Here is a 288,358-nt window from a genome sequence, read left to right on the forward strand (position 1 = left end):
TGCTTATTAATGGACAGCTTGAGGTCTAGGGAAGTATGAGTGATAGGCTTATCCAACAAGGTATTCCACTCGAGGATCGCATGGTCACTCAGGGCATTTTGTACAATTTTCATAGCCATGCAAGAATTCCACAACGATTGGTCCACCGGCACATAATCTAAACAGGAATGAGAAAGATTATTTGACCATGTAACCTGTCCAGTCTTCCCACCAAGTTCTTTGATATTTAAACATGTCAAGTCATATGTTTGTATCAAACCACCCCATTTCATACATCTGGGAGGATAAGTTGCTGCATGTTTGTTTTCCTTCGTATCTGCATCACACCTGTCTTTAATCACAGGGGGACTATATAATATAGGTGTGTTAAAGTCCCCTGCAATAATCAGAAGTCCTTTGGGACACAACTCCTCCCAATCACAAATCAGTTGTTCCCTAATATAAAAAATGGCAGCTATTTCCTGGTCTTGGGCCACAGTGAGTATATACACGTCTATGGCCAGGATAGGTTTCAGTATGTGGTCTGGGAATGTAATTACTGCCGGTAAGATGTAAGAGTTCTTAGGATCACGTGGGAAGGGCTGTCTATCGATGCATGGTCTGGCTCCCAGAGCTAATCCACACTCCGGACTGCCTCTGCCCATCTTAATGGCCTTTCGATTCAGGATCCCGGAACCATCGAAGTGGGGGGGATTTAGTGAGACAAGTCTCTTATAGGTCGAAAATATCACAGTTGTGTAGATGAGAAATCCCCTATTCATACATAATGAAAAAACGTTGTCCCCTGCTATTCCAGCATAGCCAATTGGCTACCTTTTGCTCAACAGAATTTCACTTGTTGGTCACCTTTAGCGTTTCGGGTAACCACTGTACTCTACCTGGTTCTATGCTGGAGCCTCAATTCACGTGTCTTAGTGACACTCTCAGGCTGGCTCTTTCTGTCCCTGCAGCCCTACCAGGATATCCACTATAGTTTTCAGTTGGTATATAATGGTGCTGATAATCAATTGATACATGTTTCCTAGACACAGTTATTTCAAAGCCCAGTTCGTAAAATTCATGAATGCTTGAGCACAGCAGGGACACCACCGCTGATGATATAAATTTGATCAGTGCCCAGTTATAGCCATCTCCCGCTAAAATTCAATACGTGTCATGTCATCAGTGCTCAAGTTTGAGAGTTTATGAATAAGAAGCCATAGAACCAATAGGTTCAATCGATTCAAGAATGGGCTATTAAGTGCTGGGTTCAGTTCTGAAATTTTTACCCATCTCCATACTGGCAAGCGGTCATATACTTCAGCATTGGATATCTCTTGGGCCGATTAGTTCTCGAGTTTCCTACTTTCAGATAGCCTTTCACCTGCCCCGATCATTCTTTTTTATCTTTCAATATCACTCTGCTGCTTCTCGGCCCTAGGACTACTCACCCCAGACAGATCAAAATCATCCTTCATTGGCGCATGCTCCGAGGTGTTCGTTGAGGGGTATTTGTTCACCCCTTTTCTCAAACCATTGGGAGCTAGGCAGCCATCTATAGAGCCATGCAATAGTACCTCCCTAGTGCAGCCACCTGCTTGCATTTTATTTATTCTGACCCCTTTATTACAGGTTGCACCACGTGACTTCACCAGTTTCTCATTGGCCCAATGGGGGAGAGGGGCTGTCTAAGTGTATTGTCGGATATAGGCTTCAGCCCTGACTGGTCTTCAAAATGCGTCAATGCCTTTTCCCTGCCATGTCTACGACTCAGTTTCCCCACAGTTGGTTCCTCCTTCTGATCGAAGTTCGGCACCTTGTTTCTTCTTTCCTCCAAGGAGCATGTTATGTCAATGGGCAGTGCTGATATTTGATCACATGCAGCCTCCATGTGATTAAGAATCGAAATAGTTGGCTCTAATGTTTGCGTTGATACAAATTTCACCCCCGCTGGCCGCAATTTTTGCTGGGCAAGTTCTAAATAGAGAGTCTTTTTGGGGATGTGTGTGGGTACAACCTCTTCTGTTGGCGACCTTAGATTAATTTAAAAAACCTTTCAGCCGTGTCGCATTCGTGTGGCAATTGTTGGAGGAACCAATCCCCTACCTCCTTGGTTTGAAAATAGATCAAAGTGGCCTGCCACCCAATGATTGCGCCACACATATGTTTCCAAAACCAACTTCCTTTATATTTCGCACATGTGGTCATATACAGCAAATCTTTGTGCAGTTTTTAGAGTTTTCCATTTGAAATCACAAAGCCCTCTATTCCTAGTTAACACGTGTTTCGGCTGATCAAGAGCCTTTTTCAAAACAAATAGGGCAATAACACAAAGCAATCATATTCTGTGTGCATAATTGATAAACAGATTCATATGTTTCACCACAAAAGGAAAAAGAAAATGGATGGAGGGTTGGGTTTCCAAATTGTTGCACACATTTAAAAATAAACAAAAAATATATAAATTATATAAATTCAAATCAGAGAAATCGTACCCACACAGTAAAGGAAAAATAATGTCATTCAGTAAAAGTAAATATACATAGAACATGGACACGAGAAAAAATTAAAAATAAAAAACAGAAAACAAAAAGAATTGTTTTAGCATAATTTGTCATATGTTAATGTGTAAGTCAATTCCATATACTGATAAATTACATTTAAAGGCCATTATATTATTAATAAAGGTTTAAAGCATCTCACATTTGGCACTCCCTCCAAGAATACAATACTGAAATATAATGAATTCCTCTTACCCATCTTTTTTCACAATAATCACGGGTTAATCCCTATAATCAATGAAATATGGGCTAATTTTTAGTCTAATCGCACTTTCATCACAGTAACATTTTAGTGTTTTGAATATATATGTCCACCTTGTTCATGCACTTTTAGTGATTCTCTCCTTTTAATATTAGCCAACATAGCACGGATAACAACGGGTCCTGTTTTGTGTGAAAACATGCTTAGTTGTAGATAAAAGTTAAGTAACATGCCCGTGCCTCATATATAATTCTTCACTCAATTATTCAAATATGTGTTCGCGATGCGTACTATGATGCGTGCGCCACATTATCTATCGGACTGAAGACAATCCGTACATCCCTCCGTGTTACCATTCGTACCGCGATGTGGGCATAGAAAAACGTCTCCTAATCCCTGGTTCACGGCCCACATTGTCCGCTTACCTTCAGCACTTCTAATCCTGATTCCTCGCGTCGGCCTTGCTCTGAAATGAGCCACTGCGCAGGTCTTCTTCGTAATCTATAGTGTTGTCATAGTTACTTGCACAGTCCCTTCTTGGTTTCTACTCGCTTTTACAAGGTGGCCATATTGGAATGGTGAGATTTCCGGGATCTTACATTAGAACAACATTGGTAATGCCTGAATTTAGCAATGTGTAGATATTCCATCTCTTATATATAGCAGTATATTACAATTTAACATTATCAATAACACTTTAAATGTACATTGCTTTTCGTATTATTTTCTGGTGCAACCGTATTATTTTCATACTTTAAAAAATGATTTACATTCTTTCATACTTACATCCTCACCAATAACATTTATAGTGTGTGTTGGTGCCAGATGTATTAAGCTCAAACCTACATTAAATTAAAGTTGGAACATGGGCATGTTTCCCCAAAATTACAGTGTCACTGATAAAGATTCGGCAATCAGATAACCATACACTCTTTTTCGTCCCCTTTTTCTCTCTCTCTCTCTCTCTCTCTCTTCTACACATGTTAATTCAACCACCTGGTCATTTTATTCGTAGGAGTTCATCACTATACAGTCGGCCCTTCCCATTTTCCACCAGAATAACATAAATACAGTGTTAACAATTGGTCTTTCATTCATAGGTTCATAAAAAATTACCCATTTCATTGTCCTGATTCAAACGAAATTCTATTGTCCTAAATTTACAAATCAGTCTTGCTTCCATCTGCCTGAGTTTTTCCTCCAGCTTTCCCCCTCTTCTTCCTAGTTGTACCTTCTGAAGTCCAATACATTTCTTAGCCTTTTTGTCGTCCATCTGATGTTTATGCTGCCAATGTTGCCAATGTTGGGCCAAGGGCAGCAATACGTCCTGACTTCCAATTGTTGAAAAATGCTCCCTTATACGTATCCTTGTTTCCCTGATAGTGCTTCCAATATAGATAATTTTACAGGGACATATTATCGCATAGACAATATATTTCAAGCGAAAGTTAATGTTCTCTCTGATTTTCATACTTGTTCCTCTTGAGTCTACAAATTCATTGGTCGCCTCATGTGCAAATTGACACATGGTGCATGTACCACATTTACGAAAACCTGACACCCTTGTGTCCAACCATGTTCTAGTCGGTTCAGGATTCACATCTGGGAGAAATGAAGGGCTCAGAGTCATTTTCAATGTTTTTGCTTTACGATATGTCATTTTCGGTTTATCGCCGATGCATCCCATTAGGGGAGGATCTAGTTAGATGCCAATTTTTATTTAAAGTTTTCCTCAGTGCTGAAGTATTAGAACTAAATGTCGTAATGAAGTTTATTTCATTGGATTTGATCTTGTCCATTTTGTCTTTAGGCACCAAAGTCTGCTCCCATGTCACATTGTTAACCTTCTGTTTAAATGCTTGAATGCACTGTCTCGAATAACCCCTTTGTTTAAAACGGTCCTGCAGTAGTTCACATTCTGCCTTGAAGTCATTATTAATCTTACAGTTTCTCCTTGCTCTGGTGAATTCACCTTTGGGAACATTCCATTTTACAGGTCTATGATGGCAACTCTGTGCATGAAGTGTTGAGTTTACCTCAGTTTCTTTACGAAATGTACGCGTTGACAATTTATTGTTCTGTACAAAAATAGTCAAATCCAGAAAATGTATAGATTTGTTTTCATCATTACCCACAAATTCAAAACGGAGATCATTCTGGCTCATTCTCATTCTGAATTCATTTAAATCCAGACTAGTTCCATCCCAAATTAGCAAGACATCATCAATGAAACGGACCCACAAAATTACATGTTCTTCAAATGCTTCGTCCATATATACAGTTTTCTCTTCAAACATTCCCATAAAGAGGTTTGCCAATGCCGGTGCGTACTTTGTGCCCATAGCAATTCCTTTTTTCTGCTGATAATGCTTATTGTTAAAAATGAAAATGTTATTTTCTAATGTTATTGCCAACATGTCCTTAAGCATCTGTATGTCATGGTAATGTGATGCTGAATCTTGTTTGAATTCATACCCAATAGTTTGTATGGCTGCCTGGTGTTCAATAATGGTATACAGCGCGCGGAAATCCCAGGTTGCTAGCCGATATGATGGTTTCCAAATTATTTTGTCAACTGCCTTGATTGTGTCGGTAGTGTCTTTGATAAAAGCCTTCAATTTTGGTACGTGAGGTCTCAGTATTTGGTCAATGTATTCTGAAATTCTCTCCGTTGGCCAACCAATACCACCTAGTATTGGGCGACCTTCTGGAATTTTTTCAAATTTTATGTGTATTTTTGGTAGAAAATACATGGTCGGAAGTACTGGATGTTTATTCATTAATGCAACTTTTTCATTATCTGTAATCAGACCCTTTCTATGCCATCCATTTATTTGTTCTTCTACTCGAAGTATGATTTCATTTTTGGGGGTTCCCGTTAGCTCCAAATAGCAATGGGGCATTGTCAAATGATTGTGTGCCATCTTAATGTAGTCTTTTCTGTCCATCAGAACAATATTTCCGCCCTTGTCGGCTTCCTTTATAACAATTGTTTTGTCCTTCTCCAAGTTTTTCAAAGCCCTTCTTTCGCCCTTAGTTAAGTTCTGTTTATCCAATTCAGGTCTTATTTCATCATACATGTTATATATATCCCTGGTTGTTGCTTTATAAAATACCTCAATCATATTCTCATTGGAGAGGGTGGTGTCAATTTTGATTTGGGTTTTAGTTCCTTATCCACAAGGCAAATGGGTCTGATTTCTAAGTCATGTAGTGTACTGTGTAGTCCACTTTCGTCTTGTTCACCTAATATTTTTAGAAGGTGAATATTCAAAATGTCTTCCATAGTCAATGTAGTTTTGGTAGATCATTGCTCTTTTCGTACAATTCCACTTTTGTGAGCTGTTGCGAAAAACTTTTTTAGCCTAAGTTTACGCACAAATTTAAACAGGTCTATCTGTTTATTAATGAGATCCAATTTGTTCGTCGGGGCAAATGATAGACCCTTGTGATGTACAGATATCTCGTCCTTAGTTAGAATGCGATTTGATAAATTCATTACCAGATTAGTTATTGCTTCTTCCTGGCTGCTTCCCGGGCGGCCGCCCGCGTTAGATGTCGAAAGTCCTCCAGTGCATCTGGGCTGCCTGTGTCTACAACCCCCCCTCCTTCCTCTCCTCCTTGGGTAGGAGTATTCTTGGTCTGTGCATTTGGTAATTGAAAACGGACTTGTTTCTGGTTTCCCAATCTCGTTCCTTAATTGTACCTCCTTATTTGATTTAGAAATCCAGCACTTTTTTGATTGTTATCTTTGGATTTATCATTTTGTAGTTCCTCTCCTTCTGCTCCTTCTTTCTCTGATTCCGAGGCTACCTCTGAGCTGCCAGAGGATGTATTTTATGTGCTGGCTTTTGATGATGGTTTCATGACTTTGTCAAATTTCTCCTGGAACGTATAAACAGGGTCATCCTGGTAGTCCCTTTCATCCCTAAAGAATTTACGAAGTTTCCTCAATTTTATGTCATCCTGATAAATCTTAAGTATTTCATACATTTTCTTATCATTTTTTTCCTTCGTTGATTCTAAAGCTTGAGTTTCTGCAATTTCTTGTGTAATTCTTTCAATTAACTCCGTTGCACGTTTGTGTTCCCTCTCAGCATGTTGAATTAAAATTCTTATATTATCAGAGCTGGCGTTTAGATTCTGTTCCCATTCATTTGCCAAGTCCTGGTCTTCATCCTTTTATCTACAACCAAGCATGATTTCACATAAAACAGGACCTGTAATTATCCGTGCTATGTTGGCTAATATTAAAAGGAGAGATACACTAATAGTGCACGAACAAGGTGGACATATATATTTAAAACACAAAAATGTTACTGTGGTGTAAGTGCGATTAGACAAAAAATTATCCCATATTTCATTGATTATAGGGATTAACCCGCGATTATTGTGAAAAAAGATGGGTAAGAGGAATTCATTATTTTTCAGTATTGTATTGTTGGAGGGAGTGCCAAATGTGAGATGCTTTAAACCTTTATTAATAATATAATGCCCTTTAAATGTAATTTATCAGTATATGGAATTGACTTACACATTAACATATGACAAATTATGCTGAAACAATTCTTTTTGTTTTCTCTGTTTTTTATTTTTTTATTTTTTCTTGTGTCCATATTCTATGTATATTTACTTTTACTGAATGACATTATTTTTCCTTTACTGTGTGGGTACGATTTCTCTGATTTGAATTCATATAATTTTTATATTTTTTGTTTATTTTTTAAATGTGTGCAACAATTTGGAAACCCAACCCTCCATCCATTTTCTTTTTCCTTTTGTGGTGAAACATATGAATCTGTTTATCAATTATGCACACAGAATATGATTGCTTTGTGTTATTGCCCTATTTGTTTTGAAAAAGGCTCTTGAGCAGCCGAAACACGTGTTAACTAGGAATAGAGGGCTTTGTGATTTCAAATGGAAAACTCTAAAAACTGCACAAAGATTTGCTGTATATGACCAAATTTGCGTAATATAAAGGAAGTTGGTTTTGGAAACATATGTGTGGTGCAATGATTGGGTGGCAGGCCACTTTGATGAAGTTGTAAATAGCTCTCAATTGTGCATGGTGCTTTTCCATTTCTTTACCAAAGGAAATTGCCTCGGATAGAGCAATACTTTCATCCTCACTAGAACAGTATGAAGAGTCTGTCGTTGAAACCAGCCTTCTTAAGTCTGGGCTGGCAGACAGATTAGACCCAATAATGTTTCCCTGGTCCTGTTCGGCTTCATTGTAGGGTTTAACTGCTCCTACAGAATCCTGCCAAAGTCCTCAGCATAGATTCAGGAGAGAACCATTATTACCGATTGAGACTGATCCGGGGCTTAGAGCCACTTGAGTATCCGTATTTGCTTCTATAAGCAGATCAGTAGTGCTGGGTTGCGGGAGATTTAGATTAGAGGCAGCTTGTAGAAACCCTGATATTTTGGGCTGTGATGTCACCTGCCTGGTGGATTTATCTTTGTTAGCTTTCAGAGATAAAAAAATTGCCCGTAATATTAGGGCTGTGTGCTCTTTTACTTGGTGTTTTCCCTGTACTCCGCATAGTGCATTTCCTCTGTCTGCTAATTTTATCCTCTCGTTGATGGAAGAAAAAAAAACAATTTCGTCAGTAAGATATGAGTTGGGGTTCTCTAGTTTACTTACTTCAGTTTCCGCTCTACCAGGGGTTCAGAGAGCCTTCCTTAAAGAGCCCGCAGCCAAAACTGTGCATGGAGACCAGCAGCAGTGTCCAAGCACCTCCTTCCTCTCTGCCGCCATTCGGGAAGTGGGCACCAAAACACCCAAAATACTTCTCCTCACTTCGCTAGTCCCTATCTCCCGCAGTTGCCACCATGCTTGAGCTTTGGGTACAGAATGCGCTCACCGTGCGCAACGCTATAGCACTCGGAGGTATAGGGTGCCTCCCCGTGCACAACGGTAGCAAACGTACTCCTATTGCTCTGCAATTTACCGCAGCAGGGTATCAGGGACAGTAGTCTTAAACCTCGGCAGCCTCGTGACTCGGGCAAGAAAGGCAAAAAACAGAATGAGGGATGGCTAAGAGAGCAGCCAAGAGCAGCCGATACTCCAATCTCAGGTCTCCAACAGCATCCCCGGCGAGCCCTCTTCCGAGTAAGGGACCTAGCGAGCGCAATGTGAGGCAAGAACGTCAAGCCGCACTGCACTCACTCTCGCTCACTCTCATTCTAATGTGCCGCCGCTTCCGACGTATCAGCGAGTTAATGATTTGCCTAAGGCCGATTTCCCTCCAGGCTTAGTGTGGACAACTTTACAGAATGGTGTCACAGGACACTTTAGGTGCGATAGCGCATCAGAAGCAGCCTGCAGTGCACGCAGTTCTGTGCGCTGTCATTCGCATCCATCTTGCCCCCTCCCATCAGCTTTTTGGTATCATTAGTGGCAGATGGCATTTTAACACATTTACAGCCCACAAAATATAACAGACCATTATGCATGCAGGTCACTGACCTGTTAGAGATCTTTCCAGGCCCTGTGGGGTAAAAGACATGCAAGCCTCCTGATTTGCATATACGTGGACACCAACCTAAGTGACTTCACAGAAAAGGCCATCACAAGGAGCATCATCAGTCTTGGGCACTTAGAGACATACTGGGAAGTTGCATTACACAATGTTGTCACGAGTAAACTGAGACTAATACCTTTGTGGTGTGAAATACATGAATGCCACTATTATTATAATTTTTTTTATTTTTTTTATTTTTATTGCATCAATTAGTTTCCACGAAAACTTTAAATGCACAATGCAAAAAACACATAAAAAATAAAAAGAAATCAGAATTCTTTCTTTTTACATCAACTCTATAGGGAGGAAGTACAAGCCATAGAAATCAAAAGGGAAAATGTTTAAAAGGAAAGGCACTGTGTCTCAATGCATGAAATTGTTTTCCTGAAACCCAAAGGGAACTAATTGTCCAAAATTAGAAACATTTCTCTCACAAAGTTCAACGGTGCCAAGGTCAGAGATACTTGCCCTCCCCATCTTTAGATGTACCACATCTCAAGAGAAGTTTTGAGTTCAAAATTCTCGAAGTATTTTCCTAGCCATTTGTCTCTAAGAGCTATTAATGTAACACAACTCATTATCAAATGATATAAAGTTTCAGTCTCCTGGCCACAGCAGCGACATGACAGGATCTGATCTTCCTTGTTATTGATCCTTCTTCCTATAACTTCTCTTGTAGGATAGAGATTTAAACGGAATCTCAAGAATTGGTGCCTTTCTTGGTGAGAAGGAAGTATGGAAGCACTGTACCTCGACTGTAGTATTCGTCCCTGCCCCAGGTAAACGTCTTGTATGAGCTGAGCTTGTCCTGGGTCACGATCCGGTCCCAGTCGAGGAGTTTTTTCTTCACCTTGGTCGGATATTCCACTAACAGGTTTTCTGTTAGAGCAATATTGTCCAATATACACCTACACGTGTTCTGCCATGTATTAAGAACTGTTACCTGTTTGCTATACAATGCTTCATTAATAGACAAAAATCCACTTCTTTACGTAGGAGCGAGACATTTGCTGTAGAGGGTCAGAGACTTCCATACCATAGCAATATAGAGGGAGGTTAGCCCCAGTTCTTTCCTCATACATTCGATAAGGAGAGATGGTGGAAGCCTCAATACCCTTTTCCAGAATAAACCTTCCAGCAAGCGCCAGACCTCTGGAGCCAAAAAGAAGTTTGCCTCAGCGGCGAAGGTCAAAATTGGTGATACTTTTAGTTTGTAGAAGTCGATGAGCGGTCGACATGAAAACGAACAGTAGCGTCGATTGATTAGAAGTGCTTGTGATGCCAGGTTCTTGACTTTACTTCTTAGCCTCGCACCTCCTGGTCCGTCATTAATGCTATCGTTTAGTGTAATTCCAAGATAGACCATAGACGAGACCACAGGTACAGCTTCCCCAGATTGGAACCACCTACATTTCTTGACATTATTAGCAGTTCCTAAAGCCAGAATTTTTGATTTTTTAGGGTTGATTCTGAGACCATTTTCGTGGACGTAGGATTATTATAATTTTAAAAGTGTCTCTTATAGTCAAGGAAACCATGAATGGGCCCTTTGATAGCATACAATACTATCATAACATAAGCTTTGAACTGATTCACTAAAAGGACTCCATATAAGACACTATAAGATTAAATGATTTGCCCAGGATCACCCACTTTAGTTAAGTAGCGAAACCAGGGCGTGGGCAATTTAAGCACTGTGAGATTCTAGGAGGGACAAACACAGACACAGTGGTAAGCTTCACAATGCTTTGATTTAAACTCAAATGGGGGAAAGGAAAAAGGCCTCACTGCCCCCAATTCTATGAGGGGTTCGCGGCCTCAACACAACTAAATAATTGACCAGTCTTTGTCAGGATGTCTAAAGTAAAGATGTCAACATCCTGCGCCCAGAAACCTTCTCTGACCGTCACACTTAATATACTACAAAACTCTCACCTGGGTTAACAAATAATAATTGGCTGTCCTTCTGCAGCCGTTTGATGGCTCCTAATCCTACTGTTTTCTTGAAAAAGAGGTTATTCACCAGGGGGACACACTCATAACTGGTCTTTTCCACCGTGACGGGGCTTTAGAGCCCACAATACCAGGGGACACTCCCCTTCCCTGGTCTTTTCCACCGTGACAGGGCTTTAGAGACCCTAGTGCCAGGGGACACTCCCCTTCCCTGGTCTTTTCCACCGTGACAGGGCTTTAGAGACCATAGTGCCAGGTGACACTCCCCTTCCCTAGTCTTTTCCACCGTGACAGGGCTTTAGAGACCTTAGTGCCAGGGGACACTCCCCTTCCCTGGGCTTTTCCACCGTGACGGGGCTTTAGAGACCATAGTGCCAGGGGACACTCCCCTTCCCTGGTATTTTCCACCTTGACGGGGCTTTAGAGACCATAGTGCCAGGGGACACTCCCCTTCCCTGGTATTTTCCACCTTGACGGGGCTTTAGAGACCATAGTGCCAGGGGACTCTCCCCTTCCCTGGTCTTTTCCACCGTGACAGGGCTTTAGAGACCATAGTGCCAGGTGACACTCGCCTTCCCTGGTCTACATTCACCTTCCCTGGTCTTTTCCACCGTGACAGGGCTTTAGAGACCATAGTGCCAGGTGACACTCCCCTTCCCTGGTCCTGGTCTTTTCCACCGTGACAGGGCTTTAGAGACCATAGTGCCAGGTGACACTCCCCTTCCCTGGTCTACATTCACCTTCCCTGGTCTTTTCCACCGTGACGGGGCTTTAGAGACCATAGTGCCAGTTGACACTCCCCTTCCCTGGTCTTTTCCACCGTGACGGGGCTTTAGAGACCATAGTGCCAGGTGACACTCCCCTTCCCTGGTCTTTTCCACTGGTCTTTTCCACCGTGACAGGGCTTTAGAGACCATAGTGCCAGGTGACACTCCCCTTCCCTGGTCATTTCCACCGTGACAGGGCTTTAGAGACCATAGTGCCAGGGGACACTCCCCTTCCCTGGTCTTTTCCACCGTGACAGGGCTTTAGAGACCATAGTGCCAGGGGACACTCCCCTTCCCTGGTCTTTTCCACCGGTCTTTTCCAGCCCCTTCCCTGGTCTTTTCCACCGTGACAGGGCTTTAGAGACCATAGTGCCAGGGGACACGCCCCTTCCCTGGTCTTTTCCACCGTGACGGGGGTTTAGAGACCATAGTGCCAGGGGACACGCCCCTTCCCTGGTCTTTTCCACCGTGATGGGGCTTTAGAGACAATAGTGCCAGGGAACACGCCCCTTCCCTGGTCTTTTCCACCGTGATGGGGCTTTAGAGACCATAGTGCCAGGGAACACGCCCCTTCCCTGGTCTTTTCCACCATGACGAGGCTTTAGAGACCATAGTGCCAGGGGACACTCCCCTTCCCTGGTCTTTTCCACCGTGACAGGGCTTTAGAGACCATAGTGCCAGGGGACACTCCCCTTCCCTGGTCTACACTCCCCTTCCCTGGTCTTTTCCACCGTGACAGGGCTTTAGAGACCATAGGGCCAGGTGACACTCCCCTTCCCTGGTCTTTTCCACCGTGACAGGGCTTTAGAGACCATAGTGCCAGGTGACACTCCCCTTCCCTGGTCTTTTCCACCGTGACAGGGCTTTAGAGACCATAGTGCCAGGGGACATGCCCCTTCCCTGGTCTTTTCCACCGTGACAGGGCTTTAGAGACCATAGGGCCAGGTGACACTCCCCTTCCCTGGTCTTTTCCACCGTGACAGGGCTTTAGAGACCATAGTGCCAGGTGACACTCCCCTTCCCTGGTCTTTTCCACCGTGACAGGGCTTTAGAGACCATAGTGCCAGGGGACACGCCCCTTCCCTGGTCTTTTCCACCGTGACAGGGCTTTAGAGACCATAGTGCCAGGGGACACTCCCCTTCCCTGGTCTACACTCCCCTTCCCTGGTCTTTTCCACCGTGACAGGGCTTTAGAGACCATAGTGCCAGGTGACACTCCCCTTCCCTGGTCTTTTCCACCGTGACAGGGCTTTAGAGACCATAGTGCCAGGGGACACTCCCCTTCCCTGGTCTACACTCCCCTTCCCTGGTCTTTTCCACCGTGACAGGGCTTTAGAGACCATAGGGCCAGGTGACACTGCCCTTCCCTGGTCTTTTCCACCGTGACAGGGCTTTAGAGACCATAGTGCCAGGGGACATGCCCCTTCCCTGGTCTTTTCCACCGTGACAGGGCTTTAGAGATCATAGGGCCAGGTGACACTCCCCTTCCCTGGTCTTTTCCACCGTGACAGGGCTTTAGAGACCATAGTGCCAGGTGACACTCCCCTTCCCTGGTCTTTTCCACCGTGACAGGGCTTTAGAGACCATAGTGCCAGTGGACACGCCCCTTCCCTGGTCTTTTCCACCGTGACAGGGCTTTAGAGACCATAGTGCCAGGGGACACTCCCCTTCCCTGGTCTACACTCCCCTTCCCTGGTCTTTTCCACCGTGACAGGGCTTTAGAGACCATAGTGCCAGGTGACACTCCCCTTCCCTGGTCTTTTCCACCGTGACAGGGCTTTAGAGACCATAGTGCCAGAGGACACTCCCCTTCCCTGGTCTACACTCCCCTTCCCTGGTCTTTTCCACCGTGACAGGGCTTTAGAGACCATAGGGCCAGGTGACACTCCCCTTCCCTGGTCTTTTCCACCGTGACAGGGCTTTAGAGCCCATAGTGCCAGGGGACACGCCCCTTCCCTGGCCTTTTCCACCGTGACAGGGCTTTAGAGACCATGGTCTTTTCAGATATTTTGCATGTCAGGTACTTGGCAGATATCCCGCCCACATGTACAAAGCGATTGTCATTGGACAGGCCTTTCCTCAGCTAGGATCTACTATCAGCATAGATTGCCCAGGGTGGCTTGGCTGAGCTACAGTGTTGTTCTACATAAATAATTGTGTGTCACTTTGTCACATATATAGATATAGAGAGAGAGATGTTTCACCTCTTCAAACAGTTATTTGCCATGTCGGGTCATGTTGTTATTATTCAGGGCCCCTTTTGAACAGTACATTAGGGTGTTTAGCCCAAGCCCCCGTTACCCTGCCGTACCTTGTACTCCTAGGCTGCTGGGCTTCTTCAAGCTAGCGGCTCCCGGTGCAGGCACGTTGCTGCTAGTCTCCAGCAGTCTGTCACGCTTCGCACCACACTCCCAAGCCTGTTTGCGGCGTTCCCTGCTTGCTGCTGTTCCTTATTTTGGGAACTGGAGCCTTCTCCAATCTTGCAAGGACGTAATTTCACCAAAATGCCAAGGGTAGCCGAAGTAACATCACACGACCCTTGACCTCTGATGACATCACAGGAAGTGATGTCATTTGACCCCATTCCAAAGTGACATCACTGGAAATGATGGAACATGACCTTTCACCCCTTGACAAAACAGGAAGTGTCATCGCATAGCATTGTTCCTAAGTACACTATGAAAAAAATCATTATGATATCACTATAATGTGAAATACATTTGATACAAGAATGTATTACCATATGTATCTTTAATATCATTGTGTACAGGCCCATAATACCAAATTACTGTGAATACCAGCAGACGTCCAACGCCAAATGGTAATGATGTGCTATTATATAGCACGTACGCTTAAGTGCTTTATAGAGAACAAATATACCTACAATATCACCCAACCCGTGTTGGTACTCATTTATCGACCTCAGAAGGATGAAAGGGTGAGTTGAGGTGTTTAAGAACAGACTAAATCAGTGACTCACCCCTAAAGTGTGCCTGAAATAAACCTTTAATGAGTCTTGCAATTATTGGATAGAATTCCAGAAAGACAAATGATTTGTTATTCCTATTCTTTCTTATTTAGGGTCACTGCTGAAAGTGTACACTTGCAGAACCCCCCGTTTTTTTTAAAAGGCCTGAGCAAGAAAGCCAGCCACTCCCGAAACAAAGAGCCACATTACACTTGCCACATATATAAAAAAAAGTATTATTCATTTTTTTTGTAGGGGTAGCAAGGGAGACCTCAACACCAAATGACGTCCCTGCAATCTTGTGGCTCCTTTTCTGGCTGTGTTTTTGCCGCACCCCACGAGGGCTGATTTCTCCTTTCAGTCAGCAGAGCTTCACTCGGCTGAAGAATGTCAGCCACCCTTGGTCGTCCAAGCTTCCCCTGCCACAGGGATTACAGGGTCTTTTGGGTGGTGTTGGTTCCCCACTAAACATGCCCTTCTTCTCTTTGGTGGGGGACGCTCACACGCTGTTCCTGCGGGGGTGTCCTACTTCCCCTCTTCTCCCAATCACCCCGCCAATCTTTCACAACTTCTGCTTCAAATTACGGGCCACTCCGATACGGCCTTCTCCTTTCACACCTCACCTTAGTCCTTCATTTCGTTTGTTGTCAGTCTTAGTGAACAACATAAAAGACTGTCCAAAAATAGTCCATAGGCGCCACTCTGCAAGAACAAACATGGCCCATTTACCTGTTCTTTATCCACTGTAGAGTTCGCAGCCACACTGTAGCTCACTGTACCTTTCACAGATGGGAACTATCCATTTGCATATCAGTCTTTGACCCGTCCACATGGGCAGTCCAGCACCGAAATGCTATGGCAATTCCCTTCTGAACAAGAGTACCAACAGCAACCCCAGACACGTGTTTCAGCCTTGTTGGGCCTCATCAGTGAGGTGGAGCTGTGCCTCTCTGAGCACAGTGATCAAGGGGTCCACGTCTGGATGACACTAGAAAGCTAAGGGTGACTAAACCTAAGTCCCTTAAAAATTCAAAGATAGTCCATAGGCGCCCCTCTGCGAGAACGAACACGGCTAAATGACCCGTTCTTTGGGAAGGTACCCACTCGAGAGTCCACAGCCACACTTTAGCTCACTGTACCCTTTCACAGATGGGAAATAACCATTTGCATATCAGTCTTTGTCCCGCCCACATGGGCAGTCCAGCACCGAAATGCTATGGCAATTCCATTCTGAACAAGAGTACCAACAGCAACCCCATACATGTGTTCCAGCTTTGCTAAAGTGTGGCTGCGGACTCTGGAGTGGGTACTGTCCCAAAGAACAGGTCATTTAGCCGTGTTCGTTCTCGCAGAGAGGCGCCATGACTACATTTTGAACATAAAAGACGGACTGGGATTCTCCCGGATAGTTCTTATTCTGTCTGCCCCCACCGATGCAGCCTCCTCGTCTCAGTAGTTTTAGATGAGGTTTTTATTTTGTAATAATACATATACCTATATAGTATATCTGAATCTGATTGGTAAATTCTGGTGGGATTGTGTTTCAATTTTCTGGGCCTAGGTGTGGGAATTCCGCTCCTGCGTACTGATTGTGGAGCAAAGTCTCCGGATTCGTCACACCACATATCATTGCAGGCTTAATTAATATATATATATATATATATATGTAAAGTTGCTTTGTACCACGGTATAAAGCTATTGGAGTGCACTCCAGAAAACAGACCTGCGTAGAAGTTCCACACTAGACCCAGAGTTCAAAAAAGACCCACGAAGCTCCAAGCATCCAAAAATATTCTTTAATCAATAAATGTCATGGACAAGAGAAAAAGTGGACGAAAACGACGCATTTCGCGGCAAAACTGGCCGCTTGATCATGTTTAGGGTGCAGAAACAGAAGAAAGACATTTAAACCTGCGTGCTCTCTATGGTATGTATGGATAGAGTAACGTGCATAGTTGTAAGCATGCATTTACACAGAATCCGCCATGTTTAAACATGTTGTATACCCTTGTGGGTCGTGTGAAATACACTAAAATGCATGAAAACACATTTGTTTAAAACATCGAATAAACTGTCAATGTTTCTATTTTCTCAGTATTTGTAAAACGTGCACAATAAGCATTATTATATACGCAACTTGCACATGCTGCACACTTTCGTTAATTTCATGCTAAAATTTCCTCGTGTTGAACCTGCTCTTCATATAGAGCTAGTTATTAACCTCGTTTATCAATACGGACATTTTGAACTATGTCCGTGTAGATTTGTGAATCCAACACCTATGGAGACTGCTTGGTAAATTCATGAACGAATGGCCAGTTAACTTTGAAATAAATGTTAAAATAAGTGTTTATCGTAAACCATGTTATTTAGCAAGATAACTAATAATATTCCTAGAATTCACATTTCGAATTACTGATGGCAATGTCAGGACGTGATATGTGTGGTTTATTGGAGTATTTGTCGAGATGATTAATATAATAATGGGCATTTGCCACTTTAGAATGGAAATGCCTCTGTGGACTACCTTTGCAATTAAGCCGAGGCCAGTCTACTATTAATATAATGCTTAGTGCATAAAAAGCAGCTTTTTGAGTTTCCCACATGTAAGAATACGTAAAGTGCAAGTGCCTATGTGCAAGAATGCATGTGCAAAAATGCAATAGCCTACCCAAGTGGGTAAAGTGCAAATAGCAATATAGCAGCTAATGATGTATCCTACATGGAGGTATATAAAGTGCTTAGTGCATGCAATCCCTGAGTATTTAATCAAAGAAAACCACACCCCCATATGAATAATAGTACAATTAAAATACATGGCTACGACAGTAGATAAAAACGTAATGGTAAAAACACGCAAAATGATATGCTGGCCATATGTGCATTGGAGAAAAGACATATTAAGTACATGATAGTTAAAATACGGCTGCAGGTTTAACTGATGTTCCTAGATGACACAGCAAAAGAATTGCTCACCCTAAGAAAGAAAAAGGAGAGATTTAAAATTAGATGGGTAGAGGTAGAGAGAATCTAAAATTCATTCACTTGCTGTCAATAAAATATTGAATTGATAGACTCAGTATCCTGCGAGCTAATGTGAAAAACTGTGGTTGTGTCAACAAAATATAACATAAAAACCTTTATGTAATATAAGTAGGTAACATAATATGATCCCCTCTCTGTGAGACTAACTGGTAGAAATGCAGTTTGTATTGAAAATATAGCGGACAGTTATGGAAAGTAGAAGAAAGGGAGTTTCAGAAAAACACATAAGACTAAATGCAGTATATCTACATTGCAAAGTATGGTGTGGATACAGACTATTTGTTCAAGTGCCCAGGAAGGTATAGAGTTCCTCATCAAGGTTATGGCCCTTTGGTTTCTTGGTTTCTAAGTCCAAAATATATTTTGTCTCGGATTGTCTTAAGAGCAGCTCTCGATTACCTCCTCTCGGTGCCTTCAGAATTGTGTGTATCCCAAAATAGGCGAAGCCTTGCAGATTACCTCCATGTTTTTCCTGAAAATGTAGAGCCATCGGATACGTGGGATCAATATTCTTGATGGCTGTTATGTGTTGGAGTATCCTGAGTTTCAATTTGCCAATAGTACTACCAACATACCATTTTTCACATGGACAAGTGAGAACATACACAACATACTCGGTGTGTAATATGGGATTGAGTTAGTTTTTGGTGTTTTTGGCAAATTTGCATGCCTTACATTTCATGCATTTCTGAAAACCTTTTGGTGTGACACCGAGCCAACTTTGGCCTGCTGAGACAATCCTAGGACTCATGTAACTGAATACAAGATTATCCCGGAGTGAGGTAGAGCGTCTAAAAGTAATGTTGATGTTGTTACCCAGAATGCTTCCTAAATGTTCATCTTGTTTTAATATATGCCAATGTTTGTGCATTATGTAACATATATTATTTGAAGCCTTGCTGTACATTAGAATTAATCTGGTGTCTCCTGTTTCTGAGCTGGTCCCAGTTGAGACTTTGGACATCAACAAGATAGAACGGTCTTTTTCTCGTGCCTTACTATACGCTCTTTCCAACACTTTCTTGGGATAGCCTCTTTGTAAGAACTTTAAAGCCATACTTCCGCACTCTTTATCAAAGGTTTCAAGTTGGGAACAGTTGCGTTTTATGCGAATGAATTCGCCATAAGGTATGCTCCACTTCAGGGCTGTGGGGTGTTTACTTTTTGCATGTAGGGGTATGTTGGAACTGGTTGGTTTACGATAAAGTTCTGTCACTAGTTCACCTTGTGCCACAGTAACAAGAATATCTAAATAGACGATAGCAGTCTGGCTGTGGCACTCAGTGAACTGTAGATCGAATTCATTAATGTTTAATAATTTGACAAACTCCAACCATTCAGTAATGGACCCAACCCAGATGATAAAAAGGTCATCTATATAACGTAACCAAGGTACAACCTTTTCTGTGTTGTGAGTATTGGTAGATGTCCAGACTTTGAACTTCTCCCACCAGCCCATAGTGAGATTAGCGTATGATGGAGCAAAAGTCGTTCCCATAGCTGTACCTTGCAACTGAGTAAAAAAGTTCTTATTGAACAGAAAACTGTTATTTGTCAAACATAAGTTTATCATCTCCAGAATCATCTTGCCATGTTCTAAATAGTTGAGTGATCTGGTTTGTAGAAAGTACTCACATGATTTCAGGCCATCCACGTGCTTGATATAGAGATATATATAGATATATATTACGGCTTTGGCTTGTATTCCATGTGCCTAAATAATACTTGGTGCATTGCTGTGGCTTGAAAAGAATACACATCACCAGATTAACTAGCCTTTCGTAATAAACTAACCTTACACGATATAACCGAGATCCTGATCACCGCATCCAGCCATATGCTAAAGAAACTGGCCCCAGAGTATGCCAACTTTTCCATTGCCAATAAAACTATACCCGTTGCGATGAGCGTCAAAACGTTGATATGATATGATAGGTTATTTATAAAGCGCTTAATACCCAGAGGTTTATAAGCGCGGACCCGGGGATCGAACCTGTGTTGCTCTGTGTCGTCTTGTTTCCAAGGCGAGCGCGTTGCCGGTGAGCTATCCTGCCGAGACAATGTTGATGTTGAACTTGCGCATCATGCAGGCTCATTAACAAACTCCTCAGCCTCATTGGCCCCTTTCTGTCTCAGAAAAAAATGTCTCTGCTGGTCTCATCCCTAGTCAATTCGCGGCTTCACTACTGTAACAGTCTCCTGGCCGGCACTGCCAAGTCGAATTTCTCTGCTCTTCAAGTGACCCAAAATGAGGCAGCAAGAGCAGTTCTAGGTATTCCTAGACGGCATCATATCTCCGAGGCAAGAAGAGCGGTGCACTGGTTACCCGTGAGGCAACGTGTGTCTCATAAGATCTTGAATCTAGCACACAAGTGCCTGACCCATGAGGCGCCTGTCTACCTCACAGAGCATCTAAAGCTATGCCTACCCCCACGCTCTCTTACATCACAGGACCAGGCCAAACTAGTTCAGCCTAGATTCCAACTGGCTGAGTACGGGACGACGGGGGTGACAGGCTTTGATGTCTTGGCCCCAGTTATCTGGAACGCCAATCCCGGCTCCAGCAGGGGGGACAGGGAGGCCAGGCCCCAAGAGCCAGCCTCTGCCCCCCCCTATAAAGAAGGGCATGTCAGTGGTGTTATACACCACTGGTAACCAAGGGAGTGGGGGTGGAAGTTACTCTAATAATTCAGCAGTAACCTCAGAGACATCATTCTAAGAGGCTGAATTGCAGGAAGTCCAGCCATGATTTGCTTTCCTGCCCTAGACAATAATGTATGACCCACAGCCATAAAAGTACAACTGACCAGGGAGATGGAGGGCCAGTCACACCTCTAAGTGAGGTAGCATACTTATTCAAGCAGGATGTCTACAACTATGTTCTCAAACCTAAAATCACAATGTTGGTTTCTGTAATTTAAAGTATGTTTATTTTTTGTGGGAATATAGTGTTTTTTCAGATCATGCTTAATAAAATGGTTATATCAAACAATAAATGACAGGTAAAGTTGCTGCAACAGATTTCTGCAGAAGGTGCGTCAACTGACTGGGGGCCCTTACAAATTCTATTCAAAATATATATTCTGCTGCATTAACTACTTGAGTACAAGTGAAACGATAGGGTTGGTAGCAACAAAAATGTAATTCTGTAGGGGAGAGTGTAGTAGAATCAAAAAGTTATAGATGCAAGGCTTTGAATTAAACATTTCCACTACCGTTGCTCTTTGCAACATTCCATGCCATAATTCTGTAGTATGTCTGTGCGAATAGAGAAAGGGACAAGCCATCAGCAAATGACTTTTGGTGCTGCCACCAAAAGGTGCAGTTCAATCACAGTTGCTAGGCCGTGTTCCATCTGCACTGGAACACAAGCAACCACATGCATTTTTAGGCCCTGTGGTCTAGCAGTTTGGGAAGGGCTTCTGACATTATTGACAGGTCTAAGGCTGATATGCAAACAATGGAGACTTTTTACCTATTAGGTACAACCAGAACGCATGCTGTTGAACACAGATAGGATGGCAATAAAATGTGAGGAGAAACACACATCCTATGGGTGTGTCTGGTCATTTACCCACCTAACGACTAGCCATGGCTATGTCAATGCCTCACCACCAAAACCTAACCTTTCTAGAACTCTTTCAGCAAGCTCTATCACAAAGTAACACCAAACGTGTTGCTGTATAGGGCCTGCCAGTGTTATATCTCAGCAGTTTTGCCTTGCGTATAGGTATTAGCAGACACTTGCCAGGCAATGCCATCATATGCCCAGTTACTGGCACCATTTTCCAGCTGTTCCCATCTTATGGCCAGGTGGTACCCTTATGGCAGTGCTTGGCAAATGACTATCCATGCCTAATCAGAAGCCCAAGCTGTGGGCTTTGCCAATGCATGTTGGCTTCCGTTTGTCTCCCTAAGTGAATGTGTGTATGCCCAGGTGTGGGTGTCTTGCTTGCTACACCTAGGGAATTAAGCAGCACCTCACTGAGCTTGTGCAACAAGGCCCTACCTTATAATAATGCTATGTTGGCAAGCATTGACCAGTTTCAGATCTTCTCATGCATACTTACCAGTGGGGCTCCCACCTAAATAGAATGCATCTTTGTTTGGAAGCCTCGTCTACTCTGACAGAATGTTTCATGATTCAAACTGATAAGTACTGACTTGATAATCACATTCTGTTTGAGTAACTTTACAGAGTTTGCATGCAAACAGAATATGTCATGTGTGTTGTGAGATTTGTTTGGAAAGTGTGATGTAAATCCTGGATGTAAATCATGGGTGCTGCCGTAATAAAGCATGAACACCCGTAAAATAACAAAAAATAAGAGCGTTTTCTATAATGTTGCGGGTAAAATATAAAATGTGTACATCTTTTATAACTAAAAAGCAGTATTTAAATATTTTTTAAAGAGTGCAATCAGAGGTGGATTTAACATTTGGACAAGGGACAAATGACAATGTCCCCCCTGCTCTACTCTCTCCACTCAAATACAAACAGCCAGGGCTGATCAGGCCCACTCAGTGAGATCTTATCTTTCTAACGTGTCTCAGAGACGTATTATCTACAACAGGAAGTGTTTAGAGATGAGAAAAAGTAAAAAGGCAGTGACCATTGCTGTGGCACTTTTAAAAAAACAATTATATAGGTTTTTAAGAAGCTATTTAAGTGTGATTGTTGGGTGATTAGTAAGTAAGGGGATACAGAACAAGCTCTGTCAAACAATAACCTTGTCATGCATTTCATTTCACTTTGTGTCAGTATAAGATTTTTTGTAAGTTTTCATTCATTGCCATGCTGGAGCTTGTAGGCTTCCATTCAGGATGGGGGAAATAAAGTTTCAGTCATAGGGGATCATTTTCCAGGTCAAGCGGAGGGGAAGAAGTGGCGCTAAATGCATGTAGCTCCATTCTTTATGAGCTGTGGGATTTTGTATGATTTTTCAGGTGAAGTTGGAGAGCAAGCAGATCAGACTTAAAAAAGGTCCCCCTACCAAATCAGATTGGTATTCCACCAGCATGTATTTTTACGTTGGCAGAAAACCAATGGATTCCTATGGGACCTGCCTGACATTTACACCTGGAATAAAAGCGGGCAGAGTCCAGAGGAATCCATTGTGGATGGGTCCCGCAATCCTTAATTGTGGAAGTGATTTACACTTTTCGAGACACGTAGTGGTAAAGAGCAAAGGTGATTTTTACCTGTGTTTTACTCTTTACTCGTCCAGCACTTGGTGGAAACAAATAAAATCAATGAATGGCTCCTTTTGCGAAAATAATGCAAACAGGAGAATTCTGATCTGTGCAATTTAGGATTCAAAACAAAATGCCCCTTCTAATCTTTTCATCAACATGTTTCTACAATGATGTATACATTGTCAGGTTGGTCTATCATGTGACTTCTGCATTTTTAAAGTAATCTGTATAAAATGTAGTATTATTTTAGGTATTCAAGGACAAACTTCAACACATATGTGTACCAACTTGAGTTTGGAAGATGTGTGGTCAAGTAGCTACATTTACAGCTAGGCTCAAATTATGGCTTTACCACTTGACCAAAGTGTGTGATCCTGGGCATATTTTTTAACGTCACTATGCCTTATCTGTTAAAATTAGGTGCCCCTAGAAGTGATTCAGTTTGCATTATAAGCTATTCCAAAAAGCCTCACTCATGGTTTAATAGATGGGCAGCACAGGGATTAGGACACACACACACATCTAACTTTGAAAATAGCCGAGCCACATATATTGAACACATTTGTGTCATTCAATAGGAAATCAAAGTAAACACATCAAACAAAGAGTCATCATAGACATTTGCACATTATATAACCAGTATGTAAACAGTATGTACCAAACAAGTATGTACAGGGGCACGCCCCACCAGGAGCGATACCAGGAGGGCACACACCCCTCAACCAGCACTGTCTGCCTCCTGATGCAGCCCTTACAGTCCTAGCACTCCCTTGCACTCTCGACTCAATTGAAATGTGCTGCAAAAATGCAACAAAACAGAACATTTTGTGTTTAAAATGTAATTTTGGACATGAACAATTGATGGGAGACATTCAGAGTGGGACTACTTTAGGGGTTCAGCTGGAAAGGAGGGGGGGGTTTGTGGAATGGGTGAGTGAAGGGAGGATTGTATACATGTGTATGTTATTGGAGGATATGTTGTTGTTCTCGAAATATTGTTAAGATCAACAAGAGTAGCTGTATTGATTGGACATGGTATGTTCTGTACTTGAAATTTAAAGAAGTTTGAAAAAAAATATTTGTAGGAAACAAAATCTCCTATTTCTTGCTTCAGTATTCTGGGTGGGGGGTCACAACAAGATGGAGGGAGCACAAGCATCTCCTCCGGGGCCTGCTGGGAGTAGCCACAGTGCTCAGGGAGATATTGTTGGACGGACACCATCTGAGATGATACAAAGACTGGGGACCTCACTGCTCAGCCCTCTCAGAGGAGGGGGAAGAGGAGGAGGAGGCAGCAGCGGCATCACCCTCAATTCTCCCAAGCCAGTCCATGAATGGCATGCTGGGTGCTGGTGTCAATGGGTGTGAGGGGAGGTACATGGGAATGGTGGTTAGGGCAGCTGAAGGAAGGTGACTGGACGGTGAAAGGTGAAGGAGGATCAGATATAACAGAAAGGGGAGAGCAGATGGGAAGGGAAGATCGGTAGATTGATGTTGCAACACTATTTTCCTTCCTTCTCTTTTGCTATGTACTGTTTATCTGGGAAGACATTTTTTGCTGGATCACGGATCTGGGAAATCTGGATCAACGGCAGCACTTTGTTGAGGGTACTCCTAGACCCACACCAAATCGAATGTGATCCCCCCTGATCACAACCCTGGCCCACCCAGATGAAAATTCCTAGAGCCGGGCCTGTGGAATGCCATCTCTCCCGAACTCAAAAAAATTCAAACCATGACTGAGTTCATAAAAGGCTGAAAAGCTTCCTTTTCAATGCACCTTCAATCTAACATCACTCTCACCTCCCACTGACACTGAGTGCGTGTTGTCCTGTCTTGTTCTTTTTGTGTGTTCCCTGAGGCCCTCGGGCTAACTGGCACATTATCAAAAATTAAAATAAATAAATTAGCAAAAATAGCCTGGGTGGCTTCAGCTGTATTTTCCCCTTTGCTATGGAAAGTCACAGCGGCACCACAGAGAGTGAAGTGAGCCAAAACAAGTCTCCCTTGGGGCCTAAAGCCAGAGTTTTTATGGCACACGGCTTGCAGTGTTCTGCACCTTTCACATTTCTCCTCACCCACATCCCCATTTCCTAAGGGACACACATCCATGCTAATAGTCCATCGCCTTCCCACAATACACAAATCGCTCCCATTACAATGCTCTGTTGACAGAGAGCAGTGTGTTAAGATCAGGGGTGTTGCTAGGTCTGGAAAAGATCAGGGGCTAAGCTAATGTCGGGGCTGGTGGGATTCAGGGATAGCTATAGCCTTTTGGTTGTAGTCCATGAGTTTTTATCTGGGGCTATAGCCCCCTCCGTCCCCCCCCAACCCTCTGCCTAGCAGTGCCGTTGGTTAAGATGCTTCACAGACCCCTGAGAGAGCCATTCCCCTGCCTTGTGCTCCGACTTTCAAACGAGGGAGAGCTGGTTAGGCTTTGATCAGCCCCGAAGCAAAGTCAGGACTTTTCACCATGATATGATATGATATGATATGATAGTTTATTTATATAGCGCCTATACACAGTGTGTTTCAAAGCGCTTCAAGGCAAGGGAGGGAACAAGGGAAAATACAATGACATTCTTACAGGCCATGAACAGTAAGGATGTGAAATTAACTATCGTACTCGGCCTGACAACATTTCAGATAGTGCAAGAGCTAAGACATAGATAAGGAAAGGAGGGGGAGAGTAGAGAGGAAATGGAAACAGACAGGCGACTACCGTACTAGGCCTGATGACATTTCTCGTACAGCCGGAGAAAAAGAAAATGTGAGGCAGAGGGGTGCAGAAGGGTAGGGGAGGAACAAAACAAGCGACTATCGTACTAGCCTGACAACCTTTCAGATAGTGCTGGAGGTAGGGTGGGGGGGCGGAAACAGTAAGGGGATGGGGGAGCGACAGACGAGGTTGCTATCATACTAGGTCCAGGGACAATTCTGATAGAGTAAATGCGTAGAGGAAAGTAAGGGGAGGAGGGGAGGAGATATGAAAAGGGAGCGGGAGGAGAGAACAGAGAGTAAGCAGTCAAAAAGAGTGGAGAAGCAAGAGGGGAGAGCAAATACAACTGCAGAAGTCAGTAGTAACACACAATGTTGCAAGCCAGGATACAAGATGAAGATGGGAACAGCATGATTCAGGGTCATCATGAGTACAAGATGCAAAGGAAGTCCAGCATGAGAGTTCAGAAAGGGTGACGCATCGTGAATCAAGGAAGTCCATGAAAGTAAAATCCAGCATTGGCCACAAGACGGTGATCGTGAAACCAGAATGTAGCAGGACAGACTCTTGTGTGCGGGAAGGGCGTTGGGTGGGTCTGTGTGCAGGACAATCCCACTAAATACGGGGTGATGGCTCACCCTGTCCCGGCCATCTTTTTAAAGAAGGTAGGGGGAGTGAGGCCTGTGGGACAGTGGGAACAGGTGGCTTCTCTTCCAGCCTTCTGCCATCAGATGCCCGGTGCACAGCTAGTTGAGTGCCACCTTAGAACAGTCTTTTCCGCTGACAAAAAACCATTGTTTTTTTATTGTCCAGACTATATATAAGGCCCATCATCCTGCTTTTTGAATGTGCCTTGTTTGCTCAGGTGTGTCCAGGCTTTTTTTACCACCTTCTTTCAGTAGCCCGCATGTGGCTAAAGGTTGGACTGCTGCAGCAAGTCCAGGTGTACCCGGACAGTCTGCTGGCGCGTTAGTCCACTCAGAGGACATGGTTGGTGGTACAGGCTCTCATCGTGTGGGTTTCATGGTCTCATATTGCTTGTGTGAAGGAGGGAGGTTGTCTGCGAGTGGTCAATTCAGTAGGAAAGTGAAAACCCTTGAATAGACTGGTTTTCTGTACTCCTTGGGATTTAGCGAAGGAGTTTTCGCTGTAGGCTGGTGTCAGGAACTTGGGGATTAGAGCAGAGGCAAATTTAGCAGTTGGACAAGGGAAAAATGCCCACTGGGGGCCCCTGCTCTTCCTTTCTCGCATCGAAGGCAAAGAGCCTGGGCTGCACAGGGCCTCCTACTGAAATCGTATCTTAACAGCCTCAGCAGCAGACCATTTACAATGGGATAAGATTAGTGATGTTAACAGGTAAAGGGCAGTGACCATTACTGTGGCACTTTTTCCCCTTAAAATTCTACAAGGGTTTAACACAGCTTTCATGCCCCTGCTGGGGGGCAGACATGGGATTAGCGTCCCACCAGGCCGAGCTTTGGTAGGCCCGAGAGAAGTGAGAGCATCAGCTCGTGCTGCGGCCTCATGTCCGACCTCAGCTGGGGCATGAAAGCTATTGTACCCTGGGATTTACTGGTGTGCGGATAGTTGTTTTTTTCCCATCCTATGGGGGATGAGCTCAGTGCGAGCCATCTCCCGTTGGAGGAAAACATTTAATCCAAAACAAATGGCCACCGCCATTGAAATGGAAAAGGGACAAAGTGTTTTTTTGGATGACTGCGGCCATTGAAAACATGTTCCAAAATGACCACCATCATCCGAAGAGGGAATGGGTCCCTTTTCTATTTCGATGGCGGCCAGACAGGAGGAGCATCGGGGACCAGAGCACAAGGCTGCGTCCCGCAGGTAAGATGGGGTGGGGTAAAGGGGAATTTGGGTTTTCTAACGTGGGGCTGAAACGGGGAGAGCTTCCCTGTTGCCTCCTCATTTTTAAAAAATAAAAAAGGGGGGCGGGGAAAGCACCACCCGAGGAAGGGCCTCGGGTGGCTGGAACAGCAGACGGGGATTGTGTATTCTCGCCCGCTGTCCAGCCACCTGATTGGCCGCGCGACCTTCCCCGGTTGCGAAGAAGCTATAATTTTTGGGTGATTAGACAGTATGGGCGTACAGAGGGAACTTAAAATACATGGGACAATTGTCCCTAAAGGTCATCATGTCACCCTTGGGACAGCTGTTAACTCCTTCCATCCTAAACTCTACCTACCCGGGGCCCTCTGCCTCAAATCTGCCACTGGATTAGACCCCACGTCAGAGTGGTATGGAGTAAAGGGAGATTGCGGCTCTGATGTGGGACTCCATTTTCCAGAAGTCCCAGGAGCAGGGATGTCATTTAGAGGTTGCCTGGGGTCGCTATTGCGGCCCCTGAAGTCTCCCTTGCTACTCTTGTGATCTCCTTTGCTATCCCTGTGGTCTCCCTTGCCACCCCTAACAGATTTATTTTTTTTCAATTATTTTGTATTTCTTTTTTTTTCTTCTAATTGCGGCTCCTCAGCTGTGGCCAGCAGCATGTGGCTCTTTGTTTCTGGAGTAGCTGGTTTTCTGGTCACTATAGCCGGAAAGATAGTTCAGTGGGTAGAGCGCTTGCTACTGCAACGTGTGTGTGATCTGCAGGTTGCAGGTTTGACTCCCGGCAAGGTCAACTCAGCTTTTCTTCCTGCTGAGGTTGATAAATGAGTACCAACACAAGTTGGGTGATATTGTATGTATATTTGTTCTATATAACGCACTTAGACGTAAGTGCTATATAATAACACATCATTATCGTTCGGCCTTGGACGTCTGGTTGCATTCACAGAAATTTGGTAATATGGGCCTATAGACACTAATATTCATGATACATGTGGTGATCCATTCTTGTATGAAATGTATGTCACGTTACAGTGATATTGTAACCAAAATGTTCAAAGTGTTCTTAGAAACAATGTTATGTGATGCCACTTCCTGTTTTGTCAAGAGGTGAAAGGTTGTGTTCCATCGCTTCCCATGATGTCACTTTGGGGTGGGTCGATGACATCACTTCCTGTGACGTCATCAGAGGTCAAGGGTCGTGTGGTGTCACTTTCGCTACCCCAGGCATTTTGGTGAAATGATGTCCCTGCCCAGGAAGAGGGGAAGCATGCACGTGGGAGGTTAAAGGGAAGGCAGCTTGCAATGCACACTCAAGTGCTCGAGATATACACATTACTCGCGTGTGAGTTCCCTTTTTTCGATTGTAGCTTCCGGGGACGCGGTGGTGAACTCGGGAGCCTTCCTTTTTGGTGGAGCATGTTTGGGTGAGCAGTGTCCTGGCAAGGATTACGGCAGGCCGAGGGAATACGGATTTCCCAGCAGTGGGGAGTGCTGGGGACCGGCGAAACGGAGGAGACGCCATTGAACAACATCCCTTGAGCTTGCACGAGGGCTCAGGGGCATCCGATAAGTGCCACCTACTTTCAGGGTTGTGTTTGTTGTGTCATCAGAAGCACAGGGGCTGACAGCCTCTTGTTTCTGTTTTGTAGTGTTTCCGTGTGTCAAATGATTACAGCATGGACTGCTAAAGACTTTCTCATATCCCCAGACGTGTGAGGAGTGTGGGACCAATTCAGTGCTCGTACATGGAATGAGTAGACCACATACATGTTTGAGTCATGAACAGGAGCACGCCATGTACTAATGTTATGTATGCTGAGTGTCAGGGAACTAGTATGAATTCGACCCATGGGGAACTGATAAGCAACTGTGTTATGTCTGTTAACAGTTAAAATGGAGGTTCAAGGCTGCAGCAGAGTGTTTGGCATAAGTAGGGTATGTGACGTGGTGACAGGACAGGAGTGCTGACTCACAGTCTGCATGGCAATACAAGAGCAGGAGGAATATAGTGAATGTTTCCCTTTGTACCCCTTCCTATCCATTCATTCCCGTGTCTCAAGTACCCCATATCTATCCATAACCTCTCCCTAGCCCTCTCCCCCCACTGGATGCCTCGAGGTGGCCTGTGTGTATCAAGTAGGCATCTCGTGCCAACTAAGGTGGGAGGGTCGTCCCCATATTCGGTAGAATTTGGATTTGGGGTTGCCTGCGTGGCCCCTGCTTCCATTAAACGGAAGACAGGGTGACAAAGTACCCAAGAAAAAGGAAAAAAGGACCCTGCAGCACCAGTTCCGACCCACGTTGGGAATAGGGAACTGACGTCGCAGGGGGAGGGAGGAGTCCCGTCAAGGGAATGAAGTCTGCTGTGGAAGGAAGTAAGGTAAGTAGGTATAGAGGGGTAGCGCCGGGGTAAGGGGAATGTGTGTAAAAGTGATCGATGTGATCACTGCGCTGCGCCATTTTCAGATTCAACATTTTTGCCATTGAAATTTGGGGCCATGCATTGATCACGTAGATCCAGGGATTATTAGATTATTACCACACAGACACAAGAGGATGCACTTGCAGCTCCTCAAGCATCAGGGTGCCCTTCCCCAAGACTTCAACTTCATCATCACAATGTCTTTGGGTTTTCAACATTTAGGGCTCACGGGTCTAGATGCAGTTGTCAGAGTAAACGGCCCACCCCTCACAGGTCACGCAACCAGGATCCCCGACTCTTGGATTTGATGCGTAGATTTACAATCTTCTGGCTTTTCCTTATCAGCCTCTTGCCTCTGCCATCACATCTTACACATCCTTTCCTTGCCACACAGCATTCCCTCATAAAAGTTCAGTTTAAGGATGTTTTGCTCACACCCATCTTCTTATGACTATTTGTTACAATTGTGTCCTTTTCTGTAATTCGTTTTCACCTGGGCACTTGAGTTATTCACTTTATTTCCATTTAATTCAGTATTCAATAAGCATTCGTTTTCGCTTAATTTTAAAATTCCTTTCACTTTTGTATTCAATATGCATTCGTAGGAGCGCCCTGGTATGCAAGTGTCCACCCCGACACACTCCGGTTTGTGGCGTCTCCTACCAGCGGTTCCCACGGCTGCCCCTTCACTGCTGAAGCCGAGAAACTCTCCCTCTGGAGCTCCCGTAGCCTGCCGCGTGTCTCTCTCTCGGCACGCCTGCAAGCAGAATGCTTCTTTCTGGATGCCGACGGTGTCCTTTCCTCTTGGTGCTCTCTCGCAGCTTCTGCTGCTGATCCTCTGTAACGGAAGCTCCCAGACTGGCAATACTTACGCGGCCCACTGGTTACAAGCTGGGCAAGTCTTCTGGGAAGTTTGCCGGAGTCCTGGCTCCTCGTCCCGTCCATCACGGCTGCCTACTCAGAAGCAAGGTCCCCTTCTGGTCTCTCCCCTACACAGGCTTCCCTGTTTCTCTCTGCTGTGCTCCACTGGACTCTCTTTATACACCTGCAACCGCTTGACAGACTGCAGGTGTGGATCGCAGAGACTTGCCTGACCATAATTAAAGGGACATGCCTGACCTTCATGGCTCCTTGTAGGCATCTTCCTCAACCCAGTATGAGAGTGGTGAAAGGGGGGTAAGTGTTCATTACTCTTAGTGTCTTCGTCCTAGTACTAAAGAGTTGGAATGGTATAGTGTTCATTACTCTCAGTCACCTCTTCTTCGGCTCAGTAATGTCACGTGTCATATGTGGGGAAAAAAGGGGAACAGCTTTATAATAAGCCATAAAGGCCGGGAAGGGTTTAGTTGATCCTCAACAGGATAAGGGGGATACCATGTCTCTTCTTAGGGTACCTCACTCCCAGGTCCCAAGGACCCTCCACCCAGGTGATCCTCCCTCGCTTCTCCACCCCAGGGTCCGGATCCAAGAGCGATGGCCTTTTTCTGGCCGCCTGAGAAGAGGATCTAGGCGTCCTAGAAGTGAGAAGACCCTCAGGTTTCTCACGACAGATCACTTCAGTTTTACTGAAATATTTACTCTTAAGCGAGGTCTACATGCCCCAGTAGCTTTTCTGAGCTGATAGTAGATTAGGTAGTAGGGTCCTTTAAACGAAAAATGCATTTAACAGATGGTGAAAGGATACAAAATGTGCTTTAGGGATGAAAGGTCTGTTGTATTACACCAGTTTATTTATTCATTTAAAATAGTATAATATAGCCCGTGAAGGGTTTTTTTGTATGATCTCATGAAAATTAAACCAGTTTTACACAATTCCATACTAAAATCAATAATTGATTCAATCTTCATCCCCATTTTAAGAAAATATTAAATTACACCGGTTTATAGCCCACCCCTGCATACAAAGTCATGGAGGAGATGCTTTAAATCTGGTACTGAAAACCGTAAAGTTGGGCTTTATATATATATATATTTTTTTTTTTTACTTTATTGTGTTTAGTTAAAAAATTGAACTTTTCACAAAACCGATATAGAAAATCGAACGTTGCTTTTTCCATACATATAAAACAGTGCATATAAATAAAACAATACATATAACACCATGTCACTCGACACAATGAAATGTACGTTTTTGTTCGGGTAGGTATTATACTCAATTCTCTTTCAGTCAGTTTCTCCTTGACCCAAAAATTCCTAAATATCCCATCAAATCGAGTTTAATAGAGAGTTGCGGACCGTTCAGCAACAATTGCCATAATATATCTACAGATCTTCTTCGAAACTTTCTACTACACGTGCCCAAGTACCCATCTCTTAAAGTTTTAAAATGAATACATTCAAGAGCTAAATGTTGCAAAGTTTCAACTAGTGCAGATTTAGAAAACCGACATGATCTGTTATTCCTAAGGGTTTTTTTCTCTCAAACCTCTCAATTCATTGGTTTATATCACATTAAACCTTATTTTCATAAAATACCTCCCCCATCTGAAATCTGGAAATGTACACAAATAAAAGGCAGCTCAGATAGGGGCTTACCATCTAAAACTAGGTTATGAGGGTAAGAATAGGATTTTGGCATTTCAAGCATCCATATCCAGTCAGATGACCATAATTGTGTTTTCACTTCTAATGAGTTAGAAATCAGGTGATCTAATGACCTGTCAAGTTTTTCCAAAGTCATCATACAAGTTCTCTCTTACATAGCAAGTGCTGTACCTTTCCATCCCTAAACGCTTGCTGAAGGGGAAAATAGAATGATTGATCTTTTGCAATTATAATCTTCTTTAAGCAAGACAAGTTCTTCCAAATAGCCATTGATTGCAGCGATAAAAGGCTAAGCTCATACCAAATCAAACTGATTGGAGTAGCATTTGGGAGGCCCAAGATTTGCTTCCAATAGTAACATTCCAGGAGCTCCCAATTTCGCTTTTCCCAATATAAAGGTATGTCAGAGCCATACGTTAGTATTGGGAAAGCTTTCGCCCTATAGAACTTTAATACTGGATTAATTGAAAACCTCTTAAATCGAATATCAATTGATCTGGTCTGAGTAGCCAGTATCTTCACTTTCTTTTTTTAGTGTGGCCATTTGTAAAGCAAGACAACTAAATTCAGTCACTCGGAATCCCAGGTATGGAAACTTAGCAATAATTTCCAAAGGTTTGTTATTAAGAAGCCATCTAAAGGCAAGGACGTGTTTGGTCTTGCAAGCTTTCATAATCATGGCTTGTTTTTTAATATTAACAAACAGGTCATTAGTATAATCATTAAGTAACGAGATCTGGTGTTGTAAACCTATAGGCATACTGTCAAACAACACCAGATCGTCAGCATATAGCAGATGGTTTATGCAATGAATTTCCAGCTTCTGTATAAAAGGAGCAAACAACTTCCAAGTATTTAGAAATGTCATTGATATAGATGTTAAAATAGAATTAGAGCCAACATGCAACCTTGTTTTAGCCCACGAGATGTGGCAATGGGCGGCAGATAAGAAGCCCTCATAATTATATCGTATTCTGATCGAGGTATCTTTATACAATTTTTTAATATTGTGACCAGGTACAAAGGGGAGCCCCTCTTCACAAGTTTATCCCACAAGGGATGCCTGACGTGTTCAAATGCCATGGCGAAGTCCACAAAACTTAAGTACAAAATCGATGCCTTTCTAAATGATTCTGCTTTGATATGATATGGCATTTATAACGCGCCTATACATAAGTGTTTCAAGGGGCGAAAGAGGGTAATGACTAGACCATTCACGGAAGTGCCCATTCCCCTGAGTAATCCAGTTGGAAAAGGATACAAGATACCAGCATCACCAGCCCACTTTCTAAGTTCACCCTCAACTAGGGAAGAGGCAATCTTCCCGGGAACATCTAAAAGCGCAATAGGTCTATAATTAGCCATATTGGTTATTTCACCCTTTTCAAAAAGTGGCACAATTATAGACAGTTTCCAAGATTGAAGAATATATTTACAGGACAATATACCCTCAAAAATCACAGTTAAAATAGATGCCAAGAGGTCTACGTTGACTTTAAGGGTAATGTTATACAACTCATTGGGGCCGAGCACTCTAGAGTTCTTACTGTTATTTACTATCATCAGAACTTCTTCTTCCGTGAACGGTAAATTGCAGTCAACGTCAACTACAGCAGATCCCTCAAAGTTAAAAATACCACACTTACGGTATAGTTCAGAATAAAAAGAAATCCATTTGTCTTCTGCCACAGGATTAGTTTGTAGCGAAATTTAAGGATTCAAATAATTATTCAAGATTTTCCAGAAGTGCCCCACATTACGATCTTTTAACGCCACTATTAATTCAGCGTCACGCTGCACCTGTATATATTTATGTTGCCTTAACCAGTTTTTGTAACATGATCTAATTTTTGATCTAGCTGCAGCTCTGCGATAAATAGATAGATTATGTAATTTCCTTAACTCTCGCTTCATTTTCCTTTTCTGATCGGCTATATCTTTATCGTACAAGTGGGGGTGCATCTTTTATACTTTGTTGACGGAAAAGAATCTTACACATACTTTCAACTACCCCATCATAGGCACACGTTGCAAAAAATTGGGATATACTCTTATTCTCTCGAGTGGGTGCCAAAAGAGAATTAAAAATGTGCACAGTATTGGGATTCCAAGATACACAGTACTTCGCATTATTCCTAATCACTGTTATCTGAAAATATTCTTTGCACTGATTATCTAACATAATTCATCTGATCCATAAACAAAAATGAACACTTAAGGAGAACAATCAAGAAGAGACGCATTGTTCAAAAATGGTATCCGAAACAAAAATATGACCTAAAATTGATGAACTAAGACCATTAGTCCACATATAAATAGCTGGAATATGCCCAGACAGATTTCCATTTATCAGCGATAAACCTCAATCATTTAAAGTAGAATGGCAGAGTTTACCATGGGCAATAGCCATCTTCATATGAGGTGCAGAAAAGGGCGAGAAATCATGGGTCTTTATGCAATAGCTATTAAAATGACCATCCATCAATAACTCGATAGAATCATCCAATTGTTTATTCTCTACAATAATGGCTTCAATCAGCGCTTTGGAGTAAGGTGCTTTATAAATCAATAAAATACAAATACAAATACAAATCCAAATACAAATCACTGCTGTCCTAGATTCTATGCTAGTAGCTGTCACGTTCCACTAGACAGTTATCACTAACATAGGAGGTTAGTTTTGTTGGGAAATATTCTCCCAAGTTATAGCTCTTCCTTGTTCAGAGCCAACCGTACATGGAATTTTCAATGGCTCCTCCTGAACATAAGACCCTGTCAACTCCTTCCCCCTTTTTCGATATCATAATGTACATTTGGCTGCTCAGCATTGTATTCAAATAGATCACAACCGTGACGGAGCAGCCATTGTTCAGCTGCTTTTAAAAGCATGTTATGAACCACTTTTGATTTGATATGTGAAAGGACCGAATGTAACACCAATTCGAACCAATCTGTTGTTCGACACAATGGGCCTCATTACAAGTTTGGCGGTGCCGGAAAATGTTTTGGTAATTCTGTTAATGTCACTTTTCCCCACACTGCCAAACTACACGTTTGCTGGTGGGGTGCCCAATTTACCTCCAGCCGAATTTGTTTTTTTTATTATTTAATTTATTTTCTGCACTTATCAGACACACCCTGTGCTTTCAATTTAGCACTTGCCTCTTGTTGGCTGCACTTCCACTGTTTGCTGCTTTTTATTATCTATTTATTCTCATTGTATTTATTCCTTTTTATGTCCTTTTGTCCAGCACTTTCCTCCTCTCCCCCCTTCCCTTGCACTTTCCCTTTTTCCGTCTCCCATGCACATTTGCGCGTTCTCAATTTTGCTGGCAGTGGCGTTGCTAGGGGGAGGTCTGGGGGGGGCAGGGCCCCCCCTGTGAACCCTGTGCCCCCCCAAGTTCCCCCCCTACCTAAGAAGAGCAGTGACTATGTTCTCCCCTTACTTTTGTCTGTGCCCCCCTACTTTTGTCTTTGGCCCCCTCTGTGACCCTCCTAAATTCAATTCCTGGCGACGCCACTGGTTGCTGGGCCTAGTAAGATCGTTGTTTTTGTTCTCCCTTGTTCCCCTCCCTTGCCTCGTCGCGCTCTGAATCACTTGTGTACGAGCGCGATACAAAAAATATATCAATTCAATATCAATTCACCCCACCAGCAAAATTCAGCCAGTATTACCGGCACTGCTATTGCCAGAGCCGGTAATACCAGCTAACCGCCATGGAGTCCTATGGACTCCAAGGAATGGGGATTAACATACCACCGCCGGAACCCATAATCTGCCAGTAATTCTGGCAGATCAGGTGTCAGTAACAGTATTACCATTTGGTGGTCTCCTGCCGGATTTACTGGCCGGAAACCACAAAACTTTTAATGAGAGGCAATGGGCCTCATTACAAATCAGGCGGTCCGGAAATAACGGTGGCGGTAAACCCGCCGCCACCGTTGTTTCCGGACCGCCTGATCCCGACTCCTGCAGGCGGGAGGTGATGTTCCCACCAGGTTTGACCTGGCTGGTTTAACAACGCCCGCCTGCTGGCGGACGAGGAAACACCGGCAGCATTACGAGATGCTGCCGGTGTTTCCATGATCCCCATTCCCATTGAGTCCTATAGGACTCAATGGGAATGGGGATTAACACCATTCCGCCTCCGTGATTCCCGGGAAACCGGGTTTGTAATGCCCCGGTAATTCTGGGAATCACAGAGGCGGAATGGTAATACGAGTCCGGCGGTAACCAGGCAGTTTTACTGCCTCTGTTACCGCCGGACTCGTAATGAGGCCCCATATATTTTCAGGATTGATACTGCCCAAAGTAATGACAAATGGCTTGCTCCATTCGGAGTGATCTGCTCCTTAACAATTGGCCACCTTTCTAAAACTAGACCGTTGTTGGCCACAGATCGACCCGGCATCACCATTTCATTCTGTAGACTGAGCTCGTATGTTTTCCACCAATGCAAGGCATCTCTGTTCAAAAGTCAAAAACAGAGCAGCGTCCCCAGTAGGCTCTGCCACTTCCCGAACCTTCTCAGCATTTAAATCCGTGGTAATTGTAATCAGTCTAGAATCAACCTTTAGACGGGGACATTTAGATGCCGGTTCATCTCATTTAGTTCTACCGGATACACTGAAATATTTAGCAAGCGGTAATCAATTGCTGAACACTCGTGAAACTCCCCTGGCAAAGCTTCCAGCTGGTAAACCGTTAAAGCATTCCCATTACCACCTTTTGCGGCATGATTATCGTTTACGTTGGACTTTTTTCTAGGCTTCTTTTTCTTGGCAATCTTGGGCACAGGACTAACTGGAGAACTGTCCCCTTACCTTATGTCTAAATTCTGCAAAACATTCAGAGTGTTCATGTTGTTGAGGGATCCCCCTTTTTAATGTCTAGATTTTATTTTTAAGGCGCGCTCGCAGTGGTTTAAGGTGGCGCTTTTTCTTCTCTGGGCGGAAGATCGGGTAAGAATTCACAGGTGCTTCGGCGGTGCCAGACAGTCCAGAGATGGAAACAATGTCTGATTCCTTCAAAGATCTGTCAACCGACAGCAGATCAGGATTGACCTCCTTGACAGAATTATCCATAGGCAGAGTAATAACAATTGAGGCTTCGTGTTCCAATACAATACGAGATGATTGGCACTCGTTATAAGACCCCCATTTGGTATTTAAACCCATCCTCCCTTCCACATAGAGACTTTCTGTGCCAATTATGAAGCCTTCCAGAAAGGATATTCTTGACATCATAAGATTTCTTTGGTCCATGATGTTATCATTTCTATTTGAATAAAGTTTGACCAAGTAGTTCAACACCAAGCCCAGCGCAACCATAGGCGACACACCAGATGTTAAGGGACTCCGACCCGTTTTGGCCCAGGGCGCTGCTTGGTTGGAAGCGATAGATGCATTTAGAGTATGGTTCAGATTTCCTGCATCAAAGGGCCTAGCTCATGCCAGAGGCTTAGGGTAATGGGTAGCTGAGACGGTAAGCCCCTCTCTAGGCTCCGGAGCAGTCTTAATTGGGACAACGCTCCCACATAGAACCCAAGCTCCCCATTACTGGCAGCGTTTAATAGTTGGCTGACCTGCTGCCATCATTTTATCCTGATTGCTTCCAGCTAGTTGGATTTCGAGCATAGCCGTGTCCCAAACCTCCATATTGAACAGCTAATTACCCACACTTCTAACCAGTTCAAACTGGGGAGGCAAACAGCAAACCAGAGGGAACGAACGAGAGGAACGGAAAGTCTTACTCTTAAAGAGCCACTGTGGTTTGGTGGCTTTATGCATGGGAACCCCTTCCAAAGGGCACAGCGTCGAAGTTAGGCCATCACTAATAATTTGACTCCAACCACTCATTTGTTGTCGGCTGCATAGATGTGGCGAAGATGGAGTACTTATTGGAAGTGCCAAAGAAGTTGCTAAGCCTAAGATGTTCTCATCGAGGCCTATCGTGCTTATTGGGAGCGCCAAAGAAGTTGCTAAGCCTTAGATGTTCTCATCCAGGCCTATCATGCTTACTGGGAGCGCCAAAGAAGTTGCTAAGCCTTAGATGTTCTCATCAAGGCCTATCATGCTTACTGGGAGCGCCAAAGAAGTTGGTAATCCTTATAGATGTTCTCATCCAGGCCTATCATACTTATTGGGAGCGCCAAAGAACTTGGAAAGCCTTAGATGTTCTCACCCAGGCCTATCATACTTAATGGAAGCGCCGAAGAAGTTGGTAATCCTTAGATGTTCTCATCCAGGCCTATCGTGCTTATTGGGAGCGCCAAAGAACTTGGAAAGCCTTAGATGTTCTCATCCAGGCCTATCGTGATTATTGGGAGCGCCAAAGAAGTTGGTAAGCCTTAGATGTTCTTATCCAGGCCTATCATACTTATTGGGAGCACCAAAGTAGACCTATCATACTTATTGGGAGCGCCAAAGAAGTTGGTAAGCCTTAGATGTTTTCACCCAGGCCTATCGTACTTATTGGGAGCGTCAAAGAAGTTGGTAATCCTTAGATGTTCTCATCCAGGCCTATCGTACTTATTGGGAGTGCCAAAGAAGTTGGAAAGCCTAAGAAGTTCTCATCCAGGCCTATCGTGCTTATTGGGAGCGCCAAAGAAGTTGGAAAGCCTAAGAAGTTCTCATCCAGGCCTATCGTGCTTATTGGGAGCGTCAAAGAAGTTGGTAAGCCTTAGATGTTCTCACCCAGGCCTATCGTACTTATTGGGAGCGCCAAAGAAGTTGGAAAGCCTTAGATGTTCTCATCCAGGCCTATCGTACTTATGGGGAGCACCGAAGAAGTTGATAAGCCTAAGATGTTCTTATCCAGGCCTATGGTAATAACATTTGGATCCACACTACTGATAAACTCCTCAGCTGGCTGAATTGGCTGTGTTACTTTCCCAGTAAACACACCTCTCTGCACCTTCAGGCCAGGGAGCTCCTTAGTTACTTTTTTTACACTGTTGCGATGGTCTCAAATCCAAAGTTTGGGCACAATTCATTGCCATTTGCTCACCAAGGCCTAACTCCTCATTCGCCGGCAACAGGCCCCACAGCAAAATACACCTGGCTCTCAGCAGGCTCACTGCAACAGCCGGCAAACAGCCGATTGCCACTTGTTGGGCACTTTGCGCATGCTTCGCGCAGAGGTAGTGAGCACTTCAAACCCTGGGGGGCGGGCCTTCCCACGCACCCCACTCCACCAGAAAGTCAAAGACACAGGTAGGTCTCACAGCAATACTTTGCACTCTGACTGTCACTTGTCAACCACTTTGTTGGGTTTTGTAAATGTGTCTCCAGCCACACTCCTCTCGAGCCATTGGTTGTCGATAAAGCCGTCCTTCAAGGTAAGGGAAAAAATGGTGGGCTAATATTGAGTATTGGAAAAAATGTCTAACAGAAATGTATATATCTTCTGGAGCCCTATTGACACAACAAGCACCCCAAAATCATTACTTACAAAGAGGCGCTGAGTGTATAGACTGCGGATTGTACAGGGTGGGGCAGAACGGTGAAGGCTATTGTTACGTATACACATGCCTAAGCTTCCTCCCCTCCACAAACATCCTACTTTTGATGCGTTTGTTGAAATAAACCTGGAAATATCCAAAATGCTAACAGTCCGTTTGCTGTAGGGCCGTCCTTTCAAGCATGGAGTAAAACGGAATGGAATGCACACCTTTCTGTGAATTTGTTCATAGAAGCCCCAATGCAAATAATGCCTTTCAGCGATTCTGCTCCTAGGTGTCCCAGTGCATGCCTATGATTCTGCTCCTAGGTGTCCCAGTGCATGCCCTACTGTGATTCAGCTCCTAGGTGTCCCAGTGCATGCCCTACTGTGATTCAGCTCCTATGTGTCCCAGTGCATGCCCTACTGTGATTCAGCTCCTAGGTGTCCCAGTGAATGCCCTACTGTGATTCAGCTCCTAGGTGTCCCAGTGCATGCCCTACTGTGATTCAGCTCCTAGGTGTCCCAGTGCATGCCCTACTGTGATTCAGCTCCTACATGTCCCAGTGCAGGCCCTACTGTGATTCAGCCCCTACGTGTCCCAGTGCATGCCCTACTGTGATTCAGCTCCTACATGTCCCAGTGCAGGCCCTACTGTGATTCAGCCCCTACGTGTCCCAGTGCAGGTCCTACTGTGATTCAGCTCCTACGTGTCCCAGTACATGCCCTACTGTGATTCAGCTCCTATGAATCTGCTCTTAGGTGTCCCAGTGCATGCCCGACTATGGTTCTGCTCTTAGTTGTCCCAGTGCATGCCTGACTATGATTCTGCTCTTAGGTGTCCCAGTGCATGCTCAACTAGGATTCTGCTCCTAGGTGTCCCAGTGCATGCATCCGAAATGCTGTGCTCGCAGGTGCCTTTCATTCCACCAAGTCAGATCTGGCGGAATGAAAGGCACCCGCGAGCAAAACTCGAAGTTTGCCGGTTCGTATGCAACGGTACTGGTAAGCTTACCGGTACCGTTGTATCTGGACTGGCAAACTCATAATGAGGCCCTATGTTTTGGCTCCTAGGTGTCCCAGTCTATGATTCTGCTCCTAGGTGTCCCAGTGCAAGCCCTATTGTGATTCTTCTCCAAGGTGCCACAGTGAATGCCCTACTGTGATTATGCTCCTAGGTATCCCAATGAAATGTGTGCATGTCTGTGATTCTGATTCTAGGTGCCCCAGTGAATTCTCTACTATGTTCTACTCCTACGTGCCCCAATGCATGCATTACTGTGATTCTACTGATATCTGTTCCAGTGAACGACCTACTGTCATTCTGCTCCTAGGTGTCTTAGTTAATGTCCACCTGTGATTCTGCTCCTAGGTGTCTTAGTGCATGCCCCATTGTGATTTTGCTCCAAGGTGTCCCAGTGCACGACCTACTGTGATTCTTTTCTTAGGTGCCTGTTTTGCTTTTCAGAAAGTGCACAGATATATTTCTGTTTTCTGCGCAGCACACTGAATGAAAGCTTTGAACACTGGGAGGCAATTAGTCACACACATACACACTCAGGCTGTAAAATGGCTCTTATATGGCATCTTTAGTCACCAAAAACATACATGAATGAATAAATGCAGCATCAATAATAAATGAGTAAATTAAAAGAAATCTAACTAAAATACATAATTGTTGACACAGCTGCAAAATACACCATCATTCCGCTATCAGTCTCTGAAAATCTCCCAAACCGTCAGGCAGAGAGATCTTGGCATCAACAGGCCTGAAGCGATGCGTCCATCCTCTAGTGAAGCTTTCTGCCTGACTGTTCTGGTGCCCTTCATTGTAAGCCATCTGCAAATGTGTGATGGCATTTTCCAGAACTCTCTGGCTTTCCATGTCTCTACCAGTTGACAGTTCTCATGGGCCCCTGGCTGGAGTGACTCGTGGTAACCACATGAGGCAAAACTGTTCCCTTTCTCAAGAAAGCAGCAAGAACAACTACATAACTTCTCGTTGGGTTTGGCAAATTCCATAACTACGTTATCAGGTACCAGCCCGCTCCGGCTCAGCCTATGCGTGCATCTTCTCTCCAACGTGTCCTTGAAGGAATTCAGAATAACATAAGCAATAGTCAGCGCTGAAAACATGTTTACCAGCGGAATAATACGAGAAGAGTTTGCATCAAGTGCAGCTTCCACTGAGGCCTGGAGAAAATGTGCAGATTTCACTGAGTCCTGGAGAAAATGTGTATTATGGCACTAGGAGTACCCAAAATCCGCTGCACACGGGTGCCATGTTTTAGTCAAAAGCATTACAGGGCCCCAGGACAGGCCCTTCTGTGATTCTGCTCCTAGGTGCCCTAGTGAATGCCTTACTGTGATTCTGCTCCTAGGTATCCCAGAGTATGGCCAATTGTGATTCTGCCTCCTATGTGCCCCAGTGCATGACCTACTGCGATTCTGTACCCAGGTGTCCCAGCGCATGACATTCAGTGATTTATGCTCCTTGGTATCCCAGTTAATGACCTACTGTAATTCTTCGCCTAGGTGCACCAGTGCATGCCCTGGTGCGATTCTGCTCCTACATGTCCCAGTGCACGCCCTACTGTGATTCAGATCCTAGGTGTCCCAAAGCATGACCTTCTGCTCCTAGGTGCCCCATTGCATGTCCTACTGTGATACTACTCCTAGGCATCCCAGTGCATGCCCCACTGTGATGCTGCACCCAGGTGCCCGAGTGCATGCCCAACTGTGATTCTGCTCCTTCTCATAGGTGTCCCAGTGCATGCCCTCCTATGAGTCTGCTCCCATGTGTCCCAGTGCATGTCCCACTGTGATTCTGCTCCCAGGTGCCACAGTGCATGCCATACTAAGAATCTGCTCCTAGGTGTCCCAGTGCTTGACCTGATATGATATGATATGATATGGTATTTGTAACGCGCCTATACACAAGTGTTTCAATCAAGTGCTGTAATTATGTTCCAGTGTGACCCAGTGCACACCTACTGAGATTCTACACCCAGGTGCGCCAGTGTATGCCTTACTGTGATTCTGCTGCTAGGTGCCACTATGTATGCCCGACTGTGATTCTGCTCCTAGGTGTCCCAGTCCATGACCAGCCACGATTCTGCTCCTAGGTGTCCCAGTGCAATGCTGTGTGATTCTGCTCCCGGGTGGCCCACTGCATGCCCATCTGTGATTCTGCTCCTAGGTGCCCCAGTGAATGACCTACAGTGCTTCTGCTCAATGTGTACAGAGGATGCCAGACTGATTCTGCTCCTGGGTGTCCCAGTGTGTGACCTACTCTGGGTCTGCACCCAGGTGTCCCTGAGCATGCCCTACTGTGGTTCTTCTCATAGGTGCCCCAGTGCATTCCCTACTGTGATTTTACTCCTGGGTGCCCCAGTGCATGCCCATCTGCTCTGCGATTCTGCTCCCAGGTGCCCCAGTGCATGCATGACAGTGATTCTGCTCCAAGGTGACACAGTGCATGCACTACTGTGATTCTGCTCCCAGGTGCCTCAGTGCATGCCCTACTGAAATTCTGCGCCCAGGTGTCCTAGTGCATTACTTTGTGAATATGCTCCTTGGTATCCCAGTGAATGACCTGCTGTAATTCTGCTCCTATGCATCTTAGTGCAATGCTGTGTGGTTCTCCCAGGTGTCCCAGTGCATGCCCTAGTGTGGTTCTTCTCATATGTGCCCCAGTGCATTCCATACTGTGATTCTACTCCTGGGTGCCCTAGTGCATGCCCATCTGCGATTCTGCTCCTAGGCGCCCCACTGCATGACCTACTGTGATTCTGATCCTAGGTGCCCCACTGCATGCCCTACTGGGAGTGTGCTCCTAGGGGTCCCAGTGCATGCCCTACTGCGAGTCTGCTCCCAGGTGCCCCAGTGCATGCATGACTGTGATTCTGCTCCAAGGTGACACAGTGCATACACTACGGTGATTCTGCTCCCAGGTGCCCCAGTGCATGCCCTACTGAGATTCTGCACCCAGGTGTCCCAGTGCATTACTTTGTGAATATGCTCCTTGGTATCCCAGTGAATGACCTGCTGTGATTCTGCTCCCAGGCGGCTTAGTGTAATGCTGTGTGATTCTGCTCCCGGGTGGGCCGCTGCATGCCCATCTGTGATTCTATTCCTAGGCGCCCCAGCAAATGACATACAGTGCTTCTGCCCTAGGCGTCTCAGTGCATGCCGTATTGTAATTCTGCTACAAGTTATCCCAGTGTGTGCCCTACTGTGATTATGCTCCTAGGTGTCCCAAAGAATGCCCTACTGTGATTCTGCTCCTAGGTGTCCAAGTGAATTCCCTACTGTTATTCTACTCCTAGGTGTCTTAGTGCAATGCCGGGTTATTCTGCTCCCAGGTGTCCTAGTGCATTCCCTACTGTGATACTGCTCCTAGGTGCCCTGGTACATGTTAGGCAGAATCACATGCAGTAACCTTTGGGAACACTACATAAAATTAAGACTACAAGTATAAGTACAATTTCACCTTTGGTACAAGCCTGTACTACACAGTAAAGTTGTAGTGATGGCTGAGCAGCCAGACTTATCTCAAGAGTTGAAGTGAGCAGCAGAACAAGTTAAACAAAGGACCAACAAATACAGTGGTTCAAACAAACATTTACTCAAGGTTTCTTGGTAAAAGAATATACATTTATTTACTCAGTCAGTTTGAAAACATTACACTAGCAAGAGCAGCTCAATATCACACACTAATAAACCACAAATATACAACCGGTAAGTAAATGAACAAGTTCAGCTCCCTGAAGTGGGAGCAAAATGGCACTTCAGTTACTTTCAAAAGGAGTAAAAAGACAAGGTTTTAAGAATAGACAGCCCAAATACTTTCATAGGCAGGGCAAAGGGTTTCAGTAAACTACAACCAGCAATTCAGGTCATAGGCCTGGGCCAAAGTCAGTGGTTCAGAGTCTTTGCATAGGATAGCACAGTTCTGGTAGTAAACGGTTAAGTCTTTGCCACGGTTTTTAGAAGAATTTGGCTAGCGAAAAGTTTGACAGATGTTTAGGGAAGGACAAGCCTTCGAAGTTGGGAAAGTTTCACGCACTTTCTCCATGGCCGAAAAGATTTCCAGACCGCGTTTGCACAGTATCTTTATAGTGAAGAAGAGCTGTAGCTGAGGCAGTTGTTCCTGGCAGTTCGAGCAGATCTCGCTGTTCCTGAACTTCAGTCGTGGGGACAAGAAGGAGGACGTCGGGAGGTTCCTGCACTGCCCAGTGATGAGGCCACAAGCTTGGCAAAATGTCGTTTTAAGGTGCGAGTGCCTTAAAGTCCACAAGCTGGTTACCTTCCCTCTGGCTATCGGGTTTTCAACAGCACTCAGATGAAAATTCGACCAGATGGGGACGGTGTCCAGGTGGTTTGCGAGTTGGTTGTTCCAACCAAACCCAAGGGAAGAAGTTAACCTTGAAGGGCTTCTCTGTGGATGAAGTTTCATGCAAATGCTGACCTGCAGCAGGGCTTCACCGGTCGTCCAGGAGTTGCAGCAGGCCTCTTCCTTCAGCTCGTCTTCGGTTCTTTCATTCCAATGGTCGACTCTGCTTTCCAAGTCCCAGAGACCTGCTTTTAAAAAGATTTCCCCCATTCATTTCAGCCTGGCTGTCACTCACACAGCAGGGTGGCTATCCCTGCTGGACAGCCAGCCGGCCAATAACGCCAGAGTGCATTCAAGTCTCCTATGAGACTAAGCACAGGGAGTTTCGGGCTCCTCCCTCACATCCTGTCCACCCCAGACACTCTGGCGCCAGAGGAGGGCTTCAGCACTGAAACCTGCCAAAGGCCAACAAACAAAGGGACCAAACCTAGTTTGCCACACAGAGACAAACACAAGAAGGACTTTTCCTAAAAGAAATGGCAAAACAAAGTCAACCAGAGTCTGTTTTTACAGATAGGTCTTGGGCGCCATATTGGAAAAAATGGCTGACCCTATTTTTAGCTACCGTTGCTAGCGGTCGGGAAAAATCATAGTAGTTTGATCTAAACCACTGCCACCAGACATTTAAAGTAGGAAAAGGTAACATTGGACTGTTACATGAGTGTTTTGACTCAGGGGAAGATAGGCAACCCCTCCAGCACTCTATAGGAAGATAGAGTGTGCTGGGTCAGTAAATTTAAAGAGACTAGTAAAGTCAATTTAACTTTACATGCTCTGGGAGATGATAGTCCGTCCCAGAGAAGGCATTTAAACCTTGGGAAGTCTGAAAGACATCCCTGTGCCACTGCACTGAAGGTGGTGTGTGACACACAGAAAAGAGTGATGCCCATGGAGTGGTTTTAAAACGCAATAACCAAATAACACAAAAGTAAAACACACAACAAAATACATGGAAGAGTGGGAAAAAAGGCTAGCACTCTTCCCAGGTAAAACTAATCAAATCCTAGAAATACAGCAATGTTGCTGGGGGTCTCAAAAACTAAGGTATATTTGCACATTTTGAGAATTCTCCCTAACAGTACATGCCCTACTGTGACTATGCTCCCGGCTGGCTCACTGTTTGCGCATCTGTCATTCTGCTTCTCGGTGCCCCAGTGAATGACCTACTATGATTCTGCTTCTAGGTGCCCCAGTGCATGCCCTACTGTGGTCCGGCACCCAGGTGCCCCAAAGCATGCCCTAATGTGATTCTGCTCCTAGGTGCTCCAGTGCATGCCCTACTATGTTTCCACTCCTAGGTGTCCCAGTGAATTCCCTGCTGTGATTCTGCTCCCGGTGGCCCAGTGAATGACATATAGTGCTTCTGCTCCAAGGTATCTCAGTGCATGCCGTATTGTGATTCTGCTCAAAGGTGCCCCAAAGGATTCCCATCTGCGATTCTGCTCCTCCTAGATGCTCCAGTAATTCACATACAGTGTTTTTGCTCCTAGGTGGCTCAGTGCATGCAGTATTGTGATTCTGTGCCAAGGTGCCCCAGTGTGTGCAGTATTGTGATTCTGCCCCTAGGTGTCCCAGAGAATGCCAGACTGTGATTCTGCTCCTAGGTGTCCCAGTGTGTGCTTTATTGCGATTCTGCTCCTAGGTGTCCCAGAGAATGCCAGACTGTGATTCTGCTCCTAGGTGTCCCAGTGAATGCCCTATTGTGGTTCTGCACCCAGGTGTTCCACAGCATGCCCTACTGTGATTCTTCTCCTGGGTGGCTGAGTGCATGCCCATGTACGATTCTACTCCTGGGTGGACCAGTGCATGCCCATCTGCGATTCTGCTCCTAGGTGTCCCAGTGTGTGCCGTATTGCGATTCTGCTCATAGGTGTCCCAGTGCATTCGCTACTATGATTCTGCTCCCCGGTGGCCCACTGCATTCCCATCTGCGATTCTGTTCCTAGGTGCCCCATTGAATGACATACAGTGCTTCTTCTCATGTGTCCCAGTGCATGCCCAACTGTGATCCTGCTCCCAGGTGGCCCACTGCATGCCCATCTGTGATTCTGCCCCTAGGAGTCCCATTGCATGCACTACTGTGATTCTGCTCCTAGGTGGCCCACTGCATGCCCATCTGTGATTCTGCTCCTAGGTATCCCAGTGCATTCCCTACTGTGATTCTGCTCCCAGGTGGTCCATTGCAAGCCATCTGTGATTCTGCTCCTAGGTGCCCCAGTGCATTCCCTACTGTGATTCTGCTCCCAGGTGGTCCATTGCATGCACAATTGTGATTCTGCCCTGACTTGTCGCTATTAATGACCTACTTTGATTCTGCTCATAGGAGTCCCATTGCATGCCCTACTGTGATCCTGCTCCCAGGTGGCCCACTGCATGCCCATCTGTGATTCTGCTCCTAGGAGTCCCATTGCATGCACTACTGCGATTCTGCTCCTAGGTGGCCCACTGCATGCCCATCTGTGATTCTGCTCCTAGGTGTCCCAGTGCATTCCCTACTGTGATTCTGCTCCCAGGTGGTCCATTGCATGCCCATCTGTGATTCTGCTCCTAGGTGCCCCAGTGAATGCCAGACTGTGATTCTGCCCTTAGGTGTCCCAGTGAATTCCCTATTGTGATTCTGCTCCCGGGTGGCCCACTGCATACTCATCTGTGATTCTGCTCCTAGGTGACCCAGTGAATGACATACAGTGCTTTCGCTCCTATGTGTTCCAGTGCATGCCCTACTGTGATTCTGCTCCAAGGTGCCCCACTGCATTCCCTACTGTGATTCTGCTCCAAGGTGCCCCACTGCATTCCCGACTGTGATTCTTCTCCTAGGTGTCCCAGTGCATGCACTACTGTGATTCTTCTTCTAGATGTCCCAGTGCATGCACTACTGTGATTGTGCTCCAATGTGTCCCAGTGCCAGCTGGACTGTGATTCTGCTCCTAGGTGTCCCAGTGCCTGCCCAACAGTGATTGTGCTCCAATGTGTCCCAGTGCATGCTGCACTGGGATTCTGCTCATAGGTTTCAGAGCGCATACCTTCCTGAAATTCTGCTCTTTGTTGCCCCAGTGCATACCATACTGTGGTTGTGCTCCTAGGTGCCTGTTAGATGCCCGGATGTGATTCTGCTCCTAGGTATCCCAGTACATGTCCTCATGGGATTCTGCTCCTAGGGTGCCATGTGATAATATCCCCACAAAAATGTCACTATGCAAGAATGGCGCCTTTTTGTTGCGGCAACATTATCATTAGGAACATGCGGGGGACAACCCCGACATTTTTTGTATTTAAAGGGAGTGTTGGACACCCCCAAAACACCTGCTCCCATTTACTCCATATATTGTCCCCATATATAATGTCGCCTATGCTGTTTCCCGGTGACTATATGTATGGCGAAATTACATACACGGACAATATTACTCGATACCGCTCCTAGGTGTCGCCGTGCATGCCCTACTGTGATTCTACCCCGAGGTGTCCCTGTGCATAACTTTCTGTGCTTCTGCACCCAGGTGTCCCGGTGCAAGACATCCTGCAATTCTGCTCCTCGTTGCCCCAGCACATGCCCTACTATGTTTCTGCTCCCAGGTGCCCCCAGTGCATGGCTTTCTGTAATTCTGCTCCCAGGTGTCCCGGTGCATGCCCTACTGTGATTCTGCTCCTAGACTGGGCTGGGCTGAATAAATAGGGAAGCCCAGACGCTCGCCATCTGTTAGCTGGCATAGTTTACCTAGGGGTTAATGCCCGTATTCTGAATGACTATTACGCAGGTCTGTATGGCGTGCCCAGTTTTTAATTGCTAGAACACATCCTGGACAGACAGCCAGCACCCTCGTCATCCACCTAATTAAAAGAAAACGTTTCCAGATGATATCAGCCAAGGTACAGAACTACTCCACAGGAACGGACAGGATAGAATCGGAATCCCCAATCTATGTAGTGCAGGTCTATTCCAGTAACTACAGGGGTCTGCACATGTTATGTTAAAGGTACTTATATAGCGCACCGTCACCAAAGAAATTGGTCCCCAGGTGCTCTGGCGGATCTGTAAAGAGGAAGGACGGGTAGGGTTAGTCGGGAGGAAGGGAGCAGGAGAGTGGGAGAAGTGATGTGCTGTTGGCAGCTTCAGCTCGGTACACACCGGAGTGCTGGACTTTGATGCTGGTATCGGATCGGGCGAGACCTTGAGTGCTGTAGGTGATGTTTATGTGTTGTTGACGATGTGTGGTAAAGTGCGTGCGGATTGCTGGGAGCGAGATGGTTGTGTGGCTTTGTGTGATTTAAGTATGCAGAAGATTGAGGGTTGGGTTAGTGGGGTCTGTGTCCTGATCCAGGTACTTATGGTTCTGTTAGAGTTGTATCCCTGTGGGGTGGTTTGATGCTGGTTCGTCATGGGCCGACTCACTATGTTGGTGCTGCGCTGACCCCGCTGTTTCATAGTGAGTATTGTTTCGATTGATAGGTGTGTCTGAACCTTTCTTCGGTTGTGGGACTGGGTTGGTAATATCCCTATTCTCTTGTTATCTGGTGTGACACTGGTCAGTTGAGGTTTTGAATGGTTCAGGGTCGGAGGGCGTTCTAGTGCTTCCGTCTTGGTGATCCTGTGTATTCAGTCGTTCGTTTCCTCCTGTCATGACTGTCTTTCCGTTGGTTCATTGGTTTTTGTGGGGTGAACATCCTTGGGGATGTTGTTAGTTGTAGTTTTTGTGTGGTGGGGCATTGTGCTTCCCGCTGTGTCGTAGCTGGACAGTGTGTAATGATGAAACATTCTGTTTCTCACCCACTAGACTAGGGCTCGTGGTGTGGTGCTTCCTTTCCCTCTCTGTTGTCTTTAGGTCTGTTGGGAATGGCTATGGTTTAAGGTCATGGTCCTCTTGATGATTCGTCCTAGTGTTTCTGTCTTTGTCTTGCTATGTATCCAGTCTTTGGTCATATTGAGGCTGTCTCCCGGTTAGCCATTTAGTATGTTGTGGGATATTTTCCTGAGGGTTTTTCCCCATTGATGGCTTGGTGTGGATCCGGGTCTCTCTCTACGTTCATCGATGTTTTAGTTGTGTGTGTGTGCCCCTGTGGCTTTTCTTTCTAGTTATGACGTGAAGAGCCAGGTTTTGAGTAGTTTCCTGCGCATATATTTATTCTTTCAAGCATGGGTAGCTTCAAGCTTGGTCGAGTGGGACTGTCTAGTAACTGGCCTGGAAGGGGGCTCATAAATTCTTGGCGAGGGAGGGAGGGAGTGCTTGTGCTGCCTCCTTGTCCCTCTTCTTTCTCCACAGTCCTCAGAGAGGAGCCTCGCTCTCAAGCCCCACCCCTCTGTGGGCGGGGCATAGTCTTCAGAGCAACCACAGTACTGGGACTCCCACATTTCAAGTGATGGATAGGTAATTGCTGAGCCTGGTGATACTTGCCTCCCGACTCATGAAGGGCTGCTTGACCCCATGTGACATCGCAAGGCTCTTGAGGGAGTGGTTTTAAACCGGTTCCACTCGTTTCTTTATTGTAGCTACTAAGCACCCCCAAGCCCCCCTTTTACGGTTCCATTTTTTTCTCTATAACTTTTCAACTTCCATTTAAGACCTTTAGAGGTCCTAGTATCAAGTTTTGGACTCAATATACAACAGTTTGCTGTTGAAACAATTCAGAGCCCGTGGAAATAAGGGGGTGGAGGGGAATTCCCCCGGCCTCCAGGAATACGCATCAAGCGAGCCCAGCAAGTCCAATGGCATGTTTAGATGTCCGTGTGCAGGAGGGGGGACCAGATTTTCAAGATAGAAAATGCAGCCGGCCAACAACATAAAAGAAGGACTAACCCACTTCCCCCTCTCCCCTCTCCCTTTACCCAGCGACCAGAGGCCCCAATCCCGCACAGTCCGGGTAAAACCGGGTAAAACCGGGACACTATATGCAAAGCTGAAGATTCGTTTTAGAAGAGGCTCTTGCATATTAGACTCCATGTTACCCAGAGCGCACACACCCGGTAGAGGGTGTACACACTTTCAGGCCCTTGTGGAAAGGTTGGAATAAGTGGTGGCCGATATATGGGCTTCAGGACGCCACACAGTAATAGAAACATCCATAGGCTCGGGTCAGCTCTGATGGCAAATTTAAATTCCCCAACCTAGACAAGAGTTAATGAAAAGACAGTTGCTGCCCCCTTGTGGGTTAGAACCCCGCCTGCTACAGGGCGCATTTTTAAGACATGGACTTTCCTGGTGACCACTGACCGCAATCATGGATGACACGCATGCTTCCAATGTAACATGCCTCTATGCTGTCCATCGAGGAAACATACCGTTGTAATGCCCCTTCTTGCCAAATGTATGCCCATCCATATATGTTTATGCACCTGCATTTTTGCCACCCTTTGAAAACACTTTTCTGCAATGGACGCCTTTCTCTCGATATATTTCACTGTACAGTGTACTATGGTTCTCCAGAAACCAGAAGCTGGCATACCTAGAATAGCCAAAGCACTAGCAAGCTTGACTGCTGACAGAGCTGGCATACCTAGAATGGCCAAAGCACTAGCAAGCTTGACTGCTGGCAGAGCTGGCATACATAGAATGGCCAAAGCACTAGCAAGCTTGACTGCTGGCAGAGCTGGCATACCTAGAATGGCCAAAGCACTAGCAAGCTTGACTGCTGGCAGAGCTGGCATACCTAGAATGGCCAAAAGCAATAGCAAGCTTGACTGCTAGCAGAGCTGGCATACTTGAATGGCCAAAGCACTAGCAAGCTTGACTGCTGGCAGAGCTGGCATACCTAGAATTGCCAGATCACTAGCAAGCCTGACCGCTGGCATACCTAAAATGGCCAAAGCACTAGCAAGCTTCACCGCTGGCAGAAGCTGGCATACCTAAAATGGCCAAAGCACTAGCAAGCTTGCCCACTGGCAGAAGCTGGCATGCCTAAAATGGCCAAAGCACTAGCAAACTTGACTGCTGGCATACCTAAAATGGCCAAAGCCCTAGCAAGCTTGACCGCTGGCAGAAGCTTGCATGCCTAGAATGGCCAAAGCCCTAGCAAGCTTGACCGCTGGCAGAAGCTGGCATGCCTAGAATGGCTAAAGTACTAGCAAGCTTGACCGCTGGCAGATGAGCACTCTACAAAAGATAGGTCCCACAAATAGCTGAGCAGCTAAGAGGACCTCAGAGGTGGAAGTGCCACCCCACAAGCGGTAACAAGAATACCCGGCACCCTGAACCAAGAGCTAGGCAGCAGAGCCGAGTGGGCGAGGTGGGTGCATAGATACTGCTGTGTCAGGTGAAAGTAACAAGGAAGAGCTGGGTTTGCACAGGCTCTTGCAAATGTGTGTTGGCAGGTGCCAGGCGATTTCCTGAATTCTGCAGGCTGAGGTTGCCTCTGCCCCAAGACCAAGAGACTTGTAGACAGGATGTTTCTCCTTCAGCTTGCCCACTCACGGAAGCCAAAACCAGGCTCGATTGGGAAAAGCAAGATTTTGCAAACCTGCACTCTCATGCCTGGTACAATGCCACGTTAACCTGGCACTTCCATCCAAAGACATCTGTTTCACATGTGTGACATCCGACCCATCCAATAGCATAATACAGTACTTGGGTCTCACCCACCGCAGCACCTGCAAAACTTGCTCGGTGAGCATACATGCAACATCGATTAAGAGGCCCAGCGCCACGACTCGTCACTCTGTTGAGACTGCCACTTTTGACAAAGATCTTTTTTAGCATTGAAACCTGTACTTTGTGCATCTGGCAGGCATTTTAAAAACCTACACTCTGTACCCTGCATAGTATTAAATGAGGTGCACCTCGCGAGAATGAGGTGCTCGCCATTGTTTTGTGGATGTTTTCCACAGTGGTCAAACCACAGGAGGAGTCTTGCTGGAAGGAGCCAGAAACAAGCAAAGTAGGAGTCGCTGCCAATGCCATCCCAGTGTCCACATGGAAAGCCAATAAGGGGAGCGATAAAGTATGGTGTAACCGTTACGGGTTGGCCGGACAATACCAATGACGGAGGTGTCCAGGTCAAATACAGCATATGAGATGTAACAGCAAGGTTTGTTTGGGTGTGAGGGAACAGAGCAGCAGTGTGAGATCAGTGGCTCAGGGAGAGGAAGACCAGGACGGCTAAGTCATATTGCATGCAGAGAGTAAAAGCAGAACGTGGGATTACGTGACAGCTTTAAGATGAAAAGTACTCCGTTTTTAATTTGGAAACACTTTATGGAGTTACAGCCCTCCGACGACAACCCTTATGGTTACACACCCAATCAAGTTTTTGGTTAACTGTAGGTTAATAAAAATTCAAGGATCAGTGTACCAAATTAAAGCTGTATATTTTGGAGAAGGGTGCATGTATTGTGGTTCATAGAGACCACGGTTCACTAATAGTTCAGCTTGGGTCCTCAAAGGTTTGGCTGCATGTATGCGGTGGTTACCATGAAGTCTCTGGCTTAGCAATAACGAGCGGTGTGCCAACACAAGTTGGATTCATTGATGTGTTTGAGCAAAAAGATCTTTCTTTCAAAAACCAGAGTGCCAAAAGGTTCATAAGGTGTGAACGAGTGCAGTGGCTGATCAGAAAGGACTTCAGGGGGCATTGGAGAAACTCATCCAGTGGGAGTAACCAATTCAATTTAGTCTGCAGAGCGATTATCCCCAGTGGTGATTGCTTGTAAGATGAACGGGGTTTTAAGATGGCGTGCTGATCTGAGAAAACGTTTAGGTGGATCAGCGTGAACTGGCAAATATTTTGAAAATGCTAGTTCCAGGCGAGCCAGTTGGTTCTCAGATGTTGAACTGCCACAGCATATAAACTTGCATAATGACTCCCACCATGTCACGTCTGTTAGAATGCCATTTTGGACATTTCAGATGCCTCAGGATGACTGTGTTCTTCTGCAGTATTTACTGTGCGTTATGCAAGAGTGTTTTGCTAGCATGGCAAGACTGAGCTGAATTCAGGTTATTCTGTGTGGGGGATCATTGAGTGGGGGGGAGAGAGAGAGAGAGAGAAAGTCTTTGTGAGAGAGGGAGAACATGAATGCAAGAAAGAGGAAGCATGCCAGAGAGGGAGCATGTGTGCACATGGTGAAGGAGACTTCAGGCAAAGTATTGACCCAGAATGTCAGGTGCAGGTGTACAGCATGACACATTTAGGATGCACTGTAGGTGATCATGGTTTTTGTATGAAGGGTGTTTGGTGAACGCGATACTCAATAGCACAGCGACCATAGAGACAGACCACCTACGATCACTGCTGGGTGTGGTAGAATATTACTCTATATTCTTGCCAGGATATGTAGGATAAATGGCCCACCTGTAACTCTTGATAAGAAAGGATGGTTAAGTTAGAGTGGCAAGACAAATGTCAATGGGTGTGAACAAGACAACTGCCTTCACCACGTACAACCTCACATTTAAGGCCTAGTTGACTGTGGATGCAGTGAGGCAGGCTGGGGTGCTCTTTGCCTTGCTCGGCATGGCTGTTCCGTTCCCTTTGCACGTGCTTCAAGAGTGAGAAAAGTCACTATGCACTTTTTTAATGGGCAGTGTTAGCCACCATTGGCCATCTGCTCTCTTCTATTCATTGCGGTGGGGTGTACCATACACTACTGGATCATACCATAAACCCGTCAATCATGTTCTCAAACGAGCACATCAGAACAGCCAACTGTATAGTCAATCTTATGGATTACGAATTGTAGCACGTGTCCAGGAAAGGGACGGGGTAGCAGGTTCACCATAGCTGGCAGTCAGTGAAGGTGACTCCGGCGAGAACTCATCATTTTATCCTGTTGCTGTGGCTCTAGCCGCTCACAGATCCAGATCGGTTGCAAACCCAGGAGCAAGATATGGGAGTCAACCGGTTGAGTAAGAGTTTGGTGAAGATTGGTCAAGGAAAGTACAAGGTTTTAAAACGGTTTTGGATGACTTTTAGTGGCAATGAGGTATTTTGAGGGTCAATGGTTCCTACTGCTTTGAGGCCTCAGGTAGTAAATCCACCCATAAGAAAGGCAAGGACATTGAGAGGGTGATGAAGGACCTTGTGGCATGTGGTCCGATTGATTAGATGAAGTCTATGAGGGTGCTTCGCCTACGGCCTGTGGCAATCTGGGATAAAGTTGCATTGGAAGTTGTGGGATTGTTCAAGGTTTTGGGGACACATTGTAGTTGGTTCTTCTAGATTACAGTTCCAAATGGATAGCAGTACCCTCAGTCAATGACGTCACATACTGACATTTTGTTTCTAACAGGATTAGGGCCTGAAGGTGTGGTCCGAGCAAGCGGACAGTGGTGTACAGTCAGAGTAAATGAGGAGTTCCGGTCTTTTGAGCACAGGTAAAGGATGCTGTACAATCCGCACTCCAGTGGCTGAGTGGAGAGAGTAAATAGTTTGCTCAAGGACAGCGTTCAGTTGTTAGTGGTCATTGGGATGCAATGGTTACAAGTCTAGAGCAATTCACTGAGAGCAGACCGGATGATAACACATTCCGTTATCAAGTATTCCCCTCTCAGCATGATGCATTGAAAAGGGGTGGGGGGGTAGTTGGTACCAGCGTTGGTGGGGAAGCAATGGCAGACGTTTGAGAGAAGGTGCTTAATGAAGAAAGTGGACTGGTTTGCTCCAAAAGGCCCATCTGCTTTTAGGAAGCTGTTGAAATTGGAGAGAAATTCTGTCCGGCTCGAGGGCCTTTCTAGATGGAATTTAGGAAGGATACGTCAGGTATTTTTGTGGTGTGGTGCATCAGTGCCCATATGCAAGGTAGGGGGCGAGAGAAAGAAACAAGGTACAGTTCTGGGCATTGGAGTGAAAAAGCATGTCGACTTTCTGCGTACCTACTAAACAAAGAAAGTTACGCATAAACATGGTGACATTTGCTTCTTACAAATATTCAGATTCTAAAATATTTGCTTAACACAGATGTTTCTCAAATGTGCTCCATTTTCAACAGGCCTGGATATTTTATTTGTTAGCACGTGCACGAGCAAGAACGAATAGTAACAAGAAATGCTACTATTTCCAGGATGCCCTGTGTGGTCCAGAGTGCTGTGTCCCCCAACCCTACCATGTCCCTCTAGAATGCTACCGGGGGCTGGTCCAGGCTTCCACCGCTTGCCAGTGGACAAAGGGTTCCTGGAGATCTGGTTGCAACAAGAGTGCCCCATCATTAAAGTTTGATGTATAACCCCCCACCCCCCCTCTCCCCCCTTCCAAAACCCAGGGTCTATAGCTACATGCTGCAGTGTGATTGGTTCTGTGCCGGAGACCATATCGCTCAAGCACTTACAAGACTATTTGGAAACGCATTCCCTTTTCAGTGTGAAGTGCTTGTCCCTGTATGGAAGAGATGATGATGATGATGGTTACCAGTCATTTGGTCGAAAACCAAATGGTCGAATGACCATTTGATCGAAGTAAAATGGTCGGAAAAAAAAAAAGTCGAATTTTTTATTTTTTTTATTTTATGGGGGGGGGTTCCCCCAACCCCCTTTTTCTTCAGTAAAAATATTTTTTAAGCAACCAAAACTAAAAAATATACATATAAATACATAAAAAAATTCGACCTTTTTTTCCCCGACCATTTTGATGCAATCAAATGGTCATTCGATCTTTTATTTTCGACCAAATGACCGGACACCGATGATGATGCTGTCATGTGGAATGTTTGTGTTGAATGATGGGCGAGTGTTGCAGATAAGGTCAGTTGAGTCTGGGTGATGGGACCCAGTGGGGCTGTTCAAGCTGTCTTAATGTAACTTGAAATAAAGATCTCTGGAGAAACATAACAAGACTACAGAAGGTGCTTTCTAACACTGGCGACGAGGATTACCAAGAAACTATGCGAGCAGAAGAAGAAGGCTGCTGAGGGGGGAGCAGAAGAAGAAGGCTGCTGAGGGGGGAGCAGAAGAAGCACAGGAACCACTGCCTCCCAGACACCAAGGAAGTCCGTCCCATCACCCAGGGGTGCAGAGCGCTGGCGATTCAGAAGTAAAGAGAGGAATAAAAACCCAGCGCAGGACTAGGGCACCAGTAAGGAAGAAGGGGCGACACAACGCAGAAGAAGGGGGGGTTGAGAAATAAAGAAAGCCCCAGTGTAGACCCAAGGCACATTAAGTGGGAAGAGGAAGTAGCCCCAACGTTGTAAGAGAAAGCCTGGGCATAAAAAAGGGGGAAAAAGCAGCCCCAATGTTATAAGAGAAAGCCTGGGCATAAAAAAGGGGGAAAAAGCAGCCCCAATGTTATAAGAGAAAGCCTGGGCATAAAAAAGGGGGAAAAAGCAGCCCCAATGTTATAAGAGAAAGCCTGGGCATAAAAAAGGGGGAAAAAGCAGCCCCAATGTTATAAGAGAAAGCATGGGCATAAAAAGGGGGAAAAAGCAGCCCCAATGTTATAAGAGAAAGCATGGGCATAAAAAAGGGGGAAAAAGCAGCCCCAATGTTATAAGAGAAAGCCTTGGCATAAAAAAGGGGGAAGAAGGAGCCCCAACGTTATTAGAGAAAGCCTGGGCATAAAAAAGGGGGGAAAAGCAGCCCCAATGTTATAAGAGAAAGCCTGGGCATAAAAAAGGGGGGAAAAGCAGCCCCAATGTTATAAGAGAAAGCCTGGGCATAAAAAAGGGGGAAGAAGGAGCCCCAACGATATAAGAGAAAGCCTGGGCATAAGAAAGGGGGGAGAAGCAGCCCCAACGTTATAAGAGAAAGCCCCAACTGTTATAAGACTGTTGTGTCCAAGAGCGTGAGAGCCCAGCGCAGTATATGAAAGGGAATGGTGTTAAGAAGAGCCCCTGTGCAGTTCCAGGGTACCAAGGAAGAAGTTTAGCCTGGCGCATATTCCCTGCGCAAAGATAAAACAAATGTGTAATGCCCAGTGTTGTAAATAAGGGATTTAATTTGTGAAATGAAGCATGGATTTGGGGCCAATTGTAGCTAATGACACTGAGAAACAACCGTGGTGTAGTGCATACGTACTGGATGACAGAAAGTTTAAGTACTACTGTGCGTTTGAATTCCACGAGTAAAACAGGCAGGGATGGCAGTGTTGTTACCGTGGAGACGGTTGAAACCAGGAGCTGTGCTTTGCCCCAAAGCAAATCTGTAAGTGGTGACGTCACACACAAGAAGCCAGTAATGGCGACGAATGGACCGCTGTTGAGCGGCGGGCCAGCGCGAGTGGCTGTTGATGTCATAATGGTATAAATGAATATTGCGGTACTTAAGGAAGGTAATAAACAGCACCGTGATATGAGATAATACGAAGGTCGACGTGAAAAGCATAAAGAAAGGAGCAAGCGTCGGAACGCAAGCGACATAAGGCGACCAGCAGGAGCCAGGAAGATGGAATGAAGGGAAAGTTACGAGGATGCGTAGGAAAGGGAAGATTGATGGTGCTCGCACGAAGATGTCACGCCATTTGAAGAGGAAGGTAAACAAGTGGGTGAGCGTTAACAGGGTCATTAAGGAGAGTGGTAGACTTTGTTAATTAGAAGTGGTACAGGGGGGAGACACCACAGGAACCGAAGACCCCTGAGGGCAGAAGACTTTTGGTAGATGCCGAGATATGGTAGAAAGAAGTATCAGTGCCTTAACATTTATGATAGAAATAGAATATTGGTGTTAATGTATTGCTCTTACCTGCATACTACATTATTTCAGCACAAGAAGAGCGTATGGTTTGTGCCCGTATGGTATTGCAAAGGTGTAGTGTAACCTTTCTGTAGTGTAAACCTTTGAGGATTTCAGGATAGAGCCAACTGATGGCTATGGACTCTTAGGATATTAAACGTATGCAGATAAAAGTGCATAGGTGTAATTAAATGTCTATGTTTAAAGTTTTTACAGTGTTAGGCTGCTATAGTGCGCATGGACTTATAGTGTTTAGAGGCATGCGCTTAAAACAAAAAGTAGGCTGCATGAATGCGGCATGGACTTTTAGGGCTCCATATGTTTTACAGTTATAAGAATAAGTAAATGCAAAATGTTGTATTTTGAAATGAGTCGCCATTGTTTGAAGTGTGCAAGAATTGGAGTATTAAAGTTCCAAAATAAATGAAGGTAACGCCTCCAAAGTGAAGTAACCCTGAAATTTAAGTAGGGATAGCATCCTGTGTGTAGTGGGGATAGCGTCCCGTGTGTAGTGGGGATGGCGTCCCGTGTGAAGTGGGGATGGCGTCCCGTGTGAAGTGGGGATGGCGTCCCGTGTGAAGTGGGGATGGCGTCCCGTGTGTAGTGGGGATGGCGTCGCGTGTGTAGTAGGGTTGGCGTGCTGTGTGTAGTAGGGTTGGCGTGCCGTGTGTAGTAGGGATGGCGTGCCGTGTGAAGTGGGGATGGCGTCCCAGTTGTAGTTGGGATAGCGTCGCGCGTGTAGTGGGGATGGCGTCCCGCGTGTAGTGGGGATGGCGTCCCGCGTGTAGTGGGGATGGCGTCCCGTTGGTATGGAAGTGAATAGAGATAGCATCCCATTTGAGGTACAGAGTTGGGATAGCGTCCCATGGGATAAAATGTTGGGATAAAATCCCAGTAATGTTTTTGAGCAGCATCACTCAACAAACAGATGCACGATGTGGATGTTGTCTGGCACGGAGGCTCAAAACAAATCCTGCCTCCTATGTCAGTTTTGGTTGCACCTTGCGTGTGACCAACATCCCAATTATGAATGAATGCTGTTTGTGTGATGTGGCTGTGTGTGCATTTGCGTTGTGGGTGTAAGGAAGGAGAGTGATTGAAGTGCTTCTAGGTGGTGTGTTTTGTATATGTGTGTTATCATTGTAAAGGAAGGAGATCTGTTGTGAAGTGCTTGTCCCTGTATGGAAGAGATGATGATGATGATGTCATGTGGAATGTTTGGTGTTGAATGATGTGCGAGTGTTGCAGATAAGGTCAGTTAAGCCTGGGTGATGGGACCCAGTGGGTCTGTTCAAGCTGTCTTAATGTAACTTGAAATAAAGATCTCTGGAGAAACATAAGACGACTACAGAAGGTGCTTTCTAACAGTTTAGACCAGTGTTGTCCAACATGCGGCCCGAGGGTCGCAATGCGGCCCTCCAAGCCATTTTATGTGGCCCTCGAAGCCCAAGAGCACAGACAAAGCATTAGGGTTACTTTTGTACATTTTGTATTTATTTTATACGCAGCAAGCGTTGTGGCTGCGGTTTAAGGGTATGAATTGTAGTCCACACACATTACGATTTCCATTGGCTGAGAAACAGCCAATGGAAATGCTGTTACCATGCAAGGCACGTCGTAGTAGTGGAAATAAATAAAATAAATACCTGCCTTGCATGTTAACAGTATTTCCATTGGCTGTTTCTGAGCTAAAGGAAATCATAATCAAGTAATGTGTGTGGGTGGAGTGACGGGCACACAGCGCCACATTCCCACATCTGCGTTGCCGAGCCCACGGCAGAGCCTGCGTGAGCCAGCAGCTCAGCCCAGCCCAGGTTCACAGTGCTACGTGCTGTGCACACTGAGGCCTAGTTCTCCTTGCCTCCAGCAGTGGGAAGTACTGCCTGCCATATTTTCCAACATATGTTTGCAGGTCTTTTGAGCCTCGAGATACTGCTGGCCAGATACACCGACACACAAGTATCTGGCCAGCAGTATCTCGGAGGCTCAAAAGCAGCGTGGGCTGCCTTAATGTTTGAACATTCTGCCTCGGGAGGGAGGTCACAATTTGCATCACTTTTTGAAAAAAACCTCCCCCTTGGGTACTGTTTTGCGTCACAAAAGGAATGACTTCCCACATGATTTTACCGCATGTGGGAATGAATTCCTTGCCAAAATGGCTAGGCAACACAATCACGCCATCCACACCCGGAAAAGCTGCACAGCGGCTAAAATCCCTGGGGCTCTATCCAGTTTTTGGTTTTGCAACTGACAAGTACTGACCTGGACAAGGCAAAACAGCTCTTGGAGATGTCTGTGCCCCTGTCGGAGGAACGCCAGCTGCGGGAGTGAATTTTCAGAGCGCATAACACCGTCGCCCACCAGATCCAAGACACTGTGGGCTTTACAGCAGACACCATGAGGTCAATTCCCTCCCCGGTTCCTACAACATGGCCCTCAGGTCAGCTGGAGTGATCCGAGTACCGGCACACCAGCCACCCCTGGGCGCTGGGAGAGGAGGGCACCCGGCCATGTCTAGTCCTTCATACCTTAAGATTGTGCTCACATTGCGTTTCTTCTATTAAGTTCACCTTTGGGTGATCGCGTTTCCCCATTTCATCTGTTGAATGGGATTATGCTTCCTTCATTAACACAGAAGTAATGAATGTGTATTACAGAGATAAGCTGCCATATGTATTAGGCACACTGCACGGGCAGCATCAATCATTACCACAGAAGTAATGAATGTGTATTACAGAGATACACTGCCATATGTATTAGGCACACTGCACAGGCAGCATCAATCATTAACACAGAAGTAATGAATGTGTATCACAGAGATACACTGCCATATGTATTGGGCACACTGCACAGGCAGCATCAATCATTAACACAGAAGTAATGAATGTGTATCACAGAGATAAGCTGCCACATGTATTAGGCACACTGCACAGGCAGCATCAATCATTAACACAGAAGTAATGAATATGTATTACAGAGATACGCTGCCATATGTATTAGACACACTGCACAGGCAGCATCAATCATTAACACAGAAGTAATGAATGTGTATTACAGAGATAAGCTGCCACATGTATTGGGCACACTGCACAGGCAGCATCAATCATTAACACAGAAGTAATGAATGTGTATTACAGAGGTAAGCTGGCATATGTATTGGGCACACTGCACAGGCAGCATCAATCATTACCACAGAAGTAATGAATGTGTATTACAGAGATAAGCTGCCACATGTATTAGGCACACTGCACAGGCAGCATCAATCATTAACACAGAAGTAATGAATGTGTATTACAGAGATAAGCTGCCACATGTATTAGGCACACTGCACAGGCAGCATCAATCATTAACACAGAAGTAATGAATGTGTATTACAGAGGTAAGCTGCCATATGTATTAGGCACACTGCACAGGCAGCATCAATCATTAAAACAGAAGTAATGAATGTGTATTACAGAGATACACTGCCATATGTATTGGGCACACTGCACAGGCAGCATCAATCATTACCACAGAAGTAATGAATGTGTATCACAGAGATAGGCTGCCATATGTATTGGGCACACTGCACAGGCAGCATCAATCATTACCACTGAAGTAATGAATGTGTAATAGAGAGATAAGCTGCCATAGGTATTGGGCACACTGCACAGGCAGCATCAATCATTACCACAGAAGTAATGAATGTGTATTACAGAGATATGCTGCCATATGTATTAGACACACTGCACAGGCAGCATCAATCATTAACACAGAAGTAATGAATATGTATTACAGAGATACACTGCCATATGTATTGGGCACACTGCACATGCAGCATCAATCATTACCACAGAAGTAATGAATGTGTATTACAGAGATACACTGCCATAGGTATTGGGCACACTGCAGAGGCAGCATCAATCATTACCACAGAAGTAATGAATGTGTATTAGAGAGATACACTGCCATAGGTATTGGGCACACTGCAGAGGCAGCATCAATCATTACCACAGAAGTAATGAATGTGTATTAGAGAGATACACTGCCATAGGTATTGGGCACACTGCAGAGGCAGCATCAATCATTACCACAGAAGTAATGAATGTGTATTAGAGAGATACGCCGCCGTATGTATTGGGCACACTGCACAGGCAGCATCAATCATTAACACAGAAGTAATGAATGTGTATTACAGAGGTAAGCTGGCATATGTATTGGGCACACTGCTTTGTAAAGGACAATGTTGGCCTAAATTGGGAACAGCCATGATAGACATGTTGCTACAGAGGCATATTTTGGGCACAACCAGCATGAAAATGTGTTGCATCAGTGACAGTGCTGTCTTACACGGTGGACACAGATCATCAAAATGTGTTGTGTTGTAACATGTTCTTGTCTGCTGTTGGTGACTTGGAATTTTCATGTTCCCCTTTAGAACTGATTATAAACTTATGGCTTTTTGGTCAGTTTTTCTGCTGTAAAATGTACCATTTCAACCCCATATTTGAAAAGAAATTCTTGGATGGGGAACCCCCCCAAACCCTCCCTAGATCCTTATAGCGCCCTCGCTACGCTTGGTCGCCCCCACTATTTCAGGAAAGTATTAACACATACACACTGAAAGAAATCACAAGCACCTGACCTCGGATCGTTTGATGGAGGGCCTCCCTTAGATACTCACTGCCCATGACACCAAAAGCCATCTTTGGGACTGCATAGCGCATCACTGCCGTGATGCTATTGTGTCAAAGGTCACACAATATTGCTTTTTAATATACTGCTTTGGGTGAGGTTGTTGACTTTTGGCTCGCCGGGCCACTGGGTGACAAAAAGTTAATGCTTCGGCCCCACATTCAAAAAGGTTGGACAAGCCTGGTTTAGACCAATGACCCCTTGGGCAAAGGCATACTGCATTCAATCCGCTGTAGTTCCGCCTTCTTCGTCACCGCTGTATTGTGTGCTTACATTCAAGTGACCGATCAGGAGGAAGAACCTTCTTGACAGAGGCTGCACAACTCTGGAACACCCTTCTGTAGAAAAGCACTTATTTAACAGTTTTCTACTCCACCCTTCAGATGTGTTTTGCTCCTTGGCCCTGGTCAGCACCAGGGTGTGACAAAGTCTACATAGCAGCCGTCGCTCATCGAGACTGCTAAGAGACATTGCGTGCTGAGTACGTACCACCTTGTACAGAAGTTGGCTTGTAGCTTTTGGCTATGAGCCATGTTGTGAGATAAACACAGTGGAGCGCTCTGTGATATGTTGGATGGTCCGCAGCCTTCAGATGTGGCCAACGTTGGGCTCAGAATTCCAAAAACAAGATTTCAAGCAAACCAGGCATGGTGAACAAAGGCACCTGATAATCAACTTTATTCCCACAATCTGTATATTATAATTATTTTTACACTGTACAAAATATTTACTTTTCTAAATAAATATGCAATTGCTGAAAACAAAAAAGTACAACTTTAATTTAAAATAAAAGCCTTCCCCAAAACATGTTTGCTAATGATTGCTGGTGGGCTCTTGGCCGCCTTGGGACGTTACAGCAGTTTGCTCAAGGTGCTATTGTGTGGCGAGGCTGCCATGGGCTTCCTCGTTGTGCTACAAACAACCAGGGACGGAAACTGAACAAGAGGAAGGCGAGTGCTCCACGAAGTAAGTTTCTCTGAAAAGTGATCTGTCAAGAGCAGCTAAACCTTGAACTTCCTGAAAGCAAAGTGAAGGACAGCGCAAGTTCACAGGGAGACCGAGTGTATACGGTCCAGCTTGCTTGCATATATTATATATATATATATATATATATATATATATATATATATATATATATACACACACACAGAGACACATACACAGACACACAGAGACACACAGACACACACACACACACACACGAAGAGGCCCCTGGACCACTACCAGGGAGACAGAGCAAAAGCCCAGGGCCCATCAGCAAAGAACCAGGAGCCTCAGGGAAGCCCCAGGGACACAAAGCAGACACGGTCCCGGGGCGCCCACTGTAGCCACACAGTCAAGACACAGCAGGGCTACGGAACCTCACGGGATATCCGCAGCAGACGACACCCAGGAACCCTCGAGGCACAGCATAGAGACACAGCCAACAGTCCCTGAAACCCCAGGGCTGACTGGTAGGGCAATGCCCGCCGGGCTGACACCCATCTGCTGGCAAAGCGTGCCACTTGTGTTACTCTAAACAATGATACCTGATGGATGTGCTTTAAAAAGCACAATTTGCCACAAAAATTACCAAAATAGGCCACCCTGTGTCCAGCACAAACAATTTGTCGTTAAGAAGAAGAAAAAAAAATACATAATTGTGATTCCGGAACGTGTGCCATTTTCTGTGTTTGCCGTCCTGGAATATTGTAAGTTCTAGACAAACCTTGTCCCCAAGAACTCACCCCAAAGAGCGTACACACTCATGACTCTTCGGACAAACCATGGCAATGCAGAAGACCCATTAAACCCTAGGGCAGATGGGAGCTGCAGAGAAGACTTAGGGACCCTCAAGATGCACAATGGGGCAGGCGCGTTCCCTGAGAAACGAGCATAGGGACACAGCGGCTGCAACGGAGCCCCACAGACCCTGGGGGCATGCTAGGGTTGAGGATGCGACATCAGAATCCAGGGCAGCAAAGGGGACCCATTGAACCCAAGCACGATCCAGGGAGGTGGTAAAGCAGACCCTAGGGAACACACAAGGGTAGTCAGCAAAGGAGACCCACAGAGCTGCGGTGAACAACCATTGACCCTAGGGACATACCACTTGCAGGAAAGGACACCTAGGGACCCACCAGGCAGGCAGTAAAAGAGACCTAGAGCTTGGTAGCACACCCGAGCTCAGATGAGAATCACTGAGCCTAGGGACCCACCAGGCAGGCAGTAAAGGAGACCTAGAGCTTGGTGACACACCAGAGCTCAGATGAGAACCATTGACTCTAGGGACAAGCCCCCACACCACCCCCCACACCACCCCACCCCTGGCAGGCAGTAAAAGAGACCTAGAAGGTGGCGACACACCAGAGCTCAGAGGAGGACCATTGAGCCTAGGGACCCACCAGGCAGGCAGTAAAGGAGACCTAGAGCTTGGTGACACACCAGAGCTCTGATGAGAACCATTGACTCTAGGGACAAGCCCCCACACCACCCCCCACACCACCCCACCCCTGGCAGGCAGTAAAAGAGACCTAGAAGGTGGCGACACACCAGAGCTCAGAGGAGGACCATTGAGCCTAGGGACCCACCGGGCAGGCAGTAAAGGAGACCTAGAGCTTGGTGACACACTAGAGCTCAGAGCTTGTTGACCAGCTAGAGCTCAGATGAGGACCATTGACTCTAGGGACAAGCCCCCCCCCACACCACCCCACCCCTGGCAGGCAGTAAAAGAGACCTAGAAGGTGGCGACATACCAGAGCTCAGAGGAGGACCATTGAGCCTAGGGACCCACCGGGCAGGCAGTAAAGGAGACCTAGAGCTTGGTGACACACTAGAGCTCAGAGCTTGGTGACACACTAGAGCTCAGATGAGGACCATTGACCCTAGGGACAACGCACCCCCCAACCCCACCCCACCCCAGGCAGGCAGTAAAAGAGACCTAGAAGTGTGGCGACACGCCAGAGCTCAGAGGAGGACCATTGAGCCTAGGGACCCACCGGGCAGGCAGTAAAGGAGACCTAGAGCTTGGTGACATGCGAGAGCTCAGATGAGAACCACTGAGCCTAGGGACCCACCAGGCAGGCAGTAATGGAGACCTGGAGCTTGGTGGCACGCTAGAGCTCTTGAGAACCATTGAGCCTAGGGACGCACCGGGCAGGAAGTAAAGGAGACCTAGAGCTTGGTGACACGCCAGAGCTCAGATGAGGACCATTGTTACAAATTAAAAAAGGATGTGTGTTTAGGTTGGGATTGAGGGGTGTGAAGCCTTTCATCTAAACTGAGATTACAATCCTTCATACCATTGCCCAAGGAGTGGCAGCGAAAGAGAGGGTCTAGTACAAGTATCCCAGGGCCCGCTGGACTTGCGCACAGACAGAAGGATCCAATCAATGGCTTTTACAGTCAGTCACAGCAGTAACAAACAGATCGAAAGCTTAGAGGCAGTTCCTTTTTGGAAAAAACGAATAGATGCACCCTCTCGACCAATAGATTGAGCTGCAAGAGGACAACAGCGTTACTGGCCCCTGGTCTTGCCATGTGTGGCAGTGCACCCCCACATCAAGCCAGAGTCCCACAGATACAGGCCCCAACTTTACAACTCCCAAAATACGGACTATTACCACAGGTCCCGCTGCGGAGAAAGCCAAGCAACGGTCCATGCACAGACTCACACAGATACGACATTCAAGATGGCAGTCCCACTTCTATAGCCCATGATCCAGCCACAGTCGTATTACATGCTAACATATACCCAACACCGGGGGGGGGGGGGGACAATACCATAGCCCCCAATAAGGCACCCAGCCCGGCGCAAGGCAGGAGGGGCAGAAGCGTCATCAGGAGAGGGATCAGTAGGAGGAGGGTACGAACCAGGAGAAGGCACGGAGGGCTAGCCAGGTGGTCGCTAGCAAGAACGCGAAGGAACGAGATGGCACCATGGCCGTGAGCAGGAGTGTGAAACGCTGGTTCAAACGAGGCTCAACCCACATTGGGAGGAAGAATGAGCAGTCGACATGGCATCAAGGAGGACCAGGAGTGGAGTAGTGCGGTGGGGAAGAGACTAGAATCAGACCCTCAGAGAGGAGCAGCGATTAGGATCCCTTAAGCTCCTCTACTTGATAACTAAATCCAGTTGGCTGTCAAAGTGAAAGACCAACTCCACCTCCATCTGCAACCTATGGGAGAGGCTGCATGAGGTCTCCAGAACCTGCAAGCAGATCTGAGGTGGTCATCTCCAATCAGAAACCGGGGATATGCTGGAGGACTAGGACTGTCCAAAAAAAAAAATAATAAGTTGAGCCACGGAATCGCCCTGGAAAAACTGTGACCCCAAGTAGAAACCTTTCAGAGCGTTTATTTTCTTTGGTGAAACAGAACTTGGAACTGTCAAGAGGGGTGAGACAGAACAGGGTTTGATTAGAGTCTCGTGCATTAGGGAAGGAAACACAGACTGTTCTAAAAGAGACATTGTTTTTGTGCTGGACCTTTTGAAGAAGTTGTTTAAAGGTTTTCAGAGACAGCCAGAGAACACCCTAGGAGAAGGGGCTTTAGGTTGGAGTGCTGACCAAGTCATAGAATTATTTTGATTTCTGTCCACAGGTTAATAAGATTCTGAGTGAAGTTTCTTCTGCCCTTGCATCACGCTTGGTCTTCCCAGTTGAGCAACGATTATGTTATCAGAGTTATTTATATTTCCCGGGGTAGTCGTTTGCCAGTTCATGGTAATGCTCCAAGACACTTAAATGAAACATGTACTTCCAAAATGTGCATCGATTGCTGGGCCAATAGAAGACGGATGCGTGAGCCCGCCTCATAAATAATTCATTACTATCCTGAGGACCATTCATCCCCCACTATCTCACCAATAGTTGGGCAGGGAGCCAGGCTCCCAAGACAGGTAGGTGGGTCAGTTTGTACACATCTCTCTAATGAGTCTTGCATTTCTGTGAAGCCGTTATGCTGAATGTGACTAGACTGGCCTACATTTGTGCAGCCAGTCAGGCTATATTTTCTCATTCTGCCATTGCATTTATTACTAAACATCAAGGGTAAAGCAAACCTATTACACATGGCTAGACGTGCCTAAATTGGCCCACCCATCTTGGCCATATTTTATTACTGTGGCATAGCATTGTGTACTGATAAAATTCAACAGTAGCATGTTTACATGTGGTAATACTTGCATATTTTGTTGCAACCTCCACATATATGTATGGACACAGCCAGTGCAAAATGTTTTTTATTTTTAATATTGGCATATATTGTGGGCAAAGGCCCCGGGAAAACGATTTGGGAAATGCTCCTGTGCACTGTTGATGACTTGCATCGACTGTAGTTTTTTCATATTGCAAACTGTCTTTTTGCCCAATTTTTCATACAAAGTGTGCCGCAAATGTAAGATTCTAACCACATTTTTGCTAAAGGTTGGGGGAAGAACGCCCTGTTATTCCCCTGCCCCCCCCCCCACCTAAGTTAGTTCCGGCTGGGTCACTCACCCATACGTGTGGGAAACCTTTACCAGTCATCACGGTTTTAACCATGGAATGAGTGCTCATCTCTGCCAACAGAGGTCCCCAACACAGCCCTACCCCCCTTACACAATTGGCCTAATGAGATACAAATTGTTTGTCAAAGTAGCTTCTTTTTACAGCTCTTTAAGTGGGTCACAAGCTCACCAAACTTTACTTATGATGATCCAGTCCAAAAGGACACCAGTGACCCACGATGAAGCAAGTGGAATCCATTGCCTGGTTCGCCGATGCTATCTAGCCAGGCCTGAACGTCGTCACTCTCACTCTCTCCTCAATTCCCAATCTCTTTATGGTTCGACCAGAGTAACTTCCTCTGGGCCGCCATGGTACACTTCAAACACGGCGTCCCTGGAAAACCTGAAAAGAGGAACAGTGAGCCGAGGCCGAAATGACAGGTCACCGGATGCCGCGGTCAAAAGACCACCAAAGTAGTCCAGGTATCTGTGTCGGTTTTACCACATTGTGGAAGTACAAGTGTCTCACCTGGCAAAATTGGTTCTATAAATCATTGCTACCCTACACTTTGCAGGTTTTTTTCTATACCAATTTTCCTACTTTTTTTTTTTTAACCGCAAAGTTTGGGGGAAGACCCCCACCCCTTCCACTCCCTAATCTATTTTAACCCAACTTCCCATGTGCATTTTGTGGCAAAACAAAATGCAAGAGTGGGGCCGTAAATGTACCCAAAATAAATGGCTCAAAGTGGTTTGATGAAAGTGAAGGTCAACAAAAGCCGGCGAAACCCATAACATTTCTTATAAGCCTACTTACATTTGACCTTTTACTTTCGACAACATTTTTTTCTTGGTCGAAATTCGGTCACATTTAATTAAAAAAAAAAAAAAAAAAAAATATATATATATATATATGGTAATAGGGAGGGGCTTGAGGTGGGGGCAGAGGGGGGGTATTTTCATCCAAAAAAAAATTCAGTCAGTCAAATGTGAAAAGGTCAAATATTTCCAACCAAGTAAACCTAAACCTAAAATGAGTGGTGGGGACCTGCGAAGGTCATGTCCCGTGTGCAGAGGTGAGGGTATTCCGCTGCTTGGTGATGAGGTGAGAGTCACGGAAACAGCAGTGCAAAGTGGGAGGGATGTTCTGAACGCCCACCGGTAAGTGGCTGGGCGAATCCCTTCTGAAGGCTTAAAGGAAGTACCTGTATTCAAGGCCTAATCCAGCGCCAGCACACTGTGTGGGTGGGAGTATTTTGTCGCGAAAAAACGCCAGACTTCAAAAAAGCTTTGCATTCCCAGATGGTGGCAGCCACTGGCAGGTGTTCAAGATTTTAAAGTGTGGCTAAACTCTCACCGCACTGGTCACCTCCTGCGAGAGACGCGGGGAATGGTCCAGTAAACAGCGATAACTGATGAAAAACTTTAAAAAATGGTCCGTATTACGAAGGTCGAGCGGACAGTGCTCAGGTCTACAGTCCTTGGTTTAGCCTTGAGCGCAGAATGTTTGTGCACTCAGAAAAGATTGGACGTCTTAGTCGCAGAACACCAATGGCGGGGGTCGGCGGGGGGGGGTGCAAGGGCGGAATTTGTGTTCTCTATTGTTCACATGCCAAAGAAAACAAACCAAGATGTAACAGGTGCATTTTTCGCTCGGCTACCAAAGGATCCGCTTTCATTTTAGCCTTCTTGCAGGACTTCTATGCAGCAGTAGCGCCGAGAAGTGGTTTCACCCCGCAGTTTGCGCTTACGAGTGACCAGTGAGGGTCCCATTACCAAAGAAAGCATTTGCCAAAGAGTTTTACAGCTCTCCCTCCCAGCCAATCACAACCCTGTTCCCAGGAACGACCGGATTCCTGTAGCGGGTTCGCGAGCTGCAAAGCTTCGTGGGCGTCAAGGACACTCGGCCTCATTCTGCACGAGGTGGCAATCACACGCAGAAGACCGGCAACGTTAGCACGTGCGTGCTGTGGGGGGGTCCCCGGCATGCAATTCTAAAGGCCCAGTGGGCAAGGAATGAGCCAGAGTGGCACTGACACACACACACACACACTCTCTCTCTTCCATTTTCCACTCCGCCTCATGGAAAAGTAAAGGCCCCAGGCAAAAACGCTCTGCAGGCGGCGCTCTCGGAGGGATTTCTAGATCATCCGTCCAGGTTTAACCAGGTGCAAAACCAAGGCGGATTCCATGGGCATCCGTTTTACACCTGCATGAAAAGCTTACATGTGATTTTAACGAATCACAAAAGCATCGAATTTTTAATAAACTAAAAACACAAAATAAAAATTTCCCCAACCCCATAACTAGCATTCCCAACCACATGTACATAGTTTTTTAAAAAAAACACCCCCCCCCAGACATTTTTGGTATGTTAAAAATTGAATTTGTGGTTTTGTATTCATTAAAATCATGGCATAGCCATGAAAATCTTATGCAGGTGTAAAACGAAGTGCTCCCACAAGACATAAGGGGGCGAGCATGGCAGAGACCTTCTCTCCGCGCCATGCCCCCCTCCCCCCTAACCCCCCCACACGCCCCTTGCACCTTGTGAGCTCAAAAATCGGACAGACCAGGAAATGAGGTATAATGCATTATGCCCCCCCCCCATTCACATCTTCATATCACACCGCACCCCATTTAAAAGGAGGGTGACTTTGTCCAATTTGAAGGACAGCTATGCCCAGTAAGACCAACAGCGTTTCATCCTCCTCGAGGTAGAAAATTAAGTGGGGACCAACATGTATCAGGAAAAACAACCTCTCCACTGGTTTCTGTTTTGCATATTTCCAGAGCACACCACTTTCACCAGTCACCCCCCACCTCCAAAAACGAGTATCCATTTTGAGATTTTCCCCGAGTGCTAAGCAAGCTGAGGCCTAGCAGCTTTCCTTAATAGTGGTCAGCAGGGCTGTGCTCCCTGCAATCAGAATTCAGAACATTTGTGTGCCTGCTGCGTCGTGGCTTGCTTAGCATTCGCCTGCCTGCTGCGTCGTGGCTTGCTTAGCATTCGCCTGCCTGCTGCGTCGTGGCTTGCTTAGCATTCGCCTGCCTGCTGCGTCGTGGCTTGCTTAGCATTCGCCTGCTGTATCGTGGCTTGCTTAGCATTCGCGTGCCTGCTGTGTCGTGGCTTGCTTAGCATTCGCGTGCCTGCTGTGTCGTGGCTTGCTTAGCATTCGCGTGCCTCCTGTGTCGTGGCTTGCTTAGCATTCGCGTGCCTGCTGTGTCGTGGCTTGCTTAGCAATTCTGATGGCAGACATGTTAATTGCCAGCAATAAGAAAAGCAAAGCACGAGGTCGGTCTGCTTACTAGGCCCCAGCATGCTAAGTTTTCAGAGAAGTGGCTCTGAAAATGGTTCAAAGATGCTGGTTTTAAATGCAGTCTTGAAGAAACAAATACATTCTAAAACTTGTGCAAAAACAAAAGCTTTAGGGTTGACCTGCTTTGTAAATACGACCCCTATAGCCCGCTGGTTCCAGTTACGTCCTTGTCACAGCGCAGTAAGTTGCGGAAGTGTAAAAACAATATTTGCAGTTGGCTTTGTTGGGTGGAATCTCACTCAAACATGCTCCTGCTCTGGTCCACAGATAAAACACTAATTTCGTAAAAAAATAAAATTCTCAACCTCTCATTGCCCGGCCCCTTCCGAGTGTGCACAGCAAAAGAGCAGCGAGTGGCCAGGCGTCCAGTGCCCGAGGTGCCGGGTTCCAGTGCTATGCAAAGGACGAGCTTCCAGTGGGCCAAAAAGAAATGGAGTCAAGTGCCGCGAGGTAAGAAGGATACCCGCTAGCACTGGCATGTGTGCTTCTCTACCCAGATTGCTCTACAAGGGTGGCTTTGACATGTCACTTTTTTCAAAAACCACTTTGGCGATGAAGTAGATCGAAAGAAACCCCAGCCCAGTGGCAGAAACCATGTAGGCCGTCACCGACTGCGTAAACTGTACAATGGTGCCCATCACCAAGGAGGGCACGACCTGGGATAGCAGGAAGGCACTGTCCAAGATGGCAAAGTCTAAGCAGACCCCTCGTCCAGGCGCTACTGGGTCTGGCTCCGGGAGGCCAGTCATCATCACAGAAGCTTCGCACGGGGAGCCCACACAGAGGTTGGAGGCGGAGGGCGCGGAGAACAGGATGGCTGGCCCATGGCCATTGGGGTAGGAAGTCTTTGAGTTACTTTGAAGTCCCTTCAGGAGCGGTGCTTTCTGATTTTCTTGGCCGATATCTTCATCAATTCCCTTGTACTTTGGGAAAAACACCTGTAAAAGAAACAAAAATAATAAAACATGATGAGTTCCTCCGTCTAGAAGTGTAGAACACCAATCAAGCCAACAGGGGGAGCTAAAGGGGCAATCTGGTTAGACGTTACCAAAGGCAACCGTTCTAGTGCACCCATTAGTAAAAGCCCTTGGACTAGCGCTACTGCTGGTGATTTCCCAAGAAGTGAACCATCCAGGACCCGAATATTGCCCACCAGCACACCAACCCACCAACCCACCCCAAAAGAGAACCATCTTCAGTCTGGGGCCAGAAGTAAGTGCCGAGGAGAATATAAATCCTGCAGGGGCACAGTGCGTCTAGAAGCAAGAAAGACATACAACTCGGCTCTATAGCACCAACAACAAAACCAACACTTAGCATACAGCAGACACAGAAACCAAGTAGATTTTAGAGCTAGTTAGGGGGCTGCCAAGCATGTAGAGACAAACCAGTATCGGAAGTCATTAGGGTTCTCAAGCTAACCAGGCAACCACCAGACAAAGGAAGACTTCACAAGGGGGTTAAACAGTTAAGCATTTCACTGCACTGCCCCCCCCACCCCCCCACATAAGAAAGTATTCTGAGCCACTAGAGGTGGCTAATAAGAGAATGAGGCGATGTTGGCACCAATACTACGACCATATGGCACTCTAATCCTAATGCTTATTCAATTCTTATAAAGCCTTTAAGATTTAAATAAGATCCTTCTAAGACAATCAATAGGAAGTGTGTGCCCAGGTGTTGATGTGTGAGAATGTAGAACCATCCCTAGAAGAATTTCACTTACAGAGTCCATGCGAGTGGCACAAAGATAGAGGGCGGGGGACCCCCCCCCCCCCCCTCAGACTGGCTGAATCCCTCAGGAAGGGAGTCACCCGCCACTCAGCCCAACCAGAAAACTCAAACTGGGTCAAGCAGCCGCCAGAGGTCCACACTTCCAAGGAGAGCAAGAAGAAAAAGCAGAAGACAAAAGGGAGGAAAATAAGATTTAGAAAAAACACAGGCAGCGTGGTTAGCGAAAAGTTCAGCGGAATCAGGGTAGTAGCAGGGCGCATCAATTGGTGTGGATGCCGCAAGCCCCCGTGTGGTGCTAGCAGACCATACTTCCTGGGAGCTGTTACAGGTGTGCCTCCACCCCTCAACACTTAGCATAGCGTTCTTCCTGTATCCCGCCACAGTTGACCTGCCGCCCCACTCTGTATTTAGCATAACAGGTTTCATGTGTCCTTCCACTATGGAGTTCTTCCCTTTGGTTCCCTGTGTTTATAAGCCGGTACATAGTACTAAACTATTTAGGAAGCAACAGAGCGCTATACATGTTGAGGCACAGGAGTTGGGGGCTTGGGGGTTGCAGTCCATGGCAAGGGTTGGCATATCCTATAGGAACACAATGAGCCTAGGTGGCACCTGGGTGTTTATAAAGTCCCTTCCTCAACTGCAAGAACACTGGTGCAATCCGAAACACCTCTGGGTGGAGTTCTAGAAGACAAGGGCATAGAAAGAGCAGGCTGTTTCACCTCAAGTCCAGCATTGGCCACTCTTGTAGGAGGGAGACCCACATGAATTACTTCGTTTTGCAGCTAGGTATGCAGGTGTGTGAGCAGTAGGTGCCTTCTAGGTGATGCAGGCAGTCTATAAGACTTGGTTGGGAGGCCAGTGCAGGACATTAAAAGGTGGGAGAAATGTGGTCAAATCTCCGATTTCCTGGAGGGGAGGGCCACCGAACTATATGATTTGACCACATTTAAGCGCTTTGAAACACATTGTGTATAAGCGCTATATAAATAAACTATCATATCCTATGCAGGGGCACGAGCTCACCATCCATGACACATGGACTTCTCCAAGGGGAGATGGTGGCCTGGAATGGTACTCCGCCTGCACACACCCATATCTTTTAGGCTATCCTTACAACCTCCTCAAACAGAAGTCTTGTGTCGGTCACACTGACTATTCGTGATCCCTTTATTGCCACTGCCCATGGGCAAGCTATGTTAGTGTAGAGCAAGTTTAGCATCAGCTCCCCGTCACTGTGCTGCACCCTCCCTAGCTTACCCACAGCCTCACCATGCTTCTACCCACTCTACTCATTCACGCCCACCCCCTCTCCCTTTCCCTTCCCATCCCTATCCTCCAATCTCCCTCAAAGCAGCGCCCTAGCCAGCCAGTTCCTTATACCTTACGCAGTCTAACATCATCGCCCCCTGTCGCACCTCTCAACGCCCCGCCCCCTCCTTACATCTTTCTTTCTCCCCTTCCCCCAATATACTGCACTTGGGTCCTCTAGAATATCCCAATCCACCTGCAATAAAACATATTTCTGCACAGACCATCACCCCAAACTCAATCGCGTGTCACCAACACCTGGATCGCCCCCTACCACACTGCCTCTCTGCCCCAAACATCAAAAATGTGGTGGCATTGTCCTAATGATCAGCAAACGCACTCAATCAGCCCCCCCAGCCTACATCTCTACCAAGCGCTTGCTCCCCATCTGCTGGCACCCCCACTTCTCTAAACCAGACCAAATGCTTGAAGCACTCCAGGCAGATGGACCTACCATCATGATGAGTGACGTCACCCTCTGTAACAGAAGAGCAGTACGGCCAGACTGATCGCCATCTGCTCTACTGGTATAACCTTTCTGCTCAGACCCACAGGACCTCGCCCGGATCTCCTCTTCCCTAGACCTCACTCCTCACTCTACCACTAATCACTCACTTCATCTTTGTCCGCCCCCCCCTTCCTTTCCAATTAACCTTACTCCATTAACCACCACTCTGGATCCACCCATGCCCCCTCTTCTGCAGCCACACTCCATTGCCCTCACCTTAAAGGAACTCAAGAATGCACTTAATCCCACATTTGCCTATCAGAGTCCTGCCCTCCCCCCCCCCCCCACACACATGCCCCAACCATGGATACCCCGGCCATTTAACAGCTGCGGGCAAGTATGGGCAAACATTTATGCTGCAGACACAAACCACACCCCCTCCCATGTGCTTACAGATTACGTAAAACCCACTTCCTTTCCTTGCCCCCACTACTGCTCTGCGCGGGGCGACCCTTCTGCAAAAGATCATTGAGGAATCTGAAACGATTCACTCCTCCCCGTCGGTGCATCTTCAACCTATCCAAGGGCACAGGCATCGCCCCCGCCCACGCCAACAGATCCGCGGACATCCCCATATTGAAGGAACCTCTTGGACACCAAACAATCCCTCTTTCTACAGACCGATCTCTCCCACTTCACTCAGTCGAAAACCCTCAACCGCCACTCATCTGTCCTCCATCCTCAACGGCCAGACCTCGCTGCAGCCTTCTAGATGGTGGACCACATCTCTCTCCTCCAGACCCTAGTCTTAAAAGACACTGTACTTGACTGTGTGGCCTCCTAGGTTTCTGGACACTCCTTTCCAGTGGGAGTCCCGTGCAGAATCCTTGTGTACACTCCTATTCATCCTCCCTCGGTGAACTAGAATCCATCAGCTTTCAATACCACCTCTTTGCTAATGATATTCCGATCTCGTCTTTTCCCTCCATCCACCCCACCATCTCGGAGCGCAGCACGAACTACCACACATCTATCCGGCACTAGATGGTTCAAGCTGCCTCATGCTGAGCTGCTCACATTTTGCCCCACTTCCAATGCAAACCTAACTCTCCCTCCCCCAGCCCCCTGACTGGCGCCGTAGGCTTGCAACCCTGGGGTCCTCCTTGACAGCGACCACCAGTGCCAACTGCTGTGGCTAGGATCAACCTCCACTACATATGACGGCTCTGCCGAAACCTCACCAACCACTCTGCTAAAACCAGAAGCTCTACCAACGCACGGAGCAAACTGGGCTACTGTTCAAGCGTACTCCTTAGCCGTCCCCCGTGCCCCTGCCATCTGGACAAAAATAAACTTTGCTACTCACACCTTTTGACAGTGTGCCCAGGTCCTGCCCCAGTGACCGACACTACTCTGGATGGCTTTCCATGCCAAAAACCCCCTCGATGTACAATCCTGGCCTTCAAATTGGTCAATAGGGTTGTACCCAAAGCCCTCGCTGAATGCATCCATGGATTCCCCTCCTCCCCCCTCCCCCCCATCGCTATGCGTCGTTTCTCACTCAACAACCTGTCCACCTCTCGTGGCTCTACCCACTTCCACTGCTCTCTACTTGCTCTCCCCAAACTGCCCAAGCCTGGCAATTAGCGGCCAGCGAGGCAGCACCCCCGGGTAGAATCGCCCAGGTCTGTGACTGTACCCATTATACCAGTATACTGCATGGCACTAGGCCCTGCTTGTATATTCTATTGTATTCTGTTCCCCTGTCGTGGCTCAGCAAGATATGGGCTTTGTATATCTTGCCCCCGCACCCATCATCGCCCATTGCTTCACTATCAGACTGCAACCATCCAATACTGTGAAGAGACCAACCCGGGGATCGTCGCGTCAACTGGAACCCCTTCATGTCGGAAACAACCCCCTTGCTAGTCAATGACAGATGCGCCATGTGTGGCTACCTCCAGTGGGTGGTCCCTGCCTGGCAGACCGGTGGACTTGGGGCTTCCTGGGTCTACAAGGGAAGGCCGAGCTCCAGGGAGATTATTCAAGTTCATGGATGAGAGCAGCACAGGCAGGGCCACACATCCGCCGCTAAAGTGTTTTGTGGAGACATTGTCAATCGCGAAGGGTGGGCCACATGGACCTAGGGGAAAAGACCCTGGCGCTGCCTTGAGCTTTGGCTAGAGAGATACCCAGACATTTAAACTGCTCAAGACCTCTGGGTGATCAGGAGAGTTTCCTTGGAAGTGGTTCTGGGGAATATGAAGCATGAGTGAAGAAATGGCCAAGAGAATGGTGGAAGGGTGGGCTGGTCCATGGGAGTTGGAGAGACAGCCTTGTTGGAACACAGTATGGGGTGTTACGGTAGGTTTGCTTATTGTTTACTGTGGCTTTTGGGTTGTAGTTATGGCCTGGGTCTCAACTAGTATAGGGGGAGGGGGAAGGCAAGGGGTGGCGTTACAGGTGGGAGACATGCAAGACGAAAGAAAAGTTTCTATTGCGTTGAAAAGTTTCAGGAATGATCAAAATGAAAAAGGAACAGTCAGATTCACAGGGCAGGGTAATGAAGAGGGGGCAAGCATTGGTGGAAGTGTCCATTGCTCCTGAGGTTGTTGGGTAAAGACTTAAGCATACACTCATTTTCAGACGGGTGCGGCACCCGCTTGGACATGTTGGAGAATGAGCCTGAGGATTAGGGGTTCAGATCAGGCCAAAAAAGGGAGCGAAGTGGGGTAAAGTGTTAAAGTGCGGTAGGATTTATCCAAACAAAAAGGAGTTCCTAGGTCCCTTAACACACACACACTCCCCAAACGAGAACACAAATGTTGGGTTTAATGTACAAAGATGTCAACACATGAGGTTTTGTACAGTTCTTACTGTTTATGTGCTCCAAAGAAGAAAAAATAACTTTAGTTGATCTGGCATTACAAGTAGAAATCATGCTTGGGCCAAAACGTGTTTCAAGCCAAAAGGCTCTTCCTCAGGGCTCCCAAAGCAATCAGGATTGTAATGAATTGTGTTCCAATGTTCTCTATTCTTCACACCAAAACACCCATTACAGATTCTTTGCTATGTTGAGTTAATTCATTTGGAAAACGTGCCACGCGTTGACCAAAACATGTAACTGTGGTGGCACGCCTGTTGGGAAAGGTGTATGATAATGCAGACGAGCTCGCTGCTCCTCAATAACGGAGAGGCCTCAAGTCGTCACGGGATGACAGCCCTGTCTTAGCAGCAGCTCTGGATCTTTGGCCATTTCCCAGTCACGTGGCCTGGCGAGGGCACAGAGGCGAAGTCAGGCAGGAAAGCAACAGGCAAAGCTTCGGACAATGTGTGGTTAAATAGTCGGGGGGGAGGCTGGTAGACGTTGTGGACCGCCAATATCGAGGTTGGTCGAGAAAGGCGGGCACGACATGTTGATAATGGGTGCGGGCAAGAGTGGTTTGAGCAAGTGAAGAGGTATGGGCTGAGTTTATTAAGATATAGGAAATGGGGTGGTGAACAGAGACATTGTATTGGTGTAAAAAACTGGGTTTCATTGGTCTTCAACATGAGGGCATTTGGTGAGCTATGCAGACACGTCCAGGTAGGGCCCGATCCAGCCAGAGGTTGTAGGAGTTTGATGTACAAGTCTGATCATGGAGTGTGTACAGCTAGAGGGCCAAGGATGTTGTAAATTGACTACGTCAAGACTATGCTGCAGTTTCACTATACCCCAAGCCACTCGACGCTTCTTAGCCACACCCATTGCAGAATACCCAGAAAATTGGAAGACTTAATGAATCGATAAGATACAGAAATCAGGAGAAAAGAGATGCAGCTTCTGCCAAGGACTGTAAATCCAACCCAGAAACGAAGCGTTAATCCCATCCCTCAATCTCAAATATAACATTTTGCTAACCCCTTTAGGTTTACGCGGGAGAAAGGTTAGATGCTCTACCTGCTTCTCGTGGTGATAAAGTGACGCCAGCGTGTAAGGTACAATCTGCAGTGCCGCGAAGGTGAACCCAGTGAGCGCAGCCGCGACAGTCACAACAGCAATGCTATTTGAGAAGCACATGACCAGGGCCGCCAGCGAGAAGACCGCCATGCTGGAGAGGTACACCTCCCGTGTGCCCAATCGCTTCACCAGTCGATCCATGATTGTCGAGAAGAAAATGGCCACGGCCGACTGTAGGAAGAGGCCCACGCTGCCCATGCGAACACCTGGGAGGGCGACACAAGAGGCAACGTCAAGGGTGGGGAGCTCATGCCTTCATCAGGCCCCACACCCTGGACACAAATGCAGTACATATGAATTCATTCTTTCAAAATGTCAACTTTTATAGGTGAACCCAACACAAAAAACAATGACTCTCCCAGTTAACAGGCCTGCCCCTTTTATATGAGGGGACGTGGAAATTGGAGACCCATCATGGAAGGAGAAAAGATCAGCCTCTGTAGACTAGGTTATCATCACATGAGGAGGCGCAGGAGGGGAAGGGGGGGGAACTTCCTCCAATGTAATTATGGAACAAATACAGGTTTACTGTACTTGAAAGGCTGAAAAACCAACAGGAATACAAACCACGCACAATCATACCTCAACACCACATGACAGCCACCAACCGAAAACAGCAGTTCTTGATGGCACCTGAGAAAGCTTCTACCAGTGTGTGCAATAAGGGGAAACGGAGTCATGCCAGAGATTTGGTGATGACCACTCCTTACCTTCATCATAGTGCAGCCTGCCCTCAGTGCCCGGCAACGCCATGGGCAGTCCATGGTAGAGTCCTTCCCCCACAAAGTCAGTATAGAAGAGCATGAAGGTCATGAGCGCCATCCAGCTGCAGAGCTCTGCAATGAAGAGCCGCCGCATGACCTTTGGCACCCGGCAGCAAAGCGTCCTGAGCCTGGGGACCAAAGTGCAGAAGCTACGCAGCGCCAGCGCAATGTGCCGGGCTCGGAATGGCATCAATGAAAAGTGGCAGGGGCAACAGCTGGAACGGCCAGAGCTGGCCATGGGTTTGACGAGTTCTTTGGACGCCCGTTCATCCAGGAGGCCCACTTGCACCCCCACCACTTCCTCCGAGACGAATAGGGTGGCCAGCACGCAGCCGGAGAAGATGAGGATGAGGAGGCTGAAGAGGCACTCCTCCTGGCCCCCCAGATAGGGAGCCAGGAAGCTTTGGCTCCAGTCGATGGCGGGCAAGAGGTAGCCGATGCAGCCGCCAAGGCCGATCATGAAAGCGTACATGGAGAAGGCCTGCCGGCAGTTGTCGGAGTCCTGGAAGAGGTCGGACAGCAAGGCCTCCAGGGGCGTGAAGCAGACCTGGCCGCAGAAGTCCAGGAGGCCAATGCCCAGGATGAGGAAGGTGATCTCCATGGAATTGGCAGCCCCACCAAAGAGATTGGCAAGCCGGCCGGCATGCGGGATGAGGAAGAGGCTCAGCAGGACGCCCATGCAGAGGCACCAGATGAAGGGTCTCCGCCGGCCGTAGCTGCTACTCAGGTGATCGCTAGCTGAGCCAATCAGAGGGACGAAGATCAGGCCCAAGACCGGTCCGATACCTGAAAGAAAACAAACTAAGGCATGAAGCAGTGGCTTTTGCGATGATAGCATTACTAGTGTACAGACCTGTGCACCCGGGCCAAAGTGCAGGTTTTCATTCACACAGTAGGACCACAACAGATCCTAAGCCTACAGCTCCCTCTAGCGGTGACACAACAGGTGAAGCTATGCGAACTGGGCCACTGCATATACTTAAGCAACAGCTCTCTATGTAGCGGAGAATTCTGTGCATTCGGGCAGCCTCTTCCGTGCATGACAGCTTCAGACAAACCTACATCTGGCCTTTTATTATAAAGGTAGCTTTCACCCTTGGTATTTGGGCTACAGAGGAAGACAAACACCCAGGGATTAAAAGGCACCTGTGGCCAGTAGGTGGGGATGCAAAGCTCCTCCTCATCATCATCATCATAAGGAGACAGGCTGCTGGTGGGCAGCCAACGCGACCCTTTAACCAGCCTCAGGCCATCTCTGCTTCCCCAGGTTAGAAGCTGTTCCCGCCCCCAATCGCTCTGCCAATGCAATGCAGGGACCAGCCACGAGGTGCCCTCCCCCCGGGCCTCCTAAAACCTCAGCCAATGCCAAACTGGACGGAAAACTGGGTCGTAGGCAATGCCAACGTCCTGCATTGGTGCCGCCGATTCTCCCACACGACCTCAACCTTCGCCTCAATGTGACCGACCTATGAAGGCCCCTGCTGTGTTCAGGACTCTACACTAAAGGTTATTACCCACTCTTCCTGAATGGCAATGGCAACATATTTTCTTGTTGCAGCCTTGAATATGGTTAGGTATATAAAAAGGTGGTGTAGAAGGGATGGGGGGGGGGAGGGGAGGAGGGGTCGCCCCCCCAGCTGTGTGTGGTTAAGTAAAGTGGCGAAAATCGGCCCCAAAAAATGCAAAATAAAAATCCTGCTAAAGTGTCATTCGTCCAAAAAAAGAAATGCTAATATTCATAGATCAATTTTAAGCCCTTCCACAATGCCATGCACCCACTGCTCATTAAGTTAATAATTTCTCGAATGTCAAACGCATGACTTTCCGCTAGGTGTCGCTGCTGCACCAGTGTCAGCGCCCACCATGTATAGGCTGTAAAGCCCCACCACTTCATGCGCACCCCGCCCCCTCCTCCTCCAGTCAGGCATCCATTCACAAGTTACAACAGACCGCGCCCCCTTCATAAGCAGTTCGCCTACCAAGGTTCCCTTAACATAAGTTCGTTTTCTGCAAAAGCGGCTGAGTGGGCCCAGCCTCCACACCCCAAACACTGGAAGGGAAGCACCGTTCCCTGCTACCCGCAAAGGTCCTCCACTTCCGGAGAGGCTGCCCCCCAACGAGGAGAACAGACACGCCTACAAGCTTGCACACTACGCCTTTTCAGTCTGTCACTGGCGGAGAGGCGGGGGGAAGATTGTTTGCCCCCCGCGCCCAAGGTGGCTGCCAAACATTTGGGTGGGCTCTCTTTCTTTTAGATTGCATGTCTCTCTCCTAACATGTTCAGCAAAGTTACTTCCCGATAAGGGACACCTGCTCTGTAGCATTATGCCTTGAATGGCAGATGGCAGGTGGAGGGGCGGGGCGGGATTGCCGAGAATCAAGGTGAGCGTAGGACACCAGAGCAATCACTAGGGTAGTCCCACGACACTACCTTTACTCCTTAATACACACGATGCTCTTTGGGGATGGAAGTATCATTTGAATATTAATCGAGAGCGCCTCCTTATCTCTGAACGAGCAAACGGAGAGATTGTAAACAGTGTGGCAATAAGCAGAAACTGGGGATTTTACTTGCAAACCCTTCAAGCAATTTGACTCTGCTGCAATCATCTGGAAAGCTCAGTAGAATCCCAAGGGTGTGGGGACAAGTTCTAAAAGGTAAGCAGGTCTGGGGTAATTCCCCATCTGCTGTCAGGCCTAGTATGCTCGTTTCTCTGTTTAGATCATTCGAAAAATTCAAGGCCCAAAAATGATAACTGTATTCCCTTGTTTCCTTCCTGCCTTAAAGCGCTTTGAAGCACTCCACCTGTGCATAAACACTGTATGAACAAACAATTGCAATTACTAAACCTTCTTGGTCGATTGGCTACTGTTAGCTTTCGTACAACTGCATAGTTCTACAAAGCAAGAGTGTGATGGAACAGTAGTGGACGGGAGGAGCAAAGTCGGGTAGATAGTCGGGATGAGGGCGAGGGATAGTGTTAAATAGCACAATCTTCAAACTTCTTGGGCTTATTTACACATAATTTATGTTAAGCATAGAGAAACCTCCCCCGGGTCCCATCACCCAGGCTCAACTGACCTGGTTGGAACTCTGTAGCTGGACTCCTAGCTGAACATTCCAAGAGCACTCACAGCGTTCTATGCCAGCTCATAACTATGCATCAAGTACATTACAACACATCTCCTCCCTTTCCGATGACAAACCAAACATGCATCAGGTACATTACAACAGATAGATAAAGTGCTCAGGAAGGCCCAAGAAGGAAAAGGTGGACGAGCCATGTGTACAAATGGACACAATTTATGGTAGGGCGCGACTGTATTCTAGCGGGTGCAGCGCCAAAAGGAGAGATAGCCGGAGAGGAGGTGGTCACTGCGCCAGGGGGCATGGCTGGAACCTACTCACTGCACGATGAGCTGGAGCATGTTGAAGCCATGCCCAAGAAAACACAGATGGCAAACCCTTCTACTTAGTAACTAGACCAAGAAGCGATAACGACTCTACAAGAGGATGACATATTTGCACTCTCAGGCTACTTCCGCCAACACCTGCAGCCTGGAAGGACCTTGAGGGGTAACCAACTGGTAACCCACCAGATAATTGGGAATAGAACTCCCCTCGGCCCCAGCCAGCACTGAAGGAGTGTGGGAGTTGAAGGCTTAACATCTGGAGGCTGACAGCAAATACGATTATTCATTCTGCCTTAATTACTAACCACCTCCTCTGCAGCCACTGCCCAGAGTGACCTTGCACCATCACCAAGCGAGCCCAATGCAACGAGGACAAGCGCATGCCACAAAGAAGGAAAAAAATCCTGCTTCCTTACCCAGTACCATAGTCATGAAGCGCTCCTCCACACCTGCCTCCAGCAGCAGCGGGGGCACGTAAGTGATGGCCGTGGCAAGGCACACCTCCAGGCCGCAGGTCAGGGAGTTCACCAGCAAGAGCTGTGCCTTTCGGCTCTGCAGGAACATGCTGACCCAAGCCTTCTTCTGTGCCATGGCCCCAGGGGCCCCGAAAGACTCCCTACAGACTCCGAACTGTCAATATCAGTAGAGGGCCACTGCCTCCTCTCCGGACTCGGCCAGTACAGTGAGTTCCAAAAAGCAAGGTCACCATCTTTCTGCTGGCGGCTTTAAAGCGTGGGCTCCACGGGGTTTCCAGCAGGCCTCACCGACGGGAGGAGGAGAGGCTGCTGGGGGGTTTACAGAGCCAAAGGACCAGTCACGAGTCTTCCCCCAAGGTACAAGCAGAGCGCTGTCAAGGTCCTCTGCACCAGTCTCTACAAAGAAAGAAGAACAAAGGGTTGGTCCCAGAAAGTCATACACGGAAAACAAAAACCTTCTACATGTGGGGTGCACAGTCAGGTGAATAGTGACAGCAAGGGCGCAGCTGGAGACTGAAATGATGGATCCCCAGAACCAGAGGCATTGCTTGGGGGGGGCGGGCGAGCGGGCTATAGCCCCGGGTCTTTTGGTTGTAGCCCCGTATAGAAGCTCAGGGGTTAGAACCAAAAAGGCTAGCTAGCCCCCCCCCCCGTCCCGACAGTCCAAAAATTAGCCTAGCCCCAGATCTTTTCCAGACCTAGCAACACCCCTGCACAGAACGCGCGCACCGGTACCCTCAATGGTATAGGTTTCAAGGTGGCTTCTGGAAATGTCATCGGGGGGGGGGGGGGGGGGGGACCGGGGAGGAGGAATACGAGAGGGACCGACATTATCAGAAGCCTGGATGGGGTTGCACTCCCCAAACAGATTCCCAGACCCCTTCTAGGCATGTCGAGAACCATGCAAAGCGGCGTGAATTTAAAGCTTGCACCCATGCCCACCCTGCACAGACAGCAGGTCACCAAAGAGACCATGCACGCTGTGCACACATCCTTATGTGGTCAGCGCGTCCCCCCTCCCCCCCGCTCAGCCATGCTCCGAGTAGCCGATCCTCCCAGGAAGGAACTTCAGATTATAATCCAGGCAGCGGTGCGTAAACCCTCTGTAGCGGACCCACCTGCGAACCTTAGCACAGCAAGTCTGCAAGCTTTCCCCTCTGCAGAAAAAGACACTCAACTTCAAGGCATATTTGAAAGTTTATTGATATTTTATTTCTATCGCGCTCGCACACAAGTGTTTCAGAGCGCGATAAGGGACGGAGGGAGGCGAGGGGAACAAGGTAGAACAAAACAACGATCTTACTAGGCCCAGTGACGCTGAGAACGCGCAAGTGCATGGAAGGGGGGAGAAATGCAAAGTGCGGAGCAAAGGAGAAACAGATAAATAATAAGAAAGAAATAATAAAGGCAACAAACAGTGGTAGTGCAGCCAGCAAATGGCAAGTGATAGGCTTAAGGCAGCAGACAGGGTAGGTCTGATAAATGCAGGAAGAAAAAGGGGGCGAGGGGGAACTGTATGGGTGCAGATACAGACCCCAGTGCAAGGGGTGGCCCGGAGGCAGTGCGGGAGGGTGGCAGGGTGAGCGGGTAACTGGGCCCGGAGGACAGAGGGTGGACAGGGGCACAGTGCCAAGAGAGAACAGATCAGCAGGGGAGAGGGGTAGCGGAGGCATGCCTTGTTTTCATCACATGGAACAGGGTTCACAATGAAGGGAAGCTGCGGGTAATTTAGCTCCTGCTTAGAGCCTAGAAGAGCCCGTTTAGCTTGACACCAACAGCTACGAGGAGCTACTTTTGGCTCCCCAGTTCAACGAATGCCAAATAAACCTAAGTGCATTTTGTGTGCATTGGCAGACAATCCAAACATCAGCACATATCTACACAACATTTAAAGCATGAGGGCGAAATGATATCTTTGCAGCTCATGTGGACGGTAGACTTGCAGATATCCCTGTGGTAGCTCCTAGTTCCCCAGACGAAGCTCCTTGCTAGATTGATAGGGTCTTGCGGTTGTGCTCGGCTGTGTGGCACTTTAGATATTTCAAGAGAAAAAAAAAAGAATTCTGAAAATCCTGAAGGGTGTTATAGCTCATATTGTTGTTTTCTTAATATTAGCTATAGCAGTTAACGTTAACAACTTAAAATACAAAATGTTATTCACACTTAATTATGGTACAAACTTTTCATAAGATTCAAAGTGTTTATCTTCACACATTGAAGCCCAAATGATAAAATTATCAATTTTCACTAGATTCAATTTATTTGATCTCTATCAATCAATGTGTTCCCAAATGATTTGTATTTATATCTCAAAGGAGAGCTTAAACCTTTCACAATACGATCCGCAATTGCTTTGTTCAAATACCCATTAACCTTGTTCAGTCTGTCCTCAATGACAAGTTTAACCCGGTCTCAAATAGACCCAAAATAGCTTCTTCATAGTCATTGGCCTAAGCTTGTTCGTATAGTCATTGCGTCTCGCCACAGTGGTTCAATAGGAAGTTATATCATGTATTTGACTAGTGTTTCAATTCATATTCATGGATCCTTCTCTTCTTTATGTAGACAATTAGGGTTTGCCTTCTTCATCTGGACGCAATTGTCCATAGAATCCTGCTCCGCGTCAGCTCCTGGTCGCTGGAATAGAATGTCAGGAGAAGAACACAGACTCAGAATTCCCATCTCACTATTGATATTGTATTATATGAAAGCTGGAAACTCCCATCCTTCTCTATACTAAGGTATTCCCTACCCAACAAATCTAATGACGGTGCTAGTCAGTGACAGTCCAAATCAATATCAGTCGACTGTGAGGAACTCCTGGTGACAATAAGTGAGACAGACACGAGTGATCACAGTTCAAGGGTGTTTATTGAACAATAAATGCTGTATACAGGTTCGAAAAACGCCCAATCTAAACCTAAGATGGGAAAAAGCATCGACCAACAAATGAAAAATAAGGCATTCCTAGTTGCATTGTGTCAAATAAAAGGGCCTATACTAAGAAATCTATTGCCAAACATCACAACTAATACAAAAAAAAAAAAAAAGAAGAAGAAAAAAAAAGGGGGTGTGGGAATAGTGCCCATGGAAAGATGGCTTCTCAAATATGTCGGGATGTGGTAGCCTGCAGCTCCCTTCCTCGCGTTTCGGACACAGGGTAAGATGGGAGCTTGTTGCACAGTACGGTCTCGGGCCTCTCCAGCACAAGAAGACTGTTCCGATGGATGTTCTCAGGACAGCCGATGGTCAAGTTCTGTTTCCTTAGAAAGTCTCTCACCTTCGGGGCTGGTCGTGTTCCAATAACAAAACAAAAGAATTTCCTTGAACAAATAATGTTTTTTTGCTCAAAGTTCGCTGGGTGATGCCTTCACCCCCTCTCACACCCCCCCCCCCCGTTTCTAAATGTTCACTTTCGCTATGGTATTCACTTCCCTTTCTTTCACAGTGTTTGTAGCTCAAAGTCTCGATGGTACAGATATTTTGCTTGATGCTCTGTATGAGCAATTTGATCTATTTCGCTTTCCTTCCTACGGCCTTCTGGTTTATAGTTTATCTTATATGGGGCTCGACCAGAGTCCCTCAGGTTAGCACCCACATGGTGCCGCTTTCCCTCTGCACCTGGTCTCCCTTTCCCACTTTTAACAGTTCATCAAAAGTTGCTACTTTGCGATTTTCATTCATCACAGCCCTTATCAGTTTTCCCCTCGACTCACCGGCTGTGTCGAACCGCTTGTCTGTTGGCTTAATTGGAGTCAAGGCCGATACCACGGGCGCAGGAGCCTCCCTCACTCCTGCCTATCGGCATAGGCTTGCCCAATATACTAGTGACATCTTCTGCAGGACACTTGTGCTATTGTTCACTGTCTTAGGCTCTCTTCCACGAAGATTCTGCTGGCTTTTGACGAAAAGGGCAAGGTCACTTCTCTCCTCAACAGCCTCTTGCTTTCTGCCGCCCTTCTTCTTTTGAACAGCCACATGGTAGCCAGCTCTGCTGTACTCGCCTTGCTCTTACTGTGCTCTCTGGCTCCACCTTTTTTCCCTATGGGGGAAAAAAAAAAAGGGGCGACAGGTGTGTGATTCAGGTTAATGCTGTGGTTGGGATGTGTCAAGTACACGGTTCTGGGATTAGTGCTTGGTCGGTTGTGGTGTGAAAGAATGTTCGTGTCAGAAAAGGGGAGAGGTAGAATGTCCAGATGTCTTACCGGGGCAGAAGGGAACAAGGTGTTACATGGAATAAAGACCTTCGTAGTAGGGCTTGTGGGGATCTTAGAAGGGCATGTTACATTTGACCAGGAGTTTAGACATTGATCTATAGAGGAACGGTAGTTTTGGGGTTTGTGAGGTATGCAGGAATAACGGATTGTGAAATGAAAACCGGGGATTCTGGGACCGGTAGTGTTCCGTCAGGGCAGATGGATTGTTTCTAAAAGAATAATCAAAAGGATGAGGAGAAGAATAGTTGAGTTTTTGGGTAGGAAGTGGGAAAGCAGGGTTTCTGGGAGATGTGATTGTCCAATTGAATAGGGTTTGTGCTCCTAGATTATTTACCAGATTGGGGGGAGCTTAGATTCTGGTACCAGAGACTTTATGGGAGAAAGAGGGCCAGATGGAGTACAGCCCACAAAGGTCTTTGGGTCCTCACCCTCCTCGTCTGCAACATACCGCGTGTCACCTGGGGCATTCTGTCCCCCCTCCCACTCACTCGAGCACGACCCCGGGTTCCCCTACCCAGGTGATTTCCCCCCCCACCCACTGGTGCACCCCCAGGGAAGTGGATCCAACAGCGATGGCCGTGTCCTGGCCACCTGAATAAGGGATTCTCAAGGTTTCACATGGAGAATACCCTCAGGTTTCTCACAACCATCCCAACTAACGGTCCTAACCCTACCAGTATTCAGACAACAAAAGTACAGGATAAGTACTCCCTTCTACTGCCGGCTGGTTCTTCACCATGTTCAGTTCAATAAAGTATCCTTAGGTAGTTCTTGGTAACTTTTTTATTAAATCACACAGTTCAGCTACTGGGTTTGTCAAGATCAACTGCCTTTCACTCAATTACTCTTTCGTTCCTTGTTACTCTCCTCTTATTCTAGTTCCGTTTGTCCCTTTTCTTCCATGGACCAATTTTATTCCTTTCTTTCCATTCCGGTGTAAGGGTTTTCCCTTATTTAATGTCCACACTTTATCTTGACTGGAACAAGTTTGAGCATTCAATATTCATTTGTTTGTCCTTCCATTCTTATGTCCCAGTAGAGATATAGCAAGTAGGAGCGTTCCAGTAAGGATTCTCAACTCTCTTCAGTTAGTCTTAGCACTTTATCTTGACTGGGATGAGTATAAGCGTGCCAGTAATAATCTTGGGTCCCCCTCCAGAGTCTTGCGCCTTCCCAGTACCCTGGATTGTTCAGCGATAACGTCACCAGGACTCCCAGGTTGGAAGACCTCCTGTCCTTGTCAGATTGGCTTCTCGTTTTCCCCTCTTTCGGTCCATCCGGTTTGAACTGCTTGAAAGGAAGCGGTATCAGCGTTGTTCACAGACCCAATGGTCCACCCCTTCTCTCACTCTTGATCAGGAAGCCTTGCAACCAGATCAGTTTCTCACGTCTCCTCTCCGTTGCAACACTACGCGTCAGAAGCAACACTCCAGTTTCCCTTTGGCATCGGACACAACGCATCAAGGTTTCCTTTAGCGTCTCTCTGCGAGACGATTTGAAACTCGCTGCTTCTCTCCCCCAATGTCTCCGCCTTCAACGCTGCCTTGAGAATCCCGCAGAGCAATGTCAAAGTCCTTCCACTTTGTTTGGTTCACGCTCTGTATTCTGCAACTGCCTTTCTTCTCAGTACTGTATAGGTTTTCATTTACAGGCACGAGTAATGGATTTGGATAACAAACCTTTTTGAGTGGGTTCCTCATTTGGCTTCACTTAATGTTTTTGAAGGTGGGTTAGTGATATATTTAGGGAGTTCCTCATAAGAGTGGGAGTCCTTGTCCCCAAGGGATGGGGGCGGGGTCTCCCAGTGAAGTCAGCTGCCTCTACCCGTAGGGGCGAGGGGTATTGCAAAGCGGGTTCACCTCTCTAGCCTCACAGGGAAAACCCCACCCCCCTGGAGCGACGCGACAGATTGACACAATTCATCACAATACCGAGAAGCTGCCTTCAGCTCCTGCTTATCCAACATTCATTTCGATCACAGATTGACACGATTCATCACAATACCGAGAAGCTGCCTTCAGCTCCTGCTTATCCAACATTCATTTCGATCACAGATTGACACGATTCATCACAATACCGAGAAGCTGCCTTCAGCTCCTGCTTCTCCAACATTCATTTCGATCACAGATTGACACGATTCATCACAATACCGAGAAGCTGCCTTCAGCTCCTGCTTATCCAACATTCATTTCGATCCCGGCCTATATGAATTTTAAACCATTACAGCACCTTGTATAGCAGTGCAGAATATCACTTATAAAACCTAGAAGTGGCTGGGGTGAACATGCCATCTCAGCAGTGCCTCTGACGCAGCACAACGGTTTCCAGGAACAGGAGAAAGGTTACAGGGAAAGCTCCCTGGCGTATCTTTTACTCTCTCGCCACCCGCGAGGGATCAGAAATGCGAGACGGACACAAAGGTAATGTTTTAAAGCTTCCTAGTGATAATCTCACGGGCTTGGTCACAGTGCACTCCCAGCTCGGGTTGTGCAAGGCATGCGCTTAAGGCCTCCACTTGTCTTTTTAGGCAGACAATGAGCTACGGGGGCTGGGAAACTCCACCATCTTAACAGGTTATGTGCTAAAGTTGCCATCCCTTGCAGCCATGCGTCTGCTCGTCTGCTTGCGCTGTACGTTTACTCATTTATAATTAATTCTCAATGACCATGTCCTGTGGTTTGTAAAGAAACATCTCAGTTTTCCTTCCAGATCAGCCCCCCCACCATTTAATTCTTTACATTATTAAAGCAGACACCATCAGGTCCCACCCCGGATAACTGCAGCCTTTTCTGGTACACTTTTTTCATATTTGGGGGGATCTCCATTTTCATGAATTTAATTTAGCATCATTTTATATTTAGATGCAACCTCTTTTGAAAGATACAATTTTGGGAGGACCACATTGTTCAAAAGGCTAGGTCAGTGGAGAAGGTTAATGCAAGCCCTGCTAATTCCAGCCCTCTCGTGGGGGGACAGCGTAGCCGTCCTGTCAGGTAGGACTAGGTAGAGTACAGGAAAGGTCTCTGAAGGACCTGCTTTTCAGAGCACAGCCGCACCCTTGTTTCTAGGGGGGAAGCGCCGTTTAAGTAAGCCGCATCAGGTGTGGAGAAGATGCCAGGAGCCATCAAATGCTCTAGTTGAGACCCTCAACTTGAGTACCTGGTCTGGGACTACAAACTCCTAAAAGACAACTAGGAGAAGGGGTACCCAGAGCCATGTCGATTTGGGGTCTAAATCTGCGTAAGCAAGACTGACCGAGAAAGCCTCCTCAGCAAGGGGTCGGTGTTTTGCTCAACCCCCTCCCACCGAACAGACCCGCTGCCACACTCTCCAGCCCCCCCCCCCCCACTTACCTCAGCCTGTTCCCAAACTCTGCCAGCTTTTCCCCTGGCCACACCCCCTACAGAGTGATGTACAGGGCATAACTTTCTATATGTCCGACTGCCTGTAGGGGGCGCTGTCAAGGGACCACAATTGCCCATATCCCCTCCCGAAGCTCTAATGACTAACCGCCCACAATTCTCTTGGCAAAGCTCCGCAAACCCCCTCAGGCATGCAGACTTACCTACTCCTACATGGAGTAGAGACCCCATCCGTGCGCTAGCACACATGACCCCGAAGCACACCCCACCCCTCCCCTCCCGCCCCCCCCCCACCAACCCCAAGTGGTGGCCCTCCCTGTGAGGAGTCATGCGGCATGCCATTCACCTTGCAGAATGGTGCAGGTCTTCCAACAGCAAGCCTGGACCCAAAAGAAGGCATCCCTCCAAGGGCATTCACTTCAAGGCCCCCTGAAGCGCGTCGGTCCGAAGCGTGCCAGTCCAGAAGAAGGTAGTCATCAGCACGCACACAGTGCACGAGTATAGGGGGAAACCTGGTTTGCCTCGAGAAAATGGTCATAGCTGACAAGTTTTACAGAACGGACCCATGGTTGCCAGGTGAAGGACGGAAACTCAAAAAGGCATCAGAAGTAATAACGAAAGCGTTATTACACACAAGTATTGGGGATTTTTAGACCACAGAACTAGCTAGAAAGCACGAGTTGTCTGTGTCCCTTATGAGCAGCGGTGGAAATGGAAAAAATGTGGTGGGGGATCCCACAAGGGCCAGGGTGGGGGAGGAGTCGGGGGGGGGGGGTGAGCGGTGCCCGAGGGGGCGGGGCTGGTAGAGGACCTCCGATCAAATGAATCTTTGGGCCTAATTCACAGAGCATTTCTCACAGGGGTTTTGTCTTTATAAAACGTTTCTGTGAATCGGGGCATATAACTGTTCTGATGAAGAATTGTTTAACAGCCATGGCCGGGTTGCTAACAAAATAAAAAATAATAATAAAATTGATAGCTTAGAAGCTGAATGCAAAGCAGTGTAACAGAAAATAGTCTTTGCATCTAGCAATGCTGGAATACTAAGAAAATAAGTGCCAGCGATGGAAGCATTGCCTTTTGCCGCGGCTTTGGCACTGGTGTGTAATGCAGAATGCTCGCCACAAGTTGTGCATGTAGCGAGCATTCTGCATTACACACCAGTCTCTTTCTTTCTCAAACCGTTTTAAATCTCTGGACCTACAAAACGGTTTTGCTTTGAAACCCTTCCTTCCTGCAGAGAGAGCGCCCCTTGTTTTGCACAAAAGAAAGATCCGAGCTGGACAGTGAAAGCTTAAGCAAGACTCATTTGCTCAGCCCTACAAGCAGTTAAGTTAATTGCAGAAAGAAAAGGGGGGGTGGGGGGGCGTGGTGCTTTGATCTCGTTGTGGTGTTAATTTGTAGGAGTTGTGGGGTGAGCTGTTGGGTCTTTAGGAGGTGCAGATCTGTGCGCAAACCATAGAGGCAAACTGGCAGGCCATTACTGACCCATTACTATCTCAAGGCTCCTTCCTTTGCACACGTGTTTGAAGACGGGCCAGTGTGTCAATGAAGGCGTCAGATCAGACACGTTGGGCCCATCACGGTCATCTCTCCGCACTGACAGGAACAGTAGGCGCAGGTAAGTCCCAGGAGCGCTTTAAAGTCCAGTGCCAAAGCAGGCAGTAAAAGGCAATGCTGATGTCGCGGGTGCTTTTTTTTTCCTTTAAGTATTCCAGCGCAGATGGGCTGGGGGTGGCCGACTCTGGCCGGATCGTGAGATCCGGCACCAGATGTGTAGCCGGATCTCTGCTCCAGCGAGAGTCGACCCAATGACCAGCACTGCTTATGAGCCTTACCGGGGTCAGGCCCCTCGACCAGCCTTAACCCGCACTCTACTAGCACTGCCCTGTGGGCACCCGCCCCAGACTAGCCTGCAGTCTGGTACACCCCGTTGCCCACACTAATCGCCCGCCCCCCCCTGTTGCCCCATGCACTTGCCCAGCCTCTGGTGCCCCTCCCTCACTTTTCCCTGAACCCCTCTCCCTTTCCTCGTCCCGATCAACCGCCCTCCCCCCTGCACTTCTAGTGTTTGCACTTGCACGGGTGCATTGACACATTGCCTAGGGAGGCCGTTATGGTCATTTCTCCTCTGCAATCCAACCCCCGCCCCCCCTAAGCACCCTGTCCAACCTTTGTCTTGGGCCACCACTACAAAAAAAAAGGGGGAAGAGCACAGACGAGAACAGGATTCCTTCCTTCCTTTTTTATTAAAATGTTTTGTTTGAATTTTACAAACTTTTCATTTTCTTTTGTTTTGCAGATATATTACATTAAAAAAAAGAAAATAAAAGGAGAACATTATTCAGAAAACATTATTTGCTTGCATTTCACTCGTTCAGCTTGTTTTCTTTGTTGATTTCCAGCCAGAATTTGATTATTGTCAAAATTAGACGTTTGTCTTGTCCTCTTAATAAATTGTCCCATCTTGAGTTGTCAATTGTTCATACAATATCCCAAAGTAGTCTCTGTACAAGGATATTTGATCCTTCAGTGCCGGGCAAATCATGATCAGATGAAATAGAGTTTCCGTGATGTTTATAGCTTTACAAAAGTGATAATCAGAAATTACTTTGTTCGATTTGTCCGTCATTGCTTGATATTCCCGGGTCGGTAAGATGTTAAGCCGGATACGTAAAAACAGATCACGTATGTTACGATCTGGGAAATAATTTAAGTAACCTGGCAACTCATTGAGCGCTCTTGTTTCAGTTTAACATTTTAAATATTGTTTGTTTTTACTTTGTTCAGCGATGGTTTTGATCCAGTCATTGGTCTGTATTTTACGCTTTGCATACTGTGGCCTGTTGATCAGCATTTCCTCAGAGATATCTTCAGCTTGCATTTTCCGCTTGATTTCAGAAGTCCATTTAGTCAGGGCTGTGATATTAAATGCTGAATTATTTTCTCTCAGGATATCGAACGATGGTATTTTGTCCTCAGAAATTATTTTCCTGAAGAGATCCATTTGCTTCCAAAGCAATATGGATTTGATGGATTGGATAGCTAATTCATAGCGGATTCTTGGCATTGGAAACGACCTTGGAAGAGATAGTGTTTTCCTCCAAAATAACGGTTCATACCTGGGCCAATTCATGGTTTGTTGATTGATCAGTGATTCGGTGGCATACGTCAAAATCGGGATTACTTTTTGCTTATACAAAGCAATTGTAGCTTTTGTTGAGTACGTTCCGTATTTTCTATGGAATAAAAAGCCCTGTCTGGCCAGAGATCTAGCTTTTCCCTTAATATGGATCTTCCATTCTTGTTCATTTAAGGACGGATTAATCATTACACCCAGATATTTAATTGCCTTGGTTATCACAATCTCTTCTCTTTCTAGAAAAATCTTTAAGGTATGTCGCGTTTTGTTATTTTTTTGAGAGGTAAGTTTCATTACCTTAGTTTTGTTGCCGTTTATCCAGCATGTAATTTTGAGCTTTGTCTAAAGATTTTTTTAGCCCTGATACAGTTTTGTCTAAAATAATGATGTAATCGGCGTATATTAGCGTTTGAATAGGCTCGTTGTTAATCTTTGGAGGATTAGCCGCTATGTTTTGGATTTTTTCACAAAAGTCATAAGTATACAGATTGTATAAGCAAGCTGCCAAAGGGCATCCTTGCTTCAAGCCATTACAGGTAGCAGTGGGGTTTGTCACCATCCCGTCGTTGGTTAACCGTACTCTGACAGAGGTATTTGAATAAAGTTGTTTGATCGGGTTCAGAATAGAAGGTGGACATCCCCAGGCTGCGAGTTTAGACCAAAGCTTCTGCCTGCTAAGCAAGTCAAATGCCATCTTTAAGTCTACAAAGATGGCGTATACTTGATATTTCTTACTTATCACTTCACATTTTATCAAGTTCAATAACAGGAGGTTGACATTCGTTCCTATTTTCTTGACAAAACCAGTTTGTCTTTTTTCTTGTCTTGCATTCTCCTCTGCCCAGGTGTTAAGCTTTTTTACAAGATAGCCAGCGAATAGTTTCCCTAGGGGATCCAGTAATGCTATAGGTCTGTAATTTACCAGATTTTTACGATCACCAGCTTTGTAAATTGGAATCAGCACAGCCAACGTCCAACTGTGAGGTATTTTCTTTGTGTTTTCAATAAGCCGAAGAAGGCCACCCATTCATTTGAAGCTGCTTTGAGGTCAGCATTTGATAATCCATCGGGTCCGGGGGCCCGAGATGGATTTAGGGCCATGATGGTGTTTCTTAGGTCTAATATGTCCCAGTTGAAATTCCAAGCACCATCTTCTTGTACTAAATCAATTGCAGGGACATTGGGATTTGGATTATAAAGAGTTGTAAAATGATTAATCCATTCCTGAGCTTCAACTTCTTGAATCATAAGAGATGCTTTTGGTGAGTCATTTAGCAATGACCATAGTTCTGTTTGAGCGCAGCTAGAATTGCTTCTGCATCGGATTGTTGTCTTAGAGCTTTAATTGCATTTGAATATTTTTGTTTTTCTTTTTTCATTTCGATTTCAAATTCAGGTTCTCTTTTTTTTTTTACTGCCATATTCGTTTTTGGAGACATTTTTTTTTCAGCATAATTTCTGAATTAAACTGGTGTATATGTTTGTTTTAACTTCCTTCCTTCCTTCCGAGGTCTCCCCCTTGCTTCCTTCTTCACGAGCAGGTCTTCCCTTGCTACCTTTTGTTAGCAAGGGGGAGAACTGCTAACGAAGAAGGTAGCAAGGGGGAGACCTGCTACCTTCTTCGTTAGCAGGTCTCACCCTTGCTACCTTCATTTCATTAGCAGGTCTCCCCCTTGCTTCCTTCATTTAATTAGCAGGTCTCCCCCTTGCTTCTTGAAGTGCAGAAGAGATGGGACCAGCTTGATGCGCAGTCCCAGTCTTTGGGCGTCCCTGTTTTTACAGTTTGGGTCCTAAAAGGAAAGGTTTCAGTCTAGGGTGATGCTGGCAGATGTAGCACTGGATGGGAGTGAAGGAGAGATCAAGACACATTTCGTCAGCCATTTCTGGATTTGAGCAGGTTTGCTAGAGGCCCCCGAGGAAGAGGAGTTTGGCCCTTCTACATATTTTCAGATAGGCACTCAACAATCATGACGGAGTAAGGGGGCGGGGGGAGTTCTATTTGAACATCATTGACCGGATGTGTGCTCTGGGTAGAGTTGGAGGTCATCGTTCTATCCGTGGCTCTCAATGTTCAGGCTAGCAAGGGTTCACTGGTGGTGCCACGTGGGAGGGACCTTTGTGGGACACCAAAGGCTGTACGATTCTTTTGGGATCGGGGTATGGGACCGACCCAATGCAGAACGGTGTTCCACAAGCCCCAGAACTTGGGTAAATAGATTTAGAAGGGCTTTGTGGCCCCATCAAGGGTGGTAGCATGAAGCAGAACCCACAGGCAGGGGTCAGCTGCATCCATAAGTGAGGCTCTTATAACTGGGATGATTGCGGTCTCGAGGGCCGGGCCTTGTGGGGGGGGGGGGGGATCAGTATCTTTGCCCGTGGTGGTTCTGGATGATCCATTAGTGTAACGGCAAGACGGACGCCTTTTCATTCCAATGAAGAGTGTGTGTGTGCGCGAGGAACCAGCATTTGATTAAGTCACCGAGGCCCAGTGTAGTCTTTTCTGGTAGGGGAATGATCAGGCTAGTCTTCAATGCCTTGGGCGGAGGCCATAATGATATGGAAACGCGGCCAGTGGCTTCCCAGCAGGGTTAGAACATGAGGGCTGGAAAGAGGTGGTCTTCTTAGGCTGTGGGCTTAAGGCTTTGGCGGCTTCTGGTCCAGATCTTAAGCCTTGAATACATCCTACTCACGTCACGGTCACTAAACGCAGTGTGTGCAAAAGAGCAAAGGATTCTCTTACCCCCCCCCGACCCCCACTCTTGAAAGGCTGGCTTCACCCTCCTCAGCGCAAGACCTTGCCGACCACTACCACCAGACAGCATCCGCTATTGAGAAGATTTCTCCATCAAGAGATCGGAAGATCTGGATTACCTCCAATGAACAATCAGGGTTTACACCAGAGCTACACAAACTGATCAGAGAAAAATAAATATTACACAAACCTGGGAAAGTCCTTTATCTGCTAAAGATCAGGAAGGCTATGTATTCATAACCAAACTATAGAAGACGGCTTAATTATGGCCAAGAACGAACATTATGAGTGAGCATTAACTATGCCAATTCTGATGGCAAGGAATTTAGAACCTCGGAGAACTGGAATCTCCAGATGGGAAACCTCGGAGAACTGGAATCTCCAGATGGGAAACCTCGGAGAACTGGAATCTCCAGATGGGAAACCTCGGAGAACTGGAATCTCCAGATGGGAAACCTCGGAGAACTGGAATCTCCAGATGGGAAACCTCGGAGAACTGGAATCTCCAGATGGGAAACCTCGGAGAACTGAAATCTCCAGATGGGAAACCTCGGAGAACTGAAATCTCCAGATGGGAAACCTCGGAGAACTGAAATCTCCAGATGGGAAACCTCGGAGAACTGGAATCTCCAGATGGGAAACCTCGGAGAACTGGAATCTCCAGATGGGAAACCTCGGAGAACTGGAATCTCCAGATGGGAAACCTCGGAGAACTGAAATCTCCAGATGGGAAACCTCGGAGAACTGAAATCTCCAGATGGGAAACCTCGGAGAACTGGAATCTCCAGATGGGAAACCTCGGAGAACTGGAATCTCCAGATGGGAAACCTCGGAGAACTGGAATCTCCAGATGGGAAACCTCGGAGAACTGAAATCTCCAGATGGGAAACCTCGGAGAACTGAAATCTCCAGATGGGAAACCTCGGAGAACTGGAATCTCCAGATGGGAAACCTCGGAGAACTGGAATCTCCAGATGGGAAACCTCGGAGAACTGGAATCTCCAGATGGGAAACCTCGGAGAACTGGAATCTCAGAGTCCTTACGACCAACCATCCAAAAACAAACAAAATAAGCAATTGCAAATCAGCAGGGTGTGTTCGATTTACCGCTGATGGATGCAAGTCTGCCGTGGTACTGCCAAGATTGGACACAGATCTCTGCAGTGGGTGTGCAACCCACTGAGCTATGTTCGCCGACACTCAATGTACAGGCGCGAGTTTGATGCACGAGTCCACTGGAGGTGCAACAGGCGCATCCCAGCGCACAGTGACATGTCGAGGCGGTCCTCATTTAGTGTTCATTTGGGGCAGGGCATTTTCTAGGCAACATGTGAAGTGCCCACAAGGATGGCATCCAGGGATGGACTGGCCTATAGGGAACCCCAGAGATTTCCCGGTGGGCCTCTGCACCCTGGGCCTCTTTTGTGGGGTAGTTCCAAATTGTCTCATAGGAAAAGCATTGGGCTTGCTGAAAATGTGTTATATGGGGCCACTTTGAACATTATTTCCAAGGCCTCATTTGGTTCCCAGTCCACCCCTGATGGCATCTGCACCTATAATTGAACAATGAGTGAATAGCAGCCAGTCAAGACCGTCAAGACGCCGATCTACTGTAACTCCACTCCTGCATCAACTGGAAACACAACCTAGACGTTCGCAGCAAACCACACACTTAGAAACCACAAACGTTGAGAAACGTGTTGCAACAAAGAAAAACTGTTCACAATGCATACACACACTGCAGCTTGTTCGGCGCCACTTTCCTTTCCAATCACCCAACTTGCAAACCTCTTGGGAGATATGCAACAGATAGTAGTCACTCCCGGGTGGCAACTCACTGCTGTTTCCGACGCAACCACCAACAGCTTATTTCCCCGTTAAACACACCGATTCCACTGTGTTCTTGCAATCAGACCAGGTGAGAGCCTCCACACTGCTCGAGCATACTTGAACCATCTGGACCCCGCACCCATTCACCAATTTGGGTAAGCACTTGCAGCGGGTCCAGCTATGGCCGCCTCATTAAAGTTCACTACACATTGCTTCAGCCACATGTCACACACACACACACACACACACACACCACCCCCACACCCCCCCACCCCCACACCCCCCAGCTGAATTATAAGAGGCGCACCCCCACCCCCAAAAGTCTTGCCTCTATCTTAATGTCTACCGCCTTTAGCCACTCACCCCGACTCCAAACCCTTAGTCTCCTCAGTCTCCGGAGGATAGCTCAAGGGCAATGTGCTCGCCTTGGAAGCAAGACCACAACGAGCAACATAGGTTTGATCCCCAGGTCCGCGCTTAGAAACCTCTCGGTATTAAACGAGTTATAAATTACATATCAAATCATATACCCCATAGATTAAATGATCTGGGGAGACACTGGCGGGGCCACTCTACGCACCCCCAGGGACAAAGTCAGGCACCACTAAGGTGCAGTAGGAATACATATTGGATGGACACCGGTGGAGGACCCCAGGCAGCCCTTTAATGTTGGTGGTTAAATAAATCCCGGCTGAGAAGCCACGATCACCCATCGCTCCTCTCCGGCTTTCCCCTGGCAGCTGACACCAGAGACCACCCTGAGGCAGGCAATCCGGCTACCCCCAGGGCATCCAGCTCCCGAGGGTGCCAGGCTAGCTTAGAGCCATCCGTTTGCAGTCACAGGCGCCAACCCCAACAGGTCCCACTCGTCCTTTTGTTTAAGGAAAGGGTTAGCGCCAGTACTAATTGATATGCATGTATTCTTTTGCTGGAAGCTGAGGGCTGGGCGTGTGACGAGCTGAGGACTAGGAGGGTGCCGAGCCAGCCCCCTCACATCCCACTGTGTGCTCAATGCGTGGCCAACACCACAGGTCCACACCCAGAGCAAACAGGAGCCTCGGGCTGGCGCCCAGGCTGGATCAAGGCAATGGCTGGGCCCCATCACTGCTTGCACCCCAGGGCCGTCAGGCGCATGCCGGAAGCAGGTCCTGCTTGCCATCGTGTAAGCGATACGCACGGATCTCCGGGTACACACACCTCATACCCACTTTGGTCTGCATTGGCACAGCTTAACAGTGCTGGTTTGTTTTGGCATGGGATAGACATCGTTCGGTTCTAGGTCATTTGGTCGAATATAAATGGTCGACAGGACAAATGGTCGACAGGACAAATGGTCAAATGTTTTTTTTCACTTTTTTTGGGGGGGATAACCCCCTTTTTTTTGCTAAAAAACCCTTTTTCCCCTAAACGAAAACCTAAAAAATATATATACATTTAAAAATAATTCGACCATTTGACCTGTCGACCAAATTGTGTGGACCATTTGTCTGTCGATCATGTGACTAGACACCACATCGTTCCATGTAATGTCGCCATGCAAAAAATTCGCAGAAAAAGTGCCTTTTTTTGCAGAGACATTATTACATGGAACATGCAGGAGACACCCCTGGTCCTGATATATATATGGTCACCTATATAATGTTGCCACAAACCTTTTAGCAACGGATGCAAAATGGTACGAGTACCTTGGCCAAAGACAGCAGTGCTTTGTAGATGTCTATAAAAGAGGCAACTCTACTGCCAGTGCGAGGTTGCGAACAAATTCAATACAAGGAACAAAGGAGAGGACACACACTGCTTTAAAATCAAAACGACTGAAGTTTTTAAATTCACCAGGAGCTGGCGAACACCTGCAATTAAGCCACTACCTTTCAGAAGGCTGCTGAGAAATAAGAATGGCAGCCACACAAACTTCGATAGTTGGAGGTTACCATGCAGTAGAGACCCCACTGGAAGCGGAGTGGGAGAAAGAGGAGGCAGGTAGTGGGTGGGAATAGCCATGGTTTAAAAAGGCAAACAGCACCCACAGGCTGCGTGCCCTTCCTCTCAGTGCATCTCCCTCGTAGCTGTACTCGGATGTCAATAGGCGGAGCCAAAGCACCACCTAATAGAAGCTAAAAAAGAACAAAATACATTTTTTTTTTAAACACTCATCTGGGTATGGTCTTGCACAAAACCTAGGTTATCAACATTGCGAACAGAGGCAAAAAACATCAGTCCCGTTTAAAAAAGTCTGACCGCATCTGCAACATGGGCAGCGTTGCAACGTCACCAACCTAATAGCCAGCAGCCGCCAAGGCCCTAAACATTCAAAAGTGCAAAAAGCTGTGCCTCCCCACTTGCACCCCTCGGGCATCAAGCACCCCATTTCTGGAACTTTTAGTGAACGTTAGCCAAGGTAGAATGAGAACTGTACTCCTAGCCCAAAGTCCCCCTTCCTGCTCCTCCTTTGCTGGAGGGGCATCCGAGTACCATGGAGAATAGGGCAGCAACTCTTTCACAGCTCGACTTTTCTTCAGAACCAATACACTGGCCATGTGCGCCCCAAGTGTGAGGATGCATTTGCCGAGACTTCGATTTACAAGATGGTTGGAAGGATGTAGAGAGTTTGAGGTGTATCGGAAGTAGTGTTCAACGTCCAAGCGTGGCTGGCTTATTTGGTATGTGTGTTGTGTGCAGGGAGGTCATTTCACCAAAATATCAGGGGGAGCGGAATAGACATCACACAACCGCGCCCCGAGTGACAACACAGGCAGTGGCATCATAGAGCATTATCCCTCTGTACACTAAGAAAAATATGGTTGCGATATCAATGTAATATGACATGCACTTCATACAAGAATGGGTCATCATATGTAGCAGTGTGCCAAGGCCCAGGTTATCACGGGAAGTGTACAACCCCAAATCCCGTCTTCATGTGGATCTGCCATGTTATTTCAACAGGACTGCAGCGAAAAATCACATTCTGGGCAGACAGGGGCGGATAGGCGGGCATAGGGGAAAGCCAGGATAGAAGGAGAGAGGGGGAGAATATTTCACAAGGGAACATGCATTCTTTTAGTAAATGGCCTCCACAGCCTTCAATAATTTTGGGACTTTGACGAATCAACTTCCGGGGCACCAGTGGTCCAGAAATGAATATCGGTTTCTAAACCATCAATCAACCTCACGCTTCTAATACACCAGAAGGTTTCCGAACAGATTGGAATACAAGTGAAGTATAAGACCCCCTTGTCCAATGTTGGTAAGGTGGACGGTATGGCGGCTTTACTCCGAAAGGTTGTGGGTTGTTGGTTAGTTGCAACACAGAGAAAATACAATTATTACCCAATGATAAAAGTGACTGTCTAGTCAAGGTTGTATAAAAATATCCATTTTATTATTACTACAACAGACAGTTCTAGCACACTACAATTACAACCCACACTGTAAAGGAACACAGGGGACAGACAGTTTCACGAAGGAAAGGGATGCACTCTGGATACTGACAGGAGGGTAGTCGGTAAAGTAATCAGTCTTACTGAACAAGATTATTTTGGTTCCGGCATCAAAGAGGCAAAGGGTCGTACCTGTGTCTAGGGGCCTTCAGGGACGGGGGGGGGGGGGGGGGGGGCACAGAACCAAAATGTACCTAGCGCTGAAGACGTTCTTGGTGCTCGACAGCATCAAGGCAGTTCCAGGGTGCTTTGCAGCCCGTGAGACAGTGGTGGGCGACAGCTGCGGGTACCAGGCAGCAGGCAGTTCAGCAAGCAAGGCTGGGCGGACGTCTGAAGGTTGTCCGGCATGGTGGTTTGGGGCCAATAATCTTCTCTGTGCTGGTTAGTGAATCTGGAATGCTGATTGAGACGTCTCGGACGGCTCTGGTGACTGCGGCGTGACAACAGTTTACAGTGCAGCCTGGTGCGAATCGAGGACTCTACTGTCTCGAAAGGTCCTTACAAAATGGGCACTGAATGATGCTTGTGTGGCACTCCTAGCTTCTTCTCAGGGCTTGTATCCTTTCAAGACAGACGGCCCAAAGCTCAGAAGGGTGTTAGCAGGCAATGGCCTTGTCCTTTGTCCAGAGACTCTCCAGCACTTCCCGACCTAGGAAGCTTGCTGTCAGAATCTAGCAGGGTACACTGTGTGCTGGCTGGGTACTGAAGCAGAGTCCGGTATCTCCCTCTGTTCCTTAGGCGATGTTTAGGGGAGGTATCTTGCTTCCCTCTGGAACTCCTGGCCTTCCTTCACTGCCAGAAGTTGTAAGGTAGCTACAGCTTAGCTCCAAATTAGTCCTTTTTCTTACTCCTTGCAAAGTCTTCAGATGATCTGATCAGCGAGGGGCTCAGCCCTTTTTTAAAGCCAAACGAGGTCCAGGAATTGGCGTCAGCCAAGCCTAACTTAAGTGAGACAATCCTGGGGCTCCACAAACAATCTTCAGTAATGCTTCAGGTCAGAATCAGAGCCCTTGGCAACAGACATGGGAAGGATGACAATATATACTTCCAAGTCCCACCCATTTTCCTGTCTGCTGCACATCAAAGAGTCTCCCTAATGACAATGGGCCTCCTTTGAAGTAGGGGGTTGCAGGCAGACTTTCGTCTCCTACAGTTCACATAAATCCCTACTCTACATGGAGTGGTTCCAGACAGGACATCCACTGCCCTTTCATACCAAGAAGGGGTGTTTGTACCAAGTTGACACATTGCATTACAAAGAGGTGTTGGCGTCTGGTCTCCATTGTCACTTCCTGCATGCAGGACTTCCCCGAGGCCTGCTAATTAACATTCTTCAGTGCAAGGTTTGACAATGGAGATGCAAATCTATGGGGCCTTGAAATTCTAATCAGGCTGCCCACGGCCAGAGGCTTTTTATGTACCCAGAGCTGTCAGGTGTCAGTTACACATGACAGGTGAGGGTGGCACTGGTAAGCTGTGTCCTCCCAGAGTACATGACTATTTTTCTGTTGTGCATTGAATGTGGAAAATATGTGCGGGAAGGCCCCACATTTTCGCATGTTGATCTCACATCAATCATTATTTTAAACAAACAAAACAAAAAAAAAAGCCCAGACGAGCGCACTCTTCCCGTGCGGATGGTCAAATCCCTCACAGACTTACCCCATTTTCTCAAGATTTGACAAGTTACTATCAGTGTGACCTCTCAGTAGGCTAGGGTGGGATGGACCTTGTCAAATCAATATGTTAATTTGAGAACACACTGAAGTATGTAGATGCAATAGTGCTCTTTGTCCCTTTTTCTAGCTTTCTAGAGACCTGGAACCCGACCCTAAAATAGAATTTAATACTTCAGCCAAAGTAAGGGCATGCAATTCTGGAATGTTCTTAAAACATTTCAATAGGCACTTCATCCAGCAGGTCTGGGTCTCCCATTGGCAGCCATGCCAGGTCCATTCTCACCAATAGAGATGGAATTAAATCCACCCATGAACCAAGGCCCCACAACACCCGATCAAGTCTCAGTCATTTTCTGTTAAGAATCAAAAAGGTTCCCTCCCATATTCTTACATAAAGCAAACTACATTATTTTCCCAGACGCTTAACGAGCTTGTACCTCGTGGGTGTTAGCAGTCAAGCTGCCAACAGCATGTTTGCCAATTAGCTTTCTAAACCTTTTTGTATCTTTCTCCTGCTCCACGTCTGTCTGCGAATCCTCCTTTCCTTCTCCCATAGCCTTATATGTTTCCTATAAACTCCGAATAACCCCTCGAGTTCAACCAGTAGTTCTTTTTCAGATTTTTGCAAGTAGATTTTAGCCATTCTTTTTTAAGCCTTCATATTTTAAAATGTGTGGCAACCACAAAGATTGAACACCAGCCTCAGCCAGTCTTCGAAATGCTCCCAGTCCATCAATCTCTATAGTACAGGGCAGATCTAAACATTTTAGGATTGCTTTCCTTTTCCTTGCTGGAGTCGGACTGCCAAGTCACATCCTTTCTGCACAAGACCACAAGCTACCCCTTTTACTTTATGTAGTTTATAACGTGCAACCAGGGACCCGTAGGCTTAAGGGCCCACAACAAGCAAGACGAGAGACGAACAGACAGACAGTCGATATAGCATTTGCCGGCCTCACTGCATCGTCAGCGAGGTCCACCTGGCGTCTCTAGGCTCGCAAACTCAGGGGCCAAGTCCGAGCATACATGGCCCACTCAGAGTTAAATTACAAAAAGTGACCACTGATGGATTGAAGGTTCTGAATTAATCATAACCACAGGCATTGCTCTAGGTATCCCTCCAGGCCATCTTTTTCCAGTCATTAACCTTTAGGTTTGCTGAAGGAATGTGACCTGCAAGTGAAAGCAGAACCGGAACTAGACCCTTCCTGATGACACATCATACCCCAGAACCCCATCTTGTCGCAGGTGCGCCAGGCGCCTAAAAACACGTCTAACATTACCTTTATCACTATAAACGCCCACTAATGCCACTTTTATATACACGGTTACTCTGCAACTGGGGTGGCCTTTGTGTGCATATCCTGTTCTCATGTCGTCTACTAGCATTACAACACATTCCCCCTGCCCCCCACCCCCCCATCAAATTAGGGGTACCGACACCATGACGAAAGACGCGAAAGGGGTGCACTGGATAGAAATTCTCGTCTTGCTAAGTTTGAAAACATGAAAACAGCAATTCAACGGCATTTAGTGGTTAGGGAATTCTGAAAAGTTGTATATGCAGCCGCTTGGGAAGTAGTGTATACAGTGGTCGTGTTGGGACACACTACTACTCGGTGCTCTGCACCGGGCAGATCCCTTGCGCTTTTTCAACCTAGTTGCAGGGCCTGGATTGATAGAGACACTATGAGGAAGTTCTCATGTAGCAATTAGCCAGGTCCAGTAGAACTAAAGAAGTGCCCCAAACATTGGATATTGGTCTTTAATAGTAACAGCTTCATATTAACTTGATTAAAATCATAGTGTAGAAATATCAGACCACCTGCGAATTCCACAAATGGAAGACACGTGCAGCAAGTTTTAGAGTGGGTACCTTAAATCTGTGAGGAAAGCAAAATGTAAGAGGCTGGTGGCAGTGCAGTGCCTGCGTCGAAATTTCCATTAAAAAAATAATTTAAACCACTCCTCCTCCACTTTAAAGTCAACGTGAAACAGTGAGTTAAAGTGGTGTAAAAAATAATAAATAAACAAATAAAAGGGCCAGCGCCACAGGCCGGGCCTAGGTGCTGGCCCACAGGCCCAGCCCAGGGAAACAACGTACGTACCTCAGGGTCCTGTGGAGTGGACCCATCCTGGACCAGCACAATCTCACTCGCCCCCTCTCTCGCTCCACCCGGGGTAGTCACGAACCGCCTCAACAAAGCAGGCCGAGGCAGCAGCATTACACAAGAGCTGAGTCACAAACGTGTTGTGTACCAAGACCAAACCCTGCAATGAAGTTACCTTCTCAAAATGGGTGTATACCAGGACAAAACGCAATCATTCCAAAATAGAAAACGGGCCACATCTTGCATCGACGTTCTTGACTTGACACTATTCGGCTTCAGTGGTTCGGAGGTGCAGTTTTGGGACGCGGAGGGTGGGTGGGGGTTGCGGGGTTTGTGGGGGGGGGGGGGGGGTGTACTCGAAATGTTGAATTCTGCAACACATTGGGCTAGTGGCAATAGTTGCACTACTGGTTGCCCGGAAAGTTGTTTCAGTCGCCCACACTGCCATGGCAGACAGGAATTCCCCCCTTTGCCCAATGGGCCAGTCAGAGCCTAAGAGGAGGCAAGGTACAAGCAACCCAGGTCTAAATAATGAACCACCGGAAAGGTGGTAACAAACCACTAAATGCTGCGCCCTGATACCCCCGGGTACTCTCGCGCATTAAAAATAACCAACAAACTATGTAGAGTTTAAGCAACGTTATGGCAACAGCACTTCGTCTCATTATGGAGAAAGGCATTGCTGTGGCGCCTGCCAAGAGCCTTCGACGCTGGCATGTACTCTTCACATTGGCGCGTTTACCCACCGAGCTAGAACTCGTACGCGCATTTAGTCCCATTTACGCACCATGCAAAGACTCTCGCTGCATTGGAAGCTCCAAGGCAGGTACCCTCGAGGGCGGAGGGAGCTACCATTGCCAACTCGTGCATCACTCGGCCGCTTGAATCCCTGCATGCCGGCGCTTTAAGCATTCGCCGACCTCGCAGCGCTTTACACAGAGGCCGCTCCCTCGATCACATCCATGTGGTGAGCAGCTCCTGGCCAGAGACCTCTGTGCTAGAGGGACACCTATGCTCGCTATAACCCTCCCCCCCCCATATTTGGATCAGTATGGTAGCAGCAGCATTGCAGATTCAGCGCCTATCCTCCACGTCCACAAAGAGGCGCTAAAGGGTGCAACATAGCATGAGCCCCGATACGTAAGGTAACGTCCAGGTCCCATCAGGCCTCCCAGCGCGCGCGCTCGCTCTCTCTCCCCCCCCCCCCCCCCAATTATACTCTAATGAGGCAATGGGGCGGGCTTTAATTACCCGCGCGGCCCCCAGGCGCCCATGCCGGCTTCCCCGGGGTCCGGGGCTCTCCAGTGCTCCCGAGTGGCTCCCCAGACCGCCACCTCCAGACTGCTCCACTCCTCACTGCGCACCTGAGCACATGCCAACACAGCCTCGGCGGTGTCACTGCAAAGGAATCCGGTCCGACTGCTCCGGCACCGGCCTCCCTACGACGTGAGTCCCCCCACCTACCTGCCCAAGACAATGCAGGCGCAAGGGAGGGGCCTCTGCCCTCCACCACGAGGCTCGTCCAAGCTTCCTCCAGGAAGCTGGGCCGGGCCTTCAGCTATTGCAGGACTCACAGCCTCTCGCCCGGGTCCTCACCGTGAGTCCACACCTACCTGCCCAAGGGAATGCCCCAGGCCCCGTGCCATACAGGGTATGACACGATGGAGGGCCTGGGGGGTTAGGCGCAGGGTGGGGGAGACGAACGGCGGGAAACAAAGAGGGAGGGGCAGCCAAAGCGGCGCCCCCACCCTCGGTGCTGCCAGGGGAACGCAGCAAAAGGTGTGAAGGAAGCAGCAGGGGGGGCAGGAAGAGGCCCGGCCCCCACCAACACATCAAAGGGGACAGGGAGGATAAATACCCCTGTGAAACCCAAGGAGGCACAAACAGTTCCGGAGCTCACCTCACTCGGGTAGGCTCCCCGGACCTGGGAAAGGGGAAAAGGAAACGTTTGCCTCGGCGGGCTTACCGTTTCTGTGTCTTCTCTCCCCTTCTCTAGGTGACGGTTCATCGGATTGCAGCTGAAGCCCGTCGGAACAGCGCGAAGAAGCCGGAGGAGACGTGGTGCTGCGGGAGACGAGCGGGATCGGCGAGCTGCGACGACGAAGATTTCGCAAGTCTGGCGTTCTCAGAAGCAGCTTGGGACCAGGAAGAAGGACGCCAGCTGGAGCGGGGACGCGGCGTGAGCAGCTCCAGGCACGCCCGCCCGGCGCCAACATGAGAACACGAGCCGGCAAAGGGCTCGGTACGGAGAGAAAGGGGCGGGGCTACGAATTAAAGTCGTAGCCGGAAGAGAACGGCGTGTATTTTATTACGGCTGACAAAGCCGGCAGAGGCTCAGCTGTTAAACGAGTGAGCCTGTAACGCTGGCTATGCGGCATAGTCAATAAGTGCTGGGACTTATACCTGAAAGGTTGGGGGTTCGAGTCAAACCCCCAGCTCCAACATTTTTGCTTAACAGAGTTGAGCTAAAAGCGCCAGGCCGGATTACAGCACAGGGATATAGCTCTGTGGTAGAGCATTTGACTGCAGATCAAGAGGTCCCCAGTTCAAATCCGGGTGTCCCCTCCACCTTGGGGCCAAAAAAGTCAATCCCCAGAGTCAACAACCAGGAAGGAAAAGCAGGGGGCGAAAAGGCAAGAATGGCAGAGGAAAGAGCGAGAAGAGCACAGGAATTCAGTGCATGGGCCAAAAAGGCAGAGAAGGAGTATGGAGCACAATGGGTGCTGGACGTGGTGCAGGCGGAAGAAAGGGCTAGGGCAATGTCGCCTTTGCTGCTGGAGGAGTCCGCTGGCAGCGACGAAGAAGCTGCAGTACCACAAGGCCAAAAAAGGTTAAGAGAGATCCCAAGGGAGTCACAAGAGCCAGAGATGCCTAAAATAAAACGGAGGAAAGGAACCAAGAAAGGTATCGTAAAATTGAATAACAATATTGGCAAAATGGTAAAAGTATTAAATGCATGTATCAAGGCTCAGGGTAAGTCGCCCAGAGCCGGTAAAGGGAGAATAAAAAAGCACAAGTGTGACATCTGATACAGAAAGTAGTGAAGACGAGGAGAGGGACCACCTTCAGGCCTGGGTGAAAACAAAGGGGGTAATAAGCAAGGAGAAGCAGAAAACAGATAGGGCAGGTGTAGATCAGGGGGCAGGAGGGCAAGGGCCAACAGACAGCGGGGTTCCTATCGCTCTGGGGCTTCCCCAAAATCCTGGTCCCCAGGGGTCACCTTCCAATACACCAGTAGCTATGATAGAACCCCCCTTAGTAAAAGCAACAGAACCTACCACAGTTATGACTAAATATGGCAGGCCCACGATAGGCAAGGATGCACAAGGTCGGTCCTTAAAAGCACAAGCTTGGTACATTTGTGACAAGGTGAAGGAGAAGATATGGAGAAAAGAGTTGATCGATATCTTCTCCCTGCTAGAGGTACAGAAAAGGGGTCATGATATATCAAAGGAAGACATGAGAGGATGAAAAGGGCCTATTAAAAAGAGCAACAGTGTCAAGGAATTTTGACAATTGGACAGCAGCATTCCAGATTATGTCCTCAATCATCTTGCAGAAATTTCCCGAGGACGGCCCATCACTAGTAACATATCAACAGAGAGTCTTGAGGGTGTACAAAGCATTTGGGGGTGATGCATGGAAGGAATACGACCATGAATTCAGGAAAGAAATGGATTGCTTCCCGGACATAGGGTGGGATGAAGAAAATTACAACCTATACATATTTAACGTACTAAAAGAGAAGAACAAGTTACTTTCTTACCTGGTAACGTTCTTTCGATGGGATGGTCCGACGACGTATTCCATATCTATGACAGGTAATCACCACAGCTGTGCTGCTTCGGAAACTTTTCCGCCGTCTGCGTCCTGCGTCGATGACGTCGATACGCCGACGTCTAGGACCTCCTCCGACGTCCGACGTCATCCGATGTGATAAGTAGGACGCACGACGCCTGTAGCCTCAGTTGTAGTTTTTTCCCCCAGAACGTGTGACAGAAGTCAACTGCCAGTCAGACACAAAGCCTTGCGGAACGTAAGCTGCAATCGCAAAAGAAATTCTGCAGCGGGGAAGGCAGGGCGGGAGCGATATGGAATACGTCGTCGGACCATCCCATCGAAAGAACGTTACCAGGTAAGAAAGTAACTTGTTCTTAGAGGGGATTGGGTCCTCCGACGTATTCTATATCTATGACAGACTCCCAAAGCAGTACCAGAGCAAGGAGGAGGGAAAGAATTTATAAACAAAATTAGAATAGCCAATCAAATAGCAGAGCAAAGGACCGCCTTGCCAAAGGATAGATCCTGCCCTCTGATGGAATCGAGGGAATAATGCCGTACAAATGTATGTACTGAAGCCCAGGTGGCTGCATCACAGATGTTGCGAATAGGAACACCCCTCTGCAGGGCAGTAGATGCAGCCATGCCCCTGGTAGAATGGGCCCGCAAGCCAGCCGGTGGGTCCTTACCCGCCAAGCGGTAACATTCCGAGATGGCCAAAACAATCCAGCGGGACAAAGTCTGTTTCGTCACAGCTTGCCCCAAACGCTTACCAGCGTAACCAATAAAGAGTTGATCGTCCACTCTGACCTGGGACATGCGTGAAACATAAAAGCTTAAAGCTCTCCTAGGATCAAGCCTATGGAGCCTCTCCTCTTCCTTACCAGGATGCGGAGGAGGATATAATGCCGGAAGAACAACCTTCCGGGCTAAATGAAATTCCGTCACTACCTTCGGAAGAAAAGAAGGACGAACTCGAAGGACAACCCTGTCCTTGTGAAATACAGTGAAGGGTGGCTTAACTGAAAGTGCCTGCAACTCACTCACTCTGCGAGCGGAAGTAACCGCAACCAAAAACACAGTTTTCAGAGTTAACAGCCTCAAAGGGCAAGAATGTAAAGGCTCAAACGGAGCACCCATAAGAAACCTAAGAACAAGGTTTAAATCCCAACCGGGCACCAGGAAAGGTGACGGAGGGAACACATTAGTGAGCCCTTTCAGAAACTGTGAAATTAAAGGGATCTTAAAGTAAGAACACTCATCAGACGAGCGCTTAAAGATGGACAGCGCTGCCAGGTAACCTTTAATGGTACCCACTTGCAAGCCCCTGTGGGCCAAAGAAAGCAAAAAGGACAGAACCATGGGGATGTCACATACAAAAGGATCCACATTCCGAACTCTGCACCAGTCGCAGAACTTACGCCAACGGCAACGGTACAGAGACTTAGTTGCTGGCCTTCGGGCCGAAAGCAACACCTCCATCACGTCTTCAGGGAGGTCCCAATCCCTATACCTCAACCTTTCAGAAGCCAAGCGTGAAGGTTGAGGGATCTGACCTCTGGATGGAGAACCAGACCCCCCTCCCGTGAGAGCAGATCGTCTCGGTAGGGAAGACGACGTGGAGGGCAGATGGACAAGTCGAGAAGGTCCGGGTACCACGTCCTCCGAGCCCACGCCGGAGCAATGAGGATCATCCGGGAACCGAACTTCCGCAACCTCCGCAGCACTTGCGGGATGACGGGGACTGGAGGAAACGCGTACAGCAGCGGGAACGACCAATCCACCACGAACGCGTCTCCTAAGGCCCCTTTTGGAGGAAATTCCCGCGAGCAGAACCTCCCGCACTTCCGGTTGACACTGGAGGCGAAGAGATCCACTTGAGGGGTCCCCCAAAGGGCAAAGATCTCCAGGAGAATCTCCTGAGCCAACTCCCACTCGTGAGAGATCGCGCTCTGCCTGCTCAGAGCGTCCGCCGTCACGTTTTCGACTCCGGCCAGATGAACTGCCGAGACCGAAACTTCCTGCTGGATGGCCCAGAACTCGAGCTGCATCGCCTCCCTGCACAGAGGAAGTGACCCTGCCCCCCCCTTTTTGTTGAGGTAGTGCATGGCCACCGTGTTGTCTGTCAGGATCAGGACATTCCTTCCTCGCACAGTCGGCAGAAAAGCCTTCAGGGCTAGCCTGACGTCCCTCAGCTCCAACAGATTGATATGGAGTCTGGACTCCGACGGAGACCAACGACCGCTGACTGTCAGCTCGTTGGCATGAGCTCCCCATCCCGTGAGGGATGCATCCGTCACGATCGTCACCTCCGGCCAGGGAAGCCAAAATGGAGCCCCCTTCATCAAGTTGCCTTCGACGGCCCACCACAGAAGGTCCTGGGCGACCGAGGGCGGCACCTGAATCGGGTCCGACATCCTGCCGGAGGACTGCGACCATTGCATCTTGAGTGCCCACTGCAAAGATCTCATGCGCAGGCGAGCCTCTGGCACCAGAAGAATGCAGGATGCCATGAGGCCGAGCAACCTCAAGAACTCGAACGCAGGGAGCGTCTGGGCATGCTGAAACTTGTGCACCATCTGCTGAATGTGAAGAGCCCTCACCTGGGGAGGAAAACACTGCCCCAGGGAAGTGTCGAGCACTGCTCCGATGTACTGGAGCCTCTGCGTTGGCGTCAAATGGGACTTCCTTAAATTGAGGGAGAAGCCCAGCCTGTGGAGGGAGTGGCAGGTGACGGACAGATGATCCAGGACTTGCTCGGGAGAGCTCCCCCTGATCAACCAATCGTCCAGGTAGGGGTAGACGTGAATCCCCCCTTGCCTGAGATGCGCTGCCACCACCACCATGAGCTTGTTGAAAACCCTCGGGGCGGAGGTCAATCCGAACGGCAGGACCCGAAACTGAAAGTGCGAGTCGCCAACCGCGAACCTCAGGTACTTCTTGTGCTTGGGATGGATCGGCACATGGAAGTAAGCATCCTTGAGGTCGAGTGACACCAACCAGTCCTGAAGCTGAAGGGCCTGGAGGACTTGAGAGAGAGAAACCATCTTGAACTTGTCCTTCCTGAGGAGTTTGTTCAACCCGCGCAAGTCCATGATGGGTCTCAATCCCCCGTCTTTCTTGGAAATCAAAAAATAAGGGGAATACCATCCCTTGTTCCTCTCCGCTACAGGCACCAGTTCTATAGCGCCTTTCTCCAGCAGGGCTTGAATTTCCTGCGCAAGGAGCGGATCCGGACACTTCAAAGATTCCCCGGTGGATTGTCGCGAGGCCTGTGCCGAAAGGGAAGACAGTAGCCGTGGGCTATGATCTCCAGAACCCACACATCTGAAGTAATGGCTTGCCACTCTACAAGATGCTGCGCCAGCCTTCCCCCAACCGGCGAACCATGGGACATGGCCTCATGACTGAGTAGGAGCGGCTGCGGCGTTACCCGAGGGCAAAGAGGTAACTGCCCGAGCGGCCTTGGCACCACGGGTACCCTGTCGTCCACCTCTGGTACCCCTGCGTTGGCCTCTTTGACTGCCAGCTCCTCTCGCTCTACTGAAGGATGAGTAATAGCGAAAGGAACCACCCCTCCACTGCTGTCCCCTAGGACGAAAAGGCGGAGGTTGGCGAACTGCAGCGCCCAACGACTTCGCTGCAGCTTTTGAGGTCTGCAACCTCTCAAGGCTCTCGTCAGCCTTGCTGCCAAAAAGGCGTTCACCATCAAAGGGCATGTTGAGGAGCCGGGACTGCACATCAGGAGCAAACCCCGACTTCCGCAACCACGCAAACCTGCGTATCACGGTGCTCGCCGCCATGGACCCACTGACGCAATCAGCCAAGTCCAGACCCGACTGAACGGACTCACACATGGCATCCTTACCATCCTGGACCATAGCAAGGAAACCCTCCCGTTCAACCCCTTCGGGAATATGTTCAGCCGCTAACGCAACACAGTTCCACAGAGTGTGCGTGAAACGTGACAAGGCACAAATGGAGTTGGCCGCCTGAAGCGCCATACCACCAGAAGAAAACACTTTCTTCGCCCAGCCATCAAAACGTTTGTCGTCCCTATCAGGAGGGATGGTAGGGTACGACGCCTGCTTTGCCGGGGCCGCCTGCACCACCAAACTCTCCGGAGTGGGGTGCCTGGTCAAGTAGCAGGGGTCGCTACTGGCTGGACGGTATTTACGCGACAAGGATCTGCCCACCGCCGGGAGACTCTCCGGAGCAGTCCAAGCCGCCGCCACCCTTCTCTGTAAAGCCATATGGAACGGCAGAACCGGGTCAGTTGGGGGACCAACATCAAGGATGTCCGTCAGATCATCCTGCACAAACTCCCCTGGGGGAGCAGACCATCCCAAATACTCAGACACCCTAGCCATAAGGCGCCGGTACGAGGAATCGGCATGGGAGCCAGGCTCAGGCCTACAAAAGTCCACCTCCGGGGAGGTGTCCAGTCCACTGGCATCATGCAGTGACTGCCTCAAATCGTCAAACTGACTATGGCCCGAGACAATTTCATCAGGCACCAGACTAGGAACCAGGCCATCAGAATCCTCATCCGCCTCCGAAATAAATTCCAGGTGGCGAAAAGGCACCCGAGAGTGCTTGCTCTTAACCAGAGCCTTCCTAGGGGGTACACCCGTGACACGGGGCACCTCCGACACGAAAGGCGTCGATGGCGTCGAGCTAACCGGCGCCGACGCCGAGAAAACCGGCAACGGCGCCGAAAGGATCGGCGTCGAGGAAATCGGCGTCGACGTCAGATGCAGCGCCTCCAGTATCGGCGGCGTCGACACAGCCCTCGAGGCCGGAGCCCCGAGCGTGTCCCTCGATGACCTGAACGTCGACGGCCTCGACGACGTCCTCGAAGCCGGAGCCTCGAGAAAGCCTGTCGACGCCCTCGACGCCTCAGACGTCGACGTCTTCCTCGAAGACTTCACAGGAGCACACGGTCTCGAACGCGTCGAGGACCGGGACCTGGAACGGGTACGGCGAGAACGAGCCTCCTTGTCCGAACGGGACCGCTCCCGTGACTCGTGCCGACCACTCTTGCGAGCGGTGTCTCTCGACCTCACACGGCCGACCCCACTCGGGGGCGCGGACGGCTGAGTACCCTGCGACTCAAGAATCGCCAACATTTTCTTCCCGAAGGAAGCCCATTCCTCCGGCGTCGCACGGCTGGTGGGGTAACCGACGTGCTGGGCAGAATCCTCGGAAGAGGACCTGGAAGGCGACCGGTGACGGCGCTTCCGAGAATGCCTCGAAGAGGCTGAGGAGTGGCGAGACCTACTCCTAGAAGAAGACCGACGAGACTTCCGACGATGACGCGGAGAGTCACCCCTCGAATCATCCGTCGAAAGCCCCGCCGACTTCGACTTCCGGGGCTTGGACACCCGACCTACCGACAACTTCTTCTTACGTTCGCGTAAGGCTTTGGACGTGAGCGACAGGCAGTCAACACAGTCATCCGTGTCGTGGGCCTCCCCGAGGCACAAGAGGCAGGCGTCGTGCGAGTCAGTCACCGACATCTTGGACCCACACTCCCCGCACTTCTTAAAGCCCGGACGCGGGGTTGAAGACGAAGTAGAAGACATCGCCGAAATTCACAAACGAACAGGTTCGAAGAACCAGAAAGAACAGAACACCAAAGAGACGAGGCTTAGAACCGAGAAACACGAAGCAACACGTTCGCGGAAAAAACGGAACTGAGGCTACAGGCGTCGTGCGTCCTACTTATCACATCGGATGACGTCGGACGTCGGAGGAGGTCCTAGACGTCGGCGTATCGACGTCATCGACGCAGGACGCAGACGCCGGAAAAGTTTCCGAAGCAGCACAGCTGTGGTGATTACCTGTCATAGATATGGAATACGTCGGAGGACCCAATCCCCTCGAAATGGGATACCAGGGATCAGTATAGTGCGGGGAGCTATTATAGGAGACAGTATGGCCAAAGCGATTATAGAAGCGAGTACAGATACAGCAACAGGAGATACGATAACTCTTATGACAGAGCAAGGGAACAGAATTTTCGGAGTAGACAATACGAGGCACAGAGAGGGTGGCAGAGCAACATACCCCCAACAGCACAAGGGGGTGGTAAAGGGAGTAACGGGACGGCAAGGTCAGAGACAGCACAATGCCGTAATTTTGAGAAGGGAATATCATGCAGCTGGGGGAAGAAATGTAAATTCAATCACAGATGCGAGAACTGCGGAGGAGAGCATATTACCACCAAATGCACCAGAGCAGCGCCCAGTAAGTACAGGGTCCCAGAAAAACGGAACTAGGAGCAAAGAAGAGAAAGGGGCCACACCAGTAAAAATCGAGAATATGGAAAGGTGGCTAAGGGTGTTTCCAGACCAGGAAGGAGCAGAAATAATAAGGCGAGGTTTCCAAGAAGGTTTCATGATACCATTTAATGGGCAAGATTCGCAGAACACACCAAAAAAACCTGAAATCCGCTTTAGAAAATAAGGAGTTGGTGGGCAAAAAAAATCAGAAAAGAAATTGAACTAGGGAGGATAGGAGGCCCGTATAGTTCTCCTCCTTTTGAAGAATATATATGCTCACCTTTGGGCCTAGTCCCAAAAAAAGAGGCAGGCGAGTTTCGGCTAATTCACCATCTGTCATATCCGCCAGGGGGCTCGGTTAACGACGGCATCACACAAGAGGCGTCGTCGGTAAATTACTCAGATTTCCTGGAAGCAGTGCAGTTAGTGAGGAAAGCGGGGCAGGGAGCTTGGATGGCGAAAGCAGATATTAAGTCAGCATATCGCCTATTGCCTGTGAAGAGCGAATCACAGAGATGGCTATGCATGCACTGGGAGGGCAAATACTTTGTAGACAAATGTCTCCCTATGGGCTGCGCCATTTCTTGTGCGTACTTTGAGAAAGTGAGCTCTTTCCTGCAATGGGCTCTTACAAAGGAAATGAAGGGGGCACAGGTAGTCCATTACCTGGACGATTTTCTATTTGTGGGACCAAAAGGTTCCGAGCTGTGTAAAAATACATTGAAGAAATTTAAGACATTAACAGAAGAGTGGGGTTTTCCGCTTGCAGAAGAAAAAACGATGGGACCAACTCAAGTAATACAATTCTTAGGCATCGAAATTGACTCACGGGTCGGGGTGTGCAGGATCCCGGAGGAGAAGGTGGCGGACTTGCTAGGTGCAATCACAGACCTGAAAGGGAGAAACAAGGCCACAGTAAGAGAGTTGCAATCACTAGCAGGGAAATTGAACTTTGCAGGGAAGGTCATACCGCAAGGCAGGATATTCCAGAGAAGGGTAGAACAAAGAACAAAGGGTGCTAAGGTGGGGCACCACAGGGTGCGGATCGGTGGAGCAATAAAGAAAGATTTGGAGGTTTGGGAAGAATTTTTAAAATCGTTCAATGGTTCAGTGATCTGGCGCACACCTATAAACAAAGAAAGAGAAAGGGTGTTATTCACGGATGCAGCTGGGGGTTTCGGCTTTGGTGCAATATTGGGTACAGAATGGTGCGCAGAAAGATGGCCAGAGGCATGGCATGAGGCTGCATGGACAAGTAACATTACACTCTTGGAGCTATTTCCGATCTGGGTAGCTCTGTGTGCATGGGAAACAAAACTAAACAGCAAAGAGTTAAACGTGTGGTCGGATAACATGGCGGTAGTGCATGTGATAAATAACGGCAACGCTGCCTGCCCGCTGGTCTTGGAGCTAATGAGGGCAATAAGGCTGGCTTGTCTGAATAATAATGTTAGCATAAGGGCGAGACACATCGCCGGTGAAGCAAATATGGTCGCTGATGCCTTGTCTCGTTTTCAGTGGAGCAGGTTCAGAGAACTACGGCCGGATGCAAGAAGGATGAAAACGCCCACGCCAAAAAAGGCATGGGTACCACTGGAAGCATGGCAAAACGGTCGGTTAGCCACAAGGTTGACTCGGAAGAGGAGGAAAGCCCACGAGAGCAAGTAGTAGAGAGATTGGCCAGAAACGCCATACCATACAAAACTGGTGAGCAATATAAAAAACATGTGAATGTGTTGAGAGAATCAAGAGTGAAAGAGGTGGGGGCTATCACAGTCTCCAATTTGTGCGACTTTTTGGGGAGTGCATTTACACAGGGGGAAGAGGAAAAGCTGGGCGGCAGCACATTTGGCTGCAGTCGCGTATACAGCAAAGGTTGCTGGGTTGGCAGACCCGACAGCAAGCCCACGGTTGAAATACGCAATGAAGGGGTGGGCTAGGTTAGAAAGCAGGAAACCAGACAACAGGAGGCCCCTGAATTTTTTGAAAGTAATAAAATTGTTACAATTATTGCATAGCACATGTAGCGACAGCTATGAGAGTATGCTGTTCAGGTCGGCATTTGCATTGGCATATTATGGTGCATTCAGGGTCGGGGAGCTTGTAGCAAGTAGCACGATGGCAGGAGACGGGCTAGCAAGCAGCGACGTCAGCATAGGTTCTAAGGGTATGTCCATACTACTAAGGAGATCAAAAACGGACCAAGGAGGGAAGGGGCGAACAATCGAGCTAAATTGTATTAAGGAAAGGGACCACTGCCCCAGGTGCATTACTGAGCAATTTCTCAAGGTACGACCTAGATCGGGGGACAGCTGTTGATACATAGGGACGGCAAAGCCCTCAGCAGGCATCAATTCCAAACCGTGCTAAAGAAAACCATAGCGAAAGCAGGGTGGGACGCAGCCGAGTTTGGGACCCACTCCTTCAGGATAGGGGCAGCCACCTCCGCATGGGCAGGGGGACTAGGGGGCGAAAGGAGTAAAGAAAATTGGGGGGTGGAAGTCACAATGTTTCAAAAAATACGTGCGAGAGTATTTGATATGATTCATCTCCCATCCACCCATGCAGATGAGGCCCCCCTACAAGTCAGCATGGATAGTCGGCCATTCATTCGTGACACGAGCAGGCAGGTGGATCGAAGATTTCAGAGAAGGATTACATTTTAAGCGGACAATAACGTCCTGGTGGGGCCTCCCAGGAATGCATTGGGAGGACATCCACGATCGGCTATCGGACCTGATCGGGTTCAGGGACCCTCTCGAATACCTGGTCATCCACTTAGGGGGAAATGACTTGGTTAAGACAAATAGGGGTGAGCTGATGCGCAGCATATGCGAATCATTAAGGGCAATAGCCCACTGTTGGTGGAAAACCGAAATTTTCATGTCAGATAATTACCCGCAGAATTTGGTATGGGGCACACAGACGGCAGGCCATTGAGACAGCGCGGAAAAAACTGAACAAAGCTGTAGAAACATACTGTAGGAGCATGGGTCTCCATTTCATAAGACATGGGCTGTCACAAAATGACCCAGAGTGGTTTCATCAGGAAGGGGTGCACTTATCCAATAAAGGGATGGGCAGATTTGCGGACAACATCTTTCAAGCGTTAGCAGCACGTGGATGCAAATAGGTTCGCTGTTTGGGGGACCTGAGCGGGTTAGGCAACACCCACTCAGGCGTGGCGGCACGTGTCCAGGAAGAGATGCCACAGGGCAACGAAAACTAGCCTAAGGGAAGGCTCGGCATCCATAACCCTGGACACAAGGTGCCCAAAAGCGATTGATAAGGATGTTTGGCTGTCATGATTATTGTAAGGCATTATTTCTGTAGAAAATAAAAAAGGCCTACAGCCACAATTTTTCCACAAAGCTAGAATATGGTCTGTACTATCATTTCATTATCACAAGTGACAGGTTTCAGGTACAAGAGCAGGGGCGGAACCCACACTACTCAGCCTACGCCCTAGGCCCCGTGCCATACAGGGTATGACACGATGGAGGGCCTGGGGGGTTAGGCGCAGGGTGGGGGAGACGAACGGCGGGAAACAAAGAGGGAGGGGCAGCCAAAGTGGGTTTCACAGGGGTATTTATCCTCCCTGTCCCCTTTGATGTGTTGGTGGGGGCCGGGCTTCTTCCTGCCCCCCTGCTTCCTCCTTCACACCTTTTGGTGCGTTCCCCTGGCAGCACCGAGGGTGGGGGCGCCGCTTTGGCTGTCCCTCCCTCTTTGTTTCCCGCCGTTCGTCTCCCCCACCCTGCGCCTAACCCCCCCAGGCCCTCCATCGTGTCATACCCTGTATGGCACGGGGCCTGGGGCATTCCCTTGGGCAGGTAGGTGTGGACTCACGGTGAGGACCCGGGCGAGAGGCTGTGAGTCCTGCAATAGCTGAAGGCCCGGCCCGGCCCAGCTTCCTGGAGGAAGCTTGGACGAGCCTCGTGATGGAGGGCAGAGGCCCCTCCCTTCCGCCTGCATTGTCTTGGGCAGGTAGGTGGGGGGACTCACGTCGTAGGGAGGCCGGTGCCGGAGCAGTCGGACCGGATTCCTTTGCAGTGACACCGCCGAGGCTGTGTTGGCATGTGCGCAGTGAGGAGTGGAGCAGACTGGAGGTGGCGGTCTGGGGAGCCACTCGGGACCACTGGAGAGCCCCGGACCCCGGGGAAGCCGGCATGTGCGCCTGGGGGCCGCGCTCGTCTTGCTAAGTTTGAAAACAGCAATTCCACGGCATTTAGTGGTTAGGGAACTCTGAAAAGTTGTATATGCAGCCGCTTGGGAAGTAGTGTATACAGTGGTCGTGTTGGGACACACTACTACTCGGTGCTCTGCACCGGGCAGATCCCTTGCGCTTTTTCAACCTAGTTGCAGGGCCTGGATTGATAGAGACACTATGAGGAAGTTCTCATGTAGCAATTAGCCAGGTCCAGTAGAACTAAAGAAGTGCCCCAAACATTGGATATTGGTCTTTAATAGTAACAGCTTCATATTAACTTGATTAAAATCATAGTGTAGAAATATCAGACCACCTGCGAATTCCACAAATGGAAGACACGTGCAGCAAGTTTTAGAGTGGGTACCTTAAATCTGTGAGGAAAGCAAAATGTAAGAGGCTGGTGGCAGTGCAGTGCCTGCGTCGAAATTTCCATTAAAAAAATAATTTAAACCACTCCTCCTCCACTTTAAAGTCAACGTGAAACAGTGAGTTAAAGTGGTGTAAAAAATAATAAATAAACAAATAAAAGGGCCAGCGCCACAGGCCGGGCCTAGGTGCTGGCCCACAGGCCAAGCCCAGGGAAACAACGTACGTACCTCAGGGTCCTGTGGAGTGGACCCATCCTGGACCAGCACAATCTCACTCGCCCCCCTCTCTCGCTCCACCCGGGGTAGTCACGAACCGCCTCGACAAAGCAGGCAGAGGCAGCAGCATTACACAAGAGCCGAGTCACAAACGTGTTGTGTACCAAGACCACACCCTGCAATGAAGTTGCCTTCTCAAAATTGGTGTATACCAGGACAAAACGCAATGTATGCAGACCCTGGGTAGGCCTGGAACCTGGGCATTAAAAAATAGAAAACGGGCCTCATCTTGCATCGACGTTCTTGACTTGACACTATTCGGCTTCAGTGGTTCGGAGGTGCAGTTTTGGGACGCGGAGGGTGGGTGGGGGTTGCGGGGTTTGTGGGGGGGGGGGGGGGTGTACTCGAAATGTTGAATTCTGCAACACATTGGGCTAGTGGCAATAGTTGCACTACTGGTTGCCCGGAAAGTTGTTTCAGTCGCCCACACTGCCATGGCAGACAGGAATTCCCCCCTTTGCCCAATGGGCCAGTCAGAGCCTAAGAGGAGGCAAGGTACAAGCAACCCAGGTCTAAATAATGAACCACCGGAAAGGTGGTAACAAACCACTAAATGCTGCGCCCTGATACCCCCGGGTACTCTCGCGCATTAAAAATAACCAACAAACTATGTAGAGTTTAAGCAACGTTATGGCAACAGCACTTCGTCTCATTATGGAGAAAGGCATTGCTGTGGCGCCTGCCAAGAGCCTTCGACGCTGGCATGTACTCTTCACATTGGCGCGTTTACCCACCGAGCTAGAACTCGTACGCGCATTTAGTCCCCTTTACGCACCATGCAAAGACTCTCGCTGCATTGGAAGCTCAGAAAATGCATAGCAAACTGCTGTGGAGGGGCAAGAGAGAACCCTTACACTTCCAAGGCAGGTACCCTCGAGGGCGGAGGGAGCTACCATTGCCAACTCGTGCATCACTCGGCCGCTTGAATCCCTGCATGCCGGCGCTTTAAACATTCGCCGACCTCGCAGCGCTTTACACAGAGGCTAGACACCGGAGGCCGCTCCCTCGATCACATCCATGTGGTGAGCAGCTCCTGGCCAGAGACCTCCGTGCTAGAGGAACTCCTATGCTCGCTATAACCCCCCACCCCCCCCATATTTGGATCAGTATGGTAGCAGCAGCATTGCAGATTCAGCGCCTATCCTCCACGTCCACAAAGAGGACCAAAGGGTGCGTAAGGTAACGTCCAGGTCCCATCAGGCCTCCCAGCGCGCGCGCGCTCTCGCTCCCCCCCCCCTGCAATTATACTCTAATGAGGCAATGTGGCGGGCTATAATTACCCGCGCGGCCCCCAGGCGCCCATGCCGGCTTCCCCGGGGTCCGGGGCTCTCCAGTGGTCCCGAGTGGCTCCCCAGACCGCCACCTCCAGTCTGCTCCACTTCTCACTGCGCACCTGACCACATGCCAACACAGCCTCGGCGGTGTCACTGCAAAGGAATCCGGTCCGACTGCTCCGGCACCGGCCTCCCTACGACGTGAGTCCCCCCACCTACCTGCCCAAGACAATGCAGGCGCAAGGGAGGGGCCTCTGCCCTCCACCACGAGGCTCGTCCAAGCTTCCTCCAGGAAGCAGGAAGCTGGGCCGGGCCTTCAGCTATTGCAGGACTCACAGCCTCTCGCCCGGGTCCTCACCGTGAGTCCACACCTACCTGCCCAAGGGAATGGAGGCGCAGAGCTCGAGGGTGGGGCCTCCACCACGGAGGCACGTCCGTTCTTCCTTGAAAGAGCGGTCCTCCAGGAAGCTGGGCCGGGCCGACAGGTATTGCAGGACTCGCAGCCTCTCGCCCGGGTCCTCACCGTGAGTCACCCCTGGCCTGGCGGTTGCTGTGGAGTGGAGCTACGTGGCACACATGTGTCAATGCTCTGGTTGGGGTCAATAAAGGGTCATCTATAACCAGGGAATAGCTTTGCCCGAGGTCCATCTCAGCAAAACAGCGCCAATACGGGTTTGCCAATACAGTCGAGGCGCTGTCTATTCGCGATATCGGGGCGCCAGCCCCCCCCCCCCCCCAAAAAAGCTCAGACGGGATCACCCAGACACCGTTGCCACAAGTTACGAATTCAAATCGAAGGATTCCGAACAGAACAATTTGTAATAAGGGGGGGGGGGGTGTAGTACGTAAACGCATTCTAGGGTTTTGCTCCCAAGAGTCTGTTGATGTTCCACGCTAATTAGAAACGTCATTTCTCACCACATGTAACATTTTGGCAAATAAGGTAAGTGAGGCCCACAATATTAAAGGGATTCGCCCACGATTACACACGTTGTAAAGGAAGAGGCCGGGATTTGCTCACCGGTTTCAAGAAGCCTATCCACTAGACCGAGTCACTACGGCTTACCAACAGAAAAAAATAATAGTAATCGGTGCCCAGATTCCCGTCACAACCGCCCAAGTGACAACCCACCGGAGGGGCGCGAACGCCGTGGCCGGGGCAGGGCTCTAGGACGACAGACAGCACCGCCGTTCCCTCCAAGACGCGCGCTTATTTCACATCTAGAAATTCCCAATGGGTATTTGTAGCAAAAACGGCTTAAATATGTCAGAGTTTGCCTCAGTCCCTCGCAGTTCAAGGTTCTCATAAAAGCAATCCGTGCCCTTCCACCGTCTGATGGGAGACTGGCCTGCGACCTCGGCTCTGCAGAGGCCTCAAACTTGCGAGTGCACAGTCAGTGGTGCGGGACCATGCCAGTCCCAGCTCGAAGCATCTGGAGAGCCCCAGGATGCTGACCCCCACGCCCCCGCCCCCATGGCAGAGAACAAAACCAAGGGCCCAGGTGTGCTCTCATGAGAGCAGGGGTGGACTGGCCTATAGGGACCTCTGGAGATACCCGCTAGGCCTCTGCACCCTGGGCAGGGGTGGACTGGCCTATAGGGAATTCTGCTAGGCCTCTGCACCCTGGGCAGGGGTGGACTGGCCTATAGGGACCTCTGGAGATTCCCGCTATGCCTCTGCACCCTGGGCAGGGGTGGACTGGCCTACAGGGAATTCTGCTAGGCCTCTGCACCCTGGGCAGGGGTGGACTGGCCTACAGGGAACTCAGATTTCCCAGGAGGCCTCTGCACCCTCGGCCTCTTGCTTCCAAATGTCCTCATAGGAAAAGGTTGGGCTTGCTGAACATGTGTAATACGGGGCCATGTGAACATCATTTCTAGGGCCCCTTTTGTTTTCCAGTCCACCCCGTATACGCCGAGCGGCAGGATCTAGAGGGCGGAGGCTTCATTTAATCAGAATGAAAGTGGAGTGAAATGAATGTCCAAGGAGCAGCCATTTCCTCCCACATACCGAGCGGTCACTCTTGCCTGGAAGGGCGTCTACACTATATGAAAGAGTCCTTGCTACCCGAGGTCTGACTGCACAGTACGGCGGCGCATGGAGAAATACGCAGACATACAGCTGTGAGGGAGTCCATCATGCCTGCAGCCAATGGCCGTGCAGCTAAATACCATGGAGTGGCTGGGGGAGTTCCCTTTGAAGTTGCTTAAAAGGCCACTGAGAGGTTCATCAGGCAGCATCTGGTTATTTGAGAAAGTGAAACGGGCTCTAAGCTTCATGAGGAAGAACCTCGCGCCATGCGCTTCCTACTGCAGGCATCAAAGCGCTAACAATTTCACAGCTCTGCATACACCTCTGAAACTCTAACCAAACAACCACAACCCTTTAGCACAACAAACTTCACCACACTACAACAACAAAACAAACCACACAGACTCGCACAACAGCACACGGTGGCTACCGACCGGAAAACACCCCAAACCCAGCGAACAGTGTTAACCGGGTTGAGGCTGCCAACGGCTCATCACTGCTCTCTTGCACTTTTTTCCCCCCCACTTATTCCCACTAACTCACCCCCCCTCCCCCTTCACTTTCCAGAGCCGCCAGGGCACCACTCCGGTGGTGCGCGGTACAAAAATCCTTTAACATTAACATTTCCATTGAATGCGGAAAAGCGCTAGTGGCCACTTAATTCTATTTGATCCGTAAGAGAAAAAAAGTATTTATAAATAGCACGAATACAAATACCATAACACCCAGGAGCCTCTTATGAGGCACTCAAGGCTAACGGGAGCACGCTTTGGAATCGTGGGGCCTGACATCACTTCCGCAGGCGCACGCACACACACGCACGCACGCACGCAGGCACGCTGGCTGGTTCCGAGCTTTGCGTTGCATTCACCTGAGGTGCTGATCGCAACTCGACATCATGCACACCGGGGCCACGTGCCTCCCCAGGTCACGTGATAAATCCCGATATACGCCCAGCTTCCAGAAGGACTACATCCGCGTTCCCAGGCCAAAAAAAAGGTAATCTGTTGCCCAGGATCGGGCAGGAAGAACGCACACACACATTTATAGAATTGGAGATAAACCTTCATTAACTGTAGTCAGTGAACTGGCGTCAACCGCGTCTTCCCCTCAGAACTCCGCCCCCCCCCCCCCCCCCGCTTGAACTCTTACATCCTTGTGCCCGCCTCTTTATAGGCGGGGCTTCTATTAACTGTACAGTGGCCGGTAACACCACCCTCGGACACAATGTCCAAACGTCTCTTTAGCATTCTTTGACCAGTCGTGCTGGTCTCTTGATTGCTCGCTGCGGTCTGTCGCGGCGAGTTTCAGCTTCTCCTTCGTGTAGGAGATCTTCACAATGATCTGTTGCGTCGGTGCTTCCTTTCGGTGGAATCCACAAGTCGTCTTGTGGGGTCCTTGGCTCCGGAGTGCTGGGTCTCGGAGGAGACTCGCACTCCTCTCTTTTGATGTAGTGTTTGAAGTGCTGACAGTTCCTCGTGATGTCGTGGTCTTGTGCGGTTATCATTGTTCCTTTTATTGCTGTGACTCATGGGGCTTGGAGCAAATCAAGGATCTGTCTTCCGTGTCATGGGTTGTTGTACGAACACCTCAGCTCCGATTTGGAAGTCTTTGAGAGTTGCCTTGCGTCTTGGTCTTGCTTTGTTTCTTTTCGGCGTCTCTCTGTAGCATTTCTGTGTCTGGGTACTCAGCATCTGACGGGTTTCGTGGGATGCGTGTGTGGACCTCGTATCGGAACATGAGTTTGGCGGGCGTTTTGTTTGTGGCGTATTTCTGTAGTCTCTGAGAAGCCTGCATAGTGCTTGATGGGGGTTGATTGCTTCAATTCGGGCTTGTTGGATTGTTTTCGTTATTGATGCCATGAATCGTTCCGCCATCCCATTTGCTTGCGGGTGTCGAGGTGTGATCTTCATGCGTTTGAATCCTAGATGATTTGCTAGTGCTACGAAATCATATCCACAGAAGGGCGGCCCATTGTCTGACTTGATTACTCTGGGGATTCCCCATTCGCCAAGGACTTCCTCCAACGCTGCGGCTACTTGTGGGAAGGCTATAGTGGCTACTCTTAACTATGGGGAACCGGGAGTGTTGGTCTATCAGGAGTAAGAGGTATTCGCCTGACTCTGTGGGTCTATAAAAATCTATGGCTACTCTTTCCCAAGGGCGGTCTGGTATTTGTGTATGTTGCAAAGGAGCTGGAGGTTCGGCTCCTCGGTGCCCTTCGTGTGCGCTGCGGACAACATCTTTTCTCAGCGCCGCTGGGATTACAATGCAACAACCTCTGAGTAGAATGTTCTGGTCTTTTACCGCTAATTTGTTGTGTATTCTGGCTATTCTCTAGATTTCTTCTCTGCACACCTCCGGGTGAGCCAGCACCGCTCGTCGGTGGTCCTGCCACTTGTTGGCTGACATGAGGTTAATGTCAAGTGCAACGGTGGGGTCTGCGGCGACTGCTGCCACAACCATGTCTATCGAGAGTGCAGGTGGGAGAGAGTTTGCCGCTACGTAGTTGACGCATGCAAAGTCTCCTTTCTGTGTCAGTGGGGCCCCCACTGGATGTCATGACAGGTAATCAGTGGGATTCAGGTCACCCCCGGGTCGATGAATGATGTTGTAATCCTATTCTTGGAGGCGAATGCCCCATCGTTCTATTCTGGATGGCATCTTGGGGTGTGGATTGCCAAATAGAGATAGTAAAGCCTGGTGGTCCGTTTTTTTCCGATTAGGAAGTTGTGAAAATGGTTGCAGGCCCAGACTGCGGCAAGGCTTTCCTTTTCGGCCAGGGAGTATGCAGTCTCAGGGGTGGTTAGCGCTCTCCTTGCGTATGCTACCACATGCCTTGGGTTGACGTCTGCTCCACTAGTCTGTGCAAGGATTGCACCTAGTCAGACAGAGCTCGCATCTACAATAACTTCTGTATGCCAGGTCGGGGTGTAATAGGCCAGGGCGATGGGTCTCAGTGAGAGCCTGCTTTATGTCGTTGAAGGCTTGTTGGCACTCTGGGGTCCAATCAAAGATCGCCTCTTTTTGCAGGCATTTCCTGGGGACCTCCATGAGAGATGCGTAGTGAGGTATATACCTCGCACAATAACCGGCCATGTCAAGGAAGGAGCGGACGTCAGCTGCTTGTTGTGGAAAAAATGTGTCTGAAAAACTTGAGCTTTGCCTTGCTGAACCAGCATTTTTCAATATTGAGCGTGAAGCCGGCGGTTTGTATTGCTTCACAAGTGGCGAAAGGGGCAGCATCATGTGCTTCTTTTGATGAGGCAAAGATGAGGATGCCGTTGCTGTAGTTTAAGGCACCCCGTATTGGTCTGATGATTTGACGCACCGCCTCCTGAAAGATTTCAGCAGCTGAAGAGATGCCGAAGTTTAGACTGCGATATCGGAATAGGCCGTTGTGGGTTGCAAAGGTTGTTATGGCTCTGGATTCAGGGTGAAGCTTCAGTTGATGGTAGCCCCGTCTTAGATCGAGTTTTGAGAACATGTGGGCATTGTTTAATTGTACCATCATGTCCTCGATGCATGGGCCCAGGTGTCTCTCGCGTTGGATAGCGGTGTTGGCAACCCTCATATCGACGCACAGACGTAGCCTGCCACCTCCTTTAGGTAATATGACTAGAGGGGAGACCCATGGAGTTGGTCCTGTTGCTGGTTCAATAATGTCATTGAGTAGTTGTTGAAGTTCTCCTGATACTGCTCCCTGGAGGTGGAAACCAACTCTTCTTGGGTGTTGAGGTACCGGTCTCACATTGGTGTCTATGTGTAGTTTGATTGGGGGACCTTTGAGCTTTCCTAGGCTTGAGCATATCTTTGGGAATTTGTGTGCGATTTCCTCCTTTAAGATTAGGGTTTGTGATTGCTCTTGTGCCATTGTCCTGATCGATTCTCGGCGGATCGTGGATGATGCGATGGTGTCTCCGGCCCTTATGTGGATCTCGATCAAGCCTAAGCAAGATGCCGTATGGTAACTGAGGAGGCATCTGCCTTTGGTGAGAGATCTGATGACGCCGATGGTAGGGTCAGCTTGACGTCCATTCAGAAGGAAACGGTGTGTGAAATGTCCGATTGTCTGCAATGGAGTGGCAGCGCCCCACTGAAAAATTGTGAGGGCTCGAGTATCAGTGGACTTGGGATTCTTATGTTGTCTTGTGCGCCCATAATGTTTACAGTGTGGCTTGAGTCTACCATAAAGTAAAACAAGCAGTTTTCCATTTGGATTGGAATCTTTGGGGCTTCTCTGGCTTCTTCATTGTCGAGCATGAGGTGGACATACTCATCTTGATTGTGTTGGTCATAATGCATGTTGTATGCAGCATCTGGTGGCTCGTGGTAGTATGTATCCTCACCATACCCTTCTGGTGGGTTCTCATAGTCGTCCATTAAATGTTTCGGCCGGTCTGTGTATTCAGGTGTATGTGGGTATTCGTGCTCTTGATATTGATATTGATCAACAGCTCTTACGTATCGCCGTTGGTTTTGTTGGTGGTATCTCTGTGCGCCGTACAGAGGAAAGGACGGGTAGAACGGCATTCTGATCAGTGCTTGGGGCGGCACCGTGGGGAAAGGTTTCCCTTCTCTACCCACTGATTCAAAATGTCCTTCCCTTCCGCAGTTCTTTCATCACCGTGACAGTGCTGGGCAGGATCCCGAGTGTGGAAATACCATGCTGCAGCGATGGCATTGTCTTTGTTGGTGTGGTATTTGTTGGGTATGCTGTCCGTATGGGTATTGGCTTCTGTCGTTTTGGCGTGGTGGTTGGACAGCGGCAATGTAGACTCTTTCAAATATGCGAGCGAGCTGACTTCGGGAATGGTGAGTGGCTTCTTTAACAGCTGCTTTTTGAGTGCAGGCGATAGGCAGCCTTCTATGGGCCTCATTCCGAGTCGGGCGGTAAGGGTTAACGGTCACCGGTAACGAGACCGGTGCCGTTAAACCCTTACCGCCCTATTCCGAGTTCCCTTTGCGGGTTGGAACTTAACACCTGCTTTTTGCAGGCGTTAAAAAACCAACCCGCAAAGGGACCTTGGAGCTAATTACGGCACCGTAATTTACGGTGCCGTAATTAGCACCTTCCCCATTCCCATTGAGCCCTATGGGGCAAAAATGGGGAAGGGCCCATGGTGAATGGGGAATTACCGACCCCGGCAACCTTGGAATGGGGCGGTAATTCCGCCATTCACCATGGCGGAGTCGGAGAGATAACGGCGTCAACCAAGGCGCTAATAGCGCCTTGGTTAACGCCAGGGTCGGCATGAGGCCCTATGACTCTGAGGCGTATTGCTTTCTCTAGAGAGAACGCGTCAAATTGGCAGTGTGCTCCTTTCACTCTCAGGCGTGTTATGAATTAATCTACTGTTTCTTGTGGTTTCTGCGTACACTGGTTGAAAAGGTCTCTTTCATAATCGCGATTCGGTTTGATTATGAGTAGTTTATCAAGGGATTTAATTAACGCTGCAAAGTCATTTTGTTCATCTGCTGGGATTATCTTAACAGTCTTCATCTCCCCCTCTACAAGGTTGACAAAAATGTCCCTTATGTCTGGGGAGTCGCTGTCTCCAGACCCTCTTACGAAGTGCTGGAAATCCTCCATCCACTCGTTCCATCTTGGCCCCTTCGTGGCCTGGGGTGTCGTGCTGAAAGGTGGCAGAATCCATAGCTGGATGGACTGGACAGTACAAGCTGGCTGGGGTGACGCAGGATTGCTCATCATGTGGGGTTGGTTTGACTGTTGGTGGTATTGGGCGTGTAGTTGGAGGTGATGGACTCACACTGCCAAGTGAAAATGGGACTCCAAAATGGCAGCGTGACCGTGAGGCAGAGGTGTCCACGTGGGTCTGTCGGGTCCAGATGTCCTGTGACTCGTGCCCTTCTGCAAAGCTATTGTTCTTTTGTACTGGGTAAGCAGGGGCTGCACAAACGAGTGGCGGTGGATTCATTGTCAGTCACCCTAGTATTGCGTGTGTTGTACTGGGAACGGGTGATTTATTTATCCCCTTGTGGGCTGGTCGCGTCTCGCTGTGCGTCCTGAGGCAGCAGTGATAGTGCGGCTGGTGGAGGAGTCGGGCGGACTGCCCGTGATGAGCCTTCCGCTCGGCATTGGTTGCCGGCGCATGCAGGAGGAAACAGGCAGGGCAGGAGGACACGCGGCGGAGGACGCACCCAGTAGGATTACTGGCGTGCACAGGAGGAGGCGGATGGTGAGCGGCCTGCCCTCGTAGCGGAGCATGCTCAGTGGGATCGCCGGCGTCCGCTGGGAGGAGGAGGAAGCGGCCAGTGGAGGTGAAGGAGGCTTGGCGGATTGCCAGCAGGGAGGACTCAGTCGTGTGCGCTGGGACAATCCTAGTCGCCAGTGTTGCCCGGGACCGGGCAGGAATAACACGCACACACGTTTATAGAATTGGAGATAAACCCTTAACGGCCGTCAGTGAACTGGTGCCAACCGCGCCTTCCCCTCTAGACTCACCCTTTCCCCCCCTTGAACTCTTACGTCCTTGCGCCCGCCTCTTTATAGGCGGGGCTTCCATTAACTGTGCAGTGGCTGGTAACACAATCCCTTTTAACCTGGGTAAATACTCAATACTCTAGCTAGGGGGTCTTGGCCCTTTTTACCCAGAATTCCCATGCTCCAAGTACACCCAGCCTCCATTTTTAAATGGGTCACAAGTCACTCAACACCCCCAAACCACCCATATAAACATAGACGGCACTGACAATGGTATAGAAAGGTGAGCCATAGCACCCCCATTACGACCTAAGGACAACGGGAAGACATGAGGTACCCCAACACGCACCAGTGTCCCCATGCAAGCACAGAAACCGCTCCCACAGCCTCAGATGCAAAAGCGGGGAAGTGCAGCCCACTCCCTTATGCGCCCACACCCCCGCGCACTCCACAGTGGTGGCCAGCTGTTACCTGCCTGGTGGTGCCATACCTTAGAGCCGCAAACAGCTGGAGCGCAAACTTCCATGCAATCCCAGGCCTGCCCAGGTCTTTAAACCCCCAAAACAGATGTAACTGTTGCTCAACGCAAATTGCACTCACTCAGGCAAGGATTAACGGCTGAGAAAGAGCCGTGAGGGCTGGAATGTATTAACTGGTGTTTAGACAAAGTGCTTTCCATTTCAGTGCATTCACCCTCAGGGTAACCAGATTAAGAAGAAAAAAACCTCGGACAGGCCATAGACATAGAAGTAGGACTACAGTTTTATTTAGGTTTACTTTAGTTGATCTATGTCACTGGCCTGTTGCAGGGGGAGGAGGGTGCTCACAGACACACTCTCATTGGAGGAGAGCAGCTGGGGAGGAGGAGGAAATGGGCGCATGAAAAGTATTCGCAACCCCATTCATGCACAGGAAGAGTCACGCCGGGCCCAATTTCGAAATCGGGACCGTAGCCATCCACCATTCCAATCCTGGGACGGGGTTTATAAAAATTAACTCCCAGGACAGAGGGCGATTTGCCAGGAAAACCGGGACGTCTGGTCACCCCAATTCACCCCTTGTGATATCGTCCCTGTTTGGAACCTGAGACTGGCAGGTTCCAGAGATGGCTCATCAGGTTAAGGCGCGAGTCGTTTGAGTTTTGCTGCATGGTTTACAAACCGGATGGCTAGGAAGGTGCCGGCTTGTGAGTGTAGAGGAGCAGGTGGACAGGTTATCGCTAGCTCCCACCCCCCTCACATCTGTCATATTGGAACATTGGGAGAAGAGCCCTATGTGGGACACCAGGTATCATCCCACTACCGCATCGAGTGTATGAGGGACGTTATGCACTCAGACAACCGTACTGAATGTACCCTCGCACTGAAAGGGTGGAAAGCATACACAGTTGGATATCAGACCCATAACCAAATCTGACAAAGGCAGACTGACGTCATGGAGGGAAGATACTGAGACGTACTGAAACAATATGCAAATACTTAAGAAATAAAGATGCAACTTAAGTAGCAAGAGAAACATGTAATCAAATATGAAGAAATTGTGTAAGCAAAGAAGATAAAGTAACCTGTTGATTAATACACATATATACGCAGAAACGCAAGGTAGATGAGACCTATGGAAGCCTGCTGCAGAGAAGAACATATGGCTAGAGCGGCCATGATAGAAAGATGGACATCAGACTCGTGCCATTCAAGCTACCTCCGAGACAGATCAAGGCTGCAGAGTCAGGAGACACTGGAAAAACACTGTTGTGTGAGGAATAAAGAGGAGTCCATTGGCTTGGGATCAAGGCTGCTACCTCAAAGAATAATTGCAAGGCACAAAGGGAGTCAAAAAGGATAAGCCGTGTACATATGACATTTCTTTTAGATTAAACGAAGGAAAAGCCATCTGTAAGAGCCAAGTATTGGATAATTAAAGATGCAGAAAACCTATGCAAGGTGGAGTGAGCAAGTCTCTAGATGCCCGAGAGGTGTAATGACACCCAGTACAATTGAATCAATAAGTAGTAAATAGAAGGTCGAGATGGACACATTTGTGGTTTCCTCACACGTGATTCAGAAGTTTATTCATTCAGCACAAAGATAATGGTGTTCCTACACACCCTTGAATGTCCCAGAGCAGGCGTTGAGGTCAAATAGAAAGGAGAAGCCCTGGCTTGGGGCCTGACCAATGAAACTGACTAATTGGGTAAATGGGGACTAGTCTGACGTTGCTTGAGGCACCTGAGTTTTGATTTGCTTACGTGCTGCTAATAAGCTGAAAGTCCAAGGTTGGGAGAGAATGCCAACCAATCCGAGGGAATATGTAGCAACATGCTATACAATGTTGCAAACACCAACCAGCTGCCATTTTTCCGCTATAATCAGTATAGGTATTTAGAGGTGGTTCGAGTCATGCCCACCAGATAAGGGACAGCCAATGACTCTATACTATAGGTACCTGTGTTCCCTTAACCAATCCTTCCCTTCAGTTGCTTTTAGTTTGCCACGTAGGATGACGTCATAGATGACGCATATCGAGGTATAAAACCTTTGTACAACCTCACTTGGGTGTCAGAATTACTGCCTGCTATTCTCCAGATTGCCCTACTTATTTTTATGCTAAAAATAAAGTAGTACTTAGCCATATTCTTTGAGTCTGTACGCTTATTTGGGTCAGAGTTAATTACTGGTAATTCCATCTAGCACATGAGATGCTCCAAGGTGCTAGAGCACACAAGCGTGTGCAATTAAAATGAGGCCGAGAGGGGCAAGGCAGAATCTGTGCCCACCGATTCCTTGAACCTTTTATAATGCACTCCTCAGTACGGAGACCAGTCTCTAAGAGCGGGACTGGGATTCAAACTTGTGTTGCTCTGCATGGCACTGCTGCCAAGACAAATGTGTTGCCCCTGAACACACCCACTTGTAGAGGGTGAAGGCAGGAAGACCTTGAATCCCGCAATACAATGGGGAAAGGCGTGCCAACCCCATCTAAGAGCAGAACCCCACCCCTGCAAAGGAGGGCACCCCCACCCACCTGCATAATGTACCTCCCCAGAAGGAGGGCACTCACCTCCTCCACCAACTAAAGACCCTCCATAGGGATCTCTTACTAGGACTCACACCGCCAACGAGAAATGCCCACTGTGACCCACCCACAGAGATACTCCAACCAACAGAGCGAACCACACAACACCAAACCACAATCCTATACATAGACCCTCCACCGATAAGCATGTCCCACTGAACGGTACCACGACCTCAGGGTGGCAAGTCTCTCTGGAATGAATCCGAGACGCAACCGCGCCCCATCTTTCAGAGACTGCCCGACAGCCCTGCCATAGGCTTCCCCACATGGTTACAAGTCGTGGGGTGCTGTTGCAGCTCACAAGCTTCTACATGTACTTAGTTCAAAATCAGACCGTACACTGTAAAAAAATAAGTACTTTACATTTACACGTAACTTTCACACACGTTTAATTCCTACTACAGCCGTAAACGCAATACAGTAATGCACCTGGCCAGAATTACCTTATTCAACTATTGCATACAATATTTACAATTAATAGTTACCCAGAAACAACGATTACCACCCTAATAGTTTAAGGTTGAATAATATCAAATTATGTACAAATCGACTCAACTATCCCTCATTTAAGATTTCACATTCCAAGTAGGATTCAATAGGTTTTGTTTTTAACAGATCCTACGAGATCTGGTGTTCCTATGAATGTTCTGTTCTTAATCGCATACATGTTAATGTATTAAAACGGAATCTCATTCTGCAACTCCCTTAACTAGGGAACTGCCTGCAATATTTCAGTGAATGACTACAGAAAGGGAAACGTGTTGATCTTCTAAGGGACTCATTTCATATAGTTACAAAATAAATCTCTGCGCTGCTGTCCAGAAAAATGGACCTTTGGAGCACCTGTTCCAAAACTTGCAATGTTTCCCAGGGGTCTTATTTCATGCACAACTGTCCCTGTAAAGAGCCCCCAGGGTTGCACATTTACTCTCACGTTGCACTTTCCCCAAAACACTGTCCTTGTGTGGCTCCCTGGGTCAACCATCACTCTGCGCTTCAGCATCACCGCTCTCATCACTCTGCCCTTCAGCACCACCGCTCTCATCACTCTGCCCTTCAGCACCACCGCTCTCATCACTCTGCCCTTCAGCACCACCGCTCTCATCACTCTGCCCTTCAGCACCACCGCTCTAAACCACTCTGCCCTTCAGCACCACCGCTCTCAACCACTCTGCCCTTCAGCACCACCGCAACCACTCTGCCTTTCAGCACCACCGCAATCACTCTGCCCTTCAGCACCACCGCTCTCAATCACACTGCGCTTCAGCAACACCGCTCTCAATCACACTGCGCTTCAGCAACACCGCTCTCAACCACTCTGCGCTTCAGCAACACCGCTCTCAACCACTCTGCGCTTCAGCGCCACCGCTCTCAACCACTCTGCGCTTCAGCGCCACCGCTCTCAACCACTCTGCGCTTCAGCAACACCGCTCTCAACCACTCTGCGCTTCAGCAACACCGCTCTCAACCACTCTGCGCTTCAGCAACACCGCTCTCAACCACTCTGCGCTTCAGCAACACCGCTCTCAATCACTCTACCCTTCAGCAACACCGCTCTCAATCACTCTGCCCTTCAGCACCACCGCTCTCAATCACTCTGCCCTTCAGCACCACCGCTCTAAACCACTCTGCGCTTCAGCACCACCGCTCTAAACCACTCTGCTCTTCAGCACCACCGCTCTCAACCACTCTGCGCTTCAGCACCACCGCTCTCAACCACTCTGCGCTTCAGCACCACCGCTCTCAACCACTCTGCGCTTCAGCACCACCGCTCTTAATCAATGCATCGACGCACATTCTGGAAGTCTCCAAAGTGCCTGAATACAGAACCCTCCAATGCATTAAGCATGTTGCATTTCTTTTTGTATTTGTTTTCGGGTTATTCCAAACCTTACACAGAATAGAATCGCATCAGTATCCTAGGCCCAGTAATCACCACTTCCCGGGGATTCAAATGTACTTTCACACTGGAGCACAATACTGATTTCTGCCCTATTACAATAAAAACGGAAATGTATACCCTAAAACTTTGTCAGCAAACTTTCTCCCAGCGATATAAATCTAGGCACTTTAGCCCGGTATATTTTTCGGGGTGCCCTCCTGGGGCGCTCCCAATATTTAGGATCCATCTTGTTGCGTAGGCACAAAACTGGGCCCATTTTGTTGCAGCTTCACCCTCAGCTCCTTTCACCATTCTACACTCCCCCAGAAGCTAAAGAAGCAAGCCCCTCCCACAGCACCCCCCCCTTCATGAGGAAATCCGAGAAAGCCCCCTCTCCCCCACACACGCCCCAGGAACCCGTGGAACTCTCCCGACCCCTCGGCCCCACAAGACTGCCCCCCCCGCCCCCAATAGACTTTAAATTCATAGCAAGAGCCCTGCTTTTAGCCTTGGCAATCCAGCCAGCCAGCCCCTTCCTATGGGTGCGGGGGGGCGGGGGCGGGTTGAGTCTTCATCTCGCATCATACACATCAAGGAGGCCTGACCAGTTCAGCCCGGGGGTCACCATCGACCTTTGACGCGCCTGACCTTTGACCCCATTAAGCAGACAGTAGTAGAGTGGGAAAGAAAAGGAGGGCGGCTTTCAGCCAGACCCTTGCTCGCGAATAAACTCCGTCTTGGGCGAGACGAGCTGCAGTGCCCCCCCCCCCCCCCATCATCATCCCCCACCCAATCACCCCCCCCCCCTCCTGCTTCAACCCATGACTGCGACCGTGCTGCCCCGGTTTATCCAAGTGGTTCAACTCCCAGAACCCTCAGGGCCATACCATCAGTGCCCTCACTGAACACCCCGTCCTCCCCCGCCCCATGCATCAGGCCTGTGTAACCCCAAACATATGCTCCGGGCCTGCCCCTCCCCATAACCAGCCTTCTATCTAGGCACCCCCCTCGCCCTTCAGACCAGAAACCCAGCCTTATAATGCCAGCCGCTCTGCCAATCACACTCGCCGTCATCGGAGGCCTTTACAGTAAAAATTGTAATAAAAAAGAATTAGAAGAGCGCATTATAAAAGGATAATTCCCTCGTGGGGCTTTTAGTTGAAAAACATGCTACCATTAACAAAGTAACGTTCTGATTTTTATCAACCACCAAAAGTGAAAAGGCGGAGTCGGCCACATCCAAAAAAAATAAAAGGACAGCATCTTACAAGGTCATGCAGTCCATTCTCAGATAGCCTGTGCCATTGTCTCACTATTTCGCCCCTCCCCCCCCCTCCATCACCACCCCACCCTCAGCCATGCTCACTGCATCACCTGGAAGATAAAAGGTGGGCACCCACATCCGAAATATCACCGAGTGTTCCCAAGCGCCGCTTGGGTTAAAGAGGTGCCCGTTTAATATCCAAGTAGGTGGTCAGTCTCCCGCAGAAGGATACAAGGTGGAGCATGACTGATTCTGCCCCAGCCTTACCCAGAACTACCGGCTTTTAAAGCTCCATGTGGCAACACGTGACCGTCATTTGGTTAGTGGTTTCTTTCCTTAAGGTTTCAGACATTAGAGTTTTAGTGGTGTCCGTTTTAACTCTTTACAGTTATCCCCACGGTACCTGTCGCATTGTGTCTTTTATTGATGGTGCTACTTCAACCCAGCACTACTTATGTAAGGGAGGGAGATTGTATATTCCATTTTCTTTTGACGTGCGCCGTCCTTGAAAGCACGAAGCGCACGTGCTGGGGGGGGGGGGGTGGGAATGAGCGTGCTGGAGGTGCTACCTTGCCCTCCTCCTCAGATATAGGTCCTTTGCTACATCAAAGGCCCTGAATCCTCCCTTCCGCGCGGATGGGAGGCGGGCCTTTGATGTAGCCGTCAGTGACCACCTGTTTGAGGTTCCATGTGTTAACATGCCCGCAAAAAATATCGCGATACAAAAATATCGCCATATTTTTGCAGCGCTATTGACCCATGGACCCTGCGGTGGACACCCCTGCAACCCAAGCTCCCACAAATTATCCCCCTCCACCCCAAAATATCGCCTATGGCGAGAAACTGCCATATGCATGGCAATATTTTTGGTGGAGATATTTTGTAGGGCTGCCCTGTATGTTAATTGTCCCTGCCACCTTCCAGCCTGCTCGGGCGCCCAGTAGTCCGGGTCCCCTTTCTCTGGGTGGCCTGGTGTCCCTCCCTGCTCAACTGGACAAGCGCCGGCGTTGCCCATATCCCCCTGGGGAGGGGTACGCTCTCCTGCAGGCCCACCTTATGCCTCTCAGCCTTCCACCTCCGGGGGCCCATGTGAATTCAAGACGGATCAGGCTTTTAGAGGGGCAGCCGGATCAGGAGGTTTTGTTGCCCGCCTGAAAGGCACGGCGAGCCAAACCGCCCTGGAGGTCCCGGGCAAGCATTGTGACATTGGACCGAGTGATCGCTGGAGGAAGGGGCGAGTAGAAAGGTGAGACTTTGCAACAAGTCTAATAGGCTGGGTAGTGTGGGCTTCTCCTTGCTCTCGTTTCCTACCTCCTATACTATGGAATGACTTACAGACAGATTTGTTGTGGAAAAATGATTGGCCGTAGGCATTTATTTTCTACAGAAAATAACACAAACAAGAATCATGATAACATGTGTCTGTGCTTTTGGGCACACCGTGTCCAGGGTTAGCAATGCCAGCCTTCTCCTTGGTCAGTCTCGGTTACCCTCGGGCATCCGTTCCTGGACACGTGCCGCCTACGACTTTCTTCTACCGTGTACCAAAGAAAGTACTCGGCGTTCCTGCTCCTCTCTCCGCTCGTTTCCTTCTTCCTGAAGTTTTGCAGGGTGGGTTGGGTGGCAAAACGCTTCCTTCTCCTTTGCCCAGGTCCCAAGACGCCTACCCGAACGAGGTGAGCGTCTTGCCTGGTTTGTGTTTCTCCCTTGTCCTTTGGCCATACTTATACCCCCTCTGTCCTTTGTTATTCTCCTGGGGGCCGGGCCCTGCCCAGCCCCCCTGCAGGTTTCCCCTCACACCTTGCCTGTTAGGGGCCCTTGCCTGGCAACGCTGAGGCAATGGCGCCAACTGGCTAACCCCTCCCAATGTTTCTTCGCGCCATCTCGCCCCCACCACGCGCCTAACCCCCCCCAGGCCCTCTATCGGGCCGTACTTTGCACGGCCCGGGGCCTGGGGCATAGGCTGTGTAGTGTGGGCTTCTCCTTGCTCTTGTTTCCTACCTCCTATACTATGGAATGACACAGACAGATTTGTTGTGGAAAAATGATTGGCCGTAGGCATTTATTTTCTACAGAAAATAACACAAACAAGAATCATGATAACATGTGTCTGTGTTTTTGGGCACACCGTGTCCAGGGTTAGCGATGCAAGCCTTCTCCTTGGTCAGTCTCGGTTACCCTCGGGCATCCGTTCCTGAACACGTGCCGCCACACCTGAGTGGGTGTTGCCTCAGCTGCTCAGGTCCCTCCCAAAAGTACCCGTGTCTGCGTCCCCTCTCCTCTAATGCCTTCAAATTAGTGTCTGCAAAATGCCCCATCCTATGTTCTATGTGGTATTATTGTTGACATGAAAATCTGTTTCCCTCAGCCCGAGATCCCTTTAGATCCCCTGTTAACCTTCCCTCTTTCCAGGCCATCCCCTGTTACAGTATTCCGGTCTACTGGCTCCCTTATTCTACAGGCCCTTTTAATATGCTATTGCATCTTTATTATCTGCCCCTTCAACCTAGCCCCAACCCTTCAACTCATACTTTATTAGTGGGCTGTTTGTTGGGTCTATTACCCCTGCTATTTCCGTGGTGTGTGTGTGTGTGTGTGTGTAGCTGCGTCTAGGTGTGCTGCCTCCCAATTTTTACCTTTTCCCTTTGGCCAAAAAGCCCCTTCCAAGGATTCACATTTTTTGTTGTTGACCCTTCCCTTCATTTTTTTACACCCGTCTAAAAATTTACATTCTGCACATGCTTTCTGCGTTGCTTACCTGTTTCGTAACTTTTTTGGGCGTTCCTGCCCAGGTTTCCTTTGACTCGCCCTGTTTCCTTTAGTTTTACTTATTTCTCGGATATCTTTTTGTTGCCAACCTTCCCTTCTCCTCCAGTGGAACCCATCCCTTTACCGGTGTGGGTGTTTATTTTCCTGTCATACCTGTGGCCATAAACTCCTTTTTCAGTCAACCTTATGGCTAACCTCTTCCTTAATTCCGGTGCTTATTTGTGGAACCCATGATTTTCCTGGTATGGGCGTTTATTTCCTGCCATACACGTGGCCATATTTTCTTTTCCAGTCAGCCTTTCTGGCTAACCTTTTCACTCTTTCCGGTGCTTATTCTTGGGACCCATGCCTTTTCCGGTATGGGCGTTATTTTCCTGCCATACAGGTGGCCATATTTTCCTTTCCCAGTCAGCCTTATGGCTAACCTTTTCACTCTTTCCGGTGCTTCTACGTGGAACCCATGCCTTTCCAGGTATGGGCGTTATTTTCCCCTGCTATATGCGTGACCATATTTTCCTTCCCCTAGTCAGCCTTATGGCTAACCTTTTCATTATTTCCGGTGCTTACTCGTGGAACCCATGCCTTCCCTGGTGTGGGCGTTCTCTGCCGTACGATTGCCTACTGTTGCCCCAGAGCCATCTTTTCTTCCTGGTTGATAGGCGATTGCCATATGACTGTTCTTATTGAACACTTTGGAATTCCCCCTTTTCTGCCCTTCTGCTTATGCTCCATGCTCCCAGCTATGTTTTTCCGATATCTCCCCTGCCACGCCCTTGTGCCGTTGGTGGGTGGTATGTTACTTTGCTACTCTGCCGTCCTCTCTGTGTCCCCTATTGACTGCCCCAAAGGTATTGTTCCCCTGACCGCAAACGATTCCTTGTCGTTGTTAACGTATCCCCTGTTGTCCCTGTCTTTGCTTCTATCATTATTTTCCCATTATACCTGTTGCCCTCCTGAACTGTGGACCCTGTGGTCCCCTTTATCTTTTAATCCGTTAAACATGTACCGATTAAAACTCTCCTTGTCCCACCCTCTGTCCGGGTAACCTTTCATTTCCTTCCCACTCCATCTCGTATTCCTTTCATGCACCCTCCCCCCAATGCTTTGTATACCTTCAAGACCCTTGTTGCTAAGTTTACAATGCCACTCCATCCTCTGGGTATTGTTGCAATACCGTCGGTGCCTATTGAGGGCTGTGTCCCGTATCCCCTGGGTCACCTCGTGGAAATGGACCTGCCCATGCACTCTTGCCTGCCCGTTCTACGCCAGAGCCCTTAACTCTCTCCTTAACTATTACTCCTTTCCGTTTTACCCATGCTTCCCGGGGATCCCACTGTTCCCCCCCTGCTGCTCTCTACTTTGGTTGTGGAATTGGACCTACCCCTGCACTCTTGGCTGCCCCTTCTCTTTGCGATGTGCTTCCAATCTTTCTTCTGTCCTGGTGGCAGTGCCCTCACCTGCCACTGTCCTCCTCACTCAGCAAAGGCGACGTTTTCCCTTGCCCTGTCCTCCTTCCGCAGAATGTCCAGTACCCCTTTCGCCCCAACCTTTTTCTGCCCCTTCTGCCCTGGTCTTCTTTCAAGTGCTCCCCTTTCCCCATCCTCGCTACTCTCCTCCTCGTCGGATGTTACTGCCGTTTGCTCGGCCCTGTGGTTTTTCCCTCCTGAGTTCTGGGCGACTTACCCTGAACCGTGATGCATTCTTTCAACATTTTAACAATTTTTTTCCCAATGTTATTATCAATGTTTTTTTTTTCATTACCTTTTCTGTTGGTTTTCTTTTGCCTCTTCTTAGGCTCCTCCGGCTGTTCTTGTGGCCCCTCTGCCACTTCCCTCGCCCGTTTCTGGCCTTGCGGTATAGTTGCCTCCTCTTCGCTGCTGTTGGACTCCTCTGGTAGCAAAGGCGACATTGCCCTTGCCTTCTCCTCTTTCTGAATCAGCTCCAGCACCCACAGTGCTCCATATTCCTTTTCTGCTTTTTTAGCTCCTGGTAGCACCCCTTGACCATCCCCCTGTGGGTACCCCGCTGCCTGCCGTGCCTGATCCATCAGCTCCCCGACCGCCTCCAGCCCCTTCTGCCCTGGTCTTCTTCTGCCTATCTTTGCGTATTACCCCCTTCCATCTCACCCAAGCCTTTAAATGTTCTCTTTCCCTCATCTTCGCTACTCACCTCCTCGTCGGATGTGACTGCCGTTTGCTCGGCCCTGCGGTTTTTGTGTCTTTTCTCTTTACCCTCTTGAGCTCTGGGCGACTTACCCTGAACCGTTATGCATTCTTTCAACATTTTGACAATTTTTTCCCCAATGTTATTATCAATTTTTTCTTTACCTTTTTTGTTGATCTTCTTTTGCTTCCTCTTGGGCTCCTCCGGCTGTTCTTGTGGCCCCTCTGCTACTTCCCTCGCCCGTTTCTGGCCTTGTGGTATTATTGCCTCATCTTCGCTGCGGCTTGTCTCCTCTAGTAGCAAAGGCGACATTGCCCTTGCCTTCTCCTCCTTCTGCATCAGGTCCAGTACCCATTGTGCTCCACATTCCTTTTCTGCTTTTTTAGCCCATGCGCTAAATTCCTGCGCTCTTCTTGCCCTGGCTTCAGCCATTGCTTCACACTCTTTTGCTCTGGGATCTTCCTCTCTATGTTGCTCTTCTTTTGTCTGATGCTCTTCCGAGGGCTGTTCCAACTGAGCTTTTTCAAGGTCTTGTCCTCTCACACAGCAATTCTTTTTACTGCCACTCTAAAGCTGAGAGTGCCAATTCTGCATCACTCTCATGCTTGTAAAAAATGACCACAACAAAAACGACACACCTATCGTGGGCTCATATTCTTAGTAACTCTAAAGCTGTGAGTACCAATTCTGCATCGATCTCATGTTTCTGCGGAAATAATTCCAAAGTGACAAAAGTGGTCAAAAACGCTAACGACACACCTACCGTGGGATCTGAACTCGGGTCGCCTGTATTTTGAGTAGTAACCTTGCCGGCACCCGGATTTTGTCCTTCCCCTTTCTTGTACACGTTCGCTGTTAGCCGTGTGAATAATAACTTAGCATGTATATAGCGCTACGAACCCTCAGGCATCGGAGCGCTGCTTATTACTACCCATAGAGTGTGGCGTGCATTTTATCAACCTCGGAAGTATGAAAGGCTGAGTTTGGCCCTGTCAGGATTCGAACCTGTATCAGCAGGCTTTGCACAGATGGCAAGGCAAGCACTCCACTCGCTGTGCTATTGGTCCGGGCAAAATCCTTATCGGGTTTTCCCGCTCTCCTTGTGTCCTCCGTGAGCCCCGCCTCCTGTTTTATGTTTGTGCTGAGCCGTAGCTAGATAATTTGCCGTAGCGGGAAAAATTAAATTTTTGTGCCCTCTCCGAGGCTCAAACTTATGACCTTTAGCTTAGGAGACTGACGTGCTGCTTGCTGCGCTACGAGGGCTCTGTGTTCGCAGCTCCAGCGATTCCCTGGTGTAATGTTCCGGACCCGCCTTCCTTTCTTGCTCGTGTGCGCGTTCTGTCTCCCGGTCTGTATGTTTATATTAAATGGTTTGATTTTACCCAAAGAGCTGTATAAACGAAATAGACGATCGGGTAATACTGGGTTGTTATTAGGGAGTGGACATCCTTTTGCAATTCATCTTCATTAAAACTACTGTTTGTTTCCAAATGTGGCTACCACGCACGAAAACGAGTATTTGTGACTTTGCAAACATTCTCAGGGGCGGCCAAGAAATTAGTTCAATAAATACTTCCACCCTGCTCAGCCCACTATACCCCAGGAGTGACACTTACAGCTGGCATCCCGGTGCATCCTGGGACTTGCAGTTGCAGTTTTGTGAATATTCACTAAAGATCCTGGTATTGAAAGTGCTGCTGTTGGGTAACACTCCCGAATTGGCAGAAGAGGTCACACAAGGCAGCGTTCCCAATGGCACCGATGTGGACGGGCAGCTTGACTTCAGGAGAAAGCGAAGGAGAATGGCTGGCATGAAGTAGTATGAGCAAGAAGACTGCCTATGGCACGCACCCCAATTCAGTCCTCCTCGGGCTCCTTGCTCCTGCCATCAATGATTCTCGCTTCTCGGTGGGCTTCTAGGTCCTGTTCCTGCTGCTCCTGTCAAGCCAGTGCCACGCCAAACGGGCTGTTTCTTGGGTGCCGCCCGCAGCTCCTTCCTTCCAGACCCTCCGCCCGTTGCTCCAGACGCCGCTGCAGTCCTCTCAGCTGTAGTGGGAATGAAAGAAAAAAAGACACAAAAAGCCTGCATAGGCAAAACGCTTCTTCCTCCTTTGTCCAGGTCCCAAGACGCCTACCCGTACGAGGTGAGCGTCTTGCCCGGTTTGTTTTTCTCCCTTGTCCTTTGGCCATACTTATACCCCTCTGTCCTTTTGTTATTCTCCTGGGGGCCGGGCCCTGCCCAGCCCCTCTGCAAGTTTCCCCTCACACCTTGCCTGTTGTTAGAGACCGTTGCCTGGCAACGCTGGGGCAGTGGCGCCAACTGGCTGCCCCTCCCCATGTTTCTTCGCGCCATCTCGCCCCCATCCCGCGCCTAACCCCCCAGGCCCTCTTTCGGGCCGTACTTTGCACGGCCCGGGGCCTGGGGCATATTCGACCAGAAGGGGAACGGGAGCGCTCAGCCCAGGTGTAAATGCTTGGGCGTATTCAGCTCACAGAGCTGAAGGGCCTTGTGGCCTTGTGGCCTTCCGAGCCTACAAATGCCTTGTGGCCCAGCGAGCGAACAGCAGTATGTGGGTCCCTGGCGGCTGGCCAGAGGACGACGCGCTGCAGCGGGCTGCCCAGAGGACGACGCGCTGCAGCGGGCTGCCCAGAGGACGACGCGCTGCAGCGGCTTTCAGTATGTGGGCCCTGCCGGCTGCCCAGAGGAAGATGCGCTGCAGCAGCTTTCAGTATGTGGGCCCTGGCGGCTGCCCAGAGGAAGACGATAAGGGGCAGTGCCCCCAATATGACACATTGTCTGCCAGCTTTTACATATGTAAGCCAGCATGATATGGTTAATAGTTGGATGGCTGTGAAATAGCTCAGTTATTTCAATCCATCTGTCAACAGGTTGAAAGACACAGGATCGGATCCCGTTAATGCATGGAAGCCAGCTCCTTCTCCATCACTCGCTACCCCCATACCCTTCCCGCACGTTCTGCTGGAGGCATGCTGTAGTAGGGGGCTGGGCGACCAATCGGTGCAAAGAGTTTATTCAGCTACAGGCTCGTATCTTTCAGGCTACTACTCAGAAGGGGGCTTATGTTTTAGCAAATCCCACGTCACTCTCCTGCCCGTACCTCAGAAACAGGAGGCGGTTACTCACCGCTCACTGACTCCCTGACTCCCCAAGAACAATGTTGTTAGGGCCCCGTTTTTAATTTTAAAAAAAAGAACCACAAGTGTAGAAACATTTTAATACAAGAGGTGCTAGGAAGGGTTTATGGTCTTTGCATCGAAAGACAAATGCATCGGTGGAAATCCATCGAAATGCTATTTCTTACATGTAAAAGTAAATTTCCATCGAAACTTGTCCATCGAATATGGGGATGGAGAAGTTTCATGGGTATGTGCTTTTAAATGTAAAAGACAGCATTTCAAAGCTTTTATTTCCCATGTTAAAACGTTACATGGAGCTGTCAGTGCTGCAATTTCGGCACTGGCCAGCTCCTTGTAACGTTTTAATGTTTATTGTATATTGGGGGTGGGGGTTTCCCCCCCCCCAGCCCACCACACCCCCCCAACCCTAATTCTAACCCTTGCCCTAACACCAATTCTAAACCCTTGCCCTAACCTTAACCCTATTTCGAACCCTTGCCTTAACCCTAACCCTAAAATCCATCAAATTTTATTGAATGAAAATGCATTTCGATGGAAAGTATTTGATTAATAAAATTCGATGGAAACGACTTTGAGAAATTGGATTTCGATGTAAAGTCTAGATATCGGCTGGAAGAACATTTCATAGGAACGACAGCTTTGGTGAACTACGTCTTGGTAGGGGGAGGTAGGCGCTCAGCATTTTTAAGGGTACATGCTACTTTTGGCTGCATTAGCAATGCAATGCGGGAGCATCCATCATTCCCTAGGACACACACCCCAAGTACAGCGTACACGTAGGGCTCAGACACAAAATCCACTCGTAGACGCTATACAGTAACCTTTCTCCAAGTAAAGTGTCTGTTCGGGGGAGAAGAAGTTGGGACATACCCTCATCCTGCAGCGGGGGGCACAGGTTAGTGCATGGCCTACATTTGAGTTACGCGGGAAGGTATTAGGTAGGACATGACTCAGGGCGAAGGAATACGTCGCATGGGACTAGGAAACAAAATGTCGCAGGAAGTGCAGCTCGCCATCAATGAATTGCCCAGGTTCGCATACTTGGCGGTGGGTGGCATGAACGCATAGCTCTGCACCACAGGCCGGGCACCGATCGTTCTGCAGTTCATTGCCGCCAATGGCACCCAGCAGCTGTTGCCGTTACACAGGTTATAGGAGAAGTGATTGCATGGCCTGCATGGTTTCCACAGCGATGTGCTCTGATGAAGATGTGCCCCTGGGGTAGAAACACGGACACAGTTGCACTGGCCACTGCGTAGCGGGCCATAAAGACATGGTTTCCAAGTAAGATTGGTTAAATAGCAGCTAAAAGCAGCTCCTGGGGTTATCCTGCAGTATCAATCGGCTAGGAGCTAGGTCTGGGGTTACAGGGCACTGGCATGTCCGCGAACGCAATTTCCACCGGAAAACGGAAATCTAGCATTTTGCCAGTATGGACGAGCGTGCATGCTATAGGTGTCGCAGAGATGTGTCCCAGGTCTGGATTAATAGGTAGAGTTCCCTGCCGATGAAAACAAGCAATGTGGCCATCATTCCGGACCTCCGATGCTTTACATGTCACAGGAGTGGAATGCTCATAGAGGAACACTCAGCAGTTAATGACGACACCTCATGCTTTATATGTCGCATAGAGGCGTCCTAAGGTCGATGTAAAGTTAGGGATACCCAGGGGTCAAGTCTCGGGGGGACTCATCAACAAACGCAATGGGATGTGACGGCGCCAGAAATTAGAAAATGAAGATGAAATATTCACATTTCATGCAATTGGCTTTGCATAACCACCCAAATTGCACAGGACCAATGGCATTTGCCTTTCATAAAAACCAACTCACACAAAAGCAAGAGGGGATGTTTTCTTCTAATAGTGTTTTTGAAAACATTAAAAGGTGTGCATGTTTTAAACACCAAGAACCATTACAAATGTTTTCCCTGGAACATGAAGTAACGAAATGAGACATGTTTAGTTGTTTGTTATTTTTCATCTCGTTATATAGTGCAGTGGTGAAATGTCCGGCCTGCAAACCTGACTAACTTCAATCCCTGAGGTCGGCTTTAATTCAAGGAAGACTTCAATGTTTCTCATTTTAGCTGGTGGGGGGAATGAGCCCACCCTCTGAAAAAAGTGGGGGGGGGGCTCCGTCCCCCCGCGTGTACCCTCGACTTGAGCCCTGGAGATACCCGAGGATACGACATAGCATTTTCGCCATTATTTGCGATCCAGTTCGTAGGAAGGTGCTCCAAGTGTTGCATAGAATAGCCTAGAGGTGCAAGGTTAAATTAACGTATTAACGTAGGCGTGTCCATCTGAATGCACATGGACAGACGCTAGTAGGTCCGGCAGGGCTGGCGTCAAGCTAACGAGGATCTTTGAGGTCACAAACAGGGGCAAAACATCTCGCACCCCAAGCACTGACAAAAAGGCTACAGAGAGGGGGCGCCAGGCGAAATAGAAAAGCGAGGGGAGACATGGTTATGGATAAGCTGCAAGTGGGGGAAAGGGTGAAAGGGAGCAGACGAAGGGAAATAAAATAGGTAGGGTTGATTGGATAAGGGTCTTGCCCAAGTTCAAATAACTAGCCAGCACAGGTGTTGTCCTCGGTCAACGGCAGCAGGTAAGGTGGGGGTAAGAATAAAGCAGTCTCGCGTGAACCAAGGATTTCATTAGGCATAGTCAACTCGTTACCGGCTCAATACAAAATGCCTTGACAAGGTACTCACTCACTCACTCGATTTATCAGCACTTTGGAGGTCTACCATCAGAAAAAGGGACAAGCATTGGCAAAGCCAAAAGTTAGGGCAGTGTGCGTTTCAAACGAGAAGGCAACGAAAGACCAAAGTGGCAGCACAAACACCACATGGTAAGGATGGGTAGGAACATCTGAAGGGACCTTACAGCAATGCCACAGAGGAAGGATGGGCAGGAACATTAGGAGGGACCTTGAAAAGCAAGAATGTTTTCCTACACAATTATAGTAGTACGGTTATCTGGTGTACGGCTAGTAACCAGGATAACAAAAAGGGGTTTCTATTTACGGAGGTGGCCCGTACAATCAGCATGGGCCAAGCAAGAACATTTCCCCGATCGATATTTTGTCAATGAAAAGCAAGTACACCCAGTTCAGGAAAAGGTTGCTGGAATTTTTGAAAGTTCAATGGCTCGGTTATCTGAACGCCTATCAACCAGGAGGGGAAAAGAGTGCCGTTTACTGACGCAGCTGCCGCGTGTGGTTTCAGCGCAATATTGGGGAGCAAATGTTGCGCAGAGGAGTGGCCAGAGACATGGCATGCAATAGTATGGACCAAGATCAGGATGCTACTGGAGCTGTTCCCACCACAGGTGGCGGTATGCGCATGGTGTAGAGCCAAGTAACAAAGAGGTGGCAGTGTGGTTTGACAACATGGCAGTAGTACAGGCCTTGAGTAAAGGGAGTGTGTACTGTCATCTGGTGCTCGAGCTGTTGAGGGCATTTACATTGAAAAATAACATGTTCGGGAGCCAGGCACATCGCTGGCGAGGTAAATGTCATCGCTACTGTTGCTGGAAGAGAAGGACCGTATAGCCCAAAACCAGGCAGGGCCACGAGAAAAGGTCAATGGAAGGCCGGGAAAGGCCGGTGAGGCAGCCTAACAGATCAGGAAAAACCTCACCAAAATCTGTGGCCCAGAAAACAGGTACACAACATGAAAAACACTTCCTGGATGTAAAGAGGGTGGTTGAAGAACACAACGAGATTGACATAACAGCGGGCGCCATGTGCAGATTTTTGGAGTGGGCATTCACAGGGGAAAAGGAAAAGTTGGGCGGCAGCAGCTAGTGGCGATGGCAGATGCGGTCTAGGTAGCAGGGGGACAGATCCAGTAGACGGCCGCGGCACCTGTGAAAACAATCTCTGCAGATTCTGTCCAGAACTGGATCAAGTAGAAACAAACACCGGTAGATCAAATGTACTGGGTTGAGTAGGGAGCGAGAAAAATACCTAAATCCGTTAACGAGAAAGTTCAGGCTGTTGTGCCGCACTGATCAATGGAGACAAAACAACCTGGGTCATCGATACGGAAAGTCCTGCTGCAGTGCCGGATGAGGAACAATGAGGGGCCAAGACCCCAAAAGGAACCAAGATGCAAAGGGGCGTGAAATTGAAATCGGAAAATACTTACTTTAGGAAAGTCCTGCCTTTTGGGGTCCTGGGCTTGGCCTCTAGCAGTTTACTTCTTTGTTGTTTTTTTTTCTTCACTTGAACTCATTTGACCTTTGTCTTTGTTGTAGCAGTTGGAGAAACTTCGATTGACTAGTGGCAAAGGAGCCATTACCTAATTAACCAGGGGTGGGGAGCCATTTATTGGTATATTAGGTGGACAAAGCTCCCATTGGGAATCACAATGAGATAAAAAATGTTGTTTTTGTAAAAATTGCAATGCAATTAAATCAAATATATATATTTTTTTAAACTGTAGACAGCCCATTGATAAAATGTACAATAAAGGGGGTGGGCCAAAGTAGAAGGGAGCAAGCCAGACACCAGGAGACCCTTGAACTTTGGGAAGTTAGTGTGCCTCTTAGCAGGGCTCGAGGAAACATGCTCGACACACATGAAACAGCACTGTTCAGGGCAGCATTGAGCTGGCTTACTTTGGGGAACTAGTAGCACGGAACACTGCAGCGGGAGAGGTCCTCCCCCTGGGGGATATAAGCACGGGAGAAGAAGGCACGAGGCTATTCTTAAGAAAATCCAACACCAGCCAAGTGGGAAAAGGGAGGGCGATAGAGTTAGGATGCATCAGAGAAGGGCCACGACCCCAGATGCACCACACGGTGGCTTTTTGGAAAAACCGCCTTGCGGAGGGGCAGCTGGGAAACCCCTCAGCAGGTACCAGTCCCAGGCAGTACTGAAGAAAGTAATCGGGCAATCCGGGTGGGACCCAGCAGATTTCAGTATGCACTCATTCAGTATGGTGGGGGGGGGGGGGGGGGTCAACTTCAGCCTGGGCCGGGGGTTTGGGCGCCAGTGGGGTCGAAAGGATCGGGGGATGGAAATCCAACTGCTTTAAAAGCTATAGAAGAGAGGCACTTTTATAAATAAAGCATTGCGTCCCCCCCCCCCCACAGAGGACAGCCCATACAGATCAGCATGGATAGTGGGTCATTCGTTCATGATCCCGCGACGGCGTTGGATAGAGGATACGAAGCTAGGACTGCACTTCCCGAAAACAATCGCTTCTGGCTGGGGATACCCAGAATGCATTGGGAGGACATAAACAAAAGACTGTCAGATCCAATTGGTTTCAGGGACCCCTTCCCCCAACCAGAGTATTTGGCAATACACCTGGGGGGCAATGACCTGGCACGGATGGGAAGGGGCATTGCAGAGGGAGATTTGCATCAGCTTTACACAACATAGCACATTGTTGGAGGAGTACTGAAATGTTCATGTCAGAAATGGTGCTCAGGAGGTTATGGCATGGCACAGTTGCAGGAAGTCATTAGAAACATCCAGGAGGAAGCTGAACAAAGTCCTGGAAAAGTTTTACAGCAACACAGGGCTACATTCCATCAGGCACGGCCTGTCCCCGAAAAACCACAATGGGGTGCACCTGTCGCAGAAAGGGATGGGGAGTTCACGGCTAGCAGTTTTAGGGCGGTGGAGAATAGGAGGGTGCAGATAAGGGGACTTTTGGGGGAACCTGTGCGGCCGGGGCGTCCACTCAGGTGTGGCAGCACGCATTTAAGGAGAAGATGCCAATTGGGCTGAGAAAAGGGACCAGCCAAGGATAGAGGCAAAAGTCCGGCTTGCAGGTACGCAAAGAAAAGGACTTGCCGGCAGCGCTCGAAGAACGGTGGAAAGACCACGGACACAGCAAGACCGAGAGCTCTCAAGAACAATCATCGCCGGCACAAGGCATCACTCACCTTGGACGCGGGCTGTCCAAAAGCACACCTGCTTCTATCGTGTGCTGTAAATAGTAATACAAGCCAACGGGTGTTCCACACAGAATGGTATGCAGCAGCGGGGTCTGGTTACTAGTTAGGGGGATGAAAGAGCACGAGTGCCCACACTACTGAGCCTAAAATGGAAGCGTTCTCTCTCACCCGAAGCTTTCGTCTGGATGGGCATGGCCCGAAAATTGGGGCTGGTGCATCACAGTGCCCAGCGAGCCCCGGGAGAGACCGAGGCAGTGCCAGGCATGGGCTTGCCAGGGCTAAAGCCACCCCCCCGCCCCCACTTTGATGCGGCAGGCAGCACTCTGCCGTTACGCCCATCCCTGGGGTCAGACAACTAGAACCGTCACATTTCTCACCTCAGAGCAACGGGCATTGGCCTACTGCAAATCCCATGAACTGTAGAGTGTGCGGTATAGGGCAGAAAGCAGTTGTAGTCCACAAAATCTGGAGAGCCCAATATTGAGGAGTCGGACGATGGATAGTTGGAACAGAACCGTGCTAGATGGGCAAAGGGCACAGTCCTGCGGGAACCAGCGGGCATGACAAACCTTTCCCAAACTACAATTAATTAATGAGCTTTAATTCCAGCGCGCGGGGGCTCACCAGCATAAACTCGGGGGTGGAAAGGCTGGTTTCAGGGATGGGGACACTGTGTGGCTGTTTGGGCAGAAGGGCGTGCCACACACGATCATCACAGCACACACGAGACATGTGCGCTTTACACGTGCACCTCCCATAAAAGAAAATGCCAATCTCTGCCTTTCCTGCTGGACGGGATGGGCAGGAGTCCAGAGGCTGGAATGCCAGCCCCTGAGCAAGAGGAGCCAGCCAGAACCAGAGGAACCTGCCAGGAGTGGACAGAGGCCATGAGAACCTGCCAGGCGCGGTCAAGAGGACCCACACCAGAATAACCTGCCAGGCGCGGTCACAGGAGGTCCACACCAAAAGAACCTGCCGGGCGCGGTCACGGGAGGTCCACACCAAAAGAACCTGCCAGGCGCGGTCACAGGAGGTCCACACCAAAAGAACCTGCCAGGCGCGGTCACAGGAGGTCCACACCAAAAGAACCTGCCGGGCGCAGTCACGGGAGGTCCACACCAAAAGAACCTGGCGGCACGGTCAGGGGAGGACCACACCAAAAGAACCCGCCAGGCGCGGTCACAGGAGGTCCACACCAAAAGAACCTGCCGGGCGCGGTCACAGGAGGTCCACACCAAAAGAACCTGCCAGGCGCAGTCAGGGGAGGACCACACCAAAAGAACCCGACGACAGAGCCCACCTGCCAGGAGCAGTTAGAGGAGGACAGAGGCCCCGAGAACCTGCTGGGCGCGGTCACAGGAGGTCCACACCAAAAGAACCTGCCAGTCGCGGTCACAGGAGGTCCACACCAAAAGAACCTGCCGGGTGCGGTCACAGGAGGTCCACACCAAAAGAACCTGCCGGGCGCGGTCACAGGAGGTCCACACCAAAAGAACCTGCCGGGCGCGGTCACAGGAGGTCCACACCAAAAGAACCTGCCGGGCGCGGTCACAGGAGGTCCACACCAAAAGAACCTGCCGGGTGCGGTCACAGGAGGTCCACACCAAAAGAACCTGCGGGGCGCGGTCACAGGAGGTCCACACCAAAAGAACCTGCCGGGCGCGGTCACGGGAGGTCCACACCAAAAGAACCTGCCGGGCGCGGTCACGGGAGGTCCACACCGAAAGAACCTGCCGGGGGCGGTCAGGGGAGGACCACACCAAAAGAACCTGCCAGGGGCAGTCAGGGGAGGTACACACCAAAAGAACCTGCCAGGCGCGGTCACAGGAGGTCCACACCAAAAGAACCTGCCGGGCGCCGTCACGGGAGGTCCACACCAAAAGAACCTGCCGGGCGCGGTCACAGGAGGTCCACACCAAAAGAACCTGCCGGGCGCGGTCACAGGAGGTCCACACCAAAAGAACTTGCCGGGCGCGGTCACTGGAGGTCCACACCAAAAGAACCTGCCGGGCGCGGTCAGGGGAGGACCACACCAAAAGAACCTGCCGGGGGAGGTCAGGGGAGGACCACACCAAAAGAACCTGCCGGGCGCGGTCAGGGGAGGACAACACCAAAAGAACCTGCCGGGCGCGGTCAGGGGAGGACAACACCAAAAGAACCTGCCGGGCGCGTTCAGGAGGACAACACCGGAACAAGATGCCGGGCGCGGTCACAGGAGGTCCACACCAAAAGAACCACACCAAAAGAACCTGCGGGCGCGGTCAGGGGAGGACCACACCAAAAGAACCTGCTGGGGGTGGTCAGGGGAGGACCACACCAAAAGAACCTGCCGGGGGCGGTCAGGGGAGGACCACACCAAAAGAACCTGCGGGCGCGGTCAGGGGAGGACCACACCAAAAGAACCTGCCGGGCGCGGTCAGGGGAGGACCACGCCAAAAGAACCTGCCGGGCGCGGTCAGGGGAGGACCACGCCAAAAGAACCTGCCGGGCGCGGTCAGGGGAGGACCACACCAAAAGAACCTGCCGGGGGCAGTCAGGGGAGGACCACACCAAAAGAACCTGCGGGCGCGGTCAGGGAAGGACCACACCAAAAGAACCTGCCGGGCGCGGTCAGGGGAGGACCACGCCAAAAGAACCTGCCGGGCGCGGTCATGGGAGGACCACACCAAAAGAACCTGCCGGGCGCGGTCAGGGGAGGACCACACCAAAAGAACCTGCCGGGCGCGGTCAGGGGAGGACCACACCAAAAGAACCTGCCGGGCGCGGTCAGGGGAGGACCACACCAAAAGAACCCAACGACAGAGCCCACCTGCCAGGAGCAGTTAGAGGAGGATAGAGGCCCCGAGAACCTGCTGGGCGCGGTCAGGAGAACCAAGAACAGGAAAAACTGCCAAAAATGGTCCGAGGTGGGCCGAGCCTAGAAACGCCAAGTGGTCGAACCTCCCATGGGACTGGCGCTGCCCCGCTTCCCATCCTCTCCGCCCACCCGACCACACAAGCCGCAGAACATCCCCGTTTGTGTGCACCCACCTCAAGTATTCCACCCCTCCATGTGGCTCAGGGTATCGCCTCCCTCCCCATGCCGTGCACACGCATGCCCCACCTCCCCAGAGGGGCCCTTGTGCTCTGAAGTGGGAATTTCTGCTATGATTCACATGGCAAACAATACACACATAGCTAATTTTACCAGTGTACATAGCGCCTGGAGACTGCCCCTGCCTGGTAGCGGTGCACAGTGAGCGTGTGAACCTATGCTCTAGTGTAATCCTACATCACCCAGGACGCATCCAACGGGCGTGGGTCCAAAAGGGTCCCCGATAGCATGAGGTCAGGTGAGGGCGGGAAACGCTGCTGCTGGGCCCGCCCATCTAGACTTCCACCAACCCCACTGCGCGCACGTTGACGCTCCGTGCAACTCAAGCCCTGGAGCACCGGCACTTGGGATGAAAGCACTTACCTGCGATCAGCTCAGCTGGGCGCACCTGGGCCCGGGCCAGCGCAGGGTCAGCTTGGAGCCAGAGGGCAAATTGCAAGTTAGGAACCTGCCCATTGCAGTACTCTGTGGGAACGCCCACCCTGTGGGTAGTGGGCAGAATGAGAGAACAGTGGAAAAGGCCCAGCATGTAATGGAGTGCTTGACAACAGTTCTGGTGGTTCAATACCCAGAAGACAGTTCTTGGGACACCCGACCCTGGCGAAGAGGGACAAGGCTCCCTCCAATCCACGGGGTGCAAGGACGATGACGCACCAAAACTCCAGGAGCCGCAGAAGTGACAGGAAGTGGCATTCCATGACCTTTCAAACCGACAATATCCTAGGATGTGAGGTCATATTATTCGCGCTGGTGGCATCACAGGGAGCGACTTCACATAAGTAAAAAAAAAGTTATATATATGCATAATTCATTTAAAAAAATCAAACAAATCGCACTAAACAGCCCAAAAGGCTATTTTAGTTTTCAGCCACATATTAACAATGGCAGTGCCCCAATGTGTAGTGGCTACAGTCATGATATGCCAAGCACGCACCCATCATTGGCCAGTATTTTTATTTATTGGATTTGTATAGCGCCTACACACAAGTGTTTCCAGCGCCACAAGACAAGATGGGGAGTGGACAGGGAGCAAGTAGAACAAAAAAAACAGTTATATGGTCCTTGTGACAATCCTACCGTGCAAGTGCAAGACAAGGCGGTAAGCGCAGGGTGGGCAGGTAGAGAGGGAAGGGCAGGTGTGGGGTGGGCAAGTGCCAGGGGACAGATAGGGGTGGAAGGGAGGATGAGTGCGGTGGACAGGGTGGGCTAGGTTTAGGGCTAGTCTGGGCAAAGGAGTCTAAAGGCAAGAGCTGGCAAGGGGGCTTTTGGTCTGGTCCCTGTGCGACTCTGAAGGGACCAGGCCCCAGTCGCAGCAGCAGAGGGAAAGATTAGCACAGAAGAGGGAAGGCAGAGGAGAACAGTAAAGTCTTGAGAAGTTTCCAGAACTTTTGAAGATCCAGCTCAAGTCTGAGGGGGGCATGGAGGCCGTTGCAGATGGAGGAGCCAGCAGAGAAAAGGGATGTACCTCCCACTCTCTGCTTGGGGAAACGTTTGACCTGCAGAGTTGTGGCCGGGAGGTATTTAGGGCGGGAAAGCTGTGCACACTAAACTCAATCTCTTTGATGATCCAGAGGCATCATTGGCGGGGAGGGGGTTGGGTGGGGATAATAGAGGCGGCTATAATCCCGGGTCTTCTGCTTATAGCCACAGATCGAAGTTCAAGGTCTTCCAACAAAAGGCAAGCTAGCCCCGAGTCTCGACATTAGTGTAGTCCTGAATCTTTTTTTTCAGACCTAGCAACGTCCCCTCCTGTACTGATCTGATTTTTAACATTCAAGGGAAACTCGGGCCTGTGAGTTAAAGTGCTTTGCTTAGAATCACACGCATTAGCCGAGTGGTGAAGCCAGGACGTGTGCCCGTTTCAGTTTTTCTAATGGATTTCTACATCATATCATCAGCAGAAGCAGTGTTTTTGTTGTTGTTGTAATAAAGCAGATGTGATGCACCAAACCACGCCGCAGTCCATTTTAACACGTTACAAACATTTACCAAAACCTGTTGGGAAAATCAAGGATTTATTTTGATGGCATGTGGGCCCACTCAGGAACTAGCAGTAATCGCTTAATTCGCTGAGCTATGCTCAAGGTACATTATTAAACGTGCATAGAAATCACTGTGCAGCTAATAATGCACACTTAAACATGAAACGCTGAGGTTTTGCGCACACGCACACACGGGAATAGAATTCCATCCGCAATAATGGAGAATACGCCGTTTCAAGTGCTACTGTGGACGCCCGTTCATGGCCTTATGCAAATGTCCAAAGCGCCTCGATACCCTTCAGCAACTTCCCGTGGTGGGGGCTCCAAGTGTCATTTTTAAACCGAGATCAAACACGTCACGTGTCCCTCTCCCCAGCCTGGAATTTCTTTTAATGGTTACAAAAAGTAACCCCCTCCCCCCCCCATCACTTCTACCTGTCAAGTGAAGAAAAAACTGCGCATTTTCAATGGGGCCTGGAATGTGGAAATGCGGGTCTCCCTCACAGAGGCAAACCTGGCAGCTCTCAAAATCTCACAGGTTTAACTACAGGACCCTTTTAGGTCCGCTTAGAAGGAGCGTTAGTGCTCAGGACGGACTAATGGTAAATGAACAACAAGGTTTCTTGGTCACATGACCGTCTATGGATGCAGCTTCCGGCGCTTCTAGCTACGCGATGCTTTCGATCACCGGTTGGCTTTGCGTGTGGGACTGCTTTGAGCCGTGGATACACATCGTTGAGTGTTGACAACCGATACAATTGTCTACACAAAGTCTGGACAGATGTATAAGGTTCATTAGGCCCTCTGCGGAGCAGTCCATTAGCCCCTCAGCCGGTGCGTCAACCAATCAGGTTGCTCAAAACCGGGCTGAATCCAACAATCCAAGCTAGGGTCCTGAGCAACCAGAGTAGTGAAGGCCCCCGCCCAGGGGTGGACTGGCCTTTAGGGAACTCTGGAGATTTCCCGGTGGGCCTCTGCACCCTGGGCCTCTTTTCTGTGGCATTTCCACATTTTCTCATAGGAAAAGAATTGGTTTTGCTGAAAATGTGTCATATGGGGCCACTTTGAACTTTATTTCCAGGGCCTCTTTTGGTCCCCAGTAATTATTTCCAGGGCCTCTTTTAGTTCCCAGTCCAGCCCTGCCCCCGCCGGCCACTTTCCTGCCCACTCAGGGCCGTGGACCTCACCCAACTTCACTGATGGCCGCCATGGAAATGGCAATGGAAGCAGGGTCTGCATCAGAGCCCCGGTTTACAGTTCCATGGCGGCCATCTTAGATTAGAAATGATTGCCTTGTATGAATCAGCGGGTTGCTCACTCGCTGCATCCCGTTAATTCATACAAACGTGTGGCTGTTGGCACCACTAAAGTTAGTCTGTGGGTGCCAATAGCGATAAGCACCCGTTTGTGGGAGGGGTGAGGGGGGGTGGGGGGCCTTCACCGGCTGGTAAAGTCTCTGTGGCATGGTGTTATAACTTGGACCCCAGGCCGTCATCAGCCAATGAAGCCGCACGAACAGGCCCTTCTTGCCATAATATTCACATTCTGTAACACGTGCTCACTGCAAGTATATACACAGTGAAAGGTTTTACAATTTTTTTTTCAGAGTAATAGTGCTGCTATCACCAGAATCCAGTTTCAGAGCAACCAGGAACGGATGCCGATCCATTTTTCTTAAAAATAAAAAAAAGGCAATTTAAATTGGCTCCTTACATCGCGCTTCATGCCAGAGTCCAGCCTCTAAGCATGGGGCCAGGTTTCAAACCCATGCTGTTCGGCGTTGCCTTACTTCCAAGGCCAGCACGTTGCCCCCGAGCTATCCTCCAGACTCAATATTACCATCACTACGCCCCTCAAAGTGGTACTGAATGTGTTACCAGAGGAGTGGGGTTGTGAAGGGCCAAGATCAGGGGTGTTGCTAGGTCTGGAAAAAGATCTGGGGCTACGCTAATGTCGGGATCGGCGAGAGTCCGGGCTAGCTAGCCTTTTGGTTGTAGTAGCCTCGGAGTTTCTATCCGGGGCTACAATCAAAATACCTGGGGCAATAGCGCCCCCCAGCGACGCCTCTGGCCAAGAAGACCGTACGCCATTTATCTAACCCATGACGCGGGCTAGAATTCCACTCCTAGGGAGGGTTTTTTTGGGGGAGGGGGGGCGGGGCAGGCTGCACCCAGCCTACCGCACACGCGCCCGGCTGCCCCACGCACGCGCACTGCAACAGAGAAGGAAAAGGGCAACTCCAGCCTCACCGCAACACTGTAACTCAACCTCTCCCACCCAAGCCGACACCTTTCCACCGTGCAGCGTGCACACAGTGGTTCCAACACCACATTACGTCAGACTGAAATGAAGCCACACCCACTCCCATTGACGCAAACGCCCAAATGAGCAGGTCACGTACCAGAATGTGAAGGGTGTGCGTCACAGCGCAGGGTTATTCACTAAACATTTGAACAGCACGAGGGCGGCCTCAGGGAGATTGTGTTTCACAGGGCCAAGCGGGCAGATCGCCCGATACTGTCCCCTCCCCCTCCCCACCCCCCCACTCAGGAACCATACAATCGCTCTCCAAGTTTAAGTCCCACAACAGAGCCCGACCCAATGAACTGGGTAATAACAAGAACACTACTTATTACAGCGCTTAGAAGCAGTAGGAATCTGAAGAGCGGGTTGGGCGACACCCCACAGCCATGCAGCACCCGCCGCGAGACAGACTGCCGTCATAACCTAAACGTGGTCTGCACCGCTGGCACTTGTCTGGGCTCCAGGCGCTCTGGAGGAGAGGGGGGTGTTAGATGGGAGGAGAGGGAAAGGCGAGATTGTAGTGCTTGGTGTTCATGTTGCAGATTGGAAGTACCGTGAGCTCTGGGTGTCGGAGTCCATGAAGGCTTTTTTTTATTTCGTGTAAAGTTAAGCAGTGGACCCGTTCCTGTGTCTGTGGCCAGAGAGAAGGGTATAAGCGCAAGTCCACAGACGAGTTGAATGGACATGTTTCCAATTGCAAGAGAATCCATACTCACACGCCGAGGGGAGAGATGCAATATTCCCACGCAGAGGGGAGAGATGCAATATTCCCACGCAGAGGGGAGAGATGCAATATTCCCACGCCGAGGGGAGAGATGCAATATTCACACGCCGAGGGGAGAAATGCAATATTCACACGCCGAGGGGAGAAATGCAATATTCACACGCCGAGGGGGAGAGATGCAATATTCACACGCCAGGGGGGAGAGATGCAATATTCACACGCAGAGGGGGGGAAGAGATGCAATATTCACACGCAGAGGGGGAGAGATGCAATATTCACACGCAGAGGGGGAGAGATGCAATATTCACACGCCGAGGGGGAAGAGATGCAATATTCACACGCCGAGGGGGAAGAGATGCAATATTCACACGCAGAGGGGAGAGATGCAATATTCACACGCAGAGGGGAGAGATGCAATATTCACACGCAGAGGGGAGAGATGCAATATTCACACGCAGAGGGAGGGATGCAATAGGGAGAGAAGCAATATTCACATGCAGAGGGAGAGATGCAATATTCACAAGCCGAGGGGAGAGATGCAATATTCACACGCCATCTGGTGAGTGCTTCCCAATGTGATAGCTTTGTCTGCCATTTGTGTGCGCCCAGACTGCTCTCCCTCTGATTCCATCCCTCCTTCCCGCAGCCCGCGTTCGATCCCCGCTTCCTGGTTCCCTTCAGCCCACCTCCCGACCCGCCCACCATCCTCTGATTGGCAATCCGGCCTCCTTTCTCAGGCCATTACTGCACTTCCCAGGGCAGCCCTCTGGGAAGAATGTACTATAACGATTTCTGTCTGAATGAAGAATTTGGAAGTTGAAGCGAGACAAGCGTTCGCATCACTGCTGATTTCCATTTGTTTCCCCTGTTTTTGTACTCTTCATTAAACAGACTTCTCTTTGCCAAACCATTGACTTGTCCTTATTGATTGGTGTCGGAGTAAGAGAATCCTGCACCCCATCCTCCTCAAGGTGCAGCTATCTCGTTTTAAGGTGCCGGAGGGCGAGCTCTGAATCTCATGGGCCCATTCAGAGGTCACTCAGTCCTCCAGTACACGTCTGGTGCATGTGTTTACAGTAGGCAGCCCCCCACAGAGGGAACCCATTGAGAGGGTAGAAGTATGTGATGTGATGGAGGCAGAAAGTCTGTTCATGCCACAAACTTCAAGGGAGACCTGCCACTTTAATCAGGAACCACAGAGCTCAATTTACCAGAGAGACCCTTTGATCCACAACTGACAGGAAGATGGGTGGGACTTAGTAGCACATGTTCTCACCCTTTTACCTTTCCTGTTGCAAAGCACTCTGGTTATGACCTCACGCATGCAGGAGGTTGTTGCTGGGGCCCAAGATTGGTTCATTAAGGTAGGCTTAGCCTACACAATAAGTGGGGCCCATCTCACCTTAAAATAAAAAAAGAATAAAAAAAGAAGTAAAAGAGGGTTGGGCCCCTCTTTTGGCAGATCTGAAGACTTTACAAGGAGTAACAAGAAGAATTAATTTGGACCCTGGCTGAAGGTACAGTCTGCCTTACAGCTTCCACCAGTGATGGAAGGCCAGGATTTCTGAAGAGGAACGCGAGATCCCTCCCCTAAACCTCTCACAGGGAACAGAGGGAGATGCTGAATCCAGAGGACCCTCCAGCAGCTCCAGAACCTGTACCCAGCCAGCACACAGCATGCCCTGAAAGCTTCCTCGATAGGATCCTCAGAAAGCTTCCTCGATAGGAAGTGCCCGAAGGTCTCTGAACTGTTGCCTGCAACACTCTCCTCAGCTTTGGGACATCCACCTTAAAGGACGACACAAGCCCAATGAAGAAGCTAGGAGGAGCGCATCGACAAGCATCAGCCAGCGTCCGCCTTAAAGGGCATTTTCGAGCCAGTCGAGCCCCTCGAGCTGCAACAGAATGCACCACTGAATGTTATCACGCCGCAGTTGCCAACCTCATCCGATACACCTAGACCAGTACTTCAGAATCACCAACCAGCACAGATCTGATTCCTAACCCCTGAGCAGCTGTGTAGGCCAGCCTGCAGCCACCCGTGCAGCCTGCTTTCCGAACTGCCTGCCGCCTGATACCAGCAGCTGTCTCCCGTCTTGAACTGTCGCAAAAGCTGCAAAGTGCCCTGAAACTGACTGAGCACCAAGAACTTCTACAAGCACATGGTACATTGTAGTTCCGTCGCCCTGGTCCTTCTCCGAAGGCCCCTAGTGACATTTTACGACCTTTGTGCTGAAACCAAGTATCCTTGAACTATTGCGATTAATTATTTTACCAACTACCTTCCTGTTAGTATCCAGAGTGCATCCCTTTCCTTCTTGAAACGGTCTGTCCTCTGCATTCCCTTACTGAGTTGTATTTTGTAGTGTGCTAGAACTGCCTGCTGTGATACAAAGTACATATTTTAATAAAAACCTGACAGTCCCTTTCATCATTGGGTAATAAATTGTATTTTTGTTGTGTTGCAACTAACCAACGATCCACAACCTTGCAGAGATAAGCCTGCCGTTCTGACCACGTTACCAAAATTGGACAAGGATGTATATAGTTATCTGTTCAGATCCCTTCTGGTGTACTAGAGGTGTGGAGCCCCAGAAGTATTCGTCACAATGAGCCCTCTGGCACTTGCAACCGAGCTTCAGAAAAGAGGACCCTCTCTAAGCGGGTAATCACAACATACTCTGCACTAGTCAGGAATTTCTCTCTGAGATCCACTACCCCGAAGAACCAGGACAGACACTGTCAGCTCAGGAAAGTAACCAGGAATAGGGTGTCTCTCACCATTAAGCACAGACACTCACTCCTACCAATATGGGCATGCTCTCCTTTACACCAACAACAGAACGCAGCTATACCCCTCGATCAATTTGGCGTAGCTGCACACAATCGTATACACAAACTCCACCACCGCCAGAATGCAGACTAGGATGCCAACTACCTTGCTGCACACATTCCACTGATCTTTCACAACCACTGCACCGCACTACACCCAACATTAGAATGCAGCTACTCACCGCGCAGACTGCACACATACCGACCGAGTGCGCCCAAGCACTATATACTACCCTACTCTCTCCATTGACCTGGACTACGGTCCCCAAGGGCGTTCAACACAGTGCTTTGAGGTCATTATCATACCAAATGGTATACAAGTGCTACACAAATGCACTATAACATGACATTCACAAAACACTATAAATGTGTGTAGAACTGAAGACCACCCTCTGCGAGGACGGAGATTTAAAAGTCGAGATGCAACACACAAGAAAGTGGAAGATGGAGACCAAAACCACAGTTCAAAGCAGGGTCGGGCTGGGGCACAACATTGTCTCGGGCACCAAGGAAAAAGTGGCCCACCGTTGCAAATGGCAATTCATTCCTTTTGTGACAGACTGAATAGTACCAAACGTGGAGTGTTTGTGATGAAAATTGTGCAACTTAAAGAATATTAATTCAGCAACAATGGTCAAAACTACTAGCCGCATAGTGGAGCAACTGATTAAACTGGCCCACATGGGCCAAAACAGTGGGCCACACTAGCATGTTGTGTTTATAGTTCATGCATTGCCTTATAGGCCAGTCGGAGCCTGGTTCAAAGCAGGGCTTTACTGAAGTCCCAGGGAAATTAAGTTCAACTGGAGCGAGCGATTAGTCGAAAGCGCTCCAATTTATGGTCTAGTGGTAAACCGCTAGACGGCGCACCTCTAGGCGCCACCACAGCTGGGAGAGGCTGAATAATTCATGTACAAGGGGCGTTTTGGGCACTAACGCCAAAAAGTAGCGTTTGCCCCATTGCATGGAATACTTAGTTTAGTGGAGCCAAGCAACGTCCTACTCTGGTAGGATCGTACTCCAAGATCACAACTTCAACAAAAAACCCTTGTGGCAGCGACGTGCAGTCCAAGCAACAGAAACAAAACCAAAAAGAAACTACTAAGATAGGTTTATGCTCTGTGACGAGAGGGACTTCAAGGAGCATTTAAGTGGAAACATTTTCTTTTTTTTTTTTTAAAGTCGTGTGGCTCTACAAAAAGCACAACTGGAGTATAGACATTCCTGGTATTGGTGAAAAGAGCATTCTGTATCCAGATGGAACAGACCCCAAGCTAAAAAAAGAAGGGGTTTATTTAGCACCAGCCATTTCCTGTCCTGCCATCCCAGTAAGCCCTTTAAAACAGGTTTACTGTACCTGATGCTATGCGCCCCCCCCGTTCCCTCCCCCCCCCCAGGCCCCTCCCCAAAAAAAGAGCATCTCTTGGCCTCTAGCCCACCATGCCAGGACAGGCTGTGCTCGTTACTGTGTAACTGTGGCGGCCATCTTGAAAAGGTGACTTCCTACCTTATTGGTCTCACTCTGGAATAGCCCTGCCGCAATTAACTACCATATTCAAATGATTTGATCATTCAGAACTACCACATTGCTTAGGCACACTTATCAAATCACTGCTTCTATACTATCTTTGAAATGGACTACCATTACCAGAATGCAGTGCTCACCGGTGCTGCCACCCAGTTTTAAAGTTGCACCCATGCACGTCTCCATTTTTCAAACCACCCACTTTCCTCGTTTTCAACATTCATTTTAAACACCCCTTATTCTAGAAATCAAGGATAGTCCGCAAACATTTACAACACCCAAACACTGGAAAAGCACAAGACAACCAGACACCTCTGTGTATTCCCTAACTGGTGTTCACATCACAGAATTGTGTTACACAAGCACCTTCTGAGTAAAGTGTGCACGCATTACAATGTTCCGGGCTTACACGGTGCAGGAGGCATTTACCGTGGAGAACACACAGAATGAGGGGCTTTGGAATGCCGATGGCCCTTTCCCAGCCCATTATAACTCTCCATTTCATAACCTGGGCATTTGTCCATTTGCTATGCCAATGTACATGACCCTTGCTCATTCATTTTGCCCCTTCCTTTTCCCTCCAGTAAGGTGCAGAATGAGAACATGTATTTATTTTTGGCATAAAAAGGCCGCAGATTTATTTTCACACATAACACAGCAAACAATAGTGAAAATAGCTCCGAAGGTGCGGCGACTGCTCCGTATCCAAAACCTGCTTCCCCTTTTTTCCCCAAAGTCCATAATAGGCATAACTCCCCCAAACCCTTCGTGCCTGAGACCCGCCTGCCCCTGCAGGTGTTCCTGGGATGAGAGAGCGCCATTTGTTGGGGGGCTGCCCTTGCAGGTGTTCCTGGGATGAGAGAGCGCAGTTTGTTGGGGGGGGGGGGGAAGCTGAGCCCTCATTGCTACCACCAGACGGCTCTGCCGCTTAGGCTCCCAAGAGGCGCTGTCCGAAAGAGCAAAGACTCTTCCGGCTTAGCAATGGCTCATTTGGAGTCTGTCTCTCCACATTGGTTGCCAAAACACTGCCACACCGAAGGTTGCCAAAACACTGCCACCCACCGCAGCTCTCCCTTCCCTCCTTCATAGTTCCAATGGCTTTGTTCACACATTCCAGAAAAACAGCTCCATTCCCAAGGCTGACAAATGCACTCCATCATTCAAATAGCATTCCAGTGCTTTAAGATTTATCAATCCATGTCTGATGAGTGGGAAACCTCTGCCCTTGTAGAATTACACCATTGCGCAATTCAACTTCCTCCTTCAGTTTTCCACAGCTGAGTGACTCTCGGCACCCCTCCATTCGTGCCTTGGAATGATTTCTGACCATACAATCTCGGTCTCCCCCAGCTGTGCTGCAAAGAAGACATCATTTCCCTCAACAGGTTCCCTCTCCCCAGATTTGTCAAATCGTTGCCCCTGAGATGCACAACCAGAACCTCAGGTTTTTGCTGCTTACCCAGCTATTTGCGCTCATGCCCCTGCAGTTGTGCCCATCTCATGCCAGGCACCCCATGACACCATATCCGGTATTCGCCAGCGGTCAACTGTTCCTGCTCGGCCATCCAGCTCACCCCGGCCCTTGACACAAATCAATGGCCCACCACCCAGACGGACCGCCTCCTTTGTGCTGCAGGTACTAGGAAGCTACTGAGAGGGAAGCCGTTAGCACTATACTTTATCAGGCCTGATGTACCTCTAAAACATACCGATTCCATCCCCCCTATTTGCTTGATCGCCTCGGCACTTAGGCCCATCCCTGCTGCTGAGGTGGCTGCCCCTATCCTAAAGGAGTTTGTCCCAAACACCCCTCCTGTAACCCCCCCCCCGCTTTGCTTTCACCAGTGCATGTCCATGACCCTCCTGAATTGGAAACGGCTCAACGCCGCCCCATCACTGTGAACGAGAAACGGGGATCCTTCACCTGTAGGGACTCTCAGTTGTAGATACACCGCCACACACCCTACCGGACACACCGTGCTGCCCTGTGTGCTGCCCTGTGTGCTGCCGAGTGTAATCATCCTACCTTTCATTGTCTGATCAGTTATGGCTTTTCTAAGGAGGCTGTTCAGCCGCCCCCCTTCTAAGCGCACGTCGCCCATCCCAAGGAACCCAGAACCCCTGCCTTCCTTATTCTCTGGTACCAACTCGCTCACCCTGAATGCCCCAAAGAAAGCCAATGTGAAGGCCACCGTAAACAAGACCCTTTCATACTCATTCTGGCACACTCCTGCTAGACATCTGATCATACGGTGCAATTTTCCCACGTCGATGGGTCGCCTGTCATCAGGCTTCCTCTCAGCCCGTTTGGCCCAACCTTTCATATCCATGACAATGTAGTGCTCTTTAATGGGATCCATTCTACCCCCCCAACTTGTAATAGTGAGCTATTGCCGCCAAGTGGTATGGCACCCAAGATCTGGACCTCCCATTTTGCCAACACCATCCCACAAAAGCCCATACAGGCAAATCCCTCTGAAATACCAAGAACCGCTCCCAGTATCCTTTGTATCTCCTTGTCGTGCCAGAGAACTCAGGGTCTGCCCCCCGCCCCAATCATGCCCCACCATTGTATTTTGAAAGGGGTCATCGTCACACTCGCTTCTGGACAGCTCCCCCGAAACTTCTACCACTGCAGAAGAGAGAAAGAGAACCAGCCGACACATTTTTCATCCCTGGAACATGCCGTGCCCTCACTTCTGGGTTCAGATTCAGTAGCTCCTTGTGAGCTACTAAGCAGCTTAAGCGCTCTGTGGCTACCGCACGTGCTGTGGTTGATGATCTCCACAACCACCAGGTTGTCAGACCAGATCACCCTGTTTAGGCCATAATTTAAACGCAAGAACTATTGGAAACTACTAACAGTGTGATATCCCTTGAGTTCCCTTCACGCTGCCATGATTCTGTCCAGGCCGGACTGCACCACTCGCTCCCCAAAATGGGCCCAAATCCATGTGACCCCGATGAATCTGATCAGTTTGAGCCCCTCGCCGCTGTCTAGTTCCTCTCTCCAGAGCAACGCCCCCATTAAAGAAAGCATACCATGTCCTGAGTTCCTCCTTGACTTTTGCCCCCAGGCAGGCATGTTGACCCCCGTGCTGTAACCCCAGTGTTTTAAGTTCAATGCCCCTAGCGAACACCTTCCCCACCGGATCACCTTTCCCGCAAAATGAAGGTTGCCCGCCAGTGATTGGAGCTCCCTCAGGGTGGCCTTCACCTTACCCCTCAGCCCCCTGACTGGGTCTTTCAATTTCAGCACCTTATCCCTAGGCAACTAGCACTCGCCGGCAATCGTATAGTCTTAATCCCCTGAAAAGTCAAGGTTGTGGCCGGACCGACCATCTTCCCACTGGCCAGCGGAACTCCCATTTCATCCATGAAACCCTGAAATACTCCCATGAGTGACTCGCATTCATCTGTCCCCTTTTTACTGATAAACAGGAAATCCAGGTAATGCAATACGCCCCCCCACCGAAGACCTTTGCCGTACCGCAAATTCCAGAAAGCTGCAGAACTTTTCAAAGTATGCACATGAAATAGCACAACCCACAATCATCTTGCACCTTGAAACCTAGCAAATGATAGCTTTCCTTGTGTATTGAACAGCCGGAACGCGGACTCTATGTCCACCTTACCCATCAGTGCCCCTCTCCCCGTCGCCCTCACCATCTCTACTGCCTCATCAAATGATGCATAACGCACCCTGCATTGATCCTCTGCTATGCCATCATACACAGATTCTCCCGACCCAGTGAAGGGAATCCTGAACCCCCACCTAAAACCTTCCCATAGCATTTTAGCATCGCTAATGTCATAGTAAACCTTTAGAAACGGAATCATGGCCTGCAATCGTACAGGTGTGGGTAAATGATTTTTAATCGTGCTTTACTTTCTCCTTGGGCCTGAATCTGCTCCGCTGCTTCCCTTCCTCGGCTGTGGAGCTGCGTCCCCCTGAGCCTTTTCCTTTCGTGTGCTTGAATCTACAAGCATTGCCGAAGGTACACTTCCCCCTCGGCAAACCCCCAGCATTCTGGCTGCTCCCCCTGGAAGCTGTAACGGTTGTTCCAGGAGGAGTTCCCACGAAAAGACCCCCTGCCTCTGTGTGGGTAAGACCCTCTGTTTTTCCCCTATTGTTGTTTCTCCCCTTGAACCTTTTCTCCTGATGCCCTGGCAGGTATCATCTTGTCTATGTACATGCCCACATAGAGTTCGTCCCAGGTCATAGCAGGCCACACCTGCATCTTCAGTCTAAACCCTCTATCATAGTTGAGCCAGGAATTCCTCCATGGTTTAGATACGGTTCATGAATGTATTGCTCATACGCAAATATTGCCACCCCATCCTGCGGGAATTTTTCTAACATGATCGTAGCATACATCCTAAAAGAACTCAGCCAATTGTGAATAGTGGGCTCCACCTTTGGCCTCTCGCCCTCTTTTTTTCTCCCTCTCTCGCTCTCTCTCCGTTAATTCCCTTAACCCTTCGCCCGTGGGTTACATCCACACTAACTCCAGAATTTCTAAGAATGCCTTCCGCCATACCCTCTCCTTGTATGCCAAAGGTATGTGCCAAGCCAACGCATTCACTGCCACTCTCGCAGGGGAAGAGCCAGGCATGGGCCCCCGTACACTGTAATGTTGTTGCTTGTTCCCCCTTGAGCTTCACTGGCTGTTGGTGTCACTACTGGCTGCATTCCATGCCCAGCAACCCCCCCCCCCCACGTGGGGTTCCGTGAAGCAAACCCCACTACTGCTGACCCTTGACCCCACCAAGATGGACCTACCGCCTGAGAGGCAGTCAGTGCTAGCCCTCCGTGTGCCAGTTGCCCCACTCCTACTACTTGACCCAGGCGTAAGCAATACCTGCCGCACCCCAGGGGGGCGCTTCCCTAGAAGCCAGGGTCTCCCCTTGTCGGTGAACAGCCTCAGCATTTCTACCCAACTGGTTGAATGCATTAATATTACTACTTCTCATCAACTGCCCATTGCTACCATTCCCCCATGCCTGCATACACTGCATGAACATATCTTTAACCATCTCCAATGTGGTGGGGCCCTCTGCTGCTACAGGTGCATTTGGGCGCCTCCACAATTCCTTGGAGCCTCAGTAGGTACAGGCGCTGTTGCGGCTACAAGCTCCTGTGCCCTCCCCTTTCCTTTAGGCGCTGCTGCTGTGTGTCTCCGGGCAGTTTCAGCTTGTTGCTTGCTGACCTTGGCTCTCTCCGTCATGACCCTCTTGGATACTGGCTTTTCCTCCTCAGTGAGTTCTTCACCCTCTTCCTGGGCATTTACTTCAACCCAAGCCTCCTCGTTGGCCGTGGGTGGGAACAGCGGTGAATCCACCCTCGGGTTGTGGCCAGCAACCTCTGCCCCCATTTAGGATGCGACCAGCTCCATCCAGTTTGTGCCATGTTTGTCGGCCGCCATCCGCGCCATGGCGAGGAAGGTCTCCAGATCCTTCAGAGGGCAAGTCAACCCCTGATCAGCCTGTGCTTCCATCTCCCAGCCGCTGACCTTTCCGGCTGCTTTCCCAAATGAGCAGCTCTCCCTAGTGCTCCTCCAACTTGGCCTTCGTCGTGACAAAAAGTTCCCAAATTCGTCAACTTCCAGCAAATGTCCTTTACTGCTTTATCTTTCTCCGTGAGCCTGCTTAGCGCAGCTCTCGATATATTCAGTACTCAACCAATTACAGTCTGTTATCAATGTAGTTCTTCCAACCAGGGCCCGCTTAGCGCAGCTCTTGTTAAATGGCAGTCTTTCTCTTGCCAACAAATGTTCGTTTTGCCGGTTGCTAGTGTTCCTTAACTTGAACCGCTACTTCAATTGCACTCTTTCACCCCAAATCGGCGGGCCGGACTTCTATTTTTTGCAAGTACCTGCGGTCAAACAGTTGTTTCCCACGTTCTTCCTTACCCGCTGCACACCACGCCTTCCCAGTACTGCTCCGCGTTCCTCCTGAACCGCCGACTGCTCCGGACGTCGCCTCGCCTTTTCTCGTCCCCTCCAGTGCTTCCGGGTTTCCTCCTGCGGGGACCACTGGTATTGCTAGTTCTCTGCTTCCGGATCCTCTTCTTCTGGAACCGCACTTCCTGAAGCTCTCCGCGCCAGTTTCAAGGTCGTTGCTCCCATTTACTGCCTCCCCTGCAGACGACCCGCTCCTCCTTCTCGACTTCTGAATACGTGCTGCTCCAGCCGCTCCGGGCACTGCGTCCAGAGCACCAGGACCACGATCCCTCACTCGATCCTCCCAAGGAAAAAACTGGCGCACACCGAGATCAAAAGCTTCACGAACCGAAATCCTCCCAAAACGACACAAATACAAATGTGTTAAGATTTCAAGGAGGCACACCTGCGTGTTTTACACCTGATAAAAAAGCACCAGTATCTCGTTTTTTGGGGGACGAGGATGCGTACCACAGAGCAGTTTAAGTGCCACCACCAGGACTGGTCACTGACAAAAGGTTGGAAACAAACATTTTATTGATATTGACCATTTGGATCTCTGAACTGCAGACGAGTGCCGCGAAGCGCAAAACATGCATTTCCAGCCAACAGCGTTTTTCAAAATGGTTTTAAGCGTTCGACGGAAATTTGGTTAGTGGCCTATTTGCCCCCTTTTTTTTTCTTCTTATAAATGGGAACTGTCTGCCCCATACCCCCACTACCCCATACCAACCCTTCCCATCAACATATGCTTGCCAATTGTATGCCACAAAGTAATAACCGCCGAGTAATATAGCTCACAAGAATTTCTGTCTTTGAACTTGGTTGTTTTTGCACCAATGAACCTGCATTGTTCATGCACAGTATGGAAGGAATTCTTCCAACCAGGTCCCCTTTGTTCTTGAAGAAGAAAAGAAAAAAAAAAATCTATCACCTAAAACTACCCTCACAACCTAGGCAGTCTGGTCTAAGCAGGCAACATAGGACACTGTGCTATTTTTGGCCACCAAATGTAGTTGATGATACAACAAGCATTGACAATGCCAAACGTTTGGGCTTTTGTGTAGCCATGGAAAAGGCAATTGCAGGCAATGCCATAGTGGTATTAACTGGCCATTGATGTTGCCAGTACCTGGGCATATAATAGCAGTGCCTGGCAAATGACTAATACTTATACACAAGCCAAAACTGTTGGCTTTGCCAATGCATGTTTTTAACAGGACTTCAGTGAAGGACGTGAAGAGTGCTTTGAAAAAAGAGCGGCTCAAGCCGGACCTTGTTATTACACCAGTAGCGCATTTACAACTCTACAAAGTCATTGGGGGTCATTACAGGCTTGGCAGTGTGGGTAAATCCACTACCGGCACTTCTACCGCACAACTGCGGGATTGCCGGTGGGAGGTTTACCAGATTTGTCTCCAGTCAAGAGCTGGATGTAAATCAGGCCCTTACTGGCAAAAAGCTGCCGTATTACCACACCAGCGTTTCCCCCCCCCATGGAGTCCACGTGACTCCATGGAATGGGGAAAGACTGCCCTTGCTGCAACCTGGAATATCCCGGAATTTCCAGGATATCAGGCAGCAGAAATGGCAGGTCAGTTGCTGGTTGCCCTTTGAGCACAAGGTTCAAAGCGATCTCCAAGAGTTCCCATGAGGTTTTGCTTCTGGCAGGGAGGAGCAGGAACTGGGTAGAGGTGGCCATGGGGATTAGCATGGCGGTGGGCACTCATTGGGTGAGTAAATAAACACCTACAAGCTTTGTGCCCTTCATATGCATTTCTCCCCATCTGCACTCGAATGCAATAGCTCTGCTTCTACAATTAGAGATACCCCATACACCTCTTGCCGACCAATGCAGCACTATTTTGTTGGCCCGTCCTCCTGTAGGTCACATTCACATTTCTTTGGGGATGGGTGGGCTCATCTAACAGTTTTATATACCAAGTGAGTATTAGTGCAAACAGAGGCTCTAAACCAACGACTAGTATGAACCCAGCCAGTCTAAAGTGAATAGCACGAGGGGGAAGAGGGGGGCAATTGCTCTGCTGGACCTATCGAGTGAGAAACAGTGAGGTGAGCAATATTCACGCCGTTCTGATGAACCAAACCCAATATCTGAGATTGATATTAGAGCCCCACTTATTTATAATATAGGCAGCAAGGAAGCCCTCTCATGATGCCTTCTGAGCCATTTTACCAACACCCTTAAAGGCTGCTGGTGCAGAGAACTGGGGCAACCCCGGCTACCTCCATGGGTAGGCAACCCCGGCTACCTCCATGGGTAGGCAAAATCCGGTCTACCTCCATGGGTAGGCAAAATCCGGTCTACCTCAATAGCAGTCAGCGAAGCAGGCCAGGGGAAACCCTGGCTACCTCAATGGCTGCCAGGGTGGAGGACTGGGGGAAACCCTGGCTACCTCAATGGTTAGGCAAAACCTGGTCTACCTCAATAGCAATCAGCGAAGCAGGCCAGGGGAAACCCTGGCTATCTCAATGGCTGCCAGGGTGGAGGACTGGCGGAAACCCCGGCTACCTCAATGGTTAGGCAAAATCCGGTCTACCTCAATAGCAGTCAGCGAAGCATGCTGGGGGGGAAACCCTGGCTACCTCAATGGCTGCCAGGGTGGAGGACTGGGGGGAAACCCTGGCTACCTGAATGGTTAGGCAAAACCTGGTCTACCTCAAAAGCAGTCAGCGAAGCAGGCCAGGGGAAACCCTGGCTACCTCGATGGCTGTCAGGGTGGAGGGCTTGGGAATCCCTGGCTCCCTCATCAAGAAGCATTGGAATTGACCCAAGAGAGTCCTCATACCAGACATGGTGAAAAGGGAAGCAGGTGCTTAGCAGTAATAGTAGACCGCCATTGCACTTTTTTGGCTACCCTTTGCAAGGATGCAGAGAGGAAAGTGGAACGCTTCAGGCGGTGTGGAAGCAAAGGCAAGGTCTTCGATGTACTGCGGTAACCCAGAGGGTGGCGGTGGGAGCAGGAAGTCGCAACTCGTCAAGCTCAGGGTGCAGGTACCAAGGTCAGTGACCAATTCAAGGCCTCAGCCCGCACCGGCACAGTCCTCAGGAGCCACACCCCGCTCAGCTGCAGAGTCCCGTTGCCAGCAGTGCCCCCTGTGCGTGACACGTAGAGCCACAACTTGCCAGTTGCCTCTTCCTGGTTCTGCAAGTTTATCTGCAGCTGTATTTACTAAAGCAAAGGGCATCTGCGACAAACAGACCCAGTACATACAAGCGACAAATACACACACAATGTGTACACGGCACCATATGCTGCGTCTCCAATGCCAGACTGCCACCGCACCATCCTTACACCAGACACTGCCATGTGGCACATCACCCTCTCCCTGCACAAAGAGAATGGTTAGGTACTTTTTACAGTGCGAACCTAGTTCTGGGGCAACAGTGCACTGTATGGATCTGTGACATGGAGGGAGAATTTAACAAGCCATCAAGTAAACATTAGTAATTATCACTGTAAAATAGAGATACGGGTGTGCCCGAATTAGGTGGAATCTAGGTTACACCAAAGTGTTCTTGGAAGAGCTGGGTCTTCATGTCAGTTTAGGAAAGAAGGAGACTGCAGTCAGCACTGCCACCATGACAGAGTTCCAGAGGACCGGTGAGTAGCATGAAAACGACTGGCACTTACGTTTCTGATCTGGTTATGGTCTTATTCCGAGATTACCGTGTGCTGCCAAAGGTTTATAGTTTGTCTATCAGGTAGGCTAGCATACCAGTGGGTAGTGCCTTGTATGGTGCGACGTATCCCAGGGTATCGTCCTTGCTTCCCTAAGGGGAGCCATTTTCCCAATGAGGCCAGGGAGGTGAGGCGGCTACCCAATAGTCCCCCTGGGGGTGGCAATCAGCAAGTGCCCCCCCCCCCTCACCCCACCATTGGGACCGGGGAAGACTGTCCGGGAGAATGCAGCACACCCAAAAAACATCCACTCCTCCCTCAGTCTCATACCCTACATCGAACCCTATAGGGCACCATAACTAGCTATACTCCTGTAAAATGGAGGACTTAGCCACCACCGACAGTACGGGGACAAGAAGAATAGGGACTACCTATGTGAAGCAGGTATAAAAACTGGGACGGATAAAATTCACAAGAAACCCACTTGGAGGTAAAACCATTAATACTGACACAAGGAAGAGATGTGATATGGCATTTATACCGCACCTATATACACGTGTTTCAAGGCGCGACAAAGCAATGCAGAGTACTCCACAGAACCAACAAGCGGTCCAGACTATGGGAGACCAGCCAACAAATACAGATAATAAAAAGGGAAGGAGGACTTGGTAAGCAGTCAGTCCCACCCCAGAGGAACCGCAAGTCAGAAGGATGTTCGCCTTGGAGTTGGGGAGAGAACGCTCGCGGGGACGTAAGAGTTTCTTCCGAGACTAGTTGGTCCGCAGTCCCGAGAACAGAACCGGAGAAGGAGCAAGGTGATATCAAGTTACCCGACCACCCGTGTGTGGGGACTCCTTGGCTGCAGAGCCGCCGTAGCATGTGCAGAACCTGCCAGGGATGGCAACCAAAAGAAACAGCAGAGGTAACCTGTGCTCATACCAGAGACCCAACGAGAAGTCGGAAGATACGAGGGACATTGGGGAAGGCACCTGGGACCCATATGGGAACCAGGAAGGCACAAAAAGCCAAGGAAACGGGTTCTAGATGAGAACCAACACCAGAGTAACAAGGTCGGGGGACCATATTAAAGCCCACAAAGAAGAGTCTGCAACCCACTATTCAGAGAGGACTCCACTGACCTCCTTCGTCACAGTGTCTGGTAGGTTAGTGAAAGAGTCATACACCCTGGCATTGTGGAAGCCAGTGCCAAGGGAAGAGCCACACCCCCTGGCAAAAAGGGAAATCCTAAGAAGGCCAACGGAAGAGCCACACCCCCTGGCAAAAAGGGAAATCCTAAGAAGGCCAAGGGAAGAGCCGCACCCCCTGGCATTGTGAAAACCTCGGTGAGGGAAGAGGCATACCCCCGACATTGTGCAAGGCAAAGAGAAGCCAGCGTCAGTATATCAATCCTCCTGGTTTTTGGAAACACTGAAAAAGAAAAAAAAAAAAGTGAAGAAAAAAGAAAAGAAAGCCCCTCTTAGGAGTAGGGCACAATAGGGTTTTTCTTTGCTTTCGTTGAAAATAAAAGTCTATAGCCAAGACTCCCTCTTTCCTGTGTCAGACTCCTCTCTCCACACCCTTGCAGTGGGTAATGCAGTTTGGAACCAGATCCTGACCAGGATGGGGAGCCAGTGTAATTCACGCATGGGGGGAGTTTCTTAGAGTGACGAGGAGGTGAGCTGCAGCATGGCGTGGCACCTGAAGGGCGGCCGGCGAGCCGCTGGGAGGGCGTTACCCATGTCAATATGAGACCTTACGAGGATCCCGCGCAACCGGTCGCAAAGTCAAGCCATTTCTCACACCCCAAGCCTTCAGGAGTAGGGCAATCGGTTTGCATTGGCCGTTTCATTAAAGTTCCTATTTTTTTTTTTTACTCCAACCTTCATTGGACAATTTTGAAACTATTGTAAAATCGGCTTCAGTTGCTACTGATATCAGCCGACGCCCTACTCGAGGCAACCAACGAACCTCACTGGATGAAGCATTCAATCGCCTTACTTCTCTCCTCCGGGAGGTCAGGTACCGGGCAGGAATGGGCATAGGGGCTGCCATGGCCATGGCAGTGAATAGTTGGGTAAAAAGCCAAATACCAGCTTGTTGAGTCCCTCTCCTGAATCCCATCTTCACTTCCCATGACAATAGTTTCTGCTTATAGTGAGCACTGACAACACCTCCTAACAGCCAAAAGTAAAACAACCTCCTCTGCCTGCCCATGCCGCCACCTATCGCCCCCATCTCATCTCTCATGCATTAGGAAGGCGCAAAGTAAGTGACGTTCTACCCCAGAAACGGTTAAAAAAGGAAAACTCAGAGACATGTTTTGATTTGGGCTTCAGAGCACCCTACAACAAGGAATCCAACCTCACGCAGGCCATATTTCTCCAGTCAATGGGTATGATTAATGCGCCCAAATCCTGCGCTGGTGTTACGCTCACCTGATTCCCACGGGGGCGTCGATCTGGACTGGCCCGCTGTTGCTTCCACCAGAGTAACACGTAGAGCCGAGATGACAGACTGGACAGACCCACTTAGCTTCGTTTGTTGGACTCGTACGAATCTCTCTCTGCAATGGAGAAGAGGAATTAACCTCCCGTAATCTGAGCGTTAACCCGCCTTCCCACTCCCCTTGTCTGCCCACAGAACACTCCTGAAGTCCCCTCTTAATCTCACCTGATGATTTGGAAAGATGAGCTCTCCATCCTGCGTCGAGCGCAGGGGCGCGTAGACGACCAGTTACTTCACTGGCGTGGAGGAATTGGCGAATTCCAGTATTGACTCTAAAGTCCAATCGTTCATAAGAGTTCAAAAGTCTGATCTTCACACTGCCAGATTCCTTGCAGGTTACAGATTTAAACCACTAGAAGAGTTCCAAGTGGCAATTGGTAAGATCCTGGTAAGTCTATTGTGGTTCTCCCCTTTGGGTCCGGGGTACAGCGATGATGCAGAATTAACTGCGCCGACCTGAAATGAGGCGAGTACCCCTCCTGTGGTAAATCAGGTAAGTCTTTGGGGTTAGGTTGTATTGTCCTTGTTTTTCCCTTTTGGGGCCGGGGTGCAGCGGTGATGCAGGATTGACTGCGCCGACCCGAGATGAGGTGAGTACACCCCTGTGGTAATCAGGTAAGTCTTTGGGGGTGGTTTGTATTGCCCTTGCTCACCTATTTTTTCTGGTCTCCCCCAGGTGTTGAAGAATGGCCTGGAGATGCTGGGTTCGCGATGGAGTAAAGGAATGCAGCCCCGGATGGTGAGTTCAGCGCGGCGCTGCGAGGTGCGTGGCAACGCACCTGTGAAGGCTTCTCTCTTCCAGATTGACGATGTGCTGGATCAAGGATTCAGGTAAGGGTTTTGTTCTGATCTCTTCTCCTTCTCCTTTTCTTGTTCCAGGTATTGCAGGGCTGAAACGGGCGTGGCTGAAGACTGGAGCTGCTGAAGACACGGTGAGCGTTACGCTGCAGCACGCAGAATAACGCGAAGCACGTGTGGCTGTCCGGGTGTGGCTTAAATAGCCTTGGAAGAAGTTCCAGGTAAGTATTCTTCCACAGCCCCACCCGAGAGGAAAGGAGTCCCTGAGGTAAAATAGTCCCTCTAAGCCTCATTTGGCTTGTGGCTTCGTGCAGCATGGTCTGCATCAGGTAAGTTTTCAGTAATGAGCCTGGCGCCATGGGCGCCAGGACTGTAGCCAAATAGCCCCTAACTGGGGTTTTTGGGCATGCTTCAAGTGGCAGGATGCCTGCTTCCGGGGTTGCTGGGCCTGGTCTGGCTTTCCGGGGGCAGGCATCGTGACAGCTGGATTTCACTCTGTGGACCACCCTATTCTCCCCAAATGCACCGAGGATCGGTTCCCAGCTCTAGCCACAGCTAATTGAGCTCCTCCCTGCCCCTGGAGATCTCAGCAGGTGTCTCCAATCCCACCCCCCCCTCTTCAGGTAGAACGCTTGATTGCAGAGTCACTAGTTCCTCCACAACTCATCACTCCTCATTACAAAACTTGCCCACTTGAAGAGATCGGACTTGCGATTTATACAGACGACACCTATCTCAGGGCATGTACGAAGTCCCAAGACCTCCAAGCACCCATCCAGCCTGGGCGGCCCCTTGTGGTTGTTGGAAGGAGATCAAATGTTCATCCGACACGGATTCAACAACAGCAAATTCGCTCTCAGCGATGAGAGTTCTCCGATACTCCTCAGATCACCCCATCCGTCACCATCCACTCCCTTCAACTGATTGGACAGGCTCAAGTGGCACTCCTACTACTGCCTCTAGTGTGTACTGGAGTAACCTTTATTCAAGCTCCACCCTCATTTCCTTTCACCAAAGGATGTAGCAGTGTTGCAGCCATCTTCGGCTGGCTTCTACCTACCGTGCTCTCTGCCGAACAGCCAGCCACCGGGGCGCACCACAAAAGGGCTATAAATGAATAGACCCATACACGCGGAGCATGCCCAGTTCTGTAGAATGTGTGCACGCATCCAGATCTATAACACACCCTGTATTTGTATATGAATAGTATGCATAAGTAGTACTAATTCCCATTTATATAGCGCCTCCCCCCACCTCCATTTGTATTGCCTCAAAGTGCTTTGTTGTAGAACGCCCTCGGGGACCAAAGGCCAAGTACGGGAACATGCTCATAAAAGGCTTAGGATGTGTGTGCATTTGGCCAAGATTAGGAATTAGGTGGGCTGGCTAGGCTCCAGCAAGCAACCCACAAGGTCAGGTATGTAGGTGGGTGCTGAGGGAGGTCACGACAGAGCGCTAGTGCAAGAGACTCGATAGGTGCCCCCGCTAGACTGCAAATTGTCTAGGTTGTCACTGTATTCCAACGGCAGAGGTGTTGAGGCAAGTCTGGTGTAATGGGCTCAACCATTACGTGTCCAGCTAGAGCGCCATGTGTCGTAGCTCTATTCTCGAGTCTATGGATGGATAGCCGTGCCTGCGGCAGATGTGGCGCGTTTATACAAACCTGACGCTCAGGTGGAGCTTTTCTTTGATCTCACTGTGCGATCCGATTGCCATCTTAAAGAATCCATAGAACACCTTTTGTTCGAGGGGCGGAAAAGGTGTTCCACGCACGCGCGCCATCAAAGCCAGACCTATTGGGTTTGTCAGTGTTGGTTACATCCCAATAGCACTGCTAGATTTAGTAACCACCTGGGGTGGGGTCGGGGGCGCGGCAGGGGTCGGAAGGGGAGGCAAGCCCTCAGCCAAGGAGAGATTACAAGGGTCCTGTGAAAGCAACACACATACCTTTGGACCCTGGAAGTCCCCTGTGAGCGCAGGATTTTAAAGGTGGTGTAATAGCCCCATCTGAAGTTTCTGCCCCCCCCCCCCCCTCCTACCGCTCAGATGAAGTATACGAAGAATCGGTCCTACAGGGACTCCCCCCTGCGGGCCCAGCGGAGCGCACAGGAGAACTTTATAAATATCCGATGACACGCTGTTCCATCCTGGCAGGAATTCATAGGAAGGCCCTGGGAAGACGAGGGGAACGTGTGAATCATCCCCAGCTCGTGGATAAAAGGCGAGTAGATGGAAACTAAGAACCCCCCCCCCCCCTTACCAAAATCATCCCTGCATGGAAACGCAGGTGACTTGCAGCCCGCGGTCCTAGAATAAAGCAGCGTTTCATTAAAACCCCTACAGTGTTGCTGCTTCCTGGGAATGAACGTGTCCAGCATTCCTGCATTCACCCATGGGCAGTGCGCATGCGCCAGGCAGCTAGTGACCACCATAGCTCGCCCTGCCAGATGGGGGCGCTCTTGCACCAATGGTGGTGTACTCTGGGAACGGTCTGTGGGCGAGTGCAGATTGAGATGCCTAGGGCCCTCACATGAAAATGCTAGGTGGCTTGTAGTACAGAGACCTAGGAAGCCAACAGGATGCTCCTCAAAGCACCAAAAGCCAGGCAGAGGCAAAAATACTCATATTCAAAACTCAGCAGCCCAGAAACAAGGGCGCCAGCTAAACCTGTGTTGCTCTGTCTGGCGTCCAAGACAAAACACGTTGCCGCCCCCAGCTATCCTACTGGGCAAGGGAGGGAGAGAGGAACCCTTCACAGAGCGCCAGATTCCCCGAAACTCACCTGTTGGTTTAGTCACTGGTAGTCCGACCATGTCCATGAATGGGTGGGTGGGAAGAGGGGACTACCGGGGCAGCTGTCACTTGAAAACATTAGATACCCTACTGACCTCTGCTGAAACAGGTACTTTACGAGAAGGTGGCCAGTCCGCCATCACCACCCAAGTCTTCTGCACCCAGCACGTCCTGGCCACCAAGGCCTACATATTGATGGCACAGGTCACAGCAGAAGCCTAGGGGAAGGGGGTGGGGGGGAAATCAGTTGGCGGGCGTGGGTAAGAAGACGTGTGCGGTAGCGAATTGGGCCCCCATTGCTGTAGCCAGACTCCTCTAGTCAGCAGTAAGGAACAGGACTATGGAATTGGATCACAAGTAGCACTTGGTTGTCATCAGACCTTGCACATGCCAGTCCGCAGCACAAGTGACCAGTGCAATGCATGGCACACAGTGCACACGTCCTATATACTGCACGAATGAGTGAGACTTGCATTTGATGCCACGCTGCATATTTTGTAGAAATGTTTGATGCTCTGTGCACTGCCCGGGCAGACTGAATGATCATCTTCTGTTGCTTTTCCTGGCTGGCAAGTGCCTTAACGGAACAATGAAGGACACCTGCACAAGTTGGTGCCCTGGTGAACAACTTCCCTTTGGTTCCTTGGATTAGCAGGCAGATGAAGTGAGAACCGTGCCCGCCAGTACACAATTACATAACTTGCATTTGTTTATGCAGGTGGGTGCATTTGCGTTTGATCCCACTGCAGCCATTTTCCCAAATCTTCCATACACCTTGCAGTGTTGCGATACAACATGAACTGTGACAAATCCACTTCCGGGGCACCAGAGGTCCAGGGATGAATATTGGTTTCTAAACCATCAGTCAGCCCCACAATTCTAGTACACCAGAAGGGGTCTGAACATTATAAACCTTGTCCAATTTTGGTGACGCAGACAGAACCGCCGGCTCATCTCCGCAAGGTCGTGGATCGTTGGTTAGTTGCAACACAGCGAAAATACAATTATTACCCAATGATAAAAAGGGACTTTCCAGTCAATGTTGTAGACAAATATCTAATTTATTCTTATAACAGACAGTTCTAGCACATTACAAAATACAACCCACCCTGTAAAGGAGCACAGAGGATGGACAGTTTCAAGAAGGAAAAGGGATGCACTCTGGATACTGACAGGAGGGTAGTTGGTAAAGTAATTAATCGCAATCGTTCAAGGACACTTGGTTTCAACACAAAGGGAGCAATGAGTCATAAAATGTCACTAGGGGCCTTTGGAGAAGGACCAGGGGGACAGAACCACAATGTACCTCGTGCTTGTAGAAGTTCTAGGGGCTTGACAGGGTCGAGTCTGTTTCAGGGCGCTTTGCAGCTTCTGCGACAGAGTTCAACATGGGAGACAGCTGCTGGTATCAGACGGCAGGTAGTTCAGCGAGCAAGGCTGACGGACAGACAGTAGCTCGGGGGTCAGGAATCTTAGTGCTGGTCCGATGGGTCTGAAGCACTGGTCAAGGCATCTCAGACGGTGTGAGCGACTGCAGCTTAACAGTCAGCGGTGCAGTCGGTTGCAGCTCGAGGTGCTCCGAAAATGCCCTTAAGGTGGGCGCTGTTTGATGCACTCCTCCTAGCTTCTTTGCTGGGCTTGTGCCGTCCTTTAAGGCGGACGGCCCAAAGCTGAGGAGTGTGTTGCAGGCAACAGCCTTGTCCTTTGTTTGGTTCAGAGACTCTCTGGCACTTCCCACTTAGAAAGCCATCTGGCAGGGCATGCTGTGTGCTGGCTGGGGACCGGTTCTGGAGATGCTAGAAGGTCTCTGGATTCAGCATCTCCCTCTGTTCCCTGGGAGATGTTTAGGGTAGGGATCTTGCTTCCCTCTTGGAAATCCTGGCCTTCCTTCACTGGTAGAAGCTGTAAGGCAGACTGTACCTTCAGCCAGGGTCCAATGCGGAGTTCTTGTTATTCCTTGGAAAGTTTTCAGAGGATCTGCCCAAAAGAGGGGCTCAGCCCCCTTTTAAAGTCAAATTGGGCCCCAGTGATTGTAGGCCGAGGCTACCTTGATTAGCCAATCCTGTGTCCTGGTGAGCCTTGTGGTACTAGCTTGACACCTAGAGATCCTTTGCCGGGGCTGGAAAGCACACAGAAAGCCACTAAAAGCCCATCTAGTCTTGCCAATGGTAAAAAGGCCGGCAGCCCGTCAGGCTGCCCAAATGCCACAATCGCCAGAACCCACCATGCTGTATGCATGGGGGTGGCAGGGGGGGGCGCAATACCCACACAACCAGCATTAAGCTCCCCAAACGCCCTGCAAAAACTGCTCAAAGTCATGTCCAATGTTACTGCCTGGTGTGCTTAAAAATGCACCGATTATCACCCAGTGAAATCACTCAACATTCTAGGGGGAGGGGGGGGGGGGGAAAGAGGCTAGGCTTGGTAATAAAAACATTGACTTCCCCCAACCGGTTAAGACGCGCCTAAACCTTACCACATTTTCTCGAAGGTTGGCCGTGACTGATTAGACCGCAACCAGTGTTACTGCCAGAAATATGGTATAAAAAAAACAAAAAAAAAGACGACAATTTGCCCAAAATTCCTTTGGGGCGAAGCCACAACGCCACCTTTTAAAGTGGAATAGAAACGCCCAATAATACAGCCAGTCTTGCCAGCCACATGGCACTACCCCACGCACATTCTTTGGAGGGGGGGGGGCGGAGCCACCGCCTTTCAAAGAATGATAAAAGCCATCGTCGCACGTTATGCAGGACGGAATAAGTGTTAACACCGATTGTACTTCATTGCTCCAACATCCGCACCCCGAGACGCCCCATGTTCAGGCTCCACCAGCGGTACAGCAGTGCTGCTCATTGGAGACACACACACCGTTGGCACCGATGCCGGAGAAACAGGCCTCTTCACCCAGCTAGATAAGCTCTTCAAGATGTAAAAGGCTCTGCATCAATTGCTACTCCAGAGGCCTTGGACTACAGCACCCAGCAGCCCTAGGCAGCATAGTCAATGGTGAGGGAGAAGGCAACTCGTAGTTCAGAAGATCTGGAGAGCTGCGGGTGGTAGACCGGATGTAGGTCATGTCACCTTTCATCTTAGACCGGCAAGAGACATACTGGGCTAGCCTGGCACCTGTGCAGGGAGGTTGCTTCTCAAAAACAAAAATACCCCGCCCACTTGAAAGCCGGGACAGGGGAGTGGTTAGGGAAGCAGACTACTGTGAGGGTGGGGAAAACATAGGGTTCCAACACTGGGCGTGCCCTTATGCGTACACTATGCACCCCGCTGATTGACCACAAACCAGCCAGGTACCGACAAACCCCCAGCCCGTGCATGAAGGTGGCACATCCTCTTCTAGGAGGAAAAAGGTGGGAGGGTTCGAGAGGGGGTGGGGGGAGGGGCAAATTGTGGCAGGTTGATGACTCTCTCACAGAAACAAATTTAGGATAATGGGAGCACGGAGGCAGGACCGGCATAGCGCCAACCCATAAGAAAGCGCACAGTAGGAGCACGGTGTACCTGCCCTTTAATTAAAAGCTTGGAAATCGTGCAGACTCGACCAGAAAAACAATAAGCTGGCAATGGGAGTGCACACCCAGAAGGTCGCTCGGCCTCCCTCCGCCTCGCAAGGAATGGGCACGTCTTGGCAGGAAGCACGTGAATAAGCAGATATAAGCTTATTGGCATAAGGAGGTTGACGGGTCTGGGCTTCTTGAGGTAGCATATTTGCCCAAGGGGAGATCTGCTACTTGATTCATGGGTAGGGTCGGGTGCAAACATTTCCCACGGTTGTGCGCGACGGACCAAGCATAGCGAGGGACCCCAACCAACCTCAGGGTGGACCGAAGGATGCCCGGGAGGCAGGGGCAAGTATCCGGTCACTGCTTCCAGTAGAAAGTATTGGCGCGATATGGCACCTGGGGGTGGTGGCAACAGTATTCATACTCAAGGGGCTGGGGCGATAAGAACCTTTGAAGACCACTGGCTTAAAGTAATGGGATACCTGGGCACACTTACAGTGAAAGACATTGGGTAAAGAGCTACACAGTTTACGATCAGTTCTGTTAACATATGATGCCAAGTCCACCAGAGTAGTTTCATGTGGCCTTCGCCCACTATGTATGACAGTAAAAATAAATAAGCCATGTGTGCACAAGCATAGCCCCCCCCCCCCACTCCACATAAGAACAGTCATGATTGCTTGGCCTGACTGCCAGTAAAATGCTACGCCCACTGAAAGAGGGTCCATGCTGGCTGCACCAATGTAGCCAGCTTACGCCCAGAGGAACACACAGTCCAGATACACATCAACTGCACGCATAATAGTCAGATGTTACCGATAACAAGCCCCCCCACCCCCCCCCACACACACAGTTTCTTTTTAACTCCAGACGCCGGCACCCACACACCAGGAAAACAGAATGCAGGCAAAGCATCCTGTTTTCTGACAGGCCATAGAGCCAGAGTGATACCATCTTGCCACACCCAGGGCAGCTGAACGTGCAGTAGTAGTGTCCCCCCCCCCACCCACGCATTTGGCTAAGCAGTACCACAGCCTGCACCCCCAACATTTTCCCACAGAACCGGCCCAGGTGTACTTCCTTGGCTACGGCAGAGAACACGTCAAGTGCTTCCTATTGGGTGCCCTGGATTGGATCTTCCAGAAAGGACGGCAAGCCATCGGCCATTATGGACAATTGTATAAATCACCCCGAAACAAACCTACGGCGCGCTCCCCATTGATTAAATGGAGTAGAATAACCCCTTTATTCAACGGGTGGACCCCGCCCCCTCCCCCCCAGCTAAAATGAGAAACCTTGAATGACCTCTTTGGATGTATAAAACTAAAGATGACCTGTTTCGATGACCTCGGGGATCAAACCCCAGTCTCAGGTTTGCAGGCCGGAGACTTCACCACTGCACTATGTAACCTGATGAAAAATAACAAACAACTAAAGGGGAATCGGTACTGGAAGTCCCAATGAAAGTATTTGTATTGGTTCTTGGACTTTAAAACTTGCACACCTTTCAAAGTTTTGTGGTTTTGTGTGTGTTGATTTTATGAAAGGCAAATGCCATTCGTCCTGTGCAGTTTGGGTGGTCATTCAAAGCCAATGTAATGAAATGTGCATGTTTCACCTTGATATGCTAATTTCTGGGGACGTCACATGCCATTGCGTTTGATGAGGAGTCCCTCCCCCACTTTTGTAGGACGTGAGCCCTGGGCATCTTATTAGGAAGAGAAGTTGTGCGCGCGCGCGCAGGCAGGCAAAGGTTTGGGATGCATCCAGAACGCTCGCCCTCATGCGCCTGTAAGCTCAAGGCTTCAGCGGTGGGAGCTGCACAGGACAGGGCAGGACAGGGCCTGGGAGGCAAGAAACCGGAGCGCTCGGGCTGGTCAACACGAAGACCAACCGGTTCAGGCAGTGATCGCAGGGGCGGGGGGCACCGGTGCCAAGTGCACCCGGCCACTGAGGGCTCTTGCCACATAGGCCAGGTGTGGCCCGGGCCCAGCAGCAGGCCCACGTCTCCCACACCTGCAGAAAGACGTCGTCCGGCTTCATTACATGCATTCCCAGATTAATGCCGAGCGGGCTGCGGCTGCTCTCCGGAACAAAGGGGTGTTGTGTGGGAATTAGAAGGGGAAAAAAATCTAAACTCCAGGGGGCTGAAATTACTCACAGTGTACATGAGGAGAAGCCCTTGGCCAGAGAGAAAGAGGAAGAGGGAAACCATTGTAACACACCCCCCCCAAACCCTGAGCCTGCGGCACCGCTTTCATTACCCAAAATACTGGGACCTGGGGCGCAAACCAGAACTGCAGCACCACCGGCTAACCCAGCACTGGTGCCTCCACAGATTCCACAGTGCAACTCAGTCCTGGCACTCGCTCACAATTCTGCCGGTGTACCTCAGTCCTAACCTGCAACACCCCACCCCCCCCCGAACCCCATGCTACTGTGTGGCACCTGCGCAAGGTACAGTCACTGCGGAACGGTACAAGTGAACTGTCAGTCATCCCCCCCCTCTGATTGAGCAAATGCAAGTTCTAAATTTGATGCACATCTCTCTTTACTGGGACGAGTAAGGTCAACGGCATACATAAAGCTCGAGAGCCAGAAACACCCAAAGTTGCATAGCAACTGGTGACAGCGAGAACCAGTCAACCTGCGAGATACAAAATCGCTTGCAAGTGTTCCACGGCATGACGGAGTGGTGGCGAATCCTAAAGCAACGAACCCAGCATGGCATGGGCTCAACTGAAGGTTGTAGACCGGGGTGGACGTGTAGTGCACAGAACATCGCAGATACCATCAGCAACCGAAGGTCGCAAGGTTTTGTGGCGTACAGCAGAGCACCGGGATGCTGTCCGGAGATACAAGAGAGTGAGGAGACGAGCACCATAGAGGTAACGCAATCGGCGTTCCAACAGAGGTAACCGAGTACCCAAGAAGTTAGACTTCCGAATCAGATCTCCCCCAGAAAGAAGAGGAGACATAGGAAGACTCAAACTAATTATTACACATCGCGTTTTACTCGTCTCCGTAGAAATTGTGAAACAAAAACAATGGCCAATATCCATGAAGGTTGGAATACAAGAGCAGAGGCTAATGTAAAATGGGACATTAGCAAACGAGACAATGCGTGAAAACACCTTGGGCGAGGGGACCTTTAAAAGATATTAAAGCTGTGAACCAAGAGAACAGGTTGAGGAAGAACTAGTTAAGGAGAAGAAACCACCTTGGGAAAATGAGACAATGCTATCCTGACCATAAGTACTGTAGTGTTAACGGGGAAGAAAGACGCTGTCAAGAGCCTAAACCTGTAACCCAGATACAGAAACCAGCCAAGAGAGCTGGAAAGGTTCTAAAGAGAGAAAAATCCTGAAGAATAGTCTCTCAAAAGAACCATTAAGTTTCTACTCATAAGTAAGAGCCAAAAGGGAATCCAATTGGAGAAAGGAAAAAATCAAGTTTTCCCTTTGGGAATTGAAGTGATTAATACAAACGGTCACAAGAGAGCATCTGTGAAGTGGATAGTAAAGACTGCTCCTAGCAGTAAGTACTCTAGGAGAAGAGGGGGCCATTACCCTACCTTACGTTAGTTTATCTAGTAGTAGGGCTGGTTAGGGTCGTTTTGGAGTACGGACACATTTTTCTTTGAACATTCATTACTGACAGACGAGCACCTTAGTTAGTAAGATGGGCGAGGACCATCCTGGAATCTGGGACATGGCCTTGCAGCAGATCACACTCTGAATGTTCAACACAAAACGTTTCATGCCACTTAGGAAAAAAAAACAGCATTGGGATTTAACCATGGACTTCGTACCATGCCAGAGGGCTAGAAAATAGAATATGTGGCACTCCCAGGAAAGGGGTCATGAGGGGCAATGTGGCATAGGTCTGTTGCTACAAATGGCCACAAACAATTACAGCGTTGGGGGAGAAATGGAGGATGCTGGAACATTTTAGGAGATAAAGACAGCAACAGTGTTGACTTAAGGCAAATCTTCCAATGGAAACTCCTATACCACCACCCCCCAACCCAACTGTATCGCGAGGGTATGGTTCCGTAAGCATGCCAGTAAGCAAATAGCCCCACCCCATTGGTGTAGGGGGAAATACATTGGCATGTATGAGCCTGCCCTCCAGCACCCACTTACTGCTCGCCTGGGATAGGTTTGGACCAGCAGTACCGGCACAGCAGTGGCACAGGAAAAAGCACCACTAATATCACATCCTCACCCGAATGGGCACCAATAAAGAATTCATTGCTGGGTACAAAAAGCATGGATTGGAAAAAGAACTGCTTACAATTAAAATAAATAAATAAATAGTTCTACTCACCCACCCAATATATATTTTCAAAAACCCACACCCACACCCACACCCACACCAAAACCGCAAAGTACTCCCCCCGGCAACTCTTTCTGGGGGTCCCAAGGATTAGAAGTAAGAACTTACGTTGAAGGTCATTGAAAAGTGGAGCAAACTGTATCCTCACGATTATGGCAATTAGTTTATACATTGTGGTGTGCCGAGAATTGTGTTTCTCTCAAATAAAAAGTTCACCCAAATAATTTTTTTAACAGGCACTACGTTGGCCAAAAGATGCATATTTTTCACGTTTGTACATACAGCGGAAGCTTCAAACCCAATAATGTACCCTGAAAAATTCATACCATAACTTGTTATACTATGAATTATGAATATAAACAATCCTGTACATTTGAAATCCCAGATTTCAAGCAAGGAACCCTGGAACCTGAAACTAGTGAACGCGATTCCTTCTTGCGGGAGCAGGACCCCAGGTAAGTAGCGGTGTGTTGCTGCACATTGCAACGAGAGGCCTACTTTCCCCACTTACTCTTGAGCCCAACTAGAGGAAAGCAAACCATTCACCCGGCGCTTTCCACTGTTGGCTGCACTCAGCCATTAGCATGCAGTAAAACTACCACAGATTACCAGCACGTGTGATCAACTCCCTGAGTTTAGCAAGCATTTCCAGTCACAAAGAATAAAAGCCTTTTCCAAGCCAGGCTAAACAGAACCATTTATAGTAAAACTACAAACCCTGGGGATTACAGTCCAAAATTATACAACAACCAGAGCAACAGGATCATGAAGGGAGCCCGATACATGACGGTTACATAGAGGAGTAGGTTTTCCTTTGTGTCTAGTCAAGGAAAGCGCTCTACATTTTGTATTCAGCAAACAACTCAAATGTGTGCAATTATTAAGGCAGGAGGAAAAATAAATAAAAGCTCACACACAAACACACAAAAAACAAAGAAAACCCCACACGTGTCCACTTGATTTACCAACTGCACCCAATTCTAACCTGCAACCGGTGTGCACCTCAAAAAAAAAAATAATCCGCATAGGTGAACAGACACAAGGTATTCACTTTTTCATAGTGGAAAAGATACGTTTCTATAGATATCTGGAGTGTGTGTACACACACACACACACACACACACACACACACACACACACACACCACATCCCCCCCGGCGGCCAATTAGCCAACAAATACACGACTGCAGACATACCCACCAATAAGGAGAAGGCGCTTAGAAATTCATCAGGGTCTCTTATCGGCAAACACACACAAGAAAGACACAAAACAAGACTCCATTACTTCACAACCACTTTACATTATAGGAATTTAACATCAGCAGTGAAGTCCAGGGAGTCTTGGCAAGTAGTGAGCGCTGTTGGGCAAGTTACAGCGCGATTTGTCGGCGGAATGACTTGGATTGGATCCAGTAAAGATTCATGTAGTATCCTAAGCGATGCTGTCTCCCACGTTTCTACACTCGCTACAAAGGCTCTGATATGGAGATAAAAAATACATATATATAAAAAAAGTCAACTGTACCCATCCCCACGGTCATGTAAAACACGATTAGCTCAAACTTTGAACTAGGCTTGCACCGGACATAGCCTACACCTCAGGTGTTCACCAGCCGCCGACCCCTCCCCAAAACACTGGCAAGAAAACCTTTCCTACTGCAAGCACACGTGCCACCCCTATACACTTCCTGCTTGAATAAGGAAGCGGGCTGGTCAAGCATGCTTCCCTCCGCATTGAGAGGCGGGCTTCTTTGGGACATTAGCGGGGAAGCAGCACACGACACCCCACCACTCCTTTGCGAAACAGTGCCCGTGCAACCCACATCCCCCGGAATAAGAAAAAAACAGCCAACAAGGGTTACTAAACAGTCAAGTCAACACTGGCCTGCTACTGCGTCCATGAAAGCATGGGCTCACTTGAGGACTGTTTGCAAGATTTCATTGCAGGGGAAATGTGGCTTTACTTAACATTCAAATGCACTTGTAGACTGTGTGTGCACCTACGAATTCTAAAGTAACGACAAAAAAATTAAAAAAACCTCGATGCAAACATGCGACAGTATTTTAAATTGTCTACGATTGGTGCATAATAATACCCGGTTGGATTCGACCACGGATCTACAACCTTTGGCTTTCCAGATGTTGTGGACAAGTCACATGACCACTGAATAAGCCGGGCAGGGCTGATGGGAGTTGTAGTGCAAAATTTCTGGAGAGCCAAAGGCTACAAACCCTGGTCTCGGGAGGATAGCTCAGGGGCAAAGTGCTCGCCTTGGACGACGACACCGAGCAACACAGGTTCGATCCCGGGTCCGCGCTTAGAAACCTCCAGTTATTAAGCGCGTTATAAAATTACTAATCATATCATATTAGAGGTAAGTACCAGGCGTGAATTACTCCAAACAAACTCGCAGGAAGAAAACTCAGACTTTTAAAGATAGAATTTCCAGAAGAGTGCCGGAAAAAGGAAAATTAAGTTTTCCAGCCACATAATACTTCGAAGGGGTTTCCTGTTTTTACAGCAAAGGGAAAACCACGAGCCAACTTGGGAAGATTGGACTCGTGCATCTACCACAGGCATCTGAAGGCCACAATTAGCAGCAATCCAAAATCTACCAATAAGTTTGCGAAAACCTGCAGAGATATTTTTTGCACTTCTGCAGGGTTGGAAATTCCATAGTTACATAGGAGAAATCTACCGAACAGTTTGGAAGCCTGCCCACATTGGAAAACAACTTTCTGCAGAACAATGTGGCCCGCAGATTTGGACGGTCTCTAGTGGAGTTCGAATCCCAGCAGATCTGGTGCAGCCATTATGCTTCCATGGCCGAATTCAGCACTGCCAACCCAGGTGGCGTAAACACGACATAAGCACCCAGTTACTTGCACAAGAACACACAGCAAGTCATTTTCAGAACTGGGATTTAGAGCGCTCCTCTTCTGCAATGCAAACCTAAGAACGGCAAAATAACACACATACATCGTTTCCACATATTTTTTCTTCAAAGCAGCAACTACTTTAACAAAACTAAGGAATGCAGCAATCAAGTAACAATTTGAAGTCACGTGTCGCGCCACACACACTGTACTAACCCACTAGCGATCCCTCACGCCAGTAACTAAGTCAATTGCTTGCAACAGCGCCTCGATGCCTTTGGGCTGCAGTGCGCTTTACAAATACAAAAAATAAATAAATAAATACCTCTGGCTCAGACACTCAACTGAGTTTCCAGTTCACATACACGTGTGTGGACATTTCCCCCCCACATACCTAGACCCAGACGAAACCTAGACAGACTCTCCCGCTCGTACGTACCGGACGAACACACCCAGACCGGCAGAAGCATCTAGATAGACGTTGGCCTGCGTCGCATGTGGATAGGATCGATCGAAGGATAACATGCCCGCGCCTAGAAAAACATGAATGCTAGCATGTGCCACGCTCAGAGCCGTGAACACCAGCCTGCGTGGCGTTCGGATGGAGTTGTGAATGTTAGCTTGCCCACACCTGGACTGATCTCTAAACACTAGCCTGCGCCGCGTCTAGATAAAAGTGTAATGTTGGCATGACCACACCTGTATGGAGCCCTAATCATTGGCCTGCGCCGCGTCTAGATGGGAATGTGAGGGCCAACAAGTGCCACACTCCCCAGAACTGCGAGTGCTAGCACTGGTAAAGGTCAGGTAACCCACTAACCAATATAAGCTCAAACTCTGCATACTTATCTCACTCAAAAAACTCACACAACCATCTCTCGCACAACAAGCCGCACGCACTTCACAACAATGCAACAACACATAAGCCGGAACAACAGCACACCCGGACTGACTCCGATCCGATACCTGCACCAAAGCTCAGCACCTGGTGTATACGAGTTGAAGCTGCCAACAGCACACCACTGCTCTCACTATCCTACTCCCTTCTTCAACCTACTAACCCATCCCACCTTTATCGTTTACAGATCCGCCTGAGCGCCTGGGGACCAATTCCGTTGGTGACGGTGCGCGGTACAAATACCTTTAACATTCAACATAGGTTTACACAAATAATGAGTTTCGCAAGAAACACACACAAAATAGAAATTCTCCACAAATGCTGTGACAAAACAATATTTTCTGTTTAGGAATGAGACAGTTTTGGATTTTTATTTACTTCTTTTTGGTGAATTTGAAAAAACCAATAAATTGTATTTAAGTACTACTGAGTAGGAGGGATTTTTTTGACTCTGCTTTTATTGTTTGATGGCTTAACAAGATATGTAAAGGATATTGGGCTTACGCTTTGAAGCTCTACGTTCAAGTTTCCTTAAAATAGAATTATTAATACACCCCAACATTAGGAGAGTGTTGACAAGTCCTATCTGTGGTTGGAGCCCTTTTTGTTCCATAGTGACAAAACAATATGTCAGAAAGGTGAGTTTTTCAAAAGATGGAAGGCGGGGTTACAGACCACACCCCTCCGTGCAGCAGAAGGAACAAGTCCTGTGGCAGTCTTCCAAGAAACCTACTCTGCACGCAACACTGACCATCCTGATGCACTTAAATGGTCAGCCTTACGCAGGGGCGCATCGCCCCGCACATCCTGCGCAAGGAAGTCTATGCGGAACTACTACATCGGAGTCCTTATAAATATCAGGTTCTCAGATCGTCTACAGCCCTTCAAGAGAAAGGCTCCAGTTAAGTGTTTAAACGCTGCTTGTCGGCAAGGGAGCAGGACTGTGTTTACAGTCTTTCTTTGCTGTTTATGCCATTGAATTCTGGGTCGTAAGACTTAAAGTCCAGCGTGCACGCAGAGGATTCCCAGCCAAGAGCGAACGAAGGCAAGCGTGGTACGTTTGACAAATTTAAACACAAAGTAGTGCCCGAATCGCTCATCAACTGCAGGGAAAAAAAACCTCTCCCAGCAAAGTCAAGAAAGTAGTTGCAACCCACCTAAATCATTTTTTTTTTTAAAGAAAACAACAAAACCGCCCAAAAAAAAAAAATAGACCAGCTTGGCCTCCTCCACCATTACCAGTACGCAGTGGCGTCGCCAGGAATCAAATTTAGGGGGGGCACAGAGGGCCAAAGACAAAAGTAGGGGGGCCACAGTTAAAAGTGGGGGGGCATCTATGGAAGTAATGTGTGACGTCACAAGCACTCCTGCACAGAGGCTTTTGTGCACACCAACTACCCACACCCCACTGTACCTCCCCTCCCATCAGAATGCAGGAACAAAACCATTCAGTGACTAATGGCCCATCATTAGCAGTTTTGTGCACTACATTCTGAGGGGAGGGGCTGCAAGCTGCTCTGCACACTATGGAGGTCCCTGTGCAGAAGCCGGGCAGGAACACCTGAGAAGTGGCTCGTGCTCATGTTCATACCAATGCCAGAATGCATACCAAGATCACCGCTCGCTTGGAGACAAAGGAGCGTTTGCCGTTTGATTTGCGTAAGTGACTGTCACAAATAACACCACAGACAGACAACACGGTCACTGCTCGCCTTAGGTGGGAGGGAACAAGAGGGGGACCAGGATTTCAGAGAGGGTGGTGACCAGGATTTCAGAGAGGGTGGGGACCAGGCCCCCCCCTAGCCCCTCCCTAGTGACACCACTGCCAGTATGACTACCACCTCAAAGCAGCACAGCGACTACACTGTAAATCACAGACACATGGGACTCATGCCACCTACTCCTCTTGGCTGCCTTCCACACACTTGACCAAACACTCTTCCACGTCCTCACTGACCAGATGGGCTTCTATGCAACAGTCCTAAAATGGTTTGCGTCATACCTGTACCGCAGGCTAGGCTGTACGAATGGATTTTTCCGATCCAATAGAATCCCAGTCACATGTGAGGCCCCCACGAGGTTCCATCCTCTCCCCAATTATCTTCCATCTCTACATGGAACCCTTGGGAACTCTCCTAAATGACCCCAACGTAGCATCCATCGGGACGCCAATAACTGCACAACGTAGCATCCATCGGCACACCAATAAGCGCCCCTCTGCGTAGCATCCATCGGCACACCGATAACCGCCCCCCCGCCACTCCCCAAGTAGCATCCATCAGCACGCCGATAACCGCCCCCCCCCATCCGTGTAGCATCCATCGGCACGCCCATAACCGCCCCTCCCCCGCGTAGCATCCATCGGCACGCCAATAAGCACCCCTCTGCGTAGCATCCATCGGCACACCGATAACCGCCCCCCGCCACTCCCCAAGTAGCATCCATCAGCACGCCGATAACCGCCCCCCCCAATCCGTGTAGCATCCATCGGCACGCCGATAACCACCTCAACATAGCATCCATCGGTACGCCGATACCCATCCCAAACGTAGCATCCATCGGTACGCCGATACCCATCCCAAACGTAGCATCCATCGGTACGCCGATACCCATCCCAAACGTAGCATCCATCGGTACGCCGATACCCATCCCAAACGTAGCATCCATCGGTACGCCGATACCCATCCCAAACATAGCATCCATCAGTGCGCTGAACCATCATCTGTACCTAAAGGTCAGTGGCACTACGACAGCGATTCCCCCAACCTGTATCTCGAGGGCAACATGCTGCTCTCCCGGCCCTAAAAGGTTGCTTGCCAGTTGCTCTGGGCCATGGTGTGGAGGCCAGGGAGGAGGAAACGCTGGGATGAGATCAATTGCAGTGTACCCGGTGCCGGGCTTGTGCAACACGGTTAACCAGTCAGCCTGCTCTGGCTTAGCAGAGTGGGCTGGAAGGACAGAGGCATGCAGCGAGCAAGGGAGGTGGCTGCTGAGAAGAATCTTGGGGTTTCAGATGCGACTGATCCCACTGTGGAAGACCGCCATGAGCCCAAGAACTAGGCCAGCCTGGTCATCCACTGAGCTGCTGCTGTAGTCAGAGGTAAAAAAAAAAAAGGACCCCACTGAACTTGCACCTATTGGGACAGTCCCAGTCTACAGCACTACAATGTCTGCACCACTTGGAGCTCCGGTACTCTGAGGTGCAATGCTGGCTGAATCGGGTACACAACCCGGACAGAAAACGTTCAACTGAGACTTCCCTGCTGCGCTCTGGTAGCGGGGAAATGGGCAAATTGACGAAGTCTGGCAAATAAGGGATTGCAAGCCCGCTGACAAGAACGTTCCAATAAGCTTCTTTTGCACATGCACGATTTGCATTTGTTGCCATAAGGCAACTGTGCATTCTTTTGCCCAACATCCTCACTACTTTGTGAAGAAATGTAAAATCTTCTGTTTATTTGTTCAGGTGGGAAGTGCATTAACTGGTTAAATATAAAACCAAACGCCAAAGTGTGGGTTCTGGTGAAAAAGTCCAACTTCTGTGTTTTGGCACAGCTGGTATGGTGCTTCAAAATGCTGTAAGGACAGTCGATTAGCCAAAGTTATTACTTAATTTATGGACCTCAAAAGATGGATGGCCAAGTCAGCCCTGCCATGAGACTGACCATATATCCAGGATAAGCACTTACGCCAGTTAGGTACCCATGAACATTTAATGCGCATTTCATCAAAACCCACCACCCCTGCTCCTTAAAGTGCCAATTTGTGACCAGTGTGTTAGTACCCAAATGTAACAGAAACATGATTTTATCCCCAATCACTTGCCTTCAATGTAGCAGGCACTGGATGCTTAAGACACACTATTTTCCACGAGATAACCTCCTCCCAAAGCCTGGTTGGAGTGATTTAAATTCTACCATATTCTGTCAAGTGGCACTCATCCCAGCTTCCTAAAAATGCACCAACTTGAACTAAAGTGTCCCAGCAATCTCATCCGGAGACCCCAAAATAAGCCCTTACATTTTCGTTTAAATGCGCCAATTTACAAGTGATGTCACTTTTGTGCTTAAAATTCAATATTTACCATGAAAGGCCTTACATTTCCTGGGGCAGAATTACAGGCACTCTGTAATATGGGTTTCAATTCTGCGATGTTTTTGAATAATTTTGCTTGTTTCATGTAAAAAAAGAAAACGAAAAAAAGCAGTGTTTGCCACTTAATTTTCTAAACTTCTCATTTATAAAATCAGCAGAATGTCACATGATATTAAATGCCTCGAGCAAATTTAAACCTGGATGAAATCACAATTCTCTTTCATTAACATGTTCTATTCGCAGTACTGGGCTCAGTACAGTTATAACTTGCAATCATTTTACCATCTACTGAGCACCAATACTTCACATCAAAGTACTGGGGTTGCTCAGCATTCCATCTGACCTGCACATGTTGCTCAATGCTAACAAAAGGATGGGGACCTCTCCCGCCCCCGCCCCCTTGTCCTAGGACATCGCTTACCTCCACGAATGCCCCGCTACCATCCACTGTCAAACACCTACCTCAAACTGAACCAGACCACCCCGCCCCCCACACCAAATAACAGCTTGAGCTGGATGAAATGTGCCTGGAAAGATTCACCCCTCAGCTGTCAAACTCTGTCAAATCCCTGGGCTTCATTTTCAACAGTAGTCTTTCCTGCCAAAAGCACATACACCCGCCCCCAAAAAAACATACAAATTAAAAAAAGCAAACTCTTCTATCCTCTGCATGGTAGTCGAAGCCCTCCTCATCTCACATTGATGGGTGAAATGCCCTCTTACTGGACTTCCAGCCACACCCTAAGTTCCACTCAAGGTAGCCCACCACACAGCAGCCCGCCCGATTACAAAGGGTTCAAAAGTGAGGGGAGCTGGGAGCTACGTAGCTCCTGCTTCTAGCCTGGGAAGAGTCTGGTTAGCTTAAAACCAACCGCTACTTTTGGCTCCCCAGGCCAACTGGTGCCTTACAAACATCCATACGCGACATTAACTTCTGAGTATTGGAAGAATAAGGGCACATATAGTACACATTTAAACATAATGAATCATACAAAAATGGACAAAAAGTTAGCGTGCAGCTCATGTGGAAGAGAGATGCATGGTGCGCAGCATACTCGCTCCTGGTTCCCCAGCGGTAGCTTCTGCATACTGGGTGATGCCCGACACCCAAGAGCTGGTTTTAGCACCTGCTCATTGAATCTTAGTTTCAAACGCTGTTACAGGTGCACACTAATTTCTATATATCTCCCCAACACTGTGCACACTTCACTGCCCCCCACACTCCGTATGATATTCAAAAGTGCATACATCACCTCCAATGCAGTCGCAAACGGCACACCAACATACTTGGAGGCTGAACACCCAATCTATGGAGGCTACCGCACCTCACGTAGCAAAGCTATGGAAAGGGTGGAGTCAAAGCTAGCCTATGAAGAAACGACTCGCAAGCAGTCCTCCTCCTGCCACACCCAGACCATCTGGAACCCAATCGTGGCAGAGGCTCAAAATGCCCCCACCAACCTGCCGGTCCTCAAAACACTCGTGGCTCTTTCAACAATACCTGCCGGACGGATAAAAATCCCTCTCTCTCCCTTCCTCCACCAACAGCACAGAGCTATCGTATAAAATGCCAAGCACAACGCTGGCACCCTCCTGTGGAAAAACACTCGGATGCACTAGATTTAGGTTCACACTATAAGCAATAAACCTTCAGGGTCCATATACTGAGTCAGATGTAGCATGGGTAGTGCAAACACGCATTCTGTCCGTTCTTTTCACAAGGACTACATAGTGTGGCAGCTTGGAATATAAACATTCGGATGAACGATACATGGATTGGGAGGTAAAAAGAATTAAATTAAAATACAACGTGAACAGTGAGGCGCAATAATTTCCTAGACAAAAACAAAAAAAAAAAAACACACACAAACAAGTCCAAGAGCACCGTCGATTCCATTTAAAAAGGTTGGCTGCTAAAAACCCGTCGCCAAGATATACAAAATTAAATATAGGAGAGACATTTTCATACTTGCCCGCATGACCCATTCCAATCTCCACGTGCTTATCCAGTCCTGGTTTTTCCTTTGCATCCAGGCACTTGTAGTTCCACTGTTCCCATTGTAAAACTCGACTACAAGTCCCAGAATATAAAGAAAAAACCAGGACTGGATAAGCACCTACCGACTGAAGTGGGTCATGGCAACTATGCATTTTAATATAATGAAATATACGCAGGCGCCACACATACATGACTCTTGTGCATACTTCAAGTGTCGCATCAAGGAAGGTCAACATGGTGACAGGAACTGGAGGTGCCACTAGGAATAAACGAGCAGGAACATGTAGGACACCTTCCTGGGATTGAGAGGTTCACATTTTAGGCCTGCCGGAGAAGCAGAAAGGCTAGATTTTACACATTTGGTGGGCGATACGGATCTGAAGTTTTTAAAGTTCTGCCAAAGATTATATTGAATAACAATTGTGTTGCCCCCTGTACCTTGTGCCAGAAGACAGCACCCCCTGCAGTGCCACGAGCTCCTCTGCAGACTGTTGCCATGATGGAGGTTACCTTTCATCAGGATCCGAATGGATATAGTAGGGCCTATAGAGCCTTCAAAATTGTAGTTCGATTATGCTACCCGATATCCCGAAGCGTTTCCCCCTTAAGACCAACGCCTCCCAACACATTTTGAAGCACTTCCTTCCATTTGTGTCCAGGGTAGGCTTTCCCTGTGAGATCTTATCTGACCAGGGCAGTACATTCACGTCAAAGTTGATGGCAGAGGTAAAGGAGATACGCAATGGTTTCATCCGGAGTATCATCCACAAACGGAGGGTGTAGTGGAACACCTCAACCAGTCTACGGGTGCAGGAGTAAGACTCTGCGCCCCCCCCAGACTCTGCTTCCCGCCGCTCAGACATTTACCTCTGGATGACCAATCACCATCTGCTGCTCCTCAACTCCAGAGAAAACAAAATCCTAATCCGTGGCAAACCAGCCCTCATTCCCCAATTTACCCCTTGGCCGCACTCATAGGACCCGTGCGCATTGCATCCCTCTCAATCCAACACCTAGGATGCACTTTAAACTCAGACCTGATCCTCTCGCGTCACATCAATGCAGTCTGCAGATGGTGCACCGCCCACCTCTGCATCCTCAAGCGGAACTTTCCGCAATCACGGCCGCATCTAGAGTACTCCAACTCTCTCTACATAAGCATGCACACAGACCAACTCAGAAAGCTCAAAGGATTCAAAACTCTGCAGCAAGGCTCCTTGAAAGATAACATATAACACAAACACTATTGCACATCACTTCTGCCATAAGAACAAAGCTACTTTCAACGATAAAAATGCGAACTGTAGCCTCCTGCATCACTCCATGCCTTAAACACAATATCCCCCCCCCTCCTTTAGTCCATAGTATACCTCTGATGCGCACATACACACACCATTTAGACATGGGAGACTACCAGGGCTTGGCCACCCTCGCATAACTTTAATAGCTGAAATGCACACACGCATAATAGCACATCCCACATGTTTCGACTCTGGTCCCTCCGAGGGCATTCAACCAACAGCGCGTTGGAACCATCATTATGGTGAAAGGCGGCAAACAAATGAATGAATTAATGAAATAGCACGTGTTCTTTTGAGGCATTTGCATGTAATACATCCTGCTAAAACAAAATGAGGGTGAAGTTACTCAGCTTTTGGCATCATAGTATAGTAACACTGCATTTAGGCCAGCCCTACTCAGGCTGGTCAGAAGCGAGCGCCAAGCGCTAGGTTACAAGACAACACGCCAAGTAATGCATGCAACACAAATAGGATCAAAACTTTGCCATTTGCATGCAAAACAGGCGTAGACCTGGGCAACAGGTGAAAGGTTAGAGGGGCGGAGAATAATCGCTTTCAGGAGAACTTGGCCACCGGCCAACCTGGTTGCCAGTCTCGATTAGCGCTTGCGTGGGCCACGGAACGAGTTTACATCAGGTGTTAAATATAGTCTGCTAATAAGGCAATACAAACAGGAAATACATACAAAAGAATTCACAACAAAATGGCCCACACGGAAGGGGAGGGGCAACCCTTTTAATTAGCAGAAACTCTAAAATGTCCTAGTTAAGATACAAAGAAAAACATACCATGCCAACAATGGTTTTCACAAAACAAACATTTGCCAACAAGCATTGGCAAAGCCAATAGCAATGAGCATTTGCAGTCGATCATTGCATGTAGAGTCCTAGCCATGAAGCTGGGCTGCCCTGCAAAAGGACCGGCGCAGCTCAAAGAAGACTGCAGTATAAGGGCGGGGCATTGAGCAAGTGGCAGCCTCCGCTGGCAGACAGGTAATAATGTCCCCATATATAATGTCGCCGGGAAAAGCTGGTAGCATTGAACATGGGCAGCGAGGCACAAAGAAGCCTCCTACGGAGGCCCATTAAATGTTTTCCATCTCTTTACCGTATGGACCAATGCCCCTTGAAACATACAGTGGAAAAGTAAGGTTAACAAACATTTTACCACTATACTGTTACCACAGAAACAGCAAAGGCTTAAAAAAAAAAAGAGAGACTGCGGCGCTCCAAACATGCAAGGCCACGTGCAGCGGAGCGTGTACTGCTGGAGAACATCACACGGCACCAGGACCCAGGAAGACCACCAAGGACCCGTTCACTCTCCAGCTACCACCGAACCAAAGCAAGCAGTGACTCTGCTCGGTGCTTCCCGCGAATTTCACAGCACTGTCGAGTTCAAAGCAAACCCCATAACCTCCAACTAAATGCTCCCCCAGTCCCCAGCCCGCCCCCCCCCCACTTGCAAAATGTAGCCACACTTGACACAGGTCCGCATAAAAGTTTAGGGGAGCGGTGTGAGCAAAATCTGCCAGTTAGATCACATTTGAGGTTTTGCAGAATTCAGCAGCCTTGAATTCTCTCTTCACTATATTTCCCCTCACACTCCAGTGAGAGGGGACAGAGATAATCGAAGGAAGGAATGGGGCGATTTACATTGCTAAGAGATTAGAAGTAGTCGAGGCAATAACGAATGGGACTGACCTACACTGTACAAGTTACAGGACTTTTCTTTTGTTTCCTCTTGCCTGGGTTCAGATATGCTGGCAAAAGTGTGCAGCAGAACAGATAATATTCCTAGATCCCGACTCCCGATTGGCAGGCACCCACTTAAAGCAGCTCCTAATTGGTCGGAAAAATAAAAATGGCACTATGTGCTGCAGCCAATTCACGCTACACAGCACAAAAAGGGCGGGGGGCAAGAAGGAGGACCAAACTGTAATCACTAAAGGTGCCTGTTGGGGTAGTGCGCTGTTTAAAAGGCCAGATATATTACAGGACAAATACATATAACGGACACAGGTTATGGTCCAGACGTGGGCGGGGCGAAGCGCAAAAGAGGCACTACACACAACGGGCATGCTATAGTTCAACCCTTAAACAACACACGTGTTGCCAAGCTTGCCCTGCCACTTCTTTAACATAATTGTCTAATTGACTGTAGCCTGCGTCATCTGCTATGCAAATGACATGGTTACACTTTCATTCGTTTTCTATGCAAAGCAGGTATTTGAGAAGTCTGTTAAACTAGTTACCCATAAAGGCACAGTAACAAAGGACTGAGTTGTCTCGGTGTTGGTGCCCCATACACTAGAACGGAATCTTTGTCAATTTTGGACTCTTTGCATAGTGTGGAGTATATTTCTCAACCTCTTCTGTTTATCAGAGGGTAAATCGGCGACCTTTCACCAAATTGCTGGTTAGTCTCTTTTCACAGGTCGGATCTACCACTTTCTTCAGGACGAATAGAACACAGCACTGTGTGGTGTGCTGCATCACGCTTACTTGCGGCATTCATTTCTGTAATCGTTACAAGTGCCCCACCCTGGTATATTCAGTCCCCAAAGTGTCTGTCCATCTGGACAGAAACTAGTCTCAGACAGAACATCCAGAGGATACAGTTTGAAATTCTCGTATTAAGGATTTTATTAAACCCAATACAGTTATTATTGTGTGAGTTTAATCACAATTTTATTTTGCACTCAAGCAATTATTTATTTAACATAGAAGCAAAATTGTTTAAAAACACATCATAATTGCATAAAATTCATACTCTTGAATCATTCACACATTTGTCCTCAGCCATACAACATACATCAGCCCATTCGTACAAAACATCAATAAGTACAAGATAAAAACACATAAGAAATATCACAATTCATTCACATTTTGTAAAAAACAACAAACAGCATGACCACCGTGATTCTTGTGGGTGGTCAGCAGTTCGGATAGGCGAAGAATGGAAGATCTTCACAAATAGCTTTATCCACAATTTCTCTACCGGTTTCGACGTTTTAACGTTGTTTGTGTTACGTCTTCATCAGGAGATAGTAATATATTTTCTTGAAAACACCAACAAGAGTCAATCCGTGGCGTGTATTTGTACAGAACTGAAACCGCTGTCATGAAGATTTGGCAGCCTTCAGATTAGGGATCCTGCTTTTGCAGAAGAATGCACTTGATACTTCAATCCCAGGGGGATCGGGTCACAATAGACCTATGGGTGGTGCTGGTGACGCACCTCACAAGATGTTTGTTCAAAAGAACTGCTGCAGTTACCAGGAGAATGAACCTGAAGCCGATGGCTGTCGACGTGCTGGAACTGTCCACGGGTCAAATCATGCACTCGAACTCTGCCCGACCTTCAATGCAGACCGGAGTCTCGCATCCATCTGGACAGGACAGCTTAAACTTTCTTAAGAGTTGCTACTTTGTCGGACACCTTGACTAGTGCGTCCCGGAAAACCTCGCGGTTGTGGGGCGGTGGTGTGTGATCTCCATGCTCGCTATTGCCGGTCTACTTCCGCAAGTAGACAGTCAACAGCTGTGCAAACAGACCGGCAACAGCGAGCACGTCCGACAAAGAAGCAAATAGTGCTGTGTTCTACTGGCCCTGAAGAAAGTGGTAGTTTGTTAATACACCACTGAAACCGGTAGGCCTAATCCGACCTGTGAAAAAGAGAATAACCAGCTATATGGTGAAAGGTCGCCGATTTATCCTCTGATAAACGACAGAAGAGGTTGAGAAATATACTCCACACTATGCAAAGAGTCCAAAATTGACAAAGATTCAGGTATAGTGTATGGGGCACCAACACCGAGACAACTCGGTCCTTTGTTACTGTGACTTTATGGCAAACACAGAGATGGGTAACTAGTTTAAGAGACTTCTCAAATACCTGCTTTGCATAGAAAACAAATAGTTTGGTAGGAGGGCAGGATGGGGAGGATCCTACACCTTTGGTAAATATGTGAATGATAAAGACTAAAATTACCTGAGATTTAATTGTGTGACATAGTTCAACCCTGGCCATTGTATAGAAAACGGGCGCCTTCAGGTGGTTTAGGTTCTTGGGTTGATGCACAAAGACTCTTGCATTATGCCACATCTAATTGACAAATTATTATCAGGCGCGATTTACTTAATCCTCCGACTACCTCGGCTCGTGTGTGGCTCTTAAGCCGGGCACCTGCGTGCGTTCTCTTAACTCTAGGGGCCGGTAAAGGCAGACATGTTATGCATGGCCAGCATCCTCGACCGTCCCCGATGGGAACCACACACCGAACTGGCCAGATTGGTGGCACTTTAGACACATACAACACAACCACCCCTCCCTACCTGGACCACCAACCACCCACCCCCACAACACTGGGCACAGGCACACATCCAAGAAGGGTGTACACTGCAGCACTCATGGCAACCCTCCCCCTCCCCCCCCCCAACCACAAAACGGCACCCATAGGCTCAAATGCAACCAACAGAACCCCCCCCCCCCCATCAACCGCGCCCCCAGACAACTCCAACAGTCCCTCTAGTCCCATAGCCACCCTGGTACGTTTCGGAATGAACAAGGTAACAGACACCCGTGACCCACCCTTCCACAAAAGGAACACCCCTAACGCCCACCCAGAGACATCCTACAGAAGAACCCCTGAAAACAACCCTGAAGCACCGCAAACGCACCCCAGATAGCCCCCTTCCTAAAAGCACCCAGCATAGGCACCTGCAGCCCCCACAAATGTAAGCACCCCTGCTGTGTTAATATGCAATGAATGGCAGGGGCTTAATGCATAGACCCACCCAACACCTGGTGCATTCCATGGAGTAATGCACTGATAAACCCAACACTGGAACCACACTACACGGACCACCAATGTACCAAAGACTAATCATCCTAAGAGGAAAGGCACCGGCCAATCCACCATTACATGCATTCTAAGGAGTCATGCCAGTGGCAGCATCCCATGCAGTAATGCATGGATCCACCCAACACGGACCACCAATGCACCAAAGACCAAGAATCCTAAGAGGAAAGGCGCCAGCCCACCCATCACCACATGCATTCTAAGGAGTCATGCCAGTGGCAGCATCCCATGCAGTAATGCTCTGATCCACCCAACACGTAGAAAAGCACAGGAACTAATGCATAGTATCACCCAATGCTGTAGTACCGTGCAAGGTAATTCGCCAAGTGCCCCCAACGCTGGGAGTTTCCAAACAAGTAATGCGCCAAGTGCGCCAATGCTGGGAGCATCCGAAGTAGTAATGCGCCAAGTGCCCCCAACTCTGGGAGCTTCCAAAACAAGTAATGTGCCAAGTGACCTACTGCCGGGGGGTTGGCAAGGAGTAATGTGCCAAGTGACCTACTGCCGGGGGTTCGCAAGGAGTAATGTGCCAAGTGACCTACTGCCGGGGGTTGGCAAGGAGTAATGTGCCAAGTGACCTACTGCCGGGGGTTGGCAAGGAGTAATGTGCCAAGTGACCTACTGCCGGGGGTTGGCAAGGAGTAATGTGCCAAGTGACCCACTGCCCGGGGTTGGCAAGGAGTAATTCACTCAGTTGTGCGAGCTCACTGGGGGGCGAAGCACCAACGTAGCCAACGCTCAGTGCTTCCTCAAACCTAAACCACTTCCAGGAATAATGACCAGTCCCAGGGGGGGGAATGATAATGCGCCTGGCAGTGGACCGCTGACACTGCAGGGGTGCTGCACATGCCCGATGCATGCCTGTGTGCGCACACACACACATGCGCGCGCGCACACACACACACACACACACACACACAAGATCCGACACTGACACCCCCACCGCCCGGTCCTAGAGGGAGTCCGTGGGGAGCGGCTGCCCCACTCGTCTGAGAGACTGAAACTGGACCCGGGAGGGGGGCAGGGCGGCATGAAAGGCCGCCTTATGCCCTGCGGCCCCGGGAGGGCCATTATTGTTATTATTTTACAAAAGAAAGAGACAACAAAAGAACAGAAAAAGAACCCACACCCACTTACCCCAGCAGCAATATCTTATTTCCCTGGCCCCAAGAACACCGAACCCCCAGGGCCCCACTATTAAGCCCCCCCACCCTCCCATTTCTTCCCACAGCCCCCACCCCAATCAAACGTTATCGGAGGCATCTGGGTTGAGGGCTGGATATGGGTAACTAGGCATTCTAACCCTTGGGAGAGCTTTCCGGGAGGGCGGGTGAGGGGGGGGCTGGTATGGCAGGTTAAAATATAGGGTGGTTAGGTGTCCGCCGTGCCCCCGCACCGGGACACCCCTTCACCCGTCATCATCAGAACTTCAGCAGGGGTGGGGAAGCGCGGAATACGAGCCCGAGCGGTTGGGAGGGGACACGCAGAAGACGAAATGAGGGAGGAGACAAGTGGGGGGGTGCTTGGCTCACCTGGCACAGAGGGCATTCCGGGGGCGGGGGTCGTTTACATGTCATCCGAGGCGAGGCCCCTGCCAAGCGGTGGGGAAGACTCGACTTGTTGCTCTGGCCCCCGAGGTTGGGTGGAGAGGCAAGGGGCCGGAAGAAGCGCACGGGTGACTGAGCGGGCCTTACCTGGCATCAGCGGCCCGGCCCCGCTCGGTTCCGGAGCCGGTCCCTCCTGCTCTCCAGACCAGCCTCACTAAAGCCTTTTAAATCTGATCTCGAGTGAAACTTTCCTGCCGGCGCATGCGCTCTAAGCCCGGAGGAGGCGGGACGAGTGTCTGCAGGAGACAGGGAGGGATAGCAGGGGAGGGACCAGAGCAGAAAGCAACCCACAGAACACCCCCAGAGCCAGCCAGAGAAACCCCTCACCAGCTCAATGAAGATCTGCAGAACGGGACCGGAAAAAAACAGAAGCTCAGAGAGACCAGCCATGTGTAAGCCAAAGACAGCCACAGGAGCCACAAGCCAGCCAATCGAGAGCCCACAACCAGCCAGGGAGCCCCAGGCCCCAGAACTCGCCCTGCAAACAGCACAGAACAAACCCCAGGGCCCCCAGACCAGATGAGACGATCCTCTGAAACACAAGGCAGTCTAGAAGAATCGGCCGCACTTCAGAACAAGTCCAGCGGCGCAGGTCCCCAGAATCAAACCAGGCGGCAGCAGAACCAGATCAGAGGGTTCCCCGAGCCAGCGCAGTAAGACCCATACAACCAGCTCAGCGGGACCCGTAGAACCAGCGCAGGAGAGATGTCATGGCCAGCTCAGCGGGACACATAGAACCAGCGCAGGAGAGATGTCATGTCCCCAAACCAGCTCAGCGGGACGCGTAGATTCAGTGCAGGAGAGATGTCATGGCCCCAAACCAGCTCAGCGGGACCCATTCAACCAGAGCAGGAGAGATGTCATGGCCCCAAACCAGCTCAGCGGGACCCATTCAACCAGAGCAGGAGAGATGTCATGGCCCCAAACCAGCTCAGCGGGACCCATTCAACCAGAGCAGAAGAGATGTCTTGGCCCCAAACCAGCTCAGCGGGACCCATTCAACCAGAACAGGAGAGATGTCATGGCCCCAAACCAGCTCAGCGGGACCCATTCAACCAGAGCAGAACAGGATCGATGTCATGGCCTCAAACCAGCTCAATTGAACCCATGCAACCAGCGCAGAACAGGATCGATGTCATGGCCTCAAACCAGCTCAGCGGGACCCATAGAACCAGCGCAGGAGAGATGTCATGGCCCAAAACCAGCTCAGCGGGACCCGTAGATTCAGTGCAGGAGAGGTGTCATGGCCCCAAACCAGCTCAATGGGCCCCATAGAATCAGCACAGGAGAGAAATCATGGCCCCAAACCAGCTCAGCGGGCCTCATAGAACCAGTGCAAGAGAGATGTCATGGCCAGCTCAATGGGACACATAGATCCAGTGCAGGAGAGATGTAATTTCCCCAAACCAGCTCAGCGGGACCCATAGAACCAGCACAGAAGAGATGTCATGGCCCCAAACCAGCTCAGCGGGCCCCATAGAACCAGAGCAGGAGAGATGTCATGGCCCCAAACCAGCTCAGCGGGCCCCATAGAACCAGAGCAGGAGAGATGTCATGGCCCCAAACCAGCTCAGCGGGCCCCATAGAACCAGAGCAGGAGAGATGTCATGGCCTCAAACCAGCTCAGAGGGCCCCATAGAACCAGAGCAGGAGAGATGTCATGACCCCAAACCAGCGCAGCGGGACCCATAGAACCAGCGCAGGAGAAATGTCATGGCCCCAAACCAGCTCAGCGGGACCCATTCAACCAGAGCAGGAGAGATGTCATGGCCCCAAACCAGCTCAACGGGAGCCGTAGATCCAGCGCAGGAGAGAGGTCATGGCCCCAAACCAGCTCAGTGGGACCGTACAACCAGCGCTGGAAAGATGTCATGTTGCCAAAATAGCTCAGCGGGCCCCATAAAACCAGTGCAGGATAGATGTCATGGCCCCAAACCAGCTCAGCGGGACCCATAGAACCAGCACAGGAGAGATGTCATGGCCCCAAACCAGCTCAGTGGGACCATAGAACCAGCGCTGGAAAGATGTCATGTCCCCAAACCAGCTCAGCGTGGCCCGTAGAACCAGCGCAGGAAAGATGTCATGGCCCCAAACCAGCTCAGCAGGACCCATAGAACCAACACAGTAGATATGTAATGGCCCCAAACTAGCTCAGATCCAACCACAACATGGCAAGCAGAATCAGCCTGGCAGAACACCAGAATCAGTCCAATTGAGGACCATCCATGGCCAGCCCAGAACCAGCTCAAGTGACATTCTAGAACCAAGACCGTCTGCACAGGAGCATCCACAAGCAAGCTGGAGGGATCGCAGAGCCCCAAACAAGCCAGTTTAGAGGACCCCCCAGCAACAGCTTGGGTCAAGCCACAGAACTAACCCAGCTATGATCGCAGAACAGCTATGGAAGACCTTGCAGAATGAAAGAAGGATAGAGTCCAACGAGACTGACTCCAACACGGAAACAAGACCACCCAAACTAACCTATGATGCCCACAGAACGAGCCTCACATACCACCAGACCCAGCCCAGGGTAGACCCCGAGAACTGTCCCAGGAGAGACCCATATAGGCTGTTTACATTACCTCCCTATAACCAGCCCAGAAGAGAATCCAAAAACCAAGCCCAGAACCTGGAGAGCTTTACCCAGAATCAGCCTGAGAGAGGTCGGTGAATCCAGTACAGGGAAGACCCTCTAAAACAAAGCAGAGGATGAGAACCCTTGAAAAAGCCTATTAATGACTCCAGAATTAACACAATAGCCAACAGGTTACCCCCAGAACCAGTAAAAGGAGAGCACCTGAATTAACTATAGGTGAGCACACAACTATTGCATAGCAGCCCCACAAAAATATTCTAGCGACCATCTTCAACTGGAACAAGCTCATGCAAGTCTATGAGAACAAGGGACCAGCTGAAGAAAGTCTCACAGAAGTAGCCAAGCAAAAAGCCCATGAGAGGCTCACACATCCAGTCCATGTGTGATCCACAAAATTCATGCAGGAGAGAACACGAGAACCAGCTCAGGGAAGACCTACAGAACCAGCCCATCCAATAGCGCCCCGATCAAGCCCCAGGGAAACTCCAGAACCATCCCAGAATAGATGAGTCATGAAGTCCACTGTCCATGAGAGGCTAACTGTCATGATCTCTGCTTCCAAAAGGTCAGGGTTTTCCCAACTCCCTTGGAAGCAGATCCATAACCCAGGTTCCGAGTGCCAACCAGTCCCAATTGGGACCTTTTGGACCCAGTCCTGGTGACAGTGGCACCAGGCTCATAAATATGCCCAGTCCCAGCGCTGGAAGCGCCGGGCTCATAATGCTTGGGTGGACTTACCTGCAGCAGACCATGCTGCTTACTTGCCTGCCAGTTGAGCCTCTGATCCTCTTCTGTTTGGAACTACTTTTCCTGTTGGGTGGGGCAGGAGCCACTCCCTAGATTCAGAACACTGGAACTCTTCTGGAAAGCAGGAACTCTTTTCTTACCTAGGCGTGGCTGTGGAAGGAGACACCTAAGCACTACAGGAGGCTATTTAAACCACACCCGATGGATGAATCTTGCTTTGCGTTATTCTGCATCCTCTGCAGCAGAACGCTCATCGTGTCTTCTGCATCTGATCCTGGGCCTAAGGAAAAAGGCTTACCATCCTGAATCCAGTCTTCAGCAACACCTATAAAGACAAGAAAGAACAGGTTAGCATTACGGTCTTCAGTGACAGCTCTTCACTTACCTGGTCCATCGGCTGTCACCAACGCCTCGCGCTGCATTCCGGCATCTGAAAGACAAAGGCTTACCTACTCTTCGTGCGCTCCGGAGGTCTTCACACTGCATTCCGGCATCTGAAAGACAAAAGCTTACCAACTCTTTGCACGCTCCGGAGGCCTTCGGCGCTGCATCCCGCATCTGAAAGACAAAACAAGGTGCGTTTAAAGACATTGGGGAACTTTAATACTCACGTGCCATTACTCCTTTCCACATCTAACCCAGTGGGTATTCCGGCACCCTGCAGCCGCTCCGAACTTGTACCTGCAAAATAAAAAGACAGTTAGAGCGCATCGTGAAGCAGGCAACAACCGCTTACTTACGTGCTTCCAGGCGCTTCTATTCATCACACGGGCTCCATCTTCAACTCACTTCAGCCCGTCATCCGCCATCGCCGGAACCCTGCAAAACAAGAAACATCATTACTAAAGACTTTAAAGACATTAGAACTACTCGAAACTTACCGTTCGTGCAGTAAACGACGGACAGCAGTCCTCTGGCCTGCTCCCCTTATCCAGTGAAGAAACTGGTTACAGCACCCTGCCCCGAGGCAGATGGAGAGCACGGCGTTCACTTACCTAAGGTGAGAGCGTTAACCTTTGGGGTTCTACAGGAGAAGAGAAAGGGAAGAAGAGAGAGACATTCAATAACCCAGTTCCTTAATCCCATATTTTCTATCTGCAGACATCTTACCCTTCGAGTCAGACATACAGTGCACAGAGGTCCAGCCCAAAGAGCCAGCCATGTGTTACACATCACCTTTGAAGATACGGTATACGCCCAGTCAAGACCGGCGCCTCTACGGGAATCAGGTGAGCGTTACAGTAAGCACACATTTCAACATTCTGTGCACTATTGTAATATAGTTTCTCACACGGACAACACTGCATAAACTGTCAATCATAATAGGTATATATTTATTTAAAGATGAGAGCATGCTTCAGTCTAAAATTATGAGGATGGTCACATAATAGGGTGTTCAATTTAAGGGAAAACCGTTGGGTTCCACATACTTATGGCATGTTTAATCACCTAACATGTGTTCTAATTATGATATTTAACTTAAGCTGATTTGAATGATTTCATATTTATTTCAGATACCTTGGGCCTCATTACGACCCTGCCCGTCCAGAAAGAACGGTGGCGGTAAAACCCCTGCCACTGTCATTTCCAGACCGGCTGATCAGGAGTCCTGCAGGTGGGAGGCGTCACTCCCGCCAGGTCTGACCTGGCGGGTTTAACACCACCCGCCTGCAGGCGGAAATAGAAACACTGGCTCCGCCTCTATCCTGAAATATGGTATGTTTTGGTGTTTTCTTTTTCTGCATGTATATTTTCCTTCTTGCGTTGTTTTATTCTTGAACATATATACATACGTGAACCATGGTTATTGATATTGTGTAACCATGGGAATATCTGCGGTCCATTTTCTGTCAAAGTCTTTTAAAATTTCAATGTAATTCAATTGTGAACAGCCTTGAAAACGACTAGAAGGTCGAAACACGGGTCGGCTGTACTGCTGTAGTCACATGTGGAATAAACGAAAATGTTCTGATACTATAGATTTGTGTGATAATATATGTTGGTCAACTTATGATTAACTTATAAACAGAGTGCGAGTTGCCCTCCCTGATCTTCAATTCTTGGTCTTGATGATTGGGCTTGTTTTTTTACGTGAATGATAGGTGGGCAGAGTTAGACCGGCATCTGTGGGTGATTGAGAGAGTTTCAAAGGTGATGCGTTCTCATATTGTGAGCCAGTGAACTTCTCTTCTAGCGGCTGAGATATGCTCTCGCCTGGGAATATTTAGGGCAGCTCAGAGTGCGTTATTCTGGATGACGTGAAGTTTATGGATGTTTCAGGTATAGGTTCCTGCAAATATCACATTGCAGTAGTCTAACCTGGAGCCGATCACTGCTATGGCGATGGTCAGGCAGCTGTTGGTGGATAGGCACGGTCTGCAAGCATTGACAAGTTTGGCAATGTGGGCAGCTGAGCATGCAGTAGCATTGACTTGGCTCATTAAGGAGAGGGTGCATCAAGGTGTACACCCAGGGTCCTTACTGCTGGGGAAACAAGGATCAAGATGTCATCAATGGGGAAAGAGCAGTATAGTTGGTTTAGATCCCACAAGGGGAATTTCAGTTTTTTTCATTGTTGAGGCACAGTTTATGAGAGGCCATACAGGCCTGGATCGTTTGGTACACTGTGTGTAATGTGGCAGAGTCGGCTGAGTAGTCACCTGAGAGGGGAAGGAGGATTTGGGTGTCATCTGCATTGTTGGTGTAGGAGATACCATGTGTGTCCAGGAGGTCGAATAGTGGTTTAGTGAAACTGTTGTAGAGAGTAAGTGAAGACTCCGATCTTTCCAGCGGCCAAGAAGGAAGTAACCCAGCTAGTGGCTTCTGGCAAGAAGTTAGCCACAGTTGTGAGGTGTTAGCAGAGGATCTTGTGGTCTACCAGGTCACAAGATGCGGAACGTTCTCGGAATAAAAGGAGTAGAGGCTTTTCCGCATCTTTGAGATCGTTGAGTTGGTTTTTAAGATCAAGCAGAGCCGATTCCGTACCATGACGGATTCCAAGGATGCTGTTGGCCTCAAGGTATTGCTGGATTTAGAGGCAAGCTGCTCCATCTAGAATCTTGAGGTGTGGTGCTGGGGTGAAGTTGGTAGGGATAGGGGGGTGAAAGGTAGAATGTTTGGGCAGCGGAATAACCCAGGCTTCCTTAAGGCTTCTGGGAATTGAGCAGACAGTAAAGGAGGTGTTGATGAACATTGTGATGAACGGAATTAGGGCGTTAGAGCAGTCGTTGATGATTATGGTAGGGCATGTGTCTCATTTGAACCGTGAAGGCTTCAGACCTTTCAGGAGGGCAATGTCTGCTTCAGAAACCAGCTTAAGGCGAAAAGGTGGTTTGTCCCGCAGCGTGATGGGGGCGGGTAGTTGAGGAAATGTTGTGCCTTGATGTTAATGGTGTCTTGTTTTAATTGGATTTTGTTCTGAAGAGTGAACATTTTCTGTAAGAGTGCGTTTGGGATGTTGGTGCACGAGGCCTCATGTTTGGAGAGGTTAGTGAGGGGGATTCTAGTGCTCTAAGGATTGTAAAGAGCTCATGTGCGTTGGACTTGGCATCGGAGGTTCTGGTGTTGTGGGTGGTGACTTTCTCATGTTGTACTCTTTGGCTGAGGAGGACGAGTAGGATTTGTTGGAGTCGGGGGATGTTTTCCTCCATTTGGCCTTGGCCTCACGTTTTTGGAGCATAGAGCTTGCATGTCCATCATGAACCACGAATTAAGGTGTGTTTTGTGGGTTTAGGTTTACGTGGCGCAAGGGGTGGGTGATATTGTCGACGGCATGATTGATCGTTTTAAGCTGTAGGCCGGCTAGCATGGCGGGATTAGTGTGTGGGAGTTGTGCTGATTGTAGCTTGCCAAGCAGAGGGAGAACCTGGGCGTTGGCTAGGTTCGGAGATCTACAGGCTAGGGAGGGTGGCCGGGGAGGAGTGTGTACAGGGGCCAGTTGCTGGTGGGAATGACGAAGGATATGACATGGTGATCAGTCCACAGGCATGGATGGTTGGAGAGAACAAATATCTTCCTCATTGTTGAGACCTAGGTTAAGGTCGCCAAGGAGAATGAGTTTCAAAGTTGGCTTGATGTTAGTGCTGAGGACATGCAGGAAGTTCCTCTTTGAAAGATGAAAGCAGGCCGGGGAGACAGGGGCGTGATAGATGATGTGCATGGTGGGGGTGTGGTAGTGGGATAGTTTGAAGGAGAGTGTGTCACAGTTGGGTATCTGAGTAGCGTTGAACTGTCTGAAGATGGTAAATCCCGGTGGAATCGCTATGGACAGGGCTGGGCCAGAGGCAGTGTGAAGCCAGGTTTTCGGAGATGGCTAGGAGGTCCAGATTGTAAGAAGCAATGAGGTCTTGGATGTCCAGGGGTGACCATGTATAGACCTGGCATTGACTAAGGCGCAATTCAGTGGTGGGACAGGTGGATTAGGCAGGATGATGTTCGTCATGCTGGTGGACAGGTCGCTTGAGGCACCATTCAGGGCACTATACGGTAGTTTGGCAGGAAGGTTAGGCAGGCTGATGTCGGCAGTGCTAGTAGGCATGTCGCTGTTTAGTGATGAGTATAAGGAACTCATGGTGGCAACAGTAAAGACAGACCCAAGTGATCAAAGTTCAAGGGTGTTTATTAAACTGTATAATGGGTGAGAAAACGCCGAATCTAAACCTAAATCTAAGATAGGAGCAAACTACGACCATCAAATAATAATAAGGCAGTCTTAGTGGCATTTTGTTTAATAAAAGGGCCTATACTAAAAAACCCTATTGCCAATCCAGTTCACCAAATGATGAGTCAGGATGGTATGGCTGGGGTCTCCATTCCCCACGTTTTTAACATGGGACAAGCCTTGTCAGCATGAGGTTACAGTTCCTTTCAACAAGACCAGTACCTTCTGGGGCCAAGTCTCTTTCCTGCAAAGTCTCTTGCCTTAGAAGGCCTGCTTAACCATAAACAATAAACGAACACAAGTTCATTTGGTAATCTTTCACATTGGGCGATTAACCTTCGCCCCTTGGATCCCTCTCAGCCGGGCTCTGATCCTTCTTGCAATGTTAGCCTCCCTCACTCGGGTTCACTATGGCCTTTCACTCGAAACCTATCATTCAACAGTCTCAATGTCCTCTTAAACAACTAACCATTGTGGATATCCCTCAGCCGGGTTCACACTTGTCATCACAATGCTGACAGGTATATCACTGTTTACCCTCACTTCACAGGCATCCCTCTGTCGGGCTCACATTTTCCAGTTTCACAGTTCAATCAGTTTTCTCCAATGTGTCAAAGACTTTTGAGTGTACAAGGGGTTTTGCCCGACCCTTGCAGGACCACTTTCACACTTCACACTGTTCTCTCCTGTGGCCCCTTGGTTCTCCTAGTTTCAACAAAACAACACAACCCAAAAAAGGCTTCCGTCAGAGACCTTTGAATGAGTGCCCTGCGACGCCTGACAACTCTGCTTCTGAACTTTTTACTGGGGTTTCTTTGAAGTTCAATTACACAGGTTCTTTGTACACATAGGTTGTCGCCTGCCACGTTGGGCTCAGCAGTTTGATTTTACTATCTGTCTTCCCTGACTCAACGGCTGTGCTGAACTGTTGGCGATTTTTGTCTCGAGAGTCAAGGACGGCACCACAATGGCAAGCGCTTCTTCTCACTTTGGTTATCAGCGCGGGAGGGCCCTGTGTGCGATTGACACCTGTCACACCATACACCAGCTGTACTTCCCGGTCTTATGATTTCTCTTTAGGAGGCTTTGTGGGTCTGAGTTGAAAAGGGCAAAGGCAATTCCCTCCTCCTCGTCCCTCCGCCTTACTCCTCCTGTCATGATGCCCACTCCCGGGGAGCCGGTTCAAGCCCTGCGTCCCCAAAAGCGGACATCCAGTCCCCAGGGAAGGACCCAGCAACCCCATATAGGGGCCCTTTGGACAGTGTCCTGGCGCCTATGGCGCCAGGCTCAAAAAAGACATCAGTCCTGGCGCCATAGGCGCCAGGCTCATTATGGGAGTGCTTGGGTGCACTTACCTGATGCAGACCATGCTGCAGGATCCCGGCCTCCTTGAGGCCTGAAAGGAACTACTTTACCTGTGGGACTAATTTACCATCCGGGCGTGGTCGGGGAAGGATACATACCTGATTGGAGGAAGGATACATACCTGGAACTTCTTCCAAACTATTTAAACCCCACCCGAACAGCCACACGTGCTTCGCGTTGGTCTGCATCTAGCAGCTGGACGCTCACCGTGTCTGCTCCTGCATTCTGACTTCTGCCACGCCTGCCAGCATCCTGAATCACCTGCAAAGGAAGAGAAGAAGAGTACAGAAGAAGGAAAAGTCCTTACCTGCTAAAACCGCATCCCGGAGACATCTCGCCGACAATCCTGAAAAGGAAGACTTTTATTTAAAAGCTCATCGCGTCGATCGCTGCAGCGCCGCATTCCACTCACCTTTACAGGGCGCCTCCATGTTCAGCAACGCTCATCCGGATTCGCAGTCACGCCCCAGCGCCTAGGGAGAAAAAGACCAGAACAAAAAGGTGAGAGAGAGAGAAGGGAATAAGGAAAGCTAAATCTCCATGTTAAGACTTACCTGTTGATTCATTCCCTCTCCATTTCGGGTCCGCGCCGCATCCTGGCATTTCCGGACCCCGGCCCCTAAGGGGAAAAAGAGACATCAGCGTTAATGAGCGAATGAAAAGACAATACCAAAAAACGCTCATTAAAGACTTACCTGATTTCTACAAGGATTTTACCTCTCATCTCGGGTCGGTGCCTGTTCCCCGGCATTCCGTACCCCGGCCCCTATGAGGAAAAAGACACTAGCATTAGTACATTAATGCATGGACACAAGGGGAACCTCTTATCAAAAAACTTACCTGGAAGCCAAGCAAGTTTGGTTCTCACCAATCCGAAAATCCAGTGAAGTAACTGGATACCAACGCGCCCCTGCATCAGAAGCAGGATGGAGAGCTCGTCCTTCCAGACCCTAAGGTGAGACGCTACGAGGAATCACAGAAGGGTTTCGAGGAGGGTGAGAGGGGAAAGTGGGAGGCCAATTGCATTACCCCGCAGACAGTTAATCCCCTACTTTCGCCTACAGAAGGAAACTTCTGCAAGCCTGACAAGCCAGATATGGGGGCCCGGTCCAGTCCGTCTTCCAAACGCTGCGCATCACCTTAGAAGAGGTCACAGCAGCGCGAACCAGGATAGCACCTCCGTGGGAGTCAGGTGAGCGTTACAGAACGCGAAGACTTCCTACAAATTCCCACCCAGGCGCTATGGAAAGTTCTGAGACTGATCATTACGGGCCAAAGTACATGCCGCTCGTCAAGAGACTAATGCCCTCAGGAGGGAATTAATAATATCAAAGGAAAGAACTGATGACCTGGCCAGACAGCTTTTGCAAGGTCAAGCTGGGCAAACTCCTCTACCCGGTTCCGGAGGGAACCCCGCTCCTGTGGTTTCCAGTAACCCTGTGCAGATTAATCTACCTGGAAACATGCCGCTGGCCCCACCCGAACGTTTTGCTGGGGACCCCAAACGATTCGCCGTATTCATGAATCAGTGTCGTTTGCACTTCCTATGCAGACCTGGAGCCTTCCCTAATGATCAGACCAAGGTAGCCTTTGTATTGTCATATATCAGCGGCTGCGCTGCCGATTGGTCAGTTCCACTGGTTACTCAAGATGACCCGATTCTCCGTGATTTTCAAAGGTTTCAAGCAAGCATGGAAAGGTTATTTGCTCGACACTCCCAGGGGCAGGCTCTGGATGACGAACTTCTATCCCTGCGACAGGGCAATCAGGACCTCCTATCCTATATTGCAACCTTTAATAGACTAATTGTGGAAACGGGATGGCCAGAGGATAAAAGAGTCACATTGTTTTATCGAGGCCTACGCGGAGAACTTAAAGATGTCTTGGCCCAAGTTGTAAATCCGCCCCAAGAATGCACAGAGTATATAGACTTAGTGGTCCAATTGGATCACAGACTTCAAAACAGAAAAGCAGATCGGTCCAGGTTTGAGACCCGGGTGTTGGTCAAGACCCATGCTAATCCCAAGGGAGTTGATGTCTTTGAGCCTATGCAAATTGGAGGGGTTAAAGGACCCTTAACTCAAAAGGAACGTGAAAGGAGGCGGCAGTTAAAATTATGTCTTTATTGTGGGAATTCTGGACACTTTCTACGAGATTGCCCGGCAAAACCACACTGAAAGGCGGTAGGAGCCGCTGATAAAAAACCATGAAGACTCTGTTTCGGGAAACGACTCGGCCCGACAAGTGTAGGGGTCTGCTTGCCGAGCTTGAAAACTAACTCTCAGACCTCACATTTCATTGTGCCAATGGTTCTCGTGGATCCAGAACAGCCTAAGCGGTTGCATTCAATAAAGGCATACATCGATAGTGGGGCTATTGGAAACTATGTGGATCGTGAATTGGTCTCTAGGATTAACCTCCCTCTCCGTCCTAAAACCAGCAAAGATGTCATCACCACAGTCGATGGAACTGAAATTGCCTCTGGACCGGTAACACATTCCACTACTGAGGTGACTCTTATTGGTCCCGACAGCCATCGGGAGGGTGTTGTGTTTGATGTAATCAAGGCTCCACAGTTTCAGGTTATTCTTGGAATCCCTTGGTTAGAGACACATAATCCTCGAATTGATTGGCGAGCTAAGAGAATAACCTTCCCGGATTGTACACAAACCTGCTACCCAGAAAACCTGAAGATTAATCTAGCATCTGTAACCTCAGCCTCCATGCAACTACCTCCGGAATACCAAGACTTTCAGGACGTCTTCCAAAAGGAACAGGCCAACACGTTACCTCCTCACAGATCGTACGATTGCCAAATCAATCTGGTGCCCGGTGCACAACCCCCTTGTAGCAGGATTTATGCCCTTACTGAACCTGAGAATCTGCATTTGAGACAATATTTGGATCAATACCAAGCTAATGGTTTTATTCGCCCGTCAAAGTCCCCGGCATCCTCGGCTTTGTTCTTCGTGCCCAAAAAAGAAGGCGACCTTAGAACTTGTATCGATTACCGCGCATTGAACCAGATAACGGTTAAAAACCGTTATCCTCTGCCTCTGATCCCTGAACTCCTTGACTAGGTGAAGGACGCTTGCATATACACCAAGTTAGATCTCCGGGGGGGCTTATCATCTGGTACGAGTTAAAGAAGGCGACAAATGGAAAACTGCCTTCCGTACTAAATACGGATTATTCGAGTACCAGGTGATGCCTTTCGGATTGTGTAACGCGCCGGCTGCCTTCCAATACTTCATGAATGATGTCCTTCGAGAACTCATCGATGTTTGTGTTGTCGTATATATCGATGACATTCTGGTGTACTCCTCTTCGGAATCTGATCACAGAAAACACGTCACGGCAGTACTTGAAAAACTGCGCCAACACAAACTATTTGCTAAATTGGAGAAATGTGTTTTCCATACCACAGAAGTCGAGTTTCTAGGTTTCATCCTGACACCCAAAGGAGTCCGAATGGACTCAAGAAAAGTGGATGCCATCCTCAAATGGCCATCACCTAGCTCTGTAAAAGGGGTTCAAAGCATGCTCGGCTTTGCCAATTTCTATCGCAGGTTTATCCCGGAATTTTCACGCGTGGTACAACCCATTACTGCACTCTTGAGGAAAAATAAACGTTTTGAATGGTCTGAAGAAGCCGAGCAGGCCTTTCAGGATTTAAAAGCTAAGTTTACCTCTGCACCTATATTGAAACACCCGCGTCCAGATCTCCCTTATGTCGTCGAGACTGACGCATCCAGCCTAGCCATGGGAGCTGTCCTGTCCCAAAGAGATCCCGAAACCAACCAACTGCATCCCGTAGCATTTTGGTCCAGAAAATTCTCGGCACCCGAGGTTAATTATGCAATCACGGACAAAGAACTGTTAGCCATTAAGTACGCTTTTAAAGCCTGGCGGCATTATCTGCTTGGCGCTCGACATACTATCACAGTGATCACTGATCACCGGAATTTACAGTATTTGAAAACCGCCAAGGCTCAGTCATCACGGCAGCTCCGATGGGCTTTGTTTTCGCTGAATTTGATTCCGTGATTACCTATCGACCTGGCTGCAAGAATGGCAAAGCAGACGCCTTATCCCGAATTGGAATGGGAGAATCTGATACAAACTCAGAACCAGTACCAATATTTCCCGAACAGAGGATTCTAGGCATGACTTTGTTACACACGCTTGAAGACATTCAAGCCAGAGTGAAACAACTCCTGGACCCTACAACCTTACAGGATTGGATACAAAAGGGATCAGACTTTACCATAAAGAATGGTTTACCTTATTTCCAAGGACGCTTATTCCTGCCACATAAGGAATTACCCGAACTAGTTATTTCCGGTTATCATGATACATTAATAGAGGGACACCCCGGTATTGCCAAGACAGAGGAAAAGGTGAAATGACAATTTTGGTGGCCCTCTTGGCGAAAAGATGTTAAATCTTTTGTGATGTCCTGTGGTGTTTGCGCCCAAAATAAAAGTCAAAAGAAAAGACCAGCCGGTCTCCTTCAACCTCTAGACATACCGCCAGCACCCTGGCACACCCTATCAATGGATTTTATTACGGACCTGCCTCCTTGTTCGGGGTACAATACTACTCTGGTAATTGTGGATTTGTTTTCCAAAATGGCCCACTTTATTCCTTTGAAAGGTTTACCTTCAGCTTCTGTCCTAGCCAAAGAATTCCTCGAAAATATTGTTCGGCTACATGGATTCCCATCTATATTAATCTCTGACCGGGGAAGCCAATTCATTTCCCACTTCTGGCGCAAATGTTGTCAAATGGCGCAGATCGACGTAAGATTATCGACCAGTCACCACCCTCAGACCGATGGTCAAACCGAGAGGACAAATCAGACCCTTGAGCAGTACTTACGGTGTATGTTACAGCAATCTGAAAGCAACTGGAAAGACATTCTTTGGATAGCCGAATACGCACATAATAATTCGGTACACTCTGGAACTGGCCACAGTCCTTTTTATACTTTGTTTGGGCATCACCCCAAGTCAAGTCAAGGTTTGACTTTGAACCTCAAACCTTGACTCACCTCAGAACCTCGGAATGCCTGCAGTAGAACATCTGCATTCTACAATTACCCAAGCCTTTAAAGAGGCAACTACAAATTTACAACAAGCCAAGAGAAAATACAAGGAGAATGCTGATCTACATCGGAGTGAAGCACCTCCGTATCAGATTGGGGATCAAGTGTGGTTAGCTACCAGACATTTACCACTCAAAGGGCCTCGAACTTTTAACCCAAAATATCTGGGACCTTATTCTATTACGGCCATAATTAACCCAGTGGCTGTTAAACTTGATTTACCAGCTATTATGCGAATTCACCCTGTTTTTCATGTGTCACTTTTGAAACCAGTGGTACCCGGAACCCGACTACTCAAACCTCCAGAACCTATTCTAATAGATGGGGAGCCCGAATTCGAAGTGAAGAACATTTTAGACTCAAAAATGTTGAGGTAAAAACTGTTCTACCTAATTGATTGGAAGGGGTACGGACCTCAGGAGAGGTCGTGGGAACCCAGCGACCATCTACATGCACCTTGATTAGTCAGGAAATTCCACCGACTCTTCCCAGACAAACCAAAACCCCCGGAGGGAACAACCTTGGAAGGGGCGGGGAGTGCTGTCATGATGCCCGCTCCCGGGGAGCCGGTTCAAGCCCTGCGTCCCCGAAAGCGGACATCCAGTCCCCAAGGAAGGACCCAGCAACCCCATAGAGGGGCCCTTTGGACAGTGTCCTGGCGCCTATGGCGCCAGGCTCATAAAAGACATCAGTCCTGGCGCCATGGGTGCCAGGCTCATTATGGGAGTGCTTTGGTGCACTTACCTGATGCAGACCATGCTGCAGGATCCCGGCCTCCTTGAGGCCTGAAAGGAACTACTTTACCTGTGGGACTAATTTACCATCCGGGCGTGGTCAGGGAAGGATACATACCTGATTGGAGGAAGGATACATACCTGGAACTTCTTCCAAGGCTATTTAAACCCCACCCGAACAGCCACACGTGCTTCGCGTTGTTCTGCATGTAGCAGCAGGACGCTCACCGTGTCTGCTCCTGCATTCTGACTTCTGCCACGCCTGCCAGCATCCTGAATCACCTGCAAAGGAAGAGAAGAAGAGTACAGAAGAAGGAAAAGTCCTTACCTGCTAAAACCGCATCCCGGAGACATCTCGCCGACAATCCTGAAAAGGAAGACTTTTATTTAAAAGCTCATCACGTCGATTGCTGCAGCGCCGCATTCCACTCACCTTTACAGGGCGCCTCCATGTTCAGCAGCGATCATCCGGATTCGCAGTCACGCCCCGGCGCCTAGGGAGAAAAAGACCAGAACAAAAGGTGAGAGAGAGAAGGGAATAAGGAAAGCTAAATCTCCATGTTAAGACTTACCTGTTGATTCATTCCCTCTCCATTTCGGGTCCGCGCCGCATCCTGGCATTTCCGGACCCCGGCTCCTAAGGGGAAAAAGAGATATCAGCGTTAATGAGCGAATGAAAAGACATTACCAAAAAACGCTCGTTAAAGACTTACCTGATTTCTACAAGGATTTCACCTCTCATCTCGGGTCGGTGCCTGTTCCCCGGCATTCCGTACCCCGGCCCCTATGGGGAAAAAGACACTAGCATTAGTACATTAATGCATGGACACAAGGGGAACCTCTTATCAAAAAACTTACCTGGAAGCCAAGCAAGTTTGGTTCTCACCAATCCAAAAATCCAGTGAAGTAACTGGATACCAACGCGCCCCTGCATCAGAAGCAGGATGGAGAGCTCGTCCTTCCAGACCCTAAGGTGAGATGCTACGAGGAATCACAGAAGGGTTTCGGGGAGGGTGAGAGGGGAAAGTGGGAGGCCGATTGCTTTACCCCACAGACAGTTAATCCCTTATTTTCGCCTACAGAAGGATACTTCTGCGAGCCAGACAAGCCAGATTTGGGGGCCCGGTCCAGTACGTCTTCCGAACCCTGCGCATCACCTTAGAAGAGGTCACAGCAGTGCGAACCAGGCCAGCGCCTCCGTGGGAGTCAGGCAAGCGTTACACCTCCGTTTGAACTGCTGGTCTGGAATATCTGCTTCCTAGTGCATTTGGCCTTGCTCAACGTGTGCTCTCGTGCTCTGCCTTTTATCCCTGTGGGGAAGGGAAAGAGCCGTCAGGTGATTGTAGTTCTTATTCCTTGTGTTGGAACATGTCAGGTAAACTCCTCTGGTGTTAAGTCAGTTGTCTTTCACAGTGTAAGAAAGTGTTTGTGTCGGAACAGGTGGGGTGTAAAACTTTTGAATATCCTACGGGGTAGGATGGGGAAAAGGTGTTATAGGAAAGGGGGTACCACGTCTCACCGGTCGGTGTCCCACTTCCACTCCCTGAGGACCACCCATCCAGGTGATTCTCCTGCACTGGTCCACCCCCAGGAACTGGATCCAATAGCGATGGCTGTGTCCTGGCCACCTGGATGACAGATCCCAGAGGACTAGCGGGAGAGACACCTTCAGGTTTCTCACATGAGGCAAGGTGATTTGGGCAGGATGATGATAGCCATGCAAGTGGCTGGAGGTGTATTCCATGGTGCTATTCAGCGGCGTAGCTGGAAGGCTAGACAGGTTGCTATTGGCCCTGCTAGTAGGCATGTGGCTAAAGGGGCATTCCAGGGGTGCTAATCAGTGGAATGGCAGGATGATTGGGTTGGGGTTGCTCGCCATACTAATGGATGTGTGGCTTGTGATGCCATTTGAGGCATTGGGCGGGGGTAAGTCAGGAGGGTTGGTTAAGCTGACGTTGCTCACACTGGAAGGCCTAAGGCTGGATGCGCCATTCAGTGCACCAATTAGAGGTCAAGCCCTTAGGGTTAGCCCGCTGGTGTTGGCAGTGGAGGCAAACGTCTGGCTGGTTGTGTAGTTCAATGGAAAGGCAGGCACAGCTGTGCTGGATAAAGTCTGATTAGGGCACCTGATTGGGGGTTTGGGGGAACTGTTTTGAGGGTTTGCAATACAGCAGGGATTGCAACATGGGGGGTTGTGCGTGCACGTAATCGGGTATTCCTGATTGGCATTAAGATGGGATTGTCATAGGTAATGCATGGAGGCAAAGTGCGAGCACCAAGTCGGGATAGCTTTGCATCAACTAGGCAGGGTGCGCTGGTGACTGCTGCGGGCAAGATTAGTTTGGCATCAGTGAGGTGATGGGCTGAAGGGATGGGTGCTAAGACACTGGTAGCAGAAGATGAAGGAGCACCTGGAGGGAGAAAATAGGTAGATGGCATACCGGAATGATGGGGGAGAAGGTTGGGCAGGAAAAGTGTTGCAGGGAGGGAGAAAGTAGACTTGGGCACTTACCTCTGTAACTGGTTGTGTGGGCGATCACAGACAGACCCAGACAAGCAATGAAGACCTTTGAGGCAGGCCTTTGAGTGAGGCTGGGTATGCCAGCCAGCGAATCGAGGCAGGGCTATTTCCAACACAAGGCAGCCAATGGGGAGGGTCAGCAGCAGGGGCTTCGTGGTCAGCTGATCCACAGCTTCGTGATGCCAGTGCAGTTTTGTCGGAGATCCTGGTAGCCATGTTTAAGTGGTGCATAGGCGCCTGAGGATTAATGAACAATGATCCTCATCTCAGGATAGTCTTCCAAGCGAGGTGCAGATCACAGATGGTGGTGTGCCCAGGCCCAGACAGGCAATGAAAGCCTTTGAGGCAGGCCTAATTCCGGGGAAATATCTATACTGTGACTATAATACCAGGAACTGTGAATCACCTATAATGTGACGAGGAATCCATAATACCAGGAACTGTGAATCACGTATACTGTGAAAAGGAAGCCATAATACCAGGAACTGTGAATCACCTATACTGTGACGAGGAAGCCATAATACCAGGAACTGTGAATCACCTATACTGTGACGAGGAGAATCCTAACAGATATTATTGTCGAAAAGAAAAAGGACATATAACTTTAAAATGCAAGATCCAATCCGCAAAGAGGTGGATGAACCTAACTGCAACGAGAGATAAACGAGAGAGACCCAGAGAGGGAGAAACACCCACAGATCAGCTAGTAAAAGCCCTGAGCTGTGTGACACGGAGCAGAGAGAGAGACCTGTACACCAACTGTGGAATTCCCCAAGCCATGTACACCGAATCAGAGAGAGAGAGAGAGAGACGACGGAACCTGCAAGTTTCAAACTCACACAGCATTGCAAAGCATTACGCCGAAGCAAGGACAAGAAGAGAGCCTGAGAATACAAGAGGACTAGAGCCCCTCTGAAGGTGGTGACGAGGCCCAGAGCAAACTGGAAACCAGAGTCCGTACGGTCGAACATTGAACATCCGCGTTACCATGAGGAGAGAGATACAGAAGGAGGAAACATGCTGGCAGTCGGTGCATCGAACGAGGGCCCGCAACAAAGAAGGCTCTCACCGACATTCTACTATCACCAGGAAGGTAGCGGCAGTGGTGCCCCCCAGACATTTTTTATAGGGGTGGCCACACTGGAAATATTGGGGTGGCACACCAAAACAAACACATAACTGAATGGGCAAGTGGGGGGGGCAGCATTTTTATAAGGGTGGCCGTGGCCCCCCTTGGTGGTGCCCCTGGGTAGCAAGGAAAGATGGAAGCCTGGGAAATCCCTACAAAATCATTATTGCAGCTAGTTAAAATATCCCAGTACAAAAATCGAAATGGAGTTGAATTGGAGAGAAAGAGTACCCAAGTATAATAATTGTGAAAAACGAACTGTTAAATGGTTACATATCACAAAAAAAAGTAGAAGAGATAAAATTACCCCCGGCAAAGGGGAAGATAACTCCTCATCCTGTACAAATACAAATTAAGTTTGAAGAGGAAGCAAGATATGGAAGAGCATAAAGAAAATTGCCAATTGAACCGTACGTTACATAAAGTATGCCGAGAGACTATAAAAGCACACGTTGAGAATAACAGACAAGAAACAGGGATTCACAAGACAATCCCTAGGGGGGTCCAACCCCAGGAGAGAAAGCAAAGTCATCCAATTAAGGAATTGAAGAGATCAATGGAAACCGTCTCAAGAGACTATTCTCAAGCTCTAGAGAGTGAAAGACTGGTCTTAGAAACACCCTCAGAAGAGTGGCGTCAGTTTCAAGGATCGTTTGCAAGAGACTAGTTTTGAATCACTTCGTGAAAGGCTGGCACTAGAAGTACCCTCAGGAGAAGTGAGTCATTCGCCTGACCGAAGTTCGTTTTTGCATTGTGGTAGGGTCAGTAAGGGTCGTTTTTGGACAGTGGACTTTTTTACTTGGACAATCTGGACTGACTGATGAGCACCTTAGTTAATAACATGGGCAGGGCACACCCACAGTGAAGGGGAAAGTCGGGCCATATTAATACAATGGCACCAATAGGTCTGTGTCCTCCTTCTGACTTGCCACAGCACACTGCATCGCTGGCAGAAAAGATGAACTCCTTTGGTCTCTCAGTCACTTTTACGCAGACGATTCTCAGATCTTTCTGTCTGTTTCCTCTTTTTCTGACACGATTCACTCTACAGTTCCTGCCGGCCTATGTTCTGGTGCAGGATGGAACCTCTGTTGCTTCCTTCGTTTAGTCTTGCCTCCCTTTCTCCCCCTTCAGCTGTTTCCACTCCTTCTCTTATCCCACTTTCACAATCAAGCTCGCAGCCTTACCTTTGACTCCACACATATTTATTATATTTTAATTGGTTATTTACATAACTTAATGCCCAGAGGTTTCTAAACGCGCCCCGGGAATCAAACCTGTGTTGCTCCATCCTCTTGTTTCCAAGGCGAGCGCGTTGCTCCGGAGCTATCGAGACAAGCATCACTCGCTCTTGTGGTGTACAACTTTATAACATTCGGAAAGCCGGCCCCTTTCTTTCCTTGGAAGCCACTAAGCTGGCAGGTCGTCTTGCCCGTCTACTTGCTCTCTTTCGCTCTGTCTTCAACTCTTTTATTTATACTCCCCCCCCCCACCCCCTCTGCTCGCACTTCTATCTCTCCCTCTCGTCCATGCATCTCTTGGCTGGCTTTTCCTTCCCGGCTTCCGTTTCATTTCCTTTGCATTCTCTTTACCTGCATGTCCCTCCATGTCTCCCCTCTCGTGTCTCTAATGTTTCTGCTCGCCCTATCTATCTTCTGAGAACCCCTAAACCACCCTGCGTGCAACCACACTTCCAATCCTCACCTTCACTAGCCCCCCCAAGTACTGGAAATCCTCACCTCTCCGTCTTTTTCCCGCTCCACCCTCAAAACTCACTGGCTTTCCTCATCAATATTGTTGTCCTTTCTGTTTGGTCATATCATATGGAGTTATTCTTAATCTAGCACTGTATTACCCTTGCATAGTGCTTTGGCAAAAGCGCTTTATAAATTAATAAATATGAAATACAGGTGCAAACGCGAAACACTTCCAAAATAAAGGTTAATTTTTTAGTTTTTTTTTTGTTTTTTGTTTTTTAACTTGACTCAATTGTTGTAACAATTTTTGCAAGACAGGTTGGAAAATTCCTCATTTTCCTGTATAGAAGTTACCTTAAAAGTTCGATAACAATGCAGGTTGGTTAGTTCATCGAATCCTCCCGACTTGTCCTGCCAGGTTTAACAGATCTTTTCCAGTTTCCACAATTTTTAGTTAGCTCCCACTGTCTTTAGACGAAGGTTCGGAAAAAATTGCCCGACTGCGATCGTAAGTCTTGTGCTTTGACCGCTCATCAGGTGTTTCCACCTGAGCACCTCTTCTAGGGTCTGTGCACCTTTGAAAAATCTCGTTGCTGTTCGGTAAGTTTAGTCGTGCTCTCAAGACCCTTGTCCTTATGGTCTTGTTTGGAAATGTTGCCAAGTATTCAATTGGTGGGTTCAGTTTGTGTGTGTTTAATGGTAAATGGGTAGTTAGCTTGTTCTTAGAGGCAGTCTCTAGCATTGGGATCCAATCCCACTCTTTAAGACGTTTTTTGGTTTTCGTTGGGTTGTTTTCGAGTTTGTCCTCTGCACCTCCAATCTGATCCAATAATATCATCAGGTCTTTTTCCCCCGTTGGGACAGCATTTTGTCTTTACCGCTCTCCATTTCGTCGAAGATTTTTTTGTCTGGGGACTGGGATCTTTCTAAACAGCATCAGGCAGTTTAGGTCTAAAGACACCAGGCACAGTTCTCTCCTGATTGAGGCCACGGGTGGCCGTTTAGGTCTAAAGACACCAGGCACAGTTCTCTCCTGATTGAGGCCACGGGTGGCCGTTTAGGTCTAAAGACACCAGGCACAGTTCTCTCCTGATTGAGGCCACAGGCCTGGAAGGAGGCAGGTTTAAAACTTTCCTCCAAAAGGAATAAAGGTTAATGCGCGAGAAGAGACCACAGGCTTGGGCCAATGTGTAGGTCGAACAATACAGTGTGGTTAAGTGGGAACATGTAGACCTTTGAATGGACTTGAGAGTGAGATAAGAAGCCAAGGCGCAGCTGATAACCAATCGAAAGAGCAAAGTGTAAGGGACGGAAAGGCCCAGGCGTGGTATGCAGCCGATTCCAAATGACAAGGTGTTCATTAAAAGCCTTATGGGGCCATAATGTGGTGTTAACACACAGTGGCTGGTGACGAGGTCATGAGAGCCATGAGCTGCATGGGGATGGGGGTATCAGGGGTTTACTACTTGACATTGTCCCGTGCACCACCCACATTGCTCCTACTGCCAGGACACGAGCATTAGCGTCTTAATACCTGTGGCCAGCACTATTCTTTGGACCACGGGAAGCATATTTCCCTGGTTCTTGGGCCCCTGAAAATATATGTGTGTCCTCTCAGTCACACAATTGATCTGGTTTTGCTACCAAAGCCGGACCTCGAACCGAGTCTGCACCGCAGTCGAGAGGCACCCACTAGAACGCTGAAACGTCTGATAACAATTCCTGTGAATATGGCTGTTAATATTGTACTCTGCTGAAACTATTCAAGTGCAATAAAAGCTGCGCACCTTTTATAATTTCCTTGCAACATTTATAGGAAATGCTGTTCCTTTCTTGGTTTCGTTTCTGCTTGCTAGTAATGTATTAATAAGCCCCTCCCCCGCTCCCCCGCCCCCCCCTCCATAAATCCTTATTTATGGAGGGAATGAGAAACATCTCCTGGGTCAGGCCCTATAACCTCTCCTCCCCTTGTACTTTTCCTCCCGGAAAGCTTGTCTTGCCTTGAAGTGCCCCTGGCAGTGCCACAAGCCCCCACCACCCCCCACCTCTATTCTGCCTTACGTAAGGCACAAAGTAAGAATACTGACGGAGGACAGTGCTCGTTTCTCATTAAAACATGCAGTGGCAATGCCAACAGTTTGGCTTATGTGTAGGCATGGGAAAGGTGCTTGCTTGGCACTGCCATAGCGGTATTAACTGGAAACTGATGGTGGCAGGTGAAAAATAGGTGCGAGTGCCTGGTCATCTAATGGCAGTCCCTAACAAATGCCTAATAGTTACACATGCAAAAACCGTTGGATTTGCCAATGCTTGTTTTTAACAGGGCTTCAGTGAACGACACGCACACCATGCTTGTAATTCGAGTGGCCAAAGGCAGACCAGGTTAAGACATTTTTATTACACCATTAGCAGGTTTACAGCTCCAAATAACTATTAGTTCCCAGAAGACTGCTCTGAGAAAACACTGGCAGGCACTTCAAGTGCAAAGTTTGATTGTAAGACTTGATTAAAGCCAGATGAAAGACATCCAAGGAGGATGTGTTTTTGGCAGGGAGGGGCAGGAACTGGGCGAGTAGGCAAATAATCAAACAACACCTACAAGCTTTGTGTGCCTCCTCATAGGCCATTTCTCCCTATAGGTACTCTACTGCAATAGTTATGGCTTATAGGTGGCGCTAAACCCAATGGTTGAAACTAAAAAACTATGAACCAAAATGGCCGCCTGGTAAACAGAGCAAAACAAAAGAAGTGATGGCTGGAAGGTTTAGACTTAATGTTAACCTCTGGCATTGCTCTGCGAAACCCTCCATTCTTCACCTGCCAATTACAAAAGGGGGAAAAACCATATGCAAACCAGGCTTGGCCCATCCCCAAAAGGGGCAGTCCAGCCCGAACTGCTTGGCCACATCCCTTCTGCATGAGACTACAAGCATCCCCAGACATTTTTGACCTTGCTGGGCCTCATCTGTGAGGAGTAGCTTGGGTTTCTAAGCCCAGCAGGTACAGGGACCCACGTTTGGGCCTACCCGTCCCACTTGGGTGACTAAAGCAAAATAAAAGAGGTGATGACTGGAAGGTTTAGACTTAATTTTAACCTCTGGCATTGTTCTGCAAAACCCTACAGACCTTCGTTCTTCGCCTGCCAAGCCATTACAAAAGGGGAAAAACCCTATGGAAATCTGGCTTGGTCCCACTCTAAGGGGCATGCCTGGGGTTGCTTGTGTTTCCTGCAGTGAGGACCTGCCCTAGCAGTTCGGGCTGGGCTGCTACCATTGGTGGCAGTACCTGGCTGATTTGCATATGGCTGGACCCCTATTGCAATGGCTCAGACGGGCTAAAAAATGGTGGCGTGGAAGGTTGCCCAGAGCATTGCCAATGGTTTAGATTCATTCATAACCTCCCACGTATCCGTTTTTTGGTTGTAGTTCACCTGCTAAACAGAAACAGGACTTTGCCCTCATTATCTCGGGAGGATAGCTCAGGGACAACGTGCTCGCCTTGGAAGCAGGACTACACGGAGCAACACAGGTTCGATCCCCAGGTCCGATCCCTAGGTCCGCGCTTAGAACCCAATGGGTATTAAGGGTGTTATAAATGACCTATCATATCATATTCCATATGTGCCACAGCGGGAGGCAGCAGTGAGCAGGTAACTGGACTGATGCTGGATGGAGGGAAGGGTGGGTGTCTGTGGGCTAGGGGGAGCACACGACGAGAGGGGAAAACAGGTGCTTGGAACTGCTGAAGGAAACAACATGGCGGCTCAGGGGAGTGGCACCTGATGCAGGAGCGGAAGGAAGTGTTCTACGGGCAGGTCAAGCCTTGCTCCTCGCTTCCCGATTGGCTGGCACAATCCCCCAGGTGCTAATTAGATTTGGCAACCTTAATTTTGGTGTTCCTGTTAACCTTTTTAAAGAAACATTAGTGGCCTGTTCAAGAAAAAAAAGTTCAATATATATTCAGTGAAACAACTTTGTTAAAGGGACGTTATGGTTAAGTTGCGCTACTGAAAAAAACATTGTTAAATGGAGGTTATGGTTTTAGGTAAATCTGAAAAACCCTAGAAATTCGCAAGTTATGCTCAGCTAAGCAACCATAACTTGCGCCACCACCATGCACTGCTAAGACTAATACCCATGACATCAAAGATGACATCACAAAGGTCATTCATGACATCACTGATAACATTACATACCTTATTCCCCCTTCTTTTTTGTTCACCAACATATCTAGGCCAGGTGTTTTTTTTCAGTAACAGTCAGGAACTAAAACTGCAAAAGGTACTACGTTTGTATACCTTAGTCTTCTTTTATGTACTTACACTACTTTCCTTAGAATTCACTCACATTATACAGCACATAAATATAAGGGAATAAACAGCTTTGAGATGCAGCAACCATGTCTGTGCATGACCTTAAATAGGCAGTTTATGAACACTTTCTGGTAATGCTGTTTTTTGCTTACTTTCCTTTCCTTGTATATACTCCTATTTCTATGCATTGTGGTCTTTTATATATTGTATGTGTACTACTACAATTATGCAGAAAAGAAGGCATTGTTAGGTACTTAGTATATGTGTCAGTGCACAAAATGCTAAATGAAAGGATTCATCATTTTAATATCCAACACAATAAGGTATTGAATATTGCAGCTCTGTGGCGCGTGCTGCAGAGAATATCTACATTTCTATACAAGTTTATTCATGTACTGGAAAGAAGTCAGTAACACAATAATGTTTATAGCAGTGCATGACCTAATGAACTATTTGGCAAATTATAGTTCTTCCAATGTTTTTTTGACTTTTTTATACCAACATTATAAAAACAATCCTTGTAGAAACTGCGTATAAAAACTAAATGCATATGGAATGTCATTTGTGATGTCATCTTTGATGTCATGGGTATTAGTCTTAGCAGTGCATGGTGGTGGCGCGAGTTATGGTTGCTTAGCTTACCATAACTTGCACATTTCTAGGGTTTTCCCGTTTGACTTAAAACCATAACGTCCCTTTAACAAATGTTTTTCACTGAATTTCATGTTTTTTTTTAGTAGCGCAACTTAACTATAACGTCCCTTTAACAATGTTTTTTCACTGAATTTCATAAGTTTCTTGTAGCGCAACTTAACTATAACATCCTCTTAAAAATTATTTTTGAACTGAATATAGATATAGATAGCATGACTTTGATAGGGTTTTAGTAGGATTTCCTTAGTTTAAATACATGTACCATATAACATATTTAACCCCCTGTCCTGCGCTAGTGGTTCTGATGTCCGCGGACTGTGCACATGTCCGCAGACAGGCTCGGTCAACATCAACACTATCAAAAAACTCAGGGGGTATATTACATTGCTCTGTCATGCAATGAAAACACTGAACATGTTCAAAGAGCAGCATATAAATAAATTACATTAAAACATAAATAAGAAGTGCAAACTGTATATGTAAGACACAAACAGTCCAATTATATACTTATAACATAATGGAACATACCAAAAAAAAAAATAACATATGCCTACAGCAGAATTACCTCACAGAAACTGCTCAGCAGCAAATATCAACAGCACACCTACAAAGCAGTAAAAGCAAAACTGAAGAACAAACTGGTAAGTACACTACATTAATTCCTATATTTATAAAGTTTCTGTAGCAGGGTACACTGAAAAAGAATAGTCTTTTTTTTTTTTAAATTTTTTTTTTTTACACAGAAAATTTTCCTCAGTACGAAATGTGTGAAAACAGTGATACTAATGGTAGACACTACACTTCTCTAAATAAGCCAATTAATAAACATTATTTTATGTGTACTTAACACATTTTTCTTTTAACAGAACATACAGAGAATAAGAATAATTCTGAAACAGACACCTTGGAAAATCATCTGCAGCATTAAGAGCAAAAAATGGATCAACTAATGACCAATTTCATTATTTTGAAAAACTTTGTAGAGAACCATATAAAGGAAAAAAAAATATCACTTCCCACATGTACCTGTCCCCCTTCTCCATATCCCAGCCAACTATCCCGAAAACATCCCCATCATGAAAAACTTTATGATGAGTCTTCAATCCCTTCCTCCCCTACCATCCAACATGTACAAACCCCTAATTCCCCTGTATTCGTATCAATTTCTGCTTCCCCCTCTCTTTCATAATTGTTATATTTTTATACAATAAAAAATATTATGTGTGCTTTTACTATATTCCTCTGTTTTTTTAAAAAAAAAGACTGCTAGTGTGTCTGCAGACAGCGCGGTTGTCCAGGATGTCCACAATTAACCAAAATGGGGGTGTCCTAAGGACGCTGTGCCCATCGACCCTGTCTGCAATCAAAATGAAGGTGTCCATAGGACACAAAATATGTCTGGGATGTCTGCAATTAACCAAAATGGAGGTGTCCTAAGGACACCAAACTTTCCGCACCATTCGCAATCAAAATGGAGGTGTCCGCAGGACACTAAATCCGTCCGCATGTCTGTAATTATTCAAAATAAGGTGTCGTATAAACACACCCCCTGTTCGCAATGTCCGCAACCAGAATGAATATGTCCTTATAACACATAGCCCGTCCGCCAAGTTGTGACGCACAATTAATTTGTTCGGGGACCTGAACACTGTCCGTAGAACACCCGCACACATTCGTATAACACCCTTGGGTCCTACGAATATCGCGCCTGTCCGTAACTGTCCGCCATACGTGTGTTGCACTTTTAACTGTTCATAGAACACCCGCACACATTCGACCCTGCGCATTTGGTGTCCTACGGACACGGGTCCCATTCACAAATGTGTCCGTGACGTCATCATGTGACTGCACCCACGCTAAGTGTGGGTCCTTGTTCGCGAACACTTTCTGGGCCCTCGGACACCCAAAAAGTGCTTATTTGAGCAATTGAAGGTATTTTCCTGTGAAACGTCACCTCTGCACAAGCCCCAGACCATGTCCCTAGCGATCTGAATACTTTTTGAACACTTTTTGGTGTTTGAAGTGTTCGCGGACAGGGTGGCTGTCCACGAAGCACACACCAGCACCCCTATAAAAGGCCACACCACAGAGCTGATCCTCATTCTCATTTTGGATTTCCAGAACATAGCATTGCTCCAGATTGCTGGTGATCACAAACTGCTTTTGCTGTGCTGTGCTCTTTTACATTTGGAGAAGATGGCAACCATGGAGAGTCCTGCTACTGCTGCCTCAACAACAGCACCACCCCCACCCCCTCCACCACCACCTCCCCAAGGGCCTACCGAGAGGAACAGGCATGAGGATGCAGAGGAGGATAAAGAGGATGACCAGGATAAGGTAGTGGAAGTCCCTGCTACTGGCACTCACCATGCATCTTGGGTGTGGAGGTTGTTTGCCATGCTTGATGGAGTACCGAAAGCTTGTGCAAACAAGGTGCGCTGCACTCAGTGCCAGTTGGTGCTGAGTTGTGGGAAACCGGGTTTGTACAGCTACGGTACTACCTCAATGAAGCGACACCTAAGGTCGTTCCACGGTGGGGCTGTTCGTAAGGATGTACCTTGCGATAAACGTTGTAGGTCGAGTTCCCCTACAGCATCCTCCATTTCCACTCCTGCCACCACAAGAGGCATCCCTCCAGCTGCCTCGCAGGCCATACGTGATTCTGTTGACCCTTACCTTTCAAGGGTTGCAGTATTGTGTATGTACTGCGATGCAGTACTCTGCAGGGGGGACACCCTTTGAAGTGCTTTTGAGGCTTCGGTCCCTGAGCATGAGAAGGACTGGCCACTACCTGATTAAGGCCCACCCTGCATCTTCCTCTCCCCACCTAACCTTTCTTATCCCCGTGGCTGGTGCCCCTTCCTTACCCTGCCTTCCCTTCCTTATGGGTCATGTCTGAAAAACCAAAACAAATATAAAAAAACTAAAAACCAAAAACCCCCCAAAAAAACGCCTTTCACAGTTCAAAAATATAAGTGCCAATGAAATGTTGCAGGGCCCTTTGTAATTTTTAAAGTCCGCGAACAGTCTGCAAACTTCTAACATTTTCGGGGTGCTGCCCTATCAAAACCATTGCACTTTTCTCCTGGAGGAAGTGGTGGCTCTGAAAAGAGCCTTTTTGTGGTGTTTTTTTTCAGTTCAAATTCAAATGGTCAACACCTACTGGAAAAAGGATTGCTTTCATTCAAAAAGGGTCGCAATGCATTTTGTATATTTCCCTGAAAAATCTGATTGCCAACATAAGTAAGATGTACTCCATCTCTACGAAAAATGTGTCTACTACGAAACATATTTTCATTGTGAAAAGAGGACATGCCAACATCTGTCAAAAAGGCACAAACAGCCTTGTTGACATTGCACCTCGCTTTCTCCATTTGTGGACCAAATGAAGAAGAACGCGGCAACATTTGTCTCTGGCAATACGAGAAAAAATTACTCAGGAGTTTGGAAACATGTCCATGACTTTCCCCAAGTCAGTCTTTCATTGCAAATTGCAAAGAGATTCTAGAGACATGCCCTAAACTGTTCCCTCCACAATGAATAATAATAATGTCTGGATGACACTGTGTCACCAAAGTAGCACAAAGAGGTACCAAATCCAGCGACTTCATTCCACGCACTCCATGCCAATGCACTTCCACATGAGGGAATCCAAGATGTGCAGCCACTTCACAGCAATCTACATGCACCTCCAACCAATTCATCCACAAGTCTCCCAAAATCCAGACAATCTGCCTTCTGAAAGACAAAGCCATAGCTATCTGCTTATCTCTCAGGAAAATGACTTTCTGACAAAGTCTCTCCTTACACATCAGACCCAGTAAACCATATTTACCAATCACTTGCACTGCTAACTCTCATTTGCATGCCTCTCAGTATAAAAAAATACCCATATGTAATACGCGCTGTCCATGGACAACCGCAGTGACCGCGGACAAATCGTAAAATCTGAGAGTGGGGAATGAACATGTTAATAGTGTGTCCCATTTCCCCTTTGAGGTTGGCTCTGAAAAGAGTCTTATTTTATTTTTGAAGATGCTTCAGAAACACCTTTTATTTTGTACTTTTTTTGTTTTCTTTTTCCTTATTTTCCTCCAGATATCTCCACATTATCTTCTCCAAAGCAATCCTTATATTGCAAAACAGCATGGCATTTCCCATGAAAGATAAAGACATGCCATCTGCTTTAAGTAAACAACATTACCAGATTCAATGTTGTCATTATTGCAAAAGTACATCCCAGCTCTAATCATAAAAGAAAACATGCCTTGGTTAAATAAACACCTAGCAACATTTTGCTGAGGACAAAAAACAGAACTATTTTCCCATACTGCCCTAGGTAACAAACCAGAAAAAATAACCTTGGCATGTGGAAGGACTTTCATGACTGCCTGAACCAAGTTTTGCAGATCTTGCAACAAAGTAGGGGCACTAACATAGCACAAATGAACAGCACCACAGTGCAGGACATCTACATCTGGACTATTGAACCTAGCCATATCCTGACAAACTTCCAGCATTGCATGCAAATTAAAACCAGGCGCAGTACTCCACACCACCTCCACTCCTTTCATGTCAAAATTGTTAGCCACATTCCTATATTTAGCATACTTTTCCAAACCATTCACAAATATATCTTCAACCACCAACACCCTGACTTTCTCCACCTCTACCATCTTCACTACACACAGCCTCACTCTATACAAAGCAGAACCTCAGCACCTACATAATTGGCTAATCCCCAAAATACACTCCCATTTCATGCTCAGAAGCCCCGGATGTGGCACGCGGTGTCCGCGTAGTGCGTAACACTGGGCAGCCCTTCTACCCTTTCCACTTCACTCTCTGCACCATTCCCTCATTGGCTACTGTTAAGCAGTCACACAACCATCCACCAATCACATCCAAGAACTCTACATCTAACTCCATCATTATAGTGCAGCACTTTAGATGTACTGTTGATCACTCTGAGTACAATTGGACTGTGATTGCAAAGCACCTACAGCAACAACTACTGTAAAACTCTCCAAGATTTCTGCTTGAAGATTCATGCACATCCACATGCATGAACACAACCTACAGGTATGAATATTTTCTGCACAGTACATGTACAGCTCTTGTATAAATGCATATAAACAGGGTCACTGCCACTAACCCTGCATAACCTGTAAAAGAAATCTTACTGTCATTTCTCTCATCTGCTATGATCAAGTATCACTTGTCTGCTCTCCAAATTTGTATTTACCCATATTGCTAACTGTAATGTGCAAACTGTTATTCTCTTCCTTTATTCTGTCATTTGCGTAACCACTGCCACCTATTTATCCACATTTCAACCATAATAGCATTTAATGCATTATAGTGCATAGGATGCACATACAATTTCCTTTCTAGACATTCTGGATATTTTACTTACAATCTATCATTTGAACTTCCTTTATGAATGATTATGATCGTAATCAGACACAACACACACAGCTGTCTAACAAAGTGTCATTTCATCTTAAAAGCTGGGCGAAATAACAGTAAAATTGTGGGAGAAGGCTTTGTAGGGTGTTATAAAGTGACACGCAGCCAGGGAGAGTACATGCATCTTCATTTGTGCATACAGATAGCCAATATCATTTGAAAGCCTCCCAGCTGATACAACACCACTGCCTCTACAACTGTTCTTCCAATGTAGACAGCTCTCCCATTCCAGCCGGTTGCCCATTGTATTCTAGAATTTACAACAGCATTCAACTATGCACAGGTGCATTCATGTCTATCACATCATGTAGTAAACCAACACGTATAACATCTCCCCATCCCTTCAGTCTGCAACGCAAGCACCAGACCCTTCATTGCAACCCATAACATTATTTCAGACTCTCCCATTTCCAAGCACCACAGGACCACCCAGTAGTTTGCTAATCACCTGCTGTCTGGTAAACCTGCTTTGTCCCTTTGCCACTTTTCCAGGTTTTCTTATTTGAACCTTCTCCCCTACAACTATCCTGGAGAGTAATACGCTGCAGAACCCATCAAATCCTTCTGCTTTATTTCCCACACCTTCACAAATGCATACATTGCATGCTTTTCCCCACAGTTCCTGCCATTTACCCTGTGTAAATAGCAAGAAAAGCATATGGTTATTTCTCCTAACAATAACACCGCCTTAAATAGCCAAGTGTGCTCTATGTGCTTACTATTGTAATCATTTCTAAGGCAAGTTCAACTGACGGATTCGAAGTAAAATATACAGAATGCACATAGACAAAGGAGTCTGCATCTACATGCTATGCACAGATATCAGAAAGCACTACTACTGCAAAAACAAATTCATGTCTACATTAACAACAGTGCTATTAACACACATATGTACTAACTTCTTTCTTTCACAATTGCAGTGGAGACCACTCTGCTGAAAACCAGCGCCGTCTGAAGTACGAACCAGAACTCAGAAGATACCTACTCTTTCCATCCAAAAAAGTAAGTGCAATAGTGCCATAATGTTCTGTTACTCAAACACTGTAGAATTCTAGTATTGTAGAACAAACTATTGTATTAACCCCGCAGCATTAGATTCAGTATTACTGCTTGCCCCTCAGCAGGTGCATACGTTGTATTGTCATCTGAACACGAGTATAGTAACACACAAATATGAGAATAGGCTTCCCAACATGAAGTAACAGCCCACTGCACAATCACACACCTCTACATACATGCCTACCATCATACTCAGACACTCATGCACAAAGCACACATGCACTGCACAACATCCCAACACACACTTTCTTTTTTCCTCCAACAGACCCCAAAGAATGCCTACCAAAAAGCAACTCTAAAGAAAGCAATGCAGAAGTAGACAAAATCAAAATAAGTATCCAAAATAAGCCTCCACCTCTAGCAGAATTTATACAAAAAGTTCAAACAAACAGCCAATACAGTCACTAAGCGAAACAAACGCATCTTCCAGTAAAGACACTTTGCCTCCTCTTTCAAAATGTAAAACGAAACAGAAAGTTATTAAAAAGACTAACTACCACTCGTGCTAACACTGCACCTATAAATCTCGATGTAGCCACAAGTAAGCATACCAAAAATAAATACTTTACAAAAATGTTCCGCCACAGAGTCCTTCAGAACCTTATAAAAAACAGGAGAGAAATCAAGCACAACCCTTAAAACCTACTGTAGAAAATTAATCCTAGAAGCTCTCATAGACAGTGCAATCCTTCTCGAAAGGATTTTTTTTAGTTTTAAACTGAATGAAACCACTAACAAAACTAACTACTACATTTCAAAAAAGACTTCTCAATAAATGGAATATCAACAAAGATAGCTTCGCAAACATCTGTGCAGGTGAATGGAGTCACACCACCAGCACAGAACCATATTTCAATGAAGAAGCATACAAACAAAAGCAAAGAAACCCAATTGCCATACATAGCAGTGGACGCGGGTATGAAAAACGTAACAATACCATTATGGAACAAGAAACGCTGCTCACAAAATTATCCCCAGAAACCTTTGTATCAACTCTTCATTCCACTGAACCAATGCGTCCTGTCTACAAAAGGCCATGCACATCAATGTGTAACATAGGCGAAAAATCTTTCACATCTTTACGCCAGTTCCTCAATCAGAATGTGAAAGGCAAAGACAAATTGAAAATAAAACTATTACAAAGTATGGACTCCTGCCCAGTGCGAAAATACACATGACTACAAGGACATTCATTAGCCTGCATTTCTGGACCTATCTGCAAAAGCACCTTCCACCATATCAAAATGATATCAACACACCATTCAACTATATGAAATGTGGTTCATAAACGGTACTATGCCAGAAGTCCTGCTATAGCATTAGCCAATTTAAATAACAATCTTTTACATGGTACAGCCAGTAACTACTCAAAGAAATAGAGCATATCCAGAGAAAATATATTGGAAGTGAAAGCCACTTACAACATGCAATAGCTTTACAATAGACGTGCCACAACTTTACAGATGTAAACCTTCTACTACACACATACAAAAAAGAAATACTATAGTTTAAAACCACATCTGCTGAAATCCCAAACTATGTGTGTGTGTGTGTGTTGCCGCATGACTTTTTATAAGAATAGCACAAAATCTGTAGACATAATGTACAAAATAGAAGGCAATGAAGATGCCAAGTGGTTCCAATTAGCTCTCTATCTCATAGCCCAAAACAAATACAAAATGACTGACCCCTTAATACTTTGCAGTTACTGCACTGGAAAACTTGACAACAACCAAATACCTTCACGTGCTATCACAAATAACTTGGAATTATCCCCACTACCAAAACCTCTGCAACAACTTAACTTGTATGAGAGCATCATAATTCAAACAGTGCACCCATTTCAAGCAATAATACACCTTCAACCAGAAACAGCAAAACTACCTCCCTCTGAATTACTGAAAGGCATTCGTGGAAAAGTCGTTTATTTGCCATTTGATCTCAAAGAAAATGTAAACACTCCTGGAGTGCAACGTCCAATAGATCAATCTTTAATTATCTTAGTAAATGGCATACCTACAAAAGACAAAATAATTTGGCAACAACTCGTGGACTTACATAAAGTTAGACAAGCCCTACAATATGTAAAAGTCAACAATGAATACTAGTAAGAAAGAAATATTAAAGAAAACCTTGGGGAAACCACCGAAAGGAATTCAAGACTCGTCAGAAACTGGTCAATTTCAACTTGTAGATTCTGTTACAAAATCCAATATTTTAGACCATTATGCAATTCACCCATTACACTGTAAAGACAGCATATATGATGCACTGGAAACTTACTAAATGTGACAAGCCAAAGGATCTCCAATCAGCATATGGGGAAAAAAAGTATCAAAGCACATGCCTTTCCTCTACTCTTTCCTACTGGAAAAGGAGGAAGGTACGATGAAAGACCCACACAAATAACAGCATCAGAATAACACTCTTTACAAATGTATTCTGAAGACCCCAGATTCAGACACAATGTGGAATACATATTCCACCTTCTCTTTGAAAGTAAACTAGCAACTCTATGCTACGAAGTTGCACACACATTAAAATCAGGTACCAATTTTCAAAATATGTCAGCTACACAATTACTACAAAAAGTGCAAGAAAAAGATGAGGTTTTACAGTCGAGCACTACAAATCTTTTAGCAAACATGCGTTGTACAAAATAATACTGATTCCGACGTCATGCAGATGCACGCTGTATGATAAGAAACCTTGGCCCACCCACTTGGTTTGTTACATTAAGTTGTGCAGAATGTGCATGGGAAGATTTATATGATTTCCTACATATAGCAAAGAAAAACAAAACAAATATAGATATGAAAACACCAGGAGAAATCTGCTCTCTAGATCCTGTAAATGTATCAAGATATTTCCATCATCACTTCATTGCTATGCTACACTTCATTTGTAATAAAGAGAAAAGAATACTGAGCCAGAGGAGCACCACACATCCACATGCTTTTGTGGATTAAAGATGCTCCTGTATTTGGTCAGGACAGTGATGCCACTGTTTTGCAGTTCATCCAAAAATATGTCACTTGTGAAATCCCTTCACAAATGACACATAGTGACCTTCATGAAAAATTTTACAATTTCAAAGACACAAATGTGGGAAGTATTGTCGTCGCAAATATAAAAACAAAGGGAAATACTACAACAAATGCTGCTTTGGTTTCCCTAGACCAGTTTCAACAACAGGTCAAGTAAACAACTTCCTTTCTTCAGTTAGACATAGTGTCAAAGGTAAATCACCTAATAACACATATTACATAAGAAGAACAGAAGGATCAAAATACATCAATGATTACAATGCAATCATTGTCCTCCTATGGAATGCAAATATGGATGTGCAGTACATTGCAGACAATTCCACTGCAGTTGCACGATATGCCACAGCCTACTTAACCAAAGCAGAATAAACAGAGCTCAGAGACCTCTTGGATGATAGATCTGACAAAACACTATCACAGAAATTGTACAGCTTAGGCATAAAAAAAGCTCTTCACTAGAGAATGTGCCTGCTATGAAGCTGCAGACCGTTTAACCGGTAATACCTTGTATGGAAAATCTGAAAATATTGTATGGCTAAGCCTTGGTCCTGCTAAATCTAGAAAAAGAGTTCTCAAATCATATGAAGACATAGACACTATAGCCAAAAATGATCACAACAGCCAAGACATTTTCAAAAACAACTTACCAGACACATATTACCCAAACAGAAGCACCAATTTAGAAACCATGTGTCTATACCACATAGCTCAAAACTTCACGTACAAAAATAATATTAAAACAGATGAGAAGAACAGTAGATACAGAGTGGAAAAGCATGAAGGCAGCTTAGTGAAACTTACCAAACGAAGCTTAATTAATCATATCAATTGTCATTAAATACTCCTCAACATAAAGAACTGTATTAACTTTTTTAAACCATGGAGTAAAGAAGATTTACTAGATACCTATGGCGCCTATGAAGACGCTTTCAAAGCAAATAAAAGCAATATAACAGACGTAAACTTCACACAGAAAACAATGTTGCACAATGAACAGGAACAAGAAGAAGAACTCCAGGCACATCTAGATGTGGACACTCCTGACAGTAGCCAACCTTCTGTAACAGGAGGCCAGGAGCCACTCGGAGAGCCACTAATAGCAAATGAGGCAGAATTAGCCATGACTGAAGTAGAAAACTGTCAAATGTGGGAGGCGGATTTCTCTTGTTTCTTCTTCCTCTTGTCTTGGCTCTTTTTCTTTTTGTAGGGGTACGGCCTAACAGGATCGGCAAAGGACCCCCTTCCGCGAGTGCCAACAAGAGGAAAAAAAGCCCAAGGCAAAAAAACTCCATTGGTTCGGTGGGTTGACCGCAGTCACTTGTAGTGAAGTTTAACTGGATGACAGTCTAAGAGTTCGTCAGCGGAAGATCCGAGTCCTGGATAAATGGATTCACAGGTAAAGGCATGAACCTTCAATCGGAATGGTGTATTGGAATCCTGAAATGCCGTGTACTTCCTGGTCTGGAGCTGCGATGGAAGCAGCACTGCAGAAAGGGAGGAGAGGTTCCCAGAGGCACAACCAGCGGCACGGAGCAATGATGCAGGAGAACCACCAGAAAAAGGACGATAAGAAATGGTGCCAGAATAAGGTGAGTATAACCCCTAACACAGCGGAGAGATGAGTGATGCAAAGAAAGAAAGGAAGGGGAAGATAAGGGACAGAAAGAAGCCAACGGGCGAAACCGGGTGAAGTAGAGAGAGAGAATCCACAGAAGAGTGAGCAAAAACCGGTACGAGACCCGAAAAAAAGCCTAGAGATAACAAGAGCCCCCAAAATAACAGGGTAGGCAAGTAGATGCAAGGATAGGAGAAAACAGGAGCGTGGAAACCCAGGAGTAAGGTAGCAAAGGGGTTGCAATGCGCCGAGTGGCATAAAGGGGCGTGGCTAAATACGAAAGAAAGGAAAAGGCACAGAAAAGACTAGAGCGAGCAACCAGGAAATGAGAAATGAAAGAAGTAGCACTGGCTAATGGTGGCGCAGTCTCCAAGCGCTCCACAGCCACCAAGTGGGCATGCGAAGGAAGCGCATGACAAAAACACCATGTGTTAGTATGAGCAATCTACAGAAGACTTTGCTGTACTAAAATCACAACTAAACAATGAGCAGCGTAGCATTTTCCAAGAAATAACAAAACAAATTGAACATGGTGTGCAGTATGAAACTAAAAATTGTACCTGCCAAGACTTCAAACCTATACTGCTATACGTGAGTGGTCAAGCTGGTTCAAGCAAAACATTCTTAATCAAAATCATCAGCAAATTCCTCCAACAATTGACAAACAACAAACTGTCAACTGTTGTAACTGCCCCCACAGGTTTAGCTGTCTGCAAGATAGGCAGTGTCACTTTAGACCGATTAAATCTCCTTCCAGTAGAACACCAAAACAAATTAGACTATTACAAACTTTCTCCAGAAGCTACAATGGAACTACGCAGAGTTTTCAAACAAATGAAAATGCTGCTAATAGATGAGGTAAGCATGGTTTCCAATCTAATGTTAGCCTTGATTCACCTGAGATTACAAGAGGTCCTGAAAACAGACTATGAAGAACTCTTTGGAGGAAAACACATTATAGTTTTCGGAGATCTTCTTCAATTAACACCAGTTAAAGGTGAACCTATTTTTAAAACCTTAGGGCACAAACTATGCCGTAAAACTCTTGGCAGCATAGGAAATGTCGCAACATTTCCAATACAGTGAATTAACTGAAAACATGCCTCAGTCTGCAGACCTCACATACGCCAACATTTTAAAAAGTATTAGAGTTGGTGTACTATCTCAAGAAGTACAATCTATATTAAAAACCAGGTACATCCATGCACTCTATGGCCATAAGCCATGTGCTACTGATGTCATGGAACAAGTAGCACACAAACATGTAAACTGTATGTCATTGATGCCAACTCTTGCAAGCTGTGCTCAATTCAATGAAACAATGTTGAAAAAAGAACTGCAACCAATACTTCAAATTTGCACCACCGATAAACTGGACGTACATGGTTTGACGCTACGCATGTGTCAACAAGCCACAGCAAGGCTAAATACCTTAGAAAACTATATCTCTGACACAGCTGGTTTGGAGAAAATATTAAAATTATTTTTAAACTGTAGAGTAATGCTTAAACGTAACCTTGACGTGGACCAAGGACCACGTGACAACAACATTCAGTTTATCAATATTCTCTTTGACAAACTATCAGAAGTTAAAAAGGATAGGGCATTCAACAGCCCGCTTCCTTCTTTTCAAAGACATGTATGTACGAGAGAACAAGTTTCTCTAACTCTAGCATACGCAGTCACCATTCACAAATCACAAGGTCTTACCCTAGATAAAGCATTGATAGATATTGGTAGCACAGTGTGTAAAGAAGGCATAAGCTATGTAGCTCTATCACACTTACGTACACTGGATGGACTATTTCTAATCAACGTTGATGCAAGTAAAGTAAACGCTGATATTCCTTGCATTCTAGGAATACAATAGACTGCGTTCACTCTACACCCCCCCATCTAAAAACCTATCCTGTTCCTCAAAAAGGAAAAGTTTGTAAAAGAAAACTACTTCAGACTCAAATTATGCAGGATCTCGCAGCAATTCCTCCAAAGAAATTAAAAGAAGCTAATACATCATCAAGGACCACAACCAAAGAAGGATCTAGTGCACAAAGACAACTGGTGCAAATTGCTAGGCAAATGTAGCAATCAATATTCTATTCCAATTGCCACCAATTATTGACAACATTCACTTACACGGGACAGACCAATTGTGTTTGCAAATATTTGTCCTTCCCAGAAATGCAACCAACAATCCTGACAACACTTACGGTGTTTCTGGAATAAGGCAGGACTTGGACTACTGTGCTGGAATGGTCAAATTCACTATAAACACGCAAGAAAATCCACAAGAATGTCTAATGGACTTACTACAAGTACTAGAAAACAAAAACATACCTATAAATGAAATCTTCTATATTTCATACATGTGGAAACAGACATGCTTTTTAAATTATTATTTATTGTTGTTTTAATCAAGATAAATCTTGACTTTTCAACAAGAAATACATATATTTATCAAAAGAAATTATTTAAATAAACGATCAAAATTTTTTAACAAATAAATATACACCCAAGCAAGAATAAAATATCAACAAAGGTACAATAAAATACTATATACAGTAATATAAAATACTATATACACTAATATAAATGATAAGAAATCATTATTTGACTAATAAGTGCATACAATCTATACTTAATAAAAATCAAGAGGCTTCTTTCCTACCCCTTTTTTGTTTCTTAACAAATGTACCAAATCAATAGTCTGAGTTTACAGGGAGGCAGATTCAAGCAGGTTAAGTTCCTCGTTCTTTTGTGGAAACATACATGCACTCTTTGCAGGCATGTCGCACAAGAAGAAGTACTTAATGAACGCTTTGTGTATGTATCCATACCTAACTGTGAATCCATTCCATTTCAGCAACTTCTACAGAATGCAAACCATGGCAGATTATGTACTATGTGCAATTCAGACAATCGCTCCACCTTACTGATACAAACACATAGTAAGTACATAATACTAATGCTTTTACGTTACAATGCAGAGGGTACCAAAAACAACTGCAAGCTGACTGGATTCACACATGGACAAGTATCACTTGGTAAGGAAACCTTCACAACCATAGGTATAATCTACCACGCAGGAGCCACAACCAATGCAGGTCACTACACTGCACATATAAAAAAGAATTGTGGATGGTTTGAATGCAATGATACTACCATTATATTAAAACAAAGATTACCAGCACACCTTGTAAACGCTTACTTAATATTCTTAAAACCAAAATGTAATAACTAATCTGTGTATGAACATCAACAAAACTTCAACTTCAAAACTATGAACAGTTAGAATACGCCAACAGGCATCTAACTGCCCCAAGATTATGCAACAAGCAAACAGATAAATGAATACCACTAAAATGAAACAAGAAATAAACAATTAGAATACACCAACTACTATCTAATTGCAACAATACTACCGCCACTTCCAAATCAAAAACCATACACCTAATCAATTCCTCCTATTGAAATCAGTGAATGAAATATATTGTACAACAACGTAGAAAGTTCTTTTTTTTAATCTAGCATGGATTTTCTTCCCACAGACCTAATGAATTAAAGAACAAACACAGGAAATGAGCAAATTGCACAGAACACTAGTTTGAACTATAGTACTTGTAAAGTACTAACTATGAGGGTCGACGAAATACAGAAATGTCTACTATGCAATGTGTTAAGAAGGATTTCTGTACTCTGTCCAGTAGGGGCAGAGGTTCAGAAGGCCAACCTAGTTTCTTGGAGCAGGGCAACCTCTGGACAAGCCAGACCAATCAGGGTAGCTATAGCAGGCGGTCAAGACTAAGTCTCAGGAGGGGTGAGGGTGACTGAAAGACCTCAATGAGCACACAGAGCAAGGACACTTACAAATTACTCCAGACTGGTGTTATATCCAAAAATATAGACACATTTATTACAAGGCGTTTGTAACATAGACCATAGCAAAGAATCACAGTAACTCTAAGTAAACCAATACGTCACACTCAATACAATATATATACAAGACCAGGGGGGTCTAAAGGGGTGACTGCACGAAATATGTCGACAACCTAGATGGGAAGGAAACAGGCAGTGCAGTTAATCTTTAGTCCCAGTTTAACATCAGTTATTCACCTATCTAAGAGGCAGTCCAAGCCCTAAGAAGAGGGGAGCCTTGTGCTCAATAGTACTTGCAATGCAAACGCACGTGGTTGTTCCAATGGGCAAAGCAAGGTCTCTTCGGGGGTCTCTAGCAGCTCGAGAAGGTGGATAAGGTGAGGAAGAATAAGTTCCCACTATTCAAGAAGGACCTCCACTTGAAGGCAGAGGTAGTTCGAGAGTTTGGGATGGAGTTGCTATTTCGCAATAGCAGTGGAAAGGGGAGGGGCCCCTAGGGGTCACTTGTGCTTAAAAATGGGCTATGGTGCTAGGGGCCACTGGTTGGGGTATGGATTACTCACCGGTCCCTGAGGCAAGAGACCTAAACTTCAGCAGGTTAGTCCAATTCGGTTACAGGTTTGAATGCGGCAAAAGGACGTCTTGGCAACTTTTAGTTCCTGAGATCCAGCGATGATTCCCAAATGGGACAGTGACGATTCCTCCGCTCTGGGTGGATGGATCACCCCAGTTTCCCTGCAGCAGGCTTCAGGGGCAAGCAGGTCACAAATGCAGCGGACTTGCAAAGAACGTTGCGGCAGCAGGACAACACGGTAACCGCATTTACTCCGGTCTAAGTGCACTCATCTCACTTCTGACCTGGAAATGCCAAGTGTACTAAATTCGGTGTGAGGGTGCCATGGACACAGAAATAGCAGTATACCAAGTTTTGAAGGCCTCCTCAAAACGACAGCGGAGACAGAGCAAAGGTTCTGCATAAGCTGGTCAGCCCACTGGTTGGCCCAGGGACACTGTCAAGAAAGCTTACTTGCCGGTTTTGGTGAAGGTTCTGAGAATAGTTGGTCCCACTATTCCAATGGGTAAAAGCGTCTTCTCAGACCTTCTAGGACGACCAGATGCAGAGGGGTCCCATGGGACGACAGCGGGCTCAGGGTGCCAAACCTTCCAGCGGGTCACCAGCTGTTCCTCGACTCAGCTTCATAGTTGCAGGATACTTGGATCCTATCCTTTGTTCAGTGAGAACTCAGGAGATCGACCTGGTAGTGGTATTTCCAGCCTCCTCTTATCCAAAGTTCCCTACGCGCCAAAACAGAGAGGACCCAATGGGAGATCTACTCACAAACACACACTCCATACGTGGCCCAATCACAGACCACGGTGGTCTCAGGCATTCAGGACACTCCAGACTCTCTGGCACCCAGGATGTGTATTGGGACCAGACATCCCAGCCCACATCCTGGAGGCACACACACAAGGCATACAGAAGTCCACGAAAGCATTGGGATTCGCGGGAAAGTGCATGACCAAATAAGGACTGGCCCAGGTCAACTCGACCTGGGGAAGGTGAAGGGGCAAGATGGCCAAAGGACAGGACAAAGAACCTCGTGGCATGGCCATTTTGGATATTTACATAACAAGGAAAAGGTTCAGAAAACCCTAATCTGATAAGTTACTCATCTATCTAAGATGTGGTGTATAAAGAAAAACCTTAGTCCTGAAATAATGGACTTGGTACAAAAAGTGCTTTCATAAGTTTAACCATTTTAATCGTCCTATATCAAAATTAATAAAAGTTCTACTAAAACATTTTCTAAAACATAATAACCCAAGATGGTTGGGTATAGCACAAACCTATTGGGATAAATTACACTGACATTTCACAACATAAACTGCTTCGATAGACACAGGACAGTTACAACATATACATATTGAACAAAGTGTCAATTCTCAAAAAACGATATCCCGACATGTTTCAGTTCTTTGTAGCTTCTTAATGCTTGAACTTTTTTCAGGGGAAACTTTTGTTCAACAATTTCCACCACCATGCAATCCCGGGTTAGGATACGGCGATCCAAAGGGAAAAGCCACCTCTAAATGAGATTTCAGTAGCACTACTGCTCAAGTCCAAACAATAGTAGGTAAACTTCTTAAATCAAGTTTATGTTATTACACCGGCTTCACCAAATAGCCCTTCGGTTCAAAGATCTTTTTCACGTTATGGCAACTGGTATCATTCCACCGCTCTTCAACGTCACTACACTCAGAATAGTGCAATACGGTCTTTAATAACTCTTAGAAAAACTATAACGTCCTCGGTGGAACCGTGTTTAGGAGGTTGTACTGTTTTGATTTCTAAGAGTTCTGAGTGTAGTGACGTTGAAGAACGGTGGAATGATACCAGTTGCCATAACGTGAAAAAGATCTTTGAACCGAAGGGCTATTTGGTGAAGCCGGTGTAATAACAAACTTGATTTAAGAAGTTTACCTACTATTGTTTGGACTTGAGCAGTAGTCCCAGTGCTGCCACCCATCCTGCTCCCATCACAGTCCGATAACACAAGCATACACACATCCATACACATTTAAATAAAAAATAAAATCGCCATAAACGTACCTTCTGCAGGGGCTTGCGCATTGTTGCTAAAATGCCCCGCTCCAGGTTGCTCTGCCCGTATGTGCGAGGTGGCGCAGGAGCACCCCCTCGCACATACATACATGCAGTGCCCCAGCCAGCATTTCCAATGAGCTATGCAAGGCTGGCAAAGCAAAACACCCCTCGCTTTGCATGGCTCAATGAGCATGTGCAGCTGGGGAACTGAACTGTCAAAGGTAAACAGCGTTTCCCTTTGACAGTTCAGCCAGCCCAGGAGCACTCCCTCAACTGGAAAAAGCAGCTGAGGGAGTGCTCAGTGTTTCACTGGGCTGGCTCCTCGGCTCCTCCACAATGGGTGAGGTGGCCAGTGGGTGGACGTCCCCTCACCCATTTTGGATGAGCCAGCAGGCTTGGACTGACCTATAGGGCAATAGGGCGATGACCATACCAACATTGAAAAATGCTAGTGTAGGCCAGTCAAAATGGGCCACTTTTTTGGCCAATGTGGGCCAGTTTGAGGAGTTACTTCACTATGCAGCTAGTAGTTTTAACATTGTTGCTGAATAAATATTCTTTAAATATCACAATTTGTTTACATTTAAACAAAAAACAACCCCTTGGGTACTATTCAAACAGTTTGTGTCTAAAGGACTGAATATCCATTTGCAACTGCTGGCCATGTTTTCATTGGTGCCTAAAACCGTTTTATGTTCCAGTCTGACCATGTGAGCTGCCCCTTCTCATTTCCCCCAATCTAAAAAAATATTTTTTTTACATTTCATGCTGGGCTCTGGTGCCCCCCCTGGGAGGCCCCACAGTTTGAAGACCTCTGATCTAGGGACTTTGGAAATGACTACAGACCCAAAGGTGCTGTATGATAAGATACATTTCACAGTTGTTACATGTTGCACAAAAGTTGCAACATGAGAAAAGGACTAAGGGAAACAAAGTCTCCCAGTACTGACTGTCTTAAGGGCATGTTCGTTTCCCCATAAAAAGTGAGCGAAAGCCCAGAGGCGTGCAGCTGAAGGCTGTGCTTCTCTGGCAAAGTCAGTCAGTGGTGTCTAAACAGCAGCAAAAAGTTTGGGGGTTCCATGGAGGGCGGATTGCATACAACTATGAAATCTTTCCTAACACAATGCAATACTCATTATAAAATACCTACACTAACATGTGATCTTTTCTTTTATCACAGAGATTGAAAAAGAATGTCTGCTCCAATTACCCATGTCATGAAAAAACAGCATACAACCACAAAAAGTCAAACAGTAAGTATATAATGATTGGACACACAAACACCACAGCATAACACACCCATTCAAGCAAACACCTGACCACAGACCACAATCCCAAATGTTTGCTTCCATGGGTATCTTGTGCTGCAGCGCTTGTGTCCAAACACTACAATCTTGACTGCATGGCCAGGGCAAAACTCTACATAAAGCCTAAACAAAGGACACAGTAAGCATATAATAATTAGACTCACAAACACTGCAACATAACACAGCCATGCAAACGAACACCTCACCAATAAATACAACCCAAAATGCCTTGAGTCTTCAACACCAAGAATCTGAACACAATCTAACAAACAAACACACATCATCTCACTACCCTATTAACACTAGTACACTACTGCCAATCAGTACTCACATTTTTTAAAACATATCCCCTAAACAGCCAACATACCATAGTCAAAATGTTTGGTAGCATGCACCCAAGACTCTAGGCCCTGGCCACAACCACTGCAGCATAACACACCCATAGAAGCAAACACCTACCGAATGACCACAACCCAAATACATAATACATCCACCTCGAAACCTATCCACTTCAATTAACATTCTAAAATAATAATTACAACCAACTCACAAACTCTAATACATACCCTCTTCACCCAATGCTCTACTAACGACCCAAAACCAACATCATAGTAAAGTAAAATAGCCAGTAGTGCACCCAGTATGTCCACGGACAACTGTGATGACCGCAGACACCGCGATCGCATCTTGGCCTTCTCCCACCTAAACAAATACAGCATTTGACCCCTCTCTCAGTCCCCCACCCTCTCCAACCACTCCTACACACCAACACACTCCCCAAAATTGGATTTATAGTCACTTCCACACCGCGTTATCTCCGCGGATCCAATATGGTGGGTGCATCGAGAGAATGTGACGCACCTGACGCTTCACCCCAGCTAATCAGTGAACACGTCGTATGTCCGTGGACATGACGGTAGCCGATTATCCAATCGGTGTCACCAAATGTTTGGGAGCAAGCCGCCGCTCCTGCTGCAAATTTGGTGAAAATCTGTTCTGCGGTTTCGGCTGTAGGCATGAGCAAAGTTTTTTCCCCATTATGTCTATGGGAAAAAAAGAAATTTTCGGACTCCCCTATAACTTTGCCCCCCTGACCAAACCTCACCAACCTTTGCAAAAAGAATCGGAGTGGGCCATATACTTTTTTTGCAAAGTTTGGTGAGGATTCGTCCAGGGGGAGCGAAGTTATAAGTTATATAAGTCATAAGCAGCCCAAAAAGTGCTCTTCCTATGTGTTTAGCAACTTAACCATAACTACATGGCCGCTACCGCAGGCTATGTAATATATATATATATATATATATATATATATATACATGTATATACACACACACACACACACACACACGTGTTTGTCTAGAAAGAGGGAGAAAAAGAGTGCAATAAAAATGTAAATTATAAAAATTAAAAGACTCTCAAAATGAATTGATTTAATTACTACTTTCCACGTGTTTGATATTGCCATCTTGGCCCGTTTGAGGGATTTTGGGCTGAGTGTTCTTCCCCTGTCTGCAGCTGCCAGACAGCCTCTGCCCAGCCTCTTCTCTTGCCAGAGAGCCCTAGGGAAAAGCCCAGCCAGCGCGGAACAGCTGGAGCAGACCTGGCAGCGCATGCATGCGCCAAGTGCAGGGGGTGGCAACGCCCGGGCTGCGGTGAGTCCGCCCCTTACCCGCGTCACTCGGGCACCAGGCAGATGGCTGCTAACACAGGCTGGGCCACTATGGCTTACTCGGTGAGCAGAGGCCCCCACGCCTTAGGGATAGCTCATGAATTAATGGGTAATGCACCTGCTGCAGAGATCTGTGTGCAAGCATAGCGCCTCCCTGTACAGCTGTAACCCTCAGCTGTGCCCCTCTGTATCTTACACAGTGATATACCGAGCGTGTGGGGGTCCGGGAGTGTGAGGGGGGACAGGGACATTTCTCAGTGGGACACCTCTCCCATTCGGCATCTCAATTAGGGTGCCCAACGGGAAAGGTGTCCCGCTGGGAGGACAATGTGTGCTGCTCATCACACTCATTGTCCTGGCAGCAGCACACCTTACCCTGTCAGAACGAAAGAGGTGTCTCACTGCCAGGACAATGTCCCAAGGAGCTCCATGAGCTAATGTGAGCTGTTAGGCACTGAGGGGAGGGAGAGGGGCTATTAGCTAGGACTTTTGCCCCTTGAGAAATGTGCATGGGAGGCAGTGATCAGCAGGGAGAAGGGTGCATAAGGCTGAAGGCTTTGTAAAATAATCACTATGGCTTTACCCAAGGGGGATTTGTTAGGCTGATCTTAACGTGCATGATGCTATTGTGACTTTGCATGCAGGATGGGGAGAATAAAACTAAAGCCATCCACTTATTGCTCAACATATTTCTATGATGATGTATATAGTGTAAAGTGAATTATGAAAGGGTAGTTTCCTAGGTAATGTGCTCTGCTTCCAAATCATTGCTATAAATTAAGCATGATTTAAGCACATGAAATGCAAAGGGACACCTTAATGGATATCTATATCAACTAAACCTGGGAAGATGCTTACATTGTCCACATCCCTGTTTCACCATTTAACCAAAGTGTGTGATCCTGGGCAGGTGATTTAATCACACTGTGTCTTATCTGCAGCTCTGTACGTGATTCACTTCAGAGCTTCGGTAAATGTATCACACTGTTATTTAACTATGGAGTTGCTCCATGTGTAATAATAGTGCCATTTAGGTATTTTGCACCACAAAGTCTGGAAGCCTGAAATCAGTTCCACTGAATTGGAGATTGAAACCAGGACGAAAATACAGGTCCATTTCTTTTACAAAGACTTTGGCCCAAAACATTAGATACGAGAATTCTTCTTCAAGCATTTATTTCAGTTTGAGGGCCGGAGACTGTGGCCGCAAACACCAAACTACACAATCTGCTGGCCTGTGTACTTGCATTTATTTCATGAAGCTAGGCAGGGTAAAAGGCTAAGTTGGCCGGGGGGCCACACTTAGGCTTCAGCTTGTGACTTGGCAGTCTACACAGGCTTCACACTGAAAGGCGCATCGACCTATTGAGCTACCTTCGTGTGCCTTTAGCTAGTGACTTGGCAGTCTACACAGGCTTCACACTGAAAGGTGCATTGACCCATTGAGCTACCTTCGTGTGCCTTTAGCTAGTGACTTGGCAGTCTACACAGGCTTCACACTGAAAGGTGCATTGACCCATTGAGCTACCTCCGTGTGCCTTTAGCTAGTGACTTGGCAGTCTACTAAGGCTTCACAATGAAAGGTGCATCGACCCATTGAGCGACCTTCTTTATCCGTTAGCTAGTGACTTGGCAGTCTACACAGGCTTCACACTGAAAGGTGCATCGACCCATTGAGCTACCTTCTTGTGCATTTAGCTAGTGACTTGGCAGTCTGCACAGGCTTCACACTGTAAGGCGCATGGACCCATCGAGCTTCCTTCTTTAGCCTTTAGCTAATCCAGCAGAGTCCCTGTTAACTTCCTGGCGTGCTGTTGTAAAAACATTTATATTGTAAAGCAGTGAATGTGTGCCAGGTCAGATTAATGCCGGTAAATATTAGGCGCGCACTATTTACTCCATGACATCATCATTTCCTTCTCAGGAATGGAAGATTTGCCTTTTTTTCTCTGCGCGGAACAATCCGGGAGAGCGTGTCCGGTTGCCTGTTCGCTGGAAGGCAGGGTCCAGCTGGAGAGTGACGCAGGCAGGAGGCACTTCCATGGCCATGCTGAACTCAGAGAGTACTCATGACTCACGGGTCCTGCTTCCTTACGCCATCCAGGCCTTTGCCTCAGTGAAAAGACCAGTCAACGTCTGCAGAGTAGTGTGTGTGTCTGTGTGTGTGTGTGTATATATATATATATATATATATATATAAAAATATCCAGTACAATAAATCGGTAAAAATCACAGCCAGCTCCAACTCCTAGATCAGGCGCCTGCGACCTGCGGCTCTCCAGATGTGTTGAACTGGGACTCCCATGATCTTAATACTGCCAGTACTTCCAGCGCGAAATGTGTTACTTCTGCTCGGGTTAATATGCATCTATTTATGTGTTGTACATTTGTATGGTGCCTATAAACAGGTGTTTCCATGCGCCACAAGGCAAAAGGGGTGCGTGGGGGATGAGGGGGGTGGCGGGGGGGGGCGGGGGGGTGGAGCAGACTGGCAGACTGGGAACCAAAAGAGGCCCTGGAAATAATGTTCAAAATGGCCCTATATTACACATGTTCAGCAAGCCCAATCCTTTCCCTATCAGACAATTTAAACACTCAAAAGAGGCCCAGGGTCCAGAGGCCTACCGGAAATCTCCAGCGTTCCCTATCTATAGGCCAGTCCACCCCTGGGGGGGGGGGGACATGGGAAATCATGAGAATGCAACAACACAGAAACGGTTATATTGGTCTTGTGACAATCCTACCGTGCAAGTGCATGAACAATCTGATACGGTCCGGGGGGATAGAGGGAGAAGTGCATAAGTGCGGGAGTGTGTCAGAGTGTCCGGTGTGGCCGCAGAGACTGTGACATTATTATTGGATTGCTGCTAGAATTCGTTTTGCAGCCAACGAACTACGTAGAGTCTGCTTTTCGCTTTCTGCTACACCCAGCAGACATAGGAGTCTGCTTTCACTTGCCTGCACTGACGCTCCACCTCCCTACGCCCGCTCGCTTTCAAAAACCGGAAGCTAAGTGTAGCGGAGTGTGTCAGAGTGTCCGGTGTCAGGTGGCGGGTGGAGTGTGGAGTGTGGAGTGCTAGACACCAACGCCGTCAAAGAACTTCAGAATATAAAAGAAGGTAAGCCTTATTTTCACGAGTCACCTGGACTAACAGAAGGGGTGCAAGTAAAATAAAATGCTACTTAGGAGAGATGATGAACAGATTAGAGGGGTAGAGGGTATGGAGGGGGACACGGATGTGACCTGCTCCACACCCTCGTGGGCAGCGGAGGCAGAGCTACAGCCGGTGGCCCTCGATCCACAAACAAACCAAAGTCTGTGCCCTTTTGACATACAAGTTAAAATTGGAGCAAGCACGTCTCAATACATAGACAATGGGCAGGGGGCACTGAACAGCAGGGAAACAGCCAGAGTCACGGAACCAGCCATGGACGAAACTGAAATCGTAGCAGATAGCCTACAGACGGATGCAGAGCATCCGACAAAACAGGCTACACAAACAACTACAGACAAGTCAGTGGAAGCCCAAATGCAAAACCCGGTCAGTTATCCAAATCCAACAGCGTTGGACGTCTCTACTATTGAGCATTGGGTAAGCCCAAAGGAGGCGAGGACAGGTTACAACGAAAGTCAAGCGCCGGTATCTAGTAGGACAGAGAAACAGAAGCTGCCACTAACAGGGGAGCGTTACATACCGAACGGCTTGAAAAGAAAAAACTCAAATTCCGCAGCAGAGGATGAAAGGCTGTGGAAGGAGCCGGCTAAGTCGGAAGGCCATGAGGGGTCAAATTCAAGGATTCAGTTTAGCCCCCCAGCTAGATACACAGTTAAAAGGACTAAATACCCGAACAACCAAAAGGATGGTGTTCCCAGAAACATCATATGGAAATCGTTTACGGCAGGATCATTGCCAACAAATCTAATTATAAGGGGGACCAAAACTCCAAATACCACAAACGGAGGAAACACAGTAACCCCAACAAATGCCGGGCCGACATCAAGCTTTAGCTTTGGCAGTGGGAACCCCGCTAGTGTCAACCAAATAAAGAAAACGATAGGAGTTGAAATACCAGACGCAGTTTTGCTGGAGACGTCAATGGACATGGAGAACGCGATAAGAGAAAAGATCACAGGAACTAAACATGCTGACAAAGAGAGAGGAACGACTGACAAAGTCGCCACCGAAGATAAATCGACGCAGACGTTGCCATTAAACTAAGTGGGAAGCGACGACCTGGTAAAACCAGGTCGAACAGCGGAAGAAAACTTCCTAATGGTCGCAACTTTGTCAGGAATACTAGCACCTTTTATGAAACTGTATGAGGATATTGCGGATACACCAAGAGACCATTCTACGATACTTGCAATGGTCCATACCAAAAGAATATTTGTAGAGGGTTTCATCTCAGCAATCCAAAATAACTTGGACAACAGCACCGCCAACGTTACCCAACTACTACATGACATAATTGAACCTATACTAAAAGAGAGAAAACTAGGGAGGTTAAATCCAAGAGGCAAGGAGTCTATAAGCAAAGATTCTGGTATAATGACCGTACAAGAGGTAATTTCAGGTGCAGAAAAACAAAATAACGTTGGATCTAACGAACAAGAAAACAAAGGAGAAAAGATCCCGGTAATACAGGCAAGCCCAGAAGAAGACATAGAAACCCAAAGTGAGACCGTTACGAGACCTCGAGCAGCCCATAGCAAAAAACAGGTGGAGGTAAAACAAAACGAATACAGAACCCCCCCGACTGAGGATATCACCAGTAAGAGTCTTTTTGGAGAAAAACCAAAGAGCCAATCTCCCGCCTCAGGTCCAACATACGAGTCAATGAAATCATCAGAGATAGGGGTAAAAGAAAGTCCCCGAAATGTAATCGCTAGTGAAGGGCAAGACAATTCAACAGAGACACTGGAGGCTACAACCAGTAAAAGACCTATAACAAGTCCTGAAGATCCCATTAACATGGACAAGTTTCTGGAGAAAGGAAAGAAAAAGGGGAATGTTTGTGAGATCTTCAGAACAAGAGACACAAATACAGGAGATAAAAAACAAGATAGCCAAATAAAAATGAAGAAAAATGGGACAGTAGATAACAAATCAGGGGGGCACCAAAAGAACATTGGCTCCACCAAAAAACAAAAAAATCAACCACCAGTAAAAACTCCAAGCAGCAGTAAATGCCGGGCATTCATTAAAAATTTGCCAATACCAAAAGAACAATCGAGTATAATTGACCAGTTAAGAAACAACAAGAAAATAGTTAGACCAGAACAAAAGACTGAAGAACAAAAGATTCCAGAAATCGAAGAAGACGAAAGTTTTGAAAACGATCTGTTGGACCTCTCTACATATACGATATCAGATGATGAAGATAAACAGGGAATAAGAGTCCACGACGAGGTAAACACAGGGGTTGACGACTCCGTGAGCGAGGAGAATACAGACTATAGTGAGAGTGACACCTCATCAATAATGTCAACACAGACTGGAAAGGAGATACGAAGAGAAAAAGAAAGAGTAACAAACACTTATACAGTAAAAGATGAAACAAGGAAAAATATGGAAAAAAGTGAAAGAGTTCAGAAGAGCGAACATCAAGGTCAAGAAAGGAACGTGGGGTGGTCCGAGAACCCAAAGTCTGGAACCCGCGGGGATAGAGAAACAAGAAACAGCAACAACCGAACCGAGAAGGACGAAAGAAAAGACCGGCAGTACATAAAAGAGGGGGAAAGAGAACTACAGCACCGATCACCACGCAAAACAAGTGCTGTCAACACTTACAAGCAACCAGGGCTCGTCCTGGAACATATCCTTCATTATGAGGACGGACTAATCCTCAACAGAACCAACGTAATAAGACTTCTACACCACATACCGGCATTAAGACTAATTACCACGGACGACTTGGCGATCGTGGAATTTGTCGATGAAGATCGTACTGACAAGGTAATCTTGCATACAAGATCACACCTGGTGAGACAACTACTACTGGAAGAAGCTCCGCAATTGAGACCAATGGGTTTTGATCTACAAGAAACCGACGAAGTTCTAAAAACCCAAGAGATAGTAAAGAAACACTCGGTGAGACAGATCAACAGAAAAGACAGAGAGGCCAGTAGCGCCAACACAAACAGAGCAACATCAGAGAGAAGGGGCAACCAGAATACACAAAGCTCAAACAACAGAATTCAACAACAAGGAGAAGAAAATGTAGCAGCAAGGTGGAAATGGTTAAAAAACATGATCGATGATAAAATAAACACCCAATAACATAAAACAGTAAAAAGTGTGGGTTCATGGAGCCTTGGAAGCTGGAATACAAGAGGCTCTAACCACCTTTTTACTAATGGAGTGCTTCAAAAAGAGAACTTTAAAGTGTTGTGCCTACAGGAAACATGGCTGTTGCAACCACCGACACTGGAAGGATATGTGGTTTTGCTAAATCCAGCAGTCAAAGGCCCAAAAGGTAGACCTATGCCAGGCCTACTCGTAGCCATTAAAAATGACCTGAATTGGCAAGTGCTGGAGGAGACAAACCCAAATGCATTCATCCAGATGGTAGTGATACAGCCGGATAAAGAAGTCAGTAGAGTACTAATATTGATCAATCTATACTGGAACCCAGCAAACACTCTACACGAAAACCTACCGGATGAAATAGCAGAATTAATCGACGAACAGAGAGAAAAGTGGATAGACCCAATGTTCATATTGGTAGGAGATCTAAACTGTTCATGCCTGAATAAGGACAATCAGAGCATGATACAATAACAGCAACAACGAAGGAAAAGAGAGGAACAAAGTGGAATTGTATGTTGCAGTCAAGGGACTGTGTCGTACTGAACGGAAAGGTGAAGGGGGACCAACCAGCAAAACCAACTTGGAGGGGAATACAATCACTTGAGATTCTGGATTATATTTGCATCTCAGGCAATCTGTCAGATAACATCCAGACATTGGAAGTAATCCCAACAGTAGAAAGTGACCATAACTTGTTAAAACTGACATGCAAAAACATCAGTAACAACAAGACCAGAACTTACAACTAGAAGCTGGTCATAGACCAAAGAGGCATTAAACTAAGGATCAGACCAGAGAAAACTAAAGAACTAAACCATAAATTAAAACAAATGATCTTGACGCTTGAAAACGAACAAGTTCAACAAAGGATTGACTATACCCCGCTCTTCAGAGCATTTGTTATAGAAAGGAAGCTTGGAAGTAACCATCAAACGACGACCCACTAACACCAGTTGACAGTCATATACGAGAAAAGAAAAAAGCATTAAGGAGAGATAATGGACGATTAAAAAAGATCAAATTCGACAACTCTAGTCAAGAGATAAACAAGCTAAAACAAAGGTACAGAAACTGGCTCCACTTACACAAGAAGACCTTGCTAAACCAGGATGCAGAAAGAATGTTGGAAAAAATAAGAACTAAAAATACACCAGAAATCTGGACAATCATCAATGATCTGGAGAAGCCGCAAGACATAAGCCAAATGAACCCAATAAGTGCTACAACATGGGTTAAGCATCATACACAGTTGCAAGGGGAAACTTACATCGAACCCAAGCGGAAAATACTGGTAAACAAAAAAGATGCAATAATAGACCTCAGTATTGAGGCGATCGAAAACATCCTAAAAAAACTGAAAGATTCGAGAGCCCCAGGGCCCGATGGGCTGACGAACGCAATACTAAAAAGTAACCCATGTGAATGGGCAAAATGTCTACACCATCTATTCAAATACATATTATCAACAGAAAAAAATCCGGATTCCTGGCGAAAAGGAGTAGTGGTGCCTATTTTTAAAAAGGGTCTTAGAACATCAGCAGACAATTGTAGACCAATCGCACTACTGGATGTGGTGGGGAAGGTCTTTGCGTCTACACTACTGAAAGCATTAGACCTCTGGGTACAGCAAAGTGGACGACGTGATCCTTGGCAGTCGGGTTTTGTGAGAGGGAGAGGCACGGCACTCAACATCTTCCTGATTAATCTAATGAAAGCAAGAACACAAAGGAATAAAAATCAAGTAATCTAAATAGCCTTTGTAGATTTGTCGAAAGCCTTTGACACCATAAAAAGAGCCCAACTATGGGAGAAAATGGAGAGCTAGGAATGTCCACAGTCATTGGTGGAGAACATCAAAGACTTGTATACAGATACAAGCATTAGAGTTAGAGTGGACACAGCGGGTACACTAACAGACGAAATTCATATAAAAATGGGCTTAAAACAAGGATGCCCGCTGGCACCGGAATTGTATAACCTGTTTACATCAGACCTCGAGGATTCATTTAAGTTCACTCGCTGCTTTCCACCAAAAATAGCAGGAACGCCGATAGGGAGACTGCTCTATGCAGATGGCATCGTCCTGATGGACCAAACCCAAATCGGCTTGCAAAGACAGCTTACAACATTACAATCGTACGTGGACTCAAATGACCTGGTAATAAATCCAGAAAAATCAAGAATTCTGAAGTTATGCCCAGGAGGTAATAAAAATAGAGGTAAAAAACTAGGATGGTCACTGAAAAACAAAAAAATCTTGGAAGTGGAAGCGTTCACATACTTGGGAGCCTGTATAGACAACACGAAAAACAACGCGCCAAGAATAGCGGGGCTAAAAAGAAAAGCAACTAATTTAGCTGCCCAAGGGCAAATACTGCGCAAAAGATACTGCAGATTCACCTTATTACCTCTAATATCCTTTTATAGGATGAAAGTGGTGCCCTTACTAACATATGGGGTTGAATCACCAACGCTTTTACCATCTCAAACATGGTCAACCCTGGAGGGCCTGTTTTGGCGGAAAGTGTTACAGCTGCCTAAATCAGTACCAATACAGCAAATAAGGAGAGAGCTTGCATTAACGTCACTTAAAGCAATAGCGGTATGGAAAATGCTAAGCTTCTACCGAAAATGCCTTGAGGAAAACACCACGGGAGGATTCAGTGTGCTGAAAAAAGCCCTAAAAGATCAATCCGATATAATCTTAACAGAATGGCAAAAGATATGTCGAGCGATCCTAGTGAACCTCTGTGAGTCAGAGGACAACTTATGGATCAACCCAGACAAAACTAAAAAGAAACTATACACGGCAGACTGGATAGAAACCCAAGAAGACAATTGCAAATACAAAGGCTATGAAGACTTCTGGGCCCAACCACGAAAACTGAACCAGATCCCGAGTTATCTGACCTTATTCCCGAACTGGTACTTCCGAGACCTTTTTCTGAGATTCAGACTGAACATCTTACCGACGGGATAAATATTGCAAAGGAGAAAAAGGTTGGACAGTCACGAAAGCTGCAGAATGTGCAGGATAAAAGGAGAGAAAGAATCTCTGAAACATCTCACACTACAGTGTACCGGTTTAAGGAAAGAGCGAGAGCAGTGCTTGGGGGACATTCTTAGAAGCCATATGACAAGGAATGTGGATGAGTGGTGGAGGACTCTTGTAGAAGGAGAAAAAACGAAAATGACATTAGCACTCATAAGACTAGCGATTTCAATCCTCAAGAAACTGGAGGCAATCAAAAACACGATACAGGTCCAACAAGGTGATACCAAGCACTGTAAACGGGACACCGCACACTAAATTGGAGACACACCACGGAAGAATGGACATGATCAGGTTAAAGGTTTCAAATATGGAAACCATATAATCTGTATAAATAAATAAAAAATTTAAAAATTTAAAAAAATAAGTGCGGTGCCCGCATGGGTGGGGGTGGGTAAGTGCTGGTTAGGCAGAGGCAGCAAGTGCCAAGGGAAAAAGAGGGGAGGAGGAGTGCAGTGGACAGGAGGACTACGTTGGGAGTCTGGGAAAGGGAGCCCAAGGGCAAGTGCTGGGGGGCGAGTGGGACAGTTGGGGGGTGGTCTGGCCTTCGTATGACTCTGAAGGGAACAGGCCCAAGTCCAGTGGCAGATGGAGTTTAGCGGGGGAGAGGAAAGGCAGAGGAGAAGAGGAAGGACTTGAGAAGTTTACAGAACTTAAGATCTGGTTCAAGATCTGGGAGGCTGTTCCAGAGGGAGGTGACTGTGAGGAATTTGACCACCTGCACAGGGAGAGTGCGCTTGCCTGGGCTTTTTGATTTTTTTGATAAATGAAAACGAATGATTGGAGATCAACCTCCAAGGACTATGTGAGGCCATTTCCGCAAACAGTCCATCTGCTTCCTGCACAAAACGCATAGTCAAAAGTACTCCAGGAAGACAGCCTACAGGAGCCGTCTTCCCCTATCATATTCAGCTGGAATTTGACAGCCCCGGGTACATCACAGCATCTCCAGAAGAGGTAAGGCACACCTTCCTCCAACCATGAGCAGCTTCGTTTAAATATCAAAGGCTCCATGGATCTGCCTTCCTTTTGTACTCCGGCTGGTGGCAGTGCATACTAATGCGAGATAATTGAAGCAAGCCTGAAGGGGCTTGGTTGCCGGAAGAGACAACAGAAAGGAGGGACCCCTTTGGTATGCAATGTGTCAACTTGAAGCTAGTTCCCACCTCCCTGTATGAAAGGCAGTGAATGGCCTGTCTGGGTCGAGTTGTTACCGCAGGTGTCCCTGCAGAGGATACCCCTTTCAGAGGAGCGAAGGCTGTGATTTGGGAGATACAGGAAGTCTGCTCCCAGTACAAACTTCAAGGGAACTGTGTGGAATGCATGGTGGCAACAAGTAAGACAGACACAAGTGATCACAGTTCAAGGGTGTTTATTGAATAATAAATGCTATATGCAGGTTGGGAAAATGCCTAATCTAAACCTAAATCTAAGATGGGAGCAAGCTTTGACCATCAAACAATAATAAGGCAGTCCTAGTTGTGTTGTGTCAAAATAAAAGCGCCTATACTAAGAAACCTATTGCCAAACCTCACAACTAATATAAAAAGGGGTGTGGGGCATGAGCAGTTCTAGCTTGTGGACAGGGGGGGGCTATATTTTTAGTCAAGGGGTGCTCAGTATAACAATCAGAAAGCAGCTGTTAGCAATGTTAGGCTGGCAGAATTCAGGGGCATTCCTGCCACCTGCTGTGAGCTTCCCAGGAACCCTGAGAGTTTCTGGCCAAGGTGGTCCTGCTCCCTATAGCTTTCAATGCTCCATTTCGGGGGGGGCGGCATTTCCAGAGCTCTTCAGTGGTGCCCCAGTTGCTGCTGTCAGAGGTCCACATGATGGGCCTTTGCTGTAGCTGGAGCCTGAGATACAGACCCTCCCACCCCCCAGTGCAACCTCAGCTTGGAAGCAGCGGAGCATTGTACATGTCCCTGAGGGTTAACATGTGAGATGCTGGTGCAATCTATGGCCGGGGGTGAGGAGGTGCGGCAGGAACACAAGAGGCCTAGGGCGGACCCAGGCATTGACTGCATGTGTCCGGGGGTCGGAGATGGACTGTCCCTCGTGCTATTATTAAGTGACTTCTTTGGTGCCGCTAGAGGAGAAGGCTGCTTCGTAGCACTAGGATGGGGGAAGCAGTGGAATGGACTTTAGTGAAATTGGGTGAAGCACCCAAGAGGAGACTTTTGCCTCAAACTTGGGTTCAGTTCCCCCACCCTACCCCTCTATCGCCCGCCCCTGCTCCTGGCCCCCCAGGTGTAACGACACCCCCCCCCCCTTGCAGTGGATAAACTGCCCTGTAATATTGTTACCATTGCCTTTGTTATTTCTACCCTGAGGCAAGGGCTCCGCTAAGCTCTTAAAGTGAGGGCATTTCACTCCCTATTTAGGTATTTTTTTAAATCGAGAGCAACATGATTATTTTTTTTAAGGCGTTAAAAAAGGCATTCCCAGAACCAAAGAGAATATTTTTCAGGCTTGTAATATATTTGAGCACCAAAACAGATATCTCTGTGTAAACCCTACTTCGCCTTGACCTCCCTCGTTGGGCCAGGCTGCAGGATTGGAGCATCTCCCTGCGCTCTTATGAGCCCAGCAGATCCACGGAGCTGTGCCTGGCGATTATGTGTGCTGCCTGTTTTGTGCTGGCAGCTTTCGCCTGTTTTTTTAGAGAGTAGAAGCGGCTGTTGCCCTGCTGGTCTGGGGGCAGTGCAACCACACACGTTGCAATGGGTTTCCCAGGGCGTGGGCGCTCTGTGGGTCCTGGTCCCGTTACTCCCCTCTGTAGACGACAGTGCATTCAATGTCGCGTTCTAGGGTGCATGGCTCGTGCCACTGCACTTATCCCGCCTTCCCCACTGCACGCTGCCCCTTAGCAGCCACGAGGAACCGTTGCCCCACCCCAGCACCTCTTTTGACGGGCTTGCTCTGTGCAGCCCCTGGATTGTAATCCCCAGCGCTGTATTCATTGCGTGCTCTATTGTTTGGGCTCGTTTCATCGTTGCCCCCCTGGATTTTGCCCCCTGACATGCTTGATTGTTTGGCCATGGCATGAACTGTTTGCCCCATCGCTCTGTCCAGCTGAGCAGCCCTGCCCCTCAGACACAGCCATTTAAAATCCCACCTGACAGACATGAAACGGAACTCTACAACCCACACCCCATGCAGGCACCACGTGGTAAGTTATTTCTATAGCACACTGTCACCCGGAGGTATCCTGGCGCTACCACGTGCCCCCACCTGGACACACAGGCCTCTGCTCTCAGCTTAGACCAGCCAGACACGTTGCTGCACACAGTACCCAGGTTTTGCCGAACTACACATAGCAGCAAAGCTCTGCTTAATGTTCTCGCTCTGCCCACCAACCTCATCCGCCCCCCTCTCTTTCGGATCCAGCAGAGCGCCTAGAGGCCTTGCACATCGCAACGATGTGCGCTATAGATCGCAGTAACAAGGCAGAGTGTTGTGTGCGAGCTGTGCAGTCGCGGATGCAGGGCTGTCCAGAGCCTTCTAAATAATGCCTGGGCGGCCAGGGAGGCTGACACGGTGAAGGCAGGCTGGGCGTCAGCGGGACGCCAAGGCGGGCACAGTGTCCTGGTGGGTACAGAGCGTGCTGCTGGGAGGGCAGGCGTCCAGGCAGGCAGGCATATGCTCGGAACGCCTTGTATTGGAAGCGCCTCGACCTCCAGAATGTTCCTGCGAGGGTGATGAGAACGCTAGCGCCTCGACCTCCAGACAGTTCCTGCGAGGGTGATGACAACTCTAGCGCCTCGACCACCAGACAGTTCCTGCGAGGCTGATGAGAACCTCGAAGCGCATGGACCTCCAGGGTCCTTCCCAATTCACCTCACAGGTTAGGGTTCATGGGAGTTGCAGTTCAAAACATCTGGAGGGACGGCTAACCGTGCATAGATCTGGCCCCGTGACATGCAGGTGCTGCAGCAGCCTCGCAACCTTCTGAGCTATCTTGTGGGTTTAAAAGTGCAACAAAAAATATCAAAAAAAGCTTACTGAACACGGTCTATGCATATCATAATTAACGGGGTTACACATTTTCCGCTGACCTGCATGAAAGCCGCCTAATGGGCCCTGCAGGCACTTAGTGGTCAGGGTGAGGAGGCTATAGTTAGCCGTGGTTTGGCCACCACGGCACCAGCGTGGGCCGCAACGTAGGCACTGCCCCTGCGTCTCCAGCTACCCGCAGGCTCGGGGTAGAGCAGGTGTGTGGGGGATTCAAGATATCGCTCTCATGGGCCTTTAAAACACGCACACCATATTGCCATCTCTTAAACAAAAAATGGAAGTCTGAATGGTATTAAATACATTGTAAAAACCAAAGGAGTGATGGGTGGACGGTTTTGAATTAATCTGAACCACTGGCATTGCTCTGGGCAACCTTCCACACCACCCTTTTTAGCCCATCTGCGCCATTACAAAAGAGGTCTAGGGCGGTGGCAGGCCGGGTCCGAGAGCCGGTTAGACATCTGATGCCGGATCTCGACTGGCAACAGTAGAGCTTTGTCAGGCCTGTGGCAGCCCGGGTCCGGTAGCGGCCAGATATCTGATGCTGGATCTCGACTGGCAACAGTAGAGCTTTGCCAGGGCTTTGGCAGGCCGGGTCCGAGAGCCGGCCAGACATCTGATGCCAGATCTTGACTGGCAACATTAGAGCTTTGTCAGGGCTGTGGCAGGCCGGGTGCGAGAGCCGGCCAGACACCTGATGCCGGATCTCGACCGGCAACAGTAGAGCTTTGTCAGGGCTGTGGCAGGCCGGTTCTGAGAGCCAGCCAGACACCTCATGCCGGATCTCAACTGGCTAGAGTAGAGCTTTGTCAGGGCTGTGGCAGGCCGGTTCTGAGAGCCAGCCAGACACCTCATGCCGGATCTCAACTGGCTAGAGTAGAGCTTTGTCAGGGCTGTGGCAGGCCGGGTCCGAGACCCGGCCAGACATCTGATGCCGGATCTCGACCGGCTAGAGTAGAGCTTTGTCAGGGCTATGGCAGGCCGGGTCCGATAGCGGCCAGACATCTGATGCCGGATCTCGACCGGCTAGAGTAGAGCTTTGTCAGGGCTATGGCAGGCCGGGTCCGATAGCGGCCAGACATCTGATGCCGGATCTCGATTGGCTAGAGTAGAGCTTTGTCAGGGCTGTGGCAGGCCGGTTCTGAGAGCCAGCCAGACACCTGATGCCGGATCTCGACTGGCTAGAGTAGAGCTTTGTCAAGGCTGTGGCCATTACAAAAGAGGTCTAGGGCTGTGGCAGGCCGGGTCCGAGACCCGGCCAGGCATCTGATGCCAGATCTCGACTGGCAACTTTAGAGCTTTGTCAGGGCTATGGCAGGCCGGGTCCGATAGCGGCCAGATATCTGATGCCAGATCTCGACTGGCAAGAGTAGATCTATGTCAGGGCTATGGCAGGCCGGGTCCGATAGCGGCCAGATATCTGATGCCGGATCTCGACTGGCAACAGTAGAGCTTTGTCAGGGCTGTGGCAGGCCGGGTCCGATAGCGGCCAGACACCTGATGCCGGATCTCGATTGGCTAGAGTAGAGCTTTGTTAGGGCTTTGGCAGGCCGGTTCTGAGAGCCAGCCAGACACCTGATGCCAGATCTCGACCGGCTAGAGTAGAGCTTTGTGAAGGCTGTGGCAGACTGGGTCTTAGAGCCGGCCAGACATCTGATGCTGGATGTCGACTGGCAACAGTAGAGCTTTGTCAGACCTGTAGCAGGTCGGTTCTGAGAGCTGGCCAGACATCTGATGCCGGATCTCGACCGGCTAGAGTAGAGCTTTGTAAGGCCGGGTCCGAGAGCCGGCCAGACACCTGATGCCAGATCTCGACCGGCTAGAGTAGAGCTTTGTCAGGGCTGTGGCAGCCCGGGTCTGAGAGCCAGCCAGACACCGGATGCCGGATCTCAACCCGGCAAGAGCTGGCCCATTGACCAGTGCTGGGAGCCGTAGTCCAAAAAATCTGGAGAAGCCCAGGTTGCATACCCTTTCCTTGGGGGTCAACTAATGCTCACTGGGAGGGGGGATTTAAGTCCCCGCCCCCAGCGAAGGACGCGATATGAAAATCCTGCTCTGCTAAGCCAGCGCAGGCCTGTGTGAGGCAGGGCGAGTGCTTCTGCCGCAGAGCCCCCATGCTCTTCCCAGGCGCTGGCTCAGTAAATGCACGGGTGTAAACAGGCCGGCTCACGTTACAGCACATCCGGGTTTGACACCGTGCGAGCTCCGGTCTCCGAGGACAACACGAGCGCTTTACCTGTCAAATTCAAATCAATTTACGAGGTCAAGGGACACGCCCTGGCTCCAGGCCAAAATCAGAATAAAGCCACCACTAACCGGATCCTGGGCGTTAATGTGGTGTAACGCCCCTCCCTTGCCCCAGTGCTGTCAGCATCCATCTGTGGAGGCTGTGCCGGCAAGATAAGATGCTGTGGCCTAAACTTTCGCTAAATCTTGAGATCTGGTCGGGACATTTGCACAAGAGTGATACGTTATCACCACTAAGCAAGTGCTGGCGATAAGGTGCCGGAGGGGTAACAGGGGTGGCGTCCTGGGGGTAAGGGAGAGGCCACAGTTGCCTTTCTGGGGATCAGAGCAGGCCCCCCTCTCCGGAAAGGGACATAGGTCCCCGTCCAAGGATGGAGAAAGTAGCAAAGGGCCAAGGAAGAGGGGGGAGGGCTCGGTCTCTGCCTTTCCCGCCATGTTCCACTCTCTACGCCCCCCTCTATTTCTGTCTCTCTCTGTTGTTCTCTCCCTCTCCCCTGTCTCTCTACATATCCCTGGTCTCTATCCCCAGTCTTCCTCTGGTTTGCCCTCTCCGTCTCCCTCGCCCCTATATTCTCCCCGCCCACATCGCCCCGCCCCCCCATCTCCTTCGCTCTCCCCTTTCCCCTCGCCAATTGGTGTTGGTCCTGGTGGTGGTTGCGCGGCAGGCCATCCTTTGTGTCTGGCCAGAGAGCTACCTTTTGTCTCAGGAGGATAGCTCAGGGGCAACGTGCTCGCCTTGGAAGCAAGACGACGCGGAGCACCACAGGTTCGATCCACGCATAGAAACCTCTGGCGCGCGTTATAAATAACCAATCGGATCATACAGCAGGCAAGTAGGTCCTCAACTCTAGATGTTTGCTAATAGTCCTATTGGAGACATGCAGGGCCTGTTAGTGACTTCTAAAAGGATTGCAGACCAGAGGGGAAGCCCCCCAGTTACTTGCATTCCAACCCCTCGGGGCTAGAGGCTTCACCTGGATTACACAGAGAGTCAATGGGTGTAGGTTTTCGGGTTTATCATTAGACCCGCCTCCCCATGTTGCATCTAAAGGCTTAACTGCTGGCTCAGCTTTTGCATGTCCCATGCCTTCAATACTTACCATTAACTAAAAAAAAGTGTATTTGTGTGCATGCAGGGGTTGTATGCATGCATGAATGTGTGCGTGCATGCAAGTGTGTAAGTGGGTGTATGTTTGTACGCTAGGAGGTGTCTGCAAGAATGAATGCAGTGTGAATGGTGTACACTGCGCGTGTTAATAAGCGCACAGTCTAAATGTTATAGGTGCTCCTGTGAATGACAGATCAGTTGTGTGGTGGGTGAATGTGTCTGCATGTCTGTGTGTATGCACGCTGGGACCTGGGGAGGGGAGGGGCATTCGAGCATGAACATTTTTTGACAAGAGCCTGGCATGTTTTACTGCCGTTTTTGGGCAAAGGGAAGCCAATTTGAGTGTTTTTATGTGATGGTGGGGTTGGAGTGGGGGTGGTGGGGAATACTGTAGTGGGACTGGCCTGGCTCGGTCTTACTGTGGCATGGAATGTTGTACTCACATTAAGGGCAAAGCCAAAGTGAGTGTTCTAACATGGGGAGCGCATGTTTCCTTATTTTGACTTGGCTTATTATTTTACTGGTGTTAAGGTCAAAGGCAAGATAAATATTCTTACATGGGGAAATATAACATGGATGCAACTTCAGTGTTCTTATATGGGGGATTTGTGTAATGATACTATGTTATTTATATAGCGCTTTCGCCAAAGCGCTGTACACAGAACATATTTACATCAAATGTTATCACCCAGGTGAAGTTTGCACTCATTTAATGCGTTTTATTTACTTATTGCATGTATTGGCAGCGCCCAAACCCGTCAGTATCACAGCGCTGGTGCAACTTGGTGAGCAGGGAAAACACAGTACAGTACAGAGTAAGAGAGAGGTAACAGGGTGCAAGAGCAACAGAATAGTACAAGGTCCGTAGAGGAGGGTAGAGATCAGGGAGGTCACTTTGAAGTATGAAAGGCTGAGTTGGCCTTGCCAGGATTTGAACCTGCGAATCACACTCAGATTACAACAGCAGTATACGCTCAGCCCACTGAGCTATCTTACCGGCTAGCCAGCAAGAGCATGTATTCTTACTTTGGCATTGCAGTTTATTACTGGTGTTAAGGCCAAAGGCACCATAAGTGTTCTTACATTGGGGTGGGGGCATTCATGCAGCCTGCAAGACAATGTTCTTTTACTGTGGCATGACATTTTTTACTGCTGTTAGGGAGAAAATACAACATGATGAGAGTTCCTCTATGGAGGGTGAGGGATTTGTGTAGCCAGCAAGGATATGTTTCTTACTGTGGCATGGCTTTTTTCACTGGCATTAAGGCAAAGCCAACAGGAGTATGCTCTTCCATGGGGATAATGGCATGTATCGGCAGAGCCAGCATTAACCTGTTTTAGAATAGTATTGCTAGCATTGTGGACAAAGCAAACATGAGTATTTCCTATGTGGGAATAGTGGCAAATATAGACACCAGACAGGGACATCCCAAGCACTTTTGGGGCCAGGGGCACAGACACCGGTGGGACCCCTCCCCCCCCTCCACCGAACCAAAAGAAATAAGGGATCTGAATATCTGGTCACACCCCCCCCCCTCATCACAATAGCCACTCAGAGCTTGATATGATGCCTTGCAAAATAAGCATAGGTTCTCCCTTTCAGCCCCATCACCCTCTTTATTCTCCCTGTAATCAGAATGATAAATAAGTAGCATTTCAAGGACAACATTAGCAGTTCATGATAAGGGTACTTGTGTTGTAGCATTGGTACAGAAAACATTTCATCAATAGCAGCCATAATCAAGCTATACTGGCCATAGTATGAATGCAGGACAGATCCCATGAAACGGGTGCACATAATCCAGAATAGACAGACTACTTCGATTAGTTGCCTCACAGAACACAAACGAGACCAAGCATGGATACAAGATGAAGGCAAGTCCCTTTCTTACGCACACTCCAGAATGAAGACAACCCGCTAGGGAAATAGGCCAGGAGATAGCGCTGCAAGGATAATGCCCACCTGGCAACCCTCGCACTTGGGGACTGTTTCTGTATCCCTACAGTCCCCCTACCAGCTCTTGACACCTGATGTCTGCACTTACCCATGCACTTGACACATGCTGGCCGTTACTTGTCATTATCTATTCCCATTTACTGCACTGTCCCTGCCATGCATTTGCACAATCAGAACGATACCTGGCCTAGTAGGATCGTTGTCTGTCCTCCCTCTGTTCCCCTCCATTGCCGCCTCGCGCCTTGAAACACTTGTGTATAGACACGTTATAAATGCCATATCATATCATAACAAGGTTTAATTGTACAGAATACAAATATTATCAAAGGACTCTGCTGCTCGAGAGCACTCTGACTCTGTCAGTTACAAACAGGGGCTTAAAAAACCCCCACACGTCATAATATACAACACAAATGAGCGCCACTGATTGGAGGCACCCTACACATGGATGGCAGGCATAACTGGTCAGTTCTTTGTCGGTCTGGATCCGCGTGGGTCTGCTGGGCTCATCCTCGCGGTGAAGGTCGGGTCACACATTAATACATTGTTCCTATATAAACTAAACACGCTAAGCCTGAAAATGAACCCACTGTGGCAGGCACCTGGGCGGCATGGGAAATAGTGATGGGGGGGGGGGGAGGGCAAAAGTAGGGAGACAGCAAAGAAAAGGTTGCAGGTTCAGCGAAACACACAGAGGAACAGGGGGGAGCATGGGCGAGCAGAGAGAAGCAGGGAAAAGCTTGCAGGACCACAGAGACACATGGAGGAACATGGGGGAGCCTGGGAGAGCACAGAGAAGCAGGGAGACACATGTAGGACCAGGGACACACATGGAGGAACAAGGGCACGCATGGGAGAGAACAGGGAAGCAGGGAGAAGCATGCAGGGCCAGAGAGACACATGGAGGAACAAAGGGGAGCATAGGAGAGCACAGAAAAGCATGGAAAGCAGGGAAAGCATGCAGGACCAGAGAGACACATGGAGGAACAAGGGGAAGCATGGGACAACACATAAAAGCAGGGAGATGCACGCAGGACTGGAGAGACAAATGGGGGAACAGAGAGAGCATGGGAGAGCAGAGAGAAGCAGGGAGAAGCAGAGAGAAGCAGGGAGAAGCCTGCAGAACCAGAGAGACACATGGAGGAACGGGGGAAGCATAAAAAAGCAGACAGAAGCAGGGAGAAGCTTGCAGGACCGGAGAGACAAATGGAGGAACAGGGGGGAAGCATGGGAGAGCACAGGGAAGCAGGGAGAAGCATGCAGGACCAGAGGGACACATGTTCAGAATAGGGGGAGCATAGGAGAGCAAAGAGAAGCATGGAGAAGCATGCAGGACCAGAGAAACACATGGCAGAACAGGGGAAGCATGGGGAAGCATGCAGGACCATAGATACACATGGAGGAACAGAGGGAAGCAGGGGAGGGCACAGAAAAGCAGGGAAAGCATGCAGGGTCAGAGAGACACATGGAGGAACAAGGAGAAGCACGGGAGAGCACAGAGAAGCAGGGATAAGCAGAGAGAGCCCAGAGAAGCAGGGATAAGCAGAGAGAGCCCAGAGAAGCAGGGATAAGCAGAGAGAGCACAGAGAAGCAGGGATAATCAGAGAGAAGCATGCAGGACCAGAGCGGCACATGAAGGAACAGGGGGGCAAGGGGGAGCATGGGAGAGCAGAGAGCAGCAGGGAAAGCATGCAGGATCAGCGAGACACGTGGAGGAACAAGGGGACACATGGGAGAGCACAGAGAAGCAGGTAACGCTTGCAGGACCAGAGAGACACATGGAGGAACAAAGGGAAGCATGGGAGAGCACAGAAACAGGGAGAAGCATGCAGGGCCGGAGAGACACATGGAGGAACAGGGGGAAGCATGGGAGAGCACAGAGAAGCAGCGAGAAGCATGCAGGACCTGAGAGGCACATGGAGGAACAAGGGGTGGCATGGGAGAGCGCAGAAAAGCAGGGAAAGCATGCAGGACCAGAGAGACACATGGAGGAACAAAGGGAAACATGGGAGAGCACAGAGAAGCAGGGAGAAGCATGCAGAACCAGAGAAACAAATGGAGGAACAGGGGGGAGCATGGGAGAGCACAGAAAAGCAGGGATAAGCAGAGAGAAGAATGCAGGGCCAGCGAGACACATGGAGGAACAAGGGGAAGCACGGGAGAGCACAGAGAAGCAGGGATAAGCAGAGAGAGGGCCGAGAAGCAGGGATAAGCAGAGAGAAGCATGCAGGGCCAGAGAGACACAGGAAGGAACAAGGGGAATCATGAGAGGGCAAAGAAAAGCAGGGAAAGACAGGGAAAGCATGCAAGATCAGAGAGACACATGGATGGACAGGGGGTAGCATGGGAGAGCACAGAAAAGCATGGAAAAGCAAGGGTAAGCATGCAAGATCAGAGAGACACATGTAGGAACGGGGGGCATGGGAGAGCATAGAGCATCAGGGAGAGCACACAGAAGCAGGGAGAAGCATGCAGGACCAGAGAAAAACATGGAGGAACAGGGGGCGGGGGCATGGGAGAGCACAGAGTATGGGGGATAAGCAGAGAGAAGCATTCAGGGCCAGAGAGGCACATGTAGTAACAGGGGGGGAGAAGAAGGGAACAGGGGAGAGCACAGAGAAGCAGGGATAAGCAGAGAGAAGCATTCAAGGCCAGAGAGACACATGGAGGAACAGGGGGAAGCACAGGAGAGCACAGAGAAGCAGGGAGAAGCAGGGACAGCATAGAGAAGCAGGGATAAGCAGAGAGAAGCATGCAGGACCAGAGAGACACATGGAGGAACAAGGGGAAGCATGGGTGAGCACAGCGAAGCAAGGAAAAGCAGGGAAAGCATGCAGCATCAGAGAGACACATGGAGGAACAGGGGGAAGCATGAGGGAGCACAGAAAATTAGGGAGAAGCATGTAGGACCAGAGGGACACATGTAGGAACCGGGGGAGCAGGGGAGAGCAGGGAGAAGCATGCATGACAAAAGAGAAACAGGAACAAGGGGAAGAATGGGAGAGCACAGAGAAGTGGGGATAAGCAAAGAGAGCACAGGGAAGCAGGGAGAAGCATGCAGGACCAGAGAGACACATGGAGGAACATGGGGGAGCCTGGGAGAGCACAGAGAAGCAGGGAGACGCATGTAAGACCAGGGACACACATGGAGGAACAAGGGCACGCATAGGAGAGAACAGGGAAGCAGGGAGAAGCATGCAGGGCCAGAGAGACACATGGAGGAACAAGGGGAAGCATGGGACAACACAGAGGAGCAGGGAGAGGCAAGCAGGGAAAGCATGCAGGACCAGAGAGACACATGGAGGAACAAGGGGAAGCATGGGACAACACAGAGAAGCAGGGAGAGGCAAGCAGGGAAAGCATGCAGGACCAGAGAGACACATGGAGGAACAAGGGGAAGCATGGGACAACACAGAGAAGCAGGTAGAGGCACGCAGGACCGGAGAGACAAATGGGGGAACAGAGGGAGCATGGGAGAGCAAAGAGAAGCAGGGATATGCAGGGAGAGCACAGAGATCAGAGAGACACATGTAGAGACGGGGGGAGCATAGGAGAGCACAAAAGCAGGGAGAAGCATGGAGGACCAGAGAGGCACATGTAGGAACAGGGCGGAGCAGAGGGGAGCATGGTAGAGCACAAAGAAGCAGGGAGAAGCATGCAGGACCAGATAAGACACATGGAGGAACAGGGGGAGCATGGGAGAGCACAGAGAAGCAGGGATAGGCAGAGAGAAGCATGCAGGACCAGAGAGACAAATGTAGGGACAGGGTGGAGCAGAGGGGACCATGGGAGCGCAGGCAGAAGCAGGTTCGAAGCATGCATGACCAAAGAGACAAACAGAGGAACAGGGGGAAGCATGGGAGAGCATAGAGAAGCAGGGAAAAGTGGGGGAAACATGCAGGATCAGAGAGACACATGTAGGAACAGGGGGGGGCATGGGAGAGCAGAGGAAAGCAAGGAGAAGCATGCATGACCAGAGCAACACATGATCGAACAGGGGGAGCATGGGAGACCACTGAGAAGCAGGGATAAGCAGACAGAAGCATGCGGGCCAGAGAAACACATGGAGGAACAGCGGGTGGCATGGGAGAGCACAGAGAAGCGGGGATCAGCAGAGAGAAGCATGCAGGGCCAGAGAGAAACATGGATGGACGGGAGCATGGGAGAGCACAGAGAAGAAGGGATAAGCAGAGAGAAGCATGCAGGACCAGAAAGACACATGTAGGAACAGGGGGAAGCATGGGAGAGCACAAGGAAACAGGAAGAAGCAGGCAGGGCCGGAGAGACACATGGAGGAACAAGGGGAAGCACGGGAGAACACAGAAGCAGGGAAAAGCATGCAGGACCGGAGAGACAAATGGAGGAACAGGGAGGAGCATGGGAGAGCACGGAGAAGCTGGGAGAAGCAGAGAGAATCAGGGAGAAGCATGCAGGACCAGAGAGACACATGGAGAAACAGGGGGAGCATGGGAGAGCACATAGAAGCAGGGATATGCAGGGAGAAGCGTGCAGGGCCAGAGAGACACATGGAGGAACAAGGGGAAGCACGGGAGAGCACAGAGAAGCAGGGATAAGAAGAAAGAGCACAGAGAAGCAGGGATAAGCAGAGAGAAGCATGCAGGGCCAGAGAGAAACATGGAGGAACAAGGGGAAGCATGGGAGAGCACAGAAAAGCAGGGAAAGGCAGGAAGAAGCATGCAGGACCAGAGAGACACATGGAGGAACAGGGGGGAGCATGGGAGAGCACAGAGCAGCAGGGAGAGCACAGGGAAGCAGGGGGAAGCATGCAGGACCAGAGAGACACATGTAGGAACAGGGGGGGAGCAGAGGGGAACAGGGGAGAGCAGAGAGAAGCAGGGAGAAGCATGCATGACCAAAGAGTCACACAGAGGAACAGGGGGCAGGGGGTATGGGAGAGCACAGAGAAGTGGAGATAAGCAGAGAGAAGCATGCAGGACCAGAGCGACACATTGAGGGACAAGGGGAAGCATGGCAGAGCACAGAGAAGCAGGGAGATGCGTGCTGGACCAGAGAGGCACATGTAGGAACAGGTGGGAGCAGAGGGTAACAGGGGAGACCACAGAGAAGCAGGGAATAGCAGAGAGGAGCATGCAGGGCCAGAGAGACACATGGAGGAAAGGGGGAAGCACAGGAGAGCATAGAAAAGCAGGGATGAGCAGGGAGATGCATATAGGGGCAAAGAGACAAATGGAGGAACAAGGGGAAGCAGGGGAGAGCACAGCGAAGCAAGGAAAAGCAGGGAAAGCATGTATCATCAGAGAGACACGTGTAGGAACAGGGGGAAGCAAGAGAGAGCACAGAAAAGTAGGGAGAAGCATGCAGGACAAGAGACACATGTAGGAACTAGGGGAACAGGGGAGAGCAGGGGAAAGCAGGGAGAAGCAGGGTGAAGCATGCAGGACCAGAGAGACATATGGAGGAATATGGGGGAGCATGGGAGAGCACAGAGAAGCAGGGAGAAGTCGAGAGAAGTAGGCAGAAGCATGCAGGACCAGAGAGACACATTGAGGAAACAAGGGGAAGCATGAGAGAGCACAGAGAAGCAGGGAGAAGCATGCAGGACCAGAGAGGCAAAGGTAGGAACATGGGGGAGCATAGAGGAACAGGGGAGAGCAGAGAGAAGCAGGGAGAAGCATGCATGACCAAAGAGACACACACAGGAACAGGGGGCGGGGGTATGGGAGAGCACAGAGAAGCGGAGATAAGCACAGAGAAGCATGCAGGACCAGAGAAACACATTGAGGAACAAGGGAATCATGGGAGAGCACAGAGAAGGAGGGAGAAGCGTGCAGGACCAGAGAGGCACATGTAGGAACAGGGGGAGCAGAGGGGAACAGGGAAGAGGACAGAGAAGCAGGGATAAGTAGAGAGAAGCATGCAGGGCCAGAGAGACACATGGAGGAACAGGGGGAAGCACAGGAGAGCACAGAGAAGCAGGGACAGCACAGAGAAGCAGGGATAAGCAGAGAGAAGCATGCAGGACCAGAGAGAAACATGGAGGAACATGAAGGAAGCAGGAGGGAGCACAGAGAAGCAGGGATAAGCAGAGAGAAGCATGCAGGACCAGAGAGACACATGGAGGAACATGGGGGAGCATGGGAGAGCAACGAGAAGCAGGGAGAAGCCGAGAGAAGCAGGCAGAAGCATGCAAGATCAGAGACAAATGGATGAACAGGGGGAAGCATGGGAGAGCACAGAAAAGCAGGGAGAAGGATGCAGGACCAGAGAGACACATGGAGGAACAGGGGGAGCATGGGAGAGAACAGAGAAGCCGGGAGAAGCACAGAGAAGCAGGGACAAGCAGGGACAGCACAGAGAAGCAGGGATAAGCAGAGAGAAGCGTGCAGGCTCAGAGAGACACATGGAGGAACAAGGGGAAGCATGGGAGAGCACAGAAAAGTAGGGAGAAGCATGCAGGACCAGAGAGATACATGTAGGAACCGGGAGAGCAGAGAGAAGCAGGGAGAAGCATGCATGACCAAAGAGACACAGGAACAGGGGGAAGCATGGCAGAGCACAGAGAAGCAGGGACCAGAGAGAAACATGGAGGAACATGGGAGAGCATGGGAGAGCACAGAGAAGCAGGGAGAAGCCAAGAGAAGCAGGGAGAAACATGCATGACCAAAGAGTCACATGGAGGAAAAGGGGGGAGCATGGGAGAGCACAGAGAAGCAGGGACAAGCAAGCACGGCCAGAGGGTCACATGGAGGAACAGGGGGGGAGAGGAGCCTGAGAGAGCACAGAGAAGCAGGGAGAAGCATGCAGGACCAGGGAGACACATGGAAGAACGGGGGAAGCATGGGAGAGAACAGAAAAGCCGGGAGAAGCAGAGAGAAGGAGGGAGAAGCATGCACGGCCAGAGAGACGCATGGAGGAACAGGGGGAAGCATGGGGGAGCACAGAGACGCAGGGAGAAGCATGCATGACCAGAGAGACACATGGAGGAACAGGGGGAGCATGGGAGAGAACAGAGAAGCCGGGAGAAGCACAGAGAAGCAGGGAGAAGCAGGGACAGCACAGAGAAGCAGGGATAAGCAGAGAGAAGCGTGCAGGCCCAGAGAGACACATGGAGGAACAAGGGGAAGCATGGGAGAGCACAGAAAAGTAGGGAGAAGCATGCAGGACCAGAGAGATACATGTAGGAACCGTGAGAGCAGAGAGAAGCAGGGAGAAGCATGCATGACCAAAGAGACACAGGAACAGGGGGAAGAATGGCAGAGCACAGAGAAGCAGGGACCAGAGAGAAACATGGAGGAATATGGGAGAGCATGGGAGAGCACAGAGAAGCAGGGAGAAGCCAAGAGAAGCAGGGAGAAGCATGCATGACCAGAGTCACATGGAGGAAAAGGGGGGGAGCATGGGAGAGCACAGAGGAGCAGGGACAAGCAAGCACGGCCAGAGGGTCACATGGAGGAACAGGGGGGGGGAGCATGAGAGAGCACAGAGAAGCAGGGAGAAGCATGCAGGACAAGGGAGACACATGGAAGAACAGGGGGGAGCATGGGAGAGAACAGAAAAGCCGGGAGAAGCAGAGAGAAGGAGGGAGAAGCATGCACGGCCAGAGAGACACATGGAGAAACAAGGGGGAAGCTTGGGGGAGCAGTGAGAAGCAGGGAGAAGCATGCATGACCAGAGAGACACATGTAGGAACAAGGGGAAGCATGGGAGAGCCCAGAGAAGAAGGGATAAGCATTGAGCGCACAGAAACGCAGGGAAAAGCAGAGAGAAGCATGCAGGGCCAGAGAGAGACATGTAGGGACAGGGCAGAGCAGAGGGGGGGCATGGGAGCGCAGAGAGAAGCAGGGAGACGTATGCATGACCAAAGAGACACATGTAGGAAAAGGGGGGAGCAAGAGAGAGCACAGAGAAGCGGGGATAAGCAGAGAGAAGCATACAGGGACAGAGAGGCACATGTAGGAACAGGGGGGAGCAGAGCGGGAACAGGTGAGAGCACAGAGACGTATGCAGGATCCGAGAGACACATGGATGGACGGGGGGCATGGGAGAGCACAGAGAAGCAGGGATAAGCAGAGCAAAGCATGCAGGGCCAGCGAGACACATGGAGGAACAGGGGGGAGCATAGGAGAGCACAGAGAAGCAGGGACAGCACAGAGAAACAGGGATAAGCAGAGAGAAGCATGTAGGACCAGAGAGACACATGAAGGAACAAGGCCAAGCATGGGAGAGCACAGACAAGCAGGGGTGAGCAGGGAGACGCATGCAGGGCCAAAGAGACACATGGAGGAACAGGGGAAGCAGTGGAGAGCACAGCGAAGCAAGGAAAAGCAGGGAAAGCATGCAGCATCAGAGAGACACATGGAGGAACAGGGGGAAGCATGAGAGAACACAGAAAAGTAGGGAGAAGCATGCAGGACAAAGACACACATGTAGGAACCGGGGGAGCAGGGGAGAGCAGAGAGAAGCAGGGAGAAGCGTGCATGACCAAAGAGACACAGGAACAAGGGGAAGCATGGGAGAGCACAGAGAAGCAGGGATAAGCATAGAGAGCACAGAGAAGCAGGGATAAGCAGAGAGAAGCATGCGGGACCAGAGAGACACATGGAGGAAGAGGGGGAAGCATGGGAGATAACTGAGAAGCCGGGAGAAGCACAGAGAAACAGGGAGAAGCAGGGACAGCACAGAGAAGCAGGGATAAGCAGAGAGAAGCATGCAGGGCTAGAGAGACATATGGTGGAACAAGGGGAAGCATGGGAGAGCACAGAAAAGCAGGGATGAGCAGGGAGACGCATGCAGGGTCAAAGAGACACATGGAGGAACAAGGGGAAGCAGGGGAGAGAGAGCACAGTGAAGCAAGGAAAGCAGGGAAAGCATGCAACATCAGAAAGACACATGGAGGAACATGGGAGAGCATAGAGTAGCAGGGAGAAGCCGAGAGTAGCATGCAGGACCAGAGACAAATGGAGGAACAGGGGGAAGCATGGGAGAGCACAGAGAAACAGAGACACGCAAGCAGGGCCAGAGGTTCACATGGAGGAACAGGGGGGCGCATGAGAGAGCACAGAGAAGCAGGGACACGCAAGCAGGGCCAGAGGTTCACATGGAGGAGCAGGGGGGAGCATGGGAGAGCACAGAAAAGCACGGAAAGCAGGGAAAGCATGCAGGACCAGAGAGACACATGGAGGAACAAGTGGAAGCATGGGACAACACAGAAAAGCAGGGAGAGGCACGCAGGACCGGAGAGACAAATGGAGGAACAGGGGGGAAGCATGGGAGAGCACAGGGAAGCAGGGAGAAGCATGCAGGACCAGAGGGACACATGGCAGAACAGGGGAAGCATGGGAGAAGCATGCAGGACCATAGATGCACATGGAGGAACAGAGGGAAGCAGGGGAGGGCACAGAAAAGCAGGGAAAGCATGCAGGGTCAGAGAGACACATGGAGGAACAAGGAGAAGCACGGGAGAGCACAGAGAAGCAGGGATAATCAGAGAGAAGCATGCAGGGCCAGAGCAGCACATGAAGGAACAGGGGGGCAAGGGGGAGCATGGGAGAGCAGAGAGAAGCAGGGAAAGCATGCAGGATCAGCGAGACACATGGAGGAACAAGGGGAAGAATGGGAGACCACAGAGAAGCAGGGAGAAGCATGCAGGACCAGAGAGACACATGGAGGAACAAGGGGAAGCACGGGAGAACACAGAGAAGCAGGGAAAAGCATACAGGACCGGAGAGACAAATGGAGGAACAGGGAGGAGCATGGGAGAGCACGGAGAAGCGGGGAGAAGCAGAGAGAATCAGGGAGAAGCATGCAGAACCAGAGAGACACATGGAGAAGCAGGGGGAGCATGGGAGAGCACATAGAAGCAGGGATATGCAGGGAGAAGCGTGCAGGGCCAGAGAGACACATGGAGGAACAAGGGGAAGCACAGGAGAGCACAGAGAAGCAGAGATAAGCAGAAAGAGCACAGAGAAGCAGGGATAAGCAGAGAGAAGCATGCAGGGCCAGAGAGAAACATGGAGGAACAAGGGGAAGCATGGGAGAGCACAGAAAAGCAGGGAAAGGCAGGAAGAAGCATGCAGGACTAGAGAGACACATGGAGGAACAGGGGGGAGCATGGGAGAGCACAGAGAAGCAGGGAGAAGCATGCAGGACCAGAGAGACACATGTAGGAACAGGGGGGGGGGGGGGCAGAGGGGAACAGGGGAGAAGACCAAAGAGTCACACAGAGGAACAGGGGGTGGGGGGCATGGGAGAGCACAGAGAAGTGGAGATAAGCAGAGAGAAGCATGCAGGACCAGAGCGACACATTGAGGGACAAGGGGAAGCATGAGAGAGCACAGAGAAGCAGGGAGATGCGTGCTGGACCAGAGAGGCACATGTAGGAACAGGTGGGAGCAGAGGGTAACAGGGGAGACACAGAGAAGCAGGGAATAGCAGAGAGAAGCATGCAGGGTCAGAGAGACACATGGAGGAAAGGGGGAAGCACAGGAGAGCATAGAAAAGCAGGGATGAGCAGGGAGATGCATATAGGGGCAAAGAGACAAATGGAGGAACAAGGGGAAGCAGGGGAGAGCACAGCGAAGCAAGGAAAAGCAGGGAAAGCATGTATCATCAGAGAGACACGTGTAGGAACAGGGGGAAGCAAGAGAGAGCACAGAAAAGTAGGGGGAAGCATGCAGGACAAGAGACACATGTAGGAACTGGGGGAGCAGGGGAAAGCAGGGAGAAGCAGGGTGAAGCATGCAGGACCAGAGAGACACATGGAGGAATATGGGGGAGCATGGGAGAGCACAGAGAAGCAGGGAGAAGCCGAGAGAAGCAGACAGAAGCATGCAGGACCAGAGAGACACATTGAGGAACAAGGGGAAGCATGGGAGAGCACAGAGAAGCAGGGAGAAGCATGCAGGACCAGAGAGGCAAAGGTAGGAACAGGAGGGAGCATAGAGGAACAGGGGAGAGCAGAGAGAAGCAGGGAGAAGCATGCATGACCAAAGAGACACACACAGGAACAGGGGGCGGGGGTATGGGAGAGCACAGAGAAACGGAGATAAGCACAGAGAAGCATGCAGGACCAGAGAAACACATTGAGGAACAAGGAAATCATGGGAGAGCACAGAGAAGGAGGGAGAAGCATGCAGGACCAGAGAGGCACATGTAGGAACATGGGGAGCAGAGGGGAACAGGGGAGAGCACAGAGAAGCAGGGATAAGCAGAGAGTTGTATGCAGGATCAGAAAGACACATGGAGGGACGGGAGGCATGGGAGAGGACAGAGAAGCAGGGATAAGTAGAGAGAAGCATGCAGGGCCAGATAGACACATGGAGGAACAGGGGGAAGCACAGGAGAGCACAGAGATGCAGGGATAAGCAGAGAGAAGCATGCAGGACCAGAGAGAAACATGGAGGAACAGGAAGGAAGCATGAGAAAGCACAGAGAAGCACAGAGAAGCATGCAGGACCAGAGAGAAACATGGAGGAACATGAAGGAAGCATGAGAGAGCACAGAGAAGCAGGGATAAGCAGAGAGAAGCATGCAGGACCAGAGAGACACATGGAGGAACAGGAGGGAGCATGGGAGAGAACAGAGAAGCCGGGAGAAGCAGAGAGAAGCATGCAGGGCCAGAGAGGCACATGTAGGAACAGGGTGGAGCAGAGGGGAACAGTTGATAGCACAGAGAATCAGGGATAAGCAGAGAGAAGCATGCAGGGCCAGATAGACACATGGAGGAACAGGGGGAAGCACAGGAGAGCACAGAGAAGCAGGGAGAAGCAGGTGTCAATCGGCAAATTATATCATACACTCCTATTGCAATGAATATATGTATATTGGCCTATGCCAAGCTGCTCGTAAGCCACTTGCGAAGAAATCCGTGTTGCAAGGTCCTGACCTTAAAATCAATGTAGGCTGCCATTTTAGGTTAATCCGCCATTTTAGGTTTTCTTTGTAAAGTTACACTGTGAGTTAAAATGGTGGACAATGTTGTTCCGAAATACAACACCGCCGTCTTGACCTCTGTGTGTAGCTAATATGTAATTTGCCTGCAGGCCACTTGTTGAGGTTGTGAACTGAGACCTTGTCCTTCGTTGACCTGTGTGTAAAGGATTACTCGCGTCAATGAAACTAATCCGCGAGCATATGTTAAGAACAATGTATTCAAATACTGAAATAAGAACACTTGTTTAACTACGTTGTATTAATGTTTGAGAAGACTTGTATGAGGAATCCCACAATACACAGTTGCCGTGTAGGCTTGTTGACGTATGTATTAAAGGCAAACGAGTTACATGTGGATGTGCGAACTCGGCATGAACCCTAGATCAGTAATGTATTAGAGGAATATTAACCCGAAGTAGGGTTGGACATCGTGTTCGCAAGTGGTATAAAAGAGCAACAAATTCTAGGGTCTCTCACTGAATACACCAAACCACGCTGGAGTTCGCTGTGTTGCACTGACGGCCGATAGCTATCTGATTTTGTTTTGTTCTTTGTAACTGATTCAGTATAAATTAAAGATCTTTGTATGTTCCTTTGTAACCCGTGTTCAGTGTATTTCTTTTTGGGGTACTCAGCCTCGATATTTTGATTTTGTTTTCACAGTTGGCGCCCGAATAGTGACCCTCAAGATTGATGCCGGATTATTGAAGGTTGACCCTCGCTATCAGACCGGGATCGGACGGTGTGACAAAAAGGGGCCCCACTGAATGAGACGCGACACCTCAGCAGCACTGCACGACCCGATCCCTGGACGATTAGCTTGTGGTCCGAGAACGGCATCTTGACGAGGGTCCACTTATCGAGGCAGGCAGATTTTCTGAAATCACCACACACGAGGTAAGATTAGTTAGGTGAGATTCTTTGAAATCCGATCGGACCTCCTTAGGAAATCGATCAGGTGAGTCGTGACCCAACTCTTAAATAATCCTGATAATTTGATGTTGGCGTATTGTATCTGCAGACACAATTATTGTCCAGGTAATACCAATAATTTGATATGCCTGGGAAATGGTCTACGTGCTTCAGGGCGTTATTCCACAGTGATAGACAATCTTTGGAATTTAGCCGTCCGGCACCACAGGAGGGGTCGCCAGCATGTACTACGTACTTTAAGCATGGCATTGGAAGTATAGTGTTTAATGATATTTGGTACAGACAAACTAGACATGCTTCCGAATTTCAGTGGCCGATCAATGGTAGTTTTGAAATCCCTCGTATTGAGTATTTAGAGTCAATTCTATTAAAGAAAAAGGATAGACCTGCAGCATTTGATGTATTACAGAATTGGAAAAAAGAAGCTTTACAGCAGCTTAAGAGTAGGGAAAAACATGCCGCCGTCATAAGACGAACGCTGTAAAAGCATTATTATATGACTAAGATAAACAGTCGGAGTCAGCTAGGAATATGGATAGGGCTTTCTCACTTGGCATTCAGAAAATCTATCCTTCTAAAGACGTTCATGTTTCCGACGAACTTATTGACAAATTGTTAAATGAACGAAGGCCCGGTGCCACTGCGCCACCTGCGTATGTTCCTCTTCCTGCTGGTTTGCCTCTTCCTGCTGTTATTCCTGCTCTTCCTGCTGTTCCTCCCATCCCCCCTCTTGTTCCTCTTCCTCCAGGAGTTGTTCCTCCTTTTGTTGCTACTTCTCCACCTGCTCCTCCACCTTTTCCTGTTGTACCTGTGATAACACCTCTGTTGAACATGCCTACTCTCCCTCTTCCAAGTGGTCCTGCACCGCTTGTAGTAGATAGATCAGGGAGCGGGATCATGGGTTGTCACTCGCAATACTGTACCTCCAGAGAAAAAACATAACTTGATTGCGTGGGCTAAGCATTGTATAGAGAGGGATGATCAAGCTAATGTTTTTGCCACACTTTCTAATATGGACAATTTTCCTGAGAAAAATGTTTTTATTGAGGGATTAGGGATACACTTATGTGTAATGTGGGACAGATTAAACAATACAGATCTCCCACAAGGGTTGAGGGATCTGAACACTTTAGCGCTTTCTAGAGACACTGTGGAGAAAGTATAAGAGTATGTTGAGAGGGTATTTGAGTATAGAAAGGAGTTGGAAAGGTTACAGAATGAGGATGATGATGAGGATAGTAAGTATGTATAGAAATGGTTCCTTCCTTGTCGTAAATTGATATCTGAGGAAAAACGAATTTGCACGAAAGACGCGATTAGATGGATCTCAGACACATCGATAACTCCAGTTGAAGTATATGACACTTATAATCAGTATATGCCAGAAATGCAGAGGAAAGTGATACAGGTAATGGTAGAGTACCTACAGGAGGAGTGCGTAAAAAGAAAGATTTGTTGTCCCACACAGTTATTGAGTATTTATAAGAGAGCTTTTTCACTTGACACTTCTTCGGCTGCTTTAGCGCTCGATTTGGCTCTGTTGCTTAGTAAGCGTACTGAGTTGCCTACTTCTCAGTTGCCTATGAGAGAGGTTCCTCCGACATTTGTCCCGAAAGTTGAGATTCCCGCTGATGCTGCAGCAGTTACACCTGCTCGAGATATTGCCGCACATTATGGGTCGCAGTTTGTTCACGTCCCGTTCTCAAGACAGGAAGTGAACACTATTAGACAATCTATTCCCGATATTAGGAAAAATCCGACAGGGTTCCATAAAGAAATAGAGTCTGTTTTGCAATCCTCAGTATTCACCTTAAGTGATATTGATCTGTTATTTCCTGTACTCCTGCCGGTAGATTTGTGGAAACAGGTTAGGACTATAGATGATGTAGCAGGGTTAGGAGATACATGGGCTAACATAATTAGACTCGATGGAGAAAGGTCAGCTGGCGAGAGACCGCCTCAGGTGATACTAACTTTGCTTGACAGAATCGTTGCGAAATTGAAAACTATAATTCCCGAAAAAAGAATTATTTGGGACAAGCTTACGGCCTGTGTCCAAGGGAAGTCTGAGGGTGCGACCGAGTTCTTTAATCGGTTCGAACAAGTATTCTCGGATTTCAGTGGACAGGACTTAGCCACAGAGTCTGGGAAAAGATTATTTGTAGACAAATTTGTGCGTGGATTGTTGCCTGACATCCAGTCACAAATGATGTCTTCTGAGAGCGCTTGGCAAGCGAAGTCTCAATCAGAAGTACTGCACATGGCTCAGTACTATGAGAATCGTGTCAATAATGAAAAGGAAAGAATCGAAAAGAGAAAAGGTGATTTGAAGACAAAAGTATTATTACAACAAATTGTTAGAGGCCGAAAAAAGGGGGTAATTCGCAGTTTAGAGGTCAGTATTTCCACAAGGAAATGTGCCCTTGGGTCCTGTAAACATTAACCAGTGTGCCTATTGTAGGCAAGAAGGTCATTGCCGTGCACAATGCCCGGTCCTTCGACAAAGGTCAAATAACACATTTGGAAATATGGGTAGATGATCCAGAGGTCGCCCGGGTGTAGGGGGGCCTGGTAGAGGTCAGTTTGTACAAGATTCACAGCAACCTTTTTTGCAGGATAATCAGGCACCAAGTGTGGATACTAGAAACATATTCGACCATCCTTCTGCTGCTTACCTCTCTGAAGAACTTCATTTCGATGATATTCTGTTTCGTTAGGATTGCCCGAAGCAGGGTTTGGAACCTACGCCTATTCCCGTTAATCAGAAAGGCCCCTACGTTGAAATAATAGTGGGAAATAGGAAACATCTATTCGTGATAGATACAGTTGCACAAAAGTGTTCCATTGATCATTCTCGGGTTCCAAACATTTCACTGTCAGGGCAAAACAATGTTTCTGTAGGGTTTTCTGGCACACCAGTTGTTTGTCTGATTTCTTTGCCGGTGCCCATCTCTTTGGGTCCGTTTACAGACCACTGTCCATTCCTTTTGACTTCGAATTTTGGAGAGAATTTGCTGGGGTTGAATCTGTTAAAGGAATTAAATGCAGCAATTCATTGTTCTTCTGATGGAGTGCATTTGACGATGTCACCACAGCAACTTTCTGTCTCCCAATTCCTGACAAGACCTTTGCCGCCGGAATTTAGTACGGTTCCAGAGTGTTTATGGGCAATTGACGACAATGATGTCGGTGTTTTGCAGATCGAGCCTGGTAAAATAGTCTTGAAACATGGAGTAAAGCTGCCACATATTCCACAATATAAGATTTCAGTCGAGGGTAAGCAAGCTTTGAAATGCATTGTCTCCGATTTTGTGCATCGAGGGGTGATTGAGGAAATTGCAGGTAGTTTGTGCAATTATCCAATTTTGCCCGTGTACAAAAAAGGCAATAACGCAATTCCTTTTCGTTTCATAATTGATCTACGTGCCATCAATAAGATCGTCGCTCCACAATTCCCAATTGTGCCTGATTTAACGACAATATTAACCATGATCCCGGCTTCAGCTACTCACTTTAGTGTTGCGGATCTGAAGAATGCTTTCTTTAGTATCCCTATACACAAGGACAGTAGATAATATGTTTGCGTTCACCTTAGGGGGACGCTCGTTCACCTTTACCCGTGCACCGCAAGGTTACACGGAAAGTCCTAGTATCTATAGTAGGGCTTTGAAAGAACAGCTTGATACTCTTGAATTGCCCTCTACTTGTACACTGCTTCAATACGTTGATGACCTGCTTTTAGCTGCTGACTCAGAGAGCGCTTGTAAGGAAGGCACTGTGTTGTTGCTTATTCACCTGGCTAAACATGGTCACAAAGCTTCGCTTAAAAAGTTTCAATATTGTTGTCAGGAGGTCGCCTATTTAGGCTATCTCCTGTCAAAGGAGGGAAGAAGATTGACACCTGAACGGATAAAACTCATTTCTACCATGTCTGTCCCAAATACACAGAAGGACGTCAGAGCCTTGATAGGTATGGCTTCTTACTGTAGGCAATGGATCCCTAATTTCTCACTAGTGATTAAGCCGATGTTGGCTCTGACGAAGAAGGGCATTTCTTCGCCATTGCCATGGAACATGGAGCACCAGCAAGCATTTGATTTGCTCAAGACTGCATTGTGCTCGGCACCGGTTTTGGGCACACCAAACTATGAAAAGTCCTTTGTGTTGTTTGTGCATGAATGTGATGGATGTGCTTCGGTTGTATTAACGCAGGAACATGGAGGGAAGAATAGGCCATGCGGTTACTTTTCTTCCGCCCTTGATCCTGTGGCATGCGCTTTGCCAAGATGTTTGCGAGCTGTCGCTGTCGCTGCTGCTGCTGCGTCTGTAAAACAGAGTGAGGGAATGGTCCTAGGCCATGATTTAACCCTAATGGTGCCTCACTCTGTGGATGTTCTGCTGAACAGAACTCAAACGCAACACCTCACTTCCGCACAGTTGATGAGATATGAATGGATCTTGTTTGCCCCACACACACAAATTAAGAGGTGTTGTGTTGATTGCCTGTACACTACCGAACAAGAGACAAAGGGTAGAATTGATCTAAAAGACACTCCTTTGAACACTCCACAAGGGGAGCTGTTTTGCGATGGCTCTTGCTTCAAACCTCCGAATGGTACATCCACAGCTGCTTATGCAATCACCACATTGAGCACGGTCTTGGAGACCAAGAGAATCACACATAACTCCGCGCAGGCCGCAGAGATTATAGCATTGACCCGAGCTTGCGAACTGTCCAAAGGGCTTATAGTGAACATATACACTGATAGTCAGTATGCCTTTGGGGTGGTTCACAACTTTGGTAGATTTTGGTCAGAAAGA

At 48.3% G+C, this 288,358-nt stretch overlaps 1 protein-coding gene across 9 annotated transcripts; it reads right to left on the bottom strand.

Moving 5' to 3' along the window:
- Positions 1-64,491: 64,491 nt before the first annotated feature.
- Positions 64,492-206,018, bottom strand: SLC45A3 (solute carrier family 45 member 3). Of its 9 annotated transcripts, none has more exons than XM_069633159.1 (6): positions 205,918-206,012; positions 118,188-118,249; positions 84,705-85,160; positions 80,821-81,660; positions 80,051-80,316; positions 64,492-73,555 (listed from the first exon to the last, which is right to left on the bottom strand). In XM_069633159.1, exons 3-6 carry the CDS (start codon positions 84,877-84,879, stop codon positions 73,121-73,123), a joined length of 1,716 nt encoding a protein of 571 aa, XP_069489260.1. In that variant the 5' UTR covers positions 84,880-85,160; positions 118,188-118,249; positions 205,918-206,012; the 3' UTR covers positions 64,492-73,120. The 9 variants fall into 9 exon arrangements, with proteins under 9 accessions (XP_069489260.1, XP_069489259.1, XP_069489258.1 ...); XM_069633158.1 differs by lacking the exon at positions 205,918-206,012 and adding an exon at positions 123,490-123,610; XM_069633157.1 differs by lacking the exon at positions 118,188-118,249 and having other exon boundaries at positions 205,918-206,018.
- Positions 206,019-288,358: the final 82,340 nt, after the last annotated feature.

This window comes from Ambystoma mexicanum, chromosome 13 (assembly GCF_040938575.1).
Source record: "Ambystoma mexicanum isolate Mex_15411 chromosome 13, UKY_AmexF1_1, whole genome shotgun sequence".
In the NCBI taxonomy this organism is placed as follows: Eukaryota; Metazoa; Chordata; class Amphibia; order Caudata; family Ambystomatidae; genus Ambystoma; species Ambystoma mexicanum.

Coding starts and splice junctions, on each gene's coding strand:
- SLC45A3 (XM_069633157.1), bottom strand. CDS start 84,879: ATGGCACAGAAGAAGGCTTGGGTCAGCATGTTCCTGCAGAGCCGAAAG. Junction 81,661..84,704: donor CTTCATGACTATGGTACTGG/GTAAGGAAGCAG, acceptor GTTTTCTTTCAG/GTATCGGACCGGTCTTGGGC. Junction 80,317..80,820: donor CAGGCTGCACTATGATGAAG/GTAAGGAGTGGT, acceptor TCGCCCTCCCAG/GTGTTCGCATGGGCAGCGTG.